The sequence below is a fragment of the Pipistrellus hanaki genome (assembly GCF_964339955.1).
Source record: "Pipistrellus hanaki genome assembly, chromosome: 5".
In the NCBI taxonomy this organism is placed as follows: domain Eukaryota; kingdom Metazoa; phylum Chordata; class Mammalia; order Chiroptera; family Vespertilionidae; genus Pipistrellus; species Pipistrellus hanaki.
The window spans coordinates 75,714,860-75,994,169 of NC_140507.1; the positions used below are offsets into that span (position 1 = coordinate 75,714,860).

Genomic DNA, 279,310 nt, shown 5'->3' on the forward strand with positions numbered 1-279,310 from the left:
GTGGGCATAGTGGAGGTACAGTCAATTTACATGTTTGCCTATTATTAGGTAAGACTAGAAGTCCGATGCATGAAACTCATGCAAGAGTAGGCCTTCCTTCCCCTGCTGCTGGCACCAGCTTCCCTCCAGCATCCGGGGACTCGGGCTTCCCTTGCAGAGGAAGGCCCCGCCCACCCACCACAGGCCTGTCGATGGCCTGGGCCTCCCTCTGCGGGCGATCAAACATTGTTTCAGCTTAGCCAGTTGCCCAGTGATTAGAGCGTTGGCTTGAGGACTAAAGGGTCCCACACTGGGGATCTGGTCCAAAACCAGTAGCCCAGCCAGGGTGGCTCAGTGGTTGAGTGTCAACCTATGAACAAGGAGGTCATGGTTGGATTCCCGGTCAGGGGATATGCCTGGAACTAGATCCCCAGTGTGGGGTGTGCAGGAGACGACCAATCGATGACTCTCATCATTGATGTTTTTATCTCTTCCTTGTCCTTCCTCTCTGATATCAATAAAAATATGTTGTTGTTTTTAAAGTTACAAATAAAATGAGGCAGGAAGGGTGGAAGGGTGTTGTTAGAATGAACCTGTGGGACTGGATGAGAGTTGGAGGCTTCAGTGTGGACGCATGGTTTTTATTTCCTATGTATATAGACATATGCAGATATGTGTGTATACATATATTTTCTTGCTTTTTCCACTTAGAGGGACCAGAAGCAGTGACACCCCAGTGCAATGAGCATGTCCAACACCCAGATCTTTGTTTCTAAACAACATTCTCCAATGAAAGGAGCTAGAGCATCTTGGAGAAGTGATTGGTTCTAGAGCGAGGGCAGGGAAAATGCAAGCTGGGCATGGAGCATCTAGTGGCGTCAGGAGGTAAGAAGTGCCAAAATAAAAAGGATGGAAGCATGTTGAAAGGGCACGGTCTCAAAGTATCCCTCAAAAGTATTATTGCAATAGTAAGTTCAGAAATTGCCTTAACCAAGTGGTCAAAGTTAATATCGCAACTGTGATAGGCAGCCTCTACAATGGCCCCTAATTCACAACCTTGTGTAATCCCTTCCTCTTGAGTACAGGCTAGGCCTAGCTTCTAACAAGTACAGCATGGCAAAAGTGGTGGGATATCACTTCTGAGATGAGGTTGCAAGGAAACTGGCTTCTGTCTTGCTTTATCACTTGTTCATTAATGAAAGCCAGCTGCTATGTTGTGAGCTGCCTTATGGAGAGACCCCCAACAAAGAACTGCAGTCCTCAGACAAACATCTAATTAGTACTTGAATCCTGCCAGCAGCCACCTGAGAGAGCTTGGAAGTAGTTCCTGCCTCAGTCAAGCCTTCAAGTTAGACTACAGCCACCCCTGCTGACACCAGCTAAACTGTGCTTGGATTCCTGACCCAATAGAAGCTGTGAGAAAGTGTTAATCCACTAAGTTGTGAAATAAGTGTCACTGCAACAATAGATATCTTAATACAACCAGGAACTCATTGCATACCAGGTATGATGCACTGAGGTTATATTGTCTCTGGGGTATCTTTCCTAAAAATGTATAACCTCAGTCTAATCATGAGAAAATACCCAACAAACCCCATCATGAGAAAACATCAGAATGGGCATTCTGCTATTCAAAAGTTTCAGGATTGTGTAACACAAGGAAAACCTAAAAAAATTGTCACATGTTGGAAGAGACTAAGGAGATGTGATGATGTGGATTCAAGTCTTTTAAACTGCCCTAGCTGGTTTGGCTCAGTGGATAGAGCATCAGCCTGCGGACTGAAGGGTACTGGATTTGATTATAGTCAAAGGCACATGCCTGGGTTTCAGGCTTAATCCCCAGGATGGGGCATGCAAGGAGCAGCCAACCAATGATTCTCTCATTGATGTTTCTATCTCTTTCCCTCTCGACCTCTCTGAAATCAATAAAAAAAAATTTAAAAAGAGTAACGTACCAATGTTGATTTCTTTTTTCAATGTATCTTTATTGTTGAAAGTATTACAGATGTCCTTTTTATTCCCCCGTTAGTCCCCATCCACACTGCTGCCTTCCCCCATGTTGATTTCTTAATTTTGACAATTATGGCAGAGTTTCTCAGCTTTGGCACTGGTGGCATCTGAGGCTGGATAATCCTTTGCTGTGGGGGATGTGCATTGTAGGATATTTAGCAGAATCTTTGGCTTTACTCACTAAATGCTAGTAACAGTGCCTCCCAACTCCACCCATTTGTGACAACCAAAAATGTCTTAAGACATTATCAGATGTCCCTTGGGGAACAAAATCACTTGGTTAAGAACCTCTATTCTGTTATTAGCATCTGCTAATACAAGGTAATGCTGGGTGAAAGGTATATGAAATTCTATCTTCTATACTAAAACACTTAACTCTGCCCTAACTCTAACATATATTTTTAAAAGATTATTATGCTAATACATGCTCGTAAAAAAATCAAAATGGCATTATTTAAGTTGTTCATTTCTTCATCTCTATCACCAGTGGTAGTTATAACATATTTATTGAATCCAGAAATTTTCTGTGATATAAATCTATAGTTTTTACACCGTTAATTATACATATTCTAGAACTGATACTGTTCATTAGCTTGCTTTTTTATACTCTTAATGCTTTGATATATTTCCATAGGTGATGTCATTAAGTAATTTTTTCATTTGTTATGCCTTTCTACATACTATAATGGCTATGCTGTACTATGATTTGCTTTTTTCCACCCAGAAAATACATCCCTGCTATGTATGGGCCAGGCTCTGTTTTGAGTGCTTTACATAAATTAACTCATTTACACTTTACATAAAAGATATGCACGAAATATATTTTATTTCTTACCCTCACTTTTTCAGGTGGGAAAGCTGAAATGCAGAGGTTAAGTAAGTAATTTGTTCAAGGTCACAGCAAATGGTAGAGCCAGGCTTTGAGCTAAAGCAATCTGGCTCTTAAGTGCTCTTAACCTTCTACCGAATCCTGTCTCTACTTTCTTGTGAACATGCTGCCCTCCTTTTCACTGTGCCTCATTCTTTTTAGTGATCACATGAGGGCCCATGCTGTAAATGGACTATAATTGAACTTTCCTGTTAGTCTCTCTTACTTCCATATTTATCTCCAGCCTTGAGTCCCCAACCACCTCCTCTGTGTCCCATGGACACCACAGACTCCATTTTAAATGGACTCAGATTAAACTCATCCTCCTCCAACCTTCGCCTCTTTCTATGTCCCCATCTGAGTGGCAATGCCAACATCCACCAGTCATCAGGTTGGAGGCAAGAGCCAGCTTGAGAGGGAATAAGTGACGGCGTTTGGGTCAGTGGCACAGGCCAAGGGTTAGCTTCGCCCAAAAAATAAAATAAGGGTTAGACTTGAACATCTGAAGGAAAGAGGGAGGATGGAGAAGCCAGATTTAGGCTTCTGGTTATTTGATGCTTATCACCAAGGCAACTGCGTTGCTATGGCAACAGTAAAGACAGCACCGCATCTTCCAAGCATCTGGTCGGCTGCCCTTTTACCTCCGCACTGGTTAAGACACTTCCGTCAGGTGGGCTGCGGCCCTCCGGAAACGGCTTAGGAAGACGGAAATTGCGGCTGCAGTAGCCAATCGGATAGGCTCTGTGGCTAAGGGGGCCCAGGAGGGATGGGGACTTCTTTGAAGCTTGCAAAAGGGAGTTGAGAAGGCGGGAGTGCATCCCTTCCTCACCACTTAGGCTCCAGGAGAGCAAGGAGGCGGGCCCCAGGTGAAAAAGGGTGGGGCGGGTACGCCCTCTTTCGCTCTTGCCCAATAGAAAGCCAGTTAAGATGCCCAATGGGAGTCACCGCCAGACCGCGCCCCACCAATAGGCGGCCGCGCTGGGCGGGTGCGGACGGCGGGGGCGGGGCGGCGGGGGCGGAGCAGGCGCTGCCGCAGGAGGGAAGATGGCGGACGAGGAGAAGCTGCCCCTCGGCTGGGAGAAGCGCATGAGCCGCAGCTCAGGTGCCACGGGGGTCCGGGCTGGGGCGGGGCCGCGCGGGTCTGCGGGAGCAAGGCTCGAGCTCACCCTCGGGCGCGGCGCCGCCGCCCTATTCCCGTGGGGTCTTGGCTCCGCATCCTCCCGGGTAACGGCCCCGGCCCGCCCTGTGGAGGCTTCGAGCCTCTGGAGCCGGGAAGCGGGAAGCGGGAGGAAACAGGCGGCCGGGGCCTGGGCCGGGGAGGCCCAGCGCGTTGCGGGGCGGCGGGGAGGGGCTGGTGATCCCACGGCATTCCTCCAAGCGATGGCCCTGGTCCTGCGGACCGGGCTGACCCCTTCCGGCCTCATGCACCTGACCTCGCCGGGGAACTCCTCTGCACCCCGCCGGTCCTGGGGGTCCATCTCTGGGTGAGAACACCCGAAGGCCATGCTTCTTAGGGTGTGGCCCCAGGGTTTGCCCCGGCCTCTGATGCACAACCCACTCCTGCTACCACTCCTGCCACCCACACCTAATGCTGAGCCCCTGTTCTTGGGTCCCATATAAGGCTTATCCGTAGTCATAATGTCAACAACAGGGTACTTTTATTAGCTGCAGGCATTGTGCCAAGCGTTTTTAAGTGTCTTCTCTGAATGGCCACAACTCTGGGTAGTCGGCAGTCATCACCCCCATTTTGCAGGTGAAGTAACTGAGGCCAGGAAAATGAAGGAATTTGCCCAAAGTCATTCATATTTCTGGGGGGCGGGGGCTGAGGGCTCCAGAGCCCCATGCCCTTGTCACTGCAAACTGCAGAGCAGCAGGCCCTGCATCTTGTTCCACCCCTTCATTGTCCATAGCTGCCATCGCCGCAGTGATAACTGATGAGCACTTTGCATCCCTCATCATGGACTCTCCACATTAACCTCATGAAGTTTGATGGCCTCATCTCTCACTTCCCCGCCACTTTTCAGAGAGATAGAGTCCATTACCAAGGTTTTATAGACCTTCCATGGCTCAACTCTCACTCCCCTTGCTCCAGCCTGGCCTGTGGCTGTGACCTGTGCCATAAAGCTGACGCTCTGCTCAGCTCTGGCCCCCTCGCCCCAGTTCTGCCATTCCTGCTTGGCGTGTCCCTGACAGTCCTTAAGGTGACATCCAGCCCTTCACAGAGCTGGGCACAAGTCCCCCATGTAACCCAGGCACACTCTGGGCCCGTGGAATGACACCCCCTTTCTACCGGGCCCCTCCCACTTCAAGTTTCTTATGTGCCGTGTTCACTCCATGCTCCTCAGTCGCTGAGTAAAATCTGGCCCCTTGTCCAGCACGGTACGCTGTAGGGGAAAGAGCAGAGCTTGGTGTCTGACACCCCTGGGCGCGGTTCCTGCTTCCCTGCACAGTGAGCCTGGAGCAGAGTAATCACTCGGGAAGCATTACCTAGTTTTGTCATCTATAGAAGGAGATAGTAATAGCGGTCACCCTCTTAAAGGCGTGCCAGGAACCATCCTAAGCACTTGACAGATGTGAACTCATTCGGTCCTTACCCCAGCCCACCAGGCAGGTACTGTTGTCATCTCCGTGTTACAGGTGAGAAAACCGAAGCCCGGGGAAGGTAGGTCATACGGTGAGTAAGAGGCAGAACCAGGTTGGAATAGGTGGTCTGACTGCCGAGCGCATGCTTGGAGCCACTTCATCTCCCCGACCCTGGTCCGCCTCTGGGGCGGGGCTGGCTTCTCTGTTGTCACCCCGGCTCATTCACGGTTCTCAGTGACTAAGTTACCGTGTCCTGTTCGCTTCACCGGTGGCGATCCGTCCCCACCTAGAATGTTGGCTCCCTGAGGGCCTGTGGCATGCGGTGGATGCACAGTGACTGTGCTGAATCATGGCATCTCTTAGGCCAGTCCCTCTTTCTGGCCTCCGGGGGGTGTCCTCCGGGCAGGCCCAGCTGAATATCCACCTCCTCTCCCTGCAGGCCGGGTGTACTACTTCAATCACATCACCAACGCCAGCCAGTGGGAGCGGCCAAGTGGCAACAGCAGTGGCAGTGGCAAAAACGGACAGGGGGAGCCCACCAGGGTGCGCTGCTCACACCTGCTGGTCAAGCACAGCCAGTCTCGGCGGCCTTCGTCTTGGAGGCAAGAGAAGATAACCCGGACCAAGGAGGAGGCCCTGGAGCTGATCAACAGTGAGCAGAACTGGAGACAGGATCTGGGGGTGGACGGGGGGACCTCTCCCTGAGGGGGCCAGAGCAAGCCTCGTAGAAATCACAGCAGGCCCTCTACCCCAGCCTGCTCGGCTGTGAGGGGTGGCGCTGGCTGACACAAAAGTGCCTTCACGTGACGTGAGCCTGGCCCACATGCCCGCTCCTTTCTCTTTGTCTGTAAGAGCGGGAAGAGCCAGCGTTGGGGCTAGCAGATCCCTGTAAGCTCTGTGACCTCAGGGGCCCACGTCACCTCCCTGAGACTCAGTTTTCGCTTCTGTGAAATGGGCGTCATCACACACCTGCTCTGAGGGTCGTTGTGAAAATTCAGTGAGATGAGACAGCGCACGGGGCCCGGGGAGCCCTCGGTCAGTGGGAGTGATTGATGATGCTGCCATCAGACAGGGTTCTGCAGTGCATCCAGGAGTTTGATGGCCTCATCTCTCACTTCCCCGCCACTTTTCAAAGAGATAGAGCCCATTGAAGTTTGGGATGTGAGAGATGAGGCCATCAAACTTCAATGGGCAGGGAGGGAGGTCGGGAAGGTACAGAACTGGCCGGCAGTTGGTAAGTTCATTCTGCCGGAGGGGGGGCTGTCTTGGCTCTGTTCTGTTTGCTCCGAGTCTGGAACAATGGTCGGCAAACTTTTTCTTAAAAGGCCAGATGGTAAACATTTTCGGTTTTACAGGCCCAACAGTGTCTGTAAGCTCTGCTTTGTAAAATGATATCATTTCACAAAATGTAAACAAATGGGCGTGGCTATGTGCCAGTCAAACTCTGTTTACAAAAACGGCGAGCCTGTGGGTCGTTGTTGGCAGAGCTGTCCATGATAGCTGCCACTACCTACATGCGCCGATGTCCACTTACATGAAGTAATGTTAAAAGTTGGTTCTTTAGTCACGCTGGCCACACTTCATGACAAGGGCTGCCAACGTGTGGCTAGGGCTGCCGTCTTGTGCAGTGCATTGTAAACATCTTCATCCTCGGGAGAAGCTCTTGTTGGCAGGGCTAACCTGCATCTCACCTGCGATTTCATCAGCCACTCAGCCTCTCCCACTAGAGACCCCAGACCTCTTCCTGGCTGCTCCTGCCCCGCATAACTGCTCCCTCATCCACGCCCAGACAGCCTGAGTTCCCGTCGGACTCTTCCAAGTCCTGGCTGTGTGACCTTGAGCAAGTTGCCTAACATCTCTGAGCCTTCATTTCTACCTGAAAAATTAGTATTTATAAGAGAACCCGCCTCCCAGGGCAGTTATGAGGACTCTGACCTAATACAGTAAAGCACGAATAACAGCACCTGGCACTTGGTTAACGTTCTATAATTACTCGCGGTGATTATGATTGTTGTTATTAGCACAAGCCTGGCAACAAGCACACAGCCAGTCAGTGTTGGCTGTGCCTAACTATCATATCACTTGGTCCAGTACTTGCCCGGGAAGATATTACTTACACACATGCATACCCCCTCCCCCATATGGGGTCTGGCATGGTAAATGACACCTGTTAGCCTCATGCCTCATAACATTACAGGGAGGATCTCAGTTCTTGCACAGAATCTGAGGCAGATTAAAAAACTCGCCTCCTGAGCTTCACCGGGGCAGGGACTGGATCTGCTCTGTCCCCCGTTTCCCTGCTACCCAGCACACAGCCAGGCCCGTGTGAGCCCTCAGCATCGTTCGGGAGCAGTAGGAGGGAGAGCATTCCTGGCCGAGGACATGACAGAAATACAGGCCTGGCGCTAGGCTGTGAATGGAACTCTGGGAGGCTGTGCAGGGGACTGAAGAGGGACCGCATCCTTCAAGGGCAGGTCCTGGCCCGGTGGAGAAGGGCCCAGAGTAAGGCAGAGAGTTGGGGTCTCTCCTGGTCATTGCAGGTGTGACCCGGAGAGGGCCCTGCCGCGGTGTGCTTTCAGGATTGTGTGGCTGGAGGTGAGCGGCCAGGGAAGCCAGAAGGTCCAGCGGCCAGATTGGCTGGGGCCAACTCTGAGTGATGGGGAGGGGGAGGGGGAGGGGGAAGGGGAAGGGGAGGAGATCTGGCTGCCTCAGGGGAAAGAGAGGAAACAGTGGAGAAAGCCCAGAGAGAATCTTGAGATGGCATCTTGGGTTCTCCCAGCTCAAGTGGTCCCTGTTCCAAGGCTTCTGGACCCCAAGACAGAAAGACATAACAAGAGGCGCCACCACCGGTAGAGAGGACTAGGAGAGAGAGGCAGTCTGAGGAGGGACTCACAACATCTGGGGGCCTGAGGAAGAGACAGTGGGAAGGCAGCTGGGAGGGGGCTTGGGCTCAGCTGTCAGGCTGTGAGGCTGCTTCCCCATCGCCAGGATGGGACAGGTGTGTGGTAGGGCTGACACTGTTGTGGGGCCTGAGTGCTGAAGTCGGCTCGGGTTTTGAGGAGGGTAACATGCGAGCGGGTGCTCCTCGTAAGCAGCTGGGCCCCGGGGCCTCACCTTAAGTGGGTGCAGACTGGGTTAGCAGGGGGAGGGCATGCCCACCTGTGCTGGAGGGCCTGGTGGGAGCTGTGGGAGGAATTGCAACTATAGATGATGTGACTTGAACTTGGAGGTGGGTGGGAGGGGTGGAGCATAGAAAGATTAGGAGGCAGAATCCAGAGCAATCGGTGATGGGTTAGATGGGCGGGGATGGGGTAAAGTCAGAACCGTGTAGCCGGACCTGGAGTCACACAGCGATGGGTCCTGGTGCCAGCTGTGCGGCCTTCAGCAGTGTCTTCATTTTCAGAGCCTCGGCTTCCTTTTCTGTAAAGTGGGGGACAAGGTGGCCCTGAAGGTCCAGGGAGTACTCAGAAGAGCAATGGGCTCAGTGTCTGGCGCTCACTGTCTGTGTGCTGGAGCCTTGACCTCAGTCATCTAGGCGTGTATGGTGGGGGCCAAGGTCAAGACCAGGCCTTTGCTCTGCAGCTTCCCTGGGGCTGGTGGAAAGGCCCGTGGAGAGAGCCTGAGGCAGGGGGCGGGAGCTGGCGGGCTCAGGGCAGACCCTCCGATGACCTTGGGCAGTGAGCTTCCTCTTCTGCCTCCGTGCCCTGAGACTCTGAGCTGGGGCCGGGCCGGCCTCCTTCGGGGCGGTTAGGAGGGAGCAGTGAGATGCAGGCTGGTGCCATGACAGCGAGCTTGGGGCGTTTGGCTCCTTTTCCTCCCGTGGAAGTGAATGTTCCCCGTCGTGGGCTTGTTCCAGGTGATCAGGAGATGAGGATTTGGGCAGCACACTTTGTCACTGGCAGCCGGGTCTGGAGGCTCATCAGTACCCATTTAGAGCCAGCCCAAGGGGACAGGCTGCCTGCAGTGAGAGCCAGTGCTTCCGAGTTTTCTGCTGATGCCCCTGTTCTCAGCGTGGCTCCTCTGCAGCTGCTGGGCTGTGGCCAGGAGCGATCAGAGATCAACTGCTGCCTGTAATCCCGGTGTCCTTGCTGCGGAGGCCAGGCCACGGAGAAGAAAGGGATGGAGGGCAGGTGGGGAGCTTCCCCGTGACCCTGTCCAAGGATCCAGGGTCAGTTAGTGCAGTGGTTCAGATCTTCCCGCCCTGGTCGGTGGCTCTGGTCTCTCTGGGCCCTTTCTGCTGGGTCTTAGGACGTGTGGGATGACAGGACTAAACCCTCTTTCCCTTGTTTGTCTCCAAACCTTCTTGGAGTCAGAGACCACCCTGTTTGTTCACTCACTTCCCTCAGGTAATGTGCTGTCATCGCAGAGCCTGTCCTTGGTGTGTGCCCATGTGGAGAGAGACATGGAACTCTGGTGTCTCTTCTCATAAGAGCACTAGTTATCGGCTTCACTTAACCTTAATTATTTCTATAAAGCCCCATCTCTCAATACAGTCACATTGGGGGTCGGGGCTTCGGCACATGAATTGGAGCACACAGTTCAGTCCATATTGTGGGGACCGACAGTTAGTACCTGTCAAGGGTTTGCTCTGGGCCAGCCCTGCCCCGAGGTAGGAGCTGCTGATTAGCCCATTTTTCAGGTCAGGAAAGTGAGGCTCCGAGAGGGAAAGTCACCCAGCAGGGTCACAGAGGTCAGGAGCAGGGAAGCTGGGATCTGAGCACAGCAGCTAAGGTTCCACGTCCACCCCCTGCGCCTCGGGCCTGTGTTGTGCCGGCAGAGGCAGCGGCTGTTTCAGGAGTCCTGAGCTCCCCAAGCGGGCGGGAGGGGCCTGCTCCAGACCGGAGCTCCTGGCGAGGCTGCCTGGCCGGCCTGGCGCCCTGGCCCAGCCGGAGCTCCGTTGGAGGGGGCTGAGTGGGCGCTGTCTTGGTGGCTGGTGTGGACGCAGTCAGGTGAGGCCAGGGCACGGAAAAGGCCAGGGCGTCTGGTTTGTTCTTTCTGTGTTGCCTTCTCTTTAGTATTTGGGCCCGAGGTTCACAGAAAAAGTAGGAGATTCTGGCATTTCTGCCTACAAAGCCCAGTGGTGGACCCCTCTCCCTCCTTCCCCGTGACCTGTTTCTGTCTCATTTATTCATGAATTCCTTCAACATTAGTGAACATCTGCTCTGTATAGTGCCCGGTGCTGAGGACACAGGCTAGCCCAGCCCCCGTCCTCCGGGCACAAGGCAGGCCACAGAGGCGCACACAGGATAGTGTTAAACGCAGGGCTCGGGTGGCACCTCAGAGAGCAGGGTCTCAGGAAAGGCTTCTTTTTTTTCTTTCTTTTTTTTTAATATATATGTTTTAATTTCAGAGAGGAAGGGAGAGATAGAGATGGAAATCAAAACATCAGTGATGAGAGAGAATCATTGATGGCTGTCTCCTGCACGCCCCCCACGGGGATCAAGCCTGCAACCCCGGCATGTGCCCTGACCAGAATGGAACCCGGGACCCCTCAGTCCTCAGGCCGACGCTCTATCCACTGAGCCAGACCAGCCAGGGCTTAGGAAAGGCTCTTGAGGCTAGGGAGTTGCGGGCAGAAGACAGCAGGCCAGCTTCAAGCGGGAAGAGATGCCTGAGCAAGGATGGAATTTTGGGCATCATCAAGGTGGCAGGTGGATGGGGCTGAGGGAGCAGAGAAGCAGGGTAGGACTGGGAGGGACACCCTGTGGGGCATAAGAGTGGAGATGAGGGGACACAGGAGTCTGAAGGTTCCCTTGCATCGTGGCTTGTGGCCAAGACCAAACTCCTGAAGGTCAGCCTCCACAAGGTGAACTGAGGAGGGAAGCATTTTTTTAAAATATCATTTCAGGCTCCATCTGAGCAGAATGTTTTCTGAGAGAGCTGGCTGCTTGGAGGACTATGGGGCAGGGGAGGTTAAAAGCTTGACTTTTGCCCAGGCCAGTGGTTATAGCATCGGCCCATGCACTGAAGGGTTGAGGGTTCCATTCCCGGTCAAGAGCACGTACCAGGGTTGCAGATTCAAGATCCCCTACCCAGTTGGGGTGCGTGCAGGAGGCAACTAATCGATGTGTGTCTCTCACATCCATGTTTACCTCTCTCCTCCCCCCTCTCCCACTCTCTAAAAAATCAGTGGAAAAACATCCTCAGATTAGGATTAACAAAAACAAAAAGCTTGACTTTTATCTGGTTTTCAGGCTGGCAGCGCCTGCTCACACACACACTGTGCTTCTTGGCCAGTGTCTGCAGTTATGCCCATGGCCAGCTGCTGGAGGATGCGGCCAGGTGGCCACAGTGACATGCTTGGAGTGGGCTCAGGTCTCAGCCTGGCTCTGCAGGTGCTGGGCATGTGCGGACAGTGTGCCTCTTTACGGCAGACAGGTACACACGCAGTGGGTGGTGCGCTGTGTGCTCAGGATCCCGGGCTGCAAACTGAGGTCCAGGCGAAGAGAAGAGGAGGAACCTTGGTGCTGCGAGGGGGAGGGCACGGAGATACCTGGAAGTCCAGGGAGGGGGAGGGGTATCCTAGTGACATCCGGGGCAGGTCAGAGTCACCTATGGATGCATCTGGCACAGAGGCACCACCTAGCAGCCCCATGGAGGTGTTCCAACCACACCAGGGCATTGTGGTCAAAAGCCACTGCATCTTGCAGGCAAGCGAGCGGGGCTTCTGTCGTACCGGTGAGTCTGCCCAAGCAAGCAACACCCCAGACCAGACTGAGGTGTGCCAGTGAGGAAGCCAGGGATGGGCAGGTCAGGGAGAAGCAGGGACAGCCACATCAGGGATGTGTAACCCATTGGGAAGGGGGAATGGTGATAGCAAATGACACTTCTCAAGTTCTCACTCGTGTCCGGCACTGTGTAGCATGTCACTGGTCTGCTAGTAAATGACTAACAATTCAGACTCGGAGGCAAAGGGATGGTGAGAACAAGACAGGAGTGACAGGGACATGGGAAAGGCAGGGGTGATGGCGATGGTCGTGGGAGCATGAAGCAGATCAGACACCAGGACACTGGTTGCTGCTGTGAGTTCAGAGAGACAGGTGATAAGCATACTGTCATGGGCATGCCATTTTATTATTTTTTATTATTGTTGTTATTTTTTAATATATTTTATTGATTTTTTTACAGAGAGGAAGGGAGAGAGAGAGAGCTAGAAACATCGACCAGCTGCCTCTTGCACACCCCCTACCGGGGATGTGCCCGCAACCAATGTACATGCCCTTGACCGGAATCGAACCTGGGACCTTTCAGTCCGCAGACCGACGCTCTACCACTGAGCCAAACCGGCTTCGGCTGGGCATGCCATTTTAACGGGTCCCTGCAGATGGGTGACTGTGACCTTGAGGTCATACAGGAGTCCAAGAGAGCTGGCTGCTCAGAGGAAGATTTGGGTACTGTGAACTGTGGGGCAGGAGGCGGTTGGGGGGGTAAAAGCTTGACTTTTTGCCTGGCCAGTGGTTAGAGCAGTGATTAGCAAACCACGGCTCGAGAGTTTGCCGACCACTGAGTTAGAGCATCGGCCCATGCACTGAAGGGTCAAGGGTTCGATTTCTGGTCAAGGGCATACCTGGGTTGCTGAATTTTTGTTATATTTGTGTGGATTGGGGGAGAGTGATGAAGGCAGCAGGAGTTTAGGATGGATTGTGAGACCAGCATGGCTGTTGAGGTTACCGCAGTGCACATACGTGTGGAAGGCACCACTTCATGGGCTCCTGTGCCTCCAGGCGTGTGCAGGGAGAAGGCATTTGTGGCGGTGTTAGCCTGTGGGGGTGGTGAGTGTCCACACGTGCGTGCATGTGTGAGCGTCCACAGTAGAGCAAAGGTAGCACAGCCTCGTTCTGAGGGATGTGCCACCGCTCACTAAGCTCTCGGCCTGTCCCGCCCCTGACACTGTCTCCTGTGTGCTCGTGTGTGTATCCACAGGCTACATCCAAAAGATCAAGTCCGGAGAGGAAGACTTTGAATCTCTGGCTTCTCAGTACAGTGACTGCAGCTCGGCCAAGGCCAGGGGAGACCTGGGTGCCTTCAGCAGAGGTGCGCAAATAACGGGCACCCTCCAGCCTGTGGAGCAGGGGTGGGAACCTTTTTCTGCCAAGGGCCTTTTGGGTATTTATGACATCATTCACGGGCCGTTCAAAATTATCAACTTAAAAATTAGCCTGTTAATGTTTGCTCAAACATTTCATTAACTCACCCCAGTGCCCCGCAGGGCCAGGCCTACACCACGGGATGTTCCCCCGCCTGCTGTGGAGGATGGGCGGGAATTTTTGTTATATTTGTTATAAATGATTGGGGGAGAATTAGGTAGCACAGGCCTCAGAGTCCACTAGGTGGCAGCACAGTCCCTTCCTCAGGCTTCAGAGGCTGCCTTGCTGGTGAAGGGCAGGGATGACTGCAGAGCCTTCTCCCGAGTCATTCTCTCCCAGTCTGTGTTTCTTTGCACACTTTCCCCCGGCACAGACCCCCTCAGCCTCTCCTCCAGCTGACCACCTCATTCTTTGTCCTCCCTTCCCTCCACCGCCAAGATGCCCAGGATGGGGCAAGGGGTGTGGGGTAACCAAGGAGCTGCCGCCCACCCCGGGAGGCAGACGGGGCAGACAGGACGGATGATGTGGCAGGGCTGGGAGCTGGGTCTAGGGAAATATTCATCACTAAAGTGCATCTCTAAGCACACAGCAGCAACAGCAGCTCTGCCTGGCATCCCTCATGCTGTCCTCAGGCTTCCCGGGGCCTCCTTAATGGCCCTGCCACCTCCAGCTGGGCTGCTCAGCACTGTGACAGGGCCATAAACCAAGTGACAAATGAGTGGGAGCCCCATCTGGCCGTCCTGCCCAGTCCGAGCTTCTGCCGTATCCTGACCCCCACACTTCCTCCCTTACGCTTCTCCAGGTCAGATGCAGAAGCCATTTGAAGACGCCTCCTTTGCGCTCCGGACAGGGGAGATGAGCGGGCCCGTGTTCACGGACTCCGGCATCCACATCATCCTGCGCACGGAGTGAGGGGCAGGCGGCCCGGGCCTGGCCTTGGGGTGGGGCGGGGCAGGCAGGGGGGCGGGGCCCGGAGGCCCTGCGCACTGCTGCCAGCCGAGCATGGGCGCCTCTCCCTGCTGATGTCACACAGTATTTATTGCTCCCAAATGGCTAGGGGAGGGGCTGTCACCATTGGGGCTCCCTGTCGGCCCAGGGTGGGGCTGTCCCCGCAGACTCCTCCCTCTTTGGAATTGATTCGGAAGGACAGCGGAGAGGGGAGGCCCCCAGAGCTCCAGGCCCGGGGGCTGGGGGTGACCTGTCCCAAAGGGAAGGCCTAGTCGGCTGAGCTGTCCGCGTCCAGGAGGGGGTGGGCGGGCCTTACGTTGTTTCTGGTTTTGCCGTGTTCCTCTATTAAAATTGCAAAAAGCAGATGCTCTGTGTGGGGCCCAGGCTGCTGCTGCCGTGGGGCCCTCTGAGCAGCAGCGCAGCACCCCGCACCCTCCATTAAACCTGGAACCACTGCTCCGCCGTCCTGTGTCTCATTTCCTCCCGCTGGGGAGCAGGCCTCTCCCGCCACCCCTGGTGTCCAGCCTGCGTTTCCTCCCCGAGAAGCCTCCCATTCTGGGCCTCAGGACAGCCAGAGTGCACCCCAGCATCCAGGCTCCGGGGAAGCGGGTCACGGTCAGCGCCAGCGGTCCTCAGACCTGGGTGTTCCAGAATGCAAGGACCCTGCCTGGACCCCACAGCCCTGGACTCAGCCCTGGAGCTGGAGACAGGCAGGGGATTTAAGCCTCTGCCCTGGGTGCTGCCGGGCACACACCCACAGGCCACACCAGTTCGAGTGAAGGATGCCCCGCACCCTGGTGCTTCTACCCTGGCAGGTTGTGCCTGGGTCCTGCCAGCTCTGAAGATGCTGGGAGGCCTTGTGCTGGGAGGGGGGGGGGGGGGGGCAGAGGGGATCCCTGTGGCTGATGGGAGAGGTGGTGGGCTCTCCCTCTTAGGGTGGGGATGTGGGTGTGGCCTGCTCTCTATTCCTTCCTCAGAGCTGCCTCTGTCCAGGGCCTGGGCTGGGGACTCAGTTCATGCTGGGAGTTATGGGCCTGTTAGGTGGTTATGCCCACTCTGCTGCCCCCTTAATGGGAACTAGCCTGCATCGGGGATAGCAGACTGCCAGGGGTTGGGAACCTAAGCAAAATGGAGCCCTGACTGGCTTGACCTCAAGGGAGGCACAAACCCAGGGCTGCGTCTCAAACAGTCACCTGGGCGGACTCCAATCTGGCAGGTTTCTGGAGCAGTTGCTGTCCGCCTGTGCCTGCTGGAGCATTTGTCATTAGGAAGGTTTAATGAGTTTCAGCTCTAGTGAGCTGGGGAGAGTCGGCTAGTTGGCTGCACCTCCTGGCAGAATCTTCCATCGCCTTCGGGGGCCACAGGCAGGCAGCAAGCTACCCCACTGTTTGTGTCAGCAGTTCTGTGGGGTCAGGGGAGCGGTCACACCCCTCCTGGCCCAGCGGTGCCCCTGGGAAGGACCGGAAGTGAGTGCTTGTGGGGCAGGAGGGTGTGAGTTCTGCTTTAAACCAGAACAGGCACTTTCCACACCAAAAGCCCAGAGGAGGGGTCCCTGGACTCCCGGTGGCTAAGCTGCTGCAGGGAGGGTGCGGGGTGTATTTTCTGTCCTGGTCTTTGTGGCGCTCCCTGTCACGCTGGGCATCCACGTCTCTCTCACATGTGCATGTGGCCGTGTACCCCTAGTTGTCTCTCGGGATGTATCCAGTGCGACCCTGGGAGTAACACCCTCCCATCTCCCCACCTCCCCAGCCTGGGTGTGACCCCTGCCTTTGTGGGCCCTCCCCCTTCCTTTGTCTAGCTGTGCCGCAGCCAAAACCCAAACACAAGAGAACGTCACTCATAGATAAACGTGTCCCCAGAGCCCTCTCAGAGTCCGGCTGATTCATGGCTCAGTGGCTGTGGCTCTCCCTACCTGCTCCACATCCCCCCACCCACTCCTCCCAGAAGGGAGGTCAGAAATCCCTGCCTTCAGGATGGTGACAACCGTGTAGCCTCCCCTCCCCGCCGAACTTGGTCCCAGGGACCGGTGCTCGCTCCTCCACCCTGTGCACCAGCCCAGGCTTCTGTGGCCACAGGGTGGGGCCGGTCCGCGTCCCCTCAGCTCAGGGAAACGCTGGCACTGCCACTGCTTTCCAATGGAGCCCGGTGCACCTCCATGAGGGGAGGTCAGAGTTAGCCGAGAGGGTGGCCACGCAGATGGCAGATGACCCTGGCCTGGGGACGGTGTGGGTGAATTATTCCTGCCTGCCCTTGGTTGGATATACTGTTGACCCTGGAACAACGTGGCTGTTAGGGGCACTGACCCTCGTGCAATCAAAAATCCCCCAAAACTTAACTACTAATAGCCTACTGTTAACTGGAAGCCTTATGGATGATATAAACAGTCAACATATTTCCCATGTTATATATAGTATATACTGTATTCTTGCAGTAAGCTGGAGAAAAGGGAATGTTAAGGAAATCTCAGAGCACACCCCAACTTGCCGCTAGGGCACGTGACCTTTGCCCTTCTCTCCTAAATTCCAAGGGCCCTTTTGCTTCTGTAACCTACGTAACCCAGCAGGCTCACTTCTACCACCTCTGTGACTTTCTAAGTAAACTTCCTCTTATAGTCTGAAAAAAAAGAAAATCCTAAGGAAGAGAAAATACATTTGCTGTATTGGGGGCGGGGGCGGGGGGGCGGGCACTTGCACGTAAGTGGGCCTGCACAGTTCAAACCCGCGATGTTGAAGGGTCAACTGCACATCCCTGTAAGTATATCCAGTATAAGGAGTGCTAGGCCTGCCTGTATGTGAGAGAGAGGGGAAGGGGGGGGGGGGGGGGGTGTGTACAATACCAGGTGCCTGTGGCATCCATGTGAGGACGCATACAGATGTGACAGTCACACCCACCTACCCCTTTTCTCATGAGTGTCTCTCCAAGTCTGTATATTTTGGACAAAGATTGTCGAACTCAGCAATCCCAGTCCCTCACCTCACTTTGGGAAAATTAGCTAAGAGAACAATGCCCTATCTCCCTACCCCTCGCCCTGCTCGCCTTGGAGACTTGCCTCCAAATAAATAGTCGGAGGGTGGCAGGCGGATGTGCTGAGTGCCCCAGCCCGGGGCCTGTCTTCTAAGCAGGTACAGAGCAGAGTGCCTTTCAACATGTCTATCCAGGGATCGATTCTTTTCCTGTCAAACTTGTTAATTTAAATGGAAATTAATTGCTCCTCTTGAACATTTCTTTAAAAATTGGTTTTAAATGAATGCATTAGGCAGTCACATTTATTATTCATTGGCTTCCTTCACAATATGGCCCCGGCGTCCCGAGTTCCCGGAGATGCCAGCGTGGAGCGGAGATGATTTAATCAAGGAGGCCATTAATTAGAGCTGAGGAGCTGGGGGACGCGGGTTCCACCCAGAGGCGCAGGCTTCACGGCCGCTGGCCTCGGCGGGGTGGGTGGGGGTGGGGTCTGGGCCGGTGGGGTTCTTTGCACAGTTTCCGCTCAGGATTCGGTGGGGACCATGTGTGGTGGACAGTACGACCTTTGTTCCCGGCCCCAGAGGTCACTTTCCCACTCCCCTTGCTGCCTCATCCAGGCCACCAGGGACCTGGCAAAAATAAAGCCTTCATCTGCTCTTCCCTTCTGTGACCCCACAGCTGCCCCATCTCTGCCTGACTCCCTCGCACACCCGTTCCTGTCGCCGATACTTCCCAGCTCTTCCTGCCCTTCGCCTCCGGGAGTTGCAGTCTCCATGTTGGGTCCTCGATGTCAGGCCCACGCCTGCCCAAGCCCCTTCCAGGTGAATGGGGTCCAGGTGTGGGTGTGTTCAACTGAAGGCACCAGTGCACCTTCAGGCTGTTTCTGGCCTTTTGTTAGTAGTTAACTCAGGACAGGTGCCACTTATACAAAATGATTTTGAAATTACAAAGCAAAGTGAGAAGAAAAATGAAAACAACTGTGTCCTACCCACTCATACTCCCAAATTCTAGAAGCAGCCAAATGGTTAAAACCCCATTTAAAAAGTTGCCAGAGGGCTCAGCAATGCACCAGACTGATCAATGAGCGAGAAAATGATGGAGAATATTCATTTGAGGCCAGTTTTCATTGCTGCGACAGAATTCTCAGGTGTTTGGATCAAATTGCTTTCAAACAAATTGTTTTCCATTGAAACTTCGCCTATTTCCCCAAAGGGCTGCCCCCTCTTCTCGATCCCTCCACCCCCGCCAGGAATGGGGGCCAGTGGGGATGGGTCTCCAGGCTCAGACTTAACCCTGCACCACTGCCTCCTCTGCCCTTTCTGGACACAGAACAACCAATGCATCAAATGTCAAAGGTCCCGTTTATTCCGGCAACCAAGAAGGTAAAGGTGTAATTGAAAATAAAAACAAACAGATCCATGCACTCAGCTCCTTGGAGGGGAAGAGGAAAGGTTCAGAGAGAGAGAGAAGGGAATGGGTGGGAGGGGAGCACAGAGGGAAGGAAAGAGAGACAGGCAGAGACAGGGAATGATCTGGAGAGTCAGATCAATAAAAGGAAAAGAGGGACATCAATAAAAAGGCAGGATGACAAAGAACTGGAGTATCAAAATCAGATCAATAAAGGAGAAGAGACAACATTGAGAAAATGCACCAATAGAAATACAGAGGCAGAGAGTGAAAGCCGGACGAAAGGCAGGGAGAGGAAAAGGAGACGGGAGGGAAGGCGGGGCAGAACAGAGATCAACTTGAAGGGACACAGGCAGAGTAGAAGGGCCCCCGGTGGCCCTCTAGGGGTCCCCAGCAGTGCTGATGACGTGGAAGAGGGTGACATTGTAGAGCACCTGGTGGCCGTTGTTCCAGGTATAGAGGGCCCGCTCCCGGGGATTGTAATCCAGCATGGAGATGTGGGAGTACTGGTTGTGGAAGGGCACGTCCGTGTACTCGTAGCTGGACGTGTTGGTGAAGTAAGCAAAGTAGACCTTGGCCCCGGCCAGGTGGGAGTTGGTCACGTAGAGCACACCGCAGATCATGAAGGCCTCCCCAGCGCTGCGCTTGGGGTAGCCCGTGTCCCAGGACCGCATGACCTCCAGGGTGTGCGGGTCCAGCCGGCTGACCACGATGTTGCCCGCGTTCTGGTTAGTGGTGTACACGGCCCAGAGCCCGCTCTCATCGACCATGAAGTCCATGTCGGAGAAGCCGCCCCAGGAGTAGGGGAAGGTGTTGTTGTAACCGGCCCCCGGGAGGCTCCTCTGCACCAGCACGGAGCGCGAGCGGAAGTGGTACTTGACCACCACGTTGCTCTGGTACTTGTTGTAGAACAAGGAGCCGTTGTACACCACGTGGCCGGTGCCCGCCCACGGCTGGGGCAGCAGGTGCTGGATAAAGTTCTGGCCTTTGATGAAGTCTCCCAGAGTGCGGAACTCCAGTACGCGCCGGCCCTTGTAATAGCCGTCCATGTACCAGACCTATGAGAGAGCCACTGGTCACTGGGGGGCCACTGCCAGTGACCCAAAGTCTGCGGCAACCACTCAGGAATCGACCATGATCATGAGGGGTCAACAGTCACTAAATGGTCACTCATGACCTATCCTAGTCACAGTGATTGGGACCATTAGATCAGGGAGTGCCATTGGTCTTAAAACGCACACTAAATGGACAGGGCTTGATCCCTATGGATCAGGGGAAATTGCAGTCTCTAGAGACTCACTGGACCTGGAAATTTACTGGTCATTGACTATTGGAAGGTTAGTGGTCATTGGACAGCCATTGGCTGATGAGAGGTCACTGGAATTCATTGCCCATGGTAACCCCTGCAACCATGAGGTGACCAAGCCTGTGATCAGCACTTTCATCATTATCATCACTCACCAGCATATTCATTAGCCCTAGAGCCCTTACTAGGATTGGTTACTGGGCTATGCATTTTAAAAACGTTAATGCCAACATCATCACGACCCTTTTGGAGATAAGGAAATTGAGTATCCAAGACTTGAAGGAACCTTGGGCAGCTAAGAATTAGAACTGAGATGCAAATCCAAGTCTGGTTCCCAAACCCAAGCTCTTAACCACATGGTTGAACCGCCATGATCCCTGGGAGGCCAATGTTCATGGCAAGGATATCAGTCACTAGCACATCAGTCACTAGTCACTGGGCAGTTAATGAATGGTCCCTCTAGATCAGAGGTGATTGACAATTCTGGATATAGAGGCCACTGGAAATCCAAAGGCCACTGAGTGGGGAGCTTGGAGGGAGCTCAAGTTCTTGTGAAGACACAGGTTACTAGATAGTTACTTAAAGGTCAGTGGTCAAAGGAGCTGGTCAGTAGTACCAGTAACCATTAGTCTCTATACAGTCATCAGAGGTCAACAGACTTGGGGACTCAGAAGGCTAAAAGGTCCTTGATCACTTGGTAATTAGCAGTCAAGGGGAGGTCCAAGGGCTCTGAAGATCCAAAGACACTTTGGGCTACAAGAGGATCATTGGTGTGAACTCACCAGACACTTATGGGCAGCCACAGGCTGTCCTTCCCTCCCAGGTTCCAACCCCTGTGGTGGGCACAGTGACTCACCCGGCTGTCCGCACTGGGGGCCATCGTGTCTGTCATCCAGGAGCCGAAGCGGGACCCCATAGCTCTAATGGTGATGGGGTTACTGACCCCAGTCAGCTTCCCACAACCTGAGAGGCAGGAACAGGGGGAATAAGGGAGTCAGAGGTAGAAAGAGCCCACTGGAGGTAGAGCAAGGATAAAGTGGGGCTGGGAAGAGGTGGGACCAGGGATGAGAGTGGATCCAGAGATCTGGTTCCAAGATGGAGTTAAGTTGAGGGTGATAGGCTAGAAGTCAAAGGTCAGGGCTATTTTCAGCTTTGGGGTCTATTTGCGACTTTGGGAAGGGAGACCAAAGGTCAAAGTTTAGATGTTAGAGGTCAATATTGTTTGGCTTCTGTGGTACTGGGATTGGACATGGAGGTAAGGAGTCAAAGTCAAGGGTCAAAGCATACCCAGCTTCTGGGCGCAGGCGTGGAGCCGGGCCTCCAGAGCCATCACCCGCTGCTGCAGGTCCTCATACCCGTAGGCACCCATCTCCTCCTGGATGGCTGCAAGACTGCCGGACAGATTCCTCACCTCTTCCCGCAGGCGCACAATAGTCCGCGTGTCTGTCTTATACTGCTCCAGGACCGAGCTCAGGGGCAGCAGCTCCGTCATCCTGTCCTTCAGTTCCTGCTCACCAAGATGGAACTGTCGCTGATCCCTATCCCTGACCTTTAACCCAGACATGACCCAACCTTTGACCCATAGTCTCACCCCCTCTCTTTGACATTTGGCCCACACTGGACCCTAGATCCCAGCCAACCCTCAGTCTTCCCAGATGCAATCTCACTCTCAGAAAAATGGGCAACATTCCCAATTCTTCTTTTGACCTCTGACCTGACCCCAAAGGACCCACCTGGAAGCTCTTGGCAGAGAGGGACCCATCAGCTGCCCGGAGCCGTGCATCCAGGTTCCGCATGAGGGTCTCCATGCTGCGCACGTACTGGAGGTCACGGTACGTCCGCAACTCAAGGACCTCCATGGACTGGGAGACATTCTGGACCTAGGAACTGGGAGGGTTAGAGACAGCCAGACTCCTGCCCCAGCCAACCTTCTCCTCACCTGGTCTTACCAACTGCCTCCCAATGGCAAGCCCATCCATCGGCTCCAGTCAGGATGGCCACCATCACTTTTCACCTCTCTCCTCTCCTCCCTGGCCTCCCGCTCCCACCCGAGCCCCAACAGTCAGTTCTCCACAGAGCAGCTAGAGGGAGTTTTTCAAAGGGAAGACTGATCTCTCTTCCTCTGTAGACTTTTCCAGCTGGTTCTGCCCCCTTGCCTGCCTCTCTGCATGTGCATCCACTCCAACCACCAGTCCCTTTCACCCTCATAGATTCCAAGTTCCTTTCCTCCTCAGGAAAGGTCTTTGCACTCTCTGATCCCTCTACCTGGAGCACTGTTCCCGTCGTCTTCCCACAGCTGGCTCCTTCTCATCATTCAGGTCTCAACTCCAGCATCACCTGGTCACCGTCTCAAGTAAACACTCACCCACTCTCCCCTTGCCCAGTAATTATCTTCCCAACAAGGATTGTTATCTGAAACGGTCTTATTCATCTGTTACCTTCAGATGGGATCCTCAGAGGCAGACCCGGTATCTAGCATGTCCACAGCCAAATCTCTAGTGCCCAGCATGGGTCCTAAGCAGATATTTAATAAATACTTTTTGGCCGAAACCGGTTTGGCTCAGTGGATAGAGTGTCGGCCTGTGGACTGAAGGGTCCCAGGTTCGATTCCAGTCAAGGGCATGTACCTTGGTTGCGGGCACATCCCAATAGGGAGTGTGCAGGAGGCAGCTGATCAATGATTCTCTCTCATTGATGTTTCTAGCTCTCTATCCCTCTCACTTCCTCTCTGTAAAAAACCAATAAAATATATTTTAATAAATAAATAAATAATAAATAAATAAATACTTTTCGGCTAAATGCGTAACCTGAAATTCCCTAGCCCTTGGCCTCCTAACCCAGACTGAAGGCCCTCTAGCTTCCACCTCCACCTGGGTCAAGTGAGCTGCCCATAGCCAAGGTGGGCCCTTCCTGCCTAAGGTGAACTCAAAGGCAAGTTGTTGAAAAGCAGACTTTCTGCATGACCTTGGAAGTTCTCAACAGCCTGATACCCACCCTGGCCACCACAGAACAGGATAGAGCCATTGTACACCATCAGGGACATCACACGGAAGTCCCAAACTGTTGGGGAAAGCAATTCTGGTGTAGTGGGTAGGAGGAGCCCGCAGAGTTGATAGGTGGGAGACTCTTGGGTTGACAGGGTCCCTTCCGTCCTCTGCCACGCCTCAGCTTCCTCCTTTATAGGGTGATGGTGGGAGGTAGCTGGTCCCTTTTAACACCAACATTAGAACCGTCTAATGGGCAGTCGGCTGGGCAGTGGCAAGGGCAGCAAACAGTGTACAAAGGATACCACGTCTGCAGAGGGATGTATTGAATGGGGACCATTTTCTATTGACCATGATCAGGAGGGGAAGGAATCTTTATAGGAGCCTCTTGGCATAGAGGCTGAGACCCCTCCTCAAGGGACACAAAACACCTTTTCAGGAGATGAGTATGACACACTGAAGGGCTGAGTGGGGCGCGCACAGTGAGAGTGGCGCTCACACATGCAGGCGACAGATGCTGCCACTGGAGTCCTCTTTCCTCCTGGTTCCCACACAGAGTTCAGCTTCTCCGCCAAAGAACGGCTGAACAGATACTAACTAAAATATCCATCTGGAGGGGAGGCCGGTTGTCTGCCAGCTCCGAATAACCAGCATGGCTAGACATGGCCCTGGCTGACCTGGAGGGGGGCGGAGGAGGGCAAGATGAGAACTGGGAGATTTCTCCGAATCCCCAAAGAAACCTTCTCACCTTCTCCATCAACTGCCGCAGCTCCCGACTCCTGCCGTCTCGGGCGCAGGTGCTCTGAGCGGGGATCACGGCCGTGCAGATGCATTTCCCATCAGGGGCCTGGGCCGAAGTATACAGCTGCCAGCCTTCTTCTGGGCTTTGGAAGAGGGTCTGTGGGGAAGCCACGGGTTAGAGAGCAGGAAGCCAGGGGGGACTCGGCCAGCCCTCTCTGGAGGAGAAAGGGGAGCTGGAGAAACAACAGCTGCCTTCTACCGGACCCCTGGAATGGGCAGAGTGATTGACACAGGGGACCCCATGTTACAAACGACAAGATCGAGGTACGAAGAGTAAGAGAACACCGCAAGGAATTGTGGGATTTGAGCCCTTCCACAGGCAGGAATTTAATCTCGCACACACATTTGCACACACACAACATTGCCTCCATAACCACCATTAGAAATAGGGCTGCTCGGACACCCAACCCCGGATCTCCCTTTCTGCTTCTTCAGCCCAGAGACACATAAGCTCTGGATACACCACAGAGGCCACTAAGCACAACCCTATTGTCGTCCCCTCCCCATCTCTGCCCCTGCTCCTGAGACGCCCAAGCATGGCAATGGCCACACAGTTACAATCCTGAGGGAGACTTCAGGGCCTTGAATACTTTAAGATTCCTCCTAAGCAAAACTTCAAGTTCATTGATATAACTCAGGTAATTCTGGGATCTATCGTGGCTGTGTTTGCAAGCCATGATCCTTGGAATAGTGGTGATCTTACCAGGTGTGCTGGGAAAAGGGTCCTCTGTGGTCAGGTAAGTTTGTGCCTTGTTCAAAAAAAAACACTGACTGCCAAAACTCTGATATTTCTTTTAGCAATATATTTCTTTTATTTATGTCAGGCAAGAAAAATAAATCAGACTATATCAAACTAAAAGTTTTGCACAGCAAAGGAAACCATCAACAAAAAAAGACAACCTACTTAATGGAAGAAGGTATTTGATGAAATATCCAATAAAGGGTTAATATCTAACATAAAGAACTCATACAACTCAACACAAAAAAAAAAAAAAAAAGTCCAATTAAAAAATGGGCAGAGGATCTGAGTAGACAGGTCTCCAAAGAGGACATACACATAGCCAATAGACATGGCAAGATGCTCTGTGGCCAGGTAGCTCAGTTGATTACTGATTCCAATATTGTCCTGATACACCAAAGTTGCAGGTTCAGTCCCTGATCAGGACACATACAAGAAACAACCAATGAAAGCATAAATAAGTAGAACAACAAATTGATGTTTTCTTTCTTTCTCTCTCCCTATCTCTCTCTCTCTCTCTCTCTCTCTCTCTCTCTCTCTCTCTCTCTCTCCTTACTCTCTCAAATAAATCAATAAAAATCTTTGTAAGGATGTTCAACATCACAATAAAAAAAACCACAATGAGATATCACCTCACACCTTTCAGAATGGCTATCATCAATAAATCCAACAAACAACAGTGTGGTGAAGATGTTCTGTTGGTAGGAATGTAAATTGGTGCAGCCACTGTGGAAAACGGTATGGCGGAGCCTCAAAATATAAAAAATGGAACCACCTATGACCCAGCAATTCCACAGCTGGGCATATATCTGAAGAAACCCAAAATCTATATAATTCAAAAAGATATATACAGCCCTATGTTCATTGCAATGTTATTTACAATAGCCAAGATATGGGTGCAACCTGAGTGCCATCAGTAGACAGCTGGATAAAGGAGATGCAGTGCATATATACAATGGACTATTACTCGGTCATAAAAAAGAAAGAAATCGCTTGCAACAACATGGATAGACCTAGAGGGAATTATGCTACATGAAATGAGTCAGACAGGGAAAGACAAATACCACATGATTTCACTTATATGTGGACTCTAAAAAACAGAATAAATGAACCAACAAAACAAAAACAGACTCATAGATGCAAAGAACAAACGACATTGCCAGATGGGAGGGCATTTGAGGGATGGGTGGAAAAAGTGAGGGGATTAAGAAGTACAAAAAGGTAGTTACAAAACGGTCACTGGGATGTAAAATACCGCATAGGAAATATAGTTAATCATATTGTAATAACTATGTATGGTATCAGCTGGGTATCTGGATTACTGGGGGGGATCACTTCTTAAATTATATAAATGTCTAACCACTATGCTGTACCCCTGAAACTAATGTAAAATAATATTGAATGTCAACTGTCATTGAAAACTCAAATGAAAGTTAAGAAAGCATTGACTGTCTCTGGCTGGAACGTGCTGGGCCTCCAGATCAGGCCCCCTTGAGCTTCTGGAGTTAGTCACAAGTCCCAGTCCTTTTGTGTTTTACCGCGGCATGATGGCCTCATTTGTTCAACAAGCATTTGTTAAGCGCCTACTGTGTGTCCAGCTCTGTTCTGGAACCTGAAATCACAGAGTGAACAACACACACAAATACAAAAGCTCCTCTAGGAGTGCACATTAGAGAAATGGAAACAAACCATTAAGTAAACGTCCTGTATTTAAAGGGTGATGGTGGCATCGAGAGAAGTAATGCAGGGAAGAAATGATGGGCGGCAGGGTTAGAGGTGGGTGGGGTCACAATTTTAGGGTGGCCTGGGCAAGCCTCCATGAGAAGATGCACTTGAGTCAAGACCTGAAGGCGGTGAGGGAGAAGCCAGAAAAGGATGTTCCATGCAGAGAGATCAGAAGGTGCAAAGGCCCTGAGACAAGATCCTGCCTGGAGTGACTAGGAAACATGGGAAGTGACTGGTGTGGCTGAAGCAAAGGGGTAGGTTGGTGATGCGAGGGCAGGGAGGAGGAGGAGGAGAGCATGGAGGGGACAGGGCCGCATGTCAGGGCCTGTAGGCAGTGAGGAACGTTAGATGTTTGCTCTGAGTGAGGTGGGAGTCATAGAGGGTTCTAAAAGGATAGACATGACCTGAGTCAGGTGCTCACAGGCTCCCTCTGGCTGCTGTGGGGGGAACAGACTGTGGGGGTCAGGGAGCAGGATGAGGGCAGGAGACCAGGGTAAGGGTGACTGCTGTGACTGCTCCATCCCAGCAAGAGATGGGTGGTGAGCGTAGAGGTGGAGAGATGATGGGTGGTGAACATGGAGGTGGGAAATGAACGACTCTGGTCCCATCCAGGATGTATTCCCACGGGCACTGAAGAAATTCTGATAAAAGCCCAAGTGTTTTTGCAGAGAAACAAAGCCCTATAATTGATCATTTGCAAGCCATTCACTGAGCGCCCAGCAGAAGCCAGGCTGTGTTGTGCACAATCCTGGAGCCTCCAGCTATTATACGCCCACCTTTTTCTCTCCTACTCAATAAAGCCTTTTTCTGGAAAGCTTATTAGAATGTGAGTGATAAAATTGTACAGAGGAGCTTGACTCCTCACTGTCATTAGTCATTGTTTGTGCCTATTACACAACCTTTTGAAGTTGGGGAACCCCTCTCTATGAGCCCATGTGGGTGAATGACGTCACTCGCCTTCCCAGACTCCCCTGCGTGCAGGTATGATTCAGGCGGAGCCAACACTCATGCCTCTGCAGTCCTGCGGCAGCAGCGACGCTCGGATCACCCAAGGCCCAGGGCTTTCCCTGGTGGTCTGAGCCCGCTCTGCCTTTGCACTGGGCAGGCTTCTCCCGCCTGCAGGCCCATCCCTGCCTCCTAGGAGTCAGTGATAAATGCCTCCCTCTCGCCTCCCTGGTAGGAGGACTCTGAGGTGTGCACAGCGCGTCGTTTCCCAGGGGAGCCCATTAGGACCTGTACTCCCGGGGCCCACAACAGCACGCTGCTCACTAGCTCACCCTGCATGGGTTTCCTTCCCTTCTCCTCTCCCTTCTCCCACTGGGTCCTCTGGGGATCACCTCCTGAGGGAGCCCAACCCCAGACAAGAAGGGTGACTCAACACAAGAAGGGTGAGTCAAGAAAGCTTGCCCCTAGCGCCTGGAAGACCATAGCTAGCTTTGCCTCCTTTCACAACAAATCCGGTTCTCTAAAACACACACACACACACACACACACACACACACACACACAACACACACACACACACACACACACACACACACACACGGCAACAAACGTGAGTCCAGGCTTCCCCATCCATGTTCCCTGGCTTTGATTCCCAAGCAATTTGGACAGGACCCCCTGAAAAGTCTCACCTGTGCAGAGACCAAGCTGCCCAGCCCAACCTACTTAGCGTCTCCTTCCTACATCTCCTGGGCTGTGCTTTGAAGCAAACCATCCCCATTCTCTCAACAACCGAAATATTGAATTGCAAAAGAGAAGCAAGATCTACATGGCGAGGAGAGGCGGCCTCCGCAGCTTTCCTAAAATAATTGTCTGCGTGGACACCCCTCGCCGGAGCGCTCTCTGCAGCAAAGTAATTAAATGCCTGGGGTCTGGCCACCGCCAACTCTCAGCACGGCAGGCATCACCCGCTGCCAGGTTCAAGACCAAATACTACACAGGCAAGTTCACATCCCCAGGGGCCCCTGGGATGACCTGGAAGGCTTGATGTCTGAGGGTCCAAGTGCCTGCTCTCCCAGACTGGGTTTGGCTTGGAACCAATGTCATGAACTCTTGGAGGTCCCAGACCGAGGGACAGAGCCTGTGCTACCGCCTCCGACGAGGTGGCCTGTCTCACCTCCGATGTGGCAAATGCTCCCCAGAAGCCAGCCGCTGTCTTGGCTGAGACGCTGGTTCCGAGTTTAATATCCCTGCTAATGGCCTCTAAGAGGGTAAGTATGTGCTCAGTGGCTGCTCAGCTTGTCTTTCTGGCTGGGGGTTTTCCAAACACTTTCACAGAGGCTGCTGCCCCAATTAAGCCGATGTCTCTGGAACAGATTCGGGATTGACCGAGTCTGAGAAACTCACGAAAAAATTCTCTTGACTGTCACACCCAGGTCTCAGGGCCCAGCTCCCCCACCCACGCCATGGTTTAAAAACAATTCCTGGTCTTCCAAGATCCCGGGGCAGCCAGGCAGCCAGCCAGCCAGCGCTGGCTACCGGGGATTAGCCAACAAGAATAGCGCAAGCAGCTGGCTCTTAATAAGACAAGGATACTATTGCATTTGAGGCTGGACAATTTAATCAGGAAGCAGAAGTGGCTTGGGGCTTATACATTTATTTGTCCCCTGCCTTGTTCCAGAGAGGATTGGAGAGGTTTACAGGGATATGTAAAACACCACAGATAGCTCCAATTTAAAAAAGAGTGGGAATTAGGTGTTTCTGGAGGGCAGGCTGCCCATCCAAAGCCAGCCAGCGCTTGATAGTTTCGGCATTTGCATTTGACCCAGCCAATCCAAGCCGAAGAATTTAGCCCAGGGAAATCATGTGGACGAACAATTGCTACAAGGATGCTCGTTAATATCCAGGGAGGGAAAAAAAAAAAAAAAATTGGACAGCTGGAATTTTGCCCTCATGTTGTCCAATCACAGGAGTATTGATTTCAAAACTTAAGTCGCCTTCACAGGAGGGAATACCATGCAGACATTCAGAGTTGGGGATTAGTGGGGATTTTTATTGCCATCTTCAAGGGTATCTTATTTTCTGAGTTTTCCACAATGAATGCATATTGATCTTGTAAAGATTTTTTTTTTTTTTTTTTTTTTTTTGCAAGGGAGAAAAGGAAAACAGAGAAAAGCAGGGACATGGAGCCAGAAGCCGAGGCTAAGAAAAACGGATCCTTTAAGACCCCGCACAACCAGCATATGGTTGGGCCCTACATTTGGCTCCTCGCTCCTTCGCCGCCAACTCAGAAAAGGAAAGCTGGTCATTTCTGCGGCTCCCCGTGTCCTGGAACCAAGTGCGCCAGATGCTCGGGAGAAAGCTCAAGTATTTTTGGTACCAAGAACAGGCAAGGATCGCTCCCACGGCCCTCCCAAACAGGCGTCTGTGCGACGTCACCAGCCTCTTTCCAGACGCCACCCCTCCTCCCGCTGTCTCTTCTTCCCGCTCGCATGGCAGAGGAGAGCCGCACGGCCGAGAACAGTGTCCTGGGTCAGGCTGCCTGCAGGGTTTATGTCCTGGCTCGGCCGCCCACTGGCTGTGTGACCCGGGAAACTCGGTTAACCTCTCTGTGCCATTTCCTCCTCTGTGAAATGGACATGATCACGGCGCCAGCTCGCCGGGCTGCTGGGAAGCTTGGATGTGTTCACGCTGTGGGCACGAGCCATGAGAACGATCACCAGAAGTGCTCGCTGCTATTGATTATCAGTTATAGCCCTCATGACACTCTCACTTCCTGCAGGGAAAATCGTTAGAGCTTGAGTCACTAAGTGAAGACGATCTGGAAGGACCGATGGAAGTCCTGTGGAGCCGGGGCTGAGGCTACAGAGGGATGAGGTGTCACGGAAAGTCCAATGGCCTGCGGAGTGAGCGAGAGAGGAGAGAGAGGAGCCCGCAGAAGACGGGCAGAGACGCTTGCTGCACGCTGGCCCCCACGTGGCCTGGCGGCTTCCTGCGTAGGCCATGGCCTTGATGTCATTTTCCATCTTTACAGCAGTCAACACGGGTCCTCTCTGTGCCGTCTTCAGTGGCCTGGCCCTTGCTGGAACACACCGTGCTTTTTTTCTCACCCCCAGGCCTCCGCACTGGCTAGACCCTCTGCCATCAACACTCTCACCCCATCTCCTGGCCGGGCTCCCTCTTCCCCCTTCCTGGGGCTCAAGCACAAATGTCTTCTCCAAGAGCAGCCTCTGTTGTACCTTCTCCAGTAACCCACCTCCCCGGGCATCTTGTGCTTTTCCCCCACATCCAGTGGCTCCCAGCCTCTTTTTGGCCATGCCCCACCTAAGCATCTCTAAAATCCTGACACACACACACACCCCCCCCCACATCCCCTCTTGTGACATATAATTCTTCTTTTTCAAAAAGAGGAACTCCTGGCGAAACCGGTTTGGCTCAGTGGATAGAGCGTCAGTCTGCAGACTGAAAGGTCCCAGGTTTGATTCCGGTCAAGGGCATGTACATTGGTTGCGGGCACATCCCCAGTATGGGGTGTGCAAGAGGCAGCTGGTCAATGTTTCTCTCTCATCAATGTTTCTAGCTCTCTATCCCTCTCCCTTCCTCTCTGTAAAAAATCAATAAAATATATATATATATTTTTAAAAAGTGAACTCCTATTCATGTGCAGGAAGCCTAAAAGGCCACTAACTTGGCCTAAACAAGCTTCCAAAGACCATGGCATCCTTGAAAGAGAAAAATAAACGAATGAAAGGACAGTTGAAGTACTGAGGAAGAAATCACTAAGAAACTGTTTTAAAAATGATAATATGGCCAAAACAGGTTTGGCTCAGTAGATAGAGCGTCGGCCTACGGACTGAAAGGTCCCAGGTTCAATTCCAGTCAAGGGCATGTACCTTAGTTGTGGCCACATTTCCCATAGGGGGTGTGCAAGAGGCAGCTGATTGATGATTCTCTCTCATCGATGTTTCTAACTCTCTATCCCTCTCTCTTCCTCTCTGTAAAAAATCAATAAAAATATATTTTAAAAAATAATGATAATATGAAGTGACATGAAAAAATTGCAAATAAAGTTTCAAAACATGTAACAGAGAACTGAAATGCATCAATATGTCACTCTATATTTATATACTGTGTTTGAGGCCCCTAGAACCATCAGAAATGCAGAAAAAAATCACTGTTAATAACTCATTCTCGAATTGTCCTCCTTAAAAATCAAATTGCACCCCAGGGGCGTGTGCTCCACGTGGGAACCACTGGCCTAATCCTTCTATTTCTTACTATATGCTAAGCATTGTCCCAAGTACTTTGCATGTTTTAACTGATCTGGTTCTCACCACCATGCGAGGAGGCAGGCGCTGCCATGTGTCCCCCTTTGAGAGGCAAGAGGGCTCGTGTCTCTTGACCAGTCTCACAGACTGCAAGTGGTGGACCTGGGATTCGAACCCGTGCCATCTGGCTCCAGACCGCAGCACCATGCTTCACCTCCCCTGTCCTCCCGCAAGCCTGGCCGCAGTGGCCTAATGGGCCTCAGGGGCGGGAGGGATTCTGTGTGCTTTGCTCGTCACCGGGTCCCCAGGCCTGTCCCAATGAGTGTTTGTTGAATGACTGGATCCAGTCGGCCGGTGGGGCAGAGAGCAAACCTCCCCACAGACCCACGGTGCGTTTGCCCTTCTGCCTCTCCCACGGAGGCATGTTCTGAGATCAGGCTGCAGACAGACGCCCAGTGGGCTCGGAGGCAGCCGTGGCTCCTCTCAGAAGGGTGGCAGGATGGCCGCGACGAATGATCGGGGACACGCTTGTCTGCCATTTCTGAGCTATGACAGGGCCACGTCCCTTTGGAGGGCTTGAGATAATAGCTGGCTGCCCCTGTCAAACCTGGAGGCACTGGGCAAATCCTCGGAGTGATAAGCTGACAGGCCTTAAGGAAGACATCAGCTCATCCATGCCGAGAGGGAGCGCTGGGGCCTCCCTCAGCCTGAGCGCTGGGGCTCTGCCTGTGAGAGCCTGTGGCTGGGGGAGGGGCCGGGTGGGAGAAACTTCTAGTTTGTCTATTCATTCACTCACTCACTCATTCATTCACTCATTCATTCTTTCATCCCCTCCCAATGTCAATAACCCATCTTGCCCTGAGACGCTCTCTAAGTCTTGGCAGAACACTCCAGCACCTCTCAAGCCCCAGTTCAAGCCAGTACTTATGTCCCAGCATGCCTTTGTCTCTGCCATCACAGTGCCAATGTGGACCAATAATCAATGAAACCGACTTTCCCGGGAAAGGTGGGAAGAGACACAGGCCTCTGAGTTCAACTGACTTCCTGCCCTGGAGTCTGGGGAAGGGTGGAGGAGCTTGCCTTGTGTGAGATTTTACATATACGAAGACTCAATGTGAATTCGGAAATGAGCCAAGATTTGGAAGCAGTCCAAGTTCCCACCAGTAGATGAGTGGATAAAAAAAAAAAAAAAAAAAAAAAAAGCTGTGGTACATTTACTTGGCCGTAAAGAAGGAAATCGGACCTTTGGGGACAGCATGGAGGGACCTGAAGGCTATTGTGCTAAGTGAAATAAGCCTGGCAGAGAAAGGCAAGTGCCATACGATTTCACTTGTATGTGGAATCTAATGAACAAAAGAAATGAACAAACAGAATAGAAACAGACTCACAGATACAGAGAACAGATTGACAGCTCTCAGAGGGGACAGGGATAGGGGCAGATAAAAAAGGTGAAGGGATTAAGCAAAGAAAAAAAACCATAGACACAGACAACAGTATGAAGATCACCAAAGGGAAGGGGTGGGGGGGGGTAGAAGAGGGTAAACAGGGGATGGATTGGGATGGAAGGAAACTTGAATTTGGGTGGTGAACACACAATAAAATATACAGATGGTGTGTTATAGAATTGTACACCTGAAATCTATATAATTGTATTAACCAATTCAGTAAAATAAAATAGAAACTTAATTTTTTTTTTTTTCAGAAATGAAAGAGGAGAAGTTACAGTGGACACCCCAGAGATACAAAGGACTATGCAAGAATACTAGGAAGGGCTGTACAGCACCAAATGCTATAACTTAGAAGAAATGGGTAAGTCTTTAGAAAGATAGCCTTTGGAAACTGAATCATGAAGAACTGGAAAAATCTAAATAGACCAATGAAAAGTAAGGAAATTGAAACAGTCATCAAAACCTCCCCCAAAATATACATCTACACAATGGAATACTATGCTGCGGTAAAAAAGAAGGAATTCTTACCATTTGCAACAGCATGGATAGAATTGGAAAGCATTATGCTAAGCAAAATAAACAGGTCAGAGAAAGATAAATATCACAGGATCTCAATCATTTATGGAATATAATGAACAATACAAACTGATGAACAAAAACAGATCCAGAGAGAGAGAAGCATCGATCAGACCGTCAAACCTCAAAGGAAAGGTGGAGGAGAGTGGGAGTAAGGAGGAGAGATCAACCAAAGGACTTGTATGCATGCATATAAGCATAACCAATGGACACAGATACCAGGGGAGTGAGGGCATGATTGAGGGGAGTGGGGAGGTAAATGGGGTGATAAGAACACATATGTAATATCTTAATCAATAAAGAAAAATAAATAAAATTAAAAAAAACTCCTCAAAAATAAAAGTGCAAATTTAACACCTATCCTTCTCAAAGTCTTCAAAAAATTTTTTGAAGAAGAGGCAATGCTTCTTAACTCATTTTATGAGGACAACATTACCCCGATACCAAAACCTGGCAAGGACAACACAAAAAAGAAAATTACAGATTAAAATCTCTTGATGAACATAGGTGCAAAACTCCTAAACAAAACACTAGCACATATATGGGAGGGGGGGGCAATGTTAAAATATGTACACAGATAATAATTTAATAAATAAAAAAATAGAAAAAAATAAAAAATAAAATAAATAAAATAAAAATAAAAATAAAACACTAGCACATTGAAGACAACAATGCTTTAAAGAGATAATACACCACAGTCAAGTGGGGTTCCTTCAGGGGTGCAAGGACCGTTCAATACATGCAAATCAAGCAGCGTGACACACCACGTCAATAAAATAAAGGACAAAAATCACATGACCATATCAAGAGATGCAGAATAAGCATCTGACAAGATACAACACCCATTTATGATTGAAACATAAATTTCAATGAAACATAAACTTCAATGCAACATAAATAAGCAATGACAAGACACAACATCCATTTATTATACTCAATAAAATGAGTATGGAAGAAAGTACCTCAATATAATGAAGGCCCTCTATGACAAACCCTCGGCTTATATACTCAACGGTGAAAAACTAAAAGCTTTTCCTCTAAGAACAGGAACAAGACAAGGATGCCCTCTCTCACCACTTCCTCACCATACTACTGGAAGCCCTAGCCAATCAGGCAAGAGAAATAAATAAATGACATCCAAATTGGAAGGAAGAAATAAAATTGTCACTTTTTGCAGATGACATGGCTCTACATATAGAAAACCCTAAAGACTCCACTAAAAAAACTATTAGAATCAATAAACAAATACTGTAAAGTTGCAGGATACAAAATCAATGTACAAAAATCCATACATGCTATATACTAACAAGGAAATGTCAGAAAAAGAAATTAAGAAAACAATTCTATTTGTAATTGCAACCAAAAGAAGAAGAAAATACCTAGGAATAAGACACATGAAATGGGTTTGGCAGTTATGAATCTGGGGGGAACCCTGGCTGGTGTGGCTCAGTTGGTTGGGCATTGTCTCATTTAAAAAAAGGTTGCCGGTTTGATTCCTGGTCCGGGCACGTGCCTGGGTTGTAGGCTCAGTTCCTGATGGGAGGCATGCAGGAGGCAACCAATCGATGCTTTTTTTGTTTTGTTTTGTTTTATATATTTTTTAATTGATTTTTTACAGAGAGGAAGAGAGAGGGATAGAGAGTTAGAAACATCGATGAGAGAGAATCATTGATCAGCTGCCTCTTGCACACCCCCTACTGGGGATGTGCCCACAACCAAGGTGCATGCCCTTGACTGGAATCGAACCCTGGACCTTTTAGTCTACAGGCCGACGCTCTGTCCACTGAGCCAAACCAGTTTCGGCAATCGATGCTTTGCTCTCGCATCAATATTTCCCTCTCTCTCTCTCTCTCTCTCTCTCTCTCTCTCTCTCTCTCTCTCTCTCTCTCTCAAAATCAATTTTTAAAAATATATTTTTAAAAATAATCAAAAGGGATATCTCTGATCCAGAGGACCTCTCTCAGACCGGGGGAAAGGGAGGAAATAGAGGCTCTCTGCTATTGCTCATCTCTGAGGATCAGCTTCATTTCTCTTCAGTTTCTCATCTCTTCCATCATCTTGGTAACCAAGCCCCTGGCTTAAAATCCCTAAAAGACCTAGAAGAGTTTCATTTCTCCAGTCAGCCCCTGAGGGGCTGCTCACTAAGTACCTGTGAGTGAACAGGCAGTTTGTAGAGTTTCACAGCTCAGGCTGTTTAGGTCCAAATTCTGCTCTTTTCCTTCCTGTGTCACTCTGGGCAAGTGGCTTAACCCCTCTGTGCCTCTCTTAAACTCTCTGCTTACTCATCTAAAAGTTGGGATCTTCCCAGCTGGCATGGCTCAGTGGTTGAGCTTCGCTCTATGAATGAGAAGGTCGCAGTTCGATTCCTGGTCACGGAACATACCCGGGATCCAGGCTCAATCCCCAGTGTGGGACATGCAGGAGGCAGCCGATCAATGATTCTCTCTCATCATTGATGTTTCTATCACTCTCCCTTCCTCTCTAAAATCAATAAAAGTATTTTTAAAAAACAAATAGAAGTTGGGAGGATAATGGCTGGACTTTACAAGGTTGTTGTCAGGACGGTGAATTAGTACGTCAAGAGTCAGTCACAGGCTCTGGCCCGTGTGCTCGGTTGGTTGAAGAATGGCTGCATGCACCAAAAAGTTGCTGGTTTGATTCCCAGTCAGGGCACATACCTACGTTGTGGGTTTGATCCCCAGTGGGGGCCCATATTGGAAGAAACCAATTGATATTTCTCTCATACATCGATCTCTCTCTTTCTCTCTCAAATCAGTAAAACATATACGCCAGTGAAGATTAAAAAAAAAAAAAAAAAAAAAGTCTCAGAAGGAAGGAGGAAGGGGGTCAGGAAGAGATTAACCAAAGATCTTATATGCATACTAGAGGCCCAGTGCATGAAATCGTGTGTGTGTGTGTGTGTGTGTGTGTGTGTGTGTAGGGTCCCTAGGCCTAGCCTGTGATCAGAGCCATGTCTGCCACTCCAGGACACTCTGTGACGCTGACACTGCCCCGTGAGTCCAGGCCCCAGTCCCTCTCCACTGCCACCAGCCTGGCTCCTGTGGTTCCTTGTTGGCCATCCAGCAATGGGAGCCTGTTTGCTTTGGGGGAGGGACCAAGAGGTGGTCAATGCAACTCATAGCAACTGGCCAATTGGTCGTGCTGGTCGTGACGCCTGGCCTTTTATTATATAGATATGCATTACCTATGAGCACAGACAATAGGGTGGTGAAGGCCGGGGGCCAGGTGGGAACCAGGTGGAGGGGGGCAATAGGGGGGGAAAAGGAGACATCTGTCATACTCTCAAAAATAAAGATTAAGAAAAAGAAAAAGAAAAAAAGAGTCAATCACAGCCTCTGGCACTGTGTAAGTGCCCGCCCAGTGACGGAAGCTTTTACACCAACTCACAGACACAGCACTGTTCTAGCATTGTGCCCTGTTCCCCGCTGACTTTAAAATAAACTTTTCATTTTGGATTTATAGAAAAGTTATGAAGATAGTACAGAGCTCCCATGTGCCCCTCACCCAGATTCCCGTTAACATCATTACGTACATCCAGGGTCCATCGGTCACAGCTGAACAGTGCCTCACCATCACTAAACTCTAGACATTATCTGCATTTCTCCAATTTCTCCTCTCACGTCCTCTGTCTGGTCCAGGATCACGCCCAGGACCCCACGCTGCTCTGCACCATCACATCCCCTTAATCTTCTCGGGTCCGTAACCGTTGCTCCGCCTTCCCTTGTTTTTCACGACCATGTCATTTTCAGGGGGTTGTGTAGAATGCCCCCCCGGCTCCTGAGGACAGCAACGGAGTTCTGATTGTCCCTGCGGTCTCCCCAGCTCTCAGCCCCACGCGGGGCACGCAGCAGCCGCTTCACAGAATCTTCCTGAATGAATGAATGCATGCATGCAGCCACTTACGGCTTTATCCTCCCACACTCCGTGTTCTGCCGACATCCCTGCCAGAGGCTAGATCTAGAAAAGTTCACGGCGGAATAAAAGCCCTTCTCCTTTCAGAAAGAAGGATTCGTTTTTGATCCCTCTTTGTAGACATCAAGGGTTCATTTCTTTAATATTGTGCCAAAGGGAAGCGGCTACATTTGCATCAGACAGTCACATTTTTCAAGGCGAGCGGGAGAGATCTTTCTAGCGAGACAGCGGCATCTCTTCCTCCACAGAGCTGCCCTTGGGTGTCTCTGTTTCTCCCTCCACCACGCTGGGCCGCTGGCAGATGGCGGGATGGAAGTGAGGGGGCTCCGGGAGTATCCACGCTTAAATGCCCTCTCTGCTTAGCAACTCAAGGAAGCTGAGAACCTTGCAAAGTTGCTGAGACCGAGTCAGCCTCCTCCGGAGCTGGTGCAGGGGCCTGGCGATGAATTACACATGTGTCAAACACAAGGCCCGCGGGCCAAATCCAGCCCGCCAGGCCTTGCAATGTGGCCCGCACCGCGCTGTCATCACTGCACTCCGCTGTCAGTTTATGACATTGTCAGTTTATGACTGTTCAGTAAACCATTCGGCCCGCGATTTAGGCTGGATTTTAGATTTTGGCCCCTTCTCTGATTAAGTTTGACACCCCTAAATTAGAAGCTCTGCTTGCCCTCCCCGCTGGACGGCCCGGTATTTACCACGGGGACCGAGAGGCCTGCCTTTGGGTACACAGAGTGAGCCCTTTTTCTGGCATTAGCCGGTCAGAAGTGGGAATTCCCTTTCGCCACGCAGGCCTGCGGGCCTGGCTGCTCTTTCTGTCTCAGCCCCAGGAGGCCACGGGGAAGGCAGGGAATGTAAGAGAAATGCCCGCAGTGAGTAATTTCCCCATCACCGCGGTCCCTGCTGCTACTGGAAGACACCGGCCCGGGTTTAATCTCTCGACTAAAGTTTGTCAGAAGTAAAAATGAGCCTGGGTGAGCTCCTCAGACACTTCCCTCGACGACGACGTACAGGAATTCAATTTCTGGCACGGGCATAAATTTGCAGCCATCAGCGCCCGTGGTGGGGGCTGGGGCCGGGCCCACTGGCTGGGGATAGATTGCTAAAATCAATCCGTCAGCACGGGGAAAAGGTCGTCGTGGGGTAAATTTATCTTCCAAGGCATTTCGCACGGATCGCTGCAGCCGCCCCTTCAAAATGGTGCTGGCTGCAAGGCTCCCGGGGCGGGCGGGCGGGCGGGCGGGGCTGCCTGGGGGAAGGCCTTGAAGACTGAGCAGTGCAGCTAATGCAGCAGCCGCGGGAGTCTGGGGGTGCGGGCAGGGGAGTCTGCCAAGCAGTGGCTCCCCGGTGGCTGTGTCCCTCCCCTGAATCTGGGGGCTCCTCTGGGTATCCCTTATGTTATGGACGGAGTTGTGTTTCCCCCTGATGGATTAAATAGAGAAGGTAGACCAGAGATCGGGATGGCAGGACACACACGGGCTTTATTGGAGGGAGGGTACCCCTGCCGGCTGCTTCCACGGAGAGGAGCGGAAGAGAGCGAGCGAGGGGCTTATAAGCACCATTAAGGATAGAGGGCGGGGGACTTAGGAATGGGGGCTTAGGATATTTGGCAGGTGCTGATTGGTGGTTCAGAGCTCAGGAATGTCTGGCCACAGGTGGGGTTTACATCTGTCCACCAACTGAAGGAAGGGAGGATCTATCACCCCCAAACCCCTGTGCTGCAATCCTCACCCGCAGGCCCTCAGACTGTGACTGTATTTGGAAAATGGGCCTTTAAAGAAACTACAGCCGAAACCGGTTTGGCTCAGCGGTAGAGCGTCGATCTGCAGACTGAAAGGTCCTGGGTTCGATTCTGGTCAAGAGCATGTACATTGGTTGCAGGCACATCCCCGGTAGGGGGGTGTGCAAGAGGCAGCTGGTCGATGTTTCTAGCTCTCTATCTCTCTCCCTTCCTCTCTGTAAAAAATCAATAAAATATATTAAGAAGAAGAAGAAGAAGAAGAAGAAGAAAAAGAAGAAGAAGAAGAAGCAGAAGAAGAAGAAGAAGCAGAAGAAGCAGAAGAAGAAGCAGAAGAAGAAGCAGAAGAAGAAGCAGAAGAAGAAGAAGAAGAAGAAGAAGAAGAAGAAGAAGAAGAAGAAGAAGAAGAAGAAGAAGAAGAAGAAGAGGAGGAGGAGGAGGAAAAAAAAAAAGAAAGAAAGAAACCACAGGGGTGACTAGGGGAGGCCCAGGTCAATATGATCGCTGCCCTTGTAGAGAGATCAGGGCACAGGTAGGCACAGAAGGAAGACCAGGTGAAGACCAGAGAAGGGGGCCATGGACCAGCCAAGGAGAGAGGCCTCAGCTCAGGAACCAGCCCAACCCTGCTGACGCCTTGTCGTCTGTCTTCTAGCCTCCAGGATGGTGAGAAGTTAAAGGCCTGTTGTTTGAGCTGCCCAGTCTGGTATTTTGTTATGGCAGCCTGAGCAGCCCACTGCCCTCTCCTGCAGCCATGGCTCTGCCTGAGGCCTGTGGGTACCGCGGCTCCCCTTCGTTCTAACCCCAGGGGTCTTCAACAACCCCCTTGCTTGTTCTCTTGCCCCCACCCACCGTTCTGCAAAGAGTCATGTGTTGGACCTTCTCTACTCATCCTGTTGGAGGGAGCCAGGTTGCGCCCTGGGACCCTGCCAGGCACGGTGCTGTGGAGCGGGGCCACACAGGGTCTTGAATAATAGACTGAGAGCTCACCCTGAAGGGGTGGGAAGCATGAAGGCTGTGTGCATTGGTTTGCTGGGGCTGCCATAACAAAGTGCCCCAGACTGGGGGGCTTAACAGATGTTTAATTGCTCACCATTCTGGGGCTGGAAGCCCAAGAGGAAGTGCTGTCAGCGCTGATTTCTCCTGAGGCCTCTCTCCTTGGCTTGGGGGTGGCCATCTTCCCCCTAGGTCTCCCCATGGCCTACCTTCTGTGTGTCTGTGTCCTAATCGCCACTTTTTTTTTTTTTAATATATTTTTATTGTTTTCAGAGAGGGAGACAGAGAGAGATACGTAGAAGCATCAATGAATCATGGATCAGCTGCTTCTGCAAGCCCCCTACTGGGGATCAAGTCCACAACCTGGGCCTGTACTCTGACCTGGAATCAAACCGTGACCTTCTGGTTCATAGATTGATGCTCAACTACTGAGCCACGTGGGCTGGGCCTATCTCCTCTTGTAAGGACACCAGTCATATTGGATCAGGCCCATCTTAATTACCTAATTTTAACTTAATTACCTCTTTCAAGGCCCTTTTCTCCAAATACAGTCACATTCTGAGGTCCTGGGGAGAGGACTTCGACGTATGAATGTGGGTGGGGGTTTGGGGCGGGAGTTCTGCCCATACCGGGGTGTGTGTGAGTGGGGGAAGGATCTGGTCAGGAAGATCATGGAGGGTGGACTGACCAGGGCAGACAGACAGAGCTACCTGCCAGTGAACTGCAGGTGAGGACCCGGGGGGCTGAAAGCTTTATCCTAGGATTTTTCCAGAGCTTTCAGAGAAATGAATCCCACAGACAGAAAACAGCTCCAGCCGGCAGCAAGGCACATCCTCCTGCTCCGAGGGGAGGGGGCGGCGGCGGCCACCTGGGTCAGGGAGCTCTTTGTTAGCGAGAATGGGCCCGTTGAAGGGAAATCGATTCTGGCTAAGCGCTGAGCAGCTGCTCCCAGCCAAAGCTGCGAGGGAGAGGCCCCCTGCCCCCCGCTCCCCCAGGGCTGGGCCAGGCGCCAGCGGGAGGCTGAGGGACGTTCTTCCAGGTGGCAGATCCCAAAAGGGCCTTCCGTCAACACGCATTGTGGCCGCCCGCGCCTGTGTCCATCCGAGGTGGGGTTTCAGCATCACCTCCATCCTGGGCACTCACCAGAGACCAGCCACATGTAGCGACGACCGCCGCCCCCAACTCGCCCAGCGCTGCCCACCTGCCAGACACTTCGCATGCACGATGCGTGGTGCGTGGGTCAGGGGCCTCCTAGCGCCACCTCCCAGCGCGGTGACCTTGAGCGAGTGACTTAAAACCTCCCCGTGCCTCCGTTTCCCCATCAAACGGAGCTCACAGCAGCACCGTCCCTTAGGGTGGTTGTGGAGGTTAGATGAGCGCCTGTGCAGAGCTCCGAGCCCTACAGATAAGAACCGGACAATGCCGGCTCCTGCTCCGGTCTCCCCTCGCCTCACAACGGCTCCGGGAGGCTGGCGGTGTTACACGCTGAAGGTCAGGGAGGGAAAGTCGGGTGGCAGTGGCTGGTGTGTCGCCAGCCTGTTCGGGGTGAGAGGTCATGCCCGATGGCTGGTGGAGGAAATTGAACGTGGGGGATGTGGGGCTGAGGAGCCAGAAGGGGTGAAAGAGGACAGGGGAGAAGGTGAAATAACCCAGAGAATAGCAACTGCAAGAAGCTGCAGGGCTGGCAGGGGGAAGGGAGGAGGAGTGTTACTGAGCCCAGGAGCCAGGCCACAAGCTGCCTGAGTGGATGCCAGGTGGGCACTAGACCCCCAGGTGGGGGGAGGGGGGGCAGGAATGGACAGGCTCTGCCTGCAGCAAAGAAACCGGGAGAAATCCCCCAGGTTCTTTCTCCCTCCCTCCTATAAACGCCCACCACGGCCTTCTATGGGCTGAGTTTAACAGGAAGCCAGTGAGCAAGGCCACCTGGAAAATGTAGTTTTCGGCCAACTCCCCTGAGATAGAGAACAAGGGAAGGGCGAGGAAGGAATGGATCTGAGGGGCACCAGGTAAGTGACCGTCTCGCAAACAGGACTCAGGACCCAGGCTGCCTCTCTCTAAACTGCCTTGGTTACCGAACAACACACTCAGGGAGCGTTTGGTCATGTCTACTGTCCCGTTTCATCCCCTTCCGTAAGCCTATGGAAGAGCAGTGGCAATGCTGGATCCTTCTTGTCCAGAGTTAGGAATTAAATTTAAAAGTCACCTCCTCGGGGAGGCCTCCCCTGACTGCCCCCTTAAAGAAATCCTTCTCAGTCCCCATCTCCCAGCCTGATATTTGTCATGGCAGAAACCATACTATGTGTTTGTTGGCTGGTGTGGTGTATGACCCACTAGGAGGCCATGTACAAGGACCTCAAGTCTTGGTCTCTACCATGTTCCCAAATGCCAAAAAGCACTTGGCACATAGTAGGTACTCCATAAATATCTGTACAAGTTTTTTTTTTAATTGATTTCAGAGAGGAAGGAAGAGGGAGAAAGAGATAGAAACATCAATGACGAGAATCATTGATTGGCTGCCTCCCGCACGCCGCCGCCCCCCCTCCCCCACACACACACACACTGGGGACCAAGTCCACAACCTGGGCATATGCCCTTGACCGGAATCGAACCTGGGACCCTTCAGTCCACAGGTCACTGCTCTATCCACCGAGCCAAACTGGTGAGGGCTGTACAAGTTTTTAAAACCTTGAGATAATGGTGCTTGCTCTGTATATTAAGTGGCAGAGCTGGAATTTCAAACCTGATCTGTGAGCTGTACAGATGCTGGTGTTTCTTCTCTGCTGCACATCTGTCAGCTGCCCCAGGGCTCTCCAAACTCTGTGCATCCTCCAGGGCTCACCCCCTCCAGGAAGCCTTCCCCATCCCTGCAGTCAGGTCCCAATCCACTGCTGTGTGTGTCTCCACAGTTCCCTACCCCTCCCCTCTAGCAAGTTCCTTACATCGTGTTCTCTTCCTTGCCTGGGCGAGAGTCCGCGTGTCCTGTTAAACTGTTAGCTCCAAAGGGCAGGGGTGAGGCCTCCTTCCTTCCTTCCTTCCTTCCTTCCTTCCTTCCTTCCTTCCTTTCTTTCTTTCCTCTTTCCCACTGTGTCCCCATGCTGGACAGAGTAGGCAGGCATCCTCAGCTCAGGAATGAATGAACGAATGAACGAATGTCTCTTGCACATGGCAAGTCCTCAGTGTCAACTCTTTCTCCCCCACTCTCCACACACCTTCTGTTCCATTCCCTCAGGACTCCCTCCCTCCTCCCCCTCCCTCCTCCCCCTCCCTCCTCTCCCTCCCTCTCGGCGTGGATACAGGGGCTCTGGGGTTTGGAAGGAGGCACAGGGTTTAAGGCAGTTGAGTACAGCTCTGAAGCACATAGACCCCAGAGCCCAGTGACCTGAGTTCAAATCCTGGCTCCTCCACATTCTAGCTGTGTGAACTCGGGTAAGTGATTTCACTTCTCTGCACGTCCATTTCCACATCTGCCAAATGGGGGGGGGGGGGGAGGAGCCGTGGGGCCCCCCCGGGGCCGTGGGAGAATTACACCAGCCGCTCCGACCTGTTCCGGGCAGCATCTCTCCCGCTCAGCTCCCTTCTGCGATTCCCATGCAATCTGGGGAGCGCGGGGCTGGGGCTCTGGCAGTTAATGAATCGGAAAGGCTCTCAGCTGTGTCAGGGGAGCCCCGGTGCCAAGTTGGCCTGATTTCCATGCCCGGCGAGCTGAGCACGGGCCCTGGTGTCAGACCTCCATGCTGCGATTGGCACAAGTGCCTGGTGCTCCTCTGACCCTCTCTGGGGGAAACTGGGGCGCTGCCCAGAACCCCTCACTGACCCGGTGCACCCACCCTGCAGCTGCTGAGAGCAAAGGCCCTCCACTGGAGACCTGCCCTTGGCTTTTGGGAGCCAGCACACCCTGGAGACACCTCGGAGGTGTCCTCCACCCCCAGGAGCAGCCAATGGTTGATTGACTTGGGGGCCCAGAAGCCCACCCCTTTGCAGTACAATTTACCTTCTGGAGGGAACCCCACCCCCTTCTGGATCAGGCCAACCTTAGACCTTGTGGAAACTTCATCCTTGGTCAACCCATCCCCTGCTCAGTTCTACTTCGCTTAGGCCCCACGCCCGATTAAGCATGCACTTCAACTCCCCGGCTCAGGTTCTGCTTCCCAGGAGCCCAACTGAACAGGGAGGGGGCGATGGGAACAATGTCCGTTCAATGTAAGGGAGTGTTCACGTGGGCATCCCTCCAAAGCTCAAAGGCACACCCAGGCACCCCGTTCTGTCATTCCCACCTGCACACGCAATCCGTCAGCCAACCTGAAAGGAGCTCTCGCTTCAAAATGCATCCCACATTCTGCCCAGTCCACCCAGTCTACGTGTGAGCACCCATCGCGCCCCGAGGCTCACTCTGCTGCATTCTTCTGTATGAAATTCCCTACTCCTTGACCCTAGATTAGATGCATCCTGTTTCTTGCCCGTCTCCTCCATGATATTAATAGAGCCCCAAGGGTAGGGTGATTTTCACTTTGTTCATTGCTGTGTTCTCCAGTCAGACTAGCGCCTGGCACATAGTAGGTACTCAGTAACCATTTCTGGAATTAAAGAACGAGTTCTTGAAATGCATTCATTTACAGACAGTTTTCATCGTCTCTTCCTTGTACAGCTTTATCATCAGAATCTGCTCACTGCTCCATCTCCCAGTGGCCATCTACCCAGTACAGATGCCTCTGCCCTGGCCCCCTGACCCCGACCCCCACCCTCACCTCCCAGAGTCTGTTCCCACCACGGCAGCCAGAGGGCACCTGTGAGCACCTGAGTCTGGTCACATTTTTTTTTTTTTTTCTTTCAAATACAAGAGAAAGTTCATTTAGAAAGTCACAGAGGGAGAAAAAGTGAGCCAGATGGGCTGTGGGAGCTCAGGAAGGAAGTTACAGAGGCAAAGAGGGGCCCTTGGAGCTTAGGAATGAGTGAGAGGGCAAAAGCACACCTTGAGAAAAGAAGAGGAGGAGGGAGAGAGAGAGAGCGTGTGCAAATGAGTGCCAGGTCACACTCTTTCTCATCTCGAAATCCTTCATGGCACTCGTCCAGTGTGGCTCAGTGGTTGAGCACTGACACAGGAACCAAGAGGCTGCCGGTTCGATTCCAGATCAGGGTGCATGCCCTGCTTGCTTGATCCCTAGTAGGAGGCCTGCAGGAGGCAGCGAGTCAGTGATGTTTCTCTCTCATTGATATTTCTCTTTCCCTCTAAAAATCAACAAAAAACATTTTTTTTAAAAAAATCCTGCATGGCTCCCACCTCACTGCAGGTAGAAACCAAAATCCTCCCCCTGGCCCACAAGGCCCAGCAAGATCAGCCCAGTCACCGCCCTCCCCTGCCCTCCTCCATCCTCCCCTTAGCTCACTGTGCTCCAGCCACCCAGGCCTCCTCGCTGTTCCTGCAACACCCAGAGCAACAACAACCTTGCTGTTCCTTTTATATCCAGTCTTTGCCCAGGCCATGCCCACTACCTGCAAGGTCCTCCTCCTTCCTTCAGATTTTAAATGTCATGTTTCAAGAGCACTTCCCTGAGCTGCCCCCTCCCCCAGGCAGAACTACGCGTAACTCAGCACTAGTCGCCCCCCTACTTAGCAGCTTCCAGCACATCATTTGCGCATGAATTTTGCGTATTACCTTCCTCCCCTTCAGATGCCAGGCAGGGGTTTTCTACCTCTTACTGTTCGTCGCTGTGTCGCCAGCACCTAGAATGAGTGTCCTGCACACAACAGGCACTTGGTATCTATTTGTTATTTTTCTTTGTTTGTTTGTTTTCAAATATATTTTTATTGATTTCAGAGAGGAAGGGAGAGGGAGAGAGAGAAATAGACTCATCAGTGATGCGAGAGAATCATGGCGCGGCTGCCTCCTGCACACCCCACCCTGACCAGGAATCAAACCGTGACCTTCTTGATTGGTAAGTCGACGCTCAACCACTGGGCCATGCCGGCCAGGCTATTTGTGATTTTTAAAAATCTGCACAGCCACCCTATGCGGTAGGAAGTCTCAGCATCCCCCTTACAAAGATGAGGAAACTGAGACCCAGACAGGGGAAGTACCATGCGTAAGCTGAGAGGACCCTGAGCTGAGGCCGCAGGCCTCTGTAGGGCGTGTGTGTGTGTGTGTGTGTGTGTGTGATTACATGCAGCTTGTAGTGTGTGCCAGTCTGAGCCCAAGTGCTGTATCTGCCTGAAAGTGGACACAGGAGGCTGACAGACAAGTTCAGGCAGACTTTGCACGTCAGCCTCTGTGTGTGGAAGGGAGGCAGTGGGGCCAGGCCCCAGGCAGGTGCAGACGCGTGTCTGTGTTCAACCATGTGTGAATGTGTGCATGTGTGACAGTGCGCTGGAGGACAGGAATTCGTGCATCCACAGCCATGCTGTGTTTGTGTGTGTGTGTGTGTGTGTTTGTGTGTGTGTGTGCACGCGTGTGCGCGAACGTGCACGGGGTAGTTCTGCGAGGCTTAGATGGAGCTAGAGCCAAAGTTGAAGGAATGGGGGGGGGGGGGGAAGAACCCCATCAGCCACGAGCCTGTTATTTATAGACGTATCCTGGTTCATAAATTCCTTTTTTTTTTTTTTTTATCTCCCTTACTGCTAGAGCCCTATAAATATTCATGAGTTTCCTGCCTTGGAATATTTAAGTAGTTGGAAGGAGGAGGGAGTGGGGCAGGTCTTGCGAGGAAGGAGAGGGCCCCATGTGGTGCTGGGGGGGGGGACCTGCAGCAGGGAGAATGGCTTCTCTCTGGATTTGCCTTCTCCCCTCCAGATCCCCTTCCAAGCTGCTGCAGCTGGCAAGATGGGGACGGTTTTTGGCCAACACAGAGATCTCTCAATGCCTATTATTATTCTTCCCCAGTGTCTGTGGAAAAACACCGCCCACTCCAGGGGCAGGGAAGGTGTCTGCGCTGTTGCCGCGGCTCTGACGCTAGCTCCAGCTTGGAAACTTATTACCCTGGGACCCCCAGCTCAGGAGGGAAGGGGAGGCCGCTCAGAGGAGCCACAAGACAAAGGCGCTCTGGAGGCACACCAGGCGGAGGGCATGTGTGGCCTCCTGCCTCCTCCTATGGAGCGGAGCAGGTCGGAAAGACTGGTCCATACGAGGGGGAATAAAGAGTGCGTGTATGGACTGCATATGGGAGCGCGTTAACTCTCGGGATGTGTAAGAGACTGTGGCAGTCAATAGAAGTGTCCACAGATTTTTCTAGTTCTTCTCTCCAAGGCTGTACTTGGGTGCTGTGTGCGTGTGTCTGCTGTGGGGTGACTATGTGAGTCCCCGTGTGTGATGAGCCTGTGCAGACTACGGACATCACTCCAGTCTGTATAAGAGGGGTCACCGCCAGCATGGATGGAGGGATGGCCACCCTGGGTATTCCACGCTGTCAGCTCTGCTGAGCATGTTTTCAGGTCGTTGGGCCTGAGCTAGCTTACACTTGGGTCCCAGGATAAGCTGGCATTGGAAAGTTCACTGCACTTCCCCTCATTAGTCCTGGGATGTGACACGTCATTTGCCATGGGCATTAATCCCAGAGGTACTCAATAGTTGGAGCAAAGTGGCTCAACAAGCAGGGAGACCCCCACAGGGCAAACCTATTCTGCCCTAATCTCCCCAACAATCAGCCCATTTTCTGTTTCTATTCTCATGAGTTCTGCTCTGGTCTGTCTCAGGATGTGGGTTTAGCACTAGTCCACCCCAGTACTCAGGTTCAACTCTGGTCTATCCCAGGAGCTGAGTGAGGCCTTGTCTATCTTAACCCAGGACTCTGCCCTGGTCTCCTAGGACCAAGTTTGTCTTCTGTCTATCCCCAGATCCAAGTTCAGCCTTTGTCTCTCCAGGGCTTAGGTTTGACCCTAGTCTGTCTCAGAATCAGCCATGGAGTATCTTTAGACCTCAGGGGAGCCATAGCCGGTTTGGCTCAATGGATAGAGCATCAGCCTGCAGACTGAAGAGTCCCTGGTTTGATTCCAGTCAAGGGCACATGCCCAGGTTGTGGGTTTGATCCCCAGTGTGGAGAGTGCAGGAGGCAACCAATCAATGACTCTCTCTCATCATTGATTTCTTTCTCTCTCTCTCTCTCTCTCTCTCTCTCTCTCTCTCTCTCTCTCTCTCTCTGAAATAAGTAAAAATATATATTTTAAAGAATACCTCAGGGGAATATTCCTGCTCTGTCCCAGGACTTGAATTAATCCCTAATCTCGAACCTGAGCTGAGCCTGGTCTATCTCAGAACCCAGTCTCCATCAGGTCTATCTCAGTCTCTGCACCCACCTTCCTCAACTTTCACAATCAAGTGAGAAAGCCGTAACTAATGTCTCCTTTTCCTGAGCAAGTCCCAACTCATGGAGCACTTTCCTCCACGTGCTCAGGGCTCTTGGATGAATGTCCACTGCAAATGGTTGCTGTGACTAAGGATTACTGAGGGGGAGGGGATTTTATTTTTCCAATGCCATTATCTACGATTCATTAACGTAGATCATATGAGTCTTTCTTAAGAATTATTACAAGGCTTTCTTGATGGGCTATTACGAATGGCATTCATTTTCACAAGTTGGGGACTTTATGAGAACCCTTCATGAGGTTACCTCATCAATCCACAAGTTGGACATCCCCATCTGAGCCCTCTCTAGGCTCAGATGCCAAACCTCGGGCCAGGAGCTCAGGAGGGGACTTTGAAGCGGGCGTTCTTCATGGGAAGGCCAACACTCTGTCGTGGGCGATTTGAGCTGAACAGGAAGACTCGAAACATTCTCCATTCTCCTCCACCCTCCCGTGAACTCCCAGAGAAGACAAGAGCCATGACACGGAGTCTCTCTTCTCCCCTGTTGTAACTGATGAACTCCTGCCCCATCCTGGCCCCTCTCTCCTGTTAGAATGGAAGAGCTGCCTTCATCTTAAGGTTGGTGCAGCTATTCCCGCCTTGTTCCTCTTCTACCTTCCTGGGAATCTCATAGCATCCATATACTGTCTTTATCTTGCGTAGTCAACCTCTTCCTCTCAAGAAGCACTTGCTCAGTAGTTAAGTACACTGAGGTCTCTCCTATTCAAAAACAAAACACCTTACTTGACTGGTCCCTTCATCTGTCTCCTACTTCTCCCCTCCTCTTCTTAGCTGCCTACACCAACTGCCTCCATTTCCTCACTTCCTGAACTCCCTCCTCCACCACTCCTATCCTGACAGTACCACCAACATAGCTCTTGCAAACTCCACCTCATGTTTCTAAATCCAATGGATGCTTTCAGCCTGCCAAGTTTCTTGACCTCTTTCCCTTGAGTATACATTCATGGTTCCCTCCTACCTCAATGCATCTCCTTTGCAGACTCATCTTCCTTCACCTGGCTGTTACAAGTTACTCTAGACCCAGGTTTCTCTATCTGAGCGCTATTGATATTTTGACCAGAAAACAATTCTGGGCATTATAAGATGCTCAGTGGCATTCCTAGCTTCTACCAGTAGTATTTCCTCCCAGTTGCAAAGACAAAACATCTCTAAGCATTTCCAAATGTCCCTTGGGTGCAAAATCCGGGCTGAGAACCACCGCTCTAGACTCAGCCTTGGGCTTTCTGTTTGCCTTGATCTTTCTCTTACCCCTGTCAAACCTCCCATGACCACCTGCATACATATACATCCTCACAACTCCAGATCCAAATATATAATGTACTTCTTGACCCTCACCCTTGGATGTCTCGAAAGCATCTCAATCCCAGCATGCTCAGAAGGAAATGCAAGTCTGTCTCTCTTGAACCTAGTTCCCATGTCACCATTCCCACTTCCCCAGGTCAATGGTTCAGATGCCCAGACACTATCCCCACCCCCACTCCTACTCCCTCATCAAGTCTGACTGACTTTAATGCCTAGATATTTTCACACTTCATGCATGGTTCTCCATCTTTAGCACCACTCGGTGATCCAAGCCACCCCCACAATTCAGAAAGTCTGTCTGGTCTGCTTTCATCTACCCTTTCCCTTTCCAGTCCATTCTATGCATAGGAGCCTCAGAGAACTTTTACAATGCACATCTGATCATGTTATCCTCCCAACCAAAACCTCATTGGTAAGTTCCTTTTATTCTTAGGATATAGCTAAAACTCTTTAACATGGCCACAGGCCCAGTGGGTCTGCCCTTTCTTTACCTCTCTGCTTTCATCCTACTCTGTCTTTCCCCTTCATGGCCTTCTTTAATCTGTCACACTGTCCACACTTCCTCTCACCCCCAGGGCCTTTGCATAAGCAGTTCCCTCTGCCTGGAATACCCTTTGCTTTCTGCTTCAGATCTCAGCTCTGACTTCCTCTGAGCTTCCAAATTAGATTAAATCCTCCTATTAAAAGCTCTTATGACACCAAGGATCTTTTCCTCAAGCTGTTATCACAGCTGCCGGTTCTCTCCGTGAACGTTTGATCATCCCTGTGTCCTGTTTTGAAAGAAGCTCCATGCATCCATGTCTGCTTGGCTCACCATCTTAACTCCCATGATTGGCACCTAAGTAGGTCCTCAAAAGGACTTGTTGAACAAAAACATGGTGGGTCAATGGCCCCGCAGCTTTCAGGATCGAGTCGAATGGTGTGCCCTGGCATTTGGGGCTCTCCATCACCTCAAGATCTAAGCGCTCCATCTAGATAAAGATCAGAGCAGAGTCCGAAGAGTAATAGATGCCGAATGGGGAGCAATGATCAGCAAAAGCAGGGAGTCAGAGACTGGAATGACCAAGAGAATATAGGCCCCAGAAAGGGTGGTAATCTTGGGGAGACACTGGCCTTTCATGGAGCATGGAAGGGGGTGCAAGCCATTATCTCCTCCCGGTCATTAAGGCAGGGTGACCAGCTGACATCTGGTCTGCTCTTATTCCCCCATTTGTTATAAATTCTCCCTCGGCCTCATGATTCTCTCCAGCTACCACCCTGTTTCTCTGTTCCTTTCTCTCGCCCCTCACATCTAATCCATCAGCAAGTCCTGACTGCTCCTGAGCCGAATCTCCCCACTGCTCATGATTCCAGATGTTTCGGTCTGGCTCAGCCACCACTGGCTTTTGCTTGGACTCCTCCCTGATCTTCCTGCTCCCACCCTCTCTCCCTGGAATCCATTCCCCGTAACAGAAGGGGCCTTTAAACATTGGGGATAAGATCGTGGCGCTTCTCCCCGCTGCAACGGGTCCTCTCATTGCATTGAGAATAAAAACCAACAACTCACTTTGGCCTGCGAGGCCCTAATGCAGTGTTCCCTCCAACCCGTCCCACCTCATCTCCTCCTCCTCTCAAGCCACCCAAGCCCTCCCTTTCCAGAAGGCAGTCACTACGCTCATTTCCATTCAGGGACATTTGCACTTGCAGTTCCCTCTCCAGAATGTTCCTCTCCTGTCCTTTCCTCATCTATCAGGTTTCTGTACAAATGTTGCCTCCCCAAACTTCCAAGTGTAAGATGAATAAGTTCTGGGGAATCTATTGTACAGCATGGTGATTACAGTCAACAATTTTTTATTATATACTTGGTAGTAGATCTTAAATGGTCTCACCACACACACACACACACACACACACACACACACACAATTATGTGAGATGATGGAGGTGTTAACTAGCTCTAATGTGGCAATCATTTTGCAATATACACCTATATCAAATCATTTCATTGCACACTTTAAACAATGTTATATATCAATTATATATTGCTGTGCAGAGGGACGTCGGTGGGGCTGGGGCTACCAAAAGCTGAGGGGATGCCCTAGCTGGTTTGGCTTAGTGGATAGAGCATCGGCCTGCAGACTGAAGGGTCCCAGGTTCGATTCATGTCGGTGGCATGTACCTTGGTTGCGGGCACATCCCCAGTAGGAGGTGTGCAGGGGACAGCTGATTGATGTTTCTCTCCCATTGATGTTTCTAACTCTCTGTCCCTCTCCCTTCATCTCTGTAAAAAATCAATAAAATATATTTATAAAAAAAAAAAAAAAGCTGAGGGGAAGTCACCTCCCCAGAGAGCCTACCCCAATGTCCCAACAAAATGAGGTTCTCTGGTCACTTTCTTTCACGTCTAATTTTTTTTTTTTTACAGCACTTAGCTGTCCAAAATAAATTTACTTACATGTTTATTGTGTCCCTAGTATAAATAAACAACACAAGATAGTGGCAGATGCATCATATTCACAGCTGTGTCTCAGCACCTACGACAGTGCCTGAGCCTAGGCACTCAATCAGTGGGTCCAGTGAGTGAATGGATGAATGATGATGTCTGTCACTGCCTCCCTCCCAGTGCTCCTTCCCAGAGAGTGCCCTTACCTGTAAATCCCTCCTGATAGGGAGACCTCCATACCCACATGTTCCCAGGGGCCCAAGTGTCCAGTCCAGAGAATTGGACAAGTGGATTCCTGATATGCATTGAAAGAGGCAAATTCTCCAGACCAGGGAGTTGGAGTTGAAACATGGAGGTCAAGGTGATTAAAAGGTGCGGGATCGTGGAGCTAAGTTCATGGGGGACCAGAGGCTGCGGATACCCAGAGTCATGGGCAGGCTAGCGTGAGGGGTGCATAAACAAAGGGTGCTCAGAGCGGGGAGGGGACAGGAAAGTGGAGATTTGCTTCTAAATCCAAATTAGCCCCAGCCCCACCGCCGTCCCTCTGCACAGCGCTATCACTGGATGATTGTTTCTCATGTGTTTATTACTGGCCTCTTCCCACTGAAATGTCAGCTGCATGAGAGCAAGCATCTTCTCCATCTTGTCTGCCTGGTGCATAGTAGGTGCATAATAAATATTGGCTAGTCGAAACCGGCTTGGCTTAGTGGATAGAGCACTGGCCTGCAGACTGAAAGGTCCCAGGTTCAATTCCAGTAAAGGGCATGTACCTTGGTTGTGGGCACATCCCCAGTGGGGAGTGTGCAGGAGGCAGCTGATCGATGTTTCTATCTCTCTTAACTTTCCCTTCCTCTCTGTAAAAAAATCAATAAAATATTTATGTGTGAGAATCAATAAAATATTTAAAAAATATATATTGGCTCACTAAATTGAGAAATGGGCGAGTGATTATCATTTTCCAGGTCTCTGGAGCCTCAGCTATTGGATTTTGTGAGATTCCCTGCATTCATTACATGAAGGTCCTACTTCACTGGGCCATTGTAGGCGGCTTTCTATTCCAAACTGACTCTCAGATACCCACCCACCCCTAGGCAGACAGACCGGAACTGTGATGCTTGAGGGCAAATGAGGATGAAGAGAGGTGTCAGGAAAGAGCCCACCAGTGAGAGAGAAAACCAAGGTTTTCAAGGGCTGGCTCTCTCCGGGAGAGCAGGAGAGGAACAGATGAAGCTGGGAGGCTGGAGGGACACCGGGGTGGGTGCCAGGTCAGGCACGGGGAGGTGAGGAAAGGCTGGGAAGCTAGACACAAAGGACCGGGTCCGTCCGCATTTCATGTGGTAATTACGATTCTACGCAATGACAGGGATGGCCCCTCACATGCCCTGGGCCCTTCCTTATGCCAGGAACCACGCTGAGCCATTTCTGAGCTCTGATGGCAGGGGGTGTCAACAGGGAAGGATCTCCGATAGAACAGCACCAAATGCACCGAATGCCCCAGCAAGACTCTGTATTCTTGGGTGGTGTGACTCTGTACTCCCTCTCCACTCTTGTTGGCTTCAAAATCTCACTTTGCCGGCAGTCCAGGGACTATGAGGAAGGAGATTTGGTTATTTGTATCCCAAAACAGTGGCATGGAGGTGGTGGGGCACACAGGGGTTCTGTGACTGTCTGTGGACACCAATGTTTATCCACGGGCACCTGTGAGCATCATTCTGGACACATAGGGAACATCCGAACACATCTGTGACTAGCTATGTGTATAGGTGCATGTACCTGTGAGCCCAGACGAGTGCCCGTGTGCATCAGTGGACAAGTGCAAGTGTAAGTGCCCTGGTGCCCATGGCCACGAGCGTTTCCTCCCATCAGGCACGCTCACAGCATGCTACTCCTGTGTTCTTGGTGCGGTTCATGAGCCTGCAAGTCAATCTCGATATCTGTTTACCAGGTATATTGGTTTTCTGCCTCTCTCCTTGCGCTTTCATGTCCATGTGCCGCCCAATAGCATGTATGTGAATGTGCATTGCCTAGACCTGCAAACAGCCCTGCCACAGTGTGCCCATCACACAGGTGAATGCCTCCTTAAAAATACTCTTCGTCCACCCTAGCCAGTTGGCTCAGTGGATCGAGTGTCAGCCCAGGTACTGAAGGGTCCCAGGTTCGGTTCCAGTCAAGGGAACGTACCTTGGTTGCAGGCCCAATTCCCAGCCCTGGTTGGGGTGTCTGTGGGAGGCAACCAATTGATGTGTCTCTCTCACATCGACGTCTCTCTCTTTCTCTTTCTCTCTCTCTCTCTTTCTCTCTCTCTCTTTCTCTCTGTCTCTCCCCCTCCCTTCCACTTTCTCTAAAAATCAATGGGAAAATATCCTTGAGTAAGGATTAACAACAACAACAACAGCAAAGACAGAAAGAAAAAAGAAAAAGAACAATAATCGTGGCCATAGATACATGTGTTTGTCCACCCAGAAACCACAGACATGTCACGCATGTCCATTTAAGAACATGCATGCCCTTCCACGTCTAATGCTCTACATCTACATCCATATGCGCTCGCCTGCCTGAGTCTGGAAACATCCCCACACTCTCTCCGTAGGCAGCGACATCTGTGTGCGTCCTCCCAACTGCCCGCTCAGCGCTCCCTGACTAACTCATTAGCATTGCAATCAGCCCTGAAACATTCCTGCGGAACTCACCACGCTTTCCAAATAAGCCTGGGGTCCCGCTGAGGTCACGGGGCACTTACCAGGGCTAATGAAGCCAGCCTCCGGCAGGCCAGCGGGGGGTGGGGAATCCCGGCCTCCGGAATAGCCAGGGACCGCACTCACCAATGGGCACACTCCCCAGTGGGCACTCTCCCCTTCCTCCGAATGCACCAAACACCCCAGCCAGTGCCCGTCTGCGGAACCGAAGACACATTTCAAGATATTTCGAGTTGACGGCCCCAGCAGTGCCCGGGCACCACACTAAGGCTGCATCACCAGATCTGTCAGCGCGCTGCCGGCTGCACCGCTCGCCGGGGCACGGCTCGGAGGGCTCCGTCCACAGGCGTGCCATTACACTGAGAGCCGCGTCCCCTTGTTGGACATCACAGTCAGGGCTGCAGCATCACGCCTGTCTCCATGTGAGGCCTGAATCGCCCTCTGGGTCACACCGCGAGGGCTCCGGGCTGAGTGTCACACTGAGGGCTTCATAACTGGAAAGTAACCGTTGAAAAGCAATGTTTGCCGAAACCGGTTTGGCTCAGTGGATAGAGTGTCGGCCTGCAAACTGAGGGGTCCCGGGTTCGATTACGGTCAAGGGCATGTACATTGGTTGCGGGCACATCCCCAGTGGGGGGTGTGCCGGAGACAGCTGGTCGATGATTCTCTCTCATCGATGTTTCTAACTCTCTATCCCTCTCCCTTCCTCTCTGTAAAAAATCAATAAAATATATTTTTTTTAAAAAGAAAAGCAACGTTTTCCCTCTGCACTGTTGACTCCTCTGTGGGGGGTGGGAGGGGCAGGCAGAGGTGCCTAGAAGCGAGCTGGTAAGTCTATAGCAATGGGGGAGACTGGGGGCTCTGAAGCCATGCACCGAGGGAGGGAGGCCACAGAGGCAGAGGGGCAGACAAGAGCTGGAACCCAGCCCTTCTCGTTCACCAGCGCTGAGGGGCTAGGGCTGGGGGTATGGCCAGCTCCTCCTGGAAGCTGTAGACATTGTCATGCCACCTCCAGGCTCCCGGCCAGGGGACCTGCAAGACATACTGGCCATGCCCTCGAGGAGAGACGCCCCCCGCCCCGACACACGTGGGCATGCTGGGCGCAGACATTCTCCGGAGAGACAGGCTCTGGCCTGCGCCTACGTGTCCCATGCCCCGTGGCCATTGGACTCTCCCCACACAAAGCGGCATGCCTGCCACAGACATGTTCAAACGTGCCATGTCTACCCCGACACGCAGGGCAGCTCCACGTACAGGCACACGCCCCAGCACGCTCTGAGTCTATACCCATGGGGCCACCTCGCCCTTCCGGGTGGATTGACGGGCGCGGAGAGAAGGCTGTTATAAATTAAACATTGAGGCAGCCATCCGCTCGCTGGCTGCTTGTCTCCCAGGAGGCTGCGGGACGGCGGGGTGGAGGAGAGGGCAGAGGAAGAGTGGCTCGCTTAATTAATTAGCTCTAATTGAGATATCTTTGTAAATATCTCTTTATTGAAAGACAGGAGCCTGCGGTTTCCTGGGAATTTGCCATCTCTCCTCGACTCCAGCCCGAGCAGCGCAGACATGACAAGGAAAAGACAGAGCCATCCAAAAGGCTGCTTGAACCCCAGCTGTGCCTCGGATAATGATGGCGGCGGCGACACTCAGAGATACAAGAGGTCCAGGCAGAGTGGTGGGCAGAGAGACCGCGATCCAGGCAGGAGCGGTGGGGAAGCGGGATCGCGGGAATCCGGGGGCAGGAGGCAGGACAACAGGAGCCCGGAGACAGGGACACAGGCAAAGAGGCAGAGACGCAGGAAGAGGGAGCGACAGGCGACGGCGAAACTTCACTAACAGGGGGGCCAGAAGTGGGGACAGGTGGACCCCCGGCTGGGCCGACAGACCTCCCTCTGCCTCCTCCCAGTCTCCCCGCCTCCTGGGCGAACCACCCGCTGCGGCAGCAGCAACAATCACGCCTGATTCCTTCTGGCCCTGCCGCCCTCCTCCGTGCTCTCCCTCCCCCATCGCTCCTGCAATCATCTCCCTTGTTCAAAATGAGCTTCTGCAGCTGCAGCCCAGACAGCTGTTCCATCCTGGAGCCAGCACTGGGGCAGGGTGGCTGGATCCTAGAGGGACGTATGTCCTCCAGGGGGGGATGGGAATGGGGGGCGGGGGGAGATGGGGTCACTGGATACCCCGAGTCCAATACCCTTCAAGGGCTCCTGATGGTCTGGTTCAATCTGTCTCCTGAATCTGTCCAGCACCCCCCCCCCCCCCGCCCCCCGCAGGTCCTGGCTCAAGAGCTTTCTCAGGTCCAAGAATTCTAGTCTCTCCCCCAACCCCTGTCAGGGTCCTGGACATGAGATGAGATTCTGGCAACATGAAAATAGATTCAGAGAGAGAGAGGGAGAGAGAGAGGGAGAGAGAGAGAGAGAGAGAGAGAGAGAGAGAGAGAGAGAGAGAGAGACTAAGAGACAAGAGAGAATCAGAGTCAAAAGAGAGAGACAGAGACACACAGACAGAGACACACAGACAGAGAGGACCAAGTAGACTCAGAGACACAGAGACAAGACAGAGATGGGAGAAAGAGAGAATGACAGAGACAGACAGGAAGACAACGAGATAATCATCAATATTCACTCAGCAAATATCTATTACACGCCTGCTGTGTGTTATGAATACACAGCTAGAAAGAGAGAAGGAATAATGACAGTTAATGGAACAATGAGAGAGAGAGAGAGAGAGAGAGAGAGAGAGAGAGAGAGAGAGAGAGAGCAAGAGAAAGGCTCAAAAGACGAGAGTTTAAAAATAGAGACGCGTTAAGGCTGAGAGAGAGAGAGAGAGAGAGAGAGAGAGAGAGAGAGAGACAGGGCCTGGGAAGGAGCTGGGCCCCTGGTCTCCCGGGGGGAGCCTCTTCCCTCCCACGCGGGATCACACCCAGCCCCACATCCCACTCTCACAGCGCCTGGGCCCCAGAGGGCTGCCTCCCCTCCCCGCCCAGCTCGCGGCTGCTCCCTGGCTGCTCCCTGGCAGAGCTGCACAAAGAGGCATCGATCACCAGGCGGGAGGTGAGAGGCGCTGGGGCCTGAGAGACGCCAAGAGGCAGAAACCAGCGCCTCCTCTGGCTGAAGAGGAAGCCAGCGTTCGCCTCGCCCCAGCGGCCCAGACCACGGGGCCCTGAGAGCTGCCTGGGGTCTGACTGGGTGGGCGAAGGCCACACCTCACGCCATTTCTGCAGGTGTTGGCATCACACCTGGGGTGGACGGGGTCCAGGGTGGTGGTCACCTAATGGGTTAAGGCTCCTTCCTACCCTCCCAGATCCTCAAACTCCACCACCACCACCACCCCTATCCCCACCACCCCCCCCCCCACCACCACCACCACCACCACCCCCACCACCACCACCACCCTCGCCCCCGCTGTCCCACTCCAACACCTTCACAACCCCACCCCCACCCCCCCACTTCACTCGGCCTCTCTCCCTCCACCTCTCTCCCTCCACCTTTCCCGCTCGGCCTTTGCTTTATTCATCCTTCATGTCTCAGGGCAAATGTCATCTCCTTCCCTGACCGCCCCTTCCCAATCGCATGCCCCCGTGGCTCCGCATCGGCTCCTTCCCTGCCCTTATCAAACTGCAATTATATCCAACAGCCGTTCGCACGGTTGGTTCCATGCTGCCTGTGCCTCCCTCCCTCCGGAGCTTTGTGAGGGGGAGAGGAGTCTCTCCCGAGACTCCCGAGACTCCCGTTCGCGGCCGCGTCCCCAGCCGCACCCAGCACTCAGCAGGTGAGGGGCTCACACTGCTCCGGGGCATGGCTGCCCTGCTCCTTGGCGGCAGCACCCCCCAGACCTTCGTGTGGGGCGTTGGCATCGTGCACCCTTTCTGGACCCTCCTTCAAACCAGGACGCGAGAGAAACTGCTCTGAGAAACAGGCCCCTCGGAGCCCTGGGAGGAGGCGCGGGCCCGGGGATACCGGGCCAGGCTCACGGGTGTCGGCGGGAGGACTCAGGGGCCGTGGGCTCCGGGACCGAACCGGGACCCTTCGGAAAACACCTACCGCCTGAACTGACATGTTCCCGGCGACAAGCAAGAGGGGCAAAGATTTTGCTCACATGGCATTTCCAATTCTGACGGTGGTAAACAGACAATTACCACGATGATTTCCGATCATTAGGAGTGCCGGGCAGAAAATAGAACAGGTCCGCATAATAGCGCGGGGAGCATTCAGCCGAGGCAGCAGGGACATCTTTCTGACGAGGTGACATCTGAGCGAGGACCTGAGCGGTGAGAAGGCGCTGGCCAGAGGGAGGGTTATAGGCAGGGTGTTCCCAGAGGGTGGCACGGCAAGTGCAACGTTCCGGAGGCGGGAACAAGAAGAGGGTAGCCCCTGGCCAGTGTGGCTCAGTGGTTGAGGGTGGACCCATGAACCAGGAGGTCACGGTTCAATTCCAGGTCAGGGCACATGCTCGGGTTGCGAGCTCAGTCCCCAGGAGGGGGTGTGCTGGAGGCAGCCAATCAATGATTCTCTCTCATCGTTGATGTTTCTATCTGTCTCTCCCTCTCCCTTCTTCGCTCTGAAATCAATGAAAACGTTTTAAAAAGAGAAGAACAATGTGGAGGGGCAGATGAGTGGTCCAAGATCTGAGATTCAGGCATGTAGGGTCTTGTGATAGTAACGGCAATGGCGAGAAATAACAACAGCTAACTTTTACAGGCACCTTCCATATGCCAGCCACACTGCTAAGCACAATGCCATAAGGTACATCCGGCTATTATCCCCATTTTGTGGATGGGGAAACTGAGGCTTCACAAGTTGGGCCAGGGTAAGGAGTTTAGATTTTGTGCAAGTGAGGTGGGCAGAAGTTAAAAGGGAGGCAGATTTCACCCTCACGATCTTGAAGTATTTTCCAATAACTAGGCCTCTTGAAAAAAAAAAAAAATGCAATAGGCAGCCTCACATTAATTCCTGACTCCTATCCCCTCCAAGGCTCCATCTTTGGCACTCAAGATGAAGTACAGGCACCTCGAGCAACATCCCTTTGTGACATAGATCCTTCTGACCACTCCGGCCACTCCCACACTCCTCCTAGCCTGGTGTTCAGTCTCTGCCCATCTGCACGGCCTCTGAGCCTCTGAGCCTCTGTCCATGCTGTTCCTTCTGCCTAGAATGCCCTTGCTCTGGCTTCATCTGGCCTGTTCCTTAAAGACACAGTGGTGTGGGCATCGTCACCTCCAGGAAACCTCCACGGCACCCCCCGCGACACTCCAAAACATCACTAGCATCTCTGTGGGTGAGACTGCACTGTGACTGAAGTGGGGGGCATGTTCATTTTGATATCCCAGAGCCTAGAGCCCTTCCCAGTACAAAGCAGGTGTTTCATAAATATTTCCTCACGCTTTGAGGTGTTTGAGCAGAAGCTGTGAGGCTATGATTGGGAGCCGGTGAATGTGGCAGGTGCGGTCGAACCCACAATCACCTACTTTTCTCCGCCTGCCTGGCCCCTGCTCTGGTCCAGTCCCCATCATCACTCACCCGGACCAGTGCAGGTGTCTCTTCCCTGGCCTCCCAGTTCCCGCCCCCACTTCCTGCCCTGCCCTTCCGACCGAGGCCAGAGGGAAACTGAACCCCTGAGCCAAGCCCATCCCTCCTCTGCTCAGAACCCTCCTAATATCCCATTTATTCATTTAACAAGTATTTCTTTTTTAAAAAATATATTTTTATTGATTTCAGAGAGGAAGGGAGAGGGAGAGAGATAGAAACATCAACGATGAGAGGATATTGATCGGCTGCCTCCTGCACGCCCCACACAGGGGATTGAGCCCGAACCCAGGCATGTGCCCTGACCAGGAATCGAACTATGACCTCTCCTGAGGTCATACACTGAGCCACGCTGGCCAGGCTTAACAAGTATTTCTTAAACACAAACTGTGTATTAGGCCCTGGGCTAGGCATTGGAGCTGCGACAGTCAACAAAAATTGATTTGTTAAAATATCCCTTCCTCTAGTCACTGACATCATAATGGAGAGGATCAGACAAGATAAATAAGCAAATACATAGGGTATATCGGAAGTTGAAAATAGCAATGGAGCCGAAACCGGTTTGGCTCAGTGGTAGAGCGTCGGTCTGCGGACTGAAAGGTCCTGGGTTCGATTCCGGTCAGGGGCATGTATGTTGGTTGCAGGCAGCTGGTCGATGTATCTCTCTCATCGACGTTTCTAGTTCTCTATCCCTCTCCCTTCCTCTCTGTAAAAAATCAATAAAATATATATTTTTTTAAATAGCAATGGAGAAAAGGAAAGCATGAGAAGGAAGGGATCCATGAGAAGTTTCACATTAAATCTAAATTCCTACAAGGCTCCCCATCCCAAACATGATGTGGCTTCTGCAACCTGCTCACCCTCATCTTCTCACGCTCTCCCCGCCCCCCTCACTCTGCTCCAGCCACACTAGTTTCCTCACTGTTCCTCCAGCATTCCAGACATATTCCCACCTCAGGGTCTTTGCACTTGCTGTCCCCTCTACCCATAATTCTGTTCCTTTAAGCCCATCCCACTTCCCTCAGATCTCTGCTCAAATGCTGCCTCCTCACAGAGGCCACTCAATCTAAGAGTCCTCCTTCTCACTCCCCACTCTGCTTTTGCTGACTGCTGTGTTTCTTCATGGCACATTTCAGCACGTGAAAAGAGTGTGCATTCTCCTATATACTTATTTCTCCCCACCCTGCCCTAGAATGTCAGTTCCATGAGGACAAGGATATCTGTCTATTTTGTTCACTGTTGTATCTTGATACCTAGAATAGGGCCTGGAACATTACAGAAACTTGATACATATTCACTGAATAAATGAACGAATGAACGAATGAATGAATGAATGAAGACACGCTCCAAGAGAATTCCTGTCACTTGTGATGAATGGAGGAGAGACTGAGTGCAGCAGGGCAGGATTTAGGGTTGTTCACACATATTAGGCCATTCCTCGCCACACAGGTCATGGGAGGGCCACACTACTACTTCTTCTCCTTCTTCTTCTTCTTTTTAATAGATTTTTTACAGATAGGGAGAGGGGTAGAGAGTTAGAAGCATCAATGAGAGAGAGACATGGATCAGCTGCCTCCTGCACACCCCTTACTGGGGATGTGCCTGCAACCAAGGTACATGCCCTTGACTGAAATCGAACCTGGGACCTTTCAGTCCGCAAGCCGATGCTCTATCCACTGAGCCAAACCAGTTTCGGCTGGGGCCACACGTCTTACCCTCGCTGAGGTTAGGCATGCCATGTGACTTGCGTTGACCAATGAAATGTGAGCAAAGGTAACATGTGTTACCTTCAGGGCAAGGCTCTAGGAGCTGGGGTGGGAGGGAGGTGGGAGGGTCGCTGGGTCCTCTTTTCCAGTCTCTGTGATTATGTCACCATAGAGCCTCCATCACCCGGTGATGGAAGTGACTAGGCACATAGTAGGTGCTTAGTAAGGGACCACCATGGACAGTGCTCTCCAGCCAACAAAAGGATGCGCAGTGCCAGAGAGAAAGAAATCCCTGAGACATGGGGCTGTTTGTCACTGTAGTGGAACTTGGCCTCTCTCGGCTCATACAGAGCATCTGGGTCCTTTTCCTCCTCAAAACTGTCAAAAAAAGACATGGATTCTGCACTTGAGTTCTTCCCAGGAAGGTCCTCAAAGAACATTTTGCTGATAGTGCTCAGCTCCTCCCATTCCTCTCCTGAGGAAGAGGGTCCTCCCCAATCAGAATCGCCTCCTCCATCTCCCCTTTCTTCCCTCCAGCCCTTAAGGATGAGGGGATGGACAAGGACATAACATAGAAGGCGCAGGAACTCACTTCAGGCCCATAATGACGGCGGCCACTCGCAATGAGGCTGACAGCTTTTAGTCGGGTTCTGGATTTATGGCCCCAGGTGAGGAGCCATTCCATTGAAGGCTCCCATCCCACAAGAATGCTTTATGGCTGGGAGTTGGCCAAAGATAGCAGCAGTTGCAGCTTCCTCCCCGCCTTTCCAGAGATGGTCTGTAACACCCTCTCTGAGAATCTCTTAGAATGCTAAGCTGCTCCTCTGGATCAGATCAAGGTGGGGAAGCCAGAGGCAAGAAGCCCCAGAGAGTCTGGGCTCACCAGCTCTCACACCTCACAACTGAGGCTCTTTAAGCCAAATACCAGCATTCAAAATTCTGCCTTGTAACGGGATTCTCACTACCTGCACTCCTGAACCCGTCAGCTTACTTACCCATGTTGGTGCTCCATACCTTCTTACAACTCCTCCTTACTAAGCACCTACTATGTGCCTCGTCACTTCCATTTGTCCTTCCCAGTCCTTAGGAGAGTGGATTATTGATTTAAACACTTAAAAATATTTATTCCAGGCATATTATGTGCTTGGTTACAATGGCAAAGTACCTCCTCCTTACTGAGCACCTAGATCAGCAATTTTTAACTGGTTTGCCGCAAGAATTTTACAACCATGCAATACCTGACTATTTAGTCAAGGGCACTGACCTCTTTTCCCTTAGATTGTCAAATTAAAAAATAAATAAATAAATAAGACAACAGCCAGCACCACAATAGCCGTCTAGCATGAACGAACCAATAGTATACCTTTTTTGTTTTCGTCAGCTCAGCAAAAAATATATTTTTGGTGTGCCGCAGAATTTTAGTAATTAGTTTATATGTGCCATGAGACGAAAAAGGTTGAAAATCGCTGACCTATGTGTACCCAACCATGTGTTTCCATTTGAAGGTTGAATCCTTGAATCCTTATGAAGATTTGATTGTTGATTCAGCCAGTTGACAAATACAGAGTGTCCCTGTATACACACTTTAACAGCTGACAGCTCAATTTTGAAAACAAACTGTGTTTTTTTTTAATTTTTTAAATATTTTATTGATTTCAGAGAGGAAGGGAAAGGGAGAGGGAGAGAGAAACAACAATGATGAGAATCACTGATTAGCTGCCTCCTGCACATCTCCCCCTAGGGCACATGTGTCAAACACAAGGCCCGCGGGCCAAATCCAGCCCGCCAGGCCTTGCAATGTGGCCCGCACCGCGCTGTCATCACTGCACTCCGCTGTCAGTTTATGACATTGTCAGTTTATGACTGTTCAGTAAACCATTCGGCACTCGATTTAGGCTGGATTTTAGATTTTGGCCCCTTCTCTGATTGAGTTCGACACCCCTACCCTAGGGGTTGAGCCCACAACACCAGCATGTGCCCCAATTGATCGGGAATCAAACCATGACCTCCAGGTTCACAGGTCGACACTCAACACTGAGTCATGCAGGCCCAGGGGGGAGGGTGGAGAATGAAATGTATTTTAATAACCACTGCCTTTATAATTATTCAAAGTATATGTGTATACATTTGGGGGGACATTCTGTATTTATTGCATGCCTACTATGCAACAAGCCTTAGGGTTCAGTAGTGAGCAAAACATTGATATCCACATGGGTCCTATGGTTTAATGGGGAGTCTGATTCTCCTTGACAATAGGGATACTGGAACTTAAATAGATCAAATAATTTCCCTCAAGGTCATTCTGCTAATAAATTTCAGTGCCAGAATTCAGACCCATGTGTCTGACTTGGAGTCCTGTCTCTGAGAATCTACCCCAGGCACTGGGCTGGGGCTTTCAAGCATACACGTGGTTGACACAGGGGAAGCACTCAATGATTTTGTTAATTAAACAAGATAGATAGAAGGATGGATGGAGACATGGATGGATGGAAGGATGAATAAATAGAGGATAGATGAAGAAGTGGTTAGATGGTGGATAATGACTGAATGGAGGGATACGTGAATACATGGATAGAGAAACAGACAGATGGAAAGAGAAATGGAGAGACAAATTATGGCTATTAGCTGGAGAGGTGGATGAAGAGATGAATGGAGGAATGAAAAGATAAATGGATGAGTGGATGGATGGATAGATGGAGAGATGGATAGAAGAATAGAGATGGGTGAATGGATTAAGGATGGATGAATGGATGGGAAGCTGGACAGTAGATCTGTTAACCATGACAATTCTGTGAGGTAAGAATCACCATGCCCATTTTATAGATGAATAAACTACACAGAGGTGAAGTCACTGGCCCAGAATCAAGAGCAGGTCATAGAGCAAGTTTGGAGAAAGTCTGGATCCCACCCAGGTCTATGAGACACTCCCAAGACCCTTTTAGAATACCTTCATGTCAGAGTTCCCTCCCAGGTTCTGGCTCCCACTCCACAGAGTGAGAGCTTAGTGAGACTCGGAGATGGGGTGGGGATCAGGGTGGGAGAACTCTTAGCTTCAGCAGGCAATTTCATGGAAGCATTGATCAAGGCGCTATGAACTATGGATGGGCCAGAATGGAGATCAGGTCTGTTTGAGTGCGCACACGCGCACACACACACACACACACACTAATATTTACAGAAAACACGTGGTACACAAAGGAATCCACCCACATACATATAATACAAGGTAGGCGTAGATACACACTTGCACATCTATGCACACTCTTCTGAAGACATACATGTCTACACTTAAAATGCATATGTACATACTTGTACAGACACATATGCACACACAAAATCATAACTCAGAGAGACCCACTCTTACACACTTATGCACACTTCCTCAGACATAGCGTAGGCTCTCATTGACACACCACACACTGCACATAATCCATGCATACATTTACAGACACTCGCACGCCTAAGATGGTGGGTGAGAGGAATCTGGCTTCTGGTTTCAATGAGACAACACCATCTTTCCTGCCCCTCAGAAGGTAGCAACAAGAAGGCTGTCTCCTGTACACAAACTCACATGTGCACATGCAGTAACATAACACATGCAAATCCACAGTCGGGGACATACAGCTGCAGACACACAGTTAGGTGCATCTGCACCGAGACACACTCACTCAGGGACACACTCACACTCGTCCTGGGCTGCCCCCTTACCCACGAAGGCACACTTAGACCCCCACGCTGGCCAAGCACGTGACCTTTCTCGCAGCCCCCTCTCACACACACCCTCACAGACACACGGAAGCTCGCACAGAGATGGGCACACCAGGGCGTACTGTGAGGCGCACAGAAAGACCCTGGCTCACTGTCTGAGAATTTGGACTGAAAGCCCTCACCTGTGCCAAACCCAGGGCCATTGCTCCCCAGGGGCTGAGCCAGGCCTGGGCACGGTGCATGGCACCCCCTCTCCGCTTGCCTGAAACTCTTTGGGGCAAAGACCTCTTTTCTTCCATGGGAGGGATGGGAAGAAGCAGCTTGGCAGCCATTGGAAGCTGGGCCGGGTTGCTGGGTTGCTGGCGAAGTTGGGGGGAAATCGAGCAGGAGAGGGAGCCCAAGCATCCCAGCTCCATGCAAGGGGAGGAGTCCTGGGAACAGACTGAAGGGGGGAAGGGGTGGGAGGGACCTATCGGGAGGAGGCTGAGGGAAGTTTTCCACGGAGGATACCTCCCCGCCACCCGCTCCTCAGGACCACCATTATAAACCCCGTCCCTCCCCTCCGGCTCTGTGGCAGGAAAAGCTGGAGGATGAAGGTGATAGAGGAGAGGATGGCATGGGGGAGGGGGCAGTCCCGGAGCTTCTGGGGGCAGCCCCCGCCCCCGCCCAGGCTGAGACCCTTCTGGGAGGGCGAGCTATGGGAATAAATATGCAGCACGTGTTAAGGGAGGTAACGAGGAGGGAGATGCTGGGGGGGGGGGGAGAGGATGTCGGAAGAGACACACACAAAAAAGATACAAAGTCAGAGACAGCGCAACAGAGACAGGGGAGAGACAGAAACAGAGAAGCAAACCACAGGCAAAGGAATAGACAGGCAGAGAGGCACATATAGAGACAGACGACAGACAGTCAGTCAGACAGACAGACGCGGGACTATCCAGAGACCCCGACGCGAACAGGGAGAGATCCTGAAGGTGGAGGCATTCGGAGACCCCGAGGCTGCCCGGTTCAGAGGCGGTGCCCCCCACCCACACCTCCGCTCCGCCGCCTCCACCCCGGAGCCTCGCACTCCGTTGCCTCTCGGACGCGGCTCACCACTGATCACAAGAAAATCGCAGGAACAGGAGTGAGGGTCCCGGGCCCGCCGCCGCCTCTGCGCCCGGCCCCCAGCCCCAGGAGGGCGCCCCCGGGCCGGGGAAACCGGGGGGCCGGGGGTCCCCGGGGGCTGCGGCGGCGGCCCGGGCACCACGCCCCCCGGGAGCGCCCCCCGCGCGGCAGCCACTCACGATTTTCTCGGAGGCGCCGGCGCGGGACACGGTGCCGTTGAGCCCCACGAGGGAGGGCAGCGTCTGCGACATCCAGTTGGTGACCATGGCCATGGTGCTCAGCACCGCGCCGATCTTGAGCAGCGGCACCGACATCGCGCCCCTGCCTCATGCCCCGCGGCCGCCCGCCCGCCGCTCCGGCCCTCGCCGCCCAGCCCCGCCGCCCGGGGTGGGGTGGGGGCGCCAGCTGGGGTCTGGGGTCTGGGGTCCGGGCCGCCGGCGGGGGCGCAGGGACGCGGGGCTGCGGCTCGGCGCGCCGGGCGGGCGGGCTCCGCTTATAAGGCGCCGGCTCGGCCCCCGCCCCCTCCCTCCCGCGCCTCCCTCCGCGCCGGGCACTTCCAGCCGCCGTGACGTCACGGCCCAGGCCCGGAGCCCGGCGGGGGGCGGGGGGCGCCCCGACTGCCCGCACCCCGCCCCAGGCTGGCCGCCCCAGCCCGGGCCCGCCCCTCCCGGGGAGGTGCCCCCTCCGCGCCCCTGCCCTCCCGCCGCGCCCCCCAGCCCGGGCACCCCCAGCCCCGCCCGGCGGGGCCGCCCCCTCCCCACCGCCGGCCGGCGGGGTTCCCCATCCCTGGCGCTCGGCCCCCCGCGACCACCCCACTGTGTCCTAACCGGAGTCCCCGAGTCCCCGCTCCTCCCCGGTTAGGACAGCAGCCCGGCTCTCCAAAGCCCGGGACACAGGTATGCGAGTCTGGGGGGCAGGATGGGGCGCCCCCATGCGTCCCGCAGCCCAGAGCCTCCTCTTCCTGGGGAAGGAACGGGCTTTCCTGGGACCCGGGCCACGCGGGGTCGTTTCGGAACCAGGGAAGCCCAGAGTGGCGGGGCCGGAGCCGGCAGACGCGGCGAGTCGGAAAACGGTGCGGGAATGGGGGTCACTGGGGCAGCGGAGGATTCCCCGGGGCCCCGGGGGCGGTGATGGCCGGGCACCGCGGGGACCGGCAGCCTTTGGCAGACAAGTCCCCGGCGGCTCTCCAGGCACCACCTGAACTTGGCGCGGGGGCGGGACCTGACGCCTGGGACCCTTCCCGGGGCCCCGGGACTCCGGGGCGCACCCCTGCTTGGGGGAACCGGCCTGCAGAGCCCCCGCACCTGCCGCCCACGCACCAGCCGCCGGCGGGGGCGGCGAGGCTGCCGGGAGCAGCGCCCGGCGAGGTTCATTTCCTCCGTTTTCCCTGCGCTCACGCCCCCTCCTGGCGTCCCCGCATCACCTCCCGCCGCCGCCGCCCTCGGTCCCGGCCGCCGCCGTCTGGAGGCGGCGATGACTCAGGCTTTTGCAAGGTCTCGCCTGGGGAGCAGCCCTGAGCATGGGGGTGCGTGCCTGGCGCGAGCCTTCCTCTCTGGGCTTAGCAACATGGACAGGCGATTCTGCCCCCGTGTGACTTCCGACAGGGACTTCCCTCTGCCTCAGTTTCCTCGTCTGCCAAGTGGGTGGCTGTCAGGGCCGCGGGCAGAATGTGTGTCAAGGGCCCCAGGGACCTGAGAATCAGCGCAAGGCATTGAGCATCCGCGTCCCAGGCCCTGCGGACAACCAACAAACAATACGCCTGCCTTCGTGTCGCTGAACACTCTGTGGGGTGAATCAGACAAGAAATAAGAAAACAGAAGTAAAATAAGGCATGGGGATTCAGGTGGGGCAGATAAATAGTGGTTTGGGGAAAGGGACATTTGAGCAGAGATCTGAGGACAGTAGGGAGGGATCCATGTGGATATCTGAGGGAAGAGTTCCAGGCAGTGGGAACAGCAAGTGCAAAGGCCCTGGGCAGGAGCATTAAGTGTTCAAGGACCAGGGAGCAGAGTGAGCTGGGGAGGAGGGGTGAGGAATGGTGCTTGTAAAGCATTTTGCAGAGTGTCTGGGACATAGTGTTTCATATATAGTAACCGCTGTTATATATATACATATAAAATTGATTTCAGAGAGGAAGGGAGAGGGAGAAATAGAAACATCAATGATGAGAGAGAAACACTGATCGGCTATCTCCTGCATGCCCCATAATGGGGATGGAGCCCATAACCCAGACCTATGTACCTATTGGGAATCGAACTGTGACCTCCTGGTTCATAGGTCGACGCTCAACCATTGAGCCACGCCGGCCTGGCCACTGTTATTATTATTATTTGCAACTGATACTTTAAAACTGAGCTTTAAAAAATGAGATGTGTCCTTGCGTACTTGTGCTACAGCTTGCATTTATGAGGGCTGAACACTGCACATGTGCTTGCTGAGCCGTCGTTGCAACCTCCCATGCAAAGTACAGTGACTTCCCTATTTACAGGTGAGGAAACGAGGCTCAGAGAGGAGAGGGGACGAGCTCAGGGTGACCCAGCAGGTAAATGAGGTCCCGGGATTTGAACCCCGGTCTGATTTTAGATGCCAAAACCACTGGGCTTCAAGCCTCCTGGCTGAGAGGATTTGGAAGCCAATGATAATCTCCCTCAGCACCGGTGCTGTAGGAAAGGGCCGTAGCTCTTTCCAGCCAAGCTTCTCTAAAGAGTGGACTTCACTCCCATCTGTCCTCGCTGTCTCTACTGCCTCCCACCTCCTCCATCCTTCCAAAACTCCTCTCCAAAGCGGCTGCTGACCTTCCAGTGTGCCAGTCCCACAGCCTCACACGAGCCCGCACTTAGTCACTCTCACAGAGTAGCCTTCATGGATCATTCCCTCCTTCTTCTTTTTTTAATCACCTGATCATCTCAATAGATGAGAGAATTATTGCTTTTTAAAAATATATTTTTTTTAGCCCTAGGAGGTTTGGCTCAGTGGGTAGAGGATAGAGAGGCCTGCGGACTGAAGAGGGTCCCAAATTCAATTTCCAGTCAGGGCACATGCCCAGGTTTCGGGCATGCAGGAGGCAGCCTATCAATGAATCTCTCTTATCATGGATGTTTCTATCTCTTTATAAATATATTTTTATGAATTTCAGAGAGGAAGGGAGAGGAAGAGAGAGATAGAAACATCCATGATAAGAGAGAAGCATTGATAGGCTGCCTCCTGCATGCCCCCTACTGGGGATCAAGCCCGAAACCCAGGCATGTGCCCTGATGGGGAATCAAACCGTGACCTCCTGGTTCAATAGGTCGATGCTCAACCACTGCGCTACCCCAGCTGGGCCATTCCCTCCTTCTTGAAAGTCATTTGTCCCTTGATATCAGACACCTTGTCATTTCTAGTTCTGCCCCTACTTCTTCAGCTGCACTATCAGTTGCACTATCACTGACTCCTGCCTTCTCCCTACATATTTATATTTTCCAAGGCTTTGTCATAGGTCCTCAGCCCCTTTCTGTACACTTAGCCTAGAGTCTAAGTGTGGCTCTTAGGCCCCTTGAGTCTTTAGCAAAGCTTAGGAGTACCCTAATTAAGTTAATAACAATGTACCTACCTATATAGTTTGAGTTTTAAAAGTTTGGCTTTCAAAAGAAATTTCAATCGTTGTACTGTTGATATTTGGCTCTGTTGACTAATGAGTTTGCTGACCACTGGCCTAGACCACCATGCCAGAGTTTGGATTCCATCTGGCCTCAGGAGCTGTCCTTTACCCAGAACACTATTACCACAGATACACATGGTTTGTTCATTTACTTCATTTATATCTCTGTTCTCTCATTGTATGGGTAAGATGCATGCCCTACCCTTCTCCAGAAAACTACATTTCCCAGGTTCCCTTGCACGCAGGCTTCCTGTTAAACTCACCCAATGGGAGGCAACCGAGGGAGATTGGAAAGTGGGGAGGAATGAGCCAAGGTATTTCTCTCCTTCAGCTTGGGATGGGGGTGGGATATTCTGACTGGTTGAAGAACTCCCACACAGAGCCCCTTTCTCATCACATCACCCTTTGTCATGTCCCTCTAATGGCCTTGTCCTATGGCTTATTGCTGGATTCTCTGATCATGCCATCAGTTTGGCTTCTCAACCCTTCCATCTCGCACTCAACCAATTCCCTGTATTAAATTCCCTCTCTTCGAAACCCTCGCGGAGTTTGTTTCCCTGACTGGGCTCTGAGTGATATGGCCATTAAGGGCCTTCCCTGGCCACCTCATCCACACCGCTCTCGGTCCTTTACCCTGCTCTATTTTTTTGAACAGCATGTGACATTCTATTCTTTATGGTCTGCCTGCTCCATTAGACTTGCCATTTCACAAGTCTGTATTTTTCACAGCTGCATCCCCAGAACTCGGGGCAGTAATTGGCCCAAGAAATTGCTGAGAGACTGATTAAATAAATCTACAACTGGGGCCTCCCAGAGGCATATCTGCAGCCCAGGTCTCCGCCTGGAACCGAGACGCCTGAGCCCATCTGCCTCTCGGACAGCTCCACTTGTGCCTTTCACAGTGGGACTAGAGCGGCAGCCTCCGCCAGCACAGCCTCAATCAACAAGGCAGGTCTGCCCTGGCCGGTGCCTCCGTTGTTGGAGCATCCGCCTGTACGCCGGAAGGTTGCAGGTTTGATTTCCAGTCAGGGCGCATACCTGGTTATGGGTTCAATCCCTGGTCCTGGTCCTGGCGTGTACTGGAGGCAGCTGATTGATGTTTCTCTCTCTCTCCTTCCCTCCCTCCCTCTCTCCTTTCCTCTCTCTCTAAAATCAGTAATAAAAATGTATCTTTGGGTGAGGGGGGGGGAAAAAAAAAAGGCAGTATCAAGTATTGGTGACGATGTGGCAAAACCAGAACCTATTGCAAGTGGCAGTAGAAAACGTTGCAGCCACGTTGAGAACTAATTTAGCAGTTTCTTTAAAAGTTGAACAGAAACTTACCATAAGACCCAACAATTCCATTTACCCAAGAGAAATCAAAGCATGTCCATGGAAAGGCTTAAATGTGAATATTCATAGCAGCATTTTTCATAAGGAAGGAAACCACCCAAATGCCCATTGACTGGTGAGTGGATAAAACTGGTCCACCCATATGGTGGAATGCCATTCAGCAACAAAAAGAAACAAACGACTGACACATTCTACAATATGGATAAGCCTCAAACTATTTGGCTAAGTGGAAGAACCAGACGGTCACTAATTTCAGGCAGTTTCATAATTTCAGGTGAGAGTGAGAATGGACTGAAATGGGCAAGAGGGATTTTTTTGGGGGTGGGGGGGTAACAGACATGTCATAAAACTGGATGGAGGTGATGTTTGCACAACTCTATAAATTTACTAAAAGCCATTGAATTGCACACTCAAACAGGTAGATTTTATGGTATGTAAATTATACCTAAATTAGAGGCCTGGTGCACGAAATTCGTGCACGGGGGTGGGGGTGTCCCTCAGCCCAGCCTGAATCCTCTCCAATCTGGGGTCCCTCAAGGAATGTCCGACTGCCCATTTAGGCCCGATCCCACCTATGGGCAGTTGGACATCCCTTTCACAATCCAGGACTTCTGGCTGCCAACCGCTCACCTGCCTGCCAGCCTGATCACCCCCTAATCACTCCCCTTCCAGCCTGATTGATGGTTAGCTGCTCCCCTGCAGGCCTGATTGTCTCTAACTCCCTCCCCTGCTGGTCCAATTGCCCTAACTGCCCTCCCTGCCAGCCTGGTTACCCCTAACTATCTTCCCCTATAGGCCTGGTTACCCCCAACTTCCCTTCCCTGCTGGTCCAGTCACCCCTAACTGTCTTCCCTTGCCAGCCTGGTCACCCCTAACTGTCCCCCCTCCTGGCCTGGTTCCCCCAACTTCCCTCCCCTGTAGGCCTGGTCCCCCCGCCTAAACTGCCAGCCCAGTCACCCCTAACTGCCCTTCCTTGCAGTCCTGATCGCCCCCAACTGCCCTCCCTTTCAGGCCTGGTCCCTCCCAACTGCCCTCCCCTGCTGGCCTGATCACCCACAGCTGCCCTCCCCTGCTGGCCATCTTGATGCAGCCATCTTGTGTGTCAGAGTGATGGTCAATTTGCATGTTACCTCTTTATTATACAGGATAAAACTGTTAAAAGAGGGAACATTCTTAAGCTTCCCCTACAAGGCTCCTTCCCTGAGGTGCCCTGTGCTTGCACTGACATGAGGATGAGCTCTTCCTTACACTTTTCGCCCTGTGCTCCTTGCTCCCCAGGAACATAGCCCAGGTGCACCCATAGTTAGAAACTACAGATGGCGCTCCGTTTTACCCTTTGTTCTCTCTTCCTACTCCGCCAGTCAAGCCAAAGACAATGCTGCCGATTTTGATGCAGAAATATCTCGAGAGTGTCCTCCCCCTTCCACACCATCATCACGCTCGGCATGGCGTTTGGGAGTGCTGTAGGTGGGGTGCTTGTTCTTCCAGCAGTCACATGTTGGAGCCCTAACCCCAAGGCGATGGTATTAGGAGGTGAGGTGTTCGGGAGGTGGTTAGGTCATGAGGGTGGAGCCTTCCTGAATGGGAAGGTGCCCTTCTAAAAGAGACCCCAGAGAGCTCCCATGCCTCTGCCCCCGTGTGAGGAGGACACAGAAAGCAGACACTATCGGCGAACCGGGAAGTGGGCTCTCACCAGGCTTAGTTGTTGGAGCATCAAGCCGGCATCGTCTCTGCTCGCACATTGACTTTGGACTTATCAGCCCTCCAATCTTTTGTGTGCTAAAAACGGTTTGGCCTAGTGGATAGAGCGTCGGCCTGCAGACTGAAAGGTCCCAGGTTCAATTCCAGTCAAAGCCATGTACCTTGATTGCGGGCACATTCCCAGTGGGGGCTGTGCAGGAGGCAGCTGATCGATGTTTCTCTTTCATCCATGTTTCTAACTCTCTATCCCTCTCCCTTCCTCTCTGTAAAAAATCAATAAAAAACATGTTTTAAAAAAATAAGTAAATAAGTGTCTTTTGTGTGTGTGAAAGAAATCAATGTTGTTTATAAACCACTCAGCCTGTGGTTTTCTGTTATAGCAGCCTGCATGTCCTAAGACTGGGAGCCATGGAAAGTAATGTTTTTTTCCCCTGACAATTCCCAGGAGGAAAGACATTAACATCTGTCAGGAACAATAACAATTATTGCTAAGGTTTATTAAATATTTATCACGTACCTGGCACTGTTTGCAGTGACATACATGTAATAACTCATTTAATCCTCAGAATACCACTCTGAAGTAGACATGATTCTAATTAAAATGAGGAAACAGAGGCACAGAGATGCTAAGAAACTTTCCCAAAGGCCCCCAGCATTCTATCCCAGACAGATAGGTTACATGGTGCATCCATCAGGGGAAAGAATTAATGTTGATCCCTACCTCACATCATATGCAAAAATCAATTCCAGGTAGATGGTACATCCTAAAGATGAAAGATAAACAATAAAGCTTTTAGAAGAAAATATAGAAGGATATCTTCATTACTCTGAGGTAGGCAAAGATCACTAAAACTGGACAGTAGCAAGCACTAACCTTGAAGGAAAAAAATCATTTGAACTACATTAAAATTTTAAACTTTTATTGATCAAAGATACCATGAAGAGAATGAAAAGACAAGCCTCAGAGTAAGAGGAGGTATCTGCAATTCTATGTCCAATAAAGAACTCATATTCTGATTTCCTATTTATATAAAATATGCATAGATAGAGATATTACTGCAAATCAATAAGGCAAAGGCTAGCAACCTAATAGAAAAAATGGGCAAAAGATTTGAACAGACATTTCACAAATACCTAAATGCCTAAATACCTAAATAAACATGTGCAAAGGTAGTTAGCACTGTCAGTCATCAAGAACTGTAAATTACGCCCTAAACCGGTTTGGCTCAGTGGATAGAGCGTTAGTCTGCGGACTGAAAGGTCCCAAGTTTGATTCAGGTCAAGGGCATGTAAATTTGTTGCAGGCACATCCCCGGTGGTCGATGTTTTTCTCTCATCAATGTTTCTGGCCCTCTATCCCTCTCCCTTCCTCTCTGTAAAAAATCAATAAAAATAAAATAAAATAAAATAAAATAAAATAAAATAAAATAAAATAAAATAAAATAAAATAAAATAAAATAAAATATATATATATATATATATATATATATATATATATATATATATATATATATTTTTTTTTTTTTTTTTTTTAAGAAGAAGAACTGTAAATTAGCCTGCCTGGTGTGGCTCAGTGCTTGAGCATCAACCTATGAACCAGGAGATAACAGTTCAATTCCAGGCCGGGGCACATGCCCCGGTTGTGCTTGATCCCCAGTAGGGGGCTTGCAGGAGGCAGCTCATCATTTATGTTTCTTCCTCTCACTCTCTCTGTCTCTCTCTCTCTCTCTCTCTCTCTCTCTCTCTCTCTCTCTCTCTCTCCCCCCCAACCCCTTCCTCTCTGAAATTAGTAAAAAATATATATTTTTTAAAAGAACTGTAAGCCGAACCGGTTTGGCTCAGTGGATAGAGGGTTAGCCTGCAGACTGAAAGGTCCCCGGTTCGATTCCGGTCAAGGGCATGTACCTTGGTTGCAGGCACATCTCCAGTAGGGGGTGTGCAAGAGGCAGCTGATCGATGATTCTCTCTCATCGATGTTTCTAACTCTCTATCCCTCTCTCTTCCTCTGTAAAAAATCAATAAAATATATTTTTTTAAATAATAAAAAAGTAAAAAGAACTGTAAGTTAAGCCCATAAAGTGATATCACTGCACACCCATGAGCATGTCTGAAATGAAAAAGACAACACCAGGTGTTGTGGCGATGTGGAAGAGCTGGCCCTCTCAGACAGTACTGGTGGAAGAATAAATTGGCAAACTCTTTGAAGAGCCTTTGGAAGCTTGGAAGGCTGCTCTATAATACCTCCTAAAGCTCTGTATTACCCCCCCACACCCCCACCCCACCCCCCGGCCAACCAGCAATCCTGCTCTTAGGTAGATACAGTTGAGTCTCACTATTGGCAAGATTTTGTATTGGCAAGCTCGCCTACTCATTACTAATTATTTACAACCCCCCAAATCAATAGTCGCAGGGTTTTCGTGGTCATTCGTGGACATGCACAGAGGGGCAAAAATTTGGTCACCCTCAGCCATGCTCTGCCTTCTTGTTCCCAGCTCTCCTAACTGTAAACATGTCCTTATCAGCCTAGTGAGTGCCAAAGTGTTCACATTTTCATGGTTCTTGCTGGTGATTTCTCTATTTTAAGAGGCTCCTACACATAGTGCTGAAGGGCTGTCTAGCGTCTCCAAGCACGAGAAGGCTGGGGTGGGTCTTCAGGAGAAAATACATCTGGTGGATAAATTTCATTCAGGTATGAGTTATACTGACACTGATTATGAGTTCGATGCTAATTAACCCACAAATTTATATTAAAAGGATGTTTTAAACAGAAACACATATAAAACAAGGCAGCTATTGTTTGGCCCACAGATACGTTGTGGCCAGAGGCTTGCAGGAATCTAACCCTACGATGATTCAGTATTTGTTAATTCCATGTCCGCAGGGTGTTTATGGAATACTAGAGGCCCAGTGCATGAAATTCCTGCAAGGGTAGGGTCCCAAGGCCTGGCCAGCAATCAGGGCTGATCTGTGGGGTGACCAGCAGGGCAATTGGGGGCCCCCTGCTGGCACTGCCATGGCTGAACCTTGGGCCTGCAGGCTGGGGCAGCCCCTGCATTAAGCGTCTGCCCCCTGGTGGTCAGTGTGCATCATAGGACCGGTGGTTCCACTGGTCATTCTGCTTTTCAGACAATTTGCTTATTGGGCTTTTATTTTATTTATTTATTTTTTAAATATATTTTTATTGATTTTTTTACAGAGAGGAAGAGAGAAGGATAGAGAATTAGAAACATCAATGAGAGAGAGTCATCGATCAGCTGCCTCTTGCACACCCCCCACTGGGGATGTGCCCGCAACCAAGGTACATGCCCCTGACCGGAATCGAACCCGGGACCTTTCAGTCCGCAGGCCGACGCTCTATCCACTGAGCCAAACCGGTTTCGGCTTGCATATTGGGCTTTTATTACGTAGAACACTGGAGGCCCAGTGCACGAAATTTGTGCACTCAGGGGTGGCGGCGTCCCTCAGCACAGCCGGTACCCTCTTGTGGTCTGGGAGCCCTCAGGGGGGATGTCCAACTGCCGACTTAGGCCCGCTCCCCAAGCTGGCAGTCGGACATCCTTAGTGCTGCCACAGAGGCCAGGGAGGCTCCCACCACTGCTGCCGCACTCTCCGGCTGTGGGCCTGGCTTCTGGCTGAGCGGTGTGCCCCCTGTGGGAGCACACTGACCACCAGGGCAGCTCCTGGGTTGAGTGTCTGCCCCCTGGTGGTCAGTGCATGCCACAGTGAGCGGTTGAGCAACCTTAGCATATTACACTTTGATTGGTTGAATGGACAATTGATGATCGAACACTTAGCATATCAGACTTTTATTATTTAGGATAACTACTGCGAATGAAAAGAATCTACTGAACACGTATAGCCAAACATCCTTACAGACATGTGTCAGAGTGCCTATGTCAGCACTATTTGTGTCAGCCACAAACTTCCCCAACCCACAAGCCTAAACCAGATATATCATGGTATATTCACACAATGGAGCACCATAAAGAGATGAAAGCACACGATCTATCACAGAGCAACCATATGGAGGAATCTCACAAACACTCTGCTGAGCAGAAGAAACCGAATACCAAAAACTACTCACTTCATGACTTCATGAAGTTAAAAAGTGGGTGAAACCAGCATGAGGTGAGAGATGTCAGCTTAGCAGTGGGTTACTCTGGGGGAGGGGGTGAAGCGGGTACCTGGAAGGAGCATGAGGGCGCCTCTGGATTTTTGCAAAGTTCTGTTCCTTTTTCTTATAATATATTTTCATTGATTTCAAAGAGGAAGGGAGAGGAAGAGAGAGAGAGAAACATCAATGATGAGAGAAAAACATCAATCGGCCACCTCCTGCATGCACCCCCCCTCCAACCCCCACTGGGGATCTTGCCCACAACCCAGGCTTGTGCCCTGACCGAATCATACCTTAACCTGCTGGTTCATAGGTCGATGCTCAACCACTGAGCCATGCCAGTTGGCAAAGTTCTGTTTCTTGGCCTGGTGCTGGTAACACTATGTCACCTCCAGACAGTGTATCAAGGATTTGTGCAGGTTTTATGTCAAGAGGAAATTTATTCAGAAATATGAATTAGGGCATCAAGCCTAAAACCTAAGTTCCATTTCCGATGGGCAGCAGGTAAAAAAAAATAATAATAATAACAGAGCTTTCCTGTAGAAAAGCTGGAAATCACACACCAAGCAAAACTAAGTGTCCTTGGCAGCAAGCCAAGTGGCCTCTGTCGTCTGGGCCATCTCAGCCCACACATAAAACAAGGTCTGAATTCCTGTCCACGCACACACCGCGCTGTGCCCCTCAGAATACAAATGGCGTGAGCCTTCCAGCCTGGGGCTGGTTTTAGGCTGTTTTCCTTGGTAACAGCAAGTTTGGGGAGATGGTGTTGAAATATGTCTCTTTCCCCGCCGCCGCCGCCACCCCTTGGAAGAGCTGTTTTTTCTCTCCTCTCGGCGCAGCCTTTCTCCTGTCATCTCTGCTCCTCGCCTGGTTCCGAACTCCAGGAGGAGGCGGGAAGGAGGACTCGTTAAGGACTTCAGACACCAGGCGATGAGAAGCGCCCTCTCTCTGCTCACCACCCCCACGTGTCAGTCTCGCTGGGCCTCTGGTTGCCACCAGTCTGCCTCGGGCCTTGTCAGCTCCTGAAATAATCCTGTCTTCACACCTTTACTCTTCCCACTCTGTCTGTCTTCCATGCGAGAGCGACAGGATCTGTCCCTCGCGCAGATCCAACCCCATCTCATCCCTGGCTTTACAGCCTCTTTAAACAACAACAACAACAAATACAACCCAATGTAAAAACGAACAGAGGACTTAGCTAGACATTTCTCCAACGAAGATGTACCAATGGCCCATAAACACACGAAGAGATGCTCTGCCTCTCTGAGCCCTGAAGGAAATGCAGATCAAAGCCGCTGCGAGAGAGCACCTCACCCCCAGGAGGATGGGGCAGCATCAAAGGTCAGACAGCAACAGGTGCTAGTGGAGAGGTTGGAGCCCGCGTGCATGGCTGGTGAGCATGGAAAGTGGGTCAGCCACGATGGGAAGCCGTGTGGGAGTTTCTCAAAAACTCAAATGCATTCCTGGCTCCTCGCACTGCTTGTGTGAGGACCTGGGGTGGACCAAGTTCCCCCTTTGTGAGACAACGAAAATCCCAAGGAGTCAAGATTAAGAACGTGGTAAGAAAAAGCTAAAGGAGTTCATCACCACCAAACCAGGATTATATGAAATGCTGAAGGGTATTCTTTAAGAAGAGGAGGAAGAAGAAAAGAGTAAAGATAAAAATGATGAACAGCAAATACATATCTATCAGCAAGCGAATCTAAAAATCAACTGAATTAAAAATCTGAGGAACAGAATAAACTGGTGCGTATAATAGAATCAGAGGCATAGCATGGGAGTGGACTGACAATTCTCAGGAGGGAAGGGGGAGGGAGGTACGGGAAGAGACTGGATAAAAATCGTACACCTATGGATGAGGACAGTGGCGGGGAGATGAGAGCAGAGGGTGGAGTGGGAACCAGGTGGAGGGGAGCTATGGGGGCGGGGGGGAGAGGAGAAACAATTGTAATCTGAACAATAAAGATTTATTAAATTTAAAAAAAAAAAAGACTAAGAACGTGATCATGTTCATTTGAAGGTGCCGGCAGGATGGCTCTGGGTACAGGTGAAGATTAAGAGGCACACGCCACTTAGTAAACGAAGGCAGGCTGTGGTGAAGGACAGGGTTTGCCAGTGAGGCAGGTCACATCTGATGTGACGGGCAGCCGATCAATGGCACAGACACGCCGGCACAGGTGGAAAGGGAGGATGAAGACACACGGATGTGTCCTGGCAGCGGACGGGAGGCATCCCCTACGGAGGGAACCTGCTACTTTATCCAGAACCCGGTTCCTCCAGGCTGAGGAGACATTCTCTGTTAGAACACCGCCACTTCCCCAGCCCCACCCCCTTCTTGGGCATAAACTAACTGATGTACGTGCACCACATGTGCATTTTGTAAAATAAATGGCCAGTGGTATTTGATGGGCTGGGGGAAAATACTGGTTCTGGGAAAATACCCCCTTTCTCCATTAGTGGAAACTCATTCAGCTTTTATCTTTATATCCCAGTAAGTTATTTTGCTCTCACTGTTTAACAACAACAACAAAAAAAAAAACAACATAAAGATCCTTGCACGCCTTGTTTGACTGCGGAATTTTCATGTGTTTCATTTGTCGTTGTAAAACTAAGGACAATGTTATAACTTTTTTGGACGTAGCTGTTCCATGGACGGCGGTCTGTCTTTAAGTAGGGATACATCACTCGAAAAGAAATGGATCCTAGATAGCTTTTCCTTTAAGTCAAGCATCCTATTGTTTCAATTTCTTGTTTAAAATGAAGAAAAAAAAAAAGCCTTAACTACATTATTACCATGTAATGCAGCAGTCCCACTTCTGGTATACATTCAAAAGAGCTGGAAGAGTTCAGTTGGCATGGCTCAGTGGTTGAGCATCGACTTATGAGCCAGGAAGTCACGGTTTGATTCCCGGTCAGGGCACATGTTCAATCCCCGGTGGGGTGAGTGCAGGAAGCAGCTGATGAATGACTCTCTCTCATCATCGATGTCTCTATCTCCCTCTCCCTGCCTCTCTGAAGTCAATAAACATATATATTAAAAAAAAAAAAAAAAAAAACTGCAAGAAAGGTCTTGAAAGATGTTTGTCCACTCATGTTCATAACAGCATTATTATTCACAATTGCCAAAAGGCGGAAGCAACCCAAGTGTCCACCAAAGGATGAATGGAAATCAAGATGTAGCCAAAACCAGTTTGGCTCCGTGGATAGAGCGGCAGCCTGCGGACTGAAAGATCCCAGGTTCAATTCCGGTCAAGGGCATGTACTTTGGTTACAGGCACATCCCCAGTAGGGGGGTGTTCAAGAGGCAGCTGATTGATGTTTCTCTCTCATCAATGTTTCTACCTCTCTATCCCTCTCTCTTCCTCTCTGTAAAAAATCAATAAAAATATATTTTAAAAAAAACAAGATGTGGCATATACATCCAATTAATATTATGCAGCCCCCAGAAAGAATGAAACGCCTTTTTGCAACATGGATGAACCTGGAGGACAGGATGCTAAGTGAAGTAAGGCAGTTACGAAAAGAAAAATCCTGCCTGGCTCCACTTATATGAGTTCCCAGAGGAATCAGATTCGTAGAGACAGAAAGTAAAATGTTTGTCAGGGGCTGGAGGAGAGAGATGGGGAGTTATTGTTTATTGGGGACAAACTTTCAGTTCAGGAAGATGAAAAGAGTGCTGGAGATGGATGGTGGTAAGTAATGGTTGCACAAAAACACGAATGTACTGCCCTGGCTGATTTGGCTCAGTGAATAGAGCGTTGGCCTGCAGACTGGAGGGTCCCAGGTTCGATTCTGGTCAAGGGCACATGTTTGGGTTATGGGCTCAATCCCCAGTAGGGGACATGCCGGAGCAGCCAATCAATGATTCTCTCTTATCTACCTCTCTCTCTCTCTCTCTCCCTTCCTCCCTTTATTGATATATATATTATCAATAAAAACATGAATGTACTTAATACAACTGAATTGTACACTTAAAATGGATAAGAATATGAATTTTATATGTATTTTGTTGATTTTTTTAAAGACCTTCTATTGAAACACACACAGTGACATGCACACACCTTCCATTCCATGGCCTCATACTGTCAGCTCAATAAATTGTAAAATACTTAACCAGCTGAAACCAGTTTGGCTCAGTGGATAGAGCACTGGCCTGAGGACTGAAAGGTCCTGGTTCAATTCCGGACAGGGGCATGTACCTTGGTTGTGGGCACATCCCCAGTAGGAGGTGTGCAAGAGGCAGCTGATCGATGATTCTCTCTCATCGATGTTTCTAACTCTCTATCCCTTTCTCTCCTCTCTGTAAAAAATCAATAAAAATATATTTTAAAAATAAACACTTAACCAGCCCACAAGATCCTTACAGCCAGATTACAACCTACCTCTCCCAGTTCACCTCCTTTCCCACTCCACCTGATTCCTATTTCCAGAACCCACCGGGCGCTGTATGCATCGCTAGGTTGGCCAACAACCTTCTTCTGCATGGAATGTCCACCCTCCAATCTTCACTCAGTCATCCTTCCAGGCCCCACTCATATGCCATCTCCTCCAGGAAGCCTGCCTGACTCTTGACATTTTACACACTGTACCCTGTGCCTGCTGCCTGCTCCCCAAGTGGCCTCGAGAACCCCTCCACAGCCAGCTGCGTCACAGCCCTCCACAGCCCCAGTGCCTCACTTGCTGTCTTTCACATGGGAATGATGATGTATCCTGAGTGGCCAGATTATTATGACCACCTGACAAATTAGCCAAACACTGCCATCATATGGGATATGGAAGCCTGTTCGAACACCTTTGCTGTCTGCAGTTACCAAGATAACACGTCTCCAATTTGCACAGGAACACAAGGATTGGACAGTCAAGCATAGGAAAAAAGTCATGTGGTCCAATGAATTACGTTTCCAGTTGCATCATGCAGATGGCAGAGTGAGAATTTTGCAGAAACAGCATGAAAGCTTGCACCCCACATGCATGAGTACAACCCTTCAAAACACTGCTGATGGGAGCAGTGTTATGGTGTGGGGCATGTTTTCCTGGCATTATTTGATCCCATAAATTATGTGGAACGTCTGAATAGCACAACATACCTAAGTATCGATGCTGATCAACTTTATCCTAGCATGTTGATGGCGTATCCCAATGGAGATGGTGTCTTCCAACAAGACAATGCGCCATGCCATGGTGCTCGCATTGTGCAGGAGTGGTTACAAGAACACGAGGGAGACTTTCCCTTGCTTAGGTGGCCCCCACAACCACCAGATCTCAATGCAATTGAGCATTTGTGGGACGAAGTTAAGAGAGCCATCAGGCAGCTGGTTCCACAGCCATCAAATCTCAGAGAACTGGACAGTGCTATCCATCAGGCATGGTGTCAGAGTCCTCCCATCACCTTTCAACACCTCGGGGAGTCAATGCCAAGAAGAATCGCCGCGGTACTGAAGGCAAAGGTGGCCCAACAAAGTACTGATGGGGTGGTCATAGTAATCTGGCCACTCAGTGTGTGTATATATATATATATATATATATATATATATATATATATGTATCGTGCTTTTTTCTTGTGAATACTCGCAACTCTCTCAGGGCCTAAAAGGTCAGGGGCTGTTTGCCATATCATTCAGTGGCCTCAGCAGACTTGGCCTTTTGGTTTCTGTCTCCCACACTGTGGCTCCCTGTCTTCCTTTCCCAGGACAGTTAGGACTATGTGCAAAGGAAGAGGAGACAGCCACTGGTAGAGTGTATTCTGCCTGCTCTCTGCTCCATCTGCTTTCTCCTTGCTTCGCCGCTGAGCTCTGGGTGGATGAGTATAACACAGATCAGGCTTCCACTCTGGGTGTGAAGGCACGTTGATGTTCTCAGACAAGAGCTCCCGAACAGTGGGAACAAAGTCTCCTGCTTCTGTCACAACTCCCTTCTCCCCAGCACAGCCAGACCCAACATCACACAAGTTAAGTCTTCCATCCCACCCCTCGACAGCTCCAACTGCTGCCCAGCCTTTGGTGTCTGGTTTAAGGTTCGACACACAGAAGGCTCCCAGTGAATGCTTCCTAAGTGAGCACACAAAGGCATGACTAAAGGAAAGCAGCAATGAAAGATGTCTCCGAGCGCTGGCAGTGAATTCCGGGGACACAAAGTCACTGCCTGCACCAGCTGCTGGGCTCATGAGAAACACGCCCACGCCCACAGGGTCAACACATAAGGACACAGAGTCATGGGTGTACACCCCCACAGGCATGATTATGGCACGCACGTCTCTGTGCCCAGCTTGGCCAATGCCAAGTGCACAACCCCTAAACACACACCCATAGGCACTACAGACACACTCCCTTAGAGCCAGGGTTATGGTGAGGCAAGTGATGTGAGAGTTGGATTCTGTCTTTAAAGTTTGTTTATTGCAGTTTTTTTTAATGAATTTTTATCTTCTTAAGATATTTCATTTCCAAAACCGGTTTGGCTCAGTGGATAGAGCGTTGGCCTGTGGACTGAAGGGTCCTGGGTTGGATTCCCGGTGAAGGGCATGTACCTTGGTTGCGGGCACATCCCCAGTAGGGGGTATGCAAGAGGCAGCTGATCGATGTTTCTCTTTCTCATCAATGTTTCTAACTCTCTATCCCTCTCTCTTCCTCTCTGTAAAAATACAATAAAATATATTTTTTAATTATTTTTTTTTAAAAAGATACTGCATTAATTTGTTATTTATCTTGGTTTTGGTGCTTTGGGGCACCCCTTCAACTTTGCACCAGCGGCGAGCGCTTCACCCTGGACGGGGCCGTGACACACACAGGGACATCAGCCAGCACAGCTTTGCCATAGTCACACACACACACACACACACACACACACACACACACACACACAGACACACAGTCTCTGCACAGACCTCATTCCACCACTAGGTGTCACCCAGTACCAACCCCGATCCTCCGTAGGAAGAAAATATCCAATTCATTTATTAATGGCGAGTCCTTAAGATTTCCTTTTACTTCCCTCCACCTGGGACATTTACATCTTCCTCAGGGGCCTACTAAAACCGTGTCTTAACTCCACATAACGGCGCCCGGCCATGGGGAATTTTAGGCGCAGGGAAGAGGATTTTTTCCTGATGCTTCCTACCCAGGAGAGTGGTTGACGATGAATGGGGATGGGACGGTCCAAGGGCAGTGTCTCCCCGACTTTCGGGGCGGGGGAGGGGGGGGCCACAGCAGTCCCACAGTTTGAGAAAGAAAAGGTTCTGTGAGGAGGAGGGCAATTCGTCCATCCATTCATGCACCCAACAGACATGTGTTGAGCACCTATGAATGAATAAACAAATCGTGTACAGATAGTGATGAAGGCGATGAAGAAAAACACATCAGAGAATGACAGCGGATGTTCCAGGTGGGCCTCTTGGAGGAGGTGCCATTTAAGCAAAAGGAAAGAGAGGGGATCAAGTAGCTACAAATTTGGGGGAGCGGTGTCCCAGGCAGAGGGAATGGCCTGAGGCATGCAACACAAACGGAACTACTGCTCCTGTCCTATCCCATGGGGACCCCAGAACAGAGGGGACCCAAACCCAGATAGTGCCGAAGATGCCGCTAGATCTCAGGGAGGATCTAGTGCTCAGGAAGGGGGAAAGCTCTCTGGTAGCTCCACGGCGCTCATGGGCCACGCCTAGAACACCCCAGACAGACCCTGGAAGGACGGACGACTCCTCTGACAGGTGCACCTCCCCCGTTCTCAAAGTCAAATCCAAACTCCTGGCTACAGCTCACAGTTCCCGTGTGGCCTGCACCCTCCTGCTCTCCCCACGACTTCCCTTTGGCTCGCTCTTCTCCAGCCACAACAGCCTTCTCGCTGCTTCTCAAGCTCACCAAAGTTGCTTCCACCTCAGGACCTTTGCACTTGCTTTCCCTGCCTCGAATGCTCTTCCTCTGGGTACCAGAAGGCTCCCTCTCTCGCCTCTTTTGTGTGTGGCCTTAGATACCAGCTCCTTAGAGACACTGCCCCTGACCATTCTGCTACAACAGCCCCCACCCCACCACCACCGCTCTTTAATTCCCTCCCCCTGCTTCTTTATGACACCTGCCTTGTAGTGTACATTATGCTTTGGCATTGTGCTGTGTGTTTATTCCACTCTTGCCTGTCTCTCCCGCACAAGATCGGCTCCAGGAGAGCAAGGATTTGATTACTTGGTTCATGGCTGCATCCCAGTGCTTAATCATGTCAGCTGACAGAATGGACGAAGGAATGCTTCCTGGAACGGACCCCTTGGTGGCGCCCAGGGCCCAGCAGGGACCGAAGAGGGAGCTCTGGGAAGCGATGGAGGGGGCGGAGAGGGGGACAGAGCATCCGTCTTTCCCCGCCCTGGGGCGTCAGGCTGGTGGGCAAGCTTGGGGCTCAGGGAGGCTTAGGACACGGTATTGTCAGAGGTGACTGCCTGCAGGAACTGCAGCCAATGCTTGGACCTCACTAGCCCCGCCCCAACGGATTACCCCAGTTTAGCCCCGCCCACACGCCGTGTAGCCCCGCCTCCACCGCCCCAGGTTAGCCGTGCACCCCAGGAAACCTATGTTAGCCCGCCCCCAAGCCGCACCCTCCCCGCCTGGGTCTGTAAGATTTATACACTCTCCCGCTCCCCTGGCCAATGGGCTGGAAGTCAGGAAAACTAGAGTTCCTGGAGGCTAGCAGGGGCGGGAGGATGGGGTACGCACCCAGGAGGTGGTTGCAAGGATACTTCTTGGGAATCAAATTCAGCTTCACTCCTGGTTCATTTTTCCCCCCAGCAAACTCTAAAGTATAAAAGCCTCTTTTGATCTCTTGTCTCTTTTCCAGTTTACTCTCTTTACTTTTTCTCTGGTTCACATCCGGGGTATCAAATGAGCACCTACTATGTGCAGCCTGATGCTAGGTACTGAGCATGCTTCCCATCCCGCTCAGTGTGTGGGTCCAAAGATGGGAAGACAGAGGAGTCCTTGAGGAAGGGGACCCCACAGCCTCTCCTTGAAAATCCTGTCTAGAGTCTGACCTCGAACACTCAGAAGTCAGACTGTAGATAGGATCGGGGTACAAGGGTCTGATTCCTTTCTTCCCTTGACCAGGAAAGAGAAGGTGCGAGGGCTGGTTTCCTTGGGGCTTCTACCCTCCTCGTGTCTACACCAGTGCTGTCCACACCACGGAGTGTGGGTAAACAGGAGGGTAAACATGTGCACCCCAAAACCACACAGCCTCTGAGAAATTCTCGCTCTGCCACTCCCAAGTGTCCTGAGTTTGAGCAAGTGACTCAATCTCTCTGTGCCTCAGTTTCTCCGTCTGTTAAGTGAGGGTAACAATAGCATCCACCAGTGGAGGGCCGGGAGGACTCAATGACTTCATTCATGCTTGTGCTTGAAACGGTGCCCAGGACAGAACAAGCACTTAATAAACGTTCGCTGTGACTTCAGTTCTTTCCCTCCACCCCAGTTCCAGCTTCCCTCTGAGTCCCTACAGATCTGCGAGCCCGAGGGTGCTCCCGCCCCCAAGATGGAGGAGGAGAGAGGTTTCCCAACAGCTGAACAAAGCCTGGACCCCCACTTCTTTGCAAGATCCTCCAAGCCTGCCAGAGAGATGGGGCAACATGGAGAGGGAGACCTGCTTCCGTGAAAGCACAAATGCAGTGTTCGAGGCACCACCACCACACATACACGCGCACACACACACACACACACACACACGCACATGCACACGCCTGGGTGCGCACATTGCACACACAGCTAGGTACTGAGCATGCTCCTCCACACCCCCTCTTAGGCGATCTACTCACAGGCACCAAACGGCGCTCTGTCACCCCAGAGCCCTCACACAGCGACACCTGGCCACGGGCCTCCTGTAGGGCAGGCACCCCGGCAGGTGGACGCTGTCACACTCAGTCCCTGACGCTCCGCACAGCTGCCCAGATCCGGCCAGGAGGAGGTCCTCCCTGGCTGTCACATCACCCCTCAGACACCCAACCCCCGTCACAGCCTCGCAGCCCCTCAGGGTCACACCAGCCTCTTGCTCGAGCGCAAGCAGCCTCCCTGATCACACCCAGCTCACGCACAGCTGGACCCACACCAGCTCAGCCACGCGAACTCCCAGTCGCATCCAGCCATGACACAAAGGCACACGTTCACCAGCACCCACGGGCGCCTCACACATGTCCCCGTCCGTCACTCACACGTGAGCCCCGCCCCCTTCTCCACCTGGGGAGGGAGGGGGATGCAGGCGAAGAGTGGGGGGCTTCGGAATCTGGGCCCCTCCAGCCACGATGGGGGAGTGAAGGGTAAGCGACACCCCAAATCCCCCTGAAGTCCCCCCCCTCCGCTCCCCATCAGCTCCAGCGAGATGGCGGGCGTGGTGGGCTCCGGGTCACCCAGGAGTCGAAACCCTCGAAGCTGGGGTCAGCCCGTCCCCCACACCCCCCCAGCTCAGGGCTGGATCGGAAGCCCGACTTCTGTCCCCTGAGGCCAGAGTGCACCGCCCAGCCCCTCCCCCGCGGCAACCTCCGCCCCTCGCAGCCCCGGGGGCCTCGGGGAGCCCCGAACCCCGTTTCTGCGGGGACCCCCGGAGCCGCCCTCCGCTCCCGGAGCCCCCCGCGCCCGCACCTGCCTGCCGGGCCCCTACCTGTCCGGCGAGGCCTGGGCACAGCAGCAGCAGCAGCAGCGGCGGCGGCGGCACCGTGAGCGGCCACATGACCGCCCCCCGCCCGGTCCCCCACCCGCCCTCGCGGCGCCTCCGCACGGGGACCAGGCGCGACCCCGCCCGCCCGGCCGGGCGACCCTCGGCTGCCGCCTCCCCCGCCTCCCCGGCGGCTGGGATCCGGCCCCGCCCCCGGCCCCGGCCCCCTCGCTCGCCGGGTCTTTGTTGCGGGCTCCGCCCCCCAGCCCCGCCCCCAGCCGGTCTTTGGGCGCCGGCCCAGGGGGTCCGGGGGGGATGGGGACCGGAATGTGGGGGAGCCCGCTCTGGGGACCGCAGCTCGAGACAAAACCCCGCAGCCCACCTCCCCCGCCCCCCAGGCCATCATGCAGGCGGGTCACGGAGATGGGGGAGGGGCTCCATCACGTGTTTGTGGATTTCACCTCCCTGGACCTTTCCCGCGTTGGAAATGGGGACAGGAGAGGGGGGCCAAGAGGCGGGGGGAATAGGAGGAAGGCCTGATTGCAAAGCCGAGAACTTGAGAGGCTCCCCCCCACCCCTTAAAGAACTCCAGAATCAAGAGGGAAACTGAGTCAAGGCCTGTGACAGTGGACATGGGGGAGGGGTGTAGTAGATTGCAGACTGGGAGTGAGAAGCAAAAGCAGGCCGCCCGAGGCGGACCAGAGGCCGGTGGGGATGACCAGCAGGGTGGGCCTGGCGCCCAAAGCGGGCACCTGTTTTCCCTCTCCTCACCCCAAGTCCCATTCCCCAGGGCCCTGCCACTCAAAATCGCCGGGCCCCTGCACACCGGGGGCAGTCTCTTACTCCCAGTGTCAAAGGCTCAAGAGGTGAGAGAATATTGAGAGAATCAAAATATGAAGGATGCCTCTGGGAAAATTATTTGCATATGAAGGACATCTTAGTCCTGCCTCCAGCCTTTCTCTGCCTCTTCCCACCTGTGGGGTCTCCCCAGGCAACTTCCCTCTCCATAGCCCCTCAATGGCTTTTTTTTAGGGGGCAGCAAGCAAGTCAGGTTGTAGAAGAATCAACCATAATATGGGGTAGGCCTGGCATTTTATCAACCCTACTGTGTGCCCGGCAGATAAACACATCATGGGTGGTTTTGTCAACGCAAGGAGGAAGGGCTTGGTGTCCAGCAGAACCTGGGTTCAACCCTGTTCTGCCGCTTCTCGGCCATGTGACCTGAGGCAATGAGCCTTCCTTCTCTCAGAAGACCCGCTTCTCCCTGGAATGGCCGAGAGACATTTGTGAGCACCTCGCCAGAGCTCAGTCCCCAGGGGGCTGAACAAAAAGAAGCTTGAGGCTCATGACTCTGGCTAAGGGACGAAGGGACACCAAACAGAAGCTGAGCCTGGAAAAAGCCTCTCACCCAACCCTTCACCTCCTCTTTCCCAATCAGAGCTGGTCCTTTGCTGACTCCTCAGGCCACGCCTGCAGTAGGCATGGGATGGGAGAGGGATGTTGGGTGGTCTAACTCTCAAGCTCCTGACCAAGAGCGGGCTGCGGTCAACACTGGTGCGGAAGGGCCCTGCTGTCCCTTTCCTACAGCCTTGGTAGTGCTGTGCTTCAAGACTGTGAACAATGTCCTTCTTGGGCTCTGGTCACTGAGATGTTCATTGTCATGGTCAAGCTATGGCCTGTGTTGTGTGATTGGCATTGGTCAATATGCCCTTAGGTATATTCCCCGCCTGATTTCTCTGTATCCGGGGAGATGGTCCAGGTTCTGGTGAGCCCCTACAAACTGTACTTCCCAGGCTCTGTTGCACCTGGCTAGGCTCAGCCAGGGAGGCCTGAGGGAGACGGGCAAGTGGGAAGAAGGAAGCCAGAATATGTCTTCCCTCTCTCCCCTCTTGAGGTGTCTCTAGAAGTGGCTGTTGTGTCTCCTCTGTGCTTTCAATCACACTGGACAGAATCCACCATGGCTCAGTCCCTGGACTCTGGCGGCCACCTCCTTCCTCTCTTTGCTGATGGCAGCTTACTAATCTAGAGTCGATCCATCTCCTCCCATTTGCTCCTAAAGTTTAACTAACGCCTCGGTTTTAATCCACATATTATTACATTTTTGCTATTGAACTACCTGAGGTGGGCTTTATTCCTCTGACTGGACGCTGGCCAACACATTCAGTGCTGTGGTCGTGACCGCAGTTATGGTCAGTGGCAAACGCAGTGTCCTGGACATGCTGAGGTCAGTGTTCTGTTGAACTGTGATCTGGGCTGCCGGCAGCATCCTGGTTCTACTGGAGTCCGCATTGTGGTTAATATTGTGGTCTCCACTGGTCATTCCTGGTTGTGTTGTGGTCAGTGTGGTAATCAGTTTCTTGGCTATAGTGTACTCAGAGTCGCAATCACTCTCCTGGTCAGGTTCTGCCCTTGCGTTGGACAGTTACCTAGACATGTTATGGTCAAAATTATGATCATGTCCTACTGTGGTCAAGGTCATAACTCAGTGTCCTGGTTGTGCTGTTGTCCACTTAAAAGTCAGTATCGCCCTAACCGGTTTGGCTCAGTGGATAGAGGGTCCCAGGTCAAGGGCATGTACCTTGATTGTGGGCACATCCCCAGTAGGGGGGCATGCAGGAGGCAGCTGATCGATGTTTCTAACTCTCCTCCCTTCCTCTCTGTAAAAAAAAAAAAAAAAATCAATAAAATATATTTTTAATTAAAAATAAAAGTCAGTATCATGGTCAGTGCTATAATGAGCACGTTTTCCAGCTTCCTCTGGGATCAGTGTGGTGGTCAGAACTGTTGCCTATCATTGAAGAGAGATCAGCTCCTCTAGGACCTCAAGCAGCAGAACGGACCCACCAGGTGGCTCAGGGCCGGGCACAGGGCAGAGTCTGCTCTCCACCACAGCCAGGAGGCCAGGCTGGGGGCATTGGATCCCCACTAACTCTTACCACCTCGCTAATAGCTTTTCCTAATTGGTGTTTGAGCAGTCATTCAGTCATTGCCTCTACTCCCCTGTGACCCCTTTGATAGATCCTCCCTTCCTCCAGTTGATGGACAGACGTAAACCCCACCTGCAGCCAGACATTCCTGAGCACTGAACCACCCATCAGCACCTGCCAAATACCCTAAGCCCCCGATTCCTAAGTCCCTAGGTCCCTAATCATAGGCCTTACATGAAGCCACCAATCAGCGGTGCTGAGTGCCCTAAGTCCCGTCCACTATCCTCCCCTTAAAGGTGCTTGTATCCCGGCCCTCGGCCCTCGCTCTCTTCCGCTTCTCCCTCTGGAAGCAGCCGGCAGTGGTACTCTTCTCTTCAATAAAGCCTGTGTCCTGGCATCCCGGTCTCCGGCCCTCTCTGTTTCATCTTTCACTCTTCAAGTGTCCAACCAGAGGAGGATATCATCAAGGCCTTTGTTCTCCCAGACCCTGCATAGGGTCTGACCAGGAAAAAAAAAAAGTGATTCAGAAAGATTTAATGGCCCTAGCCAGTTTGGCTCAGTGGATAGAGCATGAGCCTGTGGACTGAAGAGTCCCAGGTTTGATTCCAGTCAAGGGCACATGCCCGGATTGCGAGCTTGATGCCCTGTAGGGAGCATGCAAGAGGCAGCCAATCAGTGATTCTCTCTCTCCCTTTCTCTTCCTCTCTGAAATCAATAAAAAAATATTTTTAAAAAAATAAGAATTTAATGAGTGAATGAATCTACAGTGTGCATGTATACACTGGCCTTTGCTTTTGCTGATACCTCTCTATGGATTAGTCAGGCTCCTCTAGGTGCAAGTGGTAGAAAGGCAACTAGAACAATCTTTTTTTTTTTTTAATATATTTTATTGATTTTGTACAGAGAGGAAGGGAGAGAGATGGAGAGTTAGAAACATTGATGAGAGAGAGTCATCGATCAGCTGCCTCTTGCACACCCCCCACCGGGGATATGCCCGCAACCAAGGCACATGCCCTTGACCAGAATTGAACCCGGGACCCTTCAGTCCCCAAGCCGACACTCTATCCATTGAGCCAAACCGGTCTCGGCGACTTGAACAATCTTAAATTAAAAAAAAAAAAAAAAAAGGTATCCATTAGCTGACATTAAAAAATTCGGGGGTAATGGAATTCAAGCATAGTTGGATCCAGGGGTTCTGTTATATCATCGGGATTTTGTCTCTCTCATTTCTTATCTCTGATATTCTCCACAAGGGATTCCATTTTAGAATGGAATGGAAAAGATGGCTCCCAGGAACATCTTCCAAGCTCCACCACAACTTCAGCAAAAAGAGCGAGCTTGCAAAATAATGACTCTCATTGGTCCATCCCAAGTCATGTGCCCTGAGCCAGTCTTGGGTTTGGAGCAATGTATTCTATGGCTTGGCCAGACCTCTCTTGCAAATAATTCCCTGAATCCAGAGAGTGAAGTCAGCTTCATTCATCCAATACTGGATAGAGAATAAAGGCAGATGTGGAGAATAGAAGCAGGCGTGAGAGTTTTACCATCGAAAGGGAAAGAATGCTGTGCAAGCAAAACCAAGAGATGGCAAGTGTTGAGGCACCCCAACCTCGTAATGTGCAATTCTATACTACCCTGTTTCCCCGAAAATAAGACAGTGTCTTATATTAATTTTTGCTCCCAAAAAATGCGCTAGGTCTTATTTTCAGGGGATGTCTTATTTTTCCATGAAGAAGAATACGGTACACATTTATTGTTAAATGAAAATAAAGGAAATGTATTACCTGTATATAGTATGGTAGTTGTCAACACAAACCAGACAAACTTTGAATCCTACAGTATCAAGAATTTACTCATTTATTCAGTGACAATCATGTCATCTTCTGGAACATCATCATAACAATCCAATTCCTGAATTTCCTGATGAATTTCTTGTGACTCCATTTCTTTCAGAATCAGTGGACCAAATCTCTCATGTTTAGCCGAGGGGGGCCTTATTTTCGGGGAGATGCCTATATTTCACTCAGAAGGAAACCTGTAAGTAGGTCTTATTTTCGAAGGATGTCTTATTTTCGGGGAAACACGGTACAAAGCTAAAAGCTATGTGTTGCAGGCTTCCTTGCAGCTACACTTCTGCATGCCAATTAGGTTCTATAAAGCGGAAGCATGAGCCCTGCTGGCATGGTCAGGGGTTGAGCGTCATCCTAGCAACCAGGAAGTCGTGGTTCAATTCCCTGGGGTTTCTGGCTTGATCCCCAGTAGGGGGCGTGCAGGAGGCAGCTGATCAATGGTGCTCTCTCATCATTGATGTTTCTATCCCTCCCCTCCCTTCCTCTCTGAAATCAATAAATAAATAAATAAATAAATAATTTTTAAGTGGAAGCATGAGATGTGTGTGGGAGAAATGGGTGGAGGTCATCTCTCTTCCGCGTTGCAGTGGCATGTGGCAAACACATTGTGGAGACTGCGTTTTCCTGACAGAATGTTACTGTCTCCCATCACCAGTGCCACCAGCTTTTACTGAGAGACAGTTGCAAATGACAGTGATGGTGACTTCCAAATCTCTAAATTGCAACCGTCATCATGCATTGTGTTTTTTTTTTAATAGTTTTATTGAGCCGAAACCGGTTTGGCTCAATGGATAGAGCATCGGCTTGGGGACTGAAGGGTCCCGGGTTCGATTCCGGTCAAGGGCATATACCTTGGTTGCGGGCATATCCCCAGTAGGGGGTGTGCAAGAGGCAGCTGATCGATGACTCTCTCTCATTGATGTTTCTAACTCTCTCTCTCTCTCCCTTCCTCTCTGTAAAAAATCAATAAATATATATATAAAAAATAATAATAAAATAAAAAATAAATAGTTTTTTTGAGATATAATTCACATACCATACCATTCACCCTTTAAAGTAGTTCCATGCTTTTTGATATATTATGTGTTTAATTTTTAAGTTGTAGTAAAATATATATAACATAAAATTTGCCATTTTAATCATATTTTAGTATACAACTCAGTGGTATTAATTACTTCTGCATTGTTGTGCAATCATCAATACTATTCCAGACTTTCTCACCTCCCTAGATACCCCGTAATTGTTAAGTGATAATTCCCCATTTTCCCCCATCCTGTACCTTCTAATCTGCTTTCTGTCTTTTTTTTTTTTTTTTTTTTAAATAAATTTTTATTGTTCATATTATTACAAGTGTTCCTTTTCCGCCCCCTTCCCACCCCACCCTCTGCCCTTTCCCCAACCCCCATTGTCCTCATCCATAGGTGCACAGTTTATGTTCAGTCTCTTCCCACATTCCCCTGTCCCCTTTTCCCCAAGAATCATCAGTTCACTCCCCTTCCATACCTCTGATTCTATTATATTCAACAGGTTATATTGTTCATCAGATTTTTTTTTTTAATTTCCTTGGTTTTTAGATTCACTTGTTGATAGTTACGTATTTATTGTTCATATTTTTATCTTTATTTACTTTCTCTTCTGAAAGAACCCCCTTCAGCAATTCATATAATTCTGGTTTGGTGGTGATGAACTCCTTTAGCTTTTTTTTATTAGTGAAGCTCTTTATCTGACCTTCGATTCTAAGTGATAGCTTTGCTGGGTAGAGTATTTTTGGCTGTAGGTTCTTGCTATTCATCACCTTGAATATTTCTTGCCATTCCCGTCTGGCCTGCATGGTTTCTGTTGAGAAATCAGCTGACAATCGTATAGGTGCTCCTTTATAGGTAACCACCTGCTTAGCTCTTGCTGCTTTTAATATTCTCTCTTTGTCCTTTGCTCTTGGAATCTTAATTATGATTTGTCTTGGTGTGGTCCTCTTTGGATTCCTCTTATTTGGAGTTCTGTGTGCTTCCTGGACTTGTAAGTCCAATTCTTTCCCCAGGTGGGGGAAGTTTTCTGTCACTATTTCTTTCAGTATGTTTTCGATATCTTGCTCTCTCTCATCTTCTGGGACCCCCATGATTCTGATGTTGGATCGTTTGAAGTTGTCCCAGAGGTTTCTTACATTATCTTCAATTTTCTGGATTCTCTTGCCTTCTAGCTTCTGTGGAGGAGTGTCTTCTGGCTCTTTATGTTCCAAATCTTTGACTTGATTCTTGCGATCTTCCCTTCTGTTTTTAGGACTCTGTAGAATATTTTTTATTTCAGACAATGTATTCTTTATTTCTTGTTGATCCCTTAGCATTTCTTGTTGATCCCTTTTCATATCCTCATAGGTCTCATTTATTTTATCGGCCTTTTCTAGGAGTCTCTTGAAAAACCCTATAAGTGTGGTTTTGAACTCTATATCCAGTCGCTTTTTGTCCTCCATTTCTTTCCTTTGTGATCTATTTGGTTTAGGCATTTTCGCAGGCAGCTTTCCTGATGGGGCGGCGTTTCAGGGTGGAGCCTACAGCCTCGGCTTCCGTCAGCCCCGCCCTATGCGACTCCTGAGACTCAGGGTCCTTCAGTACTTGTTGCAAGCGCCTCTGAGAGAAAGGTGCCCTCGATTTTCGCGTGCTACCAAACAGTGTAAGCTCTCCCGCAATGGGCCCGAAACTGGGGTTCAGTTCAGTTGGAAGTGGAGTTGGAGGTGGCGTTCACAGCAGTCTGGAGCCCCAGTCTCCTTCCCGTCAGGGCAATCCCGCGGCACAGCCGGCAGTCCCTTCTCTGGGGGCAGTGAGTGCGCCTCCGGGACCTCCTTTCTCCGCTACCCCGGGGTTCCGACTTACAGCCCAGCTCCCTATGGCTGAGCCTGAGTCCCCGGGGTCTGGCCCAGAACTGGGGTTCAGAGCAGTCGGGGGCCCAGCACAGTCGGAGTTTTATCTCCTTTCCGCTAGGGAACGCCCGCCAGGCACTCGGCCTCCCTCCTCTCCGGCTCCGTCCTCTCCGCGTGCGCCGCGTGTCTCCGTACCTTAGGCTTTTACAGCTCCTCCGTGCTTCCTTCTGGTTTTCTCCTTGCTTCTTGTTGTAGGATTTCCAGTCAGTCGACTTTCCTGTAGTTCTGGGTAATGTCCATTTTATATTTTAGTTGTATTTATTAAAATTGTTGTGTGCGGCTGCGGCTAGTTGCCTACCCGAGCAGCCATCTTGGATTCTCCTGCTTTCTGTCTTTTTGAATTTGCTTATTCTATATATTTCATGTAAGTGGAATCATACATTTGTCCTTTTGTATCTGGCTTCTTTTGCTTAGCATAATGTTTTTGAGGTTCACCCATGTTGTCAGAATTTTCTTCCTTTTTATGGCTGAACTAGAGGCCTGGTGCACAAAATTTGCTCATGGGAGAGCGTGTCCCTCAGCCCGGTATGCACCCTTTTGCAATCTGGGATCCCTCATGAAACCCAGGACCGTTGGCTCCTAACTACTGCCTGCCTGCCTGATCGCCCCTAACCGCCTCTGCCTTGGCCTCTGCACCCAGGATCAGGGCTTCCCTCCCTCTGGCCGGCCACAGACACCCAGGACCCTGGACAGTTTCACCCAGGTCCCAGCTTTGTCAGGAAGGACATCCAGAATGATGTCCAGAAGACATCTGGTCTATCCAGTCTAATTAGTATATTACCCTTTTATTAGTAGAGATACTATTTCACTGTATGGATGGGCTACGTTTTGTTTATCCATGGTGGTGACATATTCTTGAAGTTAGTGGTTCCCAGAGGGTGATTCCTTACCTTCCTATAGATAACAGAGGCAGAAGGTCCTGGGGGGTGGGGGGCAATTCAGAAGTGATGTTCTATAGCCAGTCATCCTAAAGGCTCAACCTAGAGCCGCATTGGCCAGCCTTTCTACAGTTTTTAAGCACCACATTCCCTGATTTGAATCCTTTTTTTCCTATAGCAAAACGCTGATTTGGTATGCGCTTGGGATGTTCATTCTGCTGACCTGTCTGGAGAAGACCTTGTCATTCACGAAGCCCAAATACTCCGGGCTGTGTGATAACCTACTCAGCACCCTTTTAATGAGAACCATCCCCACTCATCAGACTCCCACTAGGAACTCCACACCAGGCTAAGTCCTCTCCATGCATTATTGCCTTGAATTCTTAAAATGACCTTGTAAGGGAGGAATAATTATCCCCAATTTAAGAACAGAAAGTTCGAACCGCAGAGAGGTTAGGTAACTTGACCAAAGCCACCATAAGCAGCAGACAGGGAATTCAAACCCAGTTCTGTCAGACTCAGAGCCAACTGTTGACCTCGATAGTATTATATTGGGTTGTGTGTTGTGCATTATTCCTTTCCCATCAAATCCATGTGGGCAACTGAGGGTCAGTCCTGCTGGGGACCCTGGGAGAGAAAGTAGAACCCATGCCTCAGAGAGTCCCCCCCTGGGTGTTCATTCTCCGGGACCCATGGCTGTTGGAGGAGGGCTGCGTCCAGGGGCGTCAGCTCCTCCGCATTTCAGGCCTGGCCAGCGTGGGAGCTGAGGCAGCCCTGAGGCTGGGCAAACCGTGCCCAGAACATGTGAGGGCTGAAGGGATGCAGGTAGGGCACCAACATCATCTGGCTAGGGCCCACTTCTCAGATGGAAAAATTGATGTTCAAAGAACTTAAGATGCTTGACCAAGGCCACAAGAGGATATACAGCAGAGCCAAGACCATAATCGGGTTCATGTCTGACTACAGAAGCCAGGCTCTTTATGCCATGTTTGCAAGGGAACACCTTCCAGTGCTCCTGAGGCATCGAGGAGGCCTGGCCCTGCCCAGGTGAGCTGAGCACCATCTTCACCCTCCACAGGCCCTGAGGGCCATTCATTCCAGCCCCTCCGGGCCCAGGCCTCCCAACCCCCTTCCCCCTTCCGGAGCTCACACAGAGCAGAGCACCGCCCCTTTCAACGTCCAGGAGAAGGCTCCTGAGGAAGCCTGAGTTTAACCCTCAACTCTTGGAGTTCCCCATGCACCGTCCCCACCATTCAGCCCCGCTTTTTCCTACTCTTGTGCATTTCTCACTGTGGAACTGCTGCCACTCCTGAGACTTCCTTACCTCCAGGCACCACACACACACACACACACACACACACACACACACACAGGCATGCGGAATGAGCCAGCTATGGGGGCTGAGAACTTATCCCCCAGTTGCCCAGGCAAACTGTGAGCCTACGCTCAAAATACAGCATGGGCACACTGTCACCCAGGGACGCACACCTGGACACATGGTCCAGGCACAACATCACACCCACCCAGAACAAGCACACACAACAAACAGCCAGACACACATCCCAGGCACAGGGGCCCACAGAAACATACACCCACCGTCAGATGGTGGAAGAATATCAGAGGTGAACCCGCCACACTCACCCAGCACTCACAAACACAGCAACCTATCACACACACAGACACCCCAACAAAAAAATACACACACACCCCATGAATCAGGCACACAGCCCACACGCAGAGAGCCCGGGTATAGACATGCAGTTCCCACACCAACTCACCCATACCCACAACATAGTCACACAAACAGCATGCAATATAAACACACAGTTCACATACATAGAGAGTCATAAAACAGACATACAGTTAACACATGCACAGACCCATAGATGGTTACACAAGACAGGCAGGCAGTTCATATGCAAACATACTCACAACATAAGCACATAGTTCATACAAAACACACCCATACACCTACAATTCAAACCCAATCACACACATAAACACAGTACAGACAGATGGTATACACACACACACACACACACACACACACACACACACACACAGAAACCCATGACATGACACGCCCTCTGACATGTGTATCGCAGGCCAGGGCAGCGTGGGAATGAGGCTGTGAGAGGGGAGAGGTGACCAGGATGACTCAGGGGCCTCCCTGGGGGAAGAGCAGGGGGAGGGAGGAAGGGAGGCTGGGCAGGCATCCAGCACATGTGATTCCCATTACAGGCTTGGGAACTGAGCTGGCTGGACAAGGAGCCCCAGCATTGCCTCCCAGTCCTGCCAAAGCAGGAAGGAACAAGGCCCCAGGCCAGGTTACAGGGCCGGAACTTGGCTCAGAACCACAGGAGCTCCTACCAGGACTGGTCTGCCCTTAGCCGGGCCTGATGGGCTCACTCATTTCACCCTCTGCAACAGCCCTAGGAAGGTTTCACAGGAACGGAAAGAGGAGCTCAGAGAGGCTAAGCCACTTGCCTGAGGTGACACAGCCAGGAAGTGATGGACTGGGAAGGGAGCCCAGGTCTCTGTGCAGTCCCTGCCCCAGCCAGGAGGGAGATGGAAGGATTCCTCCATTCATCCACAAACACAGGGCAGGTGTACCTTCCAGGCCCAGCCTGCACGCAATTTGTGGCCATGAACAAGGCAGCCTCTATCGTTAAGTAATTGAAAGTTAAGTGTGGTTCAGTAGTTGGCTCAGCATCATCCATCAAACGGTTGCCAGTTCTGTTGTGGTCAAACCACATACCTGGGTTGCAGGTTCAATCCCCAGTCAGGGCACATATAGAAGGCAATCGATCAATCTCTCTCTCTCTCTCTCTCTCTTCCTCTCCCCTCTCCCCCCCCCCCCCCCCACGTGTCTCAGGTGAGGATTAAAAAAGGAAAAAGGAAGTTAAGCTTGTGGTGCATGCACAGATGGACAGACTTCTCTGAGCGTAATTGGGGGCCCTGATCTAGCTTTGGGGTCCAGGGTCAGGGAATGACCCTGCAGCTGAACCTGAGGGATGAGTAAGAGCCAGGAGGGCACGGTGGACAGAGAGCAGAGCAGATGCAAAGCTCGGAGGCCCACAGGTGCAGGAGGCTGGGTCTCCTCCTAAGGTATGATTTCCACGAGGCCGGAGCTGCCAGACAGAAGGACTGGACTTTCTCTTGGGGGCAAAAGGGAACCTCAGGAGAGTGAGGAGAGGAAAAGGACTTCGTGACGTTTGGGCAACAGCATGAGCACCCTCCTCAGGATGGCACCTAAATGTCCACCTTCGGTGACACACCCCCGAGGCCTTCATCCCGGCACAGACAAGCCAGGAGGCAGGAACAGGAGCAACCTGGGAAACAGCTGAAAGGTCATGAGTAGGAGAACGGATAACTATGCTGAAGCAAGCATCTATTTTTTTAAAATATATTTTTATTGATTTCAGAGAGGAAGGGAGAGGGAGATAGATAGAAACATCAATGACGAGAGAGAATCATGAATCGGCTGCCTCCTGCATGTCCCTCACTGGGCATGTGCCCTTGACCGGAACTGAATCCGGGACCCTTCAGTCCGCTGGCCGACATTCTATCCATTGAGCCGAACCAGCAAGGGCTGAAGCAAGCATTTTAAAAGCAATTACAAAGACAGGACTAGAAATACTTGTGTCTACATGGGTAAGATACAAAAAAAAAAAACCCAATTGATTAACAAATCAAGTTACAAAAGAAAATGTTCAACGCCGTACAGTTGTAGCTTAAAAACTTGCCAGATGATGTGTGTGTCATCCATGGATACGGCCTGCTTTGCCGGAAACATGGAGACACGCTCTGAGCAGAAGCTCCCAGGGGAAGGAGAAACAGGGAGTTAGTGTTAACTGGGACAGAGTTTCGGTTTGGGAAGATGAGAGAGTGCTGGAGGCGGTGGTGGGAAGTAGTTACACCATAATATTATATGAATGTACCTAACGGCACTGAACTGGACACAGAGATGGCTAAAAGGCAAATTTTATCTTTTGTATACTTTACCAGAACTTAAAATGTTTAAAAAATTCTCCACACTCATCTATCTACCCTCGGTGGGGAAAGGAGAGGCATGCAACGGCAGAAATGTGTGTAGAAGGCGTCAACTATGTGCGTGATGCTTTATTTCTGAGGGTGGGTGGTGCACGCACAGTGTTCGTTATAAAGTTCCCCCGACGTGCGCCTTTTAAAACAACAGCAACACATTGACAGCATTTACCACAGGGCATTTACCACACATGTTCTAAGTGTGAGATCTAATTTAACTAATTTAACCCCAACACAACCTGATGCTATAGGTGCAATTTTTAAAAAATATATATTTTATTGATTTTTTACAGAGAGGAAGGGAGAAAGATAGAAACGTCAATGAGAGAGAAACATCGATCAGCTGCCTCTTGCACACCCCCTAATCGGGGATGTGCCCACAACCAATGTGCATGCCCTTGACCGGAATCGAACCTCAGACCAATGCTCTACCACTGAGCCAAACTGGTTTCGGCCTATAGGTGCCCCATTTCACAGCTGTGAAGACTAAGGTGCAGACGGTTGAAGGTCACACCTGTGATAGTGAAGGGCTAAAAGTTGGACCAGGTGCCAGAGGCATGGACACATGGAACAGAATGACAGATTTAGAGGGAAGGAGGGTGGAGGGACAGAGAAGTGACCAACCACAGAACACATATGTATATAGGCATAGCCTATGGACACAGACAACAGTGTGGGGAAGGCTTGGCGGGGGGCAGGGGCTGAGTGGAGGGGGACAAAAGAGGGGGAAATGGGGGACATCTGTAATGCAGCCAACAATAATTAAAAAAAAAAAAAAAAAAACTTGGTTCAGCTGGTGTTGCTCAGTGGTTGAGCATTGACCTATGACTCAGGAGGTCATGGTTGATTCCAGGTCAGGGCACATGCCCTGGTTTTAGGCTCAATCCCCAGTAGGAGGCATGCAGGAGGCAGCCGATTGATGATTCTCACCATTGATGTTTCTATCTCTCTCTCCTTCTCCCTTCCTCCTGAAATAAATAAATAAATAAATAAATAAATAAATAAATAAATAAATAAGCTTGGACCAAGTGGCTTAGCTCTGATCACTACATCACACTGCCTGTTTCACTCATCGGTTTTGTCCCACTAGGAAATGTATCTGAGAAGAGCTCGTGTCTTGGAGGGAGCATGGAAAAAGGCATGAGGAATTTTCTGGGGTGCTGGAAAGTCTACCTCTCGCTTAGGGTGTGCAGACAGTTGTCAACAGTCATGCAACAGAGCGCTTGATATCACTCTGTTTTATCATATATTTTGTGCCTCAATGAAAGCAATTTTAAAAATATACTTTATTGATTTTTTACAGAGAGGAAGGGAGATGGATAGAGAGTTAGAAACATCGATGAGAGAGAAACATCTATCAGCTGCTTCCTGCAGAACCCCTACTAGGGATGTGCCCGCAACCAAGGTACATGCCCTTGACCAGAATTGAACCTGGGACCTTTCAGTCCACAGGCCAACGCTCTATCCACTGAGCCAAACCAGTTAGGGCTGAAAGCAATTTTAAAAAAAAACATGCCAAATCGAGCAATCCTCTTCCGGGAATACATCTCCAGAAGAATTGAAAGCAGGGTCAAAGCAGCATTATTCACAGTAGCCAAGAACTTGGAGCAACCCAGTGTTCACCGATGGATGAGGAGATAAACAAATGTGACAGACCTGTGGACTGGGGTGGTATTCAGCCTTTAAAGGGAGGGAGATTCTGACACAGGCTACAGAGTGGATGACCCTTGGGGACAGTACGCTGAGTGAAATAAGCCAATCCCAAAAAGACAAATACTGTATAATTTCATTCATAGGAGGTCCCCTATTTCACAGAAACAGAAAGTAGAATGGTGAGTGCCTGGAGCTGGAAGAGGGATGGGGAGCAGGAAGTTTCTATTTCTTGGGGACAGAGGCTCTGTTTTGCAAGATAAAAAAGTTCTAGAGATCCGTGGGATAGCAACATGAAAACTTAATGCCATTGAACTGAACACTTAAAAACGGTGAAGATGGTAAATGTCCCGTGCGGTTTTTTTTTTACCACAAAAATGAATAAAATAAGAAGTAGCCGAAACCAGTTTGGCTCAGTAAATAGAGCGATGGCCTGCAGACTGAATAGTCCCAGGTTCCATTCCTGGAATGGACATGTACTTTGGTCAAGGATATGTACTTTGGTTGCGGGCACATTCCCAGTAGGAGGTGTGCAGGAGGCAGCTGATTGATGTTTCTCTCTCATCGATGTTTCTAACTCTCTATCCCTCTCCCTTCCTCTCTGTAAAAAAAAACAATAAAATATATATATATATATTTTAAAGTAGACCAATGGGGAGGGGCATGTATTATATAAAGGAGAAGAGAGCAGCATCGAGGCAGAAGAGGGCAGCTCTCATGGTCAGTGCGGTCTCCGGTCGTCTCAGCTTCCCCTGCCTCCCCAGAGCCTCCACTGTCACCTGCTAGGCCCGGACTCAACCTCTCAAAAGAAAGCTCTGGTGTGTGTGGGGGGCGGTGGGGGGGGAGGGGGGTCCCCCGCTCAGGACACAAGGCCATGCACCCACCCTGGTGGGGACGGACTGGCCTTTGTGACTCTACATGGCACGTGCCTGCGCGTGGCTGGGTGGGGCGTCACTGGCTCCCTCCCTCTCTCTAGGAACCGCTGCTTCAAGGATGCCTCCCTGAGGAGGCTTTGGGCCTGCCTCACCGCCTTCTTTTTCCCATGGTGCCACCCGACATCGCCTGTGTTGGCTTATCAGCTCCACTGGAGTGTTCATTCCAGGACAGGCACCTTTGTTTTGTTCACTGCGGGATCCCCTGAGCCTAGACAGCCCCTGGCACATAGTAGGTGCCCAGTAACCTTTGTTGGATGAGTGTGTGTGTGTGTGTGTGTGTGTGTGTGTGTGGAGAGAGGGGGTGGGGATTTCGGAGATGGTCATGTCGAGTTCACCTGGGGTCTGTAGCTTGTGTGTTGGTGGCTCATCTCTGTGCAGGGCTGTGTCCCTCTGCATTCCTGGCGTGTCACCCTGTGGTGACAATGGGTGTCTCCCTGCAGATGTGGCTCCGTCCCTGGGTGCGAGTTTGTGAACACACTTGTTTGTGTGTATGTGTGTGAGAGGGCTCTGGATGTGTGTCCAGGCACAAATGGGTGTGTGCCACTGTGTGTGTGGCCTGCTATGTGTGTCAATGTGTCTGATCTGGCTGCGGGAGTAGGGGTGTGTATAACATGGCCTGCCCCCTGGGAGGCTGCTTGTGGGCCCTGGATGTGGCCTGCAGCTGTGGCCGGGGAGTGGGGAAGTGCGTGACAAGATGAAGGTCTGATTCCCGGGCTCTTGGTCTGTGTGTATGTGTGTGTGTAAAATCTGCAATTCCACACACTCCCCTCCCCCCCTCCTGCCCAACCATGTCTGTAGAAAGCTACAGATGCCTACAAACTGGCTGCCTCACCCAGCTCCGTGCTGGGAACAGTGGGTGTAATTGCTCTGGAAGCACAAGCGGTGATTAATTGTGGCCGCTGAATATGCAAATCAGCTGGGGGCTTTCCCAGCAGCGCCGGGTGCTGGCCGCGCTGCTGAGTAAGTACAGGGAGCTGAGGGAGCTGAGCCTGGGAGGTTGAGAAGTCCCTCCTTACACCTTCGTCAATTACACTTTCATGTAGCAGCGCCCCGCTTTCTTAGTTCTTTAATGAGCTTTTAGCTAATTAAAGAGTTCTTATTACACTATTAATTGTTCCTCCCTCCAAAATACCTGCACCAGGGTGAGACTGGAATTACAAAAGGTAATGCCAGCTGATCTGTATTCAAACCCTGGGCGGTGTATTTGGATGTATATTAATATACATAAATATATGTGCTTTTCATCCTCACCTGAGGATATGTTTATTGATATTATTTTAGAGAGAGAGAAAGAAAGAGATGTGAAAGAAAACAGGGATCGGTTGCCTCCCATTCATGCCCTGACCAACTGGGGATGTATTCTGACCGGAAATCAAATACAGCTCTAACCAACTGACCACCCAGCCAGGGCAGATGTCATTTTTAAAATGACAGGGAAGAATTCTATCAATGGAGATGACGGGTTTTTGTTGAGCAAAATTTCTCCACCTCTTTGTTCCTCAGTTTCCTCCTCTGCAAAATGGGGATAGTAACAGCAACTTCCTTTAAGGTTGCGATGAGGAACAAGTACATCCACCCAGGGAACACATGTGATGAACAGTGTTTGGCATGTACATGCTCAGTCATTATCATTATCGTTATCAACAGTGTCAGTTGAACTAATCATGGATCCTGTGGGCGTGAAGATATGGTCTGTAAGAAGGGCTGAGTGAATGGTTTTTCATAATAAAGTGAGGTAAATATGATCTGCATGTAGACAGCCTTAGAGGAAGGGGATGAAGTGGGTAGGCGGGGAGAGATGTCGGGAGGGAGAGATGAGAGAGGGCAGCAGAATGGCAGGAAATGCAGACTTGGCGAAAGCACATCTCCAGTGGCAAATTCACAATGATGGGCAGTTTTGAGAAAAAGGATATTCCATATTAAATTTTAACTTGTTAATTGTCTTGCAATGATACCTCCTGGTTCACACCCATGTTCACATGCTGACCTTCAGTAAATGTCAGATGCATTCACTGTAGCAGGATAATTCATGTTAGCTGCTATAGCAAGCAACCCTTAGAAAACTCAAAGGCTTGGCCCTGGCCAGTGTTGCTCAGTGGGTTGGCGCATTATCCCATGTACCAAAGGGTCTCGGGTTCAAGTCCTGGTCAGGGCACATATCCAGGTGTCAGGTTTGATCCTGATTAGGGTGAACAATCAATGCTTCTCTCTCACATAGAAGTTTCTCTCTTTCTCTTTCTCCCTTCCTCTCCAGAATCAATGAAAAACATATCCTCAGGTGAGGATTATATATATATATCAAGGGCTTAAAACAAATTATTTCTTGGTCATATCTGATGGAGGTCTCCTTGGTAGCATTCCTCCAAGCAGTTACGCAGGAAACCAGGCTCCTTTCTATCATAGTTTTGTAACTGACACCTCCATCCTACATATTTATGGGATCTCCAAAGTCACTATGGAGTCACCATGGAATGGGGAGAAAGATCATGGAGGACTATGGATAACTATGTAGGAAGTTTTATCGCTACCCACACCCCCATTAGCCCAAACTCAGTCACATGGCCCAAATCTAACTGCAAGGGAAGATGGAAAAGGTGTTTGTTCTCACGTGTACACAGGAAGAGAAATAACACACAGTGTCAGTGCTACCATATACATTCTTGAGGTAGAGATGTTTGGGAGAGCCCTAGCCAGTTTGGCTTGGTGGACAGAGCGTCAGCCTGCAGACTGAAAGGTCCCAGGTTCGATTCCAGTCAAGGCACATGCCCGGGTTGCGGGCTCGATCCCCAGTGGGGGGCATGCGGGAGGCAGCCAATCAATGATTCTCTCCCATCATTGATGATTTTCTATCTCTCTCTCTCCCTCTTCCTTTCTCTCTGAAATCAAAAAATATATTTTTAAAAAAGATGTTTGGGACATAAACTGAAAGGAAAGCAAGTCCAGTCTACATTTGGGTTGACAGAAGAAAGCACGGGGTGAAGAAATCAGCAAAAGCAACAAATCAGGAGAAGAGGTGACCAAGAGAAACAGCATCCCTTCAAGAGCCTTCATTGGTATTGGAGGGTTTCTGGGTTCTTCGCTGTGTGTGGAATACTTCCTCAAGACTCCATAAGACTCTACATGGCTCTCCCCTCACATTCTACATGCCTCCACTCAAGTGTCATCTCCTCAATGAAGCCTCTCTAGCTGCCCACCCCATCACTCTCTAGCCATGCAACCTGTTTGACTTTCCTTCACAACAACCATTACTTGAGATCACATTTATATAGAACTATCATCTCCTTCAGGAGTAACATTCTGAGGGCAGCAACCACATTGCTCTTCTATTCCCAGCATCTGGAACAGTGCCTGGTACTGACTAAACACTCAATAGAATGAAACAAATAAGTGTGTGATGATTTAAGAATTTAAAAAAATAAAAAAAAATAAAAAAATAAGTGTGTGATGAGTGAACTCATCAATCAACCTCTGGACATCAACACTCTACATGGTGGTAAGATTCTTAGTGACATTTATTGAGTAAAGAAATCTAAGACAATTATTCAGGTGACCTTAGGGGGTCTGGTGGCAGGAGAAGTAGGGTAAGTTCCTGGTTTGGTGAAAGCATTCACCCCAACCTACAACCTCTACCCACCCAACCTCATTTGACCCAATTCAACACACATGCTCTCCATCACTCTTACCTCAACTCAATAATCTCCATTAACTGGTGAATGGGTAGACAAAATGTTGTCTATCCAGACAATGAAATATTATCTATATATTATATATAAAAGCCTAAGTGAGTGAACAACTGGTCGATCAATTGCTATGACAAGTATTGACCACCCTGAGGGCAAATACTCAACATAGGAGCTGCACCCTGGTGGTCAGTGCATTCCCACAGCCAACCTCCTGCAGCCAGCCAACCTCCCACAGCTGGCCAACCTCCAGAAGTCCCTCCCCCTCAACCAGCAACCCAAATTGGCCCTGATCGCCAGCCAGGCCGAGGTATCCCACCCATGCACAAATTCGTGCACCGGGTCTCTCATTCAATAATAAAAGGAATGGCCGAAACCAGTTTGGCTCAGTGGATAGAGCATCAGCCTGCAGACTGAAGGGTCCTAGGTTCGATTCCGGTCAGGGGCATGTACATTGGTGGGGAGTGTGCAGGAGGCAGCTGGTTGATGATTCTCTCTCATCGACATTTCTAACTCTCTATCCCTCTCCCTTCCCCTCTGTGGAAAATCAATAAAATATATTTTTTAAAATAAACAAATAAATAAAAATAAAAGGAATGAAGTATTGATGTACACTACAGCATACGCCTTAAAACAATTAGACACAAAGGACCACATAGTGTAAGATTCCATTTACATGACATGTCCAAAATAGGCAAATCCATAGACAGAAGATGAGTGGTTGCCTACTGCTGAGAGTTTTGGAATGACTGCTAATGGATATAGGATTTCTTTTTGAGGTGAGGAAAATGTTCTAAAATTGATTGTGGTGATGGTTTCACTAGTGTGTGAATGTACTAAAAACCATTAATTGTATACTTCAAATGAGTGAATTATATGGTATTGAATTACATCTCAATAAATAACTCAACCCAACATCTAATCCCCAATTCAAGCCACCTCAAACTCAACTCTCATCTTAACTGATCCAATCTTGACTTACCAAACTGACAATTCCCACCCCCTACCCATAGCAACTGCTACGTACCTCTACTCGGTTCATCCTACATCTCAAAGCAACCCTAATTAAATTTAATCCAACATCCATTTCCAATCCCTGAACTCAATCCACTCATTGTCCAACCTCCACCTCAACAGATATCATTAATTCACAACCCCAAACTCATTCAACTCACTCCAAACCCACCTCCAATTCAACTCATCTTCAACCCATTTTCAACCCCTAAATTCCAGCCCCAAACTCACTTCAAGGCTCAACTCCTAACAAGGTTCTCTTCACTTCCAACTCATCCCCCGACTTTCAACCCAGACCTTTGACATCTAGTCCTTTCATTTCAAATCAAAACCACATCCCATGTCATCTCTCCATGAATCCCCTCAGCTTAGCCAGTGTCTCCTGGCCTAATCAAGATTAACATGGAGATCTGGCTGTCTTTTATTTCTTTCTTTCTCTTTCTTTCTTTCTTTCCTTCCTTCCTTCCATTCTCCCTTCCTTTCTTCCTTCTCTCCTTCCCTCCCTCCTTCTCTTTCTTCTTTTCCTTCTTTTTTCAAGCTTGAGGCCTTAATGGGTTCACATTTTTTCCAGCTTTACTGAGATATACTTGACATATCCTACCTAATAAAAGAGTAATACGCAAACTGACCATCACTCCAACACACAAGATGGCCAACCCATGTGGTCAAAGATGGTGACCCCCATGTGGACACAAGATGGCCACCACAAGATGGTCAGCAGCGAAGGGCAGTTGGGATGACCAGGCCTAAAGGGGAGGGAAGTTGGGGTGGACCAGACTTGCAGGGGAGGGCAATTGGGGGGCACCAGGCCTTCAGGGGAGGGCAGTTGGGGGGGACCAGGCTTGCAGGAGGGGGCAGTTGGGGGCAACCAGACTGGCAAGGGAGGGCAGTTAGGGGTGACCAGGCCATCAGGGGAGGGCATTTAGGGGCCATCAGGCTGGCAGGGGAGCAGTTAGGCATCGATCAGGCTGGCAGTGGAGTGGTTAGGGGGTGATCAGGCTGACAGGCAGGCAAGCAGTTGGGAGCCAGCAGTCCTGGATTGTGAGAGGGATCCCAGAGGGTGCAGGCTGGGCTGAGGGGACCTCCCCCCACATGCATGAATTTTGTCCACTGGGCCTCTAGTATAACATGTAAGATGCAAGTTAAGGGTACAATGTGGTGATTTGATCTGCATATATATTGCAAAATGATTCACTAACACCTGTATTACATCACATAATTATTCTTTATTTTTTTGTGGTGAGGAAAGTTAAGATCTACTCTCTTAGAGATCTAGTATTTTCAACTTTTCCTGAGTTAACGAACAGGCCCACCACCTCCAGTGAGTCCCATTATAGCTGGGTTCCCCCGCCCCTTCAAACCACCTCCACCTAACAACACAGTTAAGACAGATGGTGATACAATAGACAGACCCTAAGGAAGATGCGGGCAGCACCAGATGAAGGACACAGACAGGGACACAGTTCAGTGGTTTATTCTCAGACTTGAGATGCCAATTGTGCCCTGGGGAAGAGGGTGGGGGGTGGGAATGGGGGCGTTATGCTAGAATCTCTTTCATCATATCCCAGCCTTCTGTAAGGAGGAAGCAGATTAAATATATAACAGAGGGGGGTTTTCCCTTTTAATGTAGATCCCGGTATAAATAGGACAGCACCATCAGGATCCTGATTTACCCCGCACCTTGGTCCCCAAACCATCTGGCATAGTGGGCTATGAGGGGGCCTGTGTTCAGAGCTGGGCCTAGGCTGCGTCTGACCTCAGGTCCTTCTCTCTGAACCCACCTGAAGAGAGGAACGAGGGGAGGGGCCCAGACTGGGATCAGGAGAGGTCCAGTGCTTAACTAGTGGGGAGGGTAGCACCAGGGGTGTTGGGGTACTGCCTGGGAAGGGAAAGACAGGGGCGGGGGGCACTCATCAGCTCTGGATTAGAAGTTCATTGCGTGGGGGATCAGGCGTGGGAGTTGCAGGAGGAACGGGCACGGAGGGTAGAAAGCCTGCATCACTCCAGCAAGGGCGGGAAGGAGATGGGGGGGGGGGGGGGAGGGGGAGGCTGGACTCCTGAGCCAGGGGAGTCCAGCCCGCAGCCCCCAGAGAGTGGAGCAGGGGCATTGCTTGACCATGACGAGCAGACTTCCCTCTGAGTCCACAGGCACCGGAGAGAGAGACGATAAATAGGTGGCTTCAAAGCCTCAGCACCAGTGTGCCCCACCTGGGGCTCCCTCGTGGCCCCGCCCACCCCCTCCAGACGCTCAGCTGCTGAAGCAGACAGGGCCCAGTTCAAACCCAAACTTCTGGTTCGTCTGGCCAAAATCGACGGCGGCCACGTCCCACAGGGGCAGAAACCCCACCCGGGAAGAGCTGAACTCCAGGAGGGTTTTCTCCTGTCCCTTCCGGAGCTGGCGGTGGGAAGACACAGGCGGGGAGTCAGGGGGGATGGGGGATCGGGGCCTCCCCTCCCTGCCCGGCCAGCCCCTGCCCTCTCCCGGACCTGGCAGCCGTCGTAGGGGACAGTGACGGTGGCCGGGGCCGTCTGGTTGAAGGTCAGCTCTTCTCCGTTGGTCCCCAGGAAGCGAAGGGAGCGGCTGTGGTCCCCGGCGGCCGCATCCAGCCAGGCGGCGGCGTTCTGGCAGGAGAAGGTGAAGCTCTGGCGGGCGCTGGCGCTCAGCAGCTTCAGGAAGGTCAACTGCACCACGCTCACGGGGGCCCCATCGGCGTCCACATAGGAGAACTGTGGTGGGGCAGAGCAGCAGGTGAGGACGCCCCCTTCGCCCTTCATCGCTCTCTTGTGAGCCCTTGGGCATGGTGGCTACTGAGCACTTAAGATGTGGCTGATGAGCCCTGGCCAGGGTGCTCAGTGGTTAGAGCACAGGTCCATGCCCTGAAGGGTCTCAGGGTTGGATTCCTGGTCAAGGGCATGTACCTGGGTTGCAGGTTCGCTCCCCACCTCCCCAGTCAAGGAGAGATGGTGGAGGCAACGTGCAGAAGGCAACCACTCCGTGTGTCTCTCTCACATCCATGTTTCTCTCTCTCTCTTTCTCCCCCTCCCATTCTCCCTCCCACTGTCTCTGAAAAGCAATGGAAGAAATATCCTCAGGGCCTAACCGGTTTGGCTCAGTGGATGGAGCATCAGCCTGGGGACTCAAGGGTCCCAGGTTCGATCGATCCCAGTCAAGGGCATGTACCTTGATTGAGGGCACATCCCCAGTAGGGGGTGTGCAAGAGGCAGCTGATCGATATTTCTCTCTCATCTGATGTTTCTAACTCTCTCTCCCTCTCCCTTCCTCTCTATAAAAAAATCAATTTTATATATATATATATTTTTTTTTTTTAAAGAAGAAAAAAAAGAAATATCCTCAGGTGAGGAGTAACCCAAAAGAAAAATGTGGCTGATGAGACTGAGAAACTATTTTTTGACTTTGTTTAATTTTAAATTTTTTATTTAATTATTTAATTCAAATTCTTCACTTAAATTCCTAACTCTTCACTTAGCCTCCACCCAGGTACCTCAAAACTTAGGCTTGGAACAAACTGAGTATTGAGATCTACTTTCCCAACTGCAGGTTTTATGAAAGCTAAGTACGGATCAAGCATTTCCGATGAAATTTAACTTCCAGATTACAATGTCCTGTGAAGGTAAAAAAAAAAAAATGCACAAGACTCTGAAGAACTTCTATGAAAAGAAAAAAAAAAAAAAAAGTAAAGTGCCTCCATGATCTTCATATTGCTCTGCCAATAATCCGGATACATTGGGTTAAATAAAGTATACTAAGAACATATCACTGGCTTGAGACAATGCACCCGTAATGCATCGTTTGACTTCCTTCTCTTTCCTGTCTTCTGTCCACGTCCCCCGGCTGATATTTTCTGGAATCACCTCCTCGATTTGAGAGGAATCCAAACCAAGACACCGACTTACATTATACCACAGCTTTATTTGTTTCCTTGGGCCGTCTGTTTCCTTGGTTATATTCCCAGGAGAATATCAACTTCATGAAGTCAAGAACTGTGTTTAATTTGCTGCTATGTTCCCAGTGCCCAGCATATAAATATACATTACATAAAGGAGTCCCAAACTGAACCCAAGGTCCCTGGCCCCTTAAACCTGGTCTTCTCACATATCTCAGCATCTCAGCAGACACCATATTCCCCAATCGGGAACCGGGCCATACCTGTCTCCTCCCGCCCCTGCAGCTCATCAATTACTAGGTCCTATGAGCCTGCCCTCCTGGATATTGTTCCAAGTCACGCCCTCCTCTCTGTCCCCATAGCACCAGCCCCTCCTCCCTCTCCTGGATCAGCACATCTGTCTCTTCCTGGTCTTCCAGGCTCCAGTCTCAACAACCACCAGCAGCAGCAGCCCCAGAGGCATTTTGCTAAAACGGAGGTTTGCACTGGGTCCCTCCCTCTCTCAAACATGTCCTAGGACTCCCTCCTGCCCCCGGGTCTTTCTGGGGAGGCGGGCCTCGCCTTTCCCTACCTCCCAGCCTCTGCTCTAACTACATCCCCCCTTGCACTCTCTGAAGCAGAGCACGTAGCTTTTCTTCTTCTTCTTCTTTTAAAAAAAAAAAAAAAAAAATATATATATATATATATATATATATATATATATATATTATTGATTTTTTTACAGAGAGAAAGAGAGAGGGATAGAGAGTTAGAAACATCGATGAGAGAGAATCATCGATCAGCTGCCTCTTGCACACCCCCTATGGGAAATGTGGCCGCAACCAAGAACGGACCAGTCCCCGTTCCTCCGCCCTGCCCTTGACCAGAATCGAACCCAGGACCTTTCAGTCCGCAGGCTGACACTCTATCCACTGAACCAAACCGGTTTTGGCGGCTTCTTCTTCTTTAATTTCACCAGACCCCCTCTTGACTCTGGGCCTTTGCACATGCTGTCCCCGTGCCTGCCACACTTTTTCTCGTCGTCCTGAACTCACCAACCCAGCTCACTCTTTCGGCCTCAGCTGAGCTGTGACTCTGCCCAGGGAGCCGCAGGTCCTTCCAGCACTGACTCTGGGTTTCCGCCATGCCCCGGGCTTCCCCCACCACACATCGGATGCCGCCCCACTCACCTCCCTCCCCAGCCTACAGCTCACCCACAAGGCAGAGGCAAGTCTGTCCTGTTCCCCTCACCCCTCGAACCCCCTCTCCCGACACCACACACTGGTTCCCACACTTTTCATACTGTCTGCGCCCTCAGCCTTCAGCAACTCACCTTCCTCCCTCGACGGAAGGTGCTATACCAGCTTCCCGGCGTTTCCCTGGACCAGGAGGCCAGTTTCACCTGGGAAAGGGGGGGAGGGTCAGTAGCAGGCACCCACCATGTCCTTTCTGCATCTACCTCCCATCCAGGAGGGCTGCAGGTTGTAAGTATCTGGGACGGTGGGGCCATGGTCTGGCCATGGGAGTGGGCGTGGCTGGTGCACAGGGCAAGGCCCAACTGGTGACTGACAAGAGGGGAAGAGGTGGTGGCTGGATGCCCCAGCTCCCTCTCTGCCCGGGTGGGACAGCTTCCAGGTGCTCGCTCTCCACGTTTCCCAGAAGTCCTCAGTGAAACGGAGCCGCGGGCGCTCATTGGTGACATTTTAGCAATACCCGCTGCCTCTCTCCATCCCTCCCGCATCCTCCTCTCCCCTCCTGCTGCCTCCTGGGATCGCCTCCTCAATAAATGACTTGCCCAAAGTCTGGGCAACCCAAACCTAGACCCTTCCTCACTCCCTCTCCAGCTTCTTTCTGTCTGAGCAGGAGGGTGGTGAGCTGGAGTGGGAGCAGTCCTGGGATGTCAGCAGCTGTTTAGAGAACAAGACCTGCCTTCCAGCTCCTGTGCCTAGGAGGTCTGAGTGCCACACACCCAGGACTCCGACCAGTTAAAAATAATAACATATCAGAAGAGCATTGCCATGCATTTTTGCAGGACCTATGCGGGCTGCGTGTTTTACTTGCGGTAGAGATATTAGTGCCACGTCGGTGTATCATGAGTATCTCCTGATATGTGCGTCAGTACTGCGATCGCACAACCACCCTGTGGGGTAGGTACTTGCTTACGCCCATTTTACAGATTAAAACACCGAGGCGACAGGCTTGGATTCCAATCCAGGCGGTCCAGAGGTGGTGCTGCTCGCCCTCCTCTAAGCCTGGTGCTGGGTGTGAGAGGCGGTTAGGCTCAGGGCTGCCTGATGGAGGGGCCCGGGATTTCTGGGGTCCAGCGGATGTCACCTCTCAGCCTGCAGCCTGGAGGACAGTGAGCCCACGGGGCCTATAAGACACCAGGTCGGAGGAGGCAATAGCCTAGTGGTTAGGGGCTGGGACTCCGGAGCCAGACTGTCATGGGTAGCCTGGTCACCTCCCTGTGCCTCGGTTTCCCTGTCTGGGGGGATGAAGACAGAACTAGCACATCTGGTGGTTAGGGCTCAGTAAGTGAAAGCACCTAAGTGATTAGAACGGGCCTGACACAGGTCAGCATTGCTTAAAGGTTTGCCTCCATTCGTGATCTCTCTGCTGGGTGTCCTTGCCTGTCTTCCTCGAAGAAGGCAAGCTCCATAAAAGTGGGGGGGGGGGGGGGAGTTTTATTCTCCGCTGTAGCCCCAGCGCTTGGTGCACACTAGATGCTCAATAGACGTTGGTTGAAGGAAGGCAAAGTCAGGGCGGGCGGAGACCAGTCCCCGTTCCTCCGCTCACGATCGCCCCCAGGGGCACTCACGGTCTCGAACTTCTTGTCGGGGTACAGGCAGGTCTCTCCTCCCGCCGTGAAGTTGCAGAAAACCCTGAGAGCGTCTCGCGCGCAGCCCTGGTTGGGGTCAATCCAGTACTCCCCTGCGGCAGACGCGGGGGCGGTGAGGGGGCGGCCCCGACGGCTCCCGCCCGCCCGCCCGCCCGCCTGCCCGCCTGCCCGGGGAGGGCAGGACCTCACCGTCCGGCAGGTGCGGGTGGTTGCGGTGCAGCTCGCCGCACACCAGGCCCGGGCGCTGGGCAGTGCCGGGAGGGCGCCGCAGCTGCTCCAGCTCCAGCTCCAGCGACGTGAGCGAGGCCAGGACCTCCTCCAGGCCGCCCTCCGGGGCCTCCAGCGCCCGCGGGCTGCGGACCGAGCGCCGGCGCCGGCGCAGCCCATGCAGCTCTGAGGTCGGACCCTGAGCAGAGGTGGGGATAGAGAGCAGAGAGCAGGAAGGGAGAGACAGGGAGAGAGCCAGCAGAAATGGAAGAGGCATGGGAGGCAGAGAGACAAGGGCGGGCGAGATGAGAAAGGTGAGGGGGAGAGTCAGAGGAGGGTCAGACAGAACAGGGACAGGAGAGTTGGGAGAGATAGAAGTAGGGGGTGGGGGAGGGAGATAGGGAGAGGGAGAGGGAGAGAGGGAGAGTGGGAAAGAGGGAGAGAGGGAGAGAGGGAGAGAGAGAAATGGTAAAATAATGGAACAAGTATTTGAGACAAAGACAGAGAGGCAGGTGAGACAGAAGAGTTGGAGAAAGAGACAGGGGGAAGGATGGATTGGAGAGAAGACTCAGTCAGCATTCCATGGATATCCCCCTAATCTCTACACACACACACACACACACACACACACAGCCCAGATCCCTCTTCAGCTTTCAGAGCACCTGCCTCCTCTGAATATCTGGCATGTGCCCTGCCTCCCCTGAACATCTGGTGGGTGCCCTGCCTCCCCTGAACATCTGGTGGGTGCCCTGCCTCCTCTGAATATCTGGCATGTGCCCTGCCTCCCCTGAACATCTGGTGGGTGCCCTGCCTCCTCTGAACATCTGGTGGGTGCCCTGCCTCCTCTGAACATATGGTAGGTGCCCTGAATGCCAGGAACCAATTCCAGCGTGTCATAATTACAAGAGTTTCATCAAAAGGTTGGTAAAGCCGAAACCGGTTTGGCTCAGTGGATAGAGTGTCAGTCTGCGAACTGAAAGGTCCCAGGTTCGATTCCAGTCAAGGGCATGTACCTTGGTTGCGGGCACATCCCCAGTAGGGGTGTGCAAGAGGCAGCTGATTGATGTTTCTCTCTCATCGATGTTTCTACCTCTCTATCCCTCTCCCTTCCTCTCTGTAAAAAATCAATAAAATATATATATTTTTAAAAAGTTGGTGAAGCTTGGGAGCTCAAAAAGGACTGAGCCACATATGTAGTTTACCTGTTGAAACGGCTAAATGGCACTTCCCTCAAACCTGAGTAGGATGATTGCTTGCTGGCAGACAGCTCAGAGCATCTTAATCTGCATGTTATTGCCTTCTGTTGGCCAAACACCTGAACGGCTATAGACTATTCCCCAAACTGACAATGCTTCTGTAAACCTTACCTTTTGAAGTGTATTATCTCCACCTTGCCTTAGGACAAATTGTGTTAAGAAACAGCATGGGGTCCTTAGACAAGTGGTAGTCTTTATTTCCTTTAGCTGAAGCTCCTCTGACCCCCAATGCCTTTCAAAATTATCTTTCGTCGTTGGACTCCTTAATCTATGCATCAGCCCCTTTCTCCAGATTGCAGCACCCCTTGGTAATGCTGGGACAAGAACCCCAGCACCTGAACATTTGGCGTGTGTCCTGCCTCCCTTGAACATCTGGTGTGAGCCCTGCCTCCCCTGAACATCTGGTGTGAGCCCTGACTCCCCTGAACATCTGGTGTGTGCCCTGACTCCTCTGAACATCTGGTGTGTGCCCTGACTCCTCTGAACATTTGGTGGGTGCCCTGCCTCCTCTGAACATCTGGCGTGTGTCCTGCCTCCCCTGAACATCTGGTGTGTGCCCTGACTCCCCTGAACATCTGGTGGGTGCCCTGCCTCCCCTGAACATCTGGTGTGTGCCCTGACTCCTCTGAACATCTGGTGTGTGCCCTGACTCCTCTGAACATCTGGTGGGTGCCCTGCCTCCCCTGAACATCTGGTGTGTGCCCTGACTCCTCTGAACATCTGGTGGGTGCCCTGCTTCCCCTGAACATCTGGTGTGTGCCCTGACTCCTCTGAACATCTGGTGGGTGCCTGCCTCCCTGTACATCTGGGTGCCCCACCTGGTTCTGAGCACTTGGAGAACCAGTCGGTACACTCCAACCCTCATCCCTGGGGAACTTACCGGGGGACCTGGGGGGCCTGGAGGGCCAGTGTCTCCACGGGGGCCGAGAGAACCCTGTAGGGAGAAAACTGTTTATGGAGACCCCTTCCTGCCAACACATGCATGTATGCACACACACACACACACACACACAGCCCTGGGGCAGAGACATGCAACTTTTAGCACCAAGAGTAAAGCACACATTTTCCTTCCATGTTTCAACATCTCTGAAATCAGCATCTTAACATCTCTGGCAAGTCATAGTTCTTTGGCAGAATTGTTCTCGTCTATGGCAGTTTATAAAATAATGGTGTATTTTGCAACTGATAGCAGCTTAGATTTGATGAAATACAATGGTACGTGTTGAATGTGTGACTGAGTGACTAAACAAATGGATGAATGCACAGGAATTATTGAGGGTTCTGGCGCAGTGGAGGGGTGGGGAACTGAAATGTGGGAGCCCCAGGGAGAGGGGGTACTTACCGGCCCCCCCTTTGAGCCCTTCTGTCCCAGAGGGCCCTGCGGGGTAGAGACAGAGAGAGATGGAGTCCTGGCTGGCTCACCGTGGTGACCCCCACCTCACAGACCCTTCATACTCACTGCCACGCCTGGGGGTCCGGGGGGGCCCAGAGAGCCACTGGGACCTGGGAGACCCTGGAGAAAGGACACCAGGGTCATCGCTGACAGGGTTCATCTCTCCATGTTCCAGAAAAGCCTCCAGTTCCCTCAAGACACAGCCTCCAGCCTTCAGGTTCCCAGGTAGGACCCCATTTTCCCCAGACACAACCCCTATCATTCCAGACGTGGGCTTCCCTCACCCCCACGGCCCACAAACAAGCCCCTCTCTGCCTCCCCAGCCATCCCCTCCTTTCAACACATTCTTCCCACTTGGGGCAGGACATTCACTCACCGGTTCTCCCATGGGGCCAGGAGGGCCCTGCACGCCTGGCAGCCCCTGGTCCCCTTTCTCGCCAGCCTCCCCAGGGGGGCCAATGAGGCCGATTAACCCGATGTGGCCCTGGAGGACAAAGGAGGCGTGTGGGGAGGAAGAAAAGGGGGTGCTGGGAGGTTTTTCTCCTAGAGCCTTGGGGTAATGCATTCTGGGAACAGAGGAGACCCCAATGGGAATGGAGGTGCATGAGGGAAGGAAATAATGGAAGGAGGTATTCTTACCTTTTCCCCCTTGAGGCCAGCATCTCCCTTCAGCCCTGGGAGGCCAGAGGGCCCCTGGATGGAGAAGGAGCATCCGCTGATGAGACTCACACATAAAATCTTAAGATCCATGTGGGTGACTGGGGGTGGTCAAATGGGAAATTTCCCGGACTTCAAGGGGAATTGCTAGGGAATGTGATCATGGGGATGGTCAGGAGGGAGGAGGAATGACAAGGAGTAATGAAGGGACTGGCTGGAGGGTGACCAATATGGATGCTCAGTGGTGGAGATCAGCCTGGTGGCCATGTAGACTATCAAGATTGATGGTCATGTTGGCCTATAAAGATGGAGGGGCATTGTGGTCATGTAGACCATCAAGATAAGTGGTCAGGGTAGATGGTAATCGTGGTCAGGGTAGACCTGCAGATAGTCAGTGAGAGGTCGTCAGCACCATGATCATTCGCTGGTCACTGAGTGGCTCTTGTGCCAGAGCCTCAGGGACAAGGAAGTCTCTTACCAGGGGACCAGGAGGGCCTGTCTGTCCAGGAGGTCCCAGGAGGCCTGGTTCACCCTGGGATGAAACACAACATGGGGAGCTGCACCCCACCAGAACCCAGTATGAATGCCCGACCCCCACCAGGGCCAGCCCCTCCCAACTGCAATGGGAAATTAAAAGTGTACGCACACAGGGAGGTCCTGATCCCACCCCCACCCACCCCTGTTCCCGCCCCACTCACCACAGGGCCGGGGATCCCTCGAAGACCCTCAGGCCCAACACGTCCAGGGGGCCCTCGAGCCCCCACGGGGCCTGTCCTCCCTACGGGCCCATCAGGACCTGGCTCCCCCTAAAATGGATGGGGCAAGGGAGGGGGGCAGAGAGAGTCAGGGTGCAGCTGCCTCCTGACCACTAACCAAGAATCTTCAGGGCCGGGGGAGGGAATTGGGGCACCTGTGGTGGTCACCGGGCCCCTCCCCATTCTGACGGCTCAATTGCTGGCTGAGGGGTCAGGGCAGGGACCCTTCCCTGGGCAGGTGCACTCACCTTGGCCCCTTTCTCCCCTTCTCTGCCTTCTTGACCCAGGCGGCCAGGAGGACCCTGAGAAGAGAGAGACAGTTAGAGGGGGCCCTTTAGGGGTGAGTGGGAGGTTGTGTGTGTGAGTGGGGATCTAAGGGGTGAATGGGGGTCTTTGGAGGTGAGTGGGAGTCTGTGGGGATAAGTGGGGACTTGTGGGGGTGGGGAGCCTGTGGGGGTGAGTGAGGGACTGAAGGGGTGAGTGGGATAAGGTTGGAGCCAGGGCAGCCAGGAGGTAGGTCATCACTCACCCTCTTTCCAGGGGACCCTGGGGGGCCGGGCTCCCCAGAAGCACCAGGCGGACCCTGTGGAGATTATAAAACCAGGAGAGAATTCACTAACATTGGTTGAGCATGACTACGTTTCAGCACGCCTCTGACCCAAAGACAGCCTTACCCAAACATAGCCCAGCACCAGCTTCCTCCCTCAAGCTCCTCACATTCATGGCGAGGCCCCAGAGAGGAAGAGCAGGCACACCTACAGGGGCCCTGGGTATTGCATATCCCACTCCTCTGGCCACCCAATGTGCCTCCTCACCAGCCCTGCCCCTTCTCCCAGCATCACATCCTGTTCCCTCACTCACCGGTCCTCCAACATCACCAGGGTCTCCTTTCTCCCCTGGGGGACCATCTAGACCCTGTGGTGGGAGGGAGGGAACAGAGTTGGGAGGGCTCCTGGGGGCACATGAGAATTTGGGGGTGAGGCTTGGAGGATGATGAAGGTTATTTGTTCCAGTGACCTTGAACATCTAGGTCCAGGGGGTGGGGAGATGAGGACACCTGGTCTGTGGGTATGAGTGGGGGCCTGTGGGGGTGAACGGGGGCTTATGGGAGCATGTAGGGGTGAGTGGGAACCTGTGGGGGTGAGAATTAGGGAACTTGATGGGTTTGGTGGGGACAGGAAGGCTCACACCCACCGACACTCCAGGGTCTCCAGGGGGTCCTGGGTCTCCTGGGAGCCCTCTGGGGCCCTGGAACACAGAATGATGAGTCATCGCCTCTCAGAACCATTGCACATCCATTCATGCATGCATGGAACAGATAAATGGTGCCAGGCACAGTCCTGGTTGCTGGGGATACATGGTGAACAAAACACAACATTTCCACCCCAGTCGGGAGAACATGCTGGTGTTTAACGGGGGCAGGTGCTGAGCTAAGAACCTGACATGCATCATATCACTTCATCCTCCCAGCAGGACTCACAGATGGAACTGACCCAGAGGGACACAGTGGGTCGTGGGTGGGAAGATCCAAATGGAGGTCCCACTGACTCTGACGCTCCTCACTGCCCTTCACCCAAGCCGGACACACACACGCGCACACACACACACACACACACACACTCACACACACACACACACACACTCTCACACACAGACACACACTCACACACACACACACTCACACACACACACACACTCTCACACTCACACACACACACACACACACACTCTCACACACAAACACACACTCACACACACACACCGCTCTGGCAGGAGGTCTCAGCCTCGGCCTGAGGGCACAGCCCACATCAGCGCCAAGCTTGACCTTGCCGTTCCCAGCACTGTCAGAATGATCCCGTGTGGAAGCAAGTGTCACCCCCACAGTGACATAGAACCACTGTATTTTCATGTCGATTCATTCATTCAATCAACCATTGAGCCATTCATCCAGCCACGTTCTGGGTTGCTCATGGAATCTGCACACAGGAGGACAGGACACCTGGCTGGAAGCTGAGGAGCGGGTTTGAGTGAACACGCATGCCCCTCCCCCAGCTCTCCCTCCTCCTCCCCCAGGACTCACCACGTTCCCTTTGGCTCCATCTTCTCCAGGGGGGCCCTTCTTGCCTGGGGGTCCTGCAGCCCCAGATGGGCCTGTGTCCCCCTTTTCACCAAATTCTCCCTTGGGCCCCTTTGGAGAAACAGAAGTCAGAAGAGCCTGGACTCTCCAGGGGTCAAGGTTAGCATGCCTGGACTTAGGAATCTGGATGGTCTGGGATTTTCCTGGAGTCAGGGGTCAGAGTAGCCTAGACTTCCCAAGGGTAGGACGTCAAGGGGATCTAGGACTTAACAGTCCAATTGCCTAGAGGTCATGGGTAAGGTTGGTCTAGCCCTAGTTGGTGCCACCCTTCAGTGAATTAGAAAAGGGCCCCCTGTGGGGAGCTCATCCCCAAACCAGGACTTATGTTAGACCTGGACCCCATCTACCCCTCAGCCCCACACCCTCGTGCAGTGTACAATCTGTATGTAGCACTGACACCTTCCAGGGCTCTATTGTCAAGATAAGCCGGGGTGCCCATGTGTTCCTAAGTGGGTGACTTAGGACTGCCCAGAGGTCAAGGTGGCCTGAGATACCCAGAAAGCAGGGGTTCCCTGGGGTGGGTGCAGGGGCACAGAAAACAGTCACTCACTGGGATGCCTGGGGCTCCGGGGAGTCCTGGGTCTCCAGCCTCCCCTGGCTCACCCTACAGGAGGCGAAGCGAGGGTTCAATGTCGGGAGACAGGTAAAGGCTCCCCAGAACAGCCACCCCCAATCTGAACTGGTTGTGCCTCCCCAACCCTGTGGAGTCCTCTCTCTCTCTCTCACCTTCTCACCCACGGCGCCGGGCTGGCCGACTCCTCCACGCAGCCCTGGAGAGCCCTGAAGGGATAGACGTGAGACTGGGATCCCAACCTCCCCTTCTTGAAAAATAGATGCCCCCCTGAAGCTCTCCCCCTGCCCCAGAGTCCTCACCTCGGATCCACTCGGGCCATGGGGACCGCGAGGGCCTGGAGCTCCATGCGGACCCTGTGGGACAGTCGGAGCAGCATCAAGTGACCCCCCTGCCCCTCCGAAAGGCTCCAGGAACCACAAACACCACCCTTGGTGCTTGTGACCCCCCTGATCCTTAAAGTGACAATGTGTCTTATGATACCGCCCAACATCAATCTAATGGTCACCCTCCCCCTGCCACCGCTCTCCCCCTCCCACCCACTCCCCCATTATCCATACCATGGACCCCACGTCTCCAACCTCTCCCTTTTCTCCAGGAGGGCCTGGCAGTCCCTGTGGAACAAAGAAGCAAGATTGGGGCATAGGGTGTGGGGAACCAGAGGCCATCCCCCCAAACTCAGACACCCACCTGCAGGCCAGGGGGGCCAATTGCCCCCACGAAGCCTCTCACGCCATCATCTCCTTTCTGCCCAAAGAGGCCTGGGGGTCCCCGGCGTCCCTGAGCCCCATCTGCTCCCTGGGAGAGGAAGAGGGCCGGGCAACGTTAGGGTCCGGGTCAATGGTTGGAAGCAGGCTCGGGGTCAAAGTCAGGATGGAGGATGATGGTTGGAATCAGGGTTGGGATTAACTGTGGGGAGGGTCAAGGTTAGGTTTGGAGTTAGGGGTGTGGGTTAAGGGTCAGAGTTTGGGAATGAGTTCAAGGGTTGAGTCAAAGTTTTGAGATGGACATTGGGTGATGAGTCGGGTTCAGATTTAAGGTCAAGATCATGAGCAGGGTTCAAATGGGGTTGAGATGGAATTTAGGGTTGGGTCTGAGGTTGAGGCCAAGGCCAGATTCAGAGTCTGACCTCAGGTTTGGGGTTTGGGAGGACTGGGTCAGCGCTTGGCTAATGAGGCATTTGAGAGAAGGTGTGTGTTGGGATTGAGGTTAAGGTCTCAAGCAGGGCTGAGATTGAGGCCGAGGTTCTGGATGGAGCCAGGTTCTGGGATGAGTGCATACTGGTTTTCAACATGGAGGAGCAGATTAGGGTTGGAATCGAGTCTGGGCCTGAGTCCAGATGTAGGACACTGTCCCTTCCCCCCAGGGACCCAGGGGATGGTCACAGAGCTGGGAGCACCTACCGGGGGACCTGGGTGTCCCACAGGACCCCGTATCCCTGTTGGTCCAGGTGGGCCCTGGAGGAGGAAGCAGAGTTGAAAATCCCTCAAGATCAAGATTGGGGGGGTGGCACTGGAGATGTCAATAATTGTCCCCCGCCCACTGCCCCCGCCAGGAAGCCACAGCAGCACACACACCCCAGGCCTGTCTTCCCAGCCACCAGCTGACGGGCTCGGACACAGACATCTGTCCTAAGCGTGGCCAGTCAGACTGCTCCCCAGACCTCCCACCAGCACCAGGGAGGTCTGGCAGCGGTGGCAGAAGCCCCAACGGGAAGCTGGGGATGCGCTGCCTCGGAGCCGTCCAGAGTCACAGCCAGAGAGAATGACATGCCACCAAGGAAAGGCAGAGGAGAGAGGAACTGCCCCAGCGCCCGCCCGCCCTCCTGGGACCCCAGCGACTCTGTTGGCCCCGTCACTTCAGGTAGTGTGAGTGGCTTCTGTTACTTGCAGGTGTCAACATGGGACTCAGGGAGGCAGGAAGCTCCATGGCCTCCCCTCCATCCCCCTACCCTGTCCATCTCCACACGCCTCCCCCCTCCCTGAGGACTCACCCCCAAGCGGGGCCCCCACTTACCGCATCCCCCTTATCGCCTTTGCTCCCCTTGTGGCCAGGGGTGCCCACTTCCCCCTGCAGAGGAAACAGGATGAGGTAGGACCCCCACCTCGCAGCCCCCGCCTTCTCCTGCCCCTCCCTCTCCATGAACTCTCACCTTGTCGCCTTCCTCGCCCGAAGGCCCGGCAGCTCCGGGGGGACCTGGAAGGCCCAGCGGCCCTGGGATCCCATCTTGGCCAGTGGGGCCAGGGGGACCCCGTTCGCCCTGATGTGGGAGTACAAGGAGGGGCGTCAGGGCTAGGGCAGGAGTGGGGTCCTGGTGTGCGGAATGGGGTGGGCAGAGCACTTACCGGGGACCCCTTCTCGCCTGCAGGGCCAACAGGGCCTTGGCCTCCGCTTTGGCCAGGAAGCCCGATGCCTCCTGCGGGGCCCACGGGCCCACGCTCCCCAGGGGAGCCCTGAAAACAGGGGTCAGGAAAAATAACAATAGTAGTTCTCATTTCTGGAGGTTTTTCAAGCTGCCAAGCACTGAGTTTAAGCGATCACCAGCACTTATCCAATCTGTTCCCCCAAGAGTGGACAGAAGGTGCTGTGAACACCTAAGTCAGGGCAAGTGCCTCCTCAACCACAGCCCTCAAGGCTTCCTCTTCAGTGTGTGTGTGTGTGTGTGTGTGTGAGAGAGAGAGAGAGAGAGAGAGAGAGAGAGAGAGAGAGAGAGAGAGAGAAAGAGAGAGAGATCCTCCTGGCAGCCCACCAGGTCCTGCACAACTTCCCCCGGACCCCTCCCTGCCCTCATCTTCTCCTACTCTCACCCCGGCTCACTCCCCTCCAGCCACAAGGTCTCCATGCTGTTTCCTCCAATAGGCCAGGCGCGGTCCAGCCTCAGGGCCTTTGCACATGCTGTCCCTCCACCCAGAATGCCTTTCTCTGCACATCCACAGGCTCCTTCCTTACCTCCTCAGGTCCCAACTCAAATTCTCCTTCTCAGGAGGCCTTCCCTGAGCAGCCTGTCTCAGCTACTCTTCCCCCCACCCTCTGTTGCTTTGTTTTGGGACATTCATCATTGCTCATTGCTCGTCTCCCCAACTAGAGCGGAACCTCCAGGAGAAAGGAGGTTTTATATGTATCTGTCTGGCACACAGGTGAGCATGTGTCAAAGCGATCATCTGATTGAGTCATCTGATAGCCAATGAGATGGGCTATGTTACAGATGAGGAAACAGAGGCTCAGAGTGACATGACTGCCTGGCCAGTGAGTGACAGAGTTGGATGCGGCCCAGGCCTGTCTGACTCCAAAAATAATGACAATGCCCAGCTTTCCAGACACCCCAAGTTCCTCCACCCTGCTCCCTACCCAGCAGATGGGGTTGCACTTACATTGGCACCGATGGGACCTGGGGGGCCCTTGTCACCCTTCAATCCAGTAGGTCCCTGAGGGAGGAGATGATTCACAGTCAATAGACACTCCCCCACCGCCAGGTACCTCCCAGGTCCTGTCTTCACGTTGGGGGGCTCATAGTTCCCACCTCCTTCCAGGCACTGAGGTTCAGGGGGGTCGGTCTCCTCCAGGCCCCTCCTGCGGCTATGCCTTAATTTTCACAGTCATCCCCCCACCAGGATGCCCTGCCCTGAGCCCCCATCTCTTTCTCTGCCTCAGGACTCAGCACACACAGGAGGGCTCCGGAGGGTACTCACAGGGTCCCCTGGGGCTCCTTGGGGGCCAGGGAAGCCCCGCGGTCCAGGTGGTCCTTCCTTCCCGAGGGGCCCCAGCGGCCCCAGGTCCCCCTGCAGGAGAGCAGAGGAGGAAGGTCAGGCTCAGAGGATTGTCGCCCCGATCTGGAGGCCTGCCCTCCCCTGTGGGCTAATTCTGAGCCCTCCGGAGGCAGGGGGCCACTGGGGGGCTTTGGGGCCCCTCTGCCAGGTCTCCCACAGGCAGGTCTCACCTTGGCCCCCTCTCTGCCTTCCAGCCCCGGGAGACCTTGTTCCCCGGGAGGGCCGGGCGGGCCGGGCGGGCCCCTCTCACCCAGCGGCCCTGCTTCTCCTGTCTTTCCCTGGAGAGGAAGAAGGCGCATCTGGAACAGAGGTGGTCTGGGGTGGGGGGATCTGTCTGAGATCCACTCCCATCCCCCCCAAATACTGCCCCCCAGCTGTCACAACACTGGGGGAACTTGTGGGGTCCCCTCTGACCTGAGGACCCACAACACCGGCCGGACCAGGTGGGCCTGTTTGACCTTGAAAGCCCTGGGAAGAAAAATTAAAAGGAGAAGTCACCTGGGGGAGGGGAGCGGGCGGCCAGAAATGGAAAGCCCAGTGGGGTCAGAGGTCAAATCATCACTCACCAATTCTCCTCTCTGTCCAGGGTGCCCAGGTCGCCCGTCTTTCCCCTGGGGGCCCTGAAGGACAAGGTGGGGGAGAGTCGAGGCACAAATAAGGAGGCTCTCCACGCCCAGCGCCCTCCCCACCTCACCAGGGTGAGCTCACTTACAGGGGGACCCTTTGGCCCAGAGAATCCGGGGGGCCCTTGTAGGCCTGGGAGGCCCTGGAATGGAAGCAGACGTCATTACTCACCCCCCTCGCCCAGCTGTCCTCAGCTCCACACAATAACAAGAGCTGGCACCCACTGAGCGCCTTCCGCATGCCGGCACAGGGCCCGGCACACAGAGTCATTTCATTCACTGCTGCGGCCCTTGGGGTGGGGACTGTGGTTATTCCCATCCTGCAGAGGGGGAAACTGAGGCCGAGAGAGGTTCAGTGATTTGCCCAAGGTCACACAGCAGGTAAGTGGCCAAGGTAGGACTTGAACTCACGGCTCTGATCTCCGAGGCTGTGCTTTTTCCTCTGCGTTGTAATGTCTCCCTACCTCCTGGATTTGTCTCCTCCCCAGAAACACACACACACACACACACACACACACACACACACACACTCACACTCACTCTCACACTCACCTTTTCACCAGGGATCCCAGGAGCCCCGTCCTGACCCACATCGCCCTAGGACAAGAGAGAATGAGATTCAGGCCACAGAACAAACTCAACTGGGAGGAGTTGGGAAGGTCTGGGAGGGGCTGGGGAGTCTGGGGAGCCTGATGGCCCACCCCATACCTTGGTGCCTGGTGGCCCCGTGGGACCCGGTTGCCCCCTCTCTCCACGGGATCCCTGAATAGAAAAGAAGCAAAGATTGGAAGTGAGGGGTGGGCGGAGCCGAGGAGATGAGATCAAGTCCTCTGGGTCCCACCCCTCTTGTCCCACCAGGGACACCGACATAACCCTGATGCTCTTGTCCCCAACTCCCCTCTCTCGTTCCTCCTTCCAGCCCTGCCTCCCAAGACCCTGTGGGGTGGGAAGACTCCCCATTTCTTACAGGCAGTCCCCGCTCTCCCTCCAGTCCTGGCTGCCCGGCCTTCCCCTGGAAGATCAATCAGGTGAGGGGGAGCAGGTTACAGTGAAAACACATGACACCAACACACAAAGGCACCCAGTCACAGACCTAGAAAGATGTCTGTCACCATTTATTCACAAGCCTTTCACACACACACACACACACACACACACACAGTCACGCAAAGATCAGGGCATGTATGATTGCACCTCTAGGACCCACACGTATAAGCGTGTTTGTCCACGCAAACACCTATTTATCACAGTTGCACACATGTCTTCATGCCATCGTGACAAGCACTGGGTGATCACAGCCTCAGGCTGACATGTGAAGCCCGACATGCAATGTGTCCCTTGAACACGTGTACACTTAGTGTAAACACACACATGCATGGGTTTATGTGAAGATGCAGTCCTGATAAGCACAGCACATACATGCACTCATGTACATATACACAATGTCCATTTACTCAGCAACAATGCACACAGAGCAGAGTAATGCACGCATGTGTACACAGTTGCTCAATGTACACAGAAATACCCACACATGTATATAGTATCCTTTCACACACATATGCATGCCCCTCACACACATGTATGTCCACAATCACACACTGTGCAGGCTCATGCCCCATTCACTCGGTCACAGGCCCACAGGCTGCAGCACCCAGACCTCATCTAATTTGCACTGAGAGACACACGGGACACACGTACACACATAAATGCAGAGGCACCTGTGCCACAATGCCGGGCGGGGTCACCTACATGTGTCCTGCATTGCACATGGGATGAAGTAGGCCCTCAAGTGCTTCCAGGCATAGACACAGACACCCAGCCCCCCGTCATGCATAGCCATGGATGCTGTCGTCCAGGTAAGCCCTTCCCTCCCTGCCCCTCACGACTCACCCGCCTCCCTTTCTCTCCTATTGATCCCAGGGGGCCAGGCAGGCCTGTGGATCCCTGAGTGGAGAGAATCAGAGAGAAGAGGTGGGGTGAATGGCCCCTTACCCCATTCAACCACCCCATCCTTTCAGGCCTGTCCAGGCCACTGTTTCCAGAAGCTTCTTTGGTCCTCCAGCCCGTCTCCTCCAGAGCGGCCTTCTGCCCTCTGCTCCCCTCTCTCTCGCCCTTGCTCACTCCACTGCAGCCACACCGCCTCCTTCTCCGTGCTCCTCAGAGGACACGGATGTGCTCCCGCCCGAGGCCTCTGCACGGCTGCTCCCTTCGCCTCAGATGCTCTTCTCGCCCGTCCCCACGGGGCCGCTGCTCCTCAGCCCAAGCCATCATGTGGACGGCTGGCTTCCTGCCACTCTCCTGGCCACCACGTCCGCTGAGTCACCCTCCGTCTACCACTTGGCCTACTTTGTTTTCCCCATCATATCTGTATGGAAACGACTTTATTCGCTTGCTCACTTATCCAACATCTGTTTTCCCCACGAGGGCACAGTGCTCCGCTCTTATTCCTGCTGTCTGGCATGCCGTGGGGCCTCCTGGCTGTGTCGGCTAACCCGCTGCAGCCCTTCCTGCTCTGCCCATCCTGGAGGCCCATCACAGGCTCTCACGGTGTTTGCGACCCCAGACCCACAGCTGCGCGGCCCTGGGAAAATGGCTTAACCCCCTGGGAATCGGCCTCCGTTTGTAGCCAACCATATCCTCCTCGCAGGGCCTTGGTGAGGCTTAAGCAGGGTGAAGTGTAGAAAGTGATTTACACAGTGCTGGGCACAAAGTAAGTGCTCAAGCAATGCTAGCTGTCACTGTTGTTATTTCTGATGATTACGGTCTGCTGTGTGCTGTTTAGCCCCCTCAGCATTCACATCTGACGCTCTATCCCCCCTGTGGTGCTATTTGCAGGTGAGGTCTTTGGGAGGTATGAAGTCATGTCAGTGGAGCCCTCGGGAGGGGATTGTTACCCTTAAAATAAGAGGCTAGGCCCCTCTCTCTCTCTCTCTCTCTCTCTCTCTCTCTCTCTCTCTCTCTCTCTCTCTCTGTTCTCCTCCCTGCCCCACCATGTGAGGATACAAAGAGAAGACAGACAGTCATCTATAAACCAGGAAGAGCCTTCACCAGAATCTAAGCATGCTGGCATTCTGAACTGTGAGAAATGCATTTCTTCCCTGGCTGGTTTGGCTCAGTGGATAGAGCGTCAGCCTGCAGACTGAAGGATCCCAGGCTCGATTCCGGTCAAGGGCACATGCTCAGGTTGAGGGCTGGATCCCCAGTAGGAGGCATGCAGGAGACAGCCAAACAATGATTCCCTCTCATCATTGATGTTTCTATCTCTCTCTCTCCCTTCCTATCTGAAATCAATAAAAATATACATTTTTAAAAGAAATAAATTTCTGTTGTTTGAACCACCCAGTCTGAGGTGCTTTTGTTGTAGCAGCCTGAGCTAAGACCCTGACCTCAGTTTAACAGACACACCAGGCCTCCTGTGATGTACTACTCACTGCCCAAGACGGTCTTGGCTTTGCTCTAACTTCCATGAACTCCTTTGACAAGCTGGGTTTTATTCTTAGCTACTAGAATAGTAGGACACAGTGCTCCGCTCTTATTCCTGCTGTCTGGCATGCCGTGGGGCCTCCTCGGTGCACAATTTGGGCATGGGTGGGGTCCCTTAGCCTGGCCAGTGATGGGGGCCAATCAGGGTTGGCCATCCAGTGTGGGGGAGGGACCGTGGGAGGTTGGCTGTGGGAGCGCACTGACCACAGAGGGCAGCTCCTATGTTGAGCGGCTGCCCCGTGGTAGTCAGTGTTTGTCATAGTTTCCGGCCAGTCATCTGGTCTTAACGGTCGGTCTTTTAGGCATTTATATATATATATATATATATATATATATATATATATATATATATATATAGTACCGTGAGTTAATTCCCAAACCTAGTTATGTCAGTTGCCCTTGCTATTGGAGTCGTGTGGTTTAAGGAGAGTTTACAAAAATTGATGAAACATAGAAAGGAAAAGAAAGAGGTCTATCAAGTCTAAGTTAAATGGAAAAGACTTAATATAAAGGGTAAAAAAAGTAAAGAAAAAGAAAAAGAAAAAACAAACAAACACTGTCAGCAAAGCCAGTGTGGCTCATGGTTGAATGTCGATCTATGAACCCATCAGGGCACATGCCCCATATGGGCTCAATCCCCAGCGGGGGTTAAGAGGGTGCAGAAGACAGCTGATCAATAATTCTCTCTCATCATCGATGTTTCTATCTCTCTCTTCCTCTCTGAAGTCAATAAAAATTGCTGTCGCCAAAACCGGTTTGGCTCAGTGGAAAGAGCGTCGCCTGCAGACTCAAGGGTCCCAGGTTCGATTCTGGTCAAGGGCATGTACCTTGGTTGCGGGCACATCCCCAATAGGGGGTGTGCCAGAGGCAGCTGATCGATGTTTCTAACTCTCTATCCCTCTCTCTTCCTCTGTAAAAAAAAAAAAAAAAATCAATAAAATATAAAAAATTAAAAAACTTCCCTGAACTTGTGAGAAAAAGAAAAGAAAAAGCTTTTTTAAAAAAAATTGCTGTCCGATTACGCATGGGCAGGATAACTGTGCCAGGAGGAGAGGGCAAACGCAAATGCATGGAACTCGGGAAGGATCCTACCCTCAGATTTCTTCCCAAGCGTCCTTAAGAGTCTGCTCCACTTCACATAAACAAAAACTATAAATCACTGATGATGCAATATGGGTGTAGCTTTGGCAGAAAGAGGTGTCTAATCAGTAGCCTCATCCATCAAGACACTGGCAAGCCATGTACATTTTTGCATAAGTGCGTTTTATTGTAAGTTATAACTAATTCAAGATATGTAAGAAACGTATTTTTTATGATTCTCCTCCTCGTTGACTTTGTTTAAACCGATTTCAATCACACCAAGTAAGAAGGATCTTATAAATTTTTTATCATAAATTTTGTCACTATTATAGCAAATGGATGAAATAAAGAGTACGGGTATCTCCGTTCTGCAACTGGAAAAAATGGGCTCACGAAACTTGCCCAGAGAGCATTTGAGATCTTGCTTCCAGGCAATTGTGAAGTTTGGGCTTCAGTAAATTCTTATAAAAATTCAAAAAGAGAGAAAGAGACTTGCCCAGGGTTACTTAGCAAGTCAGGGGTGACTTGCCCAAGGTCACATAGAGGCTAATGAGTGGGTACTGGAGCCCAGCTCTGTCAGTTACCAGAGCCCGTACCTCATGCTGTCTATTCATGGTGGAGAGCTCAGCTCCCAGACCACGGCCCAGACCCCCAGATGTTAATCAGCCTCTGGCCCCTGCCCTTGCCCCCCTCAGCCCCTTAGCTCCTTACCTTAGGGCCTGGACGTCCTGGGTAACCTGGGAGACCTGGCACCCCAAGTTTGCCCTACAGAGGAATTATGGAACAAAGTTTAGAAATTGCAACCTGGAGGACGGTGGCGGGGGGGGGGCAGGGGGGGGAGGGGGAGGGGAGAAGAGGGCAGGATGGCTGGGCATGTGGAAGGCACAGCAGGGTGAGATTCTCTCTCCCCTCTCCCCTTTCCACTCTCCAGAAATCGGTGGGGGAAATGTCCTCAGGCGAGGATTAACCAAAAAAGAAAGCCTGTGGCCTGTGGTGGTTATGGGAACGAAAAGCAGGCAATGTGCATGGCGCTGCTCCGCAATGCTGAGCGGAGGAATCAAAGAAGGTGAGGAGGGTCACAGCCTCCTGAGGTTGGAGAGAAAAGGGCAGAGGGCAGAGGGCAGAGGGCAGAGGACAGAAGGCCGGGAACCCGTGACCACAGGATGAAAAGCTGAAGGGCAGACTGGAGGGGTGACCAAGGTCCATTCACCTTCTCCCCAGCTGAGCCTGGGGGCCCCTCCTCACCAGGCAGCCCCTCCTGCCCTTTCAGCCCCTCAGGGCCATCCTCTCCCCGGGGACCTGGGGGTCCCGGGTGCCCCTGGAATAGAAAGGAGAGGCCCTGTTATCAGTTCCTTGTCACTCTTACTCCATGAAGCCCCCAGTCTCAGCCCCAACGCACCCCCTCCCTGTCCTCCCCAAGCCCCCCAACCCCACAAGGCCCCTGACCGGGAGAGCACCTTACCCGGTCTCCTTTAAGCCCTGCATCACCCTTGAAGCCTGGGAAGCCGTCCTCTCCCTGAAGGGAGAGAGTCCAGAGGTCAGAGGTCAGGGTTCAGGGAAAGTTCACAGGCAGAGCCCCAGTATTAGGGCTTCCCTCCCAAGAAATCCCCTCCCTTCTCACCTTCACACCTTTCTCCCCCTGGAGGCCCCGGTTGCCAGAGGTACCCTGAAAAATAAAGAAGCTCTCAGGTCCTTCCCCTGCTTAAGAAAGGAGGGCCCCAAACTCAGTCCCCTGCCCCCCCAAAGCAGGTTCCCCAACGCCAAGAGGACGCTGGGCTGGAGCGGGGTAGGGGCAGCCCACTAGCGTGCTGTGCAGAAAGCGGCCTCTCTCCCGCCCCGTCTCACTGGCAGCCTCCCAAGGTCAGCTGCGTGGGGATGCGCAAGGAAGGCCAGATTTCCAAGTAATTCCTTCCCGTCTCCCGGGGACACTGTGTCCACATTTCCTTCTGGCAGGGGAAGGAGGATGAGCATTCCAGGCCCCGGCCTCGCTCCAAAGGCAGAGGCATGCTCCCCATTGTACTGGCTACAGTGCGACTCTGTGCCTGGCAACAAGGCCAGCCTGTGCTCGGGGACAGCGAGACCGCTCCGCGCGAGCCCAGATGCCGCTCAGGCCGCACTCTGGGCTCGGGCCTCAGGGAAAGCTGCGCTTGGCCACAGCGCAACCGAGCTCAAAGGGACAGTGAAATGACAGCGGGATACCATCTAACTATGTGTCCTGACAGTAGCATGACTGGGTCTCCTTCCACAGAGAGGCACCGCGTCACTGAGCTCGGCGACTACAATGAAACTGCACTTGGATGCAATCTCCTATGTGCTCTGACAACCGCGTGGCCTCCTCCGGGTACAGAGCGATTCACAGAATGACCACAGTGTAACTGAGCTTGCCAACAGCTGTCCTCTGGCCCTGGCTGCAATGTAACTGGAATCGGCTGCTATCACAAAGGTCTCAAGTGTATATAATCGTGCCTGCCTACCATGTCACAGAGTGTGGCCACCCACAGGGCGCTGTGGCCTGCTGTACCATAGCCTCCTCCCCGGTGATTGTGTCACCAAACGTGCCTACGATGCAAAAATGTGAAGAGCTGACTCTTGGCTACCACCACACTCCATTCTTAGACCTCGGGTAGTGTTTGCCTGTACGTGGCCACAGTGTGACTGGATTTAGCGACCAAATAGATGCGAATCTCAATATCCCTGTGTTCAGTCACCAGGGACCTCTGTTTAGCCACGGCGCAGCTCTCAGCTGGTCCCCACGTTGCTGGGCTTGTAGATCGCGTGACTCTGGGCTCGAGCTTTAAAGCCACCTCTGCTTGAGGACCGTGTGCTGCCCTGGACTTGGACGTGGCATTGGTGCTCACAGTGAAATGGGTTCGGCCTCGAGTGGACTCAACTGTTCTCAGCGACAAGGCAACGACTACACTGTAAGGCTGTCCTTTGGCTGTTCAGCTCTGAAGTAATACACACGCTCCTGAATATTGCCGCTCAGACCCAAACCCCACTCTCCCTCTACACCGTGCCTGGCCAATGCTGATGAATCACCTACCTTCACACCCCGAGGTCCAGGGTATCCCCGAGGGCCTGCGGACCCTGCTGGGCCCTGCGGTGAAGATAAGATTAGTGCCATCCTGTCCTCCCCCCACCCCCATGTTCTCAGGGCCCTCACCTCTCTCCTCATAAGGCCCTGACTCCTGGCCCTGACTTACCAACCCTTATCCCCAACCCAGCCTCTCTCCAGATCACTCACCTGGGTCCCCTTCTCTCCTGTGGGGCCCTCGTGGCCTGGGTGACCCTGCGGGGAAAGACATTCTAAGTTATCAGAGACCCACACGTACCACCCAAATTCCCAAGCCTCCCTTTCTTCTTCCTCCTTCTTTCCAGCATCCAGGTCTCACCGGAGGGCCATCCGATCCCGTGAGGCCTGGAATTCCTGGGTGTCCCGGGGGTCCCTGAAAGATAATGAACAGGAGGAGGAGACAGAGTCCAGATTCCACCAGGAACACGCCGCCCACATCAAGATTCCAGAACAAGCAGGTCCCTCGGGCCGGGAAACCTAACCCCAGCTCTGCCCGGACTTGCCTTGTGGCCCTGGCTAAGCCCCCTCGCCGCTCTGAGCCTCAGAAATCCTCTGCCTCTGGGACGGCTGAGCCAGGCATGGAGGAACCGTGTGGGAGGAGTGGAAGTGGGGGCTCCCTAGCCACACCCTTTTCTTCAGAAGTACCTCCGGCCCACGGCTTCATTGGAGCAGGGGTCCTCAAACTTTTTAAAGTGGGGGCCAGATCACGGTCCCTCAGAGAGCTGGAGGGCCGGACTATATGAACTACTAATTCCTACTGTAACACCTCGGCTGCGCTCACTGCCCAAAAAACCTGGTGGGCCGGATCAGACTCCTCTGCGGGCCGCATGTGGCCCGCGGGCTGTAGTTTGAAGACCCCTGAGAGAGACCAGGGCCTTGGCAGCCAGGAGGTGACTCCCCGCACAGGCAGGCCACGGCCCAGCTAGGCCAGTCAGAGTCTCTCCTGAAGTTTACCTGGATTTGGGTAAAGGATCAGCTGGATTGGGGCAAAGAAACTACAAGGTCATAAGGAGTGAAAGAGCTGGGTAAGGACACACTGAAACTGAACTACGTGTGGCGAGCGGCGTGCCTGCCGGGGGAGACAGAAACATGTGCAGAGGAGCAGAGCTGGCCGCACAGGGCCCCAGAGAAAGGGCTTTCCTGGCCCATGAGTCTTGGTAATCTTTTCTGTGACTGGCATCTGAGGGTTCCCCTGCACCCCGACAATACCCCCTTGGGTGAGCTAGCTTTGGTGGCTGTCAGTCTCTTGCCGCCTCCCCTTCGCCAACAATGGCATGGTGCCCTCTGGCCTCGTTCAGGAAATGTGCTTTGTCATTATCCAGAGCTAATAAAGGGGGCCACAGGAAGCTTTTCCTGCAGACAGCACTGAGCAAGACCCGGGTGGGGGCGGGGGAGGGGCAGAGCTGTCACTCACCTTCTCTCCAGGAGTGCCGATGGGTCCCTGGGGGCCAGGGAGTCCCTGGGGACAGAAAATAAAAAGCACAGAGTGCAAAGGGGGGCATGAGAAAGGGGTGGTGAGTGCTGCCGGTGGGGAGGTAGGGGGGTGGGGGCGGTCTGTGACCTGGGCTGGCCATCACCACCCACGTTATTGGGAAAGGTAGCTCAAACCTGGGACCCGGGATTCCCCTGCTGTCCTGGGGGTCCTGGTTCTCCTGGAGGACCCTGGGGAGAAAGGGGGGTTTGTGAAGCCGGAGGGGATCACGGTGTTGAGGTGTCGGTGAAGCTGGTGCGGGAGGAGGGGCTCATTGGGAGTAGACAACGATAGGGATGGTCCTGGGGTTCGGGTCGGAGGGTAGATCACGTACCACGTTTCCTTTGGCACCTGGCGCACCATCAATGCCCACCGCGCCCTGCGGGAGAGAAGCCGTGAGGTGGGGCGACACACCCGCAGGAGCCAGGGCCCGAGACACTGCAAGGTGGGAGGTGCGTGTGGGAGGTGAGCGCGCAGAGAAGAAGGGGGAAGGGAGTACCATGCAGAGTGAGGTGAGCAGGCAGCACGGATGCGAGAGACAGAGACATTCTCACCGGGCTGCCCAGGAACCCAGGCGAGCCTCTAGGGCCAATCAGTCCTCGGGGGCCCTGCAAGGAAGTAGGAGCATTAGCCCCTCATCGCTGCTCTGAGGCCCCATGAGTCCTGGGCACCAGGCAAGGGGTCCACGGGTCCCTGATACTCACCGGCTCCCCAGCCTGGCCAGTGGGCCCTGGAGGTCCCTCTGCTCCCTGTGGGAAAGCATCATCACTTGGGGAGGGGAGAGGGGGAGGCGAGAAGGGGGAGGGGGAGGCGGGAAGGGGAAGGGAGAGGGGAAGCGGGGAGGAAGGATCCTAGGAGAACTACCATCCCCCATCTGGGCAGCCCCTCCCAGCAACTGACATGGGGGGCCTCTGACCTGGACCCTCCACCCTGAGTCTCACCTCCTAAATCCTAACGCCAGTGCTAGCCTGCAGCTCTCCCTCTGTCATATATATATATATATATATATATATATATATATATATATATATATATATATATATAAATATTATTTCCAAGAGGAAGAGAGAGGGAGAGAGAAACATCAATGATGAGAGAGAATCATTGATCGGCTGCCTCCTGCACACTCCCCACTGGGGAATGAGCCTGCAACCTGGGCATGTGCCCTTGACTGGAAACGAATCTGGGACCCTTCAGTCTGCAGGCCGACACTCTATCCACTGAGCCAAACCAGCCAAGGCTCTCCCTCTGGTTTGAGCCTCGCTGGGGGGCCTCCAGGACCTCCAGGTCAGACCCTCACCCCTCATCCTGTCCTGTGAACACGCCCCTCCTCCCTGACCCTCACTGTGGCTTTCCAGACCAAGCCATCTCCTAACTCTCCAATAAACTTACCTTCTTACCATCTTCTCCGGGGGGACCAGGCCGCCCCATAGGGCCAAAGTCACCCTAGGGTGGGACCAGAAGGGAGTTCAGTATGGAAATGTGGGGGTAGAGATTAACACACACACACACACCCCATCACCCCCCCAGGAAAGAAGATGGGACGTGAAGAGTGAGGACTCGGAACCAGGGTTGGAAGTTCTCATACTGAGGATGGGGAGGGGCTCATGAATATTGGGAGGGTTTGGGGCACACGGGAGGGACCTCACACACTCACCCTTTGGCCCTGCTCACCAGGCAGCCCTGGAAGGCCATCAAAGCCCCTGTCACCCTGCACAAAGAAATGCCAGCTGAGCCTCGAGTCCTTGACCCTGACATCTCAATCCCGGTCCTGGCCCCACCACCTACCTTAGGTCCCGTGTCCCCTGGGAGGCCTCGAGCCCCATCTGCTCCAGAGCGGCCCTGTGGGGGGAGTGACATCCTCAGGAAACCCACCACCATTGACTGGGCCCCTTCTCGTGCAGAGTCCTGCGCCGGGAGCTTCTGTGTTAGTCTAACCTCCCACACGTACCTCAAACCCACCCACTACTCTCTACAACCACTGCCCTGTCTCTAGTCCAAGTCACCAGCGTCACAAAGATTAAGAACCCTCAGCTGCAGTCTCCGTCAGCTGGCCTGCTGTGCGTGTCTCCGGGCACTAAGGGCTATCTGGAGGCATCTCGCTCGTTATTTCCTGCCTTGTGCCAGACTTCTGTTCTGCACCTGCTGTTCCTTCTCCTGGGTTGCCCTTCCTCTCCTGTCTACCTGGTTCTAGCCCAGATTTCAGCTCCACCTGGTCTTCTCTGGCAAGTCCTCCCTGCCTCGGGACCCGGCCAGACTCCTTTGTCACCCACTCAGTGGAGCTGCCATCCTCTGTCCTCTATTCTAATCCCACCAATGACACCAGCACACCCTGGGAGCACAAGGCTGAGGCTCGTGTTGGGTGTTGGGGGGCGGATGCGAGATGACCTGAGGACCTAGGAGTCACTCACCATCTTGCCCTGCCGGCCAGGGGGCCCAACAGGTCCCTGAAGGCCTCGCGGACCCTGGAAGAGAAAGAAAAAGAGAATGGAAAGGAAAAATGAGAAGCGGGAAGGACTTGTTTTAAATCATTCCCCAGGGAGTGTAGTAATTGCAAGCGTATCCCAGCCCCTTTGTCGTTTTCCCCAGCTAGCGCTTTATCCCGTGGCCCTAAGGGAAGACCCTTCCCACGCAGTCCTATCCCCACTCCCCACCCCCCGATCTTACCTGTGGCCCCATTTCTCCCATCTCTCCTTTCTGACCAGCATACCCAGGGAGGCCCTTGGAGGAAGAGATGGGGAAATGCCATTAGAGTAGCTTCCCCTCTCCACTGACGTATCTCCCTCTTTCACGCAGCCTCTATACTCACCACGGGGCCTGGACGTCCAGTGAGCCCTACCGGGCCAGGGGGGCCTTTCATAGAGAGCTAGAAAGACAGAGGGCAACAGACTCTCTTACTCTCTACCCTCCCTTACTCTCTACTCCCTCAGCTCTCCCACAAGACTCCAGCACACCCACCCCACCCACCACAGCCCCCACTCCGCCAGAGGGATCTTCAGGAGACAAATATCTACCTGTCTCCGGACTAGCCCTTCATTCCCCCCATCTCTGCCATTCCCTCAATGTCCTTCCAACCCCCTCCCCCCGTCCGCCACGCACCTGAGCCTGCTGCATTATTGCCTGAGCCTGGGCCTGCTGGAAGGAGACTGGGGGTCCTTTGAGGGAGCCGCTTGCAAACTGGAACTATCAGGCAACTGGCAGTGAGGGGAGCCCCAAAGAGAGGCTCCACCTCCCAAAGCTGTGCCACCCTGTCTCCTTCTTACCGGCATCATGATCACAGTTCCTGGTAGGCCCCGGTGTCCATCCATGCCAGGGATTCCCGGGAGGCCAGCAGGGCCCTAAGAGAGGCAGAAGGGCACAGAGAGAGGCTGAGGTGAGAGACAGAGATGGAGGATGAGAGGGGTGGAGACAAAGAAAGGAGAGACAGAGATAGATAGAGGCAGGGAGAAAGAGAGAGAGAGTAGGCAAGAGAAAGACGTAGAGATGGAGGGAGAGAGCCAAAAAAAAGTAGCAGAGCCCCTAGCCGGTTTGGCTCAGTAGATAAGAGTGTCAGCCTATGGACTGGGGGTCCTGGGTTGATTCTAATCAAGGGCACATGCCCGGGTTGCAGACTTAATCCCCAGTAGGCTGCCAACCAATGATTCTTTCTCATCGTTGATGTTTCTATCTCTCTCCCTCTCCCTTCCTCTCCCAAGTCAATAAAAAAGTATTTTTTTAAAAAGGTAGCAGAGACAACCGAAACCGGTTTGGCTCAGTGGTAGAGCGTCGGTCTGTGGACTGAAAGGTCCCAGGTTCGATTCTGGTCAGGGGCATGTACATTGGTTGCGGGCACATCCCGGGTAGGTGTGCAAGAGGCAGCTGGTCGATGTTTCTCTCATCGATGTTTCTAGCTCTCTATCTCTCTCCCTTCCTCTCTGTAAAAAAATCAATAAAAATATATTAAAAATAATAATAATAAAAATAAAAAGGTAGCAGAGACAGAAACACACAGAGAGAGAGACAGACAGAAGAGAGATAAAGAAACAGAGACACAGCCCGGTTGACATGATTCAGTGGTTGAGCGTCAATCTATGCACTAGGAGGTCAAGGTTCAATTCCCACCCAGGGCATATGCCCAGGTTGCTGGCTCAGTCCCCAATGTGGGGCATGCAGGGGGCAGCCAATCAAGGATTCTCTCTCATCATTGATGTTTCTATCTCTTTCTCTCTCCCTTTCTCTCTGATGTCAATAAAATATATAAGAAAAAGAAAAAAAGAAAGAAAGAAAGAAAGAAAGAGAGGAAGGAAGAAACATGAGAGAACAGAGATAAAGATACTCAGAGAGAGAAACAGGGAGAAAAGCAGGAGACAGACCCCTGGGGACAGGGGAGGGGTCTGAGCTCCTGAGTGACAGTTCCCAGATGGAGAGAGAGGAGTGGGAGGGGCCTGAACCAGCTCCAGGACGGTATCCCCAGTCCCGCCTCTCAGACCCGTTCAGACATCCGCGCTGCCCATCTCAACCCCACAGCCTGAAACCTCACTCCCCAGACAGGTACACCCTGGGGGAGTCTCTTACCGGTAGGCCGGGGTCCCCAGGGTACCCTGGGGGTCCAGGAGGGCCTGAGGGGCCATCCACCCCCTGTTGAGGACAGAGGAACAGAGGTCATGAGAAGTACAAAGTTGGAACCAGCCTGACTTCTGACCCACCACTGACCCTGACCCCATGCTGACCTCTACGGCCAACCATGGAGCCATTCCTGGCCCCTAATCCTATACGGACCCACAGCAGTCCCCTTTACACCCCAATTCCTATCCCGACATCCTTTGAGCCTCAAATGTCCAATAGTCTTCAATATCACATTCCAACTCCTCACCCCAGGGGCTCAAACACCCCAACTGGAAGAGAAAGACGGGAAGAGAGGAATGCAGCCCTGACTCACCCGAGGTCCTGGAGCTCCTGGGGGTCCCTCAAACTGCTGCCCCTGAAGGAAAAATGTGTGTGACGCCCCTTCTCACCCAGACTCCACCGCCTCCTCCCAGCCCCAGGCCCCTCACCTGCTCAATCACGGCAGGTTCTCCTTTGGCTCCCTTCTCTCCAGCGCCCTGGGACAGGGGGTGGAGAGAAAAGAGATGTGAGCACTGCAACTCCGACAAAGAACTCCCAGCCAGCCAACCTCACAGCCAACATACACACACACACACACACGTGCACGCATGCACACACATGCACACACATGTGCACACATGCACACAGAGCCCATCCTCTGAACTGCCTGGGCTGTCCTTTCTTCAACCAAGATGTGTTGAGCAGCTCAGCTCCCAGCTGCCGCCTGGCCAGGCAGCGTCAGGGGAACAGCCCGCTCTAGAGCCTGTTGTGAGGGCCTGATCCTGCAGCTAGCTGCCTCTCGCTAGCTGACTGATGGACAGCAACTCCTTCAACTTCCCTGGCCTCCCTGCAAAGCCGGTGGGTGGATGGTGCCATCCCATGCAAAGAGGAGTCCCATGAACATAGGAATAAGTTCAAACAGTGCTTAGCACGTCACAGGGAGAGTTCGTTAAAATTCTTCCCCTCCACCCAGTCCAGCACCAAAGCTGGAACCTGAGCCCCCTTCTCCGTCTGCATTATTTCCCTCGGCGATTCTATCGAATTCCTTGGCTAAAGATCCACCGAGCATCTCTCGGTGGATCAATCCCAAGGGTTTATCTCCAGCCTAGACCATCTGTCTCCCTTGAACACCAGAATCTTCTAATCAACCACCCGCTTGACATCTCCACTTGGAGGCCAAACGGGGGTTGCTGAGTTAGCACATCCAAAATGAGATCCTTGGCACTTCCTACTCGGCCCTCCCTCAGGCTTCCCCATCTTGCGCCATGGTCCCATCGGGAATCTGCCGTCATCCTTACATCTTCCTCCACCTCCAGCAGCAAGACCAACATGGAGCATGACCCAAATCTGTCCACTCTTTTCTATCCCCACCTCCGCTGCTGCCCTCCTCCAGGTCACCACGGGCTGTTGCTGAGACTACGTTTCCCTGCTGCCTCTCTGGCTCCCCCTATGGTTCACATGCTGCTCAGCAGCCAGAGGAGCTGTTAAAACTCCAAATCAGACCTTGTTCCATCTCCAGTGGCTTAGTCGAAAATTTGAATGAATCACCCCACCCACAGAGCCGTCTATTAGCACAATGTCTGTCACATTAGCACAGTGCCTGTAGATAAATATTTGTCAGCTCCATTGGGATGGTAGGAAGGCATTCCAGGCAAGACAGAAACAAGGCAAGAGGAAGAATGTGACCATGGGTGGGCGCGCCCCCTGTGCCTAACCCAGTCGCGCAGACTCACAGGGAAGATGTGGAACTCAGTCTGCGACGGCTGTTCCGCTGCCCGGAAGTTGGGGCCCATGGTGGGGCCATCTCCTTCCTCATCCTCTCTGGCTAAATCAGTCTCCAGGGTCCCCAGTTCAGTTTCACCTTCAGGGTCCAGCCCCTCCTGAAGACATTAAGTCAGACCGAAGTCTACTCCTGATCACCTGCCACCACCCCTGCCCAGGGGCCTTCCCTTCCAGCCCCTCCACTTTCCACCAACCTCCAGGACGGTGACATTGCGGCCAACGGCCACAGTGGTGGTGAGGACCACGGGCGTGGGACTCGGAGGCAGAGTTGGAGCTGTTGTCTCTGTCTTGGGGGTGTCAGTAGAGGTCTGGAGGAGGGACACGGGAGTATCTGGTTTAAGGTCAAGCCAATTAAGACAAAAAGGAGAAAAAGGAGGAGTGAGCCCTGCCCACCTCCCAGTCTGGGGAAGTGGGCGTAACAGGATTCCCAGAGAACATAAGAAGGGGGGGGGGGGGGGGGGGGGGGAGGGGCTAGCCACTAGAGGCCAAGGTGTGCTGGCTGGACCAAGACAGCCAGCAGGGGGAGCTCTCATGTGTGGAGGAGGAGGGCCGAGCTTGGTGTCCGAAGCTGGAGGACAGAGCCAGGCTGGCTCCAGGGCCCAGTGATCAGGGTCAAGGTCCAGCACTCAGGGCCAGGCTCCGGAAGCCTATCCCACATGTTCTCTCCCCAGGCGAGCTCCCATCAGCCGGCCAAGCCACAGTCAGCGAGGGAGTGGCAGCTCCTCTGGCCTGGACAGCTGCAGAGGAACTGGGTCAAGAGCCACAAAGAAGGCGGTTGGGGCCCAGGTAAGGGGCTGGGGCTGGGGCTGGGGCTGGGGCTGGGGCTGGGGCTGAGGAAGGGGCTGGGGAGAGGCTGCTACCCAGGGTGCCCCTGCTCTGGGCCTGAAATAATAAGTCTTTTTCCCAGCTAATACCTAAAGCAGATGTAGTACAACCAGTGACCCTGCCCTAACCAAGGACCCCAGCCAATGGCCTTCAGCAATGACCCCTGCCCTGTAACACACCAACTATCAATCTTTATCAGGAAAGTCAAATAGTGCTCCCCATTTCAATTAATGACTCCCCAATAAATCACCCTCACCAATGGCCCCAACAGTCAACCCCAAGGAATAACACACTGATGAGCCCCAGCTACTCTTAAACAGGACTCTCATCAAGATCCTTTTAATAATAAGGTCTCGTCCTGATGTGGAGGCAGAGATGGAGAGCTCATAAGACAGAACCAGCACCCCGGCTCCACCACCCAGTCATCAGTCAGCTAAGGTAAACCCAAAGTCAGGGATTGGAGACTGAAAGCAGAAACCTTCATCAGCGGGAATCAGGAACCAGAAGTCAGGCAGCCATCGATCAGAGGTGAGAGGTCAAAGGTCCCTTACCTGGTTCTCCAGGGAGCCAAGAGAGGGATCCAGGGTCAAGGTCTCTTTGTTCTTCTTCTTCTTGCCCTTCCCCTTACGACCTCGCCCTTTTTTCTTCCCCTTTCCCTTCCTCTTCCGTTTGGGGGGAGGGGTTTCCGGCTCACCCTGGGGGACCTGGGAAGAAGACCCCAGTCAGATCCCGAGGCCCTCCGTGGGGGCCTCATCACTCTGGTCTCTAGAGGCTATGTTAGTTCACAGAGCACTCATCCTGTGTCTTAAAGCCAGGAGTCATTCAGCTTTATGATCCCGGGTCAAGGTCACCCATGCCTATGATCTGTGTGAGGGCAAGAGTCACTCAGCCCCATGGATGGGGCTCAGAATTCACTCGTTCCTGAGACCTGAACCCAGGGATGGCTCAGCCTGCGGCTTAGGACAAGCCTCTCACTCACCCCGGAGGCTGTAGGGTCCAGGTGGTCACAGCCCGGAAGGTAGCGCTCACAGGCCTGGAAGGCAGCCCGAGGATCCGTGCTTATCAGCAGCTCCTGGATATCTCCCTGGGGAGAGGGTGGGAGACAGGGAAGGAAGCCACAGGCTAACTCTGGCCCCCAATCCACGCATCGAGGCTTGGTGCTTCTCCACCCAGAGCACCCTAAGTATCAGGAGGGGGTGGCCCCCACCACAGCCCCAGTGACCCCTCGGTTCTTCAAAACTGAGAGAAGACAGATTCTACCAGGGTCACAGCAAACCACAACCGCAAACCACAGCCCACAGCATCCGTCCCATCAGAGGCACATTTGTTCCCCAGCTCTCGGGTGTCAGGTGACCTTCAAGGTGCCAGGGAGAAGGGGAACAGCAGGATGGAGAAGGTCGAGGCCTCCTGGAGGTGGCACACGTCACAGTCACACACAGCACAGCCACCAGCCACAGTCACCACACCAAAAACACGCCTGCCCCATGGCCACTCAACGCCATGCCTTGCCAGCATCCAACCTCATAACCACCCCGCACACAATCACCCGCCACCACAGCAAGCACAGTAACGCGTCACAGCCTTACTGCACATCACAAATGATCATTGCGTGGCTCTAGAACCTTCCTAATGTCGCAACCCACAGGTTGAGAACCGCTACTGTAGAGCCTAAGACCATCGGAAAACACAGATATTTACATTACAATTCATAACAGTAGCAAAATTACAGTTACGAAGTACCAACGAAAATAATTTTATGGTTGGGGGTCACCACAACAGGAGGAGCTGCATTTTAAAAGGTCGCAGCATCAGGAAGGTTGAGAACCACTGCCTAGAACCTCAGCCACACGCCACAGAGAGGGGCAAGGACGTATGGCGCTCCCTTCTCTCCGCTGCCAGACATCCCCCTCTCCCTATCTCTTCTCCGGATCAGCCTGTGGATAAAATGCCTGCCCGCCCTCTGCCTGGGTTTCCCCTGTCATTGAACAGCTACCTCAAAAGTCTCCTCTCCGAGGTCCTGGCTCCCCAGCATGGTGAGTCCAGCCGTGCTGATGAATCGAGGCCCCTGACCCAACACAGGGGGCTGGGGCTCACAGTCAGCCACCAGGGTCACCACGCCACCGTCCACACTGACCGCCACGCGGTGCCACCTGCAGGGAGACGTCTCAGCGGGGCGTGCTTCTCGCCCCACCACGCTGTGGGCCCTCCCTCTGCCTCCACTCACCTGCCATCCAGGAGGTTGACCTGCTGGGGGAGGGGTCTAAAGGAGCCGCCGAGGAGGCCCAGAGCTGGCCCCAGCGCCAGGCCCAGCTGCCGGACCCCGTCCTCGTCATAAACGGACAGAAGGACGGACTGGTTGGCTGGCTGGCCCCGCAGAGTGAGCAGCACAGAGAAGTTCTCGGGAAAGTGTTCATCTGATGGGGGTATGGAGGGGAAGGGGCCACTCAGATGACCTGGCAGTGACCCCTGCTCCCAGGATGACCCCCCTCCCCGTCCCTCCCACGCGGACTTACCTGGAAAGAGTTCCCACGTGGGGACGCCTAGAGCGCTGGCCTTGCCCACCTTGAATGCCCGGTCGCCCCCTGAGGCCCTCTGGGGGCAGAGGCCAGGCCCCTCAGGGACCCCAGCCTGGCCCCCCCGCACACCCAGAGCCTCCAGCACGTCCACGGGGTCTGCTGCAGAAAGAAGCGGGGTGCATGGCAGTTAAAATAAGCCCAGGACTCCATGGGAGTGGCGCGGGTTTGGGGACTCGGCTCTCCTGCCCCCCACTGTGTTTATGGGTCAGGCAGAGGGACCCTCATCCCCCTTTCCAACAACCCACAGCTGTTCCGGCCCCATTAGCCTGTTGACTCCTGCTTTGTTGTGTGTTTTTCCCCTTGGTTTTGGTGAGAGAGAAAAACACTGACCTAGTTCTGGGATGAATCAAAGCTTCCTGGCCTGAGCCCCAGAGCCAGACTGTCCCCCTCGCCGCTCTCCCCCGCACCAGCTCCCTGGGGCTGCTTCCAGGCCCGGAGCCCCCTTGCCAGGGGAAACCCACTCGGAGAGGATGGGGCCTCTTGCGTGCTCCTTCCCCACCTCCTCCCTCTGACCTTTTCGTTGGACCACCACTTCCTATGAACTGCTCCCTCTGACCACGCCCTCTCCTGACCGATTCCTTCTGACCTCCTCCTGGACCACCGTCACCCATGATCTCCCCGCTGGGGCCACTCCTGCTCTGGCCATCCCCTCCGACCACCTCCCTCTGCCTATCCCAGTCATCTGACCTGTGACCTCCCCGTGTTAGCTCCCTCTTTGTCTTCATGATGAACACCTCTCTGATAACCTCCTGACCTCCTCCCTCTGACCTGCTCCCTCTCACCCCAGCAAAGGAAGGAACTGGTCTGGCCCAATCAGAGCCTAATCCAAGCAGTTGTACCAGCCCCACCCCTTGCAGCTCAGGCTGGCCAGCAGTAAGTGGAACCACATGGCTTGGGCAGGAGTGGGCGGGGCTACCCCTGGCCCAAAGCGCCTGCCCGATCTCCCCTCCTCTCCACCCCCAGCAGACGTCCTACTGACCCCCTGACCCAGCCTCTTGGCGGGAGTCAGGTTCTACTGGGTCTGCCCATGACCTCACCCTGGGGGCGGCTCTGCTGACCTCACCGTTGGGAACCAGAATAGGGGCCAAGAGTTGAGGGAAATAGGGGCTTGGATGAGGGACCCCATTCCAGCTTCTCCTGGGCCAGACTTTTCATTCTCCAGACTACTGTAGAGCCTGTTTCAGCCTCAGCTCCCTCTTACCCCCAACTTCCTTCTGCTCCCATTTTTTATGACTTCTCTCCCCCACCCCGCCCTCTCTCTGTCCCACTTTCTGTCTCGGTCTTTCCGGGTCGCTCTCCGAGTCCAGCTCTGAATCTCTGGTCGGTCTCTCTCTCTCTCTCTCTCTCTCTCTCTCTCTTTCTCTCCCCCTCCCCCTTTCCCATCCTGCAACCATCATCAGCCCCATCTCTAATTGCCTGTTCTGTGGCCGGGCTGTCATTAAGAGGTATTTGGGTTACAGACCCCTGGGGCTAAGATCTGGGCTCCCAGGCTCTGCTAACCACAAGGGTCACTCCCTCCTGCAATGACCATCCAGCTGCCCCCTCTCCAGGCTGGGGCCCATGGGAGGGCTGAGATCCAGCATCTCAGTGTGGCTCTCCCAGGCTCTCCCCTCATCCAGACCTCAGTCTCTGTGCAGTGGGGGGAATCTCCTCCCTACCAACTGCCCATTCATGTTTCAAAAGTCCTTCCCAGCATCTAACCCAAATGCCTCTTGCTTCAATCTTGTGTCCCTTCTGAAGTGACCTTTCAGAAACTGACTTCCCTTTCTTTTCATGGCTGGCTTCTTGACAAGAAGACACACAAGAGGCATTGAGTCTTGCCTGCAGGGTCAGGGCGGTGAGGGGGGGGGGGGCGGGCGGGGTGTCTGTCAAGGACCCAGCCCACCCTTCCCCCACAGACTCTCCCCTATGATGGTCAGGGCCCGGGGGAGACGTTGGGTGGGGTCTAGGGTGTGGAGGGAGGCAGGCAGGGACCAGGCTGGGACATGGCTGGGACCCCCTCAGAAGTGTAGGGAAGCATAGGTGTGCGTGTCTGTGCCGTGTGTGTGTGTGTGCTACTGTGCATGTGCATGAGATTGTGCATGTGTGTGACATTCACGGAGCAGGGAGTGTCTGAGTGTGGTCTGCGGTGTCAGTGCGCGTGAGTGTGAGGCCTGGGATGGAAAGATTAGGCCCAGTCCTTTGACTTGTGGCTGCGTGTCCGTGGGAGCCGGCCCGGCAGTGAGGTCTCACAGGTGATCTGTGGTTGTGTTTAGACTCCAGTCGGGGGCCTGTGGTAACACCGGAAAGCGTCGCCAGGCCAACGTGTGGGTGACTGGTTGTGAATGTTGACCATGTCGTATGGATGCCAGTGGGAGCGCGTTGAAACGTGTAGGAGGGTGACCAAAGCTGTGGCTCTGGGGCGGGTGACTGGTGCGGCCTCCTCAGCGTGGGCACCGGTGTCTAACATTCCGGGTGTCTCAGGGGCTTGCATTCTGAATAATTGCCGGAGATGGAACGCTAGTGTGGATGAGCGAGCGTGGGAATGGGGCATAGGCCAATCTGGGATTATCCACGTGAGCAGGCACCTCCCTGAACTTCAGAGGAAATGGTGTGTGTGTGTGTGTGTGTGTGTGTGTGTGTGTGATGGAGGGCTGAGTTTATCTTAGGGAGGGGTTTCCTAGGCCTGCCTGGAGTCTCTCAGACCAGGGAAGCCCTCTCAAGGATCACTTGAGGGTCCAAAATCTTCCCAACCCCCAGGTGCCCCGCACCGGGGAACCCTGCTTGGGGGCGGGGGGTGGGGGGGGGGCATGGCACCCCGCCAGAGGAGCGCAGCTGGGCGTGCGTCAGCGCTGACTCACCCGTCCGACGGCCCCCGGGACCCTTCGGAGGGGGGAGGGCCTCCTGAGAAATTCCTGGGGAAAAACACCCTGGGCCCGCCCGGGGTGGGGACCAACTTCCACTCCAGCCCCCGCCGGAGCTCCGCCCCGCCCCGCCCCCGCCCCGCCCGGCCTCGCCCCTCACCGCGGCCCTCCCCGGGCCCTGTCCGTGGTGCTGATCCCGGCTCTGGGGAGCTCGGCGTGGGGGGAGGGGGAAGGGGACGGGGGAGAGGAGGTGGTAGCGCCCCAATCGGGGACAAGGGAAGAAGAGGGAGAGTAGGGTAAAGGCATTTGGGGAGACGCAAAGGGAAGCCTGAATGCCCTAATAGCCCCCTCCCATACTCGCCCCCACTCACCCATCACCCTTAGGATCATCCGCTTATGTCCTCCAGGGCAATCACTGACTATCACACGCTCGTTTCGGGGATCAGCCCGTCACCCACATCCATGCAATCAACTCTCACTCTCCAGCACACACACAGTTTCCCTCCAAGTGGCCAGGCACCCATGGCTACACAGAGCATCTTGCACGCTTATACATTGCATCCGTTCCCCTGCGCCCACCAGCAAAACACGGTCCCTCGTTTCCCCACCCCCCGCCCAGCTGTCACAGTCGGACAGCCGAGCCGGACAGTCGCACACGGTAGCGGCCACGCGCAAAGAGCGCGCCTCCCCCTTCCCGGCCCCACCCCGCCGTGGGGCGCCCCGCTGGGCTCTGCCCTCCGCGCCCTCGGCCCTCCCTCCGGGCTCACCCGCCTGTGTCCAGGGCAGAAGCTGCAGCGAGGCCAGGAGCAGGCAGAGGCCGGCCCATGGCTGGCCGAGGCCCCGGCGACACCCCATCCCGGCGGGGCCCACACCCAAGGTCGGGGACCGGCCGGCCGGGGCGGCTGCGGGGAGTGGCGACTCCGCGGGCTCCGGGCACGCACTCCGGGGGCCAGCTCCGCTCGGGACCAGCGGGAGACTGCCCGAGACCCCGCCCTGGCCTCGCCCTGCACGCCAGCGCCCGGCCAGGCGGGCCCGCGGGAAGGGAGGCGGCTGACAGCTGGTGGGGGGAGTTTGGAAAGTTTGCGCTGAGCGCTGATTGGGTGGAGGCTGGGCCGGCGCTGGGCCCCGCTTGCCCCGCCCCACGCTGGAGGAGGAGGACGGTCACTCAGCACCCGGCCTTAGCATTCAGGGTTCCAGGCTCACCCCAAACCCTTTCCTCCAAACAGGCCCCTCAAAGAAGATCTTGGCCTCATTCAAACGTCAGCCTCCATCCAGGCCCTGCTATTAGGGAGTACAGCTTTATACCAAGTTCTTCCTGTGCCATGGAGGGTCCCTAAATGGGATCTCAGCCTCCCACCAAACACCCACCCGCCTTACCCCAATCGCTTAGCCCCACCCAAGAGGTACTGCCTCACTCCAACACCTTCCCTTTAGGTTCCTAAATAAGGGATCTTCTTCTCACCTTAACCCTCACCCCAGATTCTACAATGACGCTCTCGGGCTTGCCCCAAACCTTCCTCTATACTCCCACATTCCAGAATAGGATGTCCCAGCCCCCTCCCCACAGATTCCCAAGCACCCGTCTTGATTTCTCCCAAACTCTTAATCTTCCAATAAAGGGTTCCACCTCCATCCCTAGACCCTTCTGCCCAGCTCAGGTCCCCAAATGGATGCTCTATCCCCAATTCCAAATCTGCACACATACCCCCCCCCTTAACTGTGGGTGTCTGACTGCACCCCTAAACAGAGCCCTGCCACAGGGAGGAGCGGTTCCCTGCCATTTCTGAGGTGAGGCAGAGCACCCCCCCTCACCCTACCCGGACCCCCCAGTGTGAAGAGACCCCCAGGGGGTCAGGCGGAGCTGTCTGTGCATCCGAACAAGAGCAGACATGTGGGATCTGAGAAAGCTTCCTCTGGGAGGAACCCTGGGGGCGGGCGTGGCCCGGGCCCTGAGCTCCCCCCTCACCACCGAGAGAGACAGAGAGAGAGAGAGAGAGAGAGAGAGAGAGAGAGAGAGAGAGGCCAGCAGTGCCTCCCTCCCAGCCTCTGGCTCCTCAGACAAAGAGTCTCTGTGTCCCTGGAGAGGAGGGGGTGGGGGCCCATGTGGCCTGGGGGGGAGATGGGGGCGCCCAGGGTAGGGGCAGCAGAGGGAATCTCCCCAAGCTGCTCCTCCTCCCCCCCCCCAGGGACATCTGAGGCTGAGCCTCTCATCATTTCTGCACTGCCTTGCCCTGCCTTGCCGGGAAGTTTCTGCTGTATCTAACCGCATCTTCTGGCATTCCTGCGCACATCCGAAAGGACCCCACTGAGACCATGCTCTCTGCCACCTCCTCTCCCTCTCTCCCTCCAATCAGAGACTCTGCCCAGAATAGAGACAGAAGAGAATCCCCGCGCTCCCTGAAACTCCCTCCACCCCGAATAATAAATGTACAATCATAATAAAAAGCCCCCAGGTATGAGTGTAGCAGTGAGGAGAAGACGTTTTTACAGATCACAAAAACATTTTTACAGATAACAGAAGGGGGAGTGTTGGGGTTAAGGAATTCCCCCCAGTGCCTGGCCTGGGCCAGCTGAGGATCGGGGCCTCGTGAGGACCCTTCCCCCTGCAGGCGGTCTGTTCTGAGGGTGTTCAGGGAGATGGGAGGCAGGAGACAGGTGCTGCCGGCAGAGGTCATGCGTCCAGGGAGGGATCAACATGGCCGACCTTCGCCGGACGGTACTGATCTCAGGCTGCTCCTCAGGCATCGGCCTGGAGCTCGCAGTGCAGCTGGCTCGTGACTCCAGGCAGCGCTACCAGGGTGAGGGGCCCAGGGCAGGGCGGAGAGGGGCAGGGGTGGGCACAGCCTCCAGGACCCTCAGCCCCCTGGGCACTGGTTCCACCAGCCCTTCCCTTCCAGCTGCGCTTGTGGGCTTGGGGAGGACCCGGGACCGTGGAGGCCCCTTCCCGCCTCTCCCTGGGAATCAGCCCCTCCTCCAATGAACATTTCCTGAGCACCTCCTGGATGCCAGGCTCTGTTCTGGGTGCTGGAAGCACAGCTGTGAACAAAACAGACCCTGATAGTGGCGTAGTGGGGGAGGGGAGGGAGGACAGACAATGAGCAGATTTTAATTTTTTAAAATATATTTTATTGATTTTTTTTTTTTTTTTTTTTTTTTTTTTGTACAGAGAGGAAGGGAGAGGGATAGAGAGTTAGAAACATCGATGAGAGAGAAACATCGATCAGCTGCCTCCTGCACACCCCCCACTGGGCATATGCCCACAACCAAGGTACATGCCCTTGACCAGAATGGAACCTGGCACCCTTCAGTCCACAGACCGACGCCCTATCCACTGAGCCAAACCAGTCCCGGCCAGATTTTAAATTTTTATAATAGGTTGAGTGCTAATGAGTGCTAAGAAGCAAAGGGAACGGGGCATGGGTTTAGGAGGGCTGGTCAGGGAGGTTTCCTTCTGCAGCCCGCCCCAGATTACTGCTCCAAGATAAGCCTCTTAAGTGAACCTGACCTTGAGGGCTCAAGGAGGGGGGTCCTAGAGGACTTGGCCTCCTGCAGTTCTGGAGTCAACTGCCCTAGTCTGCACCCGTCCCATGGAGCCCTCTGGCCCAGAGCAGGCCGGAGTCACAGTGGACAGAGGGCTGTTACTTAAGAGGAGGCTATGGGGGGGGGGGGGGGAGGAATGTATTTGTCCCAGTTGGCAAAGCTGCTTCTCCCAGCCCTCTCTCCACCCTCTGTCCTAGACACAAGCACAGCTCGGAGTGTGACGGTCTGAATGCCAGTGAGCAGGACAGCCATGGGCGGTGTGTGTCTCTGGCAGGCAGAGGAGTGTATGAAGCTGCTGAGGGATACGTTGACTGGGTGCTTACACCGTGCCAGGCTAAGTGTTTTGCATCTAATTAGAAATGTAATCCGAGCAGCACCCCATGAGGTGTTCCCTGTCATTTGGCCCACCTTAGAAATAAGGAAAGCCCTGGTATAGTTCAGTTGGTTATAGTGTCATCCGGATACGCCAAATTTTGGGGGGTTCAATCCATGGTCAAGGCACATACAAGAGTCAACCAATGGATGCGTGAATAATTAGAGCAATGGATCTTTCTCGCTCTCCCTAAAATCAATTTTTTACAAGAAAGTAGATGAGGAAACTGAGGCGCAGCTGCCAAAGGTTCTTGCCTAAGTCACCCAGCCGCAGAGTGGCAGAGCCCGGACTGAGCCCAGGCAGCCCAGCCCCGGGACCATCCTTGTCACTGTGCTGCATGTAGATGCATGCGGCCCCAACGTCTGGGCAGCACCCTGAGTCCCACCGGCCTACAGGCAAGGTGCCAAGGCCTCCTGGGAGCATGCATGTGCGATTGTGGGTGCACACATAGGGGGCATGCTTACATACAGGCCTGTGAGCTCAGCACTCTGATAAAACCAGGTTCAAATCTCAGTTTTAACGCTAAGGGTGGGACAAACAGGAAATGTCACCTTCTTGAGCCTTAGTCTGTTCATCTATACGATGGAGATAGCTTTACCTACCTGTTCTGGTTACCATTGCTAAATAATAAATCAAAATTTATGGTGTAGCCCTAGCCGGTTTGGCTCAGTGAATAGAGCATCGGCCTGTGGACCGAAGGGTCCTGGATTCGATTCCAGTCAAGGGCGTGTACCTTGGTTGCAGGCTCCTCCCCAGCCCAGGGCCTGGTTGGGGCTCATGCAGGAGGCAACCAATCTGTGTGTCTCTCTCACATCGATGTTTCTCTCTGTCTTTCCCTCTCTCTTCCACTCTCCCTAAGAATCAATGGGGAAATATCCTCGGGTGAGGATTTAAAAAAACAAAAAAACTTCTGGTGTAAAAAGCTATCACCATTTATCTCACAGTTTACAAAGCCCATGAACTCAGAAGGGCTCAGCTGGGTGGCTCTGATTCAGGGTCAAAGGCGACAGCTAGAACAGAGGAGGCTGGGACATGTCAGGGTTCGGACAAGCTTCGCCCTCTCAGGAACCTCAGGGCTTCTGATGTGGTCTCTGCCTGGGCCAGCTTGAGTTTCCTCCCAACCTGGTGAGCTCGAGACAGCCGGGCTACCGGGTGCTGGGTGTGGTAGCTGGGGGGGCAGGGTTCTGGGTGTAGTAGCTGGGGCTGCAGGGGGCTGGGTGTAGTAGCTGGAGGGGCAGGGTGTTGGGTGTAGTAGCTGGGGGGGCAGGGTGCTGGGTGTGGTAGCTGGGGGGGCAGGGTTCTGGGTGTAGTAGCTGGGGCTGCAGGGGGCTGGGTGTAGTAGCTGGGGCTGCAGGGGGCTGGGTGTAGTAGCTGGGGCTGCAGGGTGCGGGGTGTAGTAGCTGGGGGTCAGGGTGCTGGGTGTAGTAGCTGGGGCTGCAGGGTGCTGGGTGTAGTAGCTGGGGGGGCAGGGTGTTGGGTATAGTAGCTGGGGGGGCAGGGTTCTGGATGTAGTCGCTGGGGGGGCAGGGTGCTGGGTGTAGTAGCTGGGGGGCAGGGTGCTGGGTGTAGTAGCTGGGGGGGCAGGGTGCTGGGTGTAGTAGCTGGGGGTCAGGGTGCTGGGTGTGGTAGCTGGGGGGGCAGGGTTCTGGGTGTAGTAGCTGGGGCTGCAGGGTGCTGGGTGTAGTAGCTGGAGGGGCAGGGTGTTGGGTGTAGTAGCTGGGGGGGCAGGGTGCTGGGTGTGGTAGCTGGGGGGGCAGGGTTCTGGGTGTAGTAGCTGGGGCTGCAGGGGGCTGGGTGTAGTAGCTGGGGCTGCAGGGGGCTGGGTGTAGTAGCTGGGGCTGCAGGGTGCGGGGTGTAGTAGCTGGGGGTCAGGGTGCTGGGTGTAGTAGCTGGGGCTGCAGGGTGCTGGGTGTAGTAGCTGGGGGAGCAGGGTGTTGGGTATAGTAGCTGGGGGGGCAGGGTGCTGGGTGTAGTAGCTGGGGGGGCAGGGTGTTGGGTGTAGTAGCTGGGGGGGCAGGGTGCTGGGTGTAGTAGCTGGGGGGGCAGGGGGCTGGGTGTAGTAGCTGGGGCTGCAGGGTGCTGGGTGTAGTAGCTGGGGGTCAGGGTGCTGGGTGTAGTAGCTGGGGCTGCAGGGGGCTGGGTGTAGTAGCTGGGGGGGCAGGGTGCTGGGTATAGTAGCTGGGGGGGCAGGGTGTTGGGTATAGTAGCTGGGGGGGCAGGGGGCTGGGTGTAGTAGCTGGGGGAGCAGGGTTCTGGATGTAGTCGCTGGGGGGGCAGGGTGCTGGGTGTAGTAGCTGGGGGGGCAGGGTGCTGGGTGTAGTAGCTGGGGGGGCAGGGTGCTGGGTGTAGTAGCTGGGGGGGCAGGGTGCTGGGTGTAGTAGCTGGGGGGGTGGCTGCAGGGTGCTGGGTGTAGTAGCTGGGCTGCAGGGTGCTGGGTGTAGTAGCTGGGGCTGCAGGGTGCTGGGTGTAGTAGCTGGGGGGGCAGGGTGTTGGGTGTAGTAGCTGGGGGGGCAGGGGGCAGGGTGTAGTAGCTGGGGCTGCAGGGTTCTGGGTGTAGTAGCTGGGGGGACAGGGTGCTGGATGTAGTCGCTGGGGTTGCAGGGTGCTGGGTGTAGTAGCTGGGGGGGCAGGGTTCTGGATGTAGTCGCTGGGGGGGCAGGGTGCTGGGTGTAGTAGCTGGGGGGGCAGGGTGCTGGGTGTAGTAGCTGGGGGGGTGGCTGCAGGGTGCTGGGTGTAGTAGCTGGGGCTGCAGGGTGCGGGGTGTAGTAGCTGGGGGTCAGGGTGCTGGGTGTAGTAGCTGGGGGGGTGGCTGCAGGGTGCTGGGTGTAGTAGCTGGGGCTGCAGGGTGCGGGGTGTAGTAGCTGGGGGTCAGGGTGCTGGGTGTAGTAGCTGGGGCTGCAGGGGGCTGGGTGTAGTAGCTGGGGGTCAGGGTGCTGGGTGTAGTAGCTGGGGCTGCAGGGGGCTGGATGTAGTCGCTGGGGGGGCAGGGTGCTGGGTGTAGTAGCTGGGGGGCAGGGTGCTGGGTGTAGTAGCTGGGGGGGCAGGGTGCTGGGTGTAGTAGCTGGGGGGGTGGCTGCAGGGTGCTGGGTGTAGTAGCTGGGGCTGCAGGGTGCGGGGTGTAGTAGCTGGGGGTCAGGGTGCTGGGTGTAGTAGCTGGGGCTGCAGGGTGCTGGGTGTAGTAGCTGGGGGGGGGGGGCAGGGTGCTGTGTGTAGTAGCAGGGGGAGGGGGGGTGCTGCAGGGTGGCTGAGGCGGCAAGAGTGAATGTCCCAGCAAACAAGGCAGAGACTGCGGCACCTTTTCTGGCCTCTTCTCAGAAGCCACACAATGTCACTGGCATGTAGTCTATTGGTTCACAGTGAGTCATGGGTTCAAAGACAGGGAAAGAGAGTTCATGCTTGATGGGAAGTAGTAAGGTTCTGACGAGCGTGTGCAATGAAAAATGTTACGGCCATCTTTGGGGAAATGTTAGTGATCTGATCACAGGGTTCCTGTGAGGATTCGAGATGGCTCTTCTAACAGTGTTTAGCACTGTGTCTGGCACATAGTAGGTATTCAATGAGTTGAAACTCATGCTGATGATGTAAATGTGTATATCATAGCTGTGTGTGCACATAGCACACGTGTTGACCCTAGGTGTATATGCATTTCTCCTCGAGGCAGTCTGTTTTATAGTTATTTTATTGTCTGGCCTACTAGGCGGTAAATTCCATGAAGGCACAGAGTTTATCTTATTTTGTGCAAGAGTGTCAGCACTTAGAATAGGACATGGTATATAGTAGAAGCTCAATGAACATGATAGGTGGATGGATGGATGGATGGATGGATGGATGGGTGGGTGGATGGATGAGCATGTAAAGATATGTACACAGTGTGAATCTGTGGATGTGTGGTGGATGTAGGTGTGCAAGTCTCTGGGTCTCCATCCCTCTGTGACTGCTCAGGCAAGACTACAGAAGCGTGCAGGTCCATACATAGGGGAAAGGAGCCAGTACCGGCCCCAACTGTGTTCTGTCCCCAGTGGTGGCCACCATGAGAGATCTGGGGAAGAAGGGGACACTGGAGGCAGCTGCCGGGGAGGCTCTGGGTCAGACCCTCACGGTGGCCCAGATGGACGTGTGCAGTGATGAGTCAGTGGCCCAATGTCTCCACTGCATCCAGGGAGGAGAAGTGGACGTGCTGGGTGAGACTGAAAAACCCCTGAGGTCACTCGCCCCCTCCCTGGCCTAAGCTCAGATCCTCACCACAGCAAGGCCCTTCCGGGACTGGGCACCAGCTCTCTCTTGCTTCCTCAGTATCCTCTTGCCCTGAACAGAAGGGGTAGACCAGTTGGCCAAAAGCCCAAGGCTTAACAGGAATACAAGAAATAAGATAAAAATTCTGAGGTCAGAGAGATTTTACTTAAGAAAAATTCTCCCACATGGAGAAAATCTTATGTGGTTTGGTGAATCATTTGGGGAAGGGAGCACGATGAAGAAGCAAGTCATGATTCCTCAACGTCTAAGGAGGGAGGGTATGGCTGTTTTGATGTAATTGGGGTCAGAGTTAAATTGCTCACTCATTAAAGTGGAGGCTATTCCCAGCAGCCCTTCCCCTCCCCGGGTTCAGGGTCCCCGATAACAAATATTGATTATATGTAAAGATTATCAAGGCTCCACATTTGTCCACCCAAGATACCCTGCACTGACCTGGATCCGGAGTGGGCAGATGGGGTGCTCAGGGAGTGTCCCCTGAGGAATGACACTGGGGGGTTGGGGAATTTCGGAGTAACCCTCCGCATCTCCCCCTCAGTGAATAATGCTGGCGTGGGCCTGGTGGGGCCCCTGGAGGGCCTCAGTCTAGCTACCATGCAGAGAGTCTTCGATACCAACTTCTTCGGAGCTGTCCGTCTGGTCAAAGCTGTGCTTCCTGGCATGAAGAGAAGGCGACAGGGCCACATTGTGGTGGTCAGCAGTGTCATGGGGCTGCAGGGTAAGCTCTGGGACCCACCCCCGGGGAAGTTCCCCCCCACCCCCACACCGTGTCTGGCCTTCCTTAGCTGGAAGGATGGCAAATAGGTTTTTTAGCTCATATTCCAAAGGAGGATTCTGAAGCTCGGAAGGGAAAATTCTGGGAAAGATTAACTATGTCTGCCCTGGTGCAGGTCTAGGCAGTGGTGGTTATAGATGCTGACACTGGCCATCTACATCCCAGGACCATCCCCACTTCCGAACACCTCCAGAAATCTCTCCCAACCACCCCCCAACACACACATACACACACACACACACACCAGAACTCCTGAAATTCCTCCTTGACAAACACTCGCCACCAGGCCACAGAGAGGTCTAGATGTGGGGTGCTGAAGTTCCTCAGAAAAGAGAGCAGTGATTGACTAGTGATGTCTGCTATGGGCCTGCAATGGAAGCCACCTACTTGCCATCCATGCTCTTGGGTTTCTCCTCCTCAAACCCCTCTGGACCCCCTTCCTCCCCTGGACATTTGCTCAGATCCGCCCCTCTCCCCGCTGTCCCCTGGAGAATCCACCCTGTTCCTTATCCTGCCACTGGGAAGCTGCATTTCCTTCGCTCAGCCCTCTGGCCCCTCCTCCGGCCACAGTGACTGCTCCAAAGGACTCAGGGGCCTGGGAGCCCAGACACAAGCGGCCCCAGGGTTAGAGGATGGAGGGAAGCCAGAGAGTTTCCTGGGCTGAGGGCAGAGGGAGCAGGGCTGGGAGGAAGCGGCACCTGGCATCCCAGGACAGCCTGCACCTGGCCCCATAGGCTCCACACACACACACACACACACACACACACACACACAGCTCCTCATTCCAACCCTTAAACCCTCTTCGTCTGTCTCCCAAAGACCCCTTCCCTCTGGACCCACAAAACCACCACCCAGACCCCAAGAGTCCCCTTCCTCCATCCCTCTCAGGCGTCGTGTTCAATGACGTCTACGCAGCCTCCAAGTTCGCCCTGGAAGGGTTCTTCGAGAGTCTGGCCATCCAGCTGCTCCAGTTCAACATCTTGTGAGGCGGGCCGGTGGGCGACGAGGGGAGAGGGGAAGGGGAGAGACTTGGGGGAGACTGCCTGGGGGAGGGGGGTCAGACAAGGAAAAGGGGGTAACGAGGAGATGGGGCAGGGAGGGATGAAATACTGATGGGAGAAATGGGGGGTGAGGGGGAAGAGGGACAGCAATGAGCCAAAGGGGCTGAGAGTGTTGGGGCACCAGACCTCCCCTGCCCTGTCCCCAGCATCTCCCTGGTGGAGCCCGGCCCCGTGGGCACGGCCTTTGAGGAGAAGCTGCTGGAGCAGGTTTCCGCCGCCCAGTTCCAGTTCCCGGGCGCCGACCCCGACACCCTGCACTACTTCCGGGACCTCTACCTCCCCGCGTCCCGGGAGCTGTTCCGCTCTTTGGGGCAGAGCCCCCAGGAGGTGGCCCAGGTGAGTGGGGGCTCCACGGCGCGGGGTAGGCATGGGGGGCCCTCCCTACAGAACCGCGCCCCTGGGTCTCCAGCTCAGGGTTCCACCCCACAGGCTATTGTCAAGGTCATCAGCTCGGCCAGACCGCCCCTGCGCCTTCAGACCAACGTCCGCTACTCCGCCCTGACCGCGCTCAAGGCCGCCGCCCCCTCCGGCCGCCTGTACGTGTGGTCGGCCCACCGCCTGCTCTTCCGCTGGCCTGGCCTCCTCATCCGGGCCCTCCGCTGCCTGGCCTGCGGCTGCTTCCCCTCCCGGGTCCGGCCTGGGTGAGCCTCGCCCAACCCTGCCCGCTGCTGAACAGCCAGACCTCCCCAGGGCACACCCAGATCAGAGGCCATGCAGGCCATTCACTCATTCATTCATTCACTCATTCACTCATTCACTCACTCATTCGTTCACTCACTCATTCATTCACTCATTCGTTCATTTACTCACTCCCTCATTCGTTCACTCACTCATTCATTCACTCATTCATTCATTCACTCATTCATTCATTCAGCAAATTCAGCCTCCAGGCACAGACCCTTGTGGTCAGGGCTGAAGCAGAGAGAAGGAACCTAGAACCCTGGGCTGAAGAATTCAGAGCAGAGAGCTGGTGCTGCATCTGGGAAGGCCAGGGGGGCTTCCTGGAGGAAGGGGCATTGTCCATGGACATTGAAGGGTGAGGCAGGCTGTCTCTCAGCATTTCGTTATCTTGGGCCTGGGAATACAGGAATGATCCAAACACCTCCATCACCCCCCCACCCCAATACACACATGCACAGAGCTGAGTTCACTAGGGGGTCTCCAGACTTTCCTGGTCACACACACTCTGTCAACAGGACGTGTTTGTGCACACACCAGCAATGTACATGTGCTTTTCATAAAATATAGCTTTGTAACCATTAACAATCTCTATATTAAATATGTAACAAAGCTCAGTTTCTCATGTATAAATAAAAAATTAAAAGGCAACAGGGTCTGCTTCACACCCGTTAGAATGCCTGATATCAACAACAAAAAACGAAACAGAAAATAGCAAGCTCTGTTAAGGATGCAGAGAAAGTGGAACCCTTGTGCATTGTTGGTGAGAATGTAAACTAGTGTCGCCTCTATGGAAAACAGTGTGGCAGCTCCCTGAAAAATGAAAAATCCTATCTAATAAAGAGGGAATATGCTAATTGACCTTCATGCCATCACAAAGATGGTGGCACCCACAGCCAATAAGGCGGGAATATGCTAATTGACTGCCCCACCCTCAAATATGGCAGCACCCACAGCCACAAGATGGTGGTGCTCAGCCCCCCAGCCATCCAGGGCCAGCCCAAGACACAGGAAAGCCTCGGATGGCGGCTGCCCAGCTGCCCAGGGCTGCCAGAGGCTCAGGTAACCAGGGTCAGCAGAGGACTGAGCTGCCGGCGGTGGCAGCAGCAGAGGTGTGATGGGGCATTGCCTTCCCCTGATCGCCTGGTCACCTCCCACCCCTGAGGGATCCTGGACGATGAAGGAGGGCAAGCCAGGCTGAGGGACACCCCCCCTCTAGTGCATGAATTATCATGCACCGGGCCTCTAGTTATTATATAATCCAGCAAGTTCATATCTAGGTGCATATTTGCACACCCATGTTCATAGCAGCATGACTCAAGCCAGCAACTCAAATGTCCATCAGTGGACAAATGGATAAACAAATATGACTGGTCCATACAATGAAATGTTATTCAAACTTCAAGGGAAATGAGTTGACACGTGTATGCCATGGATGAAATGTAAGGACATCATGCTAAGTGAAATAAGCCTCCACAAAAAGGCAAATACTGTAGGATTCCAATTATATGAGGTCTCTAAGCTAGGCAAATTCATAGAGACAGAAGGTAGAAGGGTGATGCCAGGGGCTGGAGGGAGAGGGGTGGGGAGTTGATATTTAATGGGGAAAGAACTTTAATTTTGCAAGATGAAGAGTTCAGGAGATGGATAGTGGTGATAGTTACATGACATTGTGACTGTACTTAACACTAAAGAACTGTACACTTAAAAACATTAAGATGGGCCCTGGCTGGTGCCCTCAGTGGTTAGAGCGTCAGTCAAGGGCACATACCCATCCGGTCGTGTGTAGGAGGCGACCATTGGATGTATCTCTCTCACATCAATGTTCCCCTCTTGCCCCTCCCCCCACCCCCTTCTGCTCTCTCCGAAGAGCAATGAGAAAAATATCCTCAGGCGATAACTAACAAAACAAAACAAAACAAAACAAAACAAAACAAAACAAAACAAACATGCTACGATGGTAAGTGTTGTGTTAAGTATCTTTTGACCACAGTTAACGTTATTTTACACGTGATAGGGGTCCCACCTGAGTCCCAAGTTTCTGGGCCCTCCTCTGGAGAATCTGGGAGCAAACGGACTCTGGTGTGCATGCTGGCTCTTTTCCGCCGGGTGGCTCTGGCCCGCTGACTCCCTGGTTTCATCTTCTTTCTTTTTTTTTTTTTTCTTTAAATATATTTTATTGATTTTTTACAGAGAGGAAGAGAGAGGGATAGAGAGTTAGAAACATCGATGAGAGAGAGTCACCGATCAGCTGCCTCTTGCACACCCCCTAGTGGGGATGTGCCCGCAACCAAGGTACATGCCCTTGACTGGAATCGAACCTGGGACCTTTCAGTCTGCAGGCCGACGCTCTATCCACTGAGCCACACGGGTCTCGGCTCCCTGGCCTCATCCTCCATGAAGCAGGGTTCACAGTGACGAGGCTGAGCTGACGGGACAGGCCCCTGCTCCGTTCCCCTTCACTTGGAGTCTTTGCTGTGGCTCAGGGTCAGCGGCCACCGTGGAATGTCAGTCTCCAGGCAACGTTTTCTCATTCATGTTCGCTCTGCGGCCGCCTCAGATGGAGACCCTCAGAACCTCGCCAGCTCGTGAATGAAGGCTCGGAGCTTGTCAGGGGCAGAGGAGAGGGACAGGAGTCAGGTGGAGGGCCGCCCAGCTCCGTTTCTGCTGGTCTTCCGGGGTCTCTAGTGTCCTGGACAAAGGGAAACTGAGCCTGGGGCCCTGGGAAGAGATGTCTGAGAGACGGGGGGTGCTTTGTATGTTTTATCAAATTAAATTCTCTCTCCTCTTCCTTATTGGATTTTCGGGACGATGTTGTAACACCTTTCAAAGAATATATGAGATTAGACAGTGGGGATGGTTGCACAAACTTGTGAATATACCAAAAATCCACTGATGACTCTGCACTTTAAAATGGCAAACTTTATGGTATGTGAATTACATCTCAATTTAGAAATTAATTTTTAAAAGGATATGGAAAGCGCACAGATGCAGGAGGCTCACCCCAGGAGTACATCGACCACCCTCCTCCGCCTTTGGCTCCCAGTGCTGTTGGGTTCTGCGTTGGGAGGCGCGGGTAGGAGACCAGAGGGGGGGAGGGGGAAGACCAGGCTCTCCATCGGGGTCTCTGTGGAGCCGCAGAATCTCTCCAGCTAAGGCTCCGCCCCGGCTTCCCAGAACCAACCCCTCCCTTTGCCCCTTCCAGCTAACGATGATGAGGGGACCCACAGCTGCCAGCAGAGGGCACTGCGCCAGCCGCCCCAGGACTCCCTGCCCCTGCCCTTTCCTTCACAACAGCCCCTGCACCCGCCTGAGTGTGCTGTGGGGATGTGCCCGCAACCAAGGATCCCGGATCCAGGATCCCGGCGGACGGCACACGTGTGCGTTAGACAGCAGAGGGGCAAAGAGGCACCCTCCCTAGACCCCCAAGAGAACATGCTGGCATCCGCTGCCCGCCTTCCCCCACAGGTCTCCAGCTGCCCTGGTTTTCAGGCCCAACATTTCCTTGCTTCCTAAAACCTCCTTTAACTGCTTTAGCTTAAACGACAAATTGCTCTCCTTGTCCAGAAGGAAACGCCATCAGAGTCACCATAAGAGAAGCCGGGCTGGATATGCATTTGTGGGTGGGGCACACAGGAACTCCCCGCCCCCCTCCTCGCCCCCCGCCCTACTCGTAGACTTGCTGTGCGAAAAAACACCAGCTTCTCTCCCAGCTTCTCTTGCAGCTAGATGGTGAGCGTGCAAGCCCCATTCCGCTCGGCAGAGGCATATGATTTAGAACCGAGAGGCGGCCACCGGAGAAGGACACGTGGCAGAGGAGGCAGGAGCCCTGTGCTGCCAGGCTTGACAGCAAAGCCTAGAGCCGCCGGCTGGTTCCAGGGGCGATGACTTAAGCTGTGGCCTTGGCTGCTGCCCTGTACCCCTATTTTGTTCCTTTTCTTTTTTTCCTATCCTTACCCAATGCTATGTTTTCTAATTCATTTTAGAGAGAGAGGAAGGGAGAGAGAGAGAGAGAGAGAGAAGCATCAATGTGAGACAGAAACATCCATTGGTGGCCTCCCATACATGCCGTGGATCAAAGCCAACACCTAGGTATGTGGTCTGTCCGGGAATTTTGGTTGGCGTCCGGGATGACGCTCCGACCAACGGAGTCTTCCTGGCAGGGTCACTTTGCTCCTTCTTATCTCCCGAGGCTGGCGATTGCGAGAGCCCCCGGTACCCAGCCAATACATTCCTTTGCAGCTTAAATCACTCTGAGTCAGTTTCTGATGAATTTAAGGAAGATACATCACCAATCCAGTTGGCAACTGTAAAAATAAGTGTATGTATGTGTGTGGGGCGGGGGGGTGGGGGGGGGAGACAACTGCTATGAACTCTAGCTGGATGCTAGTTCTGTTTTATTGTTTACCACCGACTCCACGAAGACTGGCAGTTCAAAGACTGTTCAAGACACACCAAGCTGCCAAAGCCGGTTTTGCTCAGTGGTTAGAACATCGGTCTGCGGACTGAAAGGTTCCAGGTTTGATTCCGGTCAAGGGCATGTACATTGGTTGCGGGCACACCCCCGGTAAGGGGTGTGCAGGAGGCAGCTGGCCGATGTTTCTCTCTCATCCATGTTTCTAGCTCTCTATCCCTCTCCCTTCCTCTCTGTGAAAAATCAATAAAAATATATATTTTTAAAAAATCAATAAAATATATATATTTTTTTTAAAAAGGAACGCCAAGCTTTGCCTCTTTATTTCAACACTCAGACCTTCAGACCTGATCCCCTGTCTTCCCCCCTGGAACAAAGACAAGTTCATTCCTCCAGTGCCTCCGGCCAAAACTCCTGGAGTCACCTCTAGCTCCTCTCTGTCTCACCTCGCAGCCAGTACATCAGGAGGTCTTGTTCACGTGACCCGCAAAATACATCCAGAACCAGCCCCTTCACACACCTTCTTGGCCTCCACGCTAGTCCAGCCACCATCACTTCTCCTTGGAGTACTGCACCAGCCCCCTTCCCCTCCCGCCTTCTGCATTAGCCCCCTGCAATCTATTCTCCACAGAGCAGCCCAGGGGAGCCTTAAAAAGATCTTTTGAATAAGTAAAATGTTCACAATGGTGGGGTTGGTTTGGTTGGCGGGGGGGGGGGGGGGGTGTTTTGTGTGTTTTTTTACATAATTAAAAGATTTTTTTAAAACAATTCTGCCCTGGCCTGTGTTGCTCAGAGGTTAGAGCGTTGGCCTGAGCAACAAAGGATCCACAACCAATTGATGTCCCTCTCTCTCTCTCTCTCTCTCTCTCTCTCTCTCCTCTCTTCCCTTCCCTCTCTTCCACTCTCTTTAAAAACAATGGAAAATATATCCATGGCCCTCCTGGTGTGGCTCACTGGTTGAGCATTGACCTATAAACCAGGAGCCAGGAGGTCATGGCTCAATTCTCAGTCAGGGCACATGCCTGGGTTGTGGATTTGATCCCCAGTCTGGGGCGTATAGGAGGCAGCCCATCAGTGATTCTTTCTCATCATTGATGTTTCTATCTCTCTTTCTCTCTCTCTCTCTCTCTCTCTCTCTCTCTCTCTCTCTCTCTTCCTCTCTAAAACCAATAAATTATATATAGATATATAGATATATTTGAATGTACAATATATATATATATATATATATATATATATCAATGAACAATAATTTATGCAATCAGTCCTGTACTAATAAATTTTGAATTTCAAGTCATAGTAACAAAGGACATACCCAAAATGATTCTATTAAAATAGAAAAATAATGTCACCCCTCTGTTCAACAGTTTTCCCCTCTTAGATTCAAATCACCAACTGTCAGGTCTCCTATGTGATCTCACCCCTGCATATCTGTCTCAAATCATCTGCTGCTCTCTCCCCTGCACCCCCTTCATTCCAGGAACGCCGACCTCCCTGCTGTTCCATAAACATGTCATGCACACGCCCACCTCAGGGCCTTTGCACTGCTGTTCCTTCTGCCTAGAGCTCTCTCCTAGGTGATGGTTTCCCCCATCACCTCCTTACATCGCCAACTCAGAGAGGTCCCCCTGACCCCTCAGGCAGTACCCTGTCACTCCATCCCCTTAAGCCACTTTATTTCTCATCAAGGACATATATGCTACAACTGTGGTCACAATATGGTTCTTGCCCATCTCTACCCACTGGAATGTCAGCTTCATAGAGAGGAGATTGTTGTCTGTTTGCTCAGCCCTATCCCCAGGACCAGACATGATAGATACCCAAGGATCTGATAAATGAATGAATGGGCGGGTAAGTTAACACATTTAAATGAGACTCCCCTAGCCCTGGCCATCGTTGCTCAGTGGTTAGCACCTTGCCCCAAGCAATGAAGGGTCTCAGGTTTGATTCCTGGTCAAGAGCAGTGCCTGGGTTTCAGGTTCAATCCCCAGCCCTGGTCAAGGCATGCATGCAGGAGGGAACAAATCAATGTGTCTTTCTCACATTTATGTCTCTCTCTCTCTCTCTCTCTCTCTCTCTCTCTCCTCCCTCCCTTCTTCCATCCCTCCCTTCCACTCTCTCTAAAAATCAATGGAGCCCTAGTCAGTTTGGTTCAGTGGACAGAGCATTGGCCTGCAGACTGAGGGGTCCCAGGTTCAATTCCAGGTCAAGGGCACATGCCGGGGTTGCAGGTTCAATCCCCAGCATGCAGGAGACAGCCGATCAATGACTCTCTCTCTCATCATTGATCTCTCTCTCTCTCTCTCTCTCTCTCTCTCCCCTCTCTCTGAAATCAATAAAAATATATTTTTAGAAATCAATGGGAAAATATATATCAGGTGAGGATTAACAGAGGGGGAGAGAGAGAGGGAGAGAGGGATCTCCTTGGCCTAATAAGATGGGTTTAAAGATTTTCTCTGCTCCCCAAACCACCAGCTCCATCTCCCTTCCAGGTCTTTGCACCTGGCTGTTCCCTCCCCTTAACCAAAGCTGCCTTCCTTCCCCCACCCTAACACTTCACCTGCTTAGAGACCCTTCACCTGCTGACTCTTCCCCTAAGGTTCCAGGTCTCAGCCTGAAGACCGCCTCCTCCGGGAAGCCTTCCTGGACTCCCAGGCTGGTTGGGTAGGAGGCTCCTCTGGCCCTCATGGCTGCTTAGTTAGGGGCCGTCCTCCTTGATGGGGCTGTGAGCTCTGTGGGGGCAGATATCGTTCACTTCTCAGACCTTTTTCGGACACAGTCATCAACCCTGAAGGTGACACTGACTTATCCCTCCATCCTCACCCCACCCACTCCCAGCTTAGCAACAAGCTTCTTCTGAAAATTCTCACTGCCAGTCAAGACCTCCCTGGGCCCAGGGGGGAAGGCAGGCCAGCTGCTGAAGCCAGGAAGTGTGTGTGGGGGGGGGGGGGGGGGGGCATGGAGTGGTCAGAACCAAGAAATGACAGAGGAGCCTGATGGGACTGGAAGTGACTCGGCTGGCCCCCCCTGGCCGCAGGGTCCAGGCTAAGAGCTCTTAGCCCTCCTGCCTGAGCCAGCAAGGCACTCCTCTTCTGCGAAGCAGAGGCGTGGCTGGAGAGAAAGGCCCTACTGAGTGCCAGGACTTAGTTGCTGTTTCAGGAATGACAGGCCTTCGCGGTGATGTTCATATGCGTGTGAGGCCCTACCTCCTGGGTCCAGCCCGGCCTTTCCCGGGAAGCCTCGGCTGGAAGCCCTGGTGGGGGGAGGCGAAAACAGGGACCACACATCCCTGCAGGGCCGCTCCCCTGCCTCTTCGCTGCAAACCCGGGCTTCCAGGGGGAGGAAGGCCAGGCCGGCGGAATCGGAGCGGCAGCTGCTCCGGGCGGGCGGCCAACTTCCCCGCCCGCCAGCGCCCGCATTCCTGCGGGAGGGACCGCTACCTACTCGGCCTCTGAGCGGAGGCTAGCTGGCGCCCTCTCGTGGCCAAGCTGGAGACTGAACTTGACCATCACCGGCAGGAGAGGGCAGGGTGGAGCCCACAGCTGCTCTCCCACCTCCTGCCCTCCTCCTGCTCCCTCCTGAGCCCGGGTCCAGGAGCTCTGCTCCATCGCCCAACCGCTGTGCAACCCTGGGAAGGTCCCTCAGCCTCGCTGTGCCTCAGTGTCCTGGCTGCAATATTTGGGGCAGGGCGCGTCACCTTCCCGTGCCTGGGAAAATGGGGCCCGGGGTTAAGTTGCTGAGAGGATTAAGAGAGACAGTCCTGCCCTAACTGGTTTGGCTCGGTGGGTAGAGCGTCGGCCTGGGAACTGAAGTGTCCCAGGTTTGATTCTGGTCAAGGGCATATACCTTGGTTTCGGGCACATCCCCGCGGGGGGAGGGGGGGTGCAGGAGGCAGCTGGCCGATGTTTCTCGCTCATCGATGTTTCTAGCTCTCTATCCCTGTTCCCTCCTCTCTGAAAAAAAAAAATCAATAATATATATATATATATATATATATATATATATATATATATATATATATATATATATATATTAGAGAGAGAGAAACCGTCCTGATAGGGCCCACTGGCTTAGTCAGTGGTTGAGCTTTGGCCTATGACCCAGGAGGTCAAGGTTCCATTCCCGGTCTGGGCACATGCCCCTGTTTCTGTCTCTGATCAGTGGTTCTCTCATCGTTGATGCTTCTATCTCACTAGCTTTTTCTCCTTTCCTCTCCGAAATCAACAAATATATATATATATATATATATATATATATATATATATACCGTATTTTCCAGCGTATAAGACGACTTTTGAAAGAAAAAAAGTCAACCAAAAATCGGGGGCAAAAGACCAAAATTGCACAAAAATTACCTGCAGATCTTTTTTTTTTTTTAAATATATTTTATTTATATTTTACAGAGAGGAGGAAGGGAGAGAGATAGAGAGGTAGAAATGTCAATGAGAGAGAAACATCGACCAGCTGCTTCTTACACACCTCTACCGGGGATGTGCCCACAACCAATGTACATCCCCTTGACCAGAATCCAACCTGGGACCTTTCTGTCCGCAGACCGACGCTCTACCACTGAGCCAAACCGGTTTTGGCTACCTGCAGATCTTGACGGCAAAGTAAGTCTTTTCTTTGAAGTGGGGGATAGTTTTATACGGCGAATATAGGCCTAAACCTATGTTTTAACTGTAAAATAGGGGGTCGCCTTATACGCCGGAAATACGGGGTGTGTGTGTGTGTGTGTGTGTGTGTGTGTGTGTTAAGAGAAAGCCGGTCCCAGGGACATGGAACATGTCTACAGTAACTATCCACTCCAAAAGGACAAGGTTTTGTCTTGTTCACTGCTGTGTCCCCAACGCCTACAAGGCCAGGTACACAATAGGTGCCTCATACCCAGTAATTGAGCAAACGCTTATCATTCGTCTTTGGGGGGATCTGGGGTGGGGTGGGGTAAGTGGGAACAGTTGCATGAGATGTGAGTGCTACCGCTCACTCACCCCACCCCTGCTTTTGTCTCCATCCGTTGTTCATTGGTCCTATCCCAACAGGCACCCACACACACACCCTGTTTGCTTTCAGTGTTCCCTGTTGTCCATCAGCACCCAAGGGCAGCTTTTCCCTTCCTGGGACCCCCCCAAGTCAAACAGAAGCTCACGGAGCCACAGGCCTGAGCGTGCTTCCAAACAGGCGGGGAGGTGCCCACCAGCAAGGATCCCACTCGGAAGGCAGAGCCACTGCCCGAGGGAGCTCGGCCGGGAGAGGAAGTGGAAGGGTCTGTGCTGCTTGCCTTTGGACAACACCCTGTCCTGGACCTGGGAGGCCCCGGGACCAAGGAGGGGGCACACGGACACCTGGTGGGGGACAGAGACGGGAAGGAGAGGGCTCATCCCAGCCCGGGGAGAGCTGGACAGGACCGGTGAAGGCTCCCGGAGAGCCTGGGACAGCCGTGGAACATGCCCCCAGATGAAACCGAAGTTCTAGAACCTCCTAAGCCAGGGTCGCCTGCTTCACCAGTCCAGGCCTTAATTTGCTTCTGTTGATTCTTTGCTTCCTAAGAGATTGTTTACCACAGATTTACCCTCGCCGGCTTGGCTCAGTGGATAGAGCGTCAGCCTGCGGACTGAAGGGTCCCAGGTTCAATTCTGGCCAAGGGCACATGCCTGGGTTTCGAGCTTGGTCCCAGTAGGGGACGTGCAGGAGGCAGCCTGATTCTCTCTCATCATTGATGTTTCTATCTCTCTCTCCTCCCTTCCTCTCTGAAATCAATAAAGAAATATATATATTTTTTTAAGTTTTAAAAAATAAATATATATATTTTTATTTTATTGTTATTATTTTTTTAAAGAGCGAAAGGGCCTTGCCCATTCCCTTAGCTCATCTGCACGCCACAGGGCAAGTGGCTCACCCCCCTGGGGCCTCCGTTTCCTCATCTTTACCCCGGGAGCTCATCCTTACGTCCGCGCGGCTGTGAGGCTTACGTGAGTGAACACAGAGCACGTAAAACAGCGTCTGGCACATAGTAAGTGCTCAATAAATGTCTGAGGAATAAGTAGCTGGATGCTATCTGCCCCCCTTGCTTCTGACACACTTGGGTTGCCGGTGCTCTGCAAAGGCCTTCCGGGAAGCCAGCATTGACTCTAACGCACAGAAGGCGAGGAGGTTTAAGAGGAAGGCACCCTGAGGCCCAGTAGAGATTTTGTCTGTTGTGGGCACTGCTGTGTCCCCAGCATGCTAAGTAGGGCTGTGCTCCTGGTAGATATTTAATAAATCCTTGTTGGATAAATGTATATTATCGTTGGTTGGGGAGATCGGGAGCCCTCCAAGAGGCAAGACTCCCTGTTGGTGACAGGATGTAAGCTGACAAGGTCCTTGCATTCGAGGGGGATAGCAAGGCTGGTCCCCTACCCAAACGGTTTTCCTGACTTGTTTGGATGGCGATTATCAGTAGAATGAGAGCAACCTTTCATGGCTTGCCAAGAAGTCTGTAATTATCTACCGAGATTTACTGTACTAAGAAGTTGTCCTCCGGCTCTCTCTCTCCTTTAGAGATTAAGAGGAACAAAGGGCACGTGCCTCTGAACAGACCTCCTATTCAGTATTCTGTGTATAAAAGACGTTCCATAGTTAATTAACTTGCTACAGTTCCTGGATGGCCTGTAGTCCTCCCGACCCCGCTCTTCTGTCTTTCTTTCTTTCCTCAATTCCCACTTCCCTACCTCAGCCCGGTTCACCTGCCAGGACGGCCGGGCAACTCCCCGAGCTGGCGGCGCTGAGTTCCCCGAAGAAGGAAAAACCAGACAACCTTGCCTGCAAGCCCGCCTGCTTCCGAGAGGCAGACACCGCAAAGCGGGCTCTTCGTCTCTAAAGGGCTCTTTAAACAGCCAGGGGGAATTATTCCAGAACAGAGAGAGCTTCCTTCCAGAAATGCTTCAAGCCTGATGTGTTTTTGTCCCCGGTTTAATATGTGTAATTGGCCATTGGAAAAGGAGCCCAGAAGAGCTTGGCATGATTTAGGGACAAAGGACAACAACGGTCACAGTTTACCACGCATAACTGGCCTGCTGCAAAGAAGGAGAAAGATGCCGGTGCAGAGAGAGCAAGAGCAAAAGGCGTGGCTCCGAGGAGTGAGGGTGGCCAATGCTCCCGGAGGTCACTGACTCGATTCCGGCCGGGCATGCAGGAGGCAGCAGATGGATGGTTTCTCTCATGGAGATTTCTTTCTCTCTCTCCCTCCCTCCCTTCCTCTCTCTCTGAAGTCAATTTTAAAAAAAATTTTTTTTTTTATTTAGCCCAGTCATGGTGGCTGAGTGGTGAAGTGTCAGTCTATGAACCAGGAGGTCAGGGTTGGATTCCCAGCCAGGGCACATGCCCAGGTTTCAGGCTCCATCCCCAATGGGGGGCACCCAGGAGGCAGCCCATCAATGGTTCTCTCTCATCATTGATGTTTCTATCCCTCTCTCCCTCTCCCTTCCTCTCTGAAATCAATAAAAACATAGATTTAGCCCTAGCTGGTTTGGCTCAGTGGATAGAGCATCAGTCTGTGAACTGAAAGGTTCTGGGTTCAATTCCAATAAAGGATATAGTATGCCCAGGTTGCAGGCTGGTGGCCAATCAATGATTCTGTCTCTCATCATTGATGTTTCTGTCTCCCTCTCCCTCCCTTCCTATTTATATAATATATAAATATACCCTCACTCCATGGGATATATATATATATATATATATATATATATATATCCCAGAGGCCCGGTGCACAGGATCTGTGCACTGGTGGGGAGAGGGGTGGCCTTCAGGGATTGGCCTGCTGTGGGAGCAGCCACTCCTCCAGGTCAGCCGAGCAGCTGTGAACCTGCCCTCGGAGCAACTGCTCCCAGGAGCAGCTAGCTGCTCATCCTGGCCAGCTGTCTGGGGCTCTCACTGTGGGAGTGCACTGACCACCAGGGGGCAGCTCCTGCGTTGACCGTCTGCCCACTGTTGGTCAGTGTGCGCCTTAGCAACTGGTCCACAGGTCATTCTGGTCATTCTGCCGTTCGGTCACTGGACTTTTATTATACAGGATATATATAGCCCTCGCCAGCTTGGCTCAATGGATAGAGCGTCAGCCTGCGGACTGAAGGGTCCCAGGTTTGATTCTGGCCAAGGGCACATGCCTGGGTTGTGGGCTTGATCCCCAGTAGAGGGTATGCAGGAGGCAGCCGATCAATGATTCTCCGTCATCATTGATGTTTCTATCTCTCTCCTTCTCCCTTCCTCTCTGAAATCAATAAAGAAATACATGTTTTAAATTTATATATATATATATATATATATATATATATATATATATATATTTTTTTTTTTTTTTTTTTTTTTTTTAAGAGTGAAAGAGTCTGACTGAGCTGGGCATTTCTCAGAAGGTTCTATCATGGTGGATCCTGGGGCCAGAGACCTAAATGCCTTATGGCTGCCCCAGTCTGTGAGAGGGAAATGAACACATCACTGTCCCCGCCCCCCAATGGAGGCTGGGCTGAGAAGGGAGGAGCAGCCCGCTCTGCTCCCATTGGGTCTCTGGAGGTTCCCTCTCATGTCCGTTTAGATATTAACTCGGCCAGGACAGGCCAAGACAAACAGGCCGGAGCTGGGGCGGACAGGAGGACAGGCATCTGTGGCTGGGGCCCCACATCACCGCCCCACTGCCATGGACGTGCCCTGCTCCCTGAGGCTGGTTCTGCTCCTCTTGGGGATCGCCCTCACCCACGCTGAGCCACTGTGAGTCTGGGAAACCGAGGGCAACCTGCCCGCTGCCTACACATCTGTGGGGACCCCATCTGTCTCTGCTGTTGCTCCCTGACTGGAGCCCCGGGGCAGCCGTGTCTGTCTCCCGGCAGGTACATCCTGGTGGCCCCCCGAGTCCTGCGGGTGGGCAGCCCCGAGAACATCCACGTGCAGGCTCACTCGGACTCCCAGCAGCCCCTCACCCGGGCCCTTGAGGTGAACCTCACTGTGTGGGACTTCCCCATGAAGAAGAAGGAGGTGGCCAGGAGCCAGCTCACCCTCTCCCCGGAGAACAACTTCATGAGCCAGGCCTCGGTGATGGTACGGGACGGGCCAGCGCGGGTGGCCGCCCGGGGAGGCTCGAGGCCAGCAGCAAGGGTGGAGGCTGGCAGACTCCAGGGGGGATTTCCACTAGATACGCTAGGGCTGTGGTCGGCAAACGGCGGCTCGCAAGCCACATGCGACTCTTTGGCCCCTTGAGTGTGGCTCTTCCACAAAATACCACGGCCTGGGCGAGTGTATTTTGAAGAAGTGGTGTTAGAAAAAGTTTAAGTTTAGCCGAAACCGGTTTGGCTCAATGGATAGAGCGTCAGCTTGGGGACTGAAAGGTCCCGGGTTCGATTCCGGTCAAGGGCATGTACCTTGGTTGCGGACATATCCCCAGTAGGGGATGTGCAAGAGGCAGCTGATCAATGACTCTCTCATCGATGTTTCTAACTCTCTCTCTCTCCCTTCCTCTCTGTACAGAATCAATAAAATATATTTTTTTTAAAAAGAAAAAGAAAAAGTTTAAGTTGTTTAAAAAATGTGGTTCTCAAAAGAAATTACAATTGTTGTACCGTTGATATGTGGCTCTGTGGACTAATGAGTTTGCCCACCACTGGCCATCAGTGTTTCCCAACCTTCTCTCATGATGAGAATCACCTGGTGGAGTTGTTAAAACACAGATTCCTGAATCCCAACTAAGAAGTGCTAAACTAGAATTTTTGAGAACATATAGGTAAAATTGCATACCTAACTTAGTGCTCTGTATATAACATCTGTCTTAGAGCACTAGTTAAGTATACAATTTTACCTATATGTTCCCAAAAATTCTAGTTTAGCACTTCTTAGTTGGGATTCAGGAATCTGTGTTTTAACAACTCCACCAGGTGATTCTCATCATGAGAGAAGGTTGGGAAACACTGGCAATGATGCCTCTGTGCTCATTAATTGAGGCGCCCTCTGCTGGTGACTTGGAAAACTGACCATGGCCTGGATTGTATCTCCACTTGGAGGAATTGTCCTCGGGTAGGAGCACACCGCACAGCCACATGACTGTGCTCCCAAAGGCAGAGCTGGAGGGCCCCCGTCCAACCGACTCTCCTAAGATCTGGCCCAGGGCTCTGCTCCCAGGGACGGAGACCCCAGCAGGGCCTGAGGAGTGTGGGCGTCTCTCCCCAGATTCCCGACAGCCTGGTATACCCCCCACAACCGGGGCAGCAGCATGTCATCATCCGGGCATCCTGGGCACCCACCTCTACCTCCTCATTCATGGAGAAGGTTGTGCTGGTGGCTCCCCATGCTGGCTACATCTTCATCCAGACGGACAAGACCATCTACACCCCTGAGCACACGGGTACCGCCTCCGGGCGCTTGGCCTGGAGCAGACGTTGCCTCTCACCCCCAGCCTCCCCCAAAGGCCCAGCCTATCCCACCTGCCTAGGTCCCCCCACTGCCCAAGATTGTGGTGACTACAGCCCCTCTCCAAACGCTACCCAACACTCAGAGTCCTCCCCCCTCCTCCTCCAGTTCAATACCGGGTGCTCACTGTGGACCACAAGATGGATCCTGTGACCAGGACATTCACTCTGGACATCAAGGTGGCCCCTGTTGGCAGGGCGGGTCCCGGGCACTGGGGTTATGGCGTGTGCCGAGGGCCTGGGAGCATGAACCACCACCATTCCCACCCGCTGTCCCCACAGAACCCGGAAGGGATCACTGTGATCAGCCAGGATCTGCTGGCCAGCAGAGGAATGTTCTCGAGCTCCTTCCACCTCCCAGAGCTCATCAGGTGCCCGACTGGGAGCCCTAGGGACAGAGGGCAGCGGGGGATGGGGAAGGGGGAGGGGGCCCCTCAGTCTCCATCTCTCCTAACTTTCTGTGCCTCAGTTTTGGGACCTGGAGCATCGAAGCCAGTTACCAAAGTGCAGCCAAGCTGAAGTTCAAAGCAGCCTTTGACGTGAAGGAGTACGGTGAGGGCGCGGTGGGACAAGCCGGAAGCAGGGCTGGAGACGCAGAGGAGGCCTTGTGGCACACCTACTGGGTGCCAGGGCCTGAGCGGGGTGCCGGTGAACAGGGATGCCTGTTCCAGTCCTGGGGGGTGGCCAGAGTCACCAGGGAAGGAGCAGGACAGGGAGGGGATGAGGGGAGGACGGTGAATTGCTGAGGGTGTCCACTGCCTTACCTCCACCCAGTGCTCCCCTCTTTTGAGGTCCGGCTGACCCCAAAGAAGAGCTTCTTCTACCTCAGTGATGAGTCCCTGTGTGTGGAAATCAAGGCCTGGTGAGTCTCCTTACTCTTAGCCCGGCCCAAGGACCACGGACACCACAAAACTGAAGGGCAGTAAGAAGTGGGTCACCCCTATAGCACCTGGGGCTTAAGAAAGGCACTTTCTGACACCCATCAGATATTCCGGGTCACCCACATTGCCCCACGAGGTTGTACAGACCATGTCTGCCACCTGTGAGGTTGTACAGACCGTCCCTTCAGGCTTGTGGGGTGGTACAGGCCACCTTGTCTACCTAACCGGGCGCACCGCGTCTCGTGGCGTGGACCACCTCTGAAGGTCCGCGAGGTTGTACAGGCACATCTCGTGAGGTTATCCAGATCACCTCTGCAGAACTGTGAAATTACAAATGCCGTATCTGCTGCCTGGTGGGGTTCACTGACCATCTCCACAGCTCTAGGAGGTTGTATCGGCCACGTTGTCCACCCAAGCTTGTAAGGGCCATGCCTGCCACTTCTTAACATTATACAGACCATTCCTGAAGCTTTATCAGTCTGCACAGGCCACCTCTGCCATCCCACGGGCTGTCCAGACTCCCACGTGGCTCCAAATGGTTGTACAAGATACCTCTGCCATCTCACGAGGTCTCTCAAGTCACATTTACAGCCCAACAAGGCGTTGGGGGACTTCTTTGTCACCTCCCAAGATTCTGTGGGTCAGCCAATGAAACCTGAGTTTCCAGGGGCCGCCTCTGCCCCTCCCCCCATTTCACAGCCATCGTTGCAGCCCCGTGAGGTCACACAGGCCATCTCTGCAGCCACCGGAGGTTGTGCGGTGCTTCAGAGCCAGCGGAGCGTCTCTTTATCCCCCAGGTATATATTCAACAAGCCCGTGGACGGACATGCCCTGGCCATCTTCGGGCTGAAGCTGGATTCCCGCCGGATCACCATTCAAAGTTCTCTACAGAGGGTGGAGGTAACCGATTCAGACCCCTCCCCAGCCTCCCTCCCCCCCTCCCCCCAGCTCTCCTTCACTTCCCCAAGAAACCATCTCCTCTCTTCTCTACTGCCCTGAGAGCAGATCTCTAATGGCCAAGGCCAGGTCTCCCTCCAGAAGGACACTCTGATGGCTGCATTCCAAGGCCCAGAAGAGGACTTCATAGGGGCCTCCATCTATGTCAACGTCACCGTGTTCTCCTCAGGTGCTGCCCTCACCCAGGCCCATGGCTGAGTTCAGGACACTGTGTCCCTTCCCGGCCCTGACATCCTGCCCATGTGACCTCCGGTGACCTCCTGCCTGCGTTTCCTCATCAGAGAAACGGGGACATGCCGGAAGGGCTGGCAGGAGTGGAAACTGTGTTACTGTCTTCCCCCTGTCATCGTCACCAAGATGGGCCTCCGGTCCCTGCAGCCCTGCCACTCCCCCAAGAAATTAAATTTGCTCCACGGACTTCATGGTCCCCCTCTCTCCACAGGGGGTGAGATGGTCCAGGCTGAGACCTCAGGGGTGAAGATCGCCCGGAACCCATACAACATCAAGTTCATCAGGACACCCCAGTATTTCAAGCCGGGAATGCCCTTCCTTTTCAGGGTCAGGGTCTGGGGTCACTCTGCCCAAGGACTCAGGGGCCCCACCCTCAAACAGCCACACCCACTCTCAAACAGCCACACCCCAGAAATAAAAACCCACACTGGATTCACCTGCCCTCAGTCTTTCTTAGAGTTGAGTCCATCATGCCCCCAGATTAATCCCAAAGTCTCCTCAAGTCTTAAGCCATGTCTTCCCAAAGCACAGTGAGGGCTCCAGAATGTCTCTATGGGAGCTTAGGAGCCACAATCAGGCTGGAACATGGTGCTCACAGATTTATCTTGGGGCTATATTTCATGCTGTTTTCTCATACATTCATTTGGGGTGGCCTTGGGATGTCTGGTGGGCATTATTTCAGTCCTAGTCCTGCTCTGTTTCTCCCCCCTCCCTTCCAAGCCCTCTATGCCTCCTCCTACCTCTCCACCCCCAATCCCACCCAATACCCAGGGCCACCACATATAGATGTGTGTGGCAACGCTCTAGGGGTGCCGTGTTCATAAAGACTCATGTGTGAACGGTATCCCTGGTGTTGCTCAGTGCACAACTGGCACAGCTGTCCCAGGCAGTCCCATCTGGGTGGCACTCACAGCTCCCACCTCTCCCAGCAGGCCTGTCCTTTGTCTCACCCCACGTTCCTCCTCAGGTCTTCGTCTCAAATCCTGACGGGTCCCCAGCCTCCCGCGTTCTCGTTAGCTGCCAAGACCACAAAGCGTACACCTCAGACAGTGGGGTGGCCACTCTGACCATCAACACAGACACGAAGATGAAGCAGCTCCCTATCCTGGTACCAATCCCCACGGGGCAGAAGCGGTGGGGTTGTGTCAGAGGGAAGGATGGAGCGTTAGTTGCCCATCCATCTCCCAGGTGGAAACGAAAGAAGATCTCCAGCCGGAGGACCAAGCATCGGCCAGGATGACAGCGTGGCCTTACTCAACTCAGGATGGGTCAGGGAACTTCCTGCACATAGAGGTGAAGACATTTGGCACAGAAGTCGGCAACAACCTCCAGCTGAGCCTCAACACAAGGCATCTGAACACTGAAGCCAAGAACCAGATCACCCATTTCACCATCCTGGTGAGGGACGAGGACCAGGGCTGGAGTCAAGGAATTCTTGCCCTGGAACAGTCTTGGGTAGCTGAGTTGGAGGAACTATGAACAATGGCGTGAAGGTGGGACCCATCTGGGGTAGGCTCAGGCCAAGGAACGAAGCAAAGGGACTGAGGAACTCTCTTGTGGGCTGGTCCTACCCTTCTCATCCTTGGCTTCCCCTGTTTTTAAGGTCCTGAGTAAGGGTCAGATTGTGTCTACTAAACATCAAGTAAAAAGTCAGGGGAGTGTCTACACGTCAGCCATCATCGATGTGACTTCAGAGATGCTGCCCTCCTTCCGCATCCTGGCCTTTTATTTGCTGCCCAAAGGAGCAGGCCAGGACCCTGAACTGGTAGCCGATTCCATCTGGATTGATGTGAATGACAGATGCATGGGGACGGTGAGCCAAACTCCCGGAAGTTGTACATCACCATCATAAAGTTCGGGAGAGGGTCTGTCCAAGTTCAAGGGCTCCCAGCCCAGAGGCAAGTGAGTGTAAGAGGAAGAGATGTGGCTTTAAAGGCTCAACCTAGAGATGATGCGAGGAAATGTGTGGAGCTGGAATTGGTCTGGTGCAGTTCCCTAATGCTCCATCAGAGTTGTAGGGAACCTGAACCTGAAAGTGAACTTGGGCTCCTGGTCAGGGTGGCTCAGTTGGTTGGGCATTGTCCCATGCACCAGGAGGTTGTTGGTTCAATTCCTGGTCAAAGGCACAAGCCCAGGTTACAGGCTCAATTCCCAGTAGGGGGGCATGCAGGAGGCAGCCAATTAATGTTGTACTCTCACATCAATCTTTCTCTCTTTCTCTCTCTCTCTCTCTCTTTCTCTCTCTTTCTCTTATTCTCTCTCTCCTTCTCCCTTTCTCTTTGAAAATCAATAAACTAAAAAATAAAATAAAATAAGTGGGGTTGAGGAAGCCCCTTGGCAGTCTATAAGCCTTTTTTATGACATACCTATTTTTCCTGGCTTAGCTGAAGGTTGGCTTAAATAATGAAGATTCCTTCGGTTCTTTGGAGCCCAACACCAAGGTGAAAATAAAGGTGACAGGTGATGCAGAGGCCACAGTGGGGCTTGTGGCCGTGGACAAGGCTGTGTACGTCTTGAACAGCAAAGACAAGCTCACACAGAAGAAGGTGAGTACATCATGCGCATTTGGGTCAAAATGTTGCCTGGACATTCTAGCTAGAGCTTCAGTCTTCTTCAACTCCAAAATGCAACATCAGCGGTTGCAAGGATGCAAGTAGCTAGTGCACAGCATAGAGACTGCCAGGTGGTGAGGACTCAATGAATGGAGGATAGTGTGAGCATTATTGCTTGAGCCAGCAATTACAGTGCATTATTGCTCCTTCCCTGGAGGGTCATACAGGCTCCAAGTCCAGGCTCCTCTCTGGCCCCCCAGGTGTGGGATGTGGTGGAGGAACACGACATTGGCTGCACCGCAGGCAGTGGGAAGGATGGGCTTGCTGTGTTCAAGGATGCTGGCTTGGACCTGAAGATGAGCACAGGGATGGGCACCTTGGCAAGCTCAGGTACAGGCAGGGTGGGAGGTGGGCAGGAATGTGGCAGGGGTGGGGGCAATGCTGTCTAGTGGTTAAGAACATGGGGTTTGGCATTGAACAGATGGGCTAAAATTCAGGATCTTGGCACTTCCCTTGGGCCAGTCACATTTCGAGTCTGAGTTTCTCTGTCCATAAAATGGGCATAATAATACGAGTAACTCGCTCTGTGTTAGTTAAGGTATAGATTTGTCCGTATGAATCAGAGATAAAATAATAGTAATTCAAATAAGATATGTGTTTATATCTCACTCAGTCACCCTCCAGAGGTCATTCTGGGACTCGGGCTGCTTCTAGCTTGTTGTTCTGCCATTTTCCGAGATAGCACCTCATCAGAACCTCTCTCCAGGCAGTAGGATGAAGGGAAGAGGGAATGAGAGGACCCGGCTCTCACATTCTTTGGCTGGTGCTCAGTCACATGGCCCCACCTAGGCCCAGGGGAGCATCCTGGGAAATGTACTCTTCATTCTGAGCGATGGGTAAAGGTGGAGGTTTAGTTACTACAGATGAGAGGAGGATTGTGGGTACTGGGGACAACGAGGGGCGTGTTCTCTCAGCTACAAAGAGTTATCTCATGAGCTTCTATCTACTGCAAACTCGGTACCTCTATATGCACGATTCCATTGGTAGAACTCTATGCTTCCACTGATTGTACTCGCTTTGCATAGCTGGAGAAAGTGACCCCCAGCGCCCGGCCGGTGTTGCCCAGGGGTTGAGTGTTGACCTATGAACCAGACGGTCACGGGTGCATCCCTGGTCAGGGCACACGCCCAGATTGCAGGCTCTGCCCCCTGTAAGGGAAGTGCAGAAGGCCAATTGATTATTCTCTCTTATCATTGATGGTTTCTATCTCTCTCTCCCTCTCTCTTCCTCTCTGAAATCAATTTTTTTTTTTAAATAACTCCAAGAGAAGTTATGACTTGTTGAAGACTGCATAGCTTTTCAGTGGTGAATCTTACGCATGAGGTACCCAGGGAATGAAATGAGTGACGGCTGTAACGCACTGGGCATACAATGAACTTCACCGAGGGTGTTGGCAATGATCTTGACTCTTGTCCTCATTCTTCCCTCTGGCCTCCAGACTGGCTCTGCCCCCAGAGCCGCCCTCCCAGCCGCCGCCGCCGCCGCTCGCTGAAGAGCCTGGAGACCAAGAAGAACGCAGGTCAGAGCGACAGCTGGATGACCCCTCTTGGCTCCCTGGCCTACCGGATTCATCGGGGCTTAAACAGAAAACTGAACCCGTGCTAGGGACTTCAAGCAGGGAGGGAGGGATTTCACCCTGGGAATTCGGTGCTTTCAAAAGTACTTGACCGGGCTAGAGGAATGGAAGTGGAAGGCTGCCCACTGGGGCTCAGGATCACCCCACTGCGGTGCTGGAATCTCAGGAACCGTCTGGCAGTATTTCTCGGGAGACAATGGAACATGGAATTGTCCCCACGAAAACACCACTCAGCCTGGGGCCCGCTCACCAGCTACCACCGCTGCCGGGGAAATGCTCTCTGCTTCTCTTTCGCAAGAGCATCTCGGGGGCGGAATCCAATTCCATCCAGAACTCTAGCAGCAAGGGAGTCTGGGAAGCCTGGTTTCCAGGTGTCAGGTAGAGGAGGGAAGGCAGACAAACGGAGAAATCGGTGCTGAGTGCCAGTGGGTAGCGTTTAGCCCCGGGTCTGGAGTTCAAGGACCGTGGAGGCACCGCTGGCTGGTGTTAGAAGCATGCATTCTACGAGCATGGGATTTTTCTGTCTCTTTGAGCAATGCTAAGACTTGGTGGAACTTAATACAAAATAATAATAATAATAATAATAATAATAAGTAAACTCTAATAAAAAATCAAGGTAAAACCCTAATCTAATTTACCCTAACCCAAGGTAAAACCCTATGGAATTTGGTAATTCCATACCAAAAATCATGCTAACCTTTTGGGCAAAGTTTATCGTATGAACTGCTGTTTTATTGATGGCACTGACCTGTCATATTATTTAACTATGGATCTTCTAACCGTGTTGTGTGGTGGACAATAAGATTTTTAAATTGCTATTGTTTTATCTCTTTTTTTTAATAAATTTTATTGATTTTTTTATAGAGAGAAAGGAAGAGGGGTAGAATGTTAGAAACATCGACAGGAGAGAAACATCCATCAGCTGCCTCCTCACAACCCCCACTGGGGATGTGCCCACAACCAAGGTGCATGCCCTTGACTGGAATCGAACCCAGGACCTTTCAGTCCACAGGCCGACGCTCTATCCACTGAGCCAAACCAGTTAGGGCTATTGTTTTTTTTTTTGTTTGTTTGTTTTGTTTTTAATATATTTTTATTGATTTTGTACAGAGAGGAAGGGAGAGAGATAGAGAGTTAGAAACATCGATGAGAGAGAGTCATCGATCAGCTGCCTCTTGCACACCCCCTACTGGGGATATGCCCGCAACCAAGGTACATGCCCTTGACCGGAATCGAACCCGGGACCCTTCAGTCCCCAAGCCGACTCTCTATCCATTGAGCCAAACCGGTCTTGGCTATTGTTTTATCTTTAAGTGCATTCCTTAGGTTTGCTTGACGGCGAGGTTTATGTTGTTTACCAATACATCATGAGAATTGGGAGCCGAAGTGGCATCTTTTATACATAAACATGGCGTTACCCACCTCATGGAGAAGGACAAGGAGGAGGCAGGGAGGGGAGGAGAGGAGAGGGGAAGCAGCAGCAGCCTGGAGTCTAGTCCCAGCCCTGCCACTGTGAGGTGTGTGACCCTAGGCTACAGTGGGCAGCAAACTGCAGCTCGCAAGCCACCTGCGGCTCTTTGGCCCCTTGAGTGTGGCTCTTCCACAAAATACCACGTGTGGAAATGCGATTGAAACTTTGTGGCCCGTGCGAAGTCTGTTTTCGGCTCTCAAAAGAATTTTCAATCGTTGTCCTGTTGATATTTGGCTCTGCTGATGAATGAGTTTGCCGACCACTGCCTTAGGCCAGGGGTCGGACCCCTCTGTCACTCAGCTTCCCCATCAGAACTCCCCCTATGGAATCCATGAGAGCCTTTAGAAGGAAGACACGGGCAAAGTGCCAGGACCCGCCTCTGCAGGAGTGAAGGCTAACCAAGGCCCCGGAGGCACGCACTGAGGGGGGGGGGGGGGAGGCACCCAGCTTCCTCAGCCCCTGCTCAGCCCGCCCTGTCCCTCTGAACCCGGCCCACAGTGAACAAGTTCAACACCGACCTGGAGCGGAAGTGCTGCGAGGCGGGGCTCCGGGAGAACCCGGTGGGGCTGTCCTGTGAGGAGAGGACCCGGCACGTCCGCCCTGAGCCGGCCTGCGTCGCCGCTTTCCTGAGCTGCTGCCAGCTGTCTGCCAACCTGACCCGGAAGGCCCTGGAGGACGAGCTGCTTCTGGGCACAAGTGAGGGGGACCGGGCGGGAGGCAGGGGGAGGGGGCCTGCACCAAAGGGCCTGGAGGGCCATGGGGTGAACGGGGAGATGGGGCCACGGGGGAGACACCCAGGGGGAGACGCCAACAGCGATGCCAGCCCACGGCTGCTCCCCGCAGCGGATGAGGACGAGGACTTGGAAGACTTCTTCCTGGACGACCAGCCGGTCCGGACTTTGTTCCCTGAAAGCTGGCTCTGGAGGACGTTCACTCTGCCGAAGAGTGAACTGCGGTAGGAACACGCTCTCCTCCTCCCCCCGCTCCCCCCCAACCCCCCGGCAGCATCTGGTCCCCGGCCCATCCACCAACCAGTGGACGTCCATCGTGGCCAATGCCCGCCCCCCGCCCTGTGGTGCCACTGAGTTCTCAGCATAGTCCATGGCGGCCACCGCCCCAACGGGAATGCAGACCCAGTGGTTCCCCCCGAAGGAGGACCCTCTCGTGAGGATGCCTCTCCCGGGGTGGCCCATGCACCCCTCCGTAGTGTGGCCACCTCTGGACGGAGGCTCTGTCCAGGCAGCACCTTCTCAGCCACACCCCTGCCCTGCCTCTCCCAGGAGGAGCGTCTCCCACCACACCTTCGAGGTGAACCTGCCAGATTCCATGACCACGTGGCAGCTCGTGGCCATCAGCCTCAAGCCCGGGAAAGGTGACCCAGCGAGCCCCACGCTGAGGGAGCGCGGACGCCCGGCCCCAGCCGGGGCCGCGGGCTTCTGCTCAGCCTCCCCACTGTCCGTCTCCCGGGTCTAGGCCTCTGCGTCTCAGAGCCCTTTGAGATGACCGTGAGGAAACCGTTCTTCGTGGACCTGAAGCTGCCCTTCTCCGTGGTCAGGAACGAGCAAGTCCAGATCCAAGCCGTGCTGTACAACTTCCTGAACCGCCAGGTCAAGGTGAAGCCCCCGGCCCGCCCTTCTGGCCGGAACACCTGCCCGCGGTCTCACAGAAGGGGGTGGGGGGGGAGGGCAGGTGTCATGATTCGAAAGGACCAGCGACATGGTGGCCTTTTTGAAAGATTTCTAGGATATTTTATTTCTTTTTTCTTTTATATATATATATATATATATATATATATATATATATATATATATATTATTGATTTTTTTTTACAGAGAGGAAGAGAGAGGGATAGAGAGTTAGAAACATCGATAAGAGAGAATCATTGATCAGCTGCCTCTTGCACACCCCACACTGGGGATGTGCCTGAAATCAAGGTACATGCCCTTGACCAGAATCGAACCTGGGACCTTTCAGTCCACAGGCTGAAGCTCTATCCACTGAACCAAACCGGTTTCGGCTTTTTTCTTCTTCTTCTTTTTTTAAACATATTTTTTATTGATTTCAGAAAGGAAGGGAGGGAGAGAGAGACATCAATGATGAGAGAGAATTATTGATCGGCTGCCACTGGGGATCCAGCCCGCAACGCAGGCACATGCCCTGACCGGGAATGGAGCCGTGACCTCCCAGCTCATAGTTTGATGCTCAACCACGGAGCCACACCAGCCAGGCGAAGATATTTTTTATTTTTATTTAAACCTCTCAATAACCCCAGCAGATGGGTGCCATTATTGTTCTTTTAGAGATGAGGAAACTGAGGCACCGAGTGGTCAAGGGGCTTTCTGAGATCACCCAGCACATACATGACAGGAGGGGTTTGAACCCAAACAGGGTCTTTGCTATCAACCCCTAGGCCGGGCTGTTACCTGCTCAGGATTGTCAGGTCGGGGCAGGAGGGCAGTGTGACACCAGGGACCTGGGCCACCCATGCACCCGGACCCCTCCCCTACCTGCCCTGCCCAGGTCCGCGTGGAGTTCCCCCACAAGGAGCCGCTGTGCAGCGCGTCAAGGCCAGGAGCCCCATCCCGCCAGGTGGTCGTCATGGCCCCCACCTCCACCAAGGTGGTGCCTTTTGTGCTTCTCCCACTTGAGACAGGCAAAGTGGATGTGGAGGTCAAGGTCGTGGGCTCCGGGCTCCAGGACCATGTGAAGAAGGTGCTCCTGGTCCAGGTAATGGGCCCGCCCACGCCACGCTGCCAGTGCAGACAGAGGCGCTTCCCCTGTGAGGGCATGGGAGGGACAGGTGGGCCCAGGGCCAACAAGCAGGCCTCCCAGAGGGGAGTGAGCTGAGGGAATAGATTTGAAAAAGTTCAATTGCAGAGCCCCCACTTCACAACGTTGGAGTCAGACCTGAGTTCGAATCTTGACTCTTCTGTGTGACCTTGGGCAATGCCCTTAACTTCTCTGAGCTTCCATTTCCTCATTTTCAGAATGGGGGTGATCATCATAGCCATGCATAATCAGAGGCGATGACCCATCAATAGTACTCTATTTTCTTAACATGACTAGGTCTTACAATATAGCGCTTTAAGAATATTAACTCAGCCCTGACCGGTTTGGCTCAGTTGGCCTGCGGACTAAGGGGTCCCAGGTTCGATTCCGGTCAAGGGCATGTGCCTTGGTTGCAGGCACATCCCCAAGTGGGGGGTGTGCAGGAGGCAGTTGATCGATGTTTCTCTCTCATAAATTTTTCTAACTCTATCCTTCTCCCTTCCTCTCTGTAAAGGATCAATAAAACATATTTGAAAGGAAAAAAAAAAAAGAATATTAACTCATTGAGCCCTCAGAACAACCCTACCAGGTAGGAACTATTATTATCTCCCTTTTATGAATGAGAAAAATGAGGCACAGAGAGGTTAAGTAATTTGCCCAAGACCACACAGCTAAGGAGTAGAAGAGCTGGGATTTGAACCCAGATATTAGGGCTCCAGAGTCTGCGTTCTCACCAGCTGAGCAAACCTTCCTCTCACTGTCATTACAATTGTTATTTTTGCTATTGTTTTTTAACTTGCTTCCTCCTTGCCTCCCACAGGCCGGGGGCAAGATAGAAAAAATATCTCATAGCTTCGTCCTGAACCCCCAAGGTTTGTGGAGTCTGCAAAGGGCATGTGGGATCCGGGGGACATGCCAGGGCAGAGGGAGGCATTAAATGAGGTGCTCAGTCCAGCTCCTGCTGGGCTCGGGGCCCTCTGACCTCCCTCGCCCCAGAGCCTGCTTGTCACAGAAGGTTGTCTCTGCTCAGGTCGGCCCCAGGTGGAGCGGGTGCCAAAAGCAGACTTCCTAAACAAGATGCCCAACACTGAGGCAGAAGTGTTTGTCAGTGTCCAAGGTGCTTGGTCCACAGCTGGCTTCTGGGGAGGAGGGGAAGGTGGAGATGGAGGGGACGGCGGGGGAGGAGGGAGCTGGCTCCCTTAGGGCCGCCTGGGCACAGGAGGGGCTGGGAGTGCCCGTGTGGAGTGACCAGAAAGCCTTGGTGGCTCAGGCCATTCCCAAGACGACCCTGCCCACCTGACAGGTGACATCCTTGGCGAGACCATCCTGGGCAGCCTGACCTCCAGAGAAACCCATGAGCTGCTGAGGCTCCCGACTGGCTGCCCCGAGCAGACGCTGAGCAGCCTGACGCCTGTGGTCATCCTGACCCGCTACTTGGACGCCACGGGCCAGTGGGGCAAGGTCGGGGTGGAGCACAGGGACCAGGTGATGAAGAATATTGTCAGCGGTGAGGCCCTCCTGTGACCCTGAAGAGGGTTTCTGGGGCTCTGTGGGGGGGTGACGAGGGTATCCCCAGGTTTGAGGGCGGTCCCATGGGACCCTCCCAGATGATAACACCCAAACTCTGACTCCTCTCCCAGATGGCACCCTGATGCCAACCCCCAGGGGACCCCTAAACAGTGACCGCAAAGAGTCATCTCAAGGTGACCCCTAGATTGCCCTTGAACTCTGCAGCCCCAGGTAACCTCCAACAGTGACCCCCGGGTTATTCCTTAGCCTGGACCCCCTGGCAATCTAACAACAGACCCCCTAGTGTACCCCCAAAGCAGCAACCCCCCAAGGCTGTTCTATTCAGACACTGTCTCAGATTACACCCAGTCAGTGCCAAGCCCTGGGTCAACCCCAGGGAATCAGCAGAAAGTTCCAGAATAATCCCAGTTACACCTGAATGCTGACATTTCCTGAAGTGACACCCAAACCTCCAGGTAACAACCAGAGATGAAGGCCTCTAAGCCCACCCAGAGCCCTCAACGTAATTTGGACATCGAACCCCCTTTTCCCAGTTACCCCCAGACCCTGACTCTCCATTCAGGCACCCTCACCAGTAATCCCCAGGGGACACCCAGGCATTGTCACCCCGATGTCACACTCAACAGCAAACCCTCAGGTAACTTCAGAGAGAGTGCAAGCAGCCAGGTTCAGAACGTACCTGAGAGGCGTCCCCACGAGACTACACCCATGAGTGTCCCCCTTGAGTCTACACAGACTCACTGAAACCTCTAGTTTGCAGTCAAAAAGGAGCCCACATTCCCGGCCCAGCTGGTGTGCTTCAGTGGTTGAGCATCAACCTATGAACCAAGAGGTCACGGTTCAATTCCTGGTCAGGGCACATGCCTGGGTTTCGGGCTCAATCCCCAGTAGGGGGCATGCAGGAGGCAGGTGATCAAGGATTCTCTCTCAACACTGATGTTTCTCTCTCTTCCCCTCCCTTCGTCTCTGAAATCAATGAGTGAACTGACGATTCTCGGGGAAAAGGGGAGTGGGGGGTGCAGGAAGAGACTGAACTTAAACTGTGCACCTATGGATGAGGACAATGCGGGGGTGGGGAAAGGGCAGAGGGTGGGGTGGGAACCTGGTGGAGGGAAGCAATGGAGCGGGGGGGGGGGGGGGGGGATGAGGAACACTTGTAATAATAGGAACAATAAAGATTTATTAAAAAAAAAAAAAAGTGCCCAAGGAGTGGCCCCTCAGGTACCACCTTTCCTGGGTTTCACCTCCCACGATCCCTCTGAGCGGCAGCTCCCAGCCTCACCCCTGCCAGGTGTGGGTGGTCTCCCAGGTTTCTCCTGGACACGTGCACTCTACCCTGGGGGTCACGCCTGGCTGCGACCTGCATTTCCATCTGTCTGGACCCTGCAGCTCCCACGTTATACGTGTATAAGTCCCCTCCTCCAGGTTGTACATGGATGGCATGCATCCCCAAGCCACTCCCACACCCTGCTCCTCCAGATGATCCCTGCTCCAACCCCACCATCAGCTCTCTGACTCTCCTGCCAAGACCTCCTCCACCTGTTTCCCCAGGATACACCCGGATGCTGACCCACCGGAGCGCAGACGGCACCTACCACATCCACCAGGGGAAGCCCGGAAGCACCTGGTAAGGACAACGCTGGGGTGGGGGGAGGGCGGAGGAGGGGAGCTCAAGGGGCCAGCCTGGGGCTTGATGACCCCGGAGCACCCACGCCGTGGGTCCTGGGCAGGCAGCCTGCGGGCCCGCGCATTGCACACACGGGGCTCAGCGTGAGGCCGTGGGGCCCACGGTGTAGATGCCTGCAGAGTGGGGCTGCCCCTGTCCAGAGCCCCCTTGGCTGTCCTTCCCAGTCTGCGCTGGCCCCTCGCCCTCCCCACAGGCTCACGAGCTACGTGTTCCGAGTTTACGCCCTGGCCTTCTCCACCGCGACCTTGCCTGTGATTGACCAGCACTCTCTCTGTGGCATGGCCAAGTGGCTCGTCGCCGAGAGGCAGGCCGAGGACGGGCAGTTCTTGGAGAAGGGCCCCATCATCATGGGGTCCATGCAGGTGCCCACGCCCCAACCCCTGTCTCAGTTGGTCAAACAAAAACCCAGGGCTCCGCCCGGTGATGGGGGAGTCTCAGGCCCTGCCCTGTGCTCGGGTAGAAGGAAAGAAGCAAGCAGCCGAGGCCCAGCGCCCAGCACTTTCTGCCCTTGCTCCGGACCACCCTGAGCTCGTTTACAATGTGAGGAAAGCTGGAGGTCCATCTGGGACCCCATCTCTCCCTCACCCTCACGTCCAGCAGCCGTCCATGCTGGCCCTCCTCCCACTGGGCCTGAGTCCTCCCTGGCCAGCAGCAAACACGCCCGTCCCTGCCAGGTTTCCTCCACGGGAGCCTCAGAAGCAGCTTTCTCACAGACTGGGCAGTCTCTCCTGCTCAAACACCTTCTGTGGCTCAAGTTGCCTTCAGCAGCGTCTCTACTATAACTCTTCTGTATCTCTTCGCAAGCCTCTCCCCTCACTACCTCTGGCTCATGGGTCCCTCCAATTCACCTCCGTGTCTCTGCCTATGCTGCCCTCTTTTTTTCACCCAGCCAAATCGTATTTTCTTATTAGATTTAACTCAGACATCGCCTCCTCCAGGAAGTCTCCCCTTAATGCCAGCCCTGTACCTGTCTCTATCATTGCATATTACACATGTTATTCATTCACTAGGGGCCCAGTGCACAAATTCATGCACCTTGAAAGGAACTGTGGGCCACTAGGCTGTGGCGGGCACAGGGGCCGGTCTTGGCCCCTCCTCTGCACCCCCACTCAGCCCCTCGTATTGCAGCCCCCAGTCCCCTGTCTGCCAGCAGGCCCACTCTCACCACCTCTGCTCCCACATGTTGACTGCACAGAGCAATTGGGGCCAGCCCCAATCATCCCTCAGGAGTAGGGGGAGGTGGAGAAGCCCTCAGGGGCAATGGGCCGGCAGCCGCCACTCACACCTGCTGACAGCACCGAGTGATCAGGACCAGTGCTGGGCACCGAACAAAGGAAGGCCCAGACCAGCAGCTGGAAGGCTCCAATCGGTCCTGACTGCCTGCCAGGCCTAGAGACCCTACCTGTGCATGGATTTCATGCACCGGGCCTCCAGTGTTAATATAACCAATTATGTAAATTTAAATATAAAACCAACCTCCAGCAGGTTTAGAGATGGCACTCTATGAATCAAGTCCAGTCATATTTTTAGACGGGGAGGACAGTGATAGCACTTGCTGAACCGAAATTACCATCAAAGTTCAAAAAGCTGCCCTCGCCAGTTTGGCTCAGTGGATAGAGTGTCGGCCTGTGGACTCATTCCCTGGTTGGGGCTCATGTGGGAGGCAACCAACTAATGTGTCTCTCACATCGATGTTTCTTTTTTTCTCTCTCTCTGTCTCTCCCCATCCCTAGCACTCTCTAAAAATCAATGGGAAAAAAAATATCCTCAGGTGAGGATTTACAACAACAAAGAGCTGACCATGTTCATTTAAATTTTTTAATGTTCTTATTGATTTCAGAGAGTAAGAGTGAGGGAGAGAGAAAAACATCAATAATGAGAATCATTGATCAGCGGCCTCCTGCATGACCCTGACTAGGGATCCAGCCCAGAACCTGGGCACGTGCCCTGGCTGTGGGAATCAAGCCATGACCTCCTGGTTCACGGGTTGATGCTCATCTACTGAGCCACACTGGCCAGGATGATGATATTCGTTTAACCACAAGCCACTCTGATTTAATTCAGGACTTCCCAAAAGAAATGCTCTATCAGCCATGCATGACCTGACTCTGGTGTATGAGATCAATTTAAATACAGTACACATAAAAAAGCCACGAGACGTGTGTGATAAATGAGGCCGTAGCCAGCCATTACTCCTTAATAGCTTTTTTGAGGTAAGCTATCAAGTCTGCCCTTCTGCACTCCTCTTAGTGAGAGCAAAGATCATGTTTACTTCAGGGATGTACTTCTTGGGATCCTCCAGCTACTCCGTCAGTGTGGCCTCTCCACAGGCGATGTCTTGGGATCTGTGTGAGAAAATCCAGGGGCCTGTCCTGTCTTTCACCCAAATAGACCAGAGAGAGAGAGAGAGAGAGAGAGAGAGAGAGAGAGAGAGAGAGAGAGAGAGAGAGAGAGAGAGAGACATTGATGTGCAAGAGACACACCAGCTGGTGCCTTCCATGTGCACTCTGACCAGGACCAGGGTTCAAACCTTGACCAGGAATTGAACCTGCAACCCTTCAGTTCATGATGCTCTAACCACTGAGAAAAACCAGCCGGGGTTCACTATCACCCACTTTTAAGTCTGCTGCATACTCTGTGCCCTTGGCTCGCTCACCACTCCTTCATAGCACATGGCACGGAGGCTCCCGTTCATAAGTGAGCATCCCGCTTTCCAAACTGACCCTCCGTTTCCTTCTCAGTAAGTGCAGCTGCTGCAAGAATGCTCTGAGGTGGTGTAGCGAGCTTGGCACAGCACTCCCTATGACTCTGCTAGTTCTTGATAGTAAGGCAGATCCCACACAAGCAAATCTCAAGATTCTCTCTGTCTCTCTCTCTCTGTCTCTCTCTCTCTCTCTCTGTCTCTCTCTCTCTCTCCCTCTCTCTCTCTCTCTCTCTCTCTCTCTCTCTCTCTCTCTCTCCCCCTCTTTCTTTCTCTCTCTCTCTCTCTCTGACTCTCTCTCTCTCTCTCTCTCTCTCTCTCTCTCTCTCTGTCTCTCTCTCTCTCTCTCTTCCCCCTCTTTCTTTCTCTCTCTCTCTCTCTCTCTCTCTCTCTCTCTCTCTCTCTCTCTCTCTCTCTCCCCCCCCACCCTGCCCTCAGTATAATTCAGTCCAGAGTTGAGCACCTGGGAACTTTGTAAGATCAGGCAGGAGAGGTGGGGGAAGGGTCTCCAAGAGGCTCAAGGGGCCATGGGTGTGTTCTGCATCCACAGGGTGGCTACCGAGGCTCCGAGGCAGACGCAGGCCTCACAGCCCTTGTTCTGATCGCCCTGGATGAGGGGAAGGAGCTGTGCGGCCCGGAGATACCGGTAGGACCCAGGGAGGAGGGCGAGGTGGGATGTGCAGGGTGCCCTATCCCCCGCACCCAGGGATCCCCCACCCTCATGTTCCTCTCAGTGCATCCCTCTCTTCTCACTCCCAGACCCCCTTCCTCTGACCACCTCCCTCCAGCCTCCTCTCTCTGACTCTCTAGGAATTGACTGCCAGCATGAAGAAAGCCAGGGCCTTCCTGGAGAGACGCCTCCCTGACCTTCAGAAGACCTTTTCCGTAGCCATAGTGTCCTATGCTCTGGCCCTCGCGAAGAGCCCTCGGGCCAACGACCGCCTGGACAGCTTTGCCAGCCGCAGTGAGTGTGTGTGTCACTTCATCTGCAACTGTCTGTTCACCAGTCCTGGGGGCGGGGGGGGGGGGGGGAGACTGTGTCCAGCCATGTATGGCTCGTCATCTAGTGTCGATTGAACACCTACGGTGTGCCAACCCTTGACCTCAGACCCTGAGAAACCAGGGTGAACCAGATTCTGTGGTCACTGCCCTCCAAGTCCCCGCCACCCCTGGGGAGTCAGGCAGAAGACAAACAAATGAACAGAAAATTAAAAATTGAGATAAGCCGAAACCGGTTTGGCTCAATGGATAGAGCGTCGGCTTGGGGACTGAAAGGTCCCGGGTTCGATTCCGGTCAAGGGCATGTACCTTGGTTGCAGGCATATCCCCTGTAGGGGGTATGCAAGAGGCAGCTGATCGATGACTCTCTCTCATCGATGTTTCTAGCTCTCTATCTCTCTCCCTTCCTCTCTGTACAAAATCAATAAAATATATTTAAAAATTGAGATAAGTGCTGAGATGAAACATATGAAGTGGGTGGGAGAGAGGATGAGGGGAGAGAGGTATGGACTGGGGGGCTTGGGAGGGCCTCTGTGAAATAGGGGACCCTCTCAGACTAAATGAAAGGCGAGAAGGCCCACCTCTGCGAGAGATCAAGGGCATTCCAAAGCAAGCAAATGGCAGGTGCAAGTGTCCAGATGGACGTGGGGAAGAACTTGGCAAGGTCAAGGACAGAAAGGTCATTAAATGTGGGGCCCTGGAAGGCGTCTGCCTCCTGGCCTGCTCCATCTCATCCTTATTCCATCCTCTGCATTCCCCAAGGCGAGAGGAGTGGAGTTAGGAGAGCTCCCTTTCAGTGGGGCTGGAGGGACCTGGAGCGGCTTCTCCGTGGCTCAGTTTACCCATCACCAAATAGTTAGAGTCTGTCTCTTAGAGCCATTCTGAAAACACCATGTCCACGTGCCTCCTCAAAGAGGTTCACTCAAAGTAAGTGCTCAACATGGTAGCAGATGAGGAAAACGAGGCCAGATGACCCAGGAGAGGACAGGTTTAGGTAAGTGGGTCCAGATCCGGGTAACAAGGTGGGCATGCATCTTCTAGACAAAAACTACTGGCCAGCGAAGGTCCGGGACTGGAACTCCCTGTACACCATCGAGGCCACCGCCTACGCGCTGATGCAGAAGCTGGAGCTGGGTCTGCATAACGAGACGCACGCCATCGCCAAATGGCTGCTGGAGAAGCGGGAGCTGGGAGGCGGCTTCAAATCCACCCAGGTGACCAGAGCCTCGGAAGGGTGGGGGCTGGGCCGGAAGGAGTAGGGGGAGGGAATGCTGCCAAGGACGGTCCATCAGAAGCTGTCCGTGGTGCTGACTCAGAGGCGCTGTCTGTGGTGCTGATCTGAGCCCCACCCACCCCCATCCCAACATCCAGACCACGGTGGTGGCCATCGAGGCTCTCACCCGCTACCGCCAAGCTGTCCCCTTCGAGGGTGTCCAGGATCTCCGCGTCCAGATCAGCGCCCCCAGGAGGTCCCTGAACGTGGAGTGGCACATTGATCAGAACAACGCTTACCAGCAGCGGTCGGCAAAGGTAAGGCGCTCGGGGGCAGACAAGAAGTCCACGCAGCGGAGACATTGGGTACGAGGCCAAAAATCATGTCCCTGCCAACCTCACCCCCCCCCAATATTCTCTCACACCACTGGTTATACTGTCAATGCATTGATCCATTTATTCTACAAACATTTTCTGAGCACCTACTGTGTGCCAAGCATTCTTCTGAGCACTGGGGATATATGAGGAAAGATCTCTGTGGCCGCTGCTCTCGTGGAACTAAAGGTGTAGAAAGAAAGACAGTAAATATATTTTATTTTAAGCTTTCCTGAAACAAGGGAAAGAAACAAATGTGTAAAGAAAATAACTTGGTGTGGGGAGTAAGGTAATCTCCATGATCTTATTCCATGTAGGAGGTGAGATTTACCTTCAATCATTTGATACATCTTTATTGAGGACTACTGCATGCCCATCATTGTTCTAGGTACTAGGAATATGGCCATGAACAAGAGAAAATATCCCTGTCGCTGTAGAATTTTATATTTTGGTGAGCAAGGCAGAAAATAAAGAGATGTGAATAGCCCTGGTGCTGTTTCTCAGTGGTTAGAGCATCCACCTGCACACCAAAGGGTCATGGGTTCAATTCCCTAGTCAAGGGCACATCCCTGGGTTGCAGGTTCAATCCCTGGCCCAGTCAGGGTGTGTTTGGGCGGCAACCAATCAATGTGTCTCTCTCACATCGATGGGAAGGGTTTCTCTCTCTCCCTTCCCCTTCCCTCCCATCCACTCTCTCTAAAAATCAATGGAAAAAATATCCTCGGTGAGGGTTAACAAAAAAAAAAAGTTTAAGAGATGTAAATAAGTAGAATGTAGTGTGTTAAATGGTGGCCTAGGGGAACATGAAGCAGGAAGGGGGATGAAAACATCCAGGAGCTGAATTTTTAGACTGGATGGGTAGGGAAGGTCTCATCCAGAAGATGACATTGGAGCTAAGACCTTACAGAAATAAAGGAGTGAGCCTTGTGGCTATCCAGGCAGAGGAAACAGGAGGTACAAAGGCCATGTGACAGGAGTTTTCCAGGAACAGCAATGAGGGGAGATGGGATTGGGTGTGGATTTGTAAAGGTTCGCTCTGCCTCATGAGGGAAACAAGAGTCGGTGCAGAGATGCCAGGTAGGAGGGGCTTTTGGGGGCTTCACACATGCAGAACTTTGGAGACGTTGCAAAGTGGACAGAAGGGACACGGCCTGAGTTGGCAGCTGTAGTTGCTCTGTGACCGAGTAGACACCACAAGTGCTCCATCAAGAAGACAGAGTAAGCCGAAACCGGTTTGGCTCAATGGATAGAGTGTTGGCCTGCAGACTGAAAGGTCCCAGGTTCAATTCCGGTCAAGGGCATGTACCTTGGTTGTGGGCACATCCCCAGTGGGGGATGTGCAGGAGGCAGCTGATCGATGATTCTCTCTCATCGATGTTTCTAACTCTCTATCCCTCTCCCTTTCTCTCTGTAAAAAAATCAATAAAAAAAAATTTTTTTAAAAAGAAGGCAGAGTAAAACCACCTGTCCTCCCCACCCACCCTCCTACATTTGAGCCATGTTTTGCTGCTTTCTCTGCCCTCACATCCTCCTCCCCTTTCCTTCAGTTTTCTTCTGAAGACGACCTAGAGATCACCGCCAGTGGCAGCGGGAGAGGCACCATATCGGTAGGTCGGGTGTCCCATCCTCGAGATTCTTAGCTGGAGCCCAGGGTCCCCCAAGTTGGTGGGAATAGGGGCAGGTCTAGACCCCAAGACAAGATCAAAATCAGCAACAACAACCAAAAATTAGCTACTGTTGAGGGCACTGTTATTTGTTATGAGCCAAGCTAAGGATGGGCTCCATGCAATGGGTGGGGAATAGAGGACCAGAAAGGTTTTGCACTTGCTGAGTCAAGAATCAGAGAAGGTAGAGGTCAGAGGTCATTGGACCCCTCTGCCCATCCCGTGCTGAGTCCCTAAAGGGGTATCTCCTTCCTTGCCTCATGGAGGGAAGACTCTCCGTCCAAGGTGATTCCCAATCCCCAGAGGCTAACTCCTAACTCCACCCTTCCCCAATAACTGAGTCAACAGCTTCATTACATCTTCCGGTCCCGTGCCCTGAGCCCAAGAGAACAGCCCTCTTGTGCACCTAATTTAAGGCAGCCTATTCTCGGGTTTCTGCCAATGGAGTCATGATTGAATCCCTGCCATTGTGTGACCTTGGGCATGTCACATTTCTCCTTGAGCTTCAGTTAAATTTAAATTCATTAAAGTTAAATACAATTTAAAATCCAGTTCCTCAATCACACTAGCCTCATTTCCCGTGCTCAATAGCCACACGTGGGAGTGGCCACCATATGCACAGGTCAGATAGAGGCCATGGCCATCTTGCAGAAGATCAAAAGATTCTATTGCACTGAGCTGGTCTAGGCTCTGTAAGGTGTTCTGACCACTAACTGCACGCGGGGACTGAGGAGGGCAGACATGGCTGTGAATCTCCCACAGGGGCAGGTCCCTGGGCAGGCAAGGACTGGACAGAGGAGGAGAGGGAATATGCGTGGATGAGTTCTGACACCGTCCCTGCCCTGGCAGATCTTGACCATGTACCACAGGTCCCCAGAGTCCTGGGAGGACACCTGCAACCTCTATCGCCTGAACACTACTCTTCACAGTGCCCTGGAAGGTAAGCCTGGACCCCAGGATACCCAAGCCTTCTTTTCTGCTTTTTATTTTAGCTGTGGTTCAATACACACATTTATTGCTTTATTAGCTATGCAGCAAGTATTGATTGAGCATTTACTATGAGCCATGCCCTGTCTCCTGGCCCTGAGAACATAGGCATAAACAAGAAAAATATCCCCTCTTCTCTTGTAGTAGAGAGAAACAAACAATGATACAACAATAAAAATGTATTATTCCCCTATTGTTATTTATTGATAACATAAATGAAGCTGCATTATAAAAAATAATCATATAACATAATAGCAGTTGACAATATCATAAAAAATAAAGCAGGGCCGAAACCGGTTTGGCTTAGTGGATAGAGCATTGGCCTGCAGACTTAAGGTCCAGGGTTCGATTCAGGGCATGTACCTTGGTTGCAGGCACATCCCCAGAAGGGGGTGTGCAAGAGGCAGCTGATTGATCTCTCTCTCTCATAGATGTTTCTAACTCTCTATCCATCTCTCTTCCTCTCTGTAAAAAATCAATAAAATATATTTTATTAAAAATAAAAAAATAAATCAGGGGGAAAATTGACACAGATTTGGAGCAGATCCAGGAGAAAACCCTCTGAGGAAGTGGCACTTGAGCTGAGACAAGAAAGAAGTTTGAGAGTGAGCCATGAAGGATCTGAGGGGAAATGTTACAGGCAGGCAGAACAGCAGCTGTTCAGGCCCCTGAGGCAGGAAGGAATTCGCCTGGTCTGAGGAACAGCGAGGAAGTCCGTGTGGCTACAGAGAAGCGGTGGGTGGAGTTTTAGCAGAAAAAGTTGGAGAGGTGACGGAGGCAGATGGTGCAAGGACTTGTGGGCCACAGTGAGGACGGCAGTGTTTGGACAGAGTGTAATGGGAGCCCTTGGGAACTTCTGAACAGAGAGATGTGACTTGTAGGCTCCATCTGGTGGCTGTAGAGGGAACAGACTTGTAGAGGGCAAGGGTAGGAGCTGGGAGACTAGGAAGAGGCGGCTGCGGATCCAACAAGAGACGATGGGGGATGGACCAGGGGGAGGCTGTGGATATGGTCAGAAATGGTGGGATTCTAGAGTCTCCAGTTTGGAGGAGAGAGGACACTGCCATGGGGACCTCACGTGTAGGAGTAGGAAGAACAAGTCTCACTAGGCCCAGGACTTATAGGGACTGAAAGTGGCCAAGGCTTTGGTTTGGACCCCATTTCTTTTTTTCTTTTTTTCCGGGGGGGGGGGGGGGGGGGAGTATTTCTTTTAGTAATAATAATAATAATAATAATAATAATAATAATAATAGATGGTTACGCGGAAACCAGTTTGGCTCAATGGTAGAGCGTTGGTCTGCGGACTGAAAGGTCCCAGGTTCGATTCCGGTCAAGGGCATGTACATTGGTTGTGGGCACATCCCCGGTAGGGGGTGTGCAGGAGGCAGCTGGTCGATGTTTCTCTCTCATCGATGTTTCTAGCTCTCTATCTCTCTCCCTTCCTCTCTGTGAAAAGTCAATAAAATATAATAATAATAATAATAAATAATAATAATAATAATAGATGGTTACAAAATGCTGACAGATGCTGTGTTAAATGCTTTACTTGTATTAACTCATATAATCCTTACAACTGTAAGGTTTGAGGCGCAGGAAACTGACCACCAAGAAATTTTATTTTTTATTATTTTTATTTTTTTTCCACCAAGAAATTTTAAAGTTTATTCCCCAGTAATGAGCGGGACTCATTACAGAGGTAGAGAAATCAGAATTGAACGAGTAGGGAGGGGACAGGGGACCCAGCTGGGCTGCCGCCTGAACATGGAGGACAAGCAGCACGTGGGCTGGTCTGGGGGTCTTTTTAAGGGGAGAAACAGGAGAGGGTTGGACCCAGGGCAGAACAGGAAGGGGTGGGCTCCAGGACACTTTGGCACGCGCTGATTGGTGGATCAATGTCTTGGGAATGTTCCTGTGACAGATACCAGTAATGTCATAACTCTGCCCACCAGTTGGGAGGAGGGAGAACCTTATAACAACAACCCTAGTGGGTTGGGAATATTATATTCAGATTAGGAAATTAAAGCACAGAGAGGTTAAGCAGCTTGCCCTAAGTCACACAGAAGAGCCGGGGTTTGGACCCAGAAAGCTAGCTCCAGAGTCTGTGTTACCCAGCCTCTGCCTTCTGCCTTCTCTCTACAGAAAATAAAGGTGGGAAAGAGACCTTTCGACTCCGGATGGAAACAAGGTCAGGGCACCAGGGTCCCGGGTTCGGGGTGGGAGAGGGAGAAGGCCTCACTTCCTGGAATCCAGACTCCTTAGCAGCTCTCCCTGTGTGCTGAGGGGAGGGTGGGAACCAGCTAAGCCTGCCTTTCCGTGCCTGCCCCCTCATCTTACCCCCATCCGCCCCTCCCCTGCCCATTCCCCAGTCTGCCTCCTGCCCTGCCCTCCATGCTCGTCTGCCATTCAGCTCCCATCCTGCTATGTCCTGGGATGGAATGGGCGTGGGCCTACCATAATGAACAACCCCCACAGGCCCAGAGCTGTCTCCAAGCCCCACAGCTCTTCCTCATCCTCATCCTCCAATGTCTCTAGACACTCCAGTCCCCGATCCAGCTCTGCTCAGTCTCCCAAACGCCCTCTCTCAGGTCTGCCCCAGAGAAAAACATATATTGAGCACCTACTGAGTGTCAGGCTCTATTCTAGGATCTTGGTGCACAGATGTGAGCAAGGCAGTCCCTCCCTGCCTGGTGGAGCTCACAGCTTATCAGGGGAGACAGACATTCTATACTAGTAAAAGGGTAATATGCTAATTAGACAGGGAGACCTTCCAAAAGACCTTCTGGATGTCCTTCTGGACAAAGTCATGGTGGCGGGCTGAGGCAGAGGCTGTTAGGGGCGATCAGGCCAGCAGGGGAGCAGTTGGGGGCAAGCAGGCCAGCAGGCAGAGTGGTTAAGGGTAATCAGACAGGCAGGCAGGTGAGCAGTTAGGAGCCAGCAGTCCCAGATTGTGAGAAGGATGTCCGACTGCCGGTTTAAGCCTGATCCCTGTGGACATCCCCCGAGAGGGTCCCAGATTGGGGAGGGTACAGGCTGGGCCAAAGGACACCCCACCCCCATGCACGAATTTTGTGCACCGGGCCACTAGTCTGTAATAATAAAAGCATAGCATGCTAATTAGACCAGACATCTTCCCAGACGTCCTTCCGGATGAAGTCAGAGCTTCCAGAGGGAAGCCAGTACTGGCAGCCGGGGGAAGGAAAGCCTACTCTTGCACAAATTTCATGCACCGGGCCTCTAGTAACCAAACAATCGCCCAGAATCAATCTAAAGTGACAACTGCGATTAAATGTGGCGAAGGAAAGGTCCAAGAAGCGACAACAGGGAAACTTAGAGAATGCTCTGACGTGTGGACTGGAAAAGGCCTACCAGAGGGAGTGATGCATCAGCCGAGACTGCAAAGATGAAAGGATGCTTCCGGGCAGAGAGGGAGAAGTGCGGGTCCCAGGCTGAGAGAACATACGAGGTCCAGGGGAAAGAAGGAGACTGGCACTTCCGAGCCATCAAATGGGGGCTGGGATGGAAGAGGTGACGTGGCAGGGCGAGACGAGGCCGTTGGTAGAGGTTGCTAAGCAAGGAAGTGACACATCAGATTCTTGTGGTGAAAGCTGTGTGCTTTGGAGGGGCGGCGGAGTGATGGGGGAACCCAGGAGGAGGCTACTGCACTGGCCCACGTGAGCGATGACGGCAGGGGGAGCGTGGGCAAAGGGGCAGGAGGAAGAGGGACTGGAGCTGTGCAATTCCCAGGTTCCTGGGCGATCGGGAGGCCACAATGACCATCGTGGAGGTGTCCCTGCTCACTGGCTTCTACCCCAACCATGATGACCTCAAACAGGTAACGCTGAGCAGGATGGGTGCCCGGGCCACATCCCACCCTCAGAGTTCGCACAGGGCAGACTCTAACCCCTCGCCGGTGACCCATGGTCACTTCTGGTTGCCTCCCTGCCTGGCCTCCGCCAAGTCCTGCCCTGAGTGTGCCTCCGTTTCCCCAACACTGGGGTTGATTGGACAAAGACCTGGGGTGCTAAGAATGACGTCACGTCGACTGGAGCTCCTAGGGCTGCTCAGACCCTGGGGGGTGGGGATAGGGGGATCCCAGCGAGTCTGCAACCCTCACCCTGTGCCCCAGCTCAAGAGCGACGTGGAGATGTATGCGTTCCAGTACGAGACCAAGACGAAGTCCAGCGACAGCTCCGTGGTCCTGTACCTGGAGAAGGTGAGGAGGGCCGGCGCCCACCACAGGCTCGTGGGCAGCCTGGTGAGCAGAGAGCGGCGGGCAGCAAGGTTCCCCTGGGAGGTGGAGCCAGAGGACCGTGCCATCTGAAGTCAGCGCCCGGTCGTCAAGGCCACGGGTGCGGTCAGTGGCCCTGAGCAAGGCCTCTGTGGTCCCTGGCCCTGGTCGGCTCAGACAGGACTCCCCTCCCCAGCTCTCCCACCAGGAAGACACGGTGCTGGGCTTCCGGGTCCACAGGATGCTGCCCGTGGAGTTCCTGCAGGCCGCCCAGGTCACGGTGTATGACTACTATGAGCCCTGTGAGAAGGGGGCTGGGGTTGGAAGCGTGTCCGCGAGGGGGAGAGGCCTGCGAAGGGCAGGGCCAAGAGGGAGGGTGGAGGAGCCTGGCCAGGAAGGAGAAGTAGGGCGTGGCCGAGAGGGGCCTGGGCATGGGGAGGGGGTGGGCAAGAAGGGTGCCAGAAGGAATCTAAATGGTTTGGCGACAGGGGGCATGGCCTTCATGGATGGTCCGCGTGGTGGGTGTCCTGGAGAAGTTTGGGACGGAGCCTAGAAAGAACTGGGCAGACCTGGGCGAGGCCTGCTGGGAATGGAGCGGGCAGGGGGGGAAGGGGGGCCCCCCCGGAGAGTCTTCCAGTGGGCGGGGCTTATTGAGGGGTGGGTGGGCAAGGCCAGGTGGGCGGGGTCTGCGGGGGACATACACGCTGGGGGCGGAGCCAGGCGGGCACCCAGCCCCAGGCCCGCTGGCCCGAGCCAAACCCAGGCCCGCGCCTGCTCTCACAGCCCGCAGGTGCAGCTCCTTCTACAACCTGCCCGCGGAGCGATCTGACCTGCGGAAGATCTGCCTCAAAGAGGTCTGCAGATGTGCTGAGGGTGAGGTCATGGGGGCATTGGGCCGCGGCTGCCAGGCTGGGGGTCCAGAAGCCCTTCCGTGGTCACCTCCTGAGTGCTGATGAGTGTAGGCAGAGAGACAGCACGATAGGAAGATAGAGAGAAAAGGAGACCCAGGGACAGGTGGGCACACATACGCTCAAGTCCCACCGAAGCTGGAGGAAGGTCAGACCCAGAGACCTGGGGCCCGATGGGGGTCTGGTGGGAGGAAGCCCTCCCCCAGTGCCCCAGGCAGCTGCCCCTCGCCCTCCAGAGCAGTGCCCGACCCCAAAGAAGGACAGCAGCTGGATGAAGCAGGAGGAGCTCCAGCTGGCGGCCTGTGAGCCCGGCTTGGACTTTGGTGAGTTGTGGGGATGGCAGGAGGCAGGAGGCCCACCTGCAGGACAGACACCAACCCAAGCCCTCCTGTCCCACCTTCCTCAGTGTACAAGGCCAGGCTGGAGTCGGTGGAGGCCCCTGCCTCCAACCCCTACATCTACTACAGCATGCAGCTGCAAGCCGTCATCAAGATCGGTGCGTCCCCGGTGGCAGGAGGGATGGGCGGGTCCCCTCTGGGGGAGGGCCAGGCCTGTGGGCGCGCACACACTGGGTTCCCTCTCCTCCAGGCACGGACACTGCTGCCACGCCCCTGGCCGTGAAGAAATTCGTCACCCATGCCACCTGCCAGGACAAGCTGGAGCTGCAGGAACAGGAGACCTACCTCATCATGGGCCGGACATCAGACCTATGGAGAGTCAAATCTGAGTATGTGGGGGCCTCCTGGGCCCTGGGGACTCCGCCTGGGCCCCCTCCCCTACTGCAGCCCCGGCTCTGGGGTCAGCATCTCCGTTGCATTTGTCAGCGGAGTCTTGGGTTTGAGAGCCGCACTGAGTGGAGGTGCAGGGAACACCATTCACACAGAGACATTGTAGAAGGAGATGTAGGCTCGGTTTTCCAACGGGAGGTAGCAAAGAGGCAGAGGAAGGGGAGCCTTTTTCCATCCCCAGATGAATGGACGAGAGGCTGGGGGACCCAAGATGGCCCTGTGGAGTGGACACCATAGGCCGAGGCCCTGGGAGGCTGCCAAGCAGGGCAGAGGGCAGGCGAGGCAGGGGAGTCTCCATGCTCCCGGGGGCACAGGACTCTCCTCCCCTTCTTGGCTCTCCCTTACCCACAGTTACAACTACGTGCTGGGCAAGGAGACCTTCCTCATGCATTGGCCAGCGAACGGGGACGTGGACAAGAAGGAGCTGCTGGGCCAGCTGGAGGGGTTTGCCGAGTACATGAGCACCCATGGCTGCGAGTCCTGAGACCCGGGGGCGTCCGCTGCTCTCGGGATGTCTCCACGCAGGCCCAGGCCGTTGGGCCTCGCCCCGGATGAAGAACATGGAACATCGTACCGGTACTCAGGCTCCAGACAACTGCCCCCGTTTCACGTTCAGCGAGGGCCCTGCAGAGCCTGCCCTGGCATTGCTTGCACCTGCCTCCTGCCCTCTCCTGCTCCATTCCAATCACACTGGCCTCCCTTGTGTCTTTTCAACACCCACGTTGCCTCCCACCTCGGGACCTTTGCACTTACTGTCCCCTCTGCAAGGGACACCCTTTCTCCAGATATCTGTGTGACTTGCCCCCTTCCCTTATTTGGAGGAGGTATTTAAATGTCACTGAAATATAGTGGCAACCATACTTTTATAAAAACGGCTGTTTGAATTTTAACCCTTCTAGTTTGGCTCCTGCACCTGATTAAACACAGAATATTTACCTTAGCTTTCAGGTGGAGACCTGGAGGCTAAGGCAATTTTTCCCTTGCCTGGGACCAGGACCACAGGAGATTAATTCCCACTGACTCAGTAACCTTCAGAGATAGAAACTGTAGATAACCTCTGAGCTCTGCTTCTGTGTTATCGGCTATCGCAAGATAGGGCCACATTCCAATGTCCAGCAGGATGTCACTGGGAACGACCCTGTGGGCTGACCCCAGTCTTTAGAATGTAGTCTTTAGGATTTAGAATTTAGAACAAAGGAAAATTCCTGTGGTTTGAACCTTTAAAAAGGACTGCCTTCCCGTGAAGCAGTGCAGTCATGTGGAGTCCGCCTGCGTGTGGTGCTCTTGCGGCTGTCCTGGCCAGTTCAATAAACCCTTGCCTGCTTTTTTAATCAATCATCAGCCTCCGGTGGTCTTATTTTGAACCCAGGGTTCGACCCCACAACATTTGGAGGCCCCAGCGAGGACCTTTGCACTTACTGTTCCCTCTGCGAGGAACACCCTTTCTCCAGATATCTGCGTGACTTGCCCCTTCCCTTATTTGGAGGAGGTATTTAAATGTCACCTCCTCAAAGGTACTTGCTTCAATAACATATCGAAAACCGACCCCCCTCTCATCACACTCTCTTCCCTTACTCTGCTCTATTCCCTCGATAACACTTATAAATATATTGTATATGATGTCCATTGGTTTGCTTATTAAATGAGTGTTACCCCTGCCCAATAATGTCAGCTCCTTAAGACCAGGGGTATATCTATCTTGCTCACTGTGGTATTATGTTCCCACATCAGGGGCTGGTATACAGTAAGTGCTCAAGAAATTATTGTGAAAGAGTAAATTTGGAGCTCACCCTGCACCTGGTCCTGATGGAAGCTTGAGGGGTAACCCAAGGGGCAAAGGAGGATGAATTAGTTTCATCAACGTGGATTTGGGTGGGAGTGGGGGGCCTGGCAAGCCAAAGCAGCAGTCCATGTGGGCCCAGGGACACCCCAGGAATGCTGGAGGGACTGCAAGACTTCCAGAATGGCTTGAACCTGGTGCATGAAGGAGGGACTGAAGGTGAGAGGGAGGAAGAGAAAGATGGGACTGAGGAGGCTGCCAGGCAGGCTGACTTCATAAAGGACTTTGAATATCAGGCTAACAGGCTTGGTCAGTGGTCAGCAAACTGCTGCTCTTGAGCTATATGCGGCTCTTTGGCCTCTCGAGTGTGGCTCTTCCACAAAATACCACGTGTGGGTGCCTACATTGAAACTTCATGGCCCATGCACAGAAGTCGGTTTTCGGCTCTCAAAAGAAATTTCAATCGTTGTACTGGTGATATTTGGCTCTGTTGACTAAAGAGTTTGCCAACCACTGGCTTGGTCATTACCAAGGGCAGAGGGGTGCCACTGAAGGCTTTGAGCAGCAGAGGAATTTTCCAGTCCTGAGGCAGAAAGCCCAGCTGACTGATGGGTGGAAACTGAGTTGATGGCCGCAGACCTGAGGGGGAGGCTGGAGAATTGTTGTGAGTATTCAATAAGCATTTACACCTGGCCGGCATGACTCCGTGGTTAAGCGTCGACCCATAAAGCAGGAGGTCACAGCTCAATTCCCAGACAGGGCACATGCGTGGGTTTCAGGCACCATCCCCAGTAGGTAAGAGGCAGTCGATCAATGATTCTCTCTCATCGTTGATGTTTCTATCTCACCCTCTCCTTTCCTCTCTGAAATCAATAACAATAACACACACACACACACACACACACACACACACACACAAGGAGGGAGGAAACTAGTGGTTCTACATTCCACTGGAAGTGGTAAACTATTTTAAGTAGGCCATGCAAACTTCAGTATGTATATTGTGGTCACTGGAACAACCATTAAAGAGAGAGAGAGTAAAAACTCAGTAGCTAAATACACACTAAAAATGTTCAAATAATCCAAAAGATGTTTGCAAGAAAAAAAAAGAGAGAATAAAAAGCAAAGGAAATAGGTAGAACATAAATAACAAGAGGGTGGACCTACATGCAACCATATCCGTGGAACCTGGAGATGGGGGCAGTCCCAGCTGCCACCACGGCTGCCACCCGTGAGAAACCTCAATGCTGAGGCACTTTGCCAAGCTGTGCCCAGATCCCTGTTCCTCGGGAACCACGAAGACATAACGGTTTGTTGTTTTCAGCTGCTTCCTTTGGAGATAACCTGTTCCGCAGCAGTGGGTGATTGACACAGTGGCCATCTTTGGAAAATACAGCCCGCCGCCACCTGGTCCCGCCCAGCATGCCTATGTTGTTGAGCTGTCTAATGAGCCTGCGTCAGTCTTGGCTTGCAGGCCTGGTCTCTCTGCCCCGCCCAAGCATGGTAAAGCTGCACCGATCACCAAATGGCCCGTGGTGAAGAAGGGAGAGGATTTAATCCCAAGACGGTTTTATCCCAGACCTCCAGCACCTGGTCACATTGCCATGCATCTTACTTCTCTAAAAGGAGATGTCTTAAGAATGATCACCAGCCCTAACCGGTTTGGCTCAGTGGATAGAGCGTGAGCCTATGGACTCAAGGGTCCCGGGTTCGATTCTGGTCAAGGGCATGTACCTTGGTTGCAGGTACATCCCCAGTAGGGAGTGTGCAGGAGGCTCCTGATCGATGTTTTTCTCTCTCATTGATGTTTCTAACTCTATCCTTCTCCCTTCTCTGTAAAAAAAAAATCAATAAAATATTTTTTTAAAAAGATGATAACCAGCCTTGGACGGTGTTTCTATTTTTTGTTTGTTTTTAATATATTTTTATTGATTTTTTTTTTTACAGAGAGGAAGGGAGAGAGATAGAGAGTTAGAAACGTAGATGAAAGAAAAACATGGATCAGCTGCCTCCTGCACACCCCCAACTGGGGATCGAGCCCGCAAGCAAGGTACATGCCTTTGACGAGAATCGAACCCGGTACTCTTCAGTCCACAGGCCGACGCTTTATCCACTGAGCCACACCGGTTAGGGTGTTTCTCAGTGGTTAGAGCGTCAGCCTGCGCACTGAAGGGTCCCAGGCTTGATTCTGGTCAAGGGCACGTACCTGGGTTGAAGGTTCGATTCCCAGCCCTGGTCAGGGCCCCTTCAGGAGACAACCAATCCATGCATCTCTCTCACATCGATGTTTCTTTCTCTCCCTCTCCCTTCTTCCCTCCTTTCCACACTTTCTAAAAATCAATGGAAAACATAAAAAAGAAGAAAAAGAACGCTAACCACAGTTTCCCTGTGTGCTGCCCATGTGCCCACATGGTCTGCATTGTCCCACAGCCTCTCAGCAAGTCTCATCATCGCTCTCTCCTCCACTGGCATGGCAGCTCCTCGGCTGCTTCCCTCACCACCAGAGCAATGTGGGAGAACACTGTTCCATGACATGACCACTGCCCACCCTCAGGCCAGGTCCAGCACAGAGACTGTTTCCCATAAGTCGTCAGAGATAGGGTCTGACCCTCCCTCCCCTTGGCCCCAGGCATGCTGGTCCAGGAACAGGCCCTGGCCCAGCCCCGGGCAAGTATGTAAGGCATTTTCTCCGTATGTTCTCCCCTTCTCTGGGCAGCTCATGCCCCAGGCCCATATCCCCCCTGCCCTGTCCTGCATAGCCCCTCAGTGCCCGCCACAGGGCACCGCGGCTCTCCACCCAGGGCACTCCTCCCGTGCGGCTCCCGTACCGAACTCTCGCTGTGATGATGGAGGTGTTGGCGCTCTCTTTGGCCTCTCAGCCCTGGGACATTTCGTGTCAGGGGAACGTTGGCACTCAGCGTTTACTGAATAGAGAAGACCCGCATCCTGCAGAAGGCGTGGCTCCGCCTCTCCAGTGGGTGGGGGAGGCACTGAAAAGTCCTGAGTCTGTGGACGGACGTTTGAGATCTAGTTCCGCTTTTCCTCCTTCTCCCACCCCAGCTCCATCGAGGCCTGGAGATCCTCGCACCTCACACACCACCTCCTCCACCCCACCAGGACGTCCTAGGGGGCGCTGTGATTTCCTAGGGGGGCTCCTGGGAAGGAGGCGTGGGTGTTAGCGAGTGGGGATTTCTGAGCATGCTTTCTCCTAGTCCACCTGGCCATAAATCCCAGCTGCAACTGACAAAACAGCCTTGCAGGACAGATCACCGCCAACTTCCCTGATAACGGACGCAGTGACTTCCTCCACTGGGCGCCAGGACCCTGTAAATGGCATGCTGACTTTACCTAAGAAAAACTACTTTGTTTAAGTTGTTTTACAATTGTTTGCTCTGCAAAAACAGGAGGTAGTGACTGGGTTTAAATAGTCGGACACAAAGGGCCGGGGCTGCTCTCGGGGCTGCGAGGGGAGAGCAGTCAGCCGGCCGGTTACTGAAAGGCTCCCTGCATTTGGATTTGGCCTGGACTCCAGCGGTCATTTACTCACGTTCGCTCCACCATGGTGGGCATCTCCTGCGTGTCTCCTTCTCTCCTCCAGTCCTGCAACAGGCACAAGTGCTATGGTCCCATTTTATGGATGAGCAAACAAAGCGCTTCTGTGGGTTCCGTCATAGGCTCAGGGCTGTACAGTGGCAGAGAGGCATCTTGGACTTGATCTGAACCCTCCTCCCCCTGTCTTTTTTTTTTTTAATATATTTTTTATTGATTTTTCACAGAGAGGAATGGAGAGGGATAGAGAGCTAGAAACATCGATGAGAGAGAATCATCGATCAGCTGCCTCCTGCACACCCTTCACTGGGGATGTGCCCGCAACAAATGTACCTGCCCTTGACCAGAATCGAACCTGGGACCCTTCAGTCCACAGGCCGACACTCTATCCACTGAGCCAAACCGGTTTCGGCTTCCTTCCCCTGTCTCTTAAAACAAAACTCAACACAAACTTTTTTTTATATATATATTTTTTATTGATTTCAGAGAGAAAGGAAGAGACAGAGACATCAATGATGAGAGAGATGCACTGATCTACTGCCTCCTGCACGCCCCCTACTGGGAATCAAGCCCACAACCCAGGCATGTTCCCTTGACTGGGATGGGAACCTGCGACACTTTAGTCCACAGGCCAGTTCTCTGTCCACTGAGCCAAACCAGCCAGGGTTCCAAACAAACATGTACTGAGTACTTAAGCGCAGGCTCTGGTCTGAGCACTTCACACACATTAACGTCTTTTCTTCTCCCAGCAGCTCCATGAGATGGGGGGGGGGGGGGGGGGGGACGGGAAGAGCCTGCTATTCCTCCCACTTTGCAAATGAGAAGGCAGAGGCCCTGAAATGGAGCGCCCAGCAACACCGACCCTCTTCTGATCCCAAGCCTGCCTGCTCAGACACCTGGGCACATTTTAAAGCTGCTGTTTTCCTTTGGATAGCATTATCATGAAATCAGGCAGAAAAGTCAGTAGTTTAAGGAAAAACTGGGATGAATATAGATACAATTTTTTAAATATATTTTATTGATATTTTACAGAGAGGAAGGGAGAGAGATAGAGAGCTAGAAACATCGATGAGAGAGAAACATCGACCAGCTGCCTCTTGCACACCCCCCACCGGGGATGTGCCCGCAACCAATGTACATGCCCTTGACCAGAATCGAACCTGGGACCTTTCAGTCCGCAGGCCGACGCTCTACCACTGAGCCAAACCGGTTTCGGCTATAGATATAATTTAATGGGGATTAGCCCTAGCCAGTTTGGCTCAGTGGATAGAGCGTCGGCCTGCAGACTGAAGGGTCCCAGGTTGGATTCCGGTCAAGTGCACCTCCCTCGATTGCGGACTCGATCCCTGACCCTGATTGGGGCACATGTGGGAGGCAACCAATCGATGTGTCTCTCTCACATTGATGTTTCTCTCTCTCTCTCTTTCTCTGTCTCTCCCCCTCCCTTCCACTCTCTCTAAAAATCAATGGAAAAATATCCTCAGGTGAGGATTGACAACAACAACAAAAAATTAACAGGAGTTATCCCAGGGGCAATGGCAATGAGGAGATACCCTCTTCTATTATTATTATTATTATTATTATCATTATCATTATCATTATCATTATTATTTTAGAATACATGAAGAGCGGAAACCGGTTTGGCTCAGCGGTAGAGCTTCGGTCTGCAGACTGAAAGGTCCCGGGTTCAATTCTGGTCAAGGGCATATACATTGGTTGCGGGCACACCCCCGGTAGGGGGTGTGCAAGAGGCAACTGGTCGATGTTTCTCCCTCATCGACCTTTCTAGCTCTCTACCTCTCTCCCTTTCTCTCTGTAAAAAAAAATAAAATATATTTTTTTAAAAAAGAATACGTGAAGAAATTCTAGCAAAAGAATTCCCCTGAAGGGAGAGATACAGGAAAGAGAATGTGCCCCCACCTTCCTTCCTCCTCAGGAACAGAGCTGTCCACTATTTTCTCCCCCGTCCTGTGTCCCCTGGGCCCCAGGGTTACTGGCAGAGCCATAACTTAAGGTTTTCTTTTCCTGTGTACACACATTTCCTTTTCTAAATCAAACATTTTGTAATGTTTGACTTTTGCAATCAGGGAGGAAAAGGCAACGCGTCCTGCTGTCTTGTTTTGCGGGGAGGGAGCTCCCAGTACCTCTCCTGCCAGCTTTCTGGAATCTAGGGTCAAAGTTTAACTGTGAACCCTGGCCGGTGATGCTCAGTGGTTAGAGCACTAGCCCATGCACCGAAGAGTCAGGGGCTCGATCCCCAGTCAAGGGCACGTACCTGTATTGCAGGTCAGGGTACATACGGGAGTCAACCAGTTGATGTATCTCTCTTACATCAGTTTCTCTCTTTCTCTCTTTCTTTTCTGCCTCCTTCCCTTCCACTCTCTCTGAAAAGCAATGGAAAAAATATCCTCAGCTGAGGATTAACAGCACAAAAAGAAAACACAGGTCCTTGGTGTACTGTTTGACATCTCGTAAATCCAGTGTGCATGTGACACTAGCAGCACATCTGGACTAAGCCCTGCCACGTTGTGCCCTAACCGGTTTGGCTCAGTGGATAGAGCCTCGGCCTTCGGACTGAAGGGTCCCAGGTTCGATTCCAGTCAAGGGCATGTACCTTGGTTGCGGGCACATCCCCAGTAGGAGGTGTACAGGAGGCAGCTGATCGATGTTTCTGTCTCATCGATGTTTCTAACTCTCTGTCCCTCTCCAATCCTCTCTGTAAAAACTCAATAAAATATATTTTTTTTAAAAAGACCTGCCACGTTGCAAGGGCCCAGATGCCAATGGCTCCCCCGTCGGATGGCACAGGCCTACGTGGTTTCTCCATATCAGATCCCGACACCCTCACAGCAACCCTATTCCCGCCTCAGATGGCAACACGGAGGCCCGGGGAGCTCAGGAACTTGCTCAAAGAGCCAGCACTTGCCTCAACCCCAGGCTGCCTGGTCCCAAAGGCACCCCTGGACCTTCGTGTTTCTCATCTTCAGTTTCCGTGTGAAGGGACATTGCAGCCAGCGGGCTGTGCCACCTGGTGCCCGGCACAGGGTGCTGCCTCACTGACACTGGGGTTCCTCCTCCATAAAAGGGGCAGCGGCGCCTAAGAGAAAAGGCTTGACCGACTCAAGCCCAGACACCCAGTCCGCCTGGCACCCAGTGAACCCGGGGTACACTTGGGGGGGTTGAACTACTGTGATTCCTCCACTCACCGAATTCACGTGAGCAGAGCCCCAGACGAGTTACCCAACTTCCGCCCAGAATGCGTTCCTGGAAATGCGTTTGAAGCTGATTGCGCAAAACTCAAACAGATCCCCGTGTGGTAAAGGCGATCTGTTTACCGAGCACTATGCAAATTATGAAATCCCAAATTACTTCATAGCAGTAATTGTCAAAGACACGTTTCCGAGCTCCGGCCAGTGTGGCTCGGGGGACCGTCATCTCGTGCACCGAGAGGTGGTGGGTCCAATTCTCCATCAGGGAACATACCCAGGTCTCAGGTTGGATCTCTCATCAGGGCTCATGTGGAGGCAACCAATCGATGTTTCTCTCTCATATGGATGTTGCTCTCTCTCCCCACTTCCTCTCTCTTAAATAAAATTAAAGTTATATTTTACAAAACCAAAACCAAAACACAAAACAAAAAACAAAAAAACAAAAAAAACAAGTTCTAGCCGAAACCAGTTTGGCTCAATGGATAGAGCGTAGGCCTGCGGACTGAAAGGTCCCAGGTTCGATTCCGGTCAAGGGCATGTACATTGGTTGCGGGCACATCCCCAGTGGGGGGTGTGCAGGAGGTGGCTGATAGATGTTTCTAACTCTCTATCCTTCTTCCTTCCTCTCTGTAAAAAATCAATAAAATATCTTTTTTTTTTAAAAGTTCTATTGCCAGGGTTTCATACATATTATTTAAAAAAAAAAAAAAAAAGAAAGAAAGAAAAGAAAAGAAAGAAAGAAAGAAAGAAACAGCCGAAACCGGTTTGGCTCAGTGGTAGAGCGTCGGTCTGAGGACTGAAGGGTCCCAGGTTCGATTCCGGTCAAGGGCATGTACATTGGTTGGGGGCACCTCCCCAATAGGGGGTGTGCAAGAGGGAGCTGGTCGATGTTTCTCTCTCATTGACGTTTCTGGCTCTCTATCTCTCTCCCTTCCTCCTCTCTGTAAAATATCAATATAATATATTTAATTAAAAAAAAACAATTGGATTTATCACACTGTATATTTTGCTTCTAATTACAAAAGTGATGAAAGTGTGTTGCTGAAAATAATTCAGTTGTTAGAGAAATATGCAGTGTGGCGCGGACAGGCGGTGTGGAGACCCACATGCAGAAATGCCCACAGGGGGCTATGGTGCCCAGGGAGGGCCGTGCCCCCATGGCTGGCAAGGCCCAGCTGCCGGAGCGTCAGAACACAGAAAGTGAAAGAGGTGGTTAGTTCCGCACGGATGCCTTCGTAGGTTTGGCCAAGTTGCCTCTCCAAAGGCTTTGCCAACCCTTTGGAGATTGTCCATTTCCCACACCCCCATTGCTGGCCACTCCCAGTGTCTTCATTTGGTCAAACTCAGGGGGACTAACTAGATTGCAAACAGCGCACACACACACACACACACACACACACACACACGCCCCAACTGTGTCCACTTCCCCCGTAATTAAACAAACGGCCACCAGCTTAGACCTCCCGGGGTTCAGCTGAAGATTCGCTTTCAGGTCAAGATTTGCTGCTTTTGGCAAGAGCCCTACCTCCCTCCCCTCCCCTTTCTCCCCAATCGCACTGACCTTCAGCTTCCTGCAATGAGCCAAACCCCTCCCCGCCTCAGGACCTTTGCACCTGCTGCTCCTCTTCCCTGAACGCCTTCACTTAGGCAGCTCCTGCTCACCCCTTGAGCAAATTATTGCAATTAGAAGAAGAAACCCCCACTGTTTTTCCATTTGTAATAATACTAGAGGCCCAGTGGGGTCCCTCGGCCTGGCCTGCAGGGGGATTGGGCTGAAACCAGCTCTCTGACATCCCTCCAGGGGTCCCGGATTGCGAGAGGGTGGAGGCCAAGCAAAGGGACCCCACCTGTGCACAATCCGGGCCAGAGAGGGACCATGGGAGGGCTCCGGGGTGTGTCCAGCCCATCTCCCCGAATCCTGATCAGCCAGACCCGAGCAGCAAGCTAACCTACCGTTTGGAGTGTCTGCCCCCTGGTGGTCAGTGTGCATCATCAACGGGGCTGGCAACTGATGGAACCGACCAATGAATGGTGGGACACTTAGCATATTAGGCTGGTGTTCTATAGGATGACCAGCTTCGTAGTGTTGCTGTGGGACCAGAGGAGATGCATAGTTTAAAACACTTGGCACAGTGTTTCAGAAAGTTTTAGGATTCAGCTCAAGAAGCACCTCCCCAATGAAGCCCCCCCTGACCCCCCTACTCAGGTCAGGTTCCCATGTGTGATCCTTTCTCATGGACCTCTCCGTTTGGGAAGCGGGGAAGATGCCGTAAATATAACTAAATAACTGCTTGCAATATTATCTGCTTCATGTTTCCCTTTCCCATTATGACCATGACTCTGGAAGGGCAGAAATGGTGCCGGGCACCAAGCCCTCCCCATCAGAAGCACTCGATACATGTCTGTCAAATTCATGAGTAGCCCTAACTGGTTTGGCTCAGTCGACAGAGGACTGGCCTACGAACTGAAGGCTCCTGGGTTCGATTCCGATTAAGGGCACGTGCCCAGGTTGTGGGCTTAATCCCCCCGTAGGAGGCATGCAGGAGGCAGCCAATCAATGCTTCTCTCTCATGACTGATGTTTCTAGTTTTCTCTCCCTCTCCCTTCCTCTCTGAAATCAATAAAAAATATTTTTTTAAAAAAATAGCCCTGGCTTGTTTGGCTCAATGGATAGAGCATCCGCCTGTTGACTGAAGGGTTCCGGGTTCGATTCCGACCAAGGGCACATGCCTGGGTTGCAGGCTCGATCCCCAGAGGGGGCGTGCGGGAGGCAGCCAATCAATGATTCTTGTCATTGGTGTTTCTCTCTATCCCTCTTCCTTCCTCTCTAAAATCGGTGAAAATATTTTAAAAACCAAAACAAAAATGAATGAGCTGTTGTAGTGTATCCTGAGAGTCGAACAAAGGATGTTTCAGTCTCGAAATCAAATCAAGGAGTCTCTTTAATTCTAAAGCCAGCGGCTGCAAAGGGCCATTGGCTCCCCAAATCTCGCAGCCCCGAGTGAGGGCAGTAGCAAGCTTACAAAGGCGAAAACCACATCCTGCTACACAGTGGAATGTGGGATTATCTTGCAAAAGCAGTTTTTCAGAAGCGAAATTGAGCCAAGTTAATAATCTCTAAAGGTTATCTACAGTTTCAGCTCCTGGAGCCACTGAGTCATCAGAAAGTATTCCCGGAGCCCTGAGTCAAGGAAAGCCGTTTTGCGGTGCTGGTTCTCAGGCACATGAGAACGTCCTCTGTGGAGCCACAACGGGGCTGGCAATAAAATGGGACGATTTATGTGAGTTTCCGGGTCTCGTTCTGGAAACAGAGGTCAAAATAACTACCCTGTTGTTGAAGCAAGCAAATGTTTACAGAAGCCAGAAGAGCAGGATTAAAATTTAAAACAGCAGCTTTTTATCCAAGATGAATGTTATTGTGCTTCATTGCTTCATAATGGATGGCTCAAATAAACTGCAGCTGTGTCTCAATTATACTAAAGTGTCAGAGGTTACCCTTCTTTTTTTTAAATATATTTTATTGATTTTTTTTGCAGAGAAGAAGAGAGAGGGATAGAGAGTTAGAAACATCGATGAGAGAGAATCATCAATCAGCTGCCTCTTGCACACCCCCTACTGGGGATGTGCCCGCAACCAGGGTACATGCCCTTAACCGGAATCGAACTTGGGACCCTTCAGTCCGCAGGCCCATGCTCTATCCACCGGTTTTAGTGAGGCTACACTTCTTATCACTGTTATCAGCCTATCCGTTTTCTTCCTTTCCACGCCTTTTTTATAAAGACAAAGGATAAAATGCCCTAATGCTCACACCACTGTACAAACAAGCCACACCTGGCCAGGCCAAGATGGCCCCAAATCTCAAACAGAATTATTGGCGGGTAGGCAGCGCCCCCTTGTGATCACTTTTCGTGTTTGTTACAATGCTACTGTTTGTCCTTCCGGATCAGCTCTCACCCTCCTCCCCCCAAGTCTGTGCCTGAGGCTGACAACCTGAGCTGCTCCCTTCGCGGCCTTATGTTCCGAGGCAGGAGGGAGGAGGATAGGAGAGTAGGAGGGTGGGAGGAGAGAGAGGGCATAGGCTGAATCTAGTGACTCAATTTTAGAGTTCAGAAAGTGAAACAATGTAACTTCCCAGGCTCTGTTATAAAAAGAAGCTACTTTTGCCCTAGCGGTTTGCTAAGTGGCTAGAGTGCCAGCCTGTGGACTGAAGGATCAGGGTTCGATCCCAGTGAAGGACACATACCTGTGCCCGGGTTGTGGGCTCGATCCCAAATAGGGGGCGTGCAGGAGGCAGCCAATCAATGATTCTCTCTCATCATTGATGTTTCTGTCTCTCTCTCCCTCTCCCTTCCTCTCTGAAATCAATAAAAATATATTTTAAGAAAGAAACGAAAAATTTTAAAAGATACAACTTTCACCTGGTTTTCCTTCTCTTGGATCACTTGCTCTGGGGAGGCCCACTGCCAAGGTGGGAGTATGCCCAAGCATCTCAAGAAGGGAGAAATTGCCCTCGCCAGCTTGGCTCAGTGGATAGAGCGTCGGCCTGCGGACTGAAGGGTCGCAGGTTTGATTCCAGTCAAGGGCATATGCCTGGGTTATTGGCTTGATCCCCAGTAGGGGGTGTGCAGGAGGCAGGTGATGAATGATTCTCTCTCATCATTGATGTTTCTATCTCTCCCTCTCCCTTCCTCTCAGAGCATATCTTTTAAAAGGAGGAGGAGGAGGAGGAGGAGGAGGAGGAGGAGGAGGAGGAGGAAATTAAGGCATTCATTCCACCAACAATCAGCAAATCAGCATTCACCTGCCAACCATGTGATGGGCCACCTAGGAGCCCACAACCTTCGGAGGACTGCAGCCCCCACAGACACCTGGATTGCAGCCCTGTGAGAGACCTTGAGCCAGAAAAGCTCAGCAAAGATGCTCCTAGATTCCTATCCCATGAAAACTGTAGGGGGGATTTGTTATGCAGCAATAAAGACTACACCCTGCAACCGCTAATAATAGCCCCATGCTCCCACCCCAGGGCCTTTGCACTTGCTGTGGGCTCTGTCTGGAACTCTCCTCCCCTCTCCCCCCTTCCTTCAGGTCTTCCCTCAGATGGCATGTCCCACCGCCTTCCCAGACCCCCTTTCTCCATCTCCCTGCCTCAGTTTATGTTTCACCCTAGCACTTATCTCCTGTCCTGTTGTGTATTTGTTTCTTGTCACTCTCTGCTAGAATGCCAGCTCTTTCTTTTGTTCCATGCTCTGCCCACAGTACCTGAGGCAGTGCCTGGCATAGAGTAAGCACTCAATATGGTCAGTGGCCATTATTATGAGAACCTAACATTCCTGATTCTTGTCATAGTTAGATCAGTCTCCCACCTGTTTCCTGCCCACTGGGTGTCCACCCTAACCAGGGGACGGGATGTAGCCGCTCCATTGGGTAAGTAGTAATTGGCAACTATAACGGGAAAGCCCCTCGGTGTCTCCCCACTTCCCTCTGGTTAAAACCCCAGGTCCTCCGTACAACCTACGGGCCTCCATCCCGGCCTAAAATCCCCCCGTCAGCCACAAAGAACCATGAACTGTTTGTCTCCACACCACAAGGCTCTGGGGACCAAGCAGAAAACATTAGTGTAGCTATTTTTTAAAATATATCTTTATTGCCCTGAGCAGTCTGGCTCGCTGGATAGAGCATCAGCCTGCAGACTAAAGGGTCCTGGGTTCCATTCCAGTCAAGGGCACGTACCTTGGTTGTGGGCACATCCCCAGAAGGGGGTGTGCAGGAGGCAGCTGGCCAATGTTTCTCTCTCATCGATGTTTCTAGCTCTCTATCCCTCTCCCTTCCTCTCTGTAAAAAAGCAATAAAATATTATATATTTTTAAAAATATATATACTTTTTTATTGATTTCACAGAGGAAGAGAGAGATAGAAACATCAATGATGAGATTCATAGATTGGACTGACTCCTGCACGCCCCACACGGGGGACCGAGCCCACAACCTGGGCATATGCCCTTGACTGGAGTCGAACCCAGGACCCTTCAGTCCACAGGCGAACACTCTATCCACTGAGTCAAACCAGCTAGGGCAGAGTAGCTTTTTTTTTAATCTCATTTTTTTTGTTTGCTAAAGAATGTCTTTATATAATAAACATAATATTATAGAATATTGGTATAACTGTATTTGTATATTATTTATAAGGAAATACCCACCTGGAGGTGAAGCTTCAACATTTTTTACTGATAGGGGTGCACAATTGGGGGAAAAAAATTAGAATAATTTATCCTAATGCAATTATCTTCCGTCCCCCTGCCCTCTCCCTGTCCCCCTTCCCCCTCCCCCCCCCCAATCTGGCATTGTCTGGAGACATTTTTAGTTGTCAACCCCTGGGGGAGGGGTGCCCCTGACATCTAACGGTGGAGGCCAGGGGTGCTGGTCAACATGCTACAGTGCACAGATCAGGCTCCAGCACAAATAACTCTCCAGCCCGAAATGTTACTGGTGATGCTGCAGAAGACCAAAGAAAACCAAGGACGCTTCTGAGAGAGAGAGAGAGAGAGAGAGAGAGAGAGAGAGAGAGAGAGAGAAAGAAAAAAAAAAAGGAGGGCACTGTTTAATATGCCGGACTCAGGAAACAGCCTTCCAAATCTGAGTGAAGGAACAAGCATGGGGCTTCCCTTATAGCTGTGGTCCTTGGGGAGATATAAGGGATTATGCTTCCGGTCTTCTTCGCGGGCCTTGCAAGAAGGCCCCCCGGTGTTGGGGGTCTCCAGGCCCTATCTGATGGCCTGGCCTGGCGTCAGCGTGAATAACCCTCCCCTCCCTCTGGGCAGCGCCTGTCCACAGCCCCAGGGCCTCTGTAACTGGTTCTGCAAGACCGGGCCCTGGCAGAGATAGTGACTTGATTATAGGTTATCGGGAATGTGTCTGGGATACATTGAATGTGCACTGAGCTTGCTGGCTTGGATTCAGGTCACTGGCCCCAAACATCAGGGTTGCATTGGAATTGGCCCTTTTAGCCTCCTCGGAGAGGAGGTTGAGAAGCCCTGGCCTAAAGCACCACCAGACCCTCTCTCTCTTGATTCCGGTGTCTTTGCACCAGCTGCTTCCTCTTCCCCACTCTATGCCTCACCTAAGCTAAAACCTCAACCCTCACGTCGTCCCCTCCTCCAGGAAGCCATCCCCGCCACCTGGAAGCGGGGCCGGAGCCTGTCCTAAGGGCCCCTCCAGCCCCCTGTGCTGAGTGGGTTAGAATCAGCTTGGACCCAGGGGGCCTCCACCTTCAGATTTACAATGCAAACCCCGGGGGCGTGCCCGCCCGATGCTGCCGCCGGCTGGGGCCAGGTGCTTTCCACAAGCACCTCCCCCACACCCAGGGCCTGGGCCTCGGGGCCCGCAGCGGAGAGAGCCCAGGGGCTAGTGCTCCTACTGGTTTGCATCCCAGGGCTCTCTACCCGGAGTCTCAAATCCTGGCAAATACACACACACGTAGGATGTAGTAGTCATTCTTTTTTTTTTTTTTTTAATACATTTTATTGATTTTTTTACAGAGAGGAAGAGAGAGGGATAGAGAGCTAGAAATGTTGATGAGAGAGAATCATCCATCAGCTGCCTCTTGCACAACCCCCTCTAGGGATGTGCCCGCAACCAAGGCACATGCCCTTGACCGGAATCAAACCTGGGACCTTTCAGTCCGCAGGCCTACGCTCTAGCCACTGAGCCAAACCGGTTTCGGCTGTAGTCGTCATCATTATGATCATCCCCATTTCACAGAGGGGCACACTGAGGTGTAGAGGGAAGCTGGCCAGAGACTCGAGAAAGAGGTGTGGGTCCAGGTCCTCATTAACGCCTGATTGATGGGGGGGAACTGAGGGACCCAGAGCTCGAGGGGCGGGGGCGCGCCCACCCGCCGCGGCCGTGGGGCCCGGCCCCGCCCCACGGGGGACGTGAGACGCGGGCCCCGCGCAGCGCGGGGCCATGTGACCGGCCGCCGGGCCGCACCGCCTCCCCAGCCCGGAGCCCCGGGTCCGCGCTCCCCGCCGCCGCAGGGCGCAGACCCGGCCGCCCGGGGTGTGGGGCGCAGGAGCAGAGGCGGGGCCGGGGCCGGGGCCGGGCGGGGCCGGCGCTTCATCCTCCCCCCCACCCCCATCGAAAGCGAAAGGCAGGGAGGGCGGGGCCTCCCGGAGCCCCGCCCCCTGCCCTGCGCGCCCTGGACCAGGCTGGTCCCCGCGGGGGGCGCGGAGCGAGCGCGCAGTGCGGACCCCGGCACCGGGCACCGGCCCCGGCGCGGCCGCCACCATGTCCCAGGAAGGCGTGGAGGTAGGGGATGACGGCGGCTGGGCCGGGGCCCGCGCAGGATGCCGAGGAGGGGGGACCGTGGCCGCCGCGGAAGGGGCTTCGCACGTCCCGGGGGGCGGGAGGGCTCCATACGGAACCCCAGACCTTTCCCCGCCGGCCGGCGCACGTCCCCACTCCCCACCCCCGTCAGGAAGGAGAGGGACGTCCCCCTCTCCCCCCCAGAGCGGCATGAGGCCTCCTCGACGGAAAGCGGGGCCCACAGGGTCAAGGGTCAAAGGCCAGGGGACACCTGGCTGGCCTCCCTCTGGAGCCTGGGAAGCTTGCCCCAGTGCGCACCACCCTCCCCCAGTGTCCAGTGGGGACTTTGGCTTTTTCCAGGAAATGCCATGGAGGATGGAGATGGGAGGTGCGGAGGCCAAAACTAAGGGTCAAGTTCAGGCCGGGAGAAGGATGCCTGGCAGTGGGGGGGGAAGGGCAGTGGTTCCCCTCCTCGCCCCATCGGCGCCCCCCTGTCCCCACCCCAGCTGGAGAAGAGCGTCCGGCGCCTCCGGGAGAAGTTTCACGGGAAGGTCTCCTCCAGGAAGGCGGGGACTCTGATGAGGAAATTTGACAGCGACCACACTGGAGTGGGCCGCTCCATCGTGTACGGTGAGCGGGCGGGCGGGCGGCCGGGGTCCCCCCTCCCCCGCCTGGTGGGGATTCCCCGCGGGGGTAGGGGTTGCATGGTCTGAGGAAGGTGGAAAGAGGCCCTGAGATCCTCCCTTGGGGAGGGTCTGGGGACCTCAAACTCCCAGGAGATCTTTCAAGGGTCCTCCACTCACACGTCCTCTCCCCACCAGGAGTAAAGCAGAAAGATGGACAGGAACTGAGTCAGGACCTGGAGGCCCAGGTAAACTGCCTCCCCCTCCTGGAAGGACAGGGTAACCGGGGAGGGAGAACAGGGGGAGCCCCGAGCCCTCAGTGCACTGCCACGTCACCGCTCATGGTCCAACCACATTCACTCCCCAGTTGCAGGGAGCGTGCAAACGGAAGATGTTCATTACACGCCGATGGTGTCACGTGGGGGAGACAGGAAACTAGGCAGTGAGGGAGCCAGGATTAAGTTAGTGTCATCATAGAGGGCCTAGGGCCAGGGGGAGCTTCCTGAAAGGGGGGGGGGGGGGGAGTACTGCCACCTCTTTAAGGCTGGAGACTAGTGATCCCTGGAAATGGAGGGGTCAGAATCCGTCTTCCTGGAAGAGGGACTGGCTGAGCGAAGGAATGCAAACAGGCTGGGATGAGCAGCAGATGGGGCAAGAGAGGGGCAGAGAAGCTCACGTGTTGAGTGAATGAATGAATGAATGAATGAGTGAATGAATGAAAGGCTTTGAGGCACAGGAACACCATGGCCACTTTGCCCTGTGGATGGCTTTGGTAGCTGTGGATTTTGCCTGCCTGAAAGGCCCAGCATAGAGTTGTTAAAGATATAATAAAACATGTATTATATTCTTGCATCTGTACCTATAAAGAGTTATGATAAAAAATAATAGCAACCAGCCAAGACCGGTTTGGCTCAATGGATAGAGCGTCGGCTTGGGGACTGAAAGGTCCCGGGTTCGATTCTGGTCAAGGGCATGTACCTTGGTTGCGGGCACATCCCCAGTGGGGGGTGTGCAAGAGGCAGCTGGTCGATGACACTCTCTCTCATCGATGTTTCTAGCTCTCTATCTCTCTCCCTTCCTCTCTGAACAAAATCAATAAAATATATTTAAAAATTAAAAATAAAAAAATAAAAAAATAATAGCAACGAGCCTGGCTGGTGCAGCTCAGTTGACTGAGCGTTGCCCTGTGCACCAAAAGAGGTCTCCAATTCAATTCCCAGTCAGGGCATATGCCCAGGTTCCGTCCCCAGTCAGGGTGCGTACGGGAGGCAACTGATTGATATTTCTCTCTCACATCAATGTTTCTCTCCCTCTCCCTCTCTCTAAAGTCAATAAATACCTATTTTTAAATAATAATAGCAAAGAGTAGCATTGATTGAGCACATCCCTTGCAGCAGGACTCCAGGAATTTTACCTGTTGACTCATTTCATTGCCACAGTGGCCCTAGGAGACAGGCCCTATTATTTATTGTCGTTTTTTTACGGATAAGGAAACGGAGACAAAGAGGGATGACGTCACTGGCCAGGATTACGCAGCAGGCAGGTGGCAGCTGGGATTTGAACCCCAGGCACCCAGAGTCAGCGTCTGAGCTCTGAGATGCCCCCGTTAGGGATGCAGAGGGGTGGCTTGTGGCGTCACATTCCCACCGCCGAAAGTAATGGAGCGGGGGGGGGGGGGGGGGGGGGGCCACCTGCTTCTGTCTGAACCCGGAGCTGGAACGCTCAGCCTGAAGCAGCCCGGCCTCAGAGAGGCCACCCGTCCCCGTGCCAACGAGTGCGTGGCATTCGCGAGCGGGATGGGAGCACGGGGTCCAGGCCTGCCTCACTGCATTCTCTCAGAGTGACCTCAGGCACCCTCTCTCCTGGCTCTGGGCCTCAGTTTCCCCATCTGAACAGTGAGGGTAACAAGTATGCTCACCTCTCAAGAATTGCGTGAGGATGCCGAAACCGGTTTGGCTCAGTGGTAGAGCGTCGGTCTGTGGACTGAAGGGTCCCAGGTTCGATTCCAGTCAAGGGCATGTATATTGGTTGCGGGCACATCCCCGGTAGGGGGTGTGCAAGAGGCAGCTGGTCGATGTTTCTCTCTCATCAACGTTTCTAGCTCTCTATCTCCATTCCTCTCTGTAAAAAATCAATAAAATATATTTTTTTAAAAAAACAAAAAAAACTATGTGAGGATAGCTGGGGCCATGCACCTGGCTCTCAGTGACGGCTGCTCAGCCAGCTCCTTATGAGTTAGGGGCACTCTCTTCTTATATGGGGCCGGGACCTTCCCCCAACACACAAGGCGAAGGAGGCCTGAGCCGCCGAATCCCCAGCCTCTGCCCCTGGTATCTCCACCCAGGACCCGCCAGAGGACATGAAGCAGGACCAAGACATCCAGGTGAGCCCGGTATCTGGGAAGGGGGGGGGGGGGAGCAGGAGGACATCCATGGGGGGAGAGAGGGACATCCTAGGGGCAGGGGCGCCCACCTGTCGGGATAGCAGCACTGACCTACGTTCATGTTGGTGGAGGAGGGGTGACCGCCCTCTCGTGCTCACCACCGCCCCCCTCCCCCGCGCCCGTTCCACAGGCAGTGGCCACCTCCCTCCTGCCGCTGACGAAAGCCAACCTGCGCATGTTCCAGCACGCTCAGGAAGACCTTATCCCCGCCGAGGACCGGCAGTTTGCCTGCTCCTCCTGTGACCACGTCTGGTGGCGCCGTGTGCCTCAGCGCAAGGAGGTGATAACCCAGCCCCGGGCCTGGACGCCTGGACTCTGTCGTGTCCCCCACCCTCGGTAGCCGAAGCTCTGACTTCAGATGTTCAGCCTCTGAGAGCTCGTCCCCAATTCCCAACCCCGAGCTGGACTTCTTACCTCCAACGTGAGCGCAGCCCTTACCCCGGAGCTCTGACTCCCCAGTTGGACAGCTGCCACAGAAATCAAAGCTGACTCTGAGACCACAACCCCAAATCTGGCTTCTGGAATTCCCCCCCCCCCCCACATCCCCGACCGGTGATGTGCTCCTGGTAAATGCTTCAGGACCAACTCTTGAAGCGTAAGCCTGGGATGGCCCCTAGATTTGTAGCGTTTACCAATTTCCATGGTGTAAATATTCCCACTGTGGCCAATATCAGGCTCCCAGGGTTCTCTTCTGAGAGTAAGCCTGCACCCTCCTCACACCCACAGGTGTCTCGGTGCAGGAGGTGCCGAAAGCGCTATGAGCCAGTACCCCCGGACAAGATGTGGGGCGTGGCCGAGTTCCACTGCCCCAAGTGCGGGCACAACTTCCGGTGAGGGTGCTGACCCCCCACCCCACCCCACCCCTCAGCCCTGCCCCACCCCAGCCCTGCCCTCCCTGCCCTGGCCCCACTGCAGCTCAGCTTCACCCTCACCCTCAGACCCTCATGGCCCTGCCTGCCCACAGGGGCTGGGCTCAGATGGGGTCCCCATCCCCTTGTTACGGGTGTGGCTTTCCGGTGTATCCGACACGGATCCTCCCCCCGCGCCGGGACCGGGACACGGATCACCGCAGCACCCACACCCACTCCTGCTCGGCTGCCGACTGCTTCAACCGGCGAGGTAAGGACCCCGCGTGGCCTCCCCCGACTCTGGGTAGTCTACTTGGCTTTTACTTCTAGGACATCAACTTCTGGGGTCTTAAGTACCAAGGTCTCAGTCCCCATGACCACTTCCCATGGCAGCGGCCCCTTCTTCCGTGTCTTCTCTGGCGCCTCGAGTCTCTATGGCCTCCCATTGCACCAGCCGCCTCCCATGGTCTTGCCCCTGGAGGCTCTGTATTCTTGGTTCCTGTTTTGTCTTCTGAAGTCTCAGGTGAAGCCCAGGTCCCTGGGTCTCCTGTGGCTTTGACACCTGTGACTTTCACGTCTGAGTTTCCTGTAGCTCCGAGCCTGTATCCTCAGCCCCTTCCCTCCCCAGAGCCCCCTTGGCCTCAGCCCCCTTGTCCCCAGAGTCTCATGTGACCTCAGCACCCCTCCCTCCCCAGAGCCCCACGTGCCTGGGACATCCTGCGCACACCCCAAGAGCCGGAAGCAGAACCACCTGCCCAAAGTCCTGTACCCCAGCGACCCCCACATCAGCAGCGGCTCCACGGTGGGCACCTGCCTGAGCCAGGGGAGCCTCCTAGAAGACCTGGACAACCTCATCCTGGAGGACCTGAAGGAGGAGGAGGAGGAGGAGGAGGAGGAGGGTGGGCACCGGGAGTGACCTGTACCAGGTGTGGATGCAAACCAGACACAGTCTGTAGATATTTTGTGTTGTTATAAAATATGAGCTCAAACCGCGATCTACGTGCCCTTGGGGAGCCGCGTGGGTTGGAGAAGTTGGCGGGGGGGTTCCTGGGTCCTACTTTCAGGGTCCTGGGGAGCAGGTCCACAGTGGGAAGGTCTGTGGGACGTTGCTCACACGGAACCGTGAAGGAGGTGTGGCCGAGACGGACATCCCCTGGGGGACAGATGGTCAGGGCTTCAGGGGCCGGACCAGCATGGCCGCCTTCTTGAGAGAGTAAGCCCCGCCTCGAAACTCAGCCCAGTAGACGCCGTCCTGGTAGCGGTTGCGGTAGTGGCCACCGTGGTGCCACACCCCATTGAGGTTGGAGTGGGCACAGGCATGGTACCACCAGCCTCCCCGGTGGTACAGGGCACAGTTACCTGAGGGGAGAGAGAGAGCCCATGTCCACTCGCCATAATAAAAGCTTCTACCAGTGCCCCACTGGTGCAAGGCTTTAACCAGGCATCCCCATCACCACCACCACTTTCTTCCTCAGAGTAACGGCCTTCCTTCCTTCCCTATCCCCTTACCAAAGTACAAGTCACCCTTTTCCTATCTTTTCTGCAAACTAGGATCTCTACCTCCCATTCCTTTACCAGGGGGGGGGGGGGGGGGGGAAACAAAACAAAAAAAAAACAACTCTACTTTCTTTCTAGAATAAGAGTCCTAGCTCTCATACACTGCCCCCATACCTCCCACATGCTTGCTCTGCCTTTCACCAGAATAGGAGTCCTGTCCTCTGTTCTCTTGCATACCCTTACCAGAGGGAAATCTTACCCATCCCTTCCGTTCTCTGACTAGAAGTACCATCTTCCTTATTCCCCGCCTACCCCTTCCCTCCATCCCCCCCACACTCCAGTAAGAGCTCCTTACCAGAATAGGAGTCCCGGTCCCTATCCACGGTGCTGAAAGGCTTGTCGTTGTGCCAGGAAAGAGAGTCTCCCGCGTCTCCGTGGTACTGGCCAAGCCGCAGGCGGTAGTGGTCGCTCTCGGGCTCCAGGGAGAAACCGTCGTAGTGGGCACGTGCACCACGGCCTCCCCAGTCCTCCAGGAGCACCAGGAGCTCATTGTCCCCACGGCTGGTCAGCTGGTGCACAGGTTCAAGGCCCAGCCAGTACTCCCCATCAGGCTGCCCGAAGCCCGCCTGGCAGGGGAGGCAGGAGGTTAGGAGCGGGTCTCCCCTTCCCTGCCCAGCCTTGCCCCTACCCACCTGCGCTCACCTTGTAGTGCTGCCAGGTAGTGAAAAAGTTAACTGAGCCATCTTGCCGCCTCTGGATCACAGTCCAGCCTCCACCCTCCAGCTGCTGCTCGCACCACGCTGACACCACGTGCCGGCCCAGTTGCAGCTCATACACTCCACTCTGCCCATGGCCTGCCCGGTGTGCCTCTGCACAATCTCGCCATGGGCCTGTGGGCACAGAGATGTGGGGTCAGTACAGCCTGGACCGACCAACCCTTTATGGGAATAAGAGTCCTAACTTGCACAGGTCCCTTCACCAGAATAGCAGTTTTTTCTCTTCCATTCTCTCTCCAGAAAAAGTGCTCCAGTCCCAATTTCCGTACCTGAGTAAGACTGAGGGACTCTTCTCTCACTACAGCACACGTAGGTCCCGGAGTTCTTAAATCTTGGCAAAATGGTCTCCTCACCAGAATAAGAGTCCTGAACACGGCCCTCTGAACCAGCTCAAATTCTCACCAAAGTAGCAGTCTTAAATTCCCCGGCCCCTCATTAAAATAAAAGTGCCTCCTTTCCTGTTTTCATACCAGAGTAAGAATTCTGGTTGTTATCAGAGTAAGAGCCTCAGCCCCTGGTTCAGCCACCAGGATTAAACGTATTTCCTTCAGTCCTCTCGCCGTGAGAGGAATATACCATTAAAACCTGGCTCGTCACACCCCCAACAGCCCTGCCCTCATCTTACCTGCCGGCTTGGTGGGGGTGGGGACAGCTGGGTGCCCCGCAGGTAAGGGAAAAGCCAAGGGCCCCTGCTGTCTCGGCGTCTGCTCACTCGGGGACTCTGGGGCTGAGTTTAACCTGCTGTTGTCGCCGGTGCCACCCACCAGACTGACGGGAACCACGGGCACCAGGGGCGGAGGCAGGACCTGGGTGACCAGAGAATCATGTGATCGCATCAACCCTCAGCCCAGGCCACCTTGGGCTCCTCAATCTCAATCTCTCAGCATCCCCATGGGTAGGAGGTCAGGCAGGGGCAGGAATTGAACCTCCCCAAATGCCCAATTCTAGCTGTCAAGGACAGGCAGAATTGGGCTTAAATTCCTGCTCTGGTGGGCATGGTTAACCCATCCGTGCCTCCAAATCCTTTTCTTTCAAGAGGAAATAATGAGTGCCTGCAACAATGAGTAATAACTTGCTGAATGCTTCCAACAACCCTGTACGGTAGGGACTGTCCCAGAGCCACAATCTCTTATTCAAAACCCAGGGCCAGACACGTTCCAGAATTCAGAATAACATGGCAGGAGTTAAGAACGGTAACATACAGCCGAAACCGGTTTGGCTCAGTGGATAGAACGTCGGCCTGCGGACTGAAAGGTCCAGGGTTCGATTCCGCTCAAGGGCATGTGCCTTGGTTGCGGGCACATCCCCGGTAGGGGGTGTGGGAGAGGCAGCTGATCGATGATTCTCTCTCGATGTTTCTAATTCTCTATCCCTCTTTCTTCCTCTCTGTAAAAAAATCAACAAAAATATTTTAAAAAAAGAACAGTAACATACAGCTGGTATTGTAATATTACAGAACACCTCCACAACGTGGGTCTTTGGTCTTGATCCACATAATGTGCTTGATTGAAGCATTCTAAGGCTATTCATGTGAAGTGGATGAGTCAAGACTTTAGCCACCCGTTGCGTTTTTTGACCCATAGGATTCTAGGAGGAAATGTAGGAATCTGGGCTTTGGAACTTTTCGGGTTTGGGAACTGCAGATAAGAGACTGTGGGGCCGAAACTGGTTTGGTTCTGTGGATAGAGCATCGGCTTGCAGACTAAAAGGTCCCAGGTTCAATTCCGGTCAAGGGCATGTACACTGGTTGCGGGCACATCCCCAGTAGGGGGTGTGCAAGAGGCAGCTGATGGATGTTTCTCTCACATAGATGTTTCTAGCTCTCTATCCCTCTCTCTTCCTCTCTGTAAAAAAAATCAATAAAACATATTTTAAAAAGAGAGAGAGAGAAAGAGAGAGACCCTGGGGTTGCAGGAGGCCCATCTGCCAGGAAGTGGCTGCGGGGCAACCGCGTGGGTTACCTGCTGCTGCCCGCCCGCGCCCCCCGGGCACAGGCGCTCCAGGCGGGCGATGAGGCCGCTCTGCTGGCTGACGAGCCGGGCCAGCTCGCGGAACTGGACGTCCAGCTGGTGGAAGCGGGCGGCCGCGCGCTGCGCCTCGGCGGAGGCGTTGAGCACGCGCTCGCCGAGCAGGGCCAGCGCCGCCGCGGGCTCCGCCCCCGCCCCGGGGCCCGCCTCGTGCTGCAGCTGCGCGCGCAGCTGGCCCAGGCGCGCGCCCAGGCCGCGGCTCTCCTTGCGCAGCGCGCGCACCTCGCCCGCCACCTCGCCGTCCGCCGCCGCGCGCCGATGGAGCTCGCGCAGCAGCGCCTCGTGCCGGCCCACGCGCGCGCGCAGCGCCGCCACCTCGCTGGCGTTGGCGGCCTCCGGGGCCGGGCGCGCGGCCGCCGGCCCGCTCCAGCACACGGCGCCCGTGAACTTCTGCTGGGGCAGCACGAAGGTGTAGGTGCAGCGCGGGGCGCCCGCCCGCGCCCAGGATGCGCCCAGCAGGAGCAGCAGCTGCAGCGCGCGCAGCCCCGGTGCCCCCATGGCGGACCTGCAGGCAGAGAGGACAGATGGGGAAGGAGAGGGAGGCCCCCCGGGAACCCAGACCCGACCCCCAGCTCTCAGGCCGGGCCAAATCGGACTGCTCCCAATGCAGTGTGTGTACATCTGCTTGGTTCCGGGTCCACGCAGACCCGCCTCCGTCCTCCCACCCTAAGGCTGGAGGCTAACTGGGGTCCCGGCCAGTGAGCATTCCCTAGTGCCTACTATGTGCCAGCCTCAGTGCAAGGCGCTGGGAACATGGTCGGAAACAAAATAAAATTCCTGCCTGATGTGCAAGGGACAAAATAAAGTATGAGATTAATAAGGTGTTTTAGCCCAAACTGGTTTGGCTCAGTGGATAGAGCGTCGGCCGGCGGACTCAAGGGTCCCAGATTGGATTCCGGCCAAGGGCATGTACCTTGTGTGCAGGAGGCAGCTGATCGATGTTTCTAACTCTCCCTCTCCCTTCCTCTCTATAAAAAATCAATAAAAGCCGAAACCGGTTTGCTCAATGGATAGAGCGTTGGTCTGTGGACTCAGGGGTCCCGGGTTCAATTCCCGTCAAGGCACATCCCGGGGGGGAAGGCGGGGAGAGAAGGGTGTAGGAGGCAGCTGGTCAATGTTTCTAGCTTTCTATTCCTCTCTCTTCCTCTCTGTGAAAAATCAATAAAATATTTTTTTTTAAAATAAGGTGTTTTAGATAGCACTAAGTGCTAAAGATAGTTAAAGATCAGAGAGATGTGAGGCCATCTGAAAGGAAGGAAGGCCTGCTGGAGAGGTGACATCTGAACAAAGTCCTGAAGGAGGAAGCCATGGGGATGTCTCAGGGAGAAGAGCAGCCCTGGCCGGGGGAACAGCATGTGCAAAGGCCCTGAGGCTGGATCACGCCTGACGTTTTAAGGGAACCTCAGGAGGCTGGAGCTGAAGCAGAGGAAGCATGGTTGGAAGGGGGTGAGGTGGGGTGAGGGGCAAGTCTCACTGACTCAGTCCAGTTCAGGACACCCCCTTCCCCATGTGCTCATCAGAACTGCCTGGTGCCACACCCAGACCCCAACACACACATGCCCCAGGTGTGCTGCGTCCCCCAGGTGTTCCCCAGTTTACACAAGTGACCTCCTCTGAGCGTCCTCACTCAAGGTTGTAAACTTGTAGCCACCTACCTCTGCCCCTGTAGGGTCCACTCACGGGCCCCATTGCCTTCATTCCTGGGTTCACAGCCTCTGAGGTGGGGACACACATGACTCCGGTGTGCACATGCCAACCCAAAACACATCTCACGTGTCCACACGTCACCCCTATCTGTACTAAGTTCTACCCTGACCTGACCCCCACTTCCCGGTGGCCACATGTCCCATGGTCTTTATCGTCACACACACTGCCTCATCCACACATTCAGCAAACACTCCTTGAATTGTGTGCCAGGAGCCGTTCCAAGCGATGAGGACACAGGCAAAATCCCTGTCCTCATGAACTTGACTTCCTGGTTGGGAAAATGGACGATGGATGGATAGGTCAGAGGGTGGTAAGTGCTTAGAAGGAACCTCAAGCAGGGAAGGGGGGGGGGGTTCTGGGCTGGGGTGGTGTTTTAAATAGAAGGGTCGGGCCTCTATTTAGAGAGAAGATGACACTTGAATGAAGACCTGAAGGAAGAGAAGGGACAGAGCATTTAGGCAAAGGGAACAGCAGTGCAAAAGCCCTGAGGTGGGGGCTGGCATGGTACGCCCAAGGAACAGCAGGGAGGCTGTGTGGCTGGAAGGGGCGGGGCAGAGTGGAAGGAAGGAAGCATTGAGAGGTGAGGGGGGATGTGAGCAGCACCCTGAGAACCTCCAGGAGGACCTGGGTTTTACTCTAACTCGTGAGACCCACGACTAAACTTACACATCAAGCCCTGACCGGTTTGGCTCAGTGGATGGAGCGTTGGGGTTTGGTTCTGGTCAAGGGCATGTACATTAGTTGCGGGCTCATCCCCAGTAGGGGGTGCCCAGGAGGCAGCTGATCAATGTTTCTCTCTCACTTATGTTTCTAACTTTCCATCCCTCTCCCTTCCTCTCTGTAAAAAAAATCAATAAAAAAAAAAAAATATATATATATATATACATATATATATATATATATATATATATATATATATAATATATTTTATTGATTTTTGTACAGAGAGGAAGGGAGAGAGATAGAGAGTTAGAAACATCAATGAGAGAGAGTCATCGACCAGCTGCCTCTTGCGCACCCCCTACTGAGGATATGCCCGCAACCAAGGTACATGCCCTTGACCTGAATCGAACCCGGGACCCTTCAGTCCCCAAGCCATCGCTCTATCCATTGAGCCAAACCGGTCCCGGCTAAAAATATATTTTTAAAAATAAAATAAACTTACACATCAAGCAGGAGCTTCCAAGGGCAGAGCAGGGAGCAGGGTCCTCTCCTAGCTGCGCAGTCTCCTTCCCTGCCCCTCCCCGCCAAAGACACCAGGCCCCACACCACAGAAAAGGACTGCCTTCTCTGGAGCTAGAGTGTGTAGCACCCACTGCCTACCAGCATCTCGGCCTGAGGGGAGGAGGAGGCCTGGGAAGCCTCCAGCCAAGGAGCCGACCGCGTCTCCCCCAGGACAGGATCAGCCTCCACCGGCCCTGCCACCCTCCTGCCCTCTCACCTCTCACAACCAAGATCCGGAACCCAGCGAGGAGGCCCGTGGCAGGCACAGAAGTCAGAGGAGGAGCCAAGGGTCCAGCGAGGGCCTCTGAGCAGGGGAAGGGAAGAGGCCAGTGGGAGAGCAGCGGGGAGGAGACTTGGTAACCCCCCCATCAGAGCCTGGGACTAGAGCTGTGATGCTGAGCCCAGGAGCTCCAACTGTAAATATTTAGCATTTTCCCCATGAGAATTGAGACCGAATTGCCAGACCCTCCTGCCCAGGCCACCAGAGCCGGATAACACAGGTCAGTGGCCTGGACATTCCCCCCGTTAGCAGGACACAGAGCGTGGGAGGCTGCAGGCCCCGGGAAGCCGGGAAGATCCAGCATCAGACACAGACACACGCACACGCTCAGAAAAGGACCACGGCCAACCTCTGCAGGGGCACCTGCTGTGCCTGAGGCATGGCTCTAAACTCTTTTCACCTCTCATCTCATTTAACCCTTGCAACCTGAGCGGGCTTCTATGCAGAGCCCCATTTTGCAACAGGGAAAACTGAGCCTCAGAGAGGGTGAGTGACTTGCTCATGGCCCCACAGACCAAAAGGACCCACAGTGGGATCTGGCCCAGTAGCTTGACTCCAAAACGTACACACATATATCACGACAGTCACACACACCCTTGTACACATAACAGGACATGCAGGCCGCTGTACGAATCGGCAGACAGACAGTTCTGTGTGTGTGTGTGTGGGGGGGGGTATTCGCCTTTTGCCAGAGACATGACTGGAAACAAGGCACAGATTCAGGCAGCAGTGTTCAAAATATGTTCACACACATACACACACACACACACACACACACACACACACACATACATCACAACGTAAAGGGAAAGGTCCTGCGGACTGATCCTGTCTGTACCTGTGTGCCAGACACATACATACTCACCCAGATACACGAGGTCACACACTGACAAGCACAGAGATGCAGATCAGTGTGCACATACCTGCCCCCACCCACACCATAGTGCACATGTTTCCATTGTCCCCCCCCCCCCCACACACACACACACATTGTCACATCCTCACGCTGGGCAAGTCATGCAGGGGCAGAAACAGGCAGCAGCGGTCATACAGCCATTTTTCCGGGGAACAGAAAGACTCACGCAGAGCCTCCAGAGCACAGGTCTGGGATCCGCAGCCTGTGCGAAGGCCTCCTCCACCAGCAGCCTTTCCCTCGTTCCTACTGTCCTCAACTCGCAACCCAAGTGGACTCCAGGCTGAAGGAGGAAATGGTCCTCCCAGATGTAAGAGAGGCTGCCAAGCTGGGCTCCAGCCTGGACTGGGCCCCCCACCCGCAGCCCCTTCCCGTTTCCCCGTTGGCAGCAGAGAGAGAAAAACCTCCGAAGTGACAGAGAGGCTGACATAAGGGAGTGTGAAAGCCAGGGAAGGGGAGAGACATGGGGAAAATGGGGAGTCTGGAGAGAGAGGATAGGAGAGAAATGGGATTAGGGACAGAGAGAGAGGAGAAAGATGGAAACTTAGAAATAATGAAAGAGAATTGATGGCAGAAACAAAGTTGGGGAAGAGGGAGAGACAGGGAGGAGACAGAGGTGGGGAGGAGGAGACAAAGAGGGGGAAGAATTGGGGAGGGGGAGACAGAGGAAGAAGGAAGGCAAATGGGGGAGGGAAGGCAGATGGAAAAGGAAGCAAATGGGACAGGGAGAGAGATGTTGGGGGCATCCCTCCCCCTCACCCCAAGATTCTGGGGAAGAAGCCAGAGGCCTGAGGCCAAGACTGGGGCTTTGAGCGGAAACCGGTGATGAATTTTTCACCAAGCGCCGAATTGCTTGGAGTTTCCAGAGGTGATGTGGAGTTTCCATCCTCAGCCGGTTCGCAGGCAAGACCCTCTGGGGAGGAGACAGCTGGCCCTCAGGAGCTGGGGGCCCAAATGAGTAATCGGCCCTTTTCTGGTTGCTACCGAAGCACCTGGTGCCTGTGTGCCAAGCACTGTGTGTACACCGTCTCTCTTAATTCACGGGTCAGGACTTAAATGATTTATCATATTCACTTTGGGATACACTAGAAGCCTCGGGGTGCAGGAATTGGTTCTCAAAATCACACCGCTGGCGGAAGTGACCGAGGCGGGATTCGAACCTGAGCCTCTTCCTTTCTCAGAGCGCTCCAGAGCTCCCAGAGCCGCGCGGCCCCGCCCCGGTTTCCGTAGAAACAGGCACCCAGTGTCTCCATAGCAACACATCAATGATTTCCCCGCCCCCACCACACTATCTGGCGCGTACGCGTAACCGTGTGGTGACGTCATCGCACAGCGCCGCCTCACGTGACCACACTCCAGTGCCGGAAGTGAACGGCACGGCGCCGGAAGCGGCCGGAGGAAGATCCTCGTGGAGTAGACGCCAGCATGGGGCAGTCCGGGCGGGTGAGGTGCGGCGGCCCGGGAGGCGGGCAGCTCGGGCGGGGGCCCCGCGGAGTCCGCAGGGCTCACCTTCTCTCCCCTCTCGCCACAGTCCCGGCACCAGAAGCGCGCACGCGCCCAGGCTCAGCAGCGCAACCTCGAGGCCTACGCCGCGCAGCCGCACTCGTTCGTGTTCGCCCGGGGCCGCGCGGGTCGCGGCGTCCGGCAGCTCAGCCTGGACCTACGGCGGGTCATGGAGCCGCTCACCGCCACCCGCCTGCAGGTCGGCACCCTCCAGCCCACCTTCACTGCCCTTTGAGGCTGCCCTCGCGGGGCCGCATTTTGCTTGGCTAGAGAAAGGGTCCTTTGTGGGGACCATCGCCCCCGCCTCCCAGCTTCGCAGCAGCGAGGGAGTGCCTGATCGCACTCAGCTTAGGGCCTGGCTGGGTACCTGAAGTTTGTGGTGAAGAGGGGACTCTGGAATCGGCAGAGTTGAGTTGGAAACTCGACTTCTTTCAAAGGCCTGCAGCAAGTGAACCTCGCTGGGCTTTGGTTGGCCCGTTTGCAAAAGGGGGCGATGCGCGGTAAGCCAGGGACAGGCGCGGCACTGGAATTCTAGAGGCAGAGGATTTAAGGCCAACAGCATTCCACTCCTTCCTCACCCCCTTTTCAGAAAAATTAGATGCAAGAAAGGGCATAACGGGTTTAAGTTTATAGTCTTTGCTCAAAAGAGGAATGTCTTTGATCATTTCTTTATTTTTCTAATATCCAGATACGAAAGAAAAATTCTCTGAAGGATTGTGTGGCAGTGGCTGGGCCCCTAGGGGTCACTCATTTCCTGATACTGAGCAAAACGGAGACTAATATCTACTTTGTGAGTGGATTCCTGCGCCCATCTCCCCCATACCCTCCTCCTCCCCCAGCTCTCTTGATGAACCCATGTGCCTCTGAGCTGCCATGATTCTGGCTTCAAAGTAAACGCTCTGAAGAGATGGGGCGATGGATCCCACCCCTGCTCCCAGCCTGGATGCCTCCACCCTCATTGATCCTTTCTCCCGCAGAAGCTGATGCGCCTCCCAGGAGGCCCCACCTTGACTTTCCGGGTCAACAAGGTAAGGCTCGGAGGAGGTAATGGAAACCGTGTGGGGCAGGAGCTGGGTTGGGGAATGACGCCAGCCACGTGTGGTGGGTGGTCACCCACTCCTCACCCCGCCCTGCAGTACACACTGACACGCGACGTGGTCTCCTCGCTGCGACGCCACCGCATGCACGAGCAGCAGTTCACCCACCCTCCCCTCCTGGTGCTCAACAGCTTCGGCCCCCTTGGCATGCACGTGAAGCTCATGGCCACCATGTTCCAGAACCTGTTCCCCTCCATCAACGTGCACAAGGTGGGCAGGGCCTGGGTGGTGGCAGGGGTGGGTGGATGGCGCAGGTGGCAGGTACCACACAGGCCCTAGGGTTGACTGCTCAGTCCTCACCTCCCAGCACTGAGGCCGAGAGTTCTGACTCCCCAAATCAAGTCTCACTTGCATTGTATGGCATGGGACTCCCTTTGAACTGCCTTCCCATATAGCAGGTGGAAAATGCCAATATATTTTTTTTAAATATATATTTTTATTGATTTCATACAGAAAGGAGGAGAGAGAGAGAATCCTCAATGATAAAAGAGAATCGTGGATCGGCTGCCTCCTGCACACTCCCTACAGGATTGAGCCTGCAACCCGGGCATGTGCCCTTGATCAGAGTCGAACCTGGGACCTTTCAGTCCACAGGCCAATGGTGCTTTCTTGAGTGCTAGTTTAAGCAGTGTACGTTGTGTTGTCATGCCCCGCCCCCCTTAAGGAAGCAGGCTGACCTGTGAAGTCTGAGGTTAGTTATCAGGCTTAACAATTCCTAAGCCCTGGCACCAGTGGGCCTCAAATTCTGCTTGTTAGAGACGGTCATCCGGGAGTTTGGAGTGGGCGGCCTCGGTGGGTGCTGGAACCAGGTTTCTGGCCAGCAGTCCATGGACACCACTTGCAGCCCCATCAGTCCCTGCGGGGCTGGGCTTGGCCTCCAGTGTGCGGTGAGGCCTAAAGGCAGCTGCCATGGTGCCGTGTCCTTTCCAGGTGAACCTGAATACCATCAAGCGCTGCCTTCTCATCAACTACAACCCTGACTCCCAGGAACTGGATTTCCGCCACTAGTGAGTGCAGGGGCAGAGGGTAGGAGGGGGTGTGCTGCTCTGGGTGCGGCTGATGACAATGCTGCTGCTGAGGCTCAGTGATTGCTCAGTCTCAAAGTAAACGCCCTGACGCACCATGAAAAGGGGAGAGGGTAAGGCTGGCCCCTGCCTCTGTGGCCCCTAACCCCCCACCTCTTTACTCTGGCCTCTGCAGTAGCATCAAAGTTGTCCCTGTGGGCGCAAGTCGTGGGATGAAGAAGCTTCTCCAAGAGAAGTTCCCCAACATGAGCCGCCTGCAGGACATCAGCGAGCTGCTGGCCACGTGAGGAAGGGGCAGAGGGAGGCTGCCATGGCCCAGGGGACCCCAGGAGCCTCGGGCTTCCTGCTGAGCCGTGTGTCCCTGGCACAGGGGCGCAGGACTGTCGGAGAGTGAGGCAGAGCCCGACGGCGAACACAACATTACGGAGCTGCCCCAGGCCATCGCGGGGCGCGGCAACATGCGGGCCCAGCAGAGCGCTGTGAGGCTTACTGAGGTGAGGCCCCGTGGCTGGGCCACTTCCTCCCGCAGCCCCCGCCTTGAAGGGCTGACCCTTCCTTCCTGTCCCTCCAGATCGGACCTCGGATGACGCTGCAGCTTATCAAGATTCAGGAGGGTGTCGGGGAGGGGAACGTGCTCTTCCATAGTTTCGGTGAGGTCGGCGGCGGGCACAGGGCCCGGGTCTGAGGCCCCCAGGGAGGGTTGTTGGGTGCACTGGGCACACCTGGATCTTGGTGAACCGTTTCTTCTTCCTAAGTGCACAAGACAGAGGAGGAGCTGCAGGCCATACTGGCGGCCAAGGAGGAGAAGCTGCGGCTGAAGGCCCAGAGGCAGGACCAGCAGGCCCAGAATGTCCAGCGTAAGAAGGAACAGCGAGAGGCCCACAGGTGTGTGGTCGGCGGGTGCGGCGGGTCCCTGGTGCAGGCTGCTACCCTGGCCAACACGGACATTCCTCTCTAGGAAGAAGAGCCTGGCGGGCATGAAGCGGACACGGGCAGAGGCCGAAGGGGACAGTGATGCTGAGGACCCTGGGGCCCCCCCAGAGGCAGACAGAGCTGGCCAGCAGGAGGAGGAGGATGAAGCTGAGTATTTCCGCCAAGCAGTGGGCGAGGAGCCCGACGAAGGTGCTTGGCAGGGATCAGTGCAGCCGGGTGCTGGAACCTGTCCCTGTCCCTGTCCAGGTGACCCTGACGCCATATTTCTTTGCAGACATGTTCCCAAATGCCCGGCGGAGACGGTCCACCAGGCCTCCGAGCAAGAAGCAGCGCTTAAAGCAGCGGAGGCCAGACCAGGGCAGCGACCACAGGCCTCCGAAAGCCAAGGGCAGGCCCCGGGGGACCCAAGCCAAGGGGCCTCGAGGGGCTGTTCAGAACTATGGCCGAGGCCGAGCACAGCGACCGAAGAGAGTGGCCTGAGGTTGAGCCTGAGCCGCGGGTGAAATGCCCCAGATTGGGGCCCAGAGGTGCTGCCCCGGGCTCCTGCCGGGGTGTCCAGGGGCAGCCCTGTTTCCTTTCATAAAGGAGCTGGTTCCCCAACCTTCTAATAAACACTCATTTCCCACGAGTCAGAGGCTGCCGTTGGAATGAGGGGTTCAGAGGCCAGTAGCCCCTGGGCGTTGGGCCTGGAAGTGTGGGACTCAGATTTGATCAGATTGAGGGTTCCTGCCTGCCCTCCAGGTCTAAAGAGTGCAATGCGGAAGGAAATGGGCTGGACTGGCGGCGGGCGGCTGACTAGTCCTGACTGGGCGGTGGGTGGGGCTGGGGGGGAGTGGCCAACCCACTGCTGTTCACTGGGGGAGGGACAGGACACACTGAGTGAGCCGGAGACCCAAAGGCAGGGCGAGGGCCACGGCGACACGATGTCAGGTGAGGAGGGAGCACAGGGCCCGGCCCCTTGTACCCCGGGCTGGGCTGGGGTGGAGGTGGGAGTGGGGATGGTGTGAGAAGCACGTCTGAAGCGGAGAACTAGAACAGGAAGGCAGAGGTGAGGGGGTGGAAAGTCTGGTGAGGGAGGTCTGTACACGCCCTGTCTTCAGATGGGACTGGTTCCTGGGGATTTTAAACAGTGCTCCGAGATACAGACTGTTTTGGGAGAAAAAGTGGGGGACTACGGAGTACAATGGAAAGGTTAGGATGGTCAGAACTGGAGGAAGACGAGTCTTCAGGATGTCTGTGACAGAAAGAACCGCCAGTGCTAAGGCCCTGAAGCAGATGTGCCTAAGAAATATCCAGGAAGCAGACTAGAAGTCTCCTGGAGAAGATAAAAGCCAGAGGGTGGGAGTCAGACCTCCCTCAGGGCCTTGTGGGATGAGGCAAGCACTGGCTTTTCTGCCTAGTAAGGAAGAGCCTCTAGAGTGGTCTGAGCACGTGGCCTGGTAGGTGCTCACAGGCGCCCTCTGGAGGCTCTGGGAGAGTAGATCAGGTGAGGATGGGAGCTGGGAGACCCGGCCTAGGCAACTGTTAGTCCAGATGGATGACATGGGCTGGACACAAGTGGTGTTAAGGGGGTGACAGATCTAGAAATATCCATCAGCTGCCTCCTGCACCTCCTACTGGGGATGTTCCTGCAACCAAGGTACATGCCCTTGACTCGAACCTGGGACCTTTCAGTCCACAGGCCGACACTATCCACTGAGTAAACCAGTTAGGGCAAGGGGGTACAGATCTTGAAGATGGGTACTTGCTGGTGGATTGCAGTGGGGTCAGACTCCCAACTCCTGTTCTCCATCGCAGTCCTGATGGGTCCCAGTCATTACCAGTTTACGTGGGTCCTTTGTAGGCAAGTCCCTCTGGTTCTTGCCCCATCTGATCTTATAGGGTGTGACAGGACCCCAATGGAACTCGGCCTCTGACCTTTCTAGGCCTGATTCCCTCCATAGAAAGGAGCTGGACTCATCAAAAAGTCCTCTTACAAAGGGGTAATGCAGGCCTGTGCCCAGCAGGCACTCAGGACTGACCCACAGTACCATGCAGCTCTGAAAGGGACCTCAGTGAGGTGGGGACTCAGCAACACCCTCGTCCACAGGTGCCCCATCCTGCCCAGCCACCATCTCCGCAGCTGCTGACCGGGTCCTCAGTGGCTTCCAGGAAGGCTTCCTGTGGCCCCTGCTGGTGACCGAGTTCCTGGTGGCCGTGGCTGGGAACAGCCTGGCCCTCTACCGCTTCGGCACGCGGGAGCCGCGCCCCTGGCACCCGGCCGTGATCTTCTCGGCCCAGCTGGCCGTCAGCGACCTGCTCTACGCCCTGACGCTGCCCCCGCTGGCTGCCTACGTCTACCCACCCAAACACTGGCGCTACGGGGAGGCCCTGTGCCGCCTCGAGCGTTTCCTCTTCATCTGCAACACGCTGGGCAGCGTCATCTTCATCACCTGCATCAGCCTCAACCGCTACCTGGGCGTCGTCCACCCCTTCTTCACCCGCAGACGCCTGGGCCGTCAGTGCTGCCGGCTGGGTGCTGGCGGCCCTGCTGGCGGCGCCCACCCTCAGCTTCTCCCACCTGACGACCCCGCAGCAGCAAGGCAACTGCTCCGTGGCCAGGCCCGAGGCCTGCATCAAGTGCCTGGGGACCGCGAGCGACAGCCACCTCGAGGCCTTCACGGCCTACAGCCTGGTGCTGATGGCCCTGGGCTGCGGCCTGCCGCTGCTGCTCACCCTGGCGGCCTACGGTGCCCTCAGCCGGGCCGTGCTGCGCAGCCACGGCATGACGGCAGCCGAGAAGATGCACGTGGCAGTGTTGGTGGCCAGCGGTGTGGTGCTCTATGCTGGTTCCTACCTGCCCTACTTTGTCACACGGGTGATCAACGTGTCTGCCCGGCAGCGCTGGACAGCCCGCTGCCCGTCCTTCGTGGACGAGGCTCAGGCTGTGAGGGCTCTGGACCTGGGGTCCTACCTGGGCCACCAGGTGACGCGGGGCCTCGTGCCCCTGGCCATCTGCATCCACCCGCTGCTCTACATGGCTGTGGCGCCCAGCGCAGGCTGCTGCCACCAGTGCTGCCTCGGCTGCAGGGAGGGCCGGGCCTCAGAGACTGCCGAGGGCTCCAGCCGACCCCTGGCCCTCACTGCCACAGCCACCAAGACCTCGGGGCCCCAGTCCCCTGAGCTGAGCCCATGACCTGACTTATTTGGAGCTTCCTCCCCACAAGGCTCTGGGACCCAGCAGCCGAACGGGTGAGAGCACAGCAAGATCAAACCACTTCCTCCAAGGAGCAGCGAGCACTCGGGCCAGACGGGCCGTCTGGGCCGGATTTCTGCCACAGCACTAACCATGGGCAGGCTACAGAGGCAGGCCCTGCAGGGGGAGGGGGGGGAGGGGGAGGAGAGGCTGCCCCACCGCCACAGGTGGGTGATATTTATGTATAAACAGGACACACACAGGGCAATTGGAGCTTTTTTATTGCCCTTGGTGTTCCCTCCTTGTAGAGGTCGCCTTCTGTTGCCACAGGGTCCTAGGGCCAGGTGCCGAACAGCAGCAGCAGTGACAGCTGGCTTAGTTGGTGGATGGCCTAGAGAGGAAGACAGGAGTGATGAGAAGGGAAAGTGTGGGGGCTTCAGGCCCCAAAGGGAGTCCCAACACCCCCCACCCCCCACCCCCGCACAAAACTGGGGCCTCAGTGTGGGTGGGGCAAGACATGGAGCCACACCGTCAGTGACCAGCCTGACCCTGGATGGCAGTGGCCCCTCCTCAAGACAAAGGACAATAAATGACTTGCACCCCCCAACGGGCTTGGCAATTATTCAGCCGGTGTGGGCTGTGTCTGTCACATGGGGCGGGCGGGGTCTTACTTGGCCCACTCGACGTTGAGGATGAGGTGGTCGTAGCCGAAGCCGGACACGCCGGCAATGGCGCGGGCGGCGTCCTCGCGGCGGTGGAAGCTGATGAAGGCAAAGCCCTGGGGAAGGGGAGGAAGAGGGAGCTCAGGGCACGGCCAGACGGATGGCCCTCCCCACTCACGGCCACCCACCCACCTTGGACTGGCCAGTGGTCTTGTCCTTCGCCAGGTAGATGCGGGAGATGGAGCCGAAGGGTCTGAAGAGCTCTTGCAGGTCTGTCTCGCGGGTGTCCTCTGACAGGTTGGTGACGCGGATGGTGGCATTGTCATCAGCTGGGCATCGGGCGGGGAAGAGGCAGCTGTCAGTGGCCAGGCCAGCGTGGGCCCCACCCACAGGATAATCACTGGGTGCTGGGAGGTGCCCTCACTGCCTCACCTCTGCGGTTGGGCTGCATGGACTCCCCACGGCGGCTGGCCCCGTCCCGCAGGCTCGGTGGCACGTACTTCCCTGTCTTGCTCTGGGCCGCCTGCACAGGCTCCAGCTCTGGAAACGAGAAGCACAGTCGGGTGAGGCCTCACCCTCGCACACAGAGGGCAGACCCACCCAGGATGCCGGCATTTCCCGCCCTGACCCAGCCCAGGTGCTGTGTGTCAAAGCCCAGGAATCGGTCCCTCAGAGACCTGGTGGCCATGACGACATAAAGGAAACCAGCAGCACACAGAGCAAGCAGCCACAGGTGTCAATATGGTCTGAGGAGCCTACAGGGTTGAGATCTAGAGGAATGCCCGCCTAGCCAACACAGGGACACAAGCACGTGGGGTAGGGGCAGTCCCTGGGTGCCACACACATGGCAGTTAAGTATGCTGCACACCAAGGTCAGATGGAGACTTGTGCAAACTCAAACTCACACTCAAACTCACCATCAGCAATTCACACCGAAGGATGTGGACTATGGACAGCCACGTGTGCGACTACTCATGGGTGTGCGTGTGCGCGCACAAAAACATGCACAGGTGGCAGCCGTGTCCAATGTGGACAGGCACAGCGCACTCCAGTCAGGACCGTCACAAAATCAGCAGAATCTCGGGGAGAGTCTCACATACAGGGGCCCACCGCCTCCCAATCGTGCACCGTGTAGTTCACACACAAAGGCATGCACCCGGGTGATTCTCACAGCCCCCAACAAGAGGAGACAGGTGACACCACCAGCAGTCCCAGCAGCCAGCTGGCTGGTCTCTCTCTCTCACACGGACAGGGACTGTGACCACAGCCTTCGCAGTGCGGACGCTGTAGTGCGGACGATGATCAGGGGTGATGGGCACGGCCCATTCACCCAAAGCAGGTGACAACCTAGGACTCACAGCACCTCCCCGCCGCACTTCCTCCCGGACCTGCCAGCCACCCCCGCAGGCCCTGTCACCTCCAGGCAGCTTCTCCTTCTCGCCGGTGGACAGGCCCAGTTGCTCAGCCAGTTCCTTCTGCATGGGCCCCAGCGTGTCCTTGTAGGGACAGCGGGTGGTCCAGTGGTCGCCCTTGCAGATACGGCAGGACACGATCTTCTGGCCCTTGAGCTTGTTCATTGGGTCCTCCTCCTCCTGGCAGTTCAGATCCTGGCCGGGCAGACGAAGGCAGCTCAGAGGGGGGAGCCACATCACCACTGCCACCCTGGCTACCACCACCCGCCCGGCTGCCCCACTCACCTCCTTGCTGGTGATAAAGGTCATGGACACATCATCACTGACTGTGGTGGTGGCCACATTGGGCCCCGGTGGGTCAAACTCCGAGTTCCCAAACTTCTTCCAGTTCTGGGCGCAGGGCAGAGTGGGGGACCGGTCAGGACAAGGGCAGAGCAGGTAGGCCCTCCCCTCTGGACCCCAGGCCTATAGGAGCCCCTTTCAGGGTGTCCTGGCCTTAAATCCATTCCCCACTCTCTCCAAGTGCGTGCCAGACCCTAGTTTCACGTCAGCTCCAGGAGGCCAGGGCAGCTCTCAGCCTCATGTTTTTTGTTGTTGTTTTTTTAAAATTTATTTTATTGATTTTTACAGAGGAAGAGAGAGGGACAGAGAATTTAGAAACATCGATGACAGATAGTCATCAATCAGCTGCCTCTTGCACACCCCCTACTGGGTATGGGCCCACAACCAAGGTATATGCCCTTGATCGGAATCGAACCCAGGACCTTTCAGTCCACAGGCCGATGCTCTATCCACTGAGCCAAACTGGTTTCGGCTCAGCCTCATGGTTTTTTTGTTGTTTTTGTTTTTTAAATATATTCTATTTTTATTTATTTATTTATTTATTTATTACAGAGAGGGATAGTTAGAAACATCGATGAGACATAAACATCAATCAGCTGCCTCCTGCACACGCACTACTGGGGATGTGCCCGCAACCAAGGTACATGCCCTTGACCGGAATCGAACCCAGGACCCTTCAGTCCGCAGGCCGATGCTCTATCCGCTGAGCCAAACCGATCTCGGCTCAGCACCATGTCTTAAATGAGCAAACGAAACCCAGGGGAAAACAGCTCCACAGTCAACACTTCCGAGGGGGCCATCCAGGTGGCAGACCAGCTCCCAGCAGGGCTGATGCTCAGAGGGAGCTGGGCTGCAGGGCTCACCCAGACTCGAGGGGCCTTGGGCTGAACAACCTGAGCCTCAGCTTCCTCCCCTACGAGGTGGGACCACAAATGCTCCCCACCTCCCTGTGTCGCGACGGGGATCAAAGGAGAAAACTCCTTCTACAAAGCATATGGCACGGGGGCTGGCACACGGTGTGAAGGTAACTGTGCCAAATCTATTTATCGCTATCACTTCTGCCACGGCCACCTCGGGGGAGCTCTTGACTCTGTCCCTCCAGGTAGAGAAGCCAAGAAGAGTAAGAAACCGCCTCACCCACTCCTGGGCTTTGGGGACCCCAACAGAGGACACACACCCCTAGGCCTCAGTTCCCCAATAAAAAAAGGCAAACCAGTTACACCTCACTTCTGAAAACAAAGGCACTGGGGAAAAGAATTCTCCATTCCTCCGAGTCAGCCCTTAGGGACCCAAAACAAGGAAGGAGCAGGGTCTTACCTTCCTCCTCGCAACTGCCTTTGAGGCCTTCCGGGTCTCGATTCTGAAGGTGCGGACAATCTGGATGGGAGCGGAGAGCAGTGGGCTTCCCAGGCCTCAGGGCTCCTGGGCCCAGGGGACCTTCCTCACCAACCCACCCCACACACACCACCCCTCCCGGTCCACGTGCCCCACCTCCTCACCCAGCCTCACCTTGAACTTCTTGCCATCTTCATCTATCTTGTACTCGGTTACTGTCTTGATGTTTCCATTGATGACCTCCTTGGGTGCCGGAAGTGGAGCTGGGACGGGGGAAGGGGCGAGAGGAACTGAGCCCTCTGCCACGGGGGTCGGGAGGGCATGCGGTTAGGGAGAGAGGTGGTCCAGGGATGGCATGGAGGCTGTCACTCACCTCCTGGCAGAAGCTCAGGCTCTGGGCTGGTGTCCCCAGTGGCCAAAGGGATCCCCTTGAGGAGCTCGCTGGTGACACATTTGTCTGTGAGAGGGGGCGAGGGGAGAGGGATGAAGTGGAGGGGGAAGGGGTTCCCAAGCTAAAAAAGGGACCTTTGGGATGATGCCCAAGCCAAGAGCTGAAAAAGGCAGGACCAAGGCCAGAGGACTGGCCAGGAAGTGCCCTGGGACAGCCGTGCAGGGACACGCGAGCTGGCCCTAATAACCTGGAGCGATTGCAAACATAGGGCAACCTTGGCATGAAGGCAGGGGCAGGCCACCGGGGCAGCTGGGCGCAGGCGCGACGCAGGAGGCAGACTGTTACAACGTCCTCCGCGGAGCAGAGGGGCGGCTGGGAGGGCTTGGGCGGCGGCATGGGAGGAAGAGGGGCTGGCCAGGGACCATCTGGAACTGGCGACAGCCTGGCCCCTGTAAGGACGGCGCGGGCAGAGGCTGGCTGGGAAGGGAAACGCGGGGTCCGACGGCGGTGACGTGGTCGGGGCGGGGGGCCGGGGCCGGGGCAGGCGGCGGCCGCCGGGCTGGGGGCTGGGGCTGGCCGCGGTGACCCGGGGCGACCAGGCGTACTCACCGTCCTCTACCTCCTCCTCTACCTGGTCGGCCCAGCTGGGCTTCGAACTGCGGGGACAAGTTTGCAGAGTCAGCGAGGCCTGGCTCCCGCAGCCTCCGCCCACCCAGGCCCCACAATACCCTCCTAGGACTCCCCCGAATCGCCTCCCGGGCCCTCTCCCCGACCCTCAACTCACTCAAAGTCCCCGGTGGGCATTGCAAAAACTCCTCCACGCAGCCCAAGCCTGGGCCAGAGACCGGAAGTAGGGGGAGAACGAGACTTCCGGTTCGTGGCCTACACCAGCCCGCCGCAGCGCCCACAGCGCCCCCTGCAGTCAGGGATGCCCGCTGTGAGAGCGGCTGGGCGCTGGTACCCAAGTAAGTAGGAGCAGCGGCGTATCTCAGGGCTTAACCCATTACCTTGAAAAATTTTTCAAAATCCCAGACAAGAAAAGAACCAAAGGAAAATACACAAGGAAAAATGTAAAAAAGAAAAGGAACCAGACCAGTATTACAAGAAATGTTAAAGGGACTTCTTCAGGAACGCGAAGGAAAAAATATTTAAAAAAATATGAATAATAGAATGGAGAAGACAACATACCTATAGATAACTACTTGAAGTGCAAATGGATGAAATGATCCAATCAAAAGACATAGGGTAGCTGAGTGTAGTTGAGTGGGTAAGAAAACAAGACCCTTACATATGCTGCCTGCAAGAGACCTGCTTCAGATGGTCAGACACACAGAGACTGAAAGTAAAGGGATGGGAAAAGGTATTTCATGCAAATGGAAACAAACAAACAAAGCTGGGGTAACAAGACTTCTACCACACAAAATAGGTTTTCTTTTTGTAATCTCACTCGAGGGTGGTGAATTTTCCATTGATTTTTAAGTGGGAGGGAGGGAGAGAAGGAGGGGGAGAGGCTCACACACACACACACACACATACACACACAAACAGAGAGAGAGAGAGAGAGAGAGAGAGAGAGAGAGAGGTTGCCTCCCGCACTCACCCCAACCGGGAATTGAACCCATGACCCTTCCGTGTGGGCAAATGCTCTAACAACTTAGTAACACTGGCCAGGGCAAAAATAGACTTTAAAGCAAAGGCTATAACAAGAGAAAAGTCCACTTCTGAGTATTTATCTGAAGAAACCCAAAACACTAATTGGGTGGGAAGAGATCAACCAAAGAACTTTATTCATAAGCCATGGAGACAGAGGATAGGGTGGTGAAGGCCAGGGTGCGGGCTGGGCGCAGGCCGGAAGAGGTCAATGGGGAAAAGGAGGACATACGTAATACTTTCAACAATAAAGATTTTCTAAAAAGACGTGCGCCCCCATGCCCACTGGGGCATTATTTACAATGGCCAGATACCAAAGCAACCTCAATGATATCCGTAGAATGCATAGAGAAGAGGTGGTTCATATATACAATAGAATATTGCTCCACCATAAAAAAAGTTAAGTCTTGCTATTTGCAACACCATAAATGAACCTAGAGGGTATTATGTTAAGTGAAGTAAGTCAGACAGAGAAAGACAAATACATGTTTTTAAAAAAAAAAACATGATTTCACTTATGTATAAACCTGGAAAAAAAACAAATGAACAAACAAAACCGAAACAAACTCATAGTTACAAAGAATATACTATGGGTTATCAGATAGGAGGGGATTGTGGGGATGTATGAAAAGGGCCAAGGGATTAAATTGTGCAAATTGCCACTTATAAAAACAGTCACAGAGATATAAAGAACAGGGGATATAGCCAAAACCGGTTTGGCTCAGTGGATAGAGCATCGGTCTGCGGACTGAAAAGTCCCAGGTTCGATTCCGGTCAAGGGCATGTACCTTGGTTGTGGGCACATCCCTGGTAGGGTGTGTGCAGGAGGCAGCTGATTGGTGTTTTTAGCTCTTTATCCCTCTCCCTTCCTCTCTGTAAAATTTCAATAAAATATATATTTTTTAAAAGGAACAAGGGAGCTGAAACTGGTTTGGCTCAGTGGATAAAGTGTAGGCCTGCGGACTGAAGGGTCTTAGGTTTGATTCCGGTCAAGGTCAGGCACATACCCAGTAGGGGGTATGCAGGAGGTAGCTGGTCGATGTTTCTCTCTCATCGATGTTTCTAGCTCTCTATCCCTCTCCCTTCCTTTCTGTAAAATATCAATAAAATAAAAAAAAGAAGGGATATAGTCAATAACATTGTAATGATTATGCCTGGGGTCAGATGGGTACTACATTTATCAGGGGGATCATGTTGTGAGTTATATATATAAATGTCTAATCATTATGTTATACACATGAAACTAACATAATATTGTGTGTCAACTGCAATTTAAAAATAAAAAACTATTGCTAAAATATATTTTTATTTATTTGAGAGAGGAAGGGAGAGGGAGGAGAAGATAGAAACATTAATGATGAAAGAAAATCATTGATTGGCTGCCTTCTGCATGCCCCACACTGGGGATCAAGCCCATAACCCAGGTATGTGCCCTAAACAGGAATTGAACCCTGACCTCCTGATTCAAAGGTTGATGCTCAACCACTGAGCCAGGCTGGCCAGGGAGGGCATACATTCTCAATGTGGTTGATATGCTCCTCTGGGGGCAAAATTAATTCTTAGGGGGCAAAAAAACAACAGCCGAGACCGGTTTGGCTCAATGGATAGAGTGTCAGCTTGGGGACTGAAGGGTACCGGGTTCGATTCCGGTCAAGGGCATGTACCTTGGTTGCGGGCATATCCCCAGTAGGGGGTGTGCAAGAGGCAGCTGATCGATGATTCTCTCTCATCGATGTTTCTAACTCTCAATCTCTCTCCCTTTCTCTCTGTACAAAATTAATAAAATATATTTAAAAATAACAAAACAAAAAAAAACCCTCAAATTCTACAATGGCTTGTTGGCCTTCTAAAAGCAACCCACCCCCAAAAAATAACAAAATAAAGCCAACCCACCCAAATGAGCATTTAATTTCCATAATTAGAGAGAAACTGAATGTAATTGGATTGAAATTGATTTAAATTAAATTTTGAGATAATTCCGCTCTTTTCTGTAGAAGGGCAACAATGAGAAAAAGTTTGAGAAACACGATCTAGAATGTCTGCTGCAGAAAGCAAACACTTGCCTGCTTTGTTCGCCTCTGGGTCCCCAGCACCCACAGGGTACGTGCTCAATTAATGGGCGTTTGGTGCAGGGCGGGAACCACATTACAAAGGATTTTTAAACCACACTAAAGAATGTAGGCTCTTTAACCTATAGGCTGTGGGTGTGGATGAAGTCACCGACATATTTTGAGTGGTAACCCAGTGTGACCAGATTTCCTTGTGAGGAAGATTATTCTGGAAGCTTGACGAGGATAGAGTGGAAAGGATAAATTGGCAAGAGACCTGAGGGAGACAGAAAATTACTGAAAGAAAGAGGGTGGTCTGGAAATAAGGATGAAAATATAAAGTTTGTACAAAGAACCAAGGCACATTTGTGCACTTACTCAAATTTACTCCAATAAATGCAAACAACATAACAGATGGGCAAAACTTTTAAAATGTGATATTACCCACCCTAACCAGTTTGGCTCAGTGGATAGAGTGTCAGCCTGCAGACTCAAAGGTCTCCGGTTCAATTCCAGTCAATGGCATGTACCTTGATTTCAGCACATCCCCAGTAGGGAGTGTGCAGGAGGCAACTGAATCAATGTTTCTAACCCTCTATCTCCCTCTCTTCCTCTCTGTAAAAAGCAATAAAATAAATAAAATAAAACAATAAAATAAAATGTGATATTACCCATAGCAGCAAAGATGTAGAGAAGCAGACACTCACACACATTGTCGGTGCATGAAATTAAGCAAACTTTTTGGATTGAAATTTGACATCTACTAAAACGTAAGCTGCACAGATGTCCTTTCCTTTGAGCCAGGTAGACATTCAGCCTGTGATGGAAACCTGCAAATGTTTACAGAGATGTGAAAATCTGACATCCATGCAGTGAAGTTCATGATAGCAAAACCCAGGAGCCCAGGTGTCCATTCAGAGGGGCTGGTTAGATAGATTAAATTACACTCCGCCATAATCGATGAGATGTTATGCAGTCTTTAAGGAAGTAGATCCATTTGTGCTCATGTTAAAAAGCATGCCAATGTAAGAGGAGGAGGCAAGATGTAAAATGGCATATATTGTGGGAACCAATTTGTGTACATCTTTAATAGCACCTAGATATGTGGATGTATGCAAACTGTTTTCAGAAAAGAAATATCAAATTCTTCCCGAGGGATGCTTTGAGAGGAAGGCATCCCCTCAAAGGGGAGAAAGGCTTCTTTTTTAGCCTTTTCTGTTACATTTAAATTTGTTACCATGTGTATGTATTATTTTGATTTAAATATTAATATATACATAAGTATAAAATCATTTATATCATTAGATGTTAATGTGTAGTGTGTATTTATATAATACATGTGAGATGTAACATGTGCATGTATCTTAAATATGTTTTTAGTAATTTGAGAGGAGAGAGAGGAAGGGAGAGGGCTAGAGAGATAGAAGCATCAACAAGAACCTGCAATCTGGGCATGTGCCCTGACCTGGAATTGAACTGGTGACGTCTTGGTTCCTAGGTCAATGCTCAACCGCTGAGCAGGAGGCAGCCGATCAATGATTCTCTCTCATCATTGATGTTTCTATCTCTCTCCCTTTGCCTTCCTCTCTAAAATCAATATAATATATTTTATTGACCTTTTACAGAGAGGAAGGAGAGGAACAGAGAGCTAGAAACATCGACGAGAGAGAAAGATCAATCAGCCGCCTCCTGCACACCTTCCACTGGGGATGAACCTGCAACCAAGGTACATGCCCCTGACTGGAATCGAACCTGAGACCCTTCTGTCTACAGGCCGACGTTCCATCCACTGAGCCAAACCAGCCCCGGCAAAATATATTTTTTAGGAAAGACTGGAAAATGAAAACTACACAACCATCACGAATAAAAAATTAGCTAGATGCAACATCGTCCATGCAAGCACCAACCCTGGAGAGCAACCGCGCTGCCCAGACAAGATTGGCCAGTAAGCATGGGTGCTTCTGGGTGTTTCCATCCGGCCCCGTCTTTACTTCCTCCCTTTGTATTTTTCTGTATGAAATGCTTTTTGCTGTTGTTGTTGTTAATCCGGACCGGAGGATATTGTTCCCAATTGCTTTTTATTTTTTTGATTATTACATATGTGTCCTTATCTCCCATTGCCCCCTCATGTCTTCACCCCCCTGTTGTCTGTGTCCATTGGTTAGGCTTATATGCATGCATACAAGTCCTTTGGTTGATCTTCCATTGCTTTTTAGAGAGAGGAGGAGAGACAGAGAGCGAAACATTGATGTGAGGGAGACATATCAATTGGCCACCTCCCACATTTGCCCCAACTAGGACCCGGGATCGAGCCTGCAACCCAGGTAAATGCCCCTGACCAGAATCGAACCTGGATTCTGTTTGCAGGCAGACACTCTAACCACTGAGCCAACCAGCTAGGGGTAGAGTACTTTTTCTTAAACATCAAGTATGTGACATTAAAATATATATATATATATATATATATATATATATATATATATATATAAAATTTATTTATTTATTTATTTATTTTTAGAGAGGAAGGTAGAGGGAGAGAGAGAGATAGAAACATCAATGATGAGAGAGAATCATTGATCGGCTGCTTCCTGCATGCCCTCCTCTGGAAACCAAGCCTGCAACCTGGGCATGTGCCCTTGACCGGAATCGAACCCAGGACCCTTGAGTCCGAAGGCCAACACTCCATCCACTGAGCCAAACAAGCATGTAACACTTTTATTAAAAAGTCAGGTATTTCCCAAGGGTAAGCAAAAGGGAACCTGAGGGAGCACAGGGCAGGGGAGATGCCTAAGTGAGGATGAATGGGTGGCGCCAACATTCTTCCCACATCCAGCCTCTCCAAGGACATAGCCAGGACAAGAGCACCCGCCCTGCACTGCGCACGAGGCGGTCCTAGGTTCGATTCCGGTCAAGGGTATGTACCTTGGTTGCGGGCATATCCCCAGTGGGGGGTGTGCAGGAGGCAGCTGATGGATATTTCTCATCTTTGTTTCTAACTCTCTATCCCTCTGCCTTCCTCTCTGTAATAAATCAATAAAATGTATTAAAAACAAAAAATAAAGACGCCAGTCTTTTTGGATTAATGACCTCGCTTTAACTCAATCACTTTTTAAAAGACGCTTTCTCTAAATACACTCACATTTTGAAGTACTGGGAGTTAGGGCTTTAGCCTACAAATTTTGGGGGAACAGAATCAGTCCATAACACAACTCAAAAGTCCATCAATAGATGAAGGAACCAACAAAAATAAACTGTGTCCCGGATGGCATGACACAGTGGTTGGGAGTTGACCTATGAACCAGGAGGTCATGGTTCAATTCCTGTCAGGGTTGCCGGCTCAATCCCCAGGGTGGAATGTGCAGGAGGCAGCCAATCAATATAAATATATTTTTAAAAATAAACTGTGGTCCATCTGTCTGATGGAGTTCTACATAGCAACAAAAAAAAGGGGAAACAACTGATACACCCAACTGAGCTACACAATGCCATGGATGCAGTCACAGACACAGAAGGCCAGATACTGTAGATTCCATTTGTGTGAATTTCTCCAAAGCTACAAAACGAATGGACAGTTAACAGAAATCATTGCTGTGACGATCTCTTAGCGGGAGGGCATGGGCTTGGGAAGGGCCCTTCCAGGGTAACGGGAATTGTCTACATTTTGATTTTGGTGGTTGGTGACACACATACACACGTGACAAGAATGCTGCTGCACATATGAGATCTGTGCACTTTCACTCTGGCCGCTGTGGCTCAGTTGGTTGGGTGTTGTCCATGCACCAAGAGGTCACTGGTTCAATTCCTAGTCGGGGCACATGCCCTGGCTGCGGGCTCGATCCCCAGGAAGGGGCATACAGGAGGCAGCCGATCGATGTTTCTTTCCCTCTCTCCCTCTCCCTTCCTCTCTCTCAAATATATAAAAACATATATTTTTTTTAAAAGCTGTGCACTTTATTTCTATTTTCTTTTGTTGTTGTAGTCTGGATCAATGCTTTTATTAATAACATTCATCCTGCATTTCTAAGATTTACAACCAAAAGAGCATATTGTATTTACATGCAATGGACAGTTCACAAATTCAAACCAAAGCTATGCACTTTAGTAATAAAATTTGGAAGGGAAAGAAGCAAGTTTCAAAGTTATTTATCCCAATTCTCTGTTTTAATTACTTGTGGCATTTCTCACTCTTAAAATTCACCTCATTTGCTGCGGAGTTTGTCTGCCTGCCTTGTGCTTGAGGCAGTGTGGGGGTGTTGGCCTGCCTTATTGCTGTGTCCAGCCCCAGAAGTGGGACTGGCATAGAGTCGGTAGTGGGTTAGTGGTTGTCTGATGCTGTGTACTGTGGACCCTGAGGAAGAAGATACTGACAAAGAAGGGCTCCTGGTGCCCTAGCCGGTTTGGCTCAGTGGATAGAGCGTCAAGAGCCTGTGAACTGAAAGGTCCCAGGTTCGATTCCTGTCAAGGGCACATGCCTGGGTTGTGGGCTTGATCCCCAGTGAGGGACTTGCAGGAGACAGCCGATCCATGACTCTCTCTCATCATGGATGTTTCTCTCTCTTCCTCTCTGAAATCAATATATATATATATAATTGATTTTTTACAGAGAGGAAGGGAGAGGGACAGAGAATTAGGAACATCGATGAGACAGAAACATCAGCTGCCTCCCGCACACCCCCCACTGGGGATGTGCCTGAAACCAAGGTACGTGCCCTTGACCGGAATCGAACCTGGGACCTTTCAGTCCGCAGACCAACGCTCTATCCACTGAGCCAAACTGGTTTCAGCAATAAAAATATATTTTTTAAAAAGAAGAAGGGCTCCTGATGGCTAACTGGGCTTAAATTTTAAAAAACAGAGCCTGCCCCTGGCTGGGTGGCTTGGTGGGTTGGAGTGTTGCCTGTCCACCAAAAGACTGCAGGTTTGATTCCAGGTTAGGGCACATACCTAGGTTTTGGGTTCAATCACTGGTCAGGGCACATACGGGAGGCAACCAATTGATGTTTCTCTCACACGGGGGCCTGTCATACAAACTGCACTCCAGGGAGAAGCCTGCACCGAGCAGCCTGCCTCTGCGCTGACTCGCCTGCCTGCACTGTCTGCCATCTGAGCCAGCCCGGACACAGGAGTGCCTGGAACCCTGCTTCAACCACCGGACTGAGGCTTCCCATCCCGCCTGAGCTGTGCCGCTCTGCCCCCATCAACACCTTCACTGGCCCATCAGAACAGCTCATTTTTGATCAGTCAGGACAGCGCCATTTGGACCCATCAAATGAGGATTTGGAGTCCGCATTTGGTGAGGATGGACCAATCAATGACCAGGGCGGGGGGGCGGGGAGTGTGGGCCTTCGTCTGTATGAGCCAGCTCCCCTCTGGCTCTGAGAGCACGCTTTCCCTTTTGACCTTAAGACTGAAGACTGAGTTTTCCTGGCTGAGCAGAAGCACCAAGAACAGACCAGGACAGCGCAAAGCAGGCTGGCTGGGAGCACAGCAGGCCAGGGAGGGGAGAGCTGTTTACCTGAGAGGTGCCTGGCCCGGGGGCAGGGAGCCCAGTGACACTATTTTCATTTTCTTTCTTTTTTAAATATATTTTATTAATTTTTTACGGAGAGGAAGGGAGAGGGATAGAGAAGACAGAGTCACGTGTCACCACAGAAAAGCAACAGATTCCAGTGGCCACTAGACACATGGAAGTGTTGAATCATTTCTTAAAAAATGCTAACCAGACTTTCACTTCTCCCCTGACAAGGACTAACGGGGTCAAGGGCAGGGCAGGCTAAAGGAAGTTTGTGCTGTTGGAGAGGCAGCCACATGTTCTGTAACGGAAACGGAAAAGCTTTTGTACTCGATAATCTCAGAACCTCTTGAGGTGGCTCCCTGAGGAGATGATGGAAGAGGATATTTCAGTGCGAAGAGAGGCAAACACTTAACTACTTACGGTAAGGAGTTAGTGGATTTTGCACTTCAACTGTGTTTACTCCTTTGGTCGTATGACCAGAAGATCCGGGATGCCGAGGTGGAAAGTCACAGGCCGCGCCTCTGAGGACACGTGTGAACGTGCATGTCCAGGTCGTGGAGCAGGTGCCACTTACGCCCTACCGTGGCCCCCTGGGTCCTGGGCTGGAGATGGACGCCTTTGTCTGCTTCCGCTTTGCTGGCTCTTACAGCCAGTCCTTTCCAAAGACAAACCAAAGGCAAGTTTTGTTCACCTTGGAATTCAGGACTGCGTTAGGCAGAAGCCCAGAAAGCCCACCTACAGGTTCTTAAGCAAATAAGGGGTTTGTCTGGGGTGGCAGGCCAGGGCTCCAACTAACTCCTCTCTTTTTTGTTAGTCCTCACCTAAGGATATTTCTCCCCTCCCCCCCCTTTTTTTTAACAGCAAATGGGAGGGAGAGAATCACTGAGGTGAGACACATTGGTTGGTTGCCTCCCATACACACACACCCCACCTGGGGCAGGGGATCAAACCTGCAACCCGGCTACATGCCCTTGACTGGGAATCAAACCCGTGATCCTTCCGTGCCTGGGTCAACACTCCAAGTGGCCAGGGCTCCTCTGTCCTTGCTCCACCCCCCACGCCAGGGGCTTCTGTTCCCATGGTCACAAGAAGGCTGCTGCACTGCCAGGGGTCACAGCCCACTCCCAAGGCCTGAAAGCCATGGTGAGGCCAACCTAGACTATGCCTTTAAAAGGCCTTCCTGGAAGCTCCCCAGCAAGTTCCACTTGCAGCTCCCTGGCCAAACTACGCCTCCCAAATTAACCCCACCTCTCTCTCTCTCTCTCTCTCTCACACACACACACACACACACACACACACACACACGGACACATGAAGGGACCTAACTTCATACAAACGCCTCTGTAGGACCCCCTTCAGCACTAAGGAAACCCTTCGCATCCAGCCTCAGCTTGTAAATAATGAGTCACCACCCCAGATGATTTATAGGAGCAATTTATTTGAAGAAATATTACAACATATAAAAACTACATAAAGTCTTAAATTCCACTCAAAGAGTGGTAAATTTGATATAATGCATAATAAAAAACTTTAAAATTCAGAATGCACAAAGTACTGCACAATTTGATCACTAAGTCATGAGTCGGTAAGCAAACCTTACAGAACAGTTCCATGTCAGCCGAGGCCACAGACACCGTGTACAACACATTTGAACTGACAGATTTCAACATGTTAAAAATACAACATCAGTGCACATTGGGGGTCCCTGGTGCCGGAGACAAGGGCGCAGGGGGCGGAGCTAGTCCTCGGCAGCTCTCTCCTCCTTGACAGCTCTCTCCTTTTCGGCGTTTTTCTCCTCCTCGGCAGCTCGCTCCTCGGTTTTAACTGAAGAGAAGGAAAAGGGAGTCACCACAGGAAATATACACATCTACTACAACAGGCGAGCATCAGACACATTAGGTCAGGAACCACCTTAATGTGCAGGCGTCGGTGGTAGGGGCCGGCTGTAAGAGAACCCGTAGCAGCTCTGATTGAACCTTCTGAGTGCGCTCAGAGGTGCTCCCTAGAAGTTTCCGGATTGCCTGGGTTAGAGGCTGAGGCAGGCCCGCCCGGCAGCACCGGGGAAAGGGCCCTGAGACACCCCTCCCCCCTCACTATGTCTGTTCTGAGCTCTTAACATGTGTGACTCATTCCGTCTCACAGCAGCCAGAGAGAAATGAGGCCACGAGGGAGTGCGACTCCCCAAGGCCCGAGCCCAGAGTCACACCCGGCTGCCCAGCCCCCCCCCACATACCTGAGGCGCTCTCCTGAGCCTTGGCCACCATGCAGCGCCTGATCTCCAGGCCGATGGCTTTGGCCAGGGGCGGCGGCACGGCGTTGCCCACCTGCAGGAGGAAGGAGGGCGATGCCGAGTCTGGCACAGCCAGGGCCCGCGCCGGCCTCCACCCAGCTCTGATGGCGACACGGGCTCCTGGCCTCTGCGCACGCACGCGGGTCCCCAAAGCTCTTCTACAGGATAACCCCTCGCACCCCAAACACCAACCGCAAAGACCCCGATGTGGAAGCCACCTTGCTTCACGTTGGCTGAGCAGCTGCTTTCAGAGAACAGGACTGCGGGGAGGGGGTGAAACAGGAGTTGCCCACTATAACCCCAGGCACTCTGAGCTTTTAAAGCCATGTGTGTGCATTACTTGGACGGAAATACATTCAGTTAAGAAGCCAACCTGCTCTGGCCAGTGTTGCTCAGCGGTTGGGGCATTGGACCGGGCACTGAAGGGTCTCGGGTCCAACTCCCAGTCAGGGGAATTGAACGTACCTGGGTTGCAGGTTTGATTCCCTGGCCCCAGTCAGGGTACGTGCCGGAGGCAACCAATGTGATGTATCTCTCTCACTGGTGTGTGTCTCCCCCTCTCCCTTCCATTCTCTAAAAAATCAATGGGAAAAAATTTATCCTGGGGTGAGGATTTTAAAAAAAAGCCAACCTAACACGCTCAGAATCAGTGAAGAACTGTTGGTCTTAATTTCCACTCCAAGAGTGGTAAATGTGATATAATGCATAATAAAAGACTTTTAAAATTCAGAATGCACAAAGTACTGTACCATTTGATCACTAAGTCATGAGTCGGTAAGCAAACCTTACAGAGCAGCTTCATGTCAGCCACGGCCACAAACAATAGTGACTTTTCACCACCAGACATTCAGTCTGCTCGTCTCTCAAGTTCACTGTGCTGAAATGTTCCTTTTGGGGTAAATCTCCCTCAGAGCAGCAACCAACATGCTTAGCCCGTGAGCCCTGGGCCCAAAGACAGGGACTCTGCCCTGGTGGTGCCCCCGCTGGGCCTGCGGAGGCCAAACAGCGCCCCCGTGTGGGCTGTGCCCGGTGCAGGGGGCGGAGGAAGAGGGCCGCCTCCTGTCTGCCCTCCTCACAGCCCCTCCACTGACCTGCCGGTGCTTGTCCAGGATGTTGCCGAACAGCCGGTAGGTGTCCGGGAAGCCCTGGGAGCGAGCACACTCCCGCACGCTCACCACGCGGTGCTGCTCAGGGTGAAGCACACGGCCCTGGGGGCGAGAGGCGCGGTAGGGCAGGGGCACAGACCCGCCACGCGGGCAGGCGTCCAGCGTTAGGCCTCAGCCGGGAGCGGGTCTCATCAGCACCGAGGCGGGAGGGGAGGGGTGCCGACTCCGCACCAGCCACTTCCACCCTCCCCTTCCCAGGCCTGACCCCGGCGCTCCGTCCTACCTGCTTGCCCATGGGCTCGGGGTTGGTGACAGTTGTGCTGAAGAAGCCATCCCACTCGAGCCGCCCGTAGAGGCCGGCCCAGTGGTTGTGCCTGTTCCCGGTGTGGGGGAGGCACCAGGGGATGAGGGTGTTGAACTGCCTGGCCGTGGAGTCGCAGACTTTGCCTGTGGCGAGAGAGGGCTGCAATGAGGCCGAGGTTCCAGAACAAGGGAAAGGCCCGGAAGTACGTACCCCAGGGACAGAGCAGCTGACAGTCCCCGTTCCCTGGGCACAGCCGTCACAGTGTGGGTACCCAGGCCTGGCACGGGTGCCCTACTCAGGGCCCCTGGGTGAGTGAGCAGCGGCACCCAGTGTCTCCTGCTGGGAGACCCCAGAGACAGTGCTCCTTCACCGCGCTGGCTGGCTGACTGACTGCCGGGGGGAACCAGGACTGGAAGGGGCTGGCTTCCCGGACTCTCGGGGCAGCCACGCCGGGCGCACACAGGGGTCTCACCGCTCGCACAGGAGCAGACCCCTCGGAGGGCCCCGGTGCTGCTGCAGCCGTTCTTCTTGTCGTGGTAGGTGTACCGCAGCTTCCGGGTCATGGTGCCATCCGAGAGCCGCACCTCGATGTTGGGCAGGTCGCGCCAGTCCGAGCCCGGCGCCAGAGGGACATGCCGCATGCGGGCGGCCACCAGCGCACTCATGTCCTAGGAGAGGGTGCAAGGCCCCGCTGTCACCAGCTCAGGGAGCCTCTGCAGTGGCCTGGGCACCACTGCCCTAGGCACTGGGAGCCCCCCATAACCAGGAACCCCCAGGGGCCTCTATCCCATTTGGGGTACCTGAATGAACAGCTGAGGGATTACACATGTGCCAGGAGACAGAGCAGGGGTGCAGAATGTGGGGGGAACAGGTGAGGAACAGCTTAGGAAAGTGGGGGGAGGGTGCCCGAGCTGAGCCCTGCAGTATTAGGAGGAGCCAGTAGCTGGGGGCATGAAAAGGCCAGGTTTGGTGTATTTGGGACAACATGCATAGAATAGAATGGCGAGAGAGGTCAGTCAGAGGGCAGTGACATTCTGGGCCTATCCCAGGAAGAGCAAGAGCTCTGACTGAGCCGAAACCAGTTTGGCTCAGTGGATGGAGCTTCGGCCTGTGGACTGGGGGGTCCCGGGTTCGATTCCGGTCGGGGGCATGTGCCTTGGTTGCGGGCACATCCCCAGTGGGGGGTGTGTGGGAGGCAGCTGATCGATGATTCTCTCTTATCGATGTTTTTGACTCTTTCTCTCTGTAAAAAAATCAATAAAATATATATTTTTTTAAAAAAAGAGCTCTGATTGATGCTTTATATGACTACACTAGAAGCTCGGTGCATAAAGTTTGTGCACGGATAGGGTCCCTAGGCCTGGCCAGCGATTAGGACCCATCACACCCACCCCCCCCACCTCCTCCTCTCACTCCCTCAGCACCCCCAAATTGCTGGTCACCTGTCATGTTTCGCACTGCCCCCTGGTGGTCAGCGCACATCATAGCAAGCAATTGAACCCCTGTTCTCCCATTTGGATCTCCCAAGGGGACACTTTGCACATTAGCTTTTATATATATAGATTATATATATAGATGCTGCTGTCGGGGCATGGGCGTTGGGGGCAAGAAGAGAAGCATGAGAAAGTGAGGCTGGGGTTAAGATGGTGGTGATCTGGGCTTGGCCTGTGTGCTCTGTGGTTGAGCACTGACCTATGGATATGGCTTGATTCCAGGTCAGGCCACACGCCTGGGTTGTGAGCTCAGTCCGGGGAGTGTGGGGAGTGCAGGAGGCAGGTGTTAAAAGAAACGCCAATGATGAGAACTAATCTCTCTCTCCCTTCCTCTCTAAAGAGGTCAGTGATTTGGGTTAGGAGCCAGGAGCAGAGAAGCTGGAGGGGCTGGGGTCAGATCCTGCTTCCCACCCAGGTCTTGGCTGGGCTCCCCACAGGCCAGGTCCTGTGAGGCAGCTGGAAGAAGGGCCCTCTGGGGGCGAGGTTACCTTACAGATGTGGTCCCTGAGGATAGGCTGGTACTGCGAGCCGCGGAGCTGCCTCTGGAACCAGGACTGGGGCTCCCCGTTGTACGAGATCTCCAGCGCTGAAGCCCCATTCCGGATCTCAGGGAGGTCAGACATGGTGTCCCGCACGGTGATGGTTCGGAATGGACAGGAGCTCAGCCTGCAACAGAGCATGGCACTTCTGGGGACACGTACTGCTGCCGTCCATCGAATCACAGTTGCCATCTCGACTGTTGGCACTGCCCTCTCTAGCGAGGACAACCCAGCTCAGAGGTCAAAGGGCTGCCCGAGGTCACACAAACAGCATTCTTCTGAGACTGTCTGGGAAGGAGACACTACATTCGGGTTTTGCTAATGACTGCAGCCAGGCATCTAGCCACTGCTCTGCACGAGGCGCTTATTCGGAGACCAGAACTGGAGACTGAAGTGGCGGAGTGCCGATGCCAAGCTTTCCCGGGTAATGCTCACAGACACCGACACCGCAGGGAGCGGGACTCCTACCTCGTTACGTTGCTGACAAACTTCTTGTCGTCCACCACGACGCTCAGCTGGCAGGCCCGGGGCGCGAACACGTGCAGCGGCTCTGGGAACAGGGGGAGCTTCTCCCCAGGGGCCGCCGCCAGGATAATGGCTCGCCTCCGTGTCTGGGCCACGCCGTACTGGCCAGCCTGCGCACAGGAGAGCCACACACACAGGGTCAACAGGCACCTCGACTGGCTGAACCAAGTTACTGGAGTGGCTGGCTGCTGCACAGCTCACTCGGAAAACCGCTAATTAACCCAGCAAGTTTACTTCTGAGATCAGCCCTGCTTGGTAGCTGTTAGAGCGTCATCCCGATACACCAAGGTTGTGGGTTCAATCCCCGTCAGGGCACATAAGAGAATCAACCAATGGATGCGTTAAAAAGTGGACAATAGACCAATATTTCTCTCTCCAAAATCAATTTTGGCCCAAAAAGAAAAAAGAAAAAAGAAAAGTGAGACTTCTATTGTAGATGAAGAACCCAAGTCCATGTGGTGGCCACTGGAGAAGATGGAAGGGAACCCTGCTGGGGTCCAGCCAGCTTCTCACAGAGCACGGTAAGCAGCCCCACGGTCTCGGCACTTGCGGAGAAGAGACTGCAGGGCCCAGCCAGCCCATGGGTGCGGGGACAGAGAACAGGGCTTGACCATGAGCCTGGAGACGCCGAGGCTGACCAAGGGTCAGCGGTGCGGCCCTGGCAACTCCCTCGCTCATGGTTTCCAGCCAACCTTCCTCCTTTTCTGAAAGCCATCTGTGTTATTAAGCCAACAGTGAATGAATGGAAGCAGAGTGGCTGCTTTCAGATAAGGCCTACTCCTTACGGGTCACCCCAAATCGCTATCCCTGCCACTAGTAGCCCCTTTTCCTCTCTAGTTTGTATGCACACGTGCTCACCCAAAGGAAACACTTTTTTACCCTGTACCAGCTTGGTCTGGTATGGTTCTGCCAACCTGGCCTCACCCCTCCCTCCATGGAGCCTAACTGCTGCCTCGAGTATCAGACTCGCCCACCACGTGCCCGATTGGGGAAAAAGGGCTGGCAACAAAGCAGCCAGGAGCCCCTTGCATGCGGTCCCTGCTCAGTTACACAGAGGAAGCAGCTCTCCAGAAGACCCGAAGGGCGGACCTGCCAGGACACTGAGAACTGCGGGCTTCACAGTGGTGGGCGCGGGCCTCAGCAGCCATCTCCCTGTCCTCGCCAGCCCCGCAGGCCTGACCGTTTGAGCCCATTTTCAGCTGGAGACAGTTTGCTGCAGCCAGGGACTGCTGACCCTCCCCCCGCCCACATTCACCCACCATCATTCACCTCCCCATCTCTGCCCCGTTCCCCGAAGCCCCACCTGCAGCACGCCAAAGGTGCACTGATAGCCCATGCGGACCAGGCAGCGGAGGGTGAGCTTCAGGACCATGGAGCGCTTGAAGGACACGAAGTTCCTGACGTTTTCCAGGAGGAAGTACCGTGGCCGGTAGTAGTCACAGTAGCTGTAGAAGGCAGGTGAGACACCAGAGTCACCATTTGGATCGAGATAAAAAAGGACCTGCTCAGCCAAAACTGATTTGGCTCAGTGGATAGAACGTTGGCCTGCGGACTGAAAGGTCCCAGGTTTGATTCCGGTCGGGGGCATGTGCCTTGGTTGCAGGCACATCCCCATGGACGGGTGTGTGTGTGTGTGTGTGTGTGTGTGTGTGTGCAGGAGACAGCTGATCAATGTTTCACTCTCATCAATGTTTCCAACTCTCTATCCCTCTCTTCCTCTCTGTTAAAAATCAATGATATATATATATATATATATATATATATATATATATATATATATAAAAAGGACCTGCTCTACCAAGCCATTCCCAAAAGGTCAATGTTCGGCGGTTATGAAACGCAACCCCCCCAACTCTTAAGGTCTCTGACCCGCGGAATGCTTCACCTTGGCACATGGCCTTCAGCAGCTGCAAGGCTACAGCAGTTACCCGTCAGCTGGCACCGCAGCCCCAGGGTTGGCTGTCTAGTTACCTGTGCAACACAGACTAGAATCTGCTGCATTTACCTGAGGAAAGAGACCACCAGAGAGTTCTTGAACTTGGAGTAGGTCCGGGAATTGAAGCGGTTCATGCCGCTGAAGCCCTGGCAGGGCGGCCCGCCGCACAGCATCTCCACGTCTCCCTTCTGAGGCAGCTTCTGGCCCAGGGAGTTGGTCACCTCTCCGGCCATGACCAGCTTCAGCAGCACGTTGCAGTCCTCCGTGAACACCGTGGACCCGGGGTTGTTCAGCCGGAACGCCTGGGCCGCAGGGTCCCACATCTCAATGGCCCACAGTGTTTGTGCGATGCCTGGCAGATAAAGGGACAAAGATGGGCTCTGGCCTCCCTGGAATGAGGCTCTTGAGTCAGAAAGGTGACCAGAGCCAAAAGCCCTTCCAGGCAGAATGTGCCCCGTCTGGTTGTACTGGTTACACAGAGAAAGTCCTCTTGGCCTTTACCTGCTTGGTGGAATCCTTCCGATAACCCTCCACAGCCAGAGAACACATCCAGCGTCCGCAGTTTGGGCAGCTGAATGTCCGCCTTGGGTTCCTTTGGCTCACTTTTCTGAGATTTTGGCCTGCCTTTCCCTGGAGGAGATAGACCACAAATACCTTACTGTGTCAGAGACGGCCTCACTGAGTTGTTAACACAGAATGAGGTAACATCAGAGGCTGTTCTGTACGGACCATAAATACCCCGAGTTATAAAAGATGGAATTGAAAAGAACCCTATGAATGACAACATACCTTTGCCCTTCCCTTTCCCTTTGTTTCCAGGGCTCCGGGCATGGTTGGGAGGATCTTCAAAGCTTTTGCTCTTGGCATTATAGGCCTGGGAAGGGAAGAATCACAACAGTCTGGCAGAGAAACACATTGGTCAGCTCTCTAACAAGTTAGTTTGAAAAATATCTACTTAATTTCTCCCTGAATGTGGCCATAAACAATTAACCACTAATAAGAATACTTTGATTTTACTACATGAAAATCAGCTGTATTAATACAAATATTCTGTGGCTGACATTGAGAATCCTGCTCTTATAAGTGCCTGGACTACTCATTCTAAAAATAAGCAAGTGTTATACCAAGAGACTAGTCTAACGAGGCTATCTATATCTACGCTGGAACCTGGGAAACAGACACGTGTCATTTTAAGTGTGCCAGCACAAAAGGCCATGCTCAGACACTTAGAAGTGATTAGCTTGGTTGACAAACTCCTGGATCTTCTCTCAATAACAAGGGCCAGCTGCACGGCATGTGGTCCCGGTCTGGACACAGACACAGCCGAAGGGACGGAGGGCAGGGCTGTGTCTCCCGGGGAGAAGGGCCCCTGTCCCTAACTCACACATTAAGGCACTAAGCCAAGCTGGAAGAGGCCTTCAACGAAATGTTAGTTGCCATTAGGACACTCAAATATCATTCTTCTTATCATTGTATTTTCTTAAATTGATTTTTAGAGAGAGGAAGGGAAAGGGAGAGAGAAGAGAAACATCAACATGAGAGTGAAACATTGATCGGCTGCCTCCCGCACAACCCCCTACAGGGATTGAGCCTGAAGCCAGGGCATGGGGCATGTGCCCTGACTGGGAATCGAACCAGAGATCTTTTGGTGCATGGAACACCCAACCAACTAAACCACACCAGCCAGGGTTCATTGTACTTTTTCAAAAGCCAAATGTAGAAGCATTTGAGATCTTTGCTTCCCAGCAATTGCTATCCATTTGGCTCAAATAAAGGCTTATTAAAAAAAAAAAAAAGAAAGAAAATAAATGAAAAGCCAAAAAGCCAAAAGTTAAGTTTCAGACTTGAATGTATAATTAAACCGCTTTCTCAGGGGCAGTGGGTGTGACCCAAGCGCCCTCCCTCCCGTAAGCCCAGAGCAGTACCTCCAGGAAGTAGAAGCGGTCCGGGCCGCCAGCTGAGAAGTCCTGCACGCAGCCCGGCAGGTCCTCCCCGTACTCCACCGTGCAGCGGCCCTGCACGTCACTGAAGTCCACCACGGCCTCCTCGTCGCTCCAGTAGAGCAGGTTGATGTCTGTATGGTAACTTGCTGGAGTGGATTTGTGTGTGTTCTCTGGCCTGTGAGCAAAGAGTCTTTGTTAGCAATTCTTTAAAACAAAAGCATTTTTGGTTGTTGTTGTTGTTGATTTCATAGAGAGGAAGGGAAAGGGAGAGAAACATTATTGAGAGAGAAACATAGATCAACTGCCTCCTGCACATTCCCTACTGGGGATCAAACCCACAGCCTGGGCATGTGCCCAGCCGGGAATCAACTGGCGACTCCCTGTGAGCCACACTAGCCGGGCAGCAATTCTCTTTTGCTGTGACTGACCATGAGTTAAATGGTAGCACATTCCCGGGGATGCTCCCAGAATCCACCGGTAAAGACCATGACCCCCAATCAGGTCAGCTGGATAACTATCCTTAGTTGGCCCGAGACACTATAACAGTGGAATTCTTTGCAACAAACGTGCTTTCCGTGGGCATTTCATTGAACTGGACAGTTGTATGCTGTGGAGAAGCTAACCATTATGAATAACTAAACATTAAACCTTAAGGGGGTTCGGTTGGTTGAATCATTTGCTTGTTTCTCCACTGCAACCCAAACAGATAGGCCCTGGGTCAAGACTACAGCTGCATCCTGGCCAGCTCAGTTGGTTGGGTATCATCCTGTGCAACAAGTTTTCTGGTTCGATTCCCAGTCAGGGCACATGCCTGGATTGTGGGCTCAATCATTGGTAGGGGGTGTGAGGTTCTGCTCTCACAGCCATGTTTCTCTCTCTCTAAAAAAAAAAAAAAAGGCTGTGGCTGCCTGTCTCCTATTAAGCATGGCTAGAGCTTCTTTTTCTCACCTATACATCCAGACTTCTCCTTTCTTTCCCATTACAAGTGATTATTACAAGGACTTCAGAAAGTCTTTGATATACATTAGTCAAGAAGTGAAGCAATGTTATAATATCTGTATGTCTTAGTTTCAGGTTAACTCCTAACTACTACAAATTACTAGGGTCCCAGAAAAAGACTCGGTGCAGCCAAAACCTTGGAAAAGCATAGAGCTGAGAGGGACACGGAGAGAGGGTGGAACGACCATAAATAGAACTGCAGGTTCTCTGGGGGTGCCTCCGGCAGAGCCCAGGACATTCTTCCTCTGCCTTTGTCACATTCTGAATTGAGGCTTAAGGATTTCTTTAGAGAGAGAATTCAGCAGCTTTAAAATAAAGTCTAAAATCAAGGGTATGAAATATAATTTGAATCGCTGTCAGCACTCATCAGATCATCAGAAACACTTGGAGAAACAAACTACCTTTACATAACTTTTTTTTTTTATAACATCCAAAGATATTTTTTCCATTGAGTTTTAAAGAGAAAGGGGGAGAGACAGAGATAAACATTGATGCAAGAGACATAGTGATTGGTTGCCTCCATAAGCGCCCCAACTGGGGCCAGGGATCGAACCCGCAACCAAGGTACTTACTGGTGCCCTAGACTGGAATCAAACCAGGGACCCTTTAGTGCAAGGACCAGCACTCTATAACCACTGAGACAAACAGGCTAGTGCTCTACCTAACTCTTCAAAAATCACTGTGTACTACATTACAATCCATTTCAGGCAGAACTTTCTGGAAGAGTCTGCTGCCTCCAGGGAGAGCGGAGGATACCGACCTGTAGAACTTGTTCAGTCTGATCTTGATGTCCGTCTCATTGGGCTTGCCATTGTTCTTCTTGACACAGAAAATCTCTTTGATGCGGCCGATTCGGTATGGCTCGGGGGCATCCAGGTTGCTGCCTTTGATGTAGTCCGAGTATTTCCGGTAGTGTTCTGGGTACAGCTCTTCATTCACAGGCTCCTTCCGTGGGCGTTTCATAGGACTGGACAGCTTAATGCTGCAGAACAGCAAACATTACACATAACTGAACAGGAAGCCTTAAAAAGTAGGTAGCTCAGCATGACTGACCAGTGACAATGGCTCGGGCAACAGTTGGTACAAGGGGTGCAGAGTGGGGATATTCCAAAGCAACTCTGTAGTGGCCCAGGGGGCCGGGCCTTGAACTGGGCAATGGGGGCACTCACTTGAATGTGAAGGCCTCGGGGAGGAGGTACACGCCATCACCCACTCGGTACTGGATGCCATCCTTGGAGGCTGAGCTGTAGAAAACCCGGTCCTCTAGGTCCTCCAGCAGCTCCAGGACCCTGGGAATTTCCTTCTGCTTCATTTCAACCAGATGGGCACAGCTGGCACAGAATCTGAAGGAGCCAAGGACAAAAAGGCAAAGGCCCTGAGATGGCAACAGAGCTGCTGGCTTAACCCAGAGATTTGGTGACCAAGAGAAAACATCTGCAGATGCCTGAAGGAGCTGCTTTCCTGTACTTTATGTTCACACTTTGAAAGCACTTATTTGGGACCAAAGTCCAAAGTCCAGGGATGTATACAAGAAGACATCAAGCCTATCCCACTTTTTTTTTTTTTTTTTTTTTTAATATATTTTATTGATTTTTCAGAGAGGAAGAGAGAGGGATAGAAAGTTATAAACATCAATGAGAGAATCATCGATCAGCTGCCTCTTGCACACCCCCTACTGGGGATGTGTCCGCAACCAAGGTACATGCCCTTGACCAGAATCAAACCTGGGACCTTTCAGTCCGCAGGCCGATGCTCTATCCACTGAGCCAAACCGGTCCCGGCAAGCCTATCCCACTTTTGAGTATTTGCTCTAAAAACCCTAAGACATTAACAAACAGAATTTGAAAAAAAACAAACAAACACAAAACAAACAAAAAACCACACCAGAATTTGGAATAGGGTAAAAAATAAAACAGAAGCGAGAATACAGAGTGGTTCAGTTAGGAACTCAAAATATCAGAGGAACCTCATGCTATCTATAATAATCTATAATAATAATAAAAGCATAATATGCTAATTAGACTGGATGTCCTTCCGGACGACCTTCCAGACGAAGCCAGGGCGGGTGGGGGTGGAGCCCCTGCACAAATTTTGTGCATCGGGCCTCTAGGTATCTCCAGGAAGGCTGATGAGGAATTTGGTAAAGTTCAATATTTTTGCTTAAAAGAGAGTTGGAGACTGCCTTTAAAATGGAGATCAGGCCCAGGCCAGTCTTTCTCAGAGGTTAGAGCATTGGCCCTTGGACTGAAGGGCCACAGTTGGATTCCTGGTCAAGGGCATGTACCTTGGTTGCAGGTTCCCCAGCCTTAGTAGGGGCATGTACCGGAGGTAACCAATTGATATCTCTCTCTCCAAGTCAATGTTTTCTCTCTCCCTGCATCTTCCCTCCCTTCTACTCTCTAGAATCAATGGAAAAAACATCTTTGGGTGAGGACTTTAAAAAAAAAAAAAAAAAAAAAAAAAAGGCAGACTCCCTAAATACAGTTACCCACCAGTTAGAATAAAATGAAGTCAAAGATCTCACTTAGAAGATACCTAAGAAAAAGAAAATACATGAAATTTGTGGTATAGACACTGAAGAACATGCAAAAAGGCTGATACTGATCGATGTTCCTCTTTCATCGATGTTCCTAACTCTCTATCCCTCTCCCTTCCTCTCTGTAAAAAAAATAAAAAAATTAAAAAAAATTAATAAAATATATTATTAAAAAAACATATATAAATCCTGCTCTTATGAAGGTAGCTCCATGCCCAGGCCAGCCATACCCCTAAAGACACTGCAACAAAGCCAGGCTGGGCCCTGACCGGTGGCTCAGTTGGTTGGAGCATCATCCCACACACCAAAAAGGCTTGCAGGTTCCTGGTCAGGGCACATACCTAAGTTGTGGGTTCCACCCCCCAGTAGAGCACCTATAGGAGGTAACCAATCGATGTTTCTCTCCTTCCCTTCTTCTCTAAAAAATAAAAGTGACTTTAAAAAAATCCTTGGGTGAGGTTTTAAAAAAAAGTTTTCAAAGCCAGGTTGGTCTTGGGTTAACAAGAAAAACAATCAGACAGTGCTCCCAATCAGACAGCGCTCCAGGAAGCAAACCCAGCAGATGGAAACGTGAAAAGCTAGAGTGGTTCACACAGAAGCATGATGTCCTCGCCGAGAAGGTGAGGACACCAGGCCCAGGACTGGCACTCACTTGTACTTGTTGTCCTCAGTTGGTTCGGTTTTTGGAGGGGACTCAAATCTTGCGTAGTCTTGATCGTACCACAGCTGGTAGAAATAGGTCTTCCCGTTGTCCTCCTCCATCAGGTCCTCGGGATCCATGCCTCCCTTTGGGGACAAGGACGCTGTGTCAGGCGTGACCCCACAGCGAGAGAGGGCACACGGGGGACGTGTGTGTGAGTCCTCACCTCCATGGCCCAGTTTTCCGACGGAGCTTTATAGACGACCGTCACCTTGCTGTGGATGTATGACAGCTGCATGTCTTCACACTCGTCTACCAGAAACAGCTCCAGGGGGTCCGAGGTGGCCCCCAGGACCGTGTCTGTGCCGGCACAAAACCAGTGGGCATGAAACATCGGTCCCTGGCTGCTGTCCTCCCACAACGCCGTGACCCTGGTGTCAGAAGAAAGAAGGGAAGGAAGTTCTAATTTCACCGGCTGATCTTTGAGTTTACCTGGGGGAATTTTTTTGTTTGTTTGTTTCAGTCTCAAGCAAAGATCTGCTGTTGCTATTCTTGCAAATAGGAGTTTCCTACCTGTTCAAGAGAAAGTGTGTGCTGAAGTCAAGCGAAGAGAAATATACGAACCTTGCTAAGTACAGTGGTTTTGAAGAGTCATCTGGAATAACAGAGACACAGTCCCCCACTTTCAGGGTTTCTGAGTCGATGCACACCTTCTGATAGTAAGTCTTCTTGCCATCAGTCTGAAAACAAAGAGCTTATTTCAGGTGGAAATGGGTTTAAAAGTCCATGCTAGGCATGGTGTTCTTGTTAACATAAAGGCATAATCCAAAATGATTTCATTAAGGCATGGCTACTGCCCTGGCTCCTATAGGGAACATCCTACTGTCTATCTACTCTCAGCTCCGCCCTGGCTAGTCAGCAGCAAATCAGAGCCCAATATTCCATGTGAATAGCACCAGTCCCAACTATTCACTGTGGTCTTTTTTTCTTTTTTTTTTAATATATTTTATTGTTTTTTTATAGAGAGGAAGAGAAAGGGATAGAGAGTTAGAAACATCGATGAGAGAGAAACATTGATCAGCTGCCTCTTGCACACCCCTTACTGGGGACCCGCAACCAAGGTACATGCCCTTGACCTGAATCAAACCCGGGACCTTTCAGTCCGCGGGCCGACGCTCTATCCACTGAGCCAAACCGGTTTCGGCTTCGCTGTGGTCTTAAAGCAACATCCCATCCCTGATTGCTTTCAGCCACACAGGGCTTATTATTCCTCTTCTCCCACAGGAGAGCGATTCCCACCTCAGGGCCTGCGCCCTGGTTCTTCCCCACATCTTCCCCGACGGTTCCTCTCCCACCTCCTGGGTCCCATCTCAGCTGTCGCCTCCTTAGGAAAGCCTCGGGGCCCCAGGCCCCTTCCTCCTCTCTACCAGCCCAGCGGGCATGTGTCTGTCCTGCCCTGAAGCATCACCACCACAGGGCAGGGGCTGAGTCACATCCAGGCCCGAAGCAGCACCCGGCGGAGGGAGGCCTCACGCTCGCTGAATAAACCGACTTGTGTCTTCCTCTTATAAACAAGGAGAAAGCAGTGCAAAGGACACCCGCTCTCTAACTTTGGTAAAGGAACTGAGCCTTAGATGGAGAGATAACCACGGAATGACCAGTAAGGGATTTGCTGGTGCCGAAAGACACCCACTCCCAGGCAAGAGACGTTGACAACTCTTCAAAAGGAGCTTTGAAGGGGAAGCAGTCTGACACCCCTGAACTGTGTCAATTACCCATTTTGGAACTTTAAGGAAACCAAGTCTTTGGGCAGACAAATAAAAACACTTCTTGTGTGTGGCCACGGACCTGGACCATGGTCAAGCGAGCAGGATTCAGGCTGCTTAGAGGCCTGGTGGCGAGACACCAGGAAACAGCTTGCTTCTCAGGAGGGTGCGTTCAGAAGGCAGAGAACCTGCTGCAGGATTACCTTAACAGCTTCTCCAATCCAAGAGATCCGGTCCTTGTTCTGTTTCTTTTTCTTCCCCTGATGCATCTTTTTGGGTGACGGCATCTCTGGGATATCGTCATCCTCCTCTTCGTCGTCATCGGCCTCCTTCATGGCCATATTGGGACACCTACAAACTCTCTTGATTATTAAATAAGGTCCCTTTCTTCAGTAAGACTGCCTAGGGCTGTTTGGGTCAGATAACAGGCCAGGCCTGGGGGCAAAGGGAGGTGAAGCACTGCCGCCTGTCCTGCACATTTCAACACAGCTACCCGCCCCAGCGCACAGCCCTCAGCTACCAGACCAGCATGCTCAAAGCCTACCTCCGCTTTAGGCAGGCTTGTTTGCTCCGGCCGCTGCCGCCGAACTTAACCATGTCCTTACAGGCTTTACACGTTCCACAGTCGGGCTGCTGACAAACCTGAAAGATTTAAAAAGTCAAATGACCATTAGTAACAATTTGTAATTCATTAAAAACCTGGTTACCATGCTAGAACTTTTAGAGTTAGCCTCATTTCGAGGTAAGGGAGCTGAGGGAGTTAAGAACAAGGTACCTACCAGTCACACCCCCCAGATTAGCAAAGGTTAAGTGGGGTATGTTGGTGTTGAAACGTGGGGAAACTGGTTCTGCTCACAGGTTTTAAGTTGGTAGCACCTCTTGGAGAGCAGTTTTCTCTATCAAAGGACAGAACCCACACCCAGCAATTCTACTTCAAAATAGGGGCAGCCCTAGCTGGTGAGCTCAGTGGTTAGAGCGTCAGCTGCAGACTGGAGAGTCTTGGGTTTGATTCGGGTCAAGGGCACATACCTCGGTTGTAGGCTCAATCCCGCGTCCCCTTTGGGATGTGTGTAGGAGGCAACCAATCGATGTGCATCTCTCACATCAATGTTTCCCTCTCTCTGCCTTTCCAGTCCCTTCCATTTTTCCATAAATAAATAAAATCAATGGGAATATATATCCTTAGGCAAGGATTAATTAAAAAATTTAAAAGAAATAGGGGTAGACACGGAAGTCTTGTTCAAGGATGCTGCTATATCATATCAAAAATTATTATAAAATCAAAAGTTGCACACTATTGAGGGGCAAGTTGGGACTGTCATATAAAGCAGCATGATGAAATAGTCAAAATGAATTAACTAGATCTACCTACATGAACACATAACATGATGACAAAAATACCAGTTATGTATATTTAAACAAATATTTTTAAGGCTTGATACATATGCTAGATGAAAAAAGTAAAACCAACACATGAATGGTAAGAATGTGCAAATTCCTGTTCAGGGCTGTCACTAAAGAAAAAAAAAAAAAGCTCTGAATCCAGTGGACAGTGTGAACACAGGGCAGTTCTAAAGGCAGCTGCTATATTTTTGCATCCAAGTTTTCATCCAAAATAAGTCAAATAACAGATACCAAAATACATCCGATCTCTGGGTCATAGAAGATTAGGGAGATTCAAATATTTAAAATTCACAGAAAGAGGTAAAGGGGTGTGTCTGTGTGTGTGTGTGTTTCTTTTTAATTGACTTTAGAGGGGGGTGGGGAGAGAAAGAGAAAGAGAGACAGACGGACAGAAACATCACTGATGAGAGAACCACTGACCGGCTGCTTACTGCACACCACACAATGGGGATTGAGCTACAACTTGGACGTGTGCCCTGACCGGGAATCGAACAGTGACCTCCTGGTTCATAGGTCGATCTCAACCACTGAGCCACACTGGCTGGGCAAAGAAGTCTTTTAAAGCCTCAAATCTCTAATTTAAGTTGACAGATCCCCACTTTTCTGGGAAAGTTATGGAATAAGACAAGGCAGGCTCCTGAAGGATGTCCTCCCCTCGGAGGAAGTCACTCTCTCTGCCCTCACACTGGGACCTTCAGACACAAGGAGATGTAGGCAAAGCAAACACCACCCAGCGGGCTAGGCTCCTGAGTTAGTGAGAGGGGCATCAACAGCAAAGCATCTGAGCACATGGATTTCAACAGCTATCTATCAACCTATTTGTTCTCCAAGGCATGCAATTTTCCCAGATCACCAACTTCCTCCCAGCTTACGTCCTAGGGATCATATCTGAACAGTCAGCATCTCAAGCCAGAAAGAGGAAGCGAGCTGCTCAGATTACATGGTGAGCCCAGCCCAGATGAGGTTACCTCGCAGACGCCGCACCGTCGGCGTTTGAAGGCATTCTCCTTGTCTTCTCTGTCATCCTTTTCGATTTGTTCTGCGAAGAAAGTGTCGAAGATCTGGTAGACCAGCTTGGTGGTGGTAGCTTTCGTGGGGCCTTTGTCCTTCTCCTTGGTGGAGTGACTGATGGCTCGACGTTTCTCATTTCTGGGAGAAAGGTTCCCATCATGTTAGCGGGGTGGGGAAGAGGGCATGGGACACTCCGCCTTCTCTGCAATCAGGTCTTCAATTCTATTCCTGCCGCGCCTTACCTTCTTCCTAGGGTGACCCCCACCAGCTTGATCAAGTCCCTCATGCAGGGGGTCAGGAAGATGGGCAGTTCATCACTGTCCCCAGCCGCGTCGTAACTCTCCACTTGTTCCACCACAAACTGAGCATGTCGCAGGAGAGAATCCTCAGTGAACCGATTCAGGTTGAGCACCGAAGGAGGAACTGTGGTCTTTAAGAAATAACAGAAGTTTCTCAGGCTTAAGCAAACCTATTCTAATCAAACTAAAAAAGTTTCTGCTAATTCTAGACATGCGTTTTCCAGCAAGATCTATACATTGCATATAATTAGGGGTGAGCCCCAGATTACAAATTACCTAACCCCGTACCTCAATCTTATTGATCAGGTCTTCATAGGTCGCGTCACGGTTGCTCTGCAGGAACTCAACGACTATCTTACTTATGTAGATCTTCTCCTGCATTAAGCTGAACATGGGCGAGTAGTCTGGGCTGGGCTCCATGAGAATGTATTCCGCGTAGGCTGCAGTGAGCAGAAGGTGTTGTTAGAAAGCAGTTTGAACCTGATGGCAGCTATGGTGGCTGAAGAGCAGAGATGAGTCTATGAAGCTTAGGAGGAGTCTAAGTCATTCCACAGCTAATGTCACAAATGTCAAGTGCAATCAGAATTATGAGTGCATTCAGAAGTGGCCTATTTGAGCCGATCAGAGAACTGGCTAAGGAGTTTCCACTTCGCTCATCTCTGGCTTTTGAAATTTTGTCTGGGTTTGAGTTGCAAGAATATGACCCACTCGTATAACTAGAGGGTTGATTCCAAGGCCAGCTGTAATTAACATGAGAGGCCATCCCAGAACCTCACATGATTACCACATGGTCAGTGGTGTTCACGTGAGCTTGTTGAGACGTCCAAAAGCCCAACCAAGCCCCTGGGAGGACGGGAGCAAAGTCTCCTTTCATAACCCAGAACAGTCCACCGTTAGCCACATACTTACAGGTGCTGAAGCCAATGAGAGCCTTTTCACCTCCGTCAAAGCCAGTGATCCACCATTCAGTGATGGGGCCAAGGTTTTTGCCATTAACACCACCTAAGAGATGGGAAAGAGAACAGTTTCTTGAAAGGAAATGGACTCAGAGCTATGATTCCTATAAAAATCTCACAGGCCCCAAGTGCCCAGCTGAGCTGACATCCCTTATCAGCCGAGGCAGGCAGTCCTCATCAGGCAGAGAGCATTTCCTTATAGCTGTTCAGAGACCACAATCCCTGACTTTGAGAGGCAGGAATTCCAGCTGAACAGTGCTTTGTAGGCGAGTTGTTTGTTTTTAAAATATCTATCCCAAACATAAGCAGGGACGTTCCACTTACCCTCAGGAGACGGGTCATCATCATATATCGGTTTTGCTGAACCAGAAAAGTAGAGCTTAACATCCTTCTCAATGAGACCAGTGTCAATGGGGCACAGGTGACCACGTTTACAGTACACACTAGACGGGCAACAAAGAGTGTGTTAGCCAGCTGACCAGTGAAGGCAAGCTGCAGCACCGAGTCAAGTTCAGACACAAGGTGACAGTGACTACCTGCAATTCCTAGACTCTTATCTTTCTTGTGGCCAGATCACTAGATGAGTACAGTGTTCTCTGACCCAAACAGCTTCTACCTGATCCTCCTACCGGTGCATCGAGAGTACAAGTAACCTGGCCAGTGTGGCTCAGTGGTTGAGCGTCAACCTATGAACCAGGAGATCATGGTTGGATTCCTGGTCAGGGCACATACCTGGGTTGCTGGCTCGATCCCCAGTGTGGGGGGTAGAGGGGGTGGTGGTGGGTGTGTGTGTGCGCAGGAGGCAGCCAATCAATGATTCTCTCTCATTGATGTTTCTCTCTCTCCGTCTCCAAACATATTTTAATATCAATAAAAACATTAAAAAATAAAAAAAGTACAGGTATCTGCAAAGGCAACACCAAGAGATCAATGAGACAGTGAATGATGAGAAATCCGAGAGCAACTCACTGCACCCACGCTTGGCATGATGCTAACAAACATCACTCTTAAACACATTCTACCCATAGTTGTGCGACCACCTCTACCTAGCTCCAAAACATTTTCACTGAACAAAATAAAACCTCATACCCATTAAGCAGTCACTCCCTAGTCCCTCTCCACGCCCACCAACCACAGATTGCTTTCCGTTTCTATGGATTTACCTCTGAAAATATTTCTTACATGGTTAGTTTTGTATTATAGGAGTTTTGTCTCAATAAAAAATTTAATAAAACAAAGCATATTGTGTAATGTCATAAAAAGTGAGGTACATCAGGGATATGTGAAGGGCTTCTGCCTCTGTCTAGAGGTAAAGCTCAGGTTTAAGGGCATCCATGGTCCCACCTTCCGGAGACACTCCTTGACAGTTGGAAGAAAGTTCCTCCTTACGCAGGATCAATCAGGGGTTCTGCTTAGGGACCTGCTCATGCTGGCCTCAGGGACTACGCTCCTACATTGGAGATGCCACGCTATCCCTGAGTCCCAGCCGGTCCACATGGGACCTGTACAGTCTCCTGGACCATCTCCCACCGCTCCCATAGCGTAAGGGCCTGGAAGCCAGAAACCCTCATCTTGAAATCTCACAAAACCTTTTTAAAAAGAGAAATGAACACCTTGAGTTGAGCTCCTCTGCTATGAGCCAGGCAGCCCTGCTCTTGAGACTTGAAGTCCAGTGGGAAAGATGGACACACATCAAGGGAAGGCACATATTGCAAACCCACAGAAAACAAGGATCCACCGCCCAGCCAACTGGGCTGTATCAGTAGATGTGACGTCAAAGGAGCTCTAAGTCCTAGGCGGGGGCAGGACCCACTGGTTTACAGGATGAACCTCACCTGACTTGTTTCCACCCACCACGTTCAGCCCATGTATTCAAGGTAAGTAAGTCCCTGAATAACTCAGTCTGGCTTTGACGGACTGATGCTAAAAGGCACATTTCTCCTGGGAATTTGTCTTTATTGCTACCCTCCAACCACACAGGAATGAATCTACAGCACACCATGGCTTCCGCTTCTAGTCCTCTTCCAGCCTCTGGCCTGAGGAATGCTACAGGAAGGCACAATCCTACAGGAATGCCAGCTACGTCAACACAACATATTTGGTTGTGTCATCAGGCAGAGGTTTGGAAGATGAACAGGAGGTCGCCGGTAGTTGAACAGCATCCCAAAATGGGTCAGAATCCCAATTGTATTGGGAGAGGGGCATACAACCAATCCACCACAGGAGTGTGAGAAGTGCCACAGAAGGAACACTGGGGTCTTGTCCCAGGGTATAGGAACCCCTCGATCTGCTATGGGGCCAGGGTGTCAGAAAGGGCTGCCCAAACTAATGTCCACCTGCGGCTAACAACAGGTATTATTGAGGTGATCCACTTGCCCCTGTGATACTTCTTCAGGAAGAGAAGCAGCATGTGCCGAGGCCTGAAAGAGACATGGGCTGGTCCTGCAGCCAAGCCCTTACCACGAAGGAACAAAGTGAAGCCTCTGTTCTGCACAAAGCAGCTGCACCTTCAGCAAGAGGGAGCTGACTAAATTGAAAGGTGGTGAAAAGCATGGGGATTCTGTTCACTCAAGGGTTTGTTTGAGCCTTGCCAAAGATATAGTCCACACACCATGGATCATCAGAAAATCCTGGAGTCAATAGCATAGCCTGCAAAGCGCTGTATGATCTAGCCTTCTCCCCGGCTCCCTGGCTCCCTGCTCCACCCACTAACTCTCACTCCACACCTTGGCCTCCTCCGAGCCCCACCGGCCTCATCACTTGAATCTTGCATTGCTAACCAATGCCCACCTCTGAGCCTTTGTACCTGCTATTCCCTCCTCCTGAGATGTCTTTCGCTAGTTATCCCCTTGGCCTGTTCTCTTATGCCACTGAGTCTTGCTGAAGTCATTTCCCCACCATTCTTTATTTTTTAGAGAGAAAGGGGAGAGAAAATTGACCAGTTGCCTCCTGAATGCATTCCGATTGAGGATCAAATTGGCAACCCGAGTATGTGCCCTGAATGGGAATCGAATCTGCAACCTTCTGGTACCCAGGATGCTCCATCAATTGAACCACACTGGCCACAGCTCTCTACCATCTAAACACAACTTCTTTCTCCTACCCACTCTCTGCTACCATGCTTTTTACTTGTGTTATCATCCTAACTACCTGACAGGCATAACTTTGTTCTGCCTCTGTAAAAGCAGGGATCTGAAGTGCTATATTCATAACACCTAGTGCAGTACCTAGTACAAAGTTGGTCCTCATTTGAATGAAATGACCTCCAGAATATATACAAACTGAATACTTGACAAGTATAACCCCCCCCCCCCCGCCAAAAAACAAACAAACAAACAAAAAAACAGCCCCCAGCAAATATCTACTATACTTCCACCAGGGCTTTGTGGCTTTTATCCACCCAGTGTTAGCAACATAGGAAATGCTGCAGGTGAGGCGCTAGAGATATTAAGAACTCAGGCATCTTTAGGGAAGTGCCCTGTCACAATGAAGAAGCATATCAGTACCTGAAGCATGTCAGTCTGTTTTGGGGGAAATATTCATAACTCTCAAAGCCAGATTCATTGGCATCGAAGATGGACAGTCTTTCATTTGTCAACATCGGTACTTCATCCACCTGAGAGACATTGGACCATTAAGCAGAGGCATAAGAGACAGGAAAGAAAAAGCTGAAGATAGAGCTGGAACTTACTGCGTTAGGGGGATGATGTTCATACTTTAGTTCAGGGTCATCCAGATACTGTCCACACTGAAGGCACTTTTGAAGCTGGTTCTGTGGGGGCATGACACAAATGGGGCTCAGAGAGCCAGCCCTAAGCAACCCCATTAGTGTTGTACTAACGGTTTTATCCCCAGATGCATGCTTACCTTGGGAGACAGTATTGTTTTGGTTTGAGCTACTTTTTTCTCATCACTGGAGGGAAAACAAAACAAAACACAAGGTAAGTTCTGAAATGACTGAAAAGAGAAACTATTAGAATTCACTGTCAAAGTCATACCTAAACCACCTGACACAGATGATTACCAGGCTGCCTAAGGGGCAAGGCGCTAGGCCACAAGTGTCTCTTTACCACACGAAGGGGACCTGCCTCACTGGGAAGTATTGGAACGTCTTGGTTCTCTGCTCACAGACCCAACCTATGCGATTTAAAGCTAAGGCTAGCCTGGCCAGTCACTACAACCTCTTTTCCTTTCTAGAACAATTATTTTAATATGATTATCTGCTAAGTATAAAGACAAAACCAAGGTCTTACGGTTCTTTGGATGTTGATCTCCGTCTCTTCTCCTCCTAAATGGGAAATCAGAGTGAAGACTAAGAAAGTATTTTTACATCTGCATAATGCTTCAGAGTTAAGAATTTTACATATGTGGTTATGACAAAACCTAGTCAAGTCTGGCTGGTGTTGCTCAGTGGATTGAGCAATTGAGCATCATCACATGCACCAAGAGGTTACCGGTTCAATTCCTGGTCAGGGCACATGCACTGGTTGTAGGCTTAATCCGCAGCGGGGGTGTGCAAGAGGCAGCCCATTGATGTTTCTATCTCTCTCACTCTCCCCTACTCAGTCTCTCTCACTCTCCCTTCCTCTCTATCTAAAAAATCAATAAAAACATTTTTTTAAAAATCTAGTCAGAGGTAGGGAAGAAGGCAAAGAACCAGAGAGACCAGAGCCATCTCCAGTGTGTAGACTTATCAAAATCCTTATAACCAAAGACTTCCTTAAAGACTTAAGAGACCAATTAAAACACACACACACACACACACACACACACACACACCCCTTAGCTTCCTATACAAGTGGTAACTCAAAATAGCTGATGAGGGGGTGCTATGGACTGAATTGTACCCTCAATTCATATATGGAGACCCTAATCCCAAATGTGACTATTTGGAGACGGGGCTTTTAAGAAAGTGACTAAGTTAAATGAAGCCGTATGGTGCTGAGGTACTAATCCAATAGGAATGGTGTCCTTATAAGGGGAAAAGACACCAGAGCTCACTCTCCCTCTGTGCTCACACAGGGAAAGGCCACATGAGGGCCCAGTGAGAAGGGCCAGCATTTTGATCTTAGACTTCCATCTCCAGAACGGAAGAAAATGTCTTGTTTACACCAACCAGGTGCTGGTGTTTAGTTATGGCAGCCGGAGCAGACGAATACAAGGGGAAACGTATTTCTAGAATTATTTTGCAAAAATGAAGGAATGAGGGGATTAAGACTATCACCACTTTGCAACTCCTGGTGAAATAATGGGGTTAAGCAATGACTGTTAAAAACAGGTGAAAAACTGAGGGGGACTCTATAATGGATGGATCTGGCACACAGCATCTGAGCCCAGTGATCAATCTTAACACCATAAAGAGAAACTGTGCCATTTGGTGTGATGTAAGTCCTCTGGACAACAAAAGCCCTGCATCTGGTCAAGCTTTGGTCAAGCCTCTGGACCTATCAGTCTGCAGGGTTAGAGGAAATGTTAAATGCAAGAGGAGTGCAAGGGGCTAAATCCAGAACCCAGAAACTACAGATAAACAGGTTCCTTCCATATATGACAAGTAAAAGGAGAGAGATCAAACTCTGGTGAGACAAGTATCAACCAGATACACTGTACAGATTTAAATAAACTGTAAAAACAAGACGGAAACAAGAGCAGGCCCAGAGGCAATGGGTGGAGCCGTGGGTCGGACTGCTAGGCCTCAGGGGGAGGGCGGGGATAAAGGGGAGGTCAACCAAAGGACTGTGTGCACACATCTGAGCCTAACCAGTGGTCAAGGACAATAGGAGGGATGGGGGCATGAATGGGGAGGGGTGGGGGATTGGAATGGGGGGATGAGGACAAATATGTGATACCTTAATCAATAAAGAAATTAAAAAAAAAAAATGGAGCCCAGCTGTGTGCCTCAGTGGCTGAGCATTGACCCATGAACCAGGAGTTCAGGGTTTGATTCCGTCAGGGCACATGTCCAAGTTGTGGGCTCAATCCCAGTAGGGTGCCTGCAAGAGGCAGCTGACCAATGATTCTCTCTCATCATCCATGATTCTCTCTTCTCTCTGAAATAAAAATTTATACACACACACACACACACACACACACGCGCGTGTGTGTGCGTGTGCATGCATGTGCGTGTGTGTTTTAATCCACAAAAAACACATGGAGACTAGCAGGGAGGTTTGAACAGACTATACCTCAATATTATTGTGTTATGATGATGAGATTGTGCCAAAGTTTAAAAAGAGTTCTTTCCACTCTAGTGGGTTAGGCTCAGTGGATAGAGTGTCAGCTAGTGGACTGAAGAGTCCTTGGTTCAAATCTGGTCTAGGGCACATACCAGGGTTGCAGACTCAGTCCCCCATCCCTGGTTGGGGCACATGTAGGAGGCAACTGATCAATGTTTCCCTCCCCCCCAACAGCCCGCCCCCACTTCCCTTCCACTCAAAAAAAAAAAAAAAAAAAAAAAAATCATTGGAAAAATATCCGGGGAGGAGGATTAACAAAACAACAACAAAAAAGTTTTCTTTTTATAAGTTCTGTAAATATTTTAATAATATGTCTGGGATTTGTTGGATAAAACATATTTGGTCACAAGATGATATTTGTTGAAGGTTGAGAATGTGAGTGTTTCCTACCCTATTCTACCTACTTTTTGGTATGTTTGAATATTTCCATAACAAAAAAGCAATTTTTAAAAAAATTTTCTTTTCATTGATTTGAGAGAGAGAAGAGAGAGAGAAGGAGGAAGAAACATCCATGTGTGAGAGAAACACTGAGTAGCTGCCTCCTATACCCCCTGACCAGGAATAGAACTGATGACCTTCTGGTGCATGGGACTATGCTCAACCAACTGAGCCACACTAGTCAAGGCACAAAAAAAGAACTTTTAAAAGCTGCTTTAATATTTCCAGCCAATGGGTGCATAAAATGTGGTAACAGTGAAAAAGCAAGGCCTTACCTTTTCATCCTCATCTTTTCCATCAGAATCTTGTGATTCTTTTTCAGGTTTCCGTTTGGCAGCTCTGCTGGTTAAACAAATATATGCTGACGATTAGCTCAGAAAAACTAACCATATCGCCAGCTTGCATCAAACAACAAACCAACGCCTCCCTAAGAAAAAGCAAAATACCCAGAATACATCTGGGAAACAGATTCTCCCCATCCAAAAGAGCCACATGTCACATGGCTCTAAAGACACACTGCTAACTCGTAATCCTGCAACGAGGCTTTCCGAAGCTCTGTATGACCCCTCAGGTGTGGAAGGGCAGATGAGCGGTGCTGGAAGCTAAGGGATACATATGCCTGTGCAGACAGGAGTGCCACGGACATGCAGAAGGTAGGAAGTGAGAGCCCAGTTTGGTTTCTTATCCAAACCTGCCCCAACTCATCCAGTCTCCCAATAGCATCAGCAACTCCCTGTAATCCTCTACATAGTCACGGGTCTCTGGAACAGTTACTTTAGCAATTAAAAGTACACACAGCACAGTACAGCGGTGCAAGCATTTTAACTACTTACAGGTCTCTGGATTGACTTCTGCACCGCCTCTTTTCATCCTGAGAGGGAGAAGCAGGGATGGAGAGATAAAGAGGGGGAAATTAGCCTCTGAGAAAGACCTAAACCCAACCTGAAGTATCAGCTAGTGACTGCAGTATAGTGGAACTAGACAACAGAAGAATCTGGGCAGATCTATGAGGTAAAGATGAAGCTTCAAATTTTTAACTCAGCTCCCTACACTCTACAACCAAGAGTTGATTAGGAGTTGGCAAACTATTTCTGAAAAAGGCCTAAAACAACATTTCAGATTTGCAATCCACATGGTCTGTGCCACAACCATTCAACTCTGCTTCTGTAGCACAAAAGCAACCAGAGACAATGTGTAAATGAAAAGACATGACTATGCTCCGATAAAGCTTTATTCATAAAAATAGAGGGGCCTGGCAGGCATGGCTCAGTGGTTGAGCATTGACCTATGAATCAGGAAGACACAGTGCGATTCCCGGT

At 52.7% G+C, this 279,310-nt stretch overlaps 11 protein-coding genes across 26 annotated transcripts in view; 6 read left to right on the forward strand and 5 right to left on the reverse strand.

Moving 5' to 3' along the window:
- The first annotated feature begins 3,801 nt into the window (after positions 1-3,801).
- PIN1 (peptidylprolyl cis/trans isomerase, NIMA-interacting 1) lies at positions 3,802-14,930 on the forward strand. Its single transcript, XM_084885754.1, has 4 exons — positions 3,802-3,959; positions 5,880-6,092; positions 13,364-13,474; positions 14,330-14,930. Exons 1-4 carry the CDS (start codon positions 3,902-3,904, stop codon positions 14,437-14,439), a joined length of 492 nt encoding a protein of 163 aa, XP_084741880.1. The 5' UTR covers positions 3,802-3,901; the 3' UTR covers positions 14,440-14,930.
- A 3,853-nt stretch (positions 14,931-18,783) lies between these two features.
- On the reverse strand, positions 18,784-88,637 carry OLFM2 (olfactomedin 2). 2 transcript variants are annotated; one of them, XM_084885705.1, is made up of 6 exons: positions 88,517-88,637; positions 23,885-24,034; positions 21,886-22,032; positions 21,440-21,659; positions 21,009-21,115; positions 18,784-19,904 (listed from the first exon to the last, which is right to left on the reverse strand). In XM_084885705.1, the coding sequence occupies exons 1-6, from the start codon at positions 88,583-88,585 to the stop codon at positions 19,227-19,229; spliced, it is 1,371 nt and encodes a 456-aa protein (XP_084741831.1). In that variant the 5' UTR covers positions 88,586-88,637; the 3' UTR covers positions 18,784-19,226. The 2 variants fall into 2 exon arrangements, with proteins under 2 accessions (XP_084741831.1, XP_084741830.1); XM_084885704.1 differs by lacking the exon at positions 88,517-88,637 and adding an exon at positions 67,292-67,612.
- A 20,974-nt stretch (positions 88,638-109,611) lies between these two features.
- COL5A3 (collagen type V alpha 3 chain) lies at positions 109,612-149,258 on the reverse strand. Of its 2 annotated transcripts, none has more exons than XM_084885641.1 (67): positions 148,979-149,258; positions 145,306-145,464; positions 145,017-145,206; positions 144,786-144,942; positions 143,772-143,876; positions 143,344-143,496; positions 142,162-142,275; positions 141,919-142,065; positions 140,635-140,682; positions 140,520-140,561; positions 140,156-140,218; positions 138,865-138,939; positions 138,701-138,784; positions 138,411-138,467; positions 138,269-138,322; positions 138,013-138,066; positions 137,390-137,443; positions 137,259-137,312; positions 136,994-137,047; positions 136,306-136,350; positions 136,156-136,209; positions 135,936-135,980; positions 135,739-135,792; positions 135,545-135,589; positions 134,450-134,503; positions 134,302-134,346; positions 134,101-134,154; positions 132,679-132,723; positions 132,520-132,573; positions 132,268-132,375; positions 131,769-131,822; positions 128,385-128,438; positions 127,462-127,506; positions 127,203-127,256; positions 127,047-127,091; positions 126,584-126,637; positions 126,438-126,491; positions 126,286-126,339; positions 126,042-126,149; positions 125,794-125,883; positions 125,476-125,529; positions 124,450-124,557; positions 124,257-124,364; positions 124,121-124,174; positions 123,508-123,561; positions 122,795-122,902; positions 122,665-122,718; positions 122,407-122,460; positions 122,260-122,313; positions 122,084-122,137; positions 121,477-121,584; positions 120,591-120,644; positions 120,258-120,311; positions 119,926-119,979; positions 119,645-119,698; positions 119,340-119,447; positions 119,120-119,173; positions 118,624-118,677; positions 118,361-118,468; positions 118,051-118,104; positions 117,934-117,969; positions 117,472-117,525; positions 115,318-115,534; positions 115,108-115,220; positions 113,623-113,691; positions 110,893-111,132; positions 109,612-110,800 (listed from the first exon to the last, which is right to left on the reverse strand). In XM_084885641.1, the coding sequence occupies exons 1-67, from the start codon at positions 149,064-149,066 to the stop codon at positions 110,654-110,656; spliced, it is 5,247 nt and encodes a 1,748-aa protein (XP_084741767.1). In that variant the 5' UTR covers positions 149,067-149,258; the 3' UTR covers positions 109,612-110,653. The 2 variants fall into 2 exon arrangements, with proteins under 2 accessions (XP_084741767.1, XP_084741766.1); XM_084885640.1 differs by having other exon boundaries at positions 145,306-145,467.
- Positions 149,259-150,906: 1,648 nt separating this feature from the next.
- RDH8 (retinol dehydrogenase 8) lies at positions 150,907-159,286 on the forward strand (the record flags this gene model as incomplete). Its single annotated transcript, XM_084885746.1, has 6 exons — positions 150,907-151,009; positions 156,144-156,305; positions 156,914-157,093; positions 158,039-158,132; positions 158,358-158,547; positions 158,641-159,286. The coding sequence occupies 6 exons, from the start codon at positions 150,907-150,909 to the stop codon at positions 158,854-158,856; spliced, it is 945 nt and encodes a 314-aa protein (XP_084741872.1). The 3' UTR covers positions 158,857-159,286.
- Positions 159,287-171,902: 12,616 nt separating this feature from the next.
- On the forward strand, positions 171,903-202,644 carry LOC311623504 (complement C3-like). Of its 5 annotated transcripts, none has more exons than XR_014795158.1 (41): positions 171,903-172,045; positions 172,165-172,372; positions 173,495-173,669; positions 173,843-173,913; positions 174,016-174,104; positions 174,203-174,285; positions 174,508-174,595; positions 175,412-175,514; positions 175,620-175,740; positions 176,014-176,129; positions 176,770-176,910; positions 176,991-177,200; positions 177,406-177,615; positions 178,187-178,348; positions 178,615-178,744; positions 179,853-179,933; positions 181,960-182,157; positions 182,305-182,416; positions 182,742-182,833; positions 182,935-183,074; positions 183,982-184,188; positions 185,051-185,102; positions 185,261-185,347; positions 185,534-185,737; positions 187,312-187,387; positions 187,641-187,809; positions 190,699-190,794; positions 190,959-191,112; positions 192,189-192,361; positions 192,519-192,677; positions 194,282-194,341; positions 195,248-195,338; positions 197,525-197,570; positions 199,130-199,217; positions 199,512-199,598; positions 199,810-199,915; positions 200,397-200,467; positions 200,758-200,844; positions 200,928-201,017; positions 201,110-201,248; positions 201,661-202,644. XR_014795158.1 is itself a non-coding variant. In XM_084885643.1 (41 exons), exons 1-41 carry the CDS (start codon positions 171,975-171,977, stop codon positions 201,791-201,793), a joined length of 4,995 nt encoding a protein of 1,664 aa, XP_084741769.1. In that variant the 5' UTR covers positions 171,903-171,974; the 3' UTR covers positions 201,794-202,644. The 5 variants fall into 5 exon arrangements, 2 of the variants coding, with proteins under 2 accessions (XP_084741769.1, XP_084741768.1); XR_014795159.1 differs by having other exon boundaries at positions 199,810-199,895; positions 200,397-200,486; XM_084885643.1 differs by having other exon boundaries at positions 200,397-200,486.
- DNMT1 (DNA methyltransferase 1) overlaps positions 181,341-279,310 on the reverse strand; it is a 113,653-nt gene continuing 15,683 nt past the window's right edge. For 2 of the 7 annotated variants that reach the window (XM_084885654.1, XM_084885653.1), the window contains exons 9-38: positions 278,825-278,862; positions 278,267-278,330; positions 275,574-275,608; positions 275,188-275,233; positions 275,012-275,092; positions 274,827-274,936; positions 271,645-271,763; positions 271,274-271,366; positions 270,653-270,804; positions 270,308-270,495; positions 270,023-270,203; positions 268,195-268,292; positions 267,854-268,001; positions 266,509-266,624; positions 266,111-266,315; positions 265,897-266,030; positions 263,878-264,051; positions 263,469-263,690; positions 261,692-261,884; positions 260,556-260,640; positions 260,268-260,396; positions 259,836-260,118; positions 259,134-259,275; positions 257,774-257,940; positions 257,255-257,432; positions 255,746-255,941; positions 255,253-255,416; positions 254,955-255,071; positions 253,807-253,897; positions 252,992-253,397 (exon numbers count right to left, since the gene is read on the reverse strand). In XM_084885654.1, the coding sequence (XP_084741780.1) occupies positions 253,312-253,397; positions 253,807-253,897; positions 254,955-255,071; positions 255,253-255,416; positions 255,746-255,941; positions 257,255-257,432; positions 257,774-257,940; positions 259,134-259,275; positions 259,836-260,118; positions 260,268-260,396; positions 260,556-260,640; positions 261,692-261,884; positions 263,469-263,690; positions 263,878-264,051; positions 265,897-266,030; positions 266,111-266,315; positions 266,509-266,624; positions 267,854-268,001; positions 268,195-268,292; positions 270,023-270,203; positions 270,308-270,495; positions 270,653-270,804; positions 271,274-271,366; positions 271,645-271,763; positions 274,827-274,936; positions 275,012-275,092; positions 275,188-275,233; positions 275,574-275,608; positions 278,267-278,330; positions 278,825-278,862 (4,035 nt within the window). In that variant the 3' untranslated portion in view covers positions 252,992-253,311. Of the gene's footprint in view, positions 181,413-252,991; positions 253,398-253,806; positions 253,898-254,954; positions 255,072-255,252; positions 255,417-255,745; positions 255,942-257,254; positions 257,433-257,773; positions 257,941-259,133; positions 259,276-259,835; positions 260,119-260,267; positions 260,397-260,555; positions 260,641-261,691; positions 261,885-263,468; positions 263,691-263,877; positions 264,052-265,896; positions 266,031-266,110; positions 266,316-266,508; positions 266,625-267,853; positions 268,002-268,194; positions 268,293-270,022; positions 270,204-270,307; positions 270,496-270,652; positions 270,805-271,273; positions 271,367-271,644; positions 271,764-274,826; positions 274,937-275,011; positions 275,093-275,187; positions 275,234-275,573; positions 275,609-278,266; positions 278,334-278,824; positions 278,863-279,310 lie in introns of those variants that run through there. The other 5 variants (XM_084885652.1, XM_084885651.1, XM_084885657.1 and 2 more) reach the window with 4 other exon arrangements.
- On the forward strand, positions 217,842-223,050 carry SHFL (shiftless antiviral inhibitor of ribosomal frameshifting). Its single transcript, XM_084885747.1, has 8 exons — positions 217,842-218,150; positions 218,654-218,777; positions 218,969-219,018; positions 221,115-221,153; positions 221,344-221,493; positions 221,940-222,043; positions 222,178-222,332; positions 222,757-223,050. Exons 1-8 carry the CDS (start codon positions 218,130-218,132, stop codon positions 222,975-222,977), a joined length of 864 nt encoding a protein of 287 aa, XP_084741873.1. The 5' UTR covers positions 217,842-218,129; the 3' UTR covers positions 222,978-223,050.
- Positions 223,179-226,866, reverse strand: ANGPTL6 (angiopoietin like 6). The gene is made up of 5 exons (XM_084885708.1): positions 226,296-226,866; positions 224,960-225,140; positions 224,261-224,448; positions 223,914-224,184; positions 223,179-223,420 (listed from the first exon to the last, which is right to left on the reverse strand). The coding sequence occupies exons 1-5, from the start codon at positions 226,857-226,859 to the stop codon at positions 223,230-223,232; spliced, it is 1,395 nt and encodes a 464-aa protein (XP_084741834.1). The 5' UTR covers positions 226,860-226,866; the 3' UTR covers positions 223,179-223,229.
- Positions 231,847-235,671, forward strand: LOC311623519 (suppressor of SWI4 1 homolog). 2 transcript variants are annotated; one of them, XM_084885706.1, is made up of 12 exons: positions 231,847-231,928; positions 232,017-232,187; positions 232,677-232,778; positions 232,966-233,016; positions 233,125-233,295; positions 234,016-234,092; positions 234,286-234,393; positions 234,481-234,604; positions 234,682-234,760; positions 234,866-234,995; positions 235,069-235,232; positions 235,318-235,671. In XM_084885706.1, the coding sequence occupies exons 1-12, from the start codon at positions 231,911-231,913 to the stop codon at positions 235,521-235,523; spliced, it is 1,401 nt and encodes a 466-aa protein (XP_084741832.1). In that variant the 5' UTR covers positions 231,847-231,910; the 3' UTR covers positions 235,524-235,671. The 2 variants fall into 2 exon arrangements, with proteins under 2 accessions (XP_084741832.1, XP_084741833.1); XM_084885707.1 differs by having other exon boundaries at positions 231,854-231,933.
- P2RY11 (purinergic receptor P2Y11) lies at positions 235,691-238,398 on the forward strand (the record flags this gene model as incomplete). The annotated part of the gene is given in 3 exon segments (XM_084885709.1): positions 235,691-235,973; positions 237,133-237,529; positions 237,531-238,398. Coding segments are annotated over 3 exon segments (1,368 nt in total). The 3' UTR covers positions 238,219-238,398.
- EIF3G (eukaryotic translation initiation factor 3 subunit G) lies at positions 238,483-243,260 on the reverse strand (the record flags this gene model as incomplete). 3 transcript variants are annotated; one of them, XM_084885717.1, is made up of 11 exons in its annotated part: positions 243,145-243,260; positions 242,970-243,016; positions 242,343-242,426; positions 242,089-242,232; positions 241,952-242,046; positions 240,578-240,682; positions 240,298-240,487; positions 239,313-239,420; positions 239,073-239,209; positions 238,890-238,996; positions 238,483-238,609 (listed from the first exon to the last, which is right to left on the reverse strand). In XM_084885717.1, the coding sequence occupies exons 1-11, from the start codon at positions 243,162-243,164 to the stop codon at positions 238,594-238,596; spliced, it is 1,053 nt and encodes a 350-aa protein (XP_084741843.1). In that variant the 5' UTR covers positions 243,165-243,260. The 3 variants fall into 3 exon arrangements, with proteins under 3 accessions (XP_084741843.1, XP_084741844.1, XP_084741845.1); XM_084885718.1 differs by having other exon boundaries at positions 241,952-242,011; positions 242,144-242,232; positions 243,145-243,259; XM_084885719.1 differs by lacking the exon at positions 238,483-238,609 and having other exon boundaries at positions 238,886-238,996; positions 241,952-242,011; positions 242,144-242,232; positions 243,145-243,259.

What these genes read in the sequence shown, in the direction of transcription:
- OLFM2 (XM_084885704.1), bottom strand. Translation starts at nt 67,426, where the DNA reads ATGTCGGTGCCGCTGCTCAAGATCGGCGCGGTGCTGAGCACCATGGCC. An exon ending in TCTCTGCCAAGAGCTTCCAG is followed by an intron (nt 21,660 to 21,885) that starts GTGGGTCCTTTG and finishes CTTGGTGAGCAG; the next exon opens with GAACTGAAGGACAGGATGAC. An exon ending in CGCCTGCGCCCAGAAGCTGG is followed by an intron (nt 21,116 to 21,439) that starts GTATGCTTTGAC and finishes CCTGCCTCTCAG; the next exon opens with GTTGTGGGAAGCTGACTGGG.
- ANGPTL6 (XM_084885708.1), bottom strand. Translation starts at nt 226,859, where the DNA reads ATGGGGGCACCGGGGCTGCGCGCGCTGCAGCTGCTGCTCCTGCTGGGC. An exon ending in CTACCTGGCAGCACTACAAG is followed by an intron (nt 224,185 to 224,260) that starts GTGAGCGCAGGT and finishes CTCCCCTGCCAG; the next exon opens with GCGGGCTTCGGGCAGCCTGA. An exon ending in GGACCGGGACTCCTATTCTG is followed by an intron (nt 223,421 to 223,913) that starts GTAAGGAGCTCT and finishes CTCTCCCCTCAG; the next exon opens with GTAACTGTGCCCTGTACCAC.
- PIN1 (XM_084885754.1), top strand. Translation starts at nt 3,902, where the DNA reads ATGGCGGACGAGGAGAAGCTGCCCCTCGGCTGGGAGAAGCGCATGAGC. An exon ending in GCGCATGAGCCGCAGCTCAG is followed by an intron (nt 3,960 to 5,879) that starts GTGCCACGGGGG and finishes CTCTCCCTGCAG; the next exon opens with GCCGGGTGTACTACTTCAAT. An exon ending in CCTGGGTGCCTTCAGCAGAG is followed by an intron (nt 13,475 to 14,329) that starts GTGCGCAAATAA and finishes ACGCTTCTCCAG; the next exon opens with GTCAGATGCAGAAGCCATTT.
- LOC311623519 (XM_084885706.1), top strand. An exon ending in CCTCCATCAACGTGCACAAG is followed by an intron (nt 233,296 to 234,015) that starts GTGGGCAGGGCC and finishes TGTCCTTTCCAG; the next exon opens with GTGAACCTGAATACCATCAA. An exon ending in GAACTGGATTTCCGCCACTA is followed by an intron (nt 234,093 to 234,285) that starts GTGAGTGCAGGG and finishes TGGCCTCTGCAG; the next exon opens with TAGCATCAAAGTTGTCCCTG.
- COL5A3 (XM_084885640.1), bottom strand. Translation starts at nt 149,066, where the DNA reads ATGGGGTGTCGCCGGGGCCTCGGCCAGCCATGGGCCGGCCTCTGCCTG. An exon ending in TTGGCCCCCCTGGCCTGCAG is followed by an intron (nt 122,719 to 122,794) that starts GTGGGTGTCTGA and finishes TTTGTTCCACAG; the next exon opens with GGACTGCCAGGCCCTCCTGG. An exon ending in CAGGCCCTCCTGGTCCCCTG is followed by an intron (nt 118,678 to 119,119) that starts GTAAGAGACTTC and finishes TTCTCCATCCAG; the next exon opens with GGGCCCTCTGGCCTCCCAGG.
- SHFL (XM_084885747.1), top strand. Translation starts at nt 218,130, where the DNA reads ATGTCCCAGGAAGGCGTGGAG. An exon ending in TGTCCCAGGAAGGCGTGGAG is followed by an intron (nt 218,151 to 218,653) that starts GTAGGGGATGAC and finishes TCCCCACCCCAG; the next exon opens with CTGGAGAAGAGCGTCCGGCG. An exon ending in GTCAGGACCTGGAGGCCCAG is followed by an intron (nt 219,019 to 221,114) that starts GTAAACTGCCTC and finishes ATCTCCACCCAG; the next exon opens with GACCCGCCAGAGGACATGAA.
- LOC311623504 (XM_084885642.1), top strand. Translation starts at nt 171,975, where the DNA reads ATGGACGTGCCCTGCTCCCTGAGGCTGGTTCTGCTCCTCTTGGGGATC. An exon ending in ATGACAGATGCATGGGGACG is followed by an intron (nt 177,616 to 178,186) that starts GTGAGCCAAACT and finishes TTCCTGGCTTAG; the next exon opens with CTGAAGGTTGGCTTAAATAA. An exon ending in ACCATGATGACCTCAAACAG is followed by an intron (nt 199,218 to 199,511) that starts GTAACGCTGAGC and finishes CCTGTGCCCCAG; the next exon opens with CTCAAGAGCGACGTGGAGAT.